General features: G+C 37.6%; 10 protein-coding genes and 1 long non-coding RNA gene across 14 annotated transcripts; 4 read left to right on the forward strand and 7 right to left on the reverse strand.

The window, feature by feature from the left end:
• Positions 1–19,634: 19,634 nt before the first annotated feature.
• Positions 19,635–28,505, forward strand: gucy1a1 (guanylate cyclase 1 soluble subunit alpha 1). The gene is made up of 8 exons (XM_048197242.1): positions 19,635–20,801; positions 21,017–21,075; positions 21,513–21,601; positions 21,734–22,449; positions 24,250–24,735; positions 25,777–25,920; positions 26,572–26,726; positions 27,174–28,505. The coding sequence occupies exons 1-8, from the start codon at positions 20,568–20,570 to the stop codon at positions 27,343–27,345; spliced, it is 2,055 nt and encodes a 684-aa protein (XP_048053199.1). The 5' UTR covers positions 19,635–20,567; the 3' UTR covers positions 27,346–28,505.
• Positions 28,506–29,291: 786 nt separating this feature from the next.
• On the forward strand, positions 29,292–82,188 carry gucy1b1 (guanylate cyclase 1 soluble subunit beta 1). 2 transcript variants are annotated; one of them, XM_048197244.1, is made up of 13 exons: positions 29,292–29,510; positions 29,902–29,975; positions 30,968–31,068; positions 31,377–31,495; positions 32,245–32,442; positions 46,073–46,303; positions 46,414–46,530; positions 46,755–46,888; positions 48,255–48,452; positions 58,063–58,300; positions 69,169–69,282; positions 80,467–80,621; positions 80,972–82,188. In XM_048197244.1, the coding sequence occupies exons 1-13, from the start codon at positions 29,508–29,510 to the stop codon at positions 81,087–81,089; spliced, it is 1,800 nt and encodes a 599-aa protein (XP_048053201.1). In that variant the 5' UTR covers positions 29,292–29,507; the 3' UTR covers positions 81,090–82,188. The 2 variants fall into 2 exon arrangements, with proteins under 2 accessions (XP_048053201.1, XP_048053200.1); XM_048197243.1 differs by having other exon boundaries at positions 29,295–29,510; positions 69,169–69,309.
• Positions 82,189–84,347: 2,159 nt separating this feature from the next.
• On the forward strand, positions 84,348–85,696 carry fabp2 (fatty acid binding protein 2, intestinal). The gene is made up of 4 exons (XM_048197245.1): positions 84,348–84,510; positions 84,656–84,828; positions 85,262–85,369; positions 85,455–85,696. The coding sequence occupies exons 1-4, from the start codon at positions 84,444–84,446 to the stop codon at positions 85,503–85,505; spliced, it is 399 nt and encodes a 132-aa protein (XP_048053202.1). The 5' UTR covers positions 84,348–84,443; the 3' UTR covers positions 85,506–85,696.
• Positions 85,697–86,471: 775 nt separating this feature from the next.
• Positions 86,472–121,729, reverse strand: usp53b (ubiquitin specific peptidase 53b). The gene is made up of 18 exons (XM_048197246.1): positions 121,328–121,729; positions 117,887–118,583; positions 116,068–116,160; positions 114,282–114,416; positions 111,119–111,232; positions 110,877–110,959; positions 110,401–110,506; positions 103,532–103,678; positions 102,667–102,816; positions 99,956–100,124; positions 96,203–96,316; positions 94,897–95,019; positions 92,363–93,017; positions 92,218–92,282; positions 90,694–90,760; positions 88,884–89,695; positions 88,212–88,296; positions 86,472–86,883 (listed from the first exon to the last, which is right to left on the reverse strand). Exons 2-17 carry the CDS (start codon positions 118,061–118,063, stop codon positions 88,220–88,222), a joined length of 3,087 nt encoding a protein of 1,028 aa, XP_048053203.1. The 5' UTR covers positions 118,064–118,583; positions 121,328–121,729; the 3' UTR covers positions 86,472–86,883; positions 88,212–88,219.
• Positions 121,730–123,284: 1,555 nt separating this feature from the next.
• Positions 123,285–131,283, reverse strand: myoz2b (myozenin 2b). Of its 2 annotated transcripts, XM_048197247.1 has the most exons (6): positions 131,135–131,283; positions 129,925–130,037; positions 127,545–127,711; positions 125,921–126,032; positions 125,076–125,259; positions 123,285–124,413 (listed from the first exon to the last, which is right to left on the reverse strand). In XM_048197247.1, the coding sequence occupies exons 2-6, from the start codon at positions 130,007–130,009 to the stop codon at positions 124,188–124,190; spliced, it is 774 nt and encodes a 257-aa protein (XP_048053204.1). In that variant the 5' UTR covers positions 130,010–130,037; positions 131,135–131,283; the 3' UTR covers positions 123,285–124,187. The 2 variants fall into 2 exon arrangements, with proteins under 2 accessions (XP_048053204.1, XP_048053205.1); XM_048197248.1 differs by lacking the exon at positions 129,925–130,037.
• A 6,688-nt stretch (positions 131,284–137,971) lies between these two features.
• On the reverse strand, positions 137,972–149,153 carry synpo2b (synaptopodin 2b). Its single transcript, XM_048197249.1, has 3 exons — positions 148,815–149,153; positions 142,834–144,910; positions 137,972–140,144 (listed from the first exon to the last, which is right to left on the reverse strand). Exons 2-3 carry the CDS (start codon positions 144,565–144,567, stop codon positions 139,656–139,658), a joined length of 2,223 nt encoding a protein of 740 aa, XP_048053206.1. The 5' UTR covers positions 144,568–144,910; positions 148,815–149,153; the 3' UTR covers positions 137,972–139,655.
• Positions 149,154–152,644: 3,491 nt separating this feature from the next.
• On the forward strand, positions 152,645–153,721 carry LOC125271445. Its single transcript, XR_007185621.1, has 2 exons — positions 152,645–152,846; positions 153,154–153,721. It is a non-coding gene; the product is annotated as an uncharacterized LOC125271445 (long non-coding RNA).
• Positions 153,722–177,227: 23,506 nt separating this feature from the next.
• On the reverse strand, positions 177,228–192,530 carry kcnip4b (potassium voltage-gated channel interacting protein 4b). The gene is made up of 8 exons (XM_048197250.1): positions 192,272–192,530; positions 187,491–187,615; positions 187,283–187,352; positions 186,611–186,681; positions 184,774–184,881; positions 184,534–184,638; positions 180,877–180,939; positions 177,228–180,800 (listed from the first exon to the last, which is right to left on the reverse strand). The coding sequence occupies exons 1-8, from the start codon at positions 192,357–192,359 to the stop codon at positions 180,753–180,755; spliced, it is 678 nt and encodes a 225-aa protein (XP_048053207.1). The 5' UTR covers positions 192,360–192,530; the 3' UTR covers positions 177,228–180,752.
• Positions 192,531–193,746: 1,216 nt separating this feature from the next.
• si:ch211-145b13.6 (erythroblast NAD(P)(+)--arginine ADP-ribosyltransferase) lies at positions 193,747–199,011 on the reverse strand. Of its 2 annotated transcripts, none has more exons than XM_048197252.1 (4): positions 198,920–199,011; positions 195,300–195,374; positions 194,449–195,173; positions 193,747–194,335 (listed from the first exon to the last, which is right to left on the reverse strand). In XM_048197252.1, the coding sequence occupies exons 2-4, from the start codon at positions 195,345–195,347 to the stop codon at positions 194,230–194,232; spliced, it is 879 nt and encodes a 292-aa protein (XP_048053209.1). In that variant the 5' UTR covers positions 195,348–195,374; positions 198,920–199,011; the 3' UTR covers positions 193,747–194,229. The 2 variants fall into 2 exon arrangements, with proteins under 2 accessions (XP_048053209.1, XP_048053208.1); XM_048197251.1 differs by lacking the exon at positions 198,920–199,011 and adding an exon at positions 195,687–195,834.
• A 9,371-nt stretch (positions 199,012–208,382) lies between these two features.
• Positions 208,383–217,607, reverse strand: gpank1 (G patch domain and ankyrin repeats 1). The gene is made up of 5 exons (XM_048197254.1): positions 217,477–217,607; positions 216,980–217,234; positions 215,610–215,884; positions 214,669–214,784; positions 208,383–209,137 (listed from the first exon to the last, which is right to left on the reverse strand). Exons 1-5 carry the CDS (start codon positions 217,595–217,597, stop codon positions 208,687–208,689), a joined length of 1,218 nt encoding a protein of 405 aa, XP_048053211.1. The 5' UTR covers positions 217,598–217,607; the 3' UTR covers positions 208,383–208,686.
• Positions 217,608–218,788: 1,181 nt separating this feature from the next.
• On the reverse strand, positions 218,789–240,926 carry pdcd4a (programmed cell death 4a). Its single transcript, XM_048197253.1, has 12 exons — positions 240,689–240,926; positions 240,456–240,529; positions 233,890–234,189; positions 233,288–233,385; positions 231,550–231,663; positions 226,929–227,150; positions 226,665–226,762; positions 225,140–225,254; positions 222,234–222,341; positions 221,876–221,986; positions 220,248–220,387; positions 218,789–220,094 (listed from the first exon to the last, which is right to left on the reverse strand). Exons 2-12 carry the CDS (start codon positions 240,499–240,501, stop codon positions 220,043–220,045), a joined length of 1,404 nt encoding a protein of 467 aa, XP_048053210.1. The 5' UTR covers positions 240,502–240,529; positions 240,689–240,926; the 3' UTR covers positions 218,789–220,042.
• Positions 240,927–248,588: the final 7,662 nt, after the last annotated feature.

Genomic DNA, 248,588 nt, shown 5'->3' on the forward strand with positions numbered 1-248,588 from the left:
CACTGCATCAAATTGGTCTGCATGGCTGTCATCCCAGAAAGAAGCCTCTTCTAAAGATGATGCACAAGAAAGCCCGCAAACAGTTTGCTGAAGACAAGCAGACTAAGGAACCATGTTCTGTGGTCTGATGAGACCAAGATAAACTTTTTGGTTCAGATGGTGTCAAGCGTGTGTGGCGGCAACCAGGTGAGGAGTACAAAGGCAAGACAGACTTGTCTTATTTTGACCATATATGGTCAAAATAAGAACATTTTACACGTCATCCTGTTCAAAATTTTACATCCTCTTGGCGCTTAATGTTGTCTGTTGCCTTCTTGAGCATCAGTAGCCTGTTTGCACCTTTTGTAATAGGTGCATAGTCCATGTATAAATTCACAAGTATATAAATTCCATATTTACACAAATATTTCCAAAGCATTTTTTATTTATTTATTTATTTATTTTGTCTGTGAAATTGCATGCTATTGCGTCTGGCTGGTTGCCCCTTTGTCATGGCAGGACCAATTGCCGAATATATATTTCTGAAAATATAATACCATATATACCCACCAGAGGGAGGTAGTCATCGTAAAATGTTCTGTCCTGGGAAAAGACATCCGCATATATATATATATATAGTCTATATATATGTGTGTGTGTGTGTGTGTGTGTACTTGTTTATATTATGTTTATGTTTATGTTAATATGTTAATATTTATGTTAATATAAACCTGAGATCACCTACATTGTGGGGACCAGCCAGCGGTGTGTGTGTGCGTGTGTGTGATTAATGTCAGTCATATTAGTAAACACACAAAATTTGTCACACAAAAGAAGTAATGTGATTCAGTCTTGTATCTTCAACAACTTGCAAGCACCACAAATGTCTTATAAAAAGATATACATAAAGATTCTGACCTTTGTATGACACCAGTGCATCTATTTCTCCATCACAATCTTTTTTCTTTTCCTTTTTTATCCTTCTAGCTTTTTTGCCAAGGAATTGTCTGAGATATTAATCACACTACTCCCATCAGCTGTGTTTGACAGGAACTGTTTATATCACTTCCATAAACTGTATGTGTTGGTAATACTTCATAATGACTTATATTAATACACCATTAACATTATTAATTTGGAACATTCTCAGTGGAACATTGGAACATTCTTTCAACTCTTCTTACATTTCATATGGCCAGGACAACTATAGACTAGATCATGCTGATATTAATACTGACCTGAAAAGTTACAGGCTATATATTTTACACCATAAACTCCAAAACAATTATAAAATGATGAGAACAACTACAGCATTTTTAAAAGAATTAAGTGCTTTTATAAAAGCATTAAGTACCTCACCGTAAACCACCAAGGATTCAAAATGATTTTTCGTGGTATACTCAACATTTTGCTACAAATGCTGTTGATTCAGCTTAACTTTTGATTTGAACCCAGAATCTTCCATCAATCTTGCCTCTTATTCATATTAAAGTGCATAGAGGATTACTGTATTGCTGCTCTGTAATCATTTTCATGCGGAGAGTAGAGTGCATATACAGAAGAGCATCAGTGGCCTAAGGCACTGTGGAGGAAACCCGCTTGCGCCATCTACTTACTCTGGCAGCTGTGCCCATCAACTGTTACACCAAGATAAAGAAAAAAAATCACTGTGGTTACACAATACTATTTACTGCCTCACACCAGCCTCTTCCTGTCACAATAATACTTTTACATATGTGTACTACTGTTTATTAGTACATGGTACCGTGAGGTTTTTTTGTTACTGTAGAAGATATGACTTTTCAGTCTCCTTTATAAACAGCATATCCTATTGCATAGTCTGACTAACCTAGTAAAAAAAAACTGAAAAAAATAATGTGTACAGAATAACCTGTTGAAAATGCTCCACTGACCTTAGGTCTGGGTCAAGGCCTAGCTGCCATGTTCTTTCAGGGAAACACTTGAAAAATAATCAAGCAATTGCAGCATGAACTAGAACCAGCCAAACCCTTTTTTCTAAATTCAGCAGTAGATTTATGTCTGAAGGAGGTAGGTACTAGCTGTCAGGTTCAAAAGAATTGCTGATGTCAGTGTAGTTTGCACAGTTGAAACTTTGAAAGTTTTAAATGCACCAGCTGTGTGCTACAACAAATGTAGATGTTCTTATTAAGAGGAAGAGACTTTTTAAATGGCTGCAGTTTGTTTGAGTTGTGAGTTGTAAACTGCTTGCTGGTTTGTGTCAAACAGAAAAGGGGGTTGATGGGAAAAAAATCAGGTTGCTGAAAGATGCCTTGGAGCACCAACAAAGCCTGAATGGTTTTTGTCAATGAAATATAAAACTATAAATAATACTGGTGCGAGAGATGGAGAGATAGGATGTAATAAAATGGAATACAGTGTATGTCAGCAACAAAACTGTTAAAGCAATCTGGTTTTCCGGCGTTTTATTTATAGTCTCTTTAACATATTTGGCATATTTTGGAGGTGTGCTTGTCCTATTTTATAGAAGCTGTAAATTCTGAGATCTGTACTTTGTGTGTGCATGCAGAGAGACAGCAGGAGAAAGCAGGAGCTTTTCATGGATAAAAGGTCATTTGTTGGGAAAAAAGGGATAGTTAGTCATTTTTATCCTATTGTTAGTCATATTGTCACGGTTTGTGGTTGTAGAGAAGCTCACGATGAGGAATAAACTAAATAGATTTTAATGATATCTTCTAACACAAGTGTGGCAGGCAGGAAGAGACAGCGCCATGAGAGCGGGATGAGGCAGGAGGCGCTAGTGCTGCGTGCCGCACCGGTCTTGTATCTCAAGGAGGAGCTCGGAAGTATAAAAGGAGGAGCGACGACAGTGAAGGACGAAAGAGGACCAGGCCTGGAATATTTAACAGGGTCATGAACTGCACTGTTTTATAATGTTGGGGTGCACTTATAATGTTATTATGTTTTTTACATCCAAAATTGTCATAATTTATAAATAAAAGGCATTTTTCCATTTTCTGTTTTAAGGTGTGTTTCTGCTGTGAGACTTCAGTGTAAACGCCCACTGCTGTGATTGGCTGACATCTTTCTATTTGAAAGTATTACTCTCTAGCTTTTACCGCATTTTTACTATTACAGCTCAGATCGTGGCATGAAAGGTTGCAGTGATGAACTGCAACCCCCCCTTTTCAGGAATGCATTTTGAACTGGGCATAGGGAGTACCGACACTTCCACTTCAAGCACTGGTGTCTTTAACTACTATGTACTAACATTTAAATGAATAATTTAATACAATGCATATGTGCATATATGTTTTTAGATTGTACTTATATTATTATAATTACCTGTGTCTAATTACATCTGTAATTAGTTTCTGTAATTACAGCTATATATACACTGTTGACCCTTACCCTTACCCTTTTAACCCACCCTTAAACCTACCCATACCACCAAACCTGTCCCTAAACTTATCCGTATCCCACCTCAATAGCAGCACAAGTGTTTTTTTAATACGTCAACACAATAAGTACATTGTACTTATTTTTGGATGTAAGTATGGTAGTTAAAAAGACCTAATATAAATTGTGACTGTCATATTTATTTGCTTGGTCAGTGTCTTTTGTAGTTTTCAGTTCTTTTGCTGTTTTAGGCTATAAGGATCTTTAAAATAATTGAAAAAATTTGGCGAAGTGATATATGAAACTGTAATGTGGTTGACAGAAGGTACTTCATAGTCATGCGTTTACTGAAAATACCTTAGAATGTGTTAACCAATCATAATTAAGCATTCAACAGACCTGTGTGGTATAAAATTAAGTAATCATCAGCTTTAAAATAACCATCAATGATCATCAACTGTGAACAAAGAAATCAGCTCATTTATTTAGCTGAATATGACATTAAAAGAATATATTGTTGTTAATTAAATTAAAATGTTTTTGTATTTGTGCATTTGCCTGAAATTATTAAATCATCAAAATAACCATTGTAGCGGATTATTATTGTAGCGATTAGCAATTAGTTGGACACATTTTTCAACTCAAGCTTCTGTAAAAGGTATTGCTCTGCCACTTTAGCAAACTCTATCTCAACAGAATATTTTTGCAACAATTGGCAATTAAATTTAACTGTGGTGATATACCAACCAAATTTTGACCTTGCCTGACTGCAGGCCACTACACAACATACACACCAGCACTTCTGCTGCTTTTAAATTGACTGAATTCATCAGTGGTAACATGCTCCCAGCAGGCTTGCCATTTATAAATGGTAATTCCAAAAGAGATAAAGAGAATCCAGCCTGGGCAGATTGAGGATACATAGGAGGACACTGACTGGAATATCAATGTACTTTCTAGATGCAGAGCAGATGTCAGTGCCAATTTGTCCACAGCTTCTAAAACAGTGATTCTCTACTCCAGTCAGACGTTTGTTTGTCTCCTTTATTTAACACCCTTGATTCAGATCATTGGCTCATCAGGAGAGAGCTCTGTGAACTCTCTGTAAGTGTATCAGATAAAGAGAGACAAAATGTGCAAAGTGGTCGGTCCCCAGACCACTGTTCTAAAGGATTCCTCTTGGTTGCTTTATCATTGGTTGAACCTATCATAGATGAATGAACCTATAGACTTGAACTGTGCAAAACTTACTCCACAGAACTTGACTGAGTTAAGGCCCCAATATACTTCAAGCTAAATCAAATAACAAACTGGTGTGACATAATTTTCGAATAAATGTTTGGAGTTCATTTCTGGATTTCCAAAAGCGAACTTGCTAAAGCGAACTTTCCAAAAAAGTTTGATCCAGCTGGCAAATACCTTGATATAATGCCATTTTTACAAGATGTAAAATAAGTCTCTGATGTCCCCAGAGTGTGTATGTGGAGTTTTAGCTCAAATTAACCTACAGATAATTTTTTATAGCATGTTAAATTTGTCACTTTTTGAGGGCGAGCAAAAACGCTCCATATTTGTGTGTGTCCCTTTAAATGCAAATGAGCTGCTGCTCCTAAGCAGAGGGCAGAGTTTCAAGAGCTTGTGTACACATATATAGTGTTAGCAGCGTCGATTACCTCAGACTCACTGAAAATGTCAGAAACTGTTCAGCCATTTATGTTCAAACCGGAGTCGAACAATGATGGAGAGGCTCAAGAAGAAGTGACAACATGTAGAATGCAACAGGCTGTTTCTGAATGATTAGTTGATTAATTTATGTAGCTGATGTGGATATATTAAAGTCCTTGATTAGTGATTAGCATATTCTGTCATGATAATATATAAATCGCTTATGTGGGAACTGTTGTAAGATGCTGTAATGATACGGGACTCATGGTAAGATCCACATGCAAAGCTTTATTAAATGTTGAGCGTGGTCGTACAGGCATGGTCAAATGGGGCGAACAGGAACATCAGAGACAGGCAGGATCGTAGTCAGAGAACAGGCAGTGGTCAAAAGGCAGGCAGCTATCAATCACAGAACAGTAGAACCAGACAGGGATCAGTAACAGGAACCGGAACAGACAGGGAAACAAGATAACGATTGGAAATGTTACACTGGGGAAAACAAGACCTAGCGGTGAGGTGATGTGTGTAAGAGTCTTTTATAGTCCTGGTAATGAGCTGCAGCTGGGTGTGGTGATTGGTGATTAATGTGAAGTGTGTGCAGGTGACTGGCAGAGAGGATGATGGGAAATGTAGTCCGGGAACTGACAGGAACTGATGGTGATCATGACATAACGCCCCACTCCCGGAAGGCGCGTCCTCGCGGCGTAAAAGGAACAGCTAGGGAGGGGGGGTGGGTGCATTGGAGATCTTAAGGCAGACAGGAACGGGGTCTCCAATGCAGGTTCCAGGAACTCGGGCAGCCATAGCGGGTCAGGTGTCACGGGCAGCCATGGCGGGTCAGGTGCCACGGCAGCCACGGCGGGTCAGGTGCCACGGGCAGCCATGGAAAGACAGCATCCATAAAAGACCACGGAGGGTCATGGTTTATAGATGGCCATGACAGTTCAAAGGCCCTAGAAGGCAGTGGCCGGGCACGGTCCCAACCCACAAGCTCCCCACCCTCAGGTATACTGCCCCCCCCCAAAAAAAGTTCTTGGGGAATTCAACGGAGTCCGAAGCTTAGGCGACGCTGGCAGGGCTAGGAGCTTGGGTGGCGCTGGCAGGGCTAGGAGCTTGGGCGGTGCTGGCAGAGCAAGAAGCTTGAGCGGAGCAGGAGAGACCTCTGGAGTGGTCTCCGGACCCACAGCGGGCTCTTGAAAGGTTTCTGAGCCTTGAAGAACAGAAGAAGCCCTCTTCCTCCTCCTCCTCCTCTTCCAAAGATGAGGCGATGATTCACCGATTGGAGCGGGTTCTGGAGCAGACTCACTGGCTGAAGCGGGTTCTGGAGCGGACTCAATGGCTGGAACGCGCCCTACATCCATAAGCAACGAAGGGGCGGCCATCTTGCCCGTGGGCACTGGCAAAGCAGCCATCTTGTCCATCGCGTCCAGGGCGATTGAGTGCGTTGCAACCAGCGAGCTCACGTGCGAAGCGTCCGGCGGCGCTGATCTAGGCGATCAGCGGAGACAGGACGTGGCTCTGGGCGATCAGCGGAGACAGGACGTGGCTCTAGGGGATCAGCGGAGACAGGACGTGGCTCTGGGCGATCAGCGGAGATGTGATGTGATGTTGTAGTGGCCGCCATTTTGTGAGTGTTCTTTGATGCGGCAGCCATTACATGATTCACTGCTGCGTCGCATTTCCCCGCGACACCCACAGTAAAACGTGAACAGGACAAAGTCCAAGAATTCCATAAACGTCCCTCAGGGACCATTAACGATTAAATACCCCTTAAGAGGTTTGTTTTGTCCATAGGCAAAAAAGTCAATGAGGGCACAGTCCGGTAAATCAGAAAAATGAGCAATATCCAGGAATCTCTGAATATGTGCCTCCAGGGTGCAGTTACCTTGACGAAGGCTTACAAGTTGCATTGCAGGATCCATGCTGGGACTAGGACGCCCAACAAAGCTGCTGGATCTTGGTGAGGCTAGGTCTTCTGTAACGATACGGGACTCATGGTAAGATCCACATGCAAAGCTTTATTAAATGTTGAGCGTGGTCGTACAGGCATGGTCAAACGGGGCGAACAGGAACATCAGAGACAGGCAGGATCGTAGTCAGAGAACAGGCAGTGGTCAAAAGGCAGGCAGCTATCAATCACAGAACAGTAGAACCAGACAGGGATCAGGGATCAGGGATCAGGGATCCGGAACCGGAACCGGAACCGGAACCGGAACCGGAAGGGAAACAAGATAAACGCTTGGAAATGTTACACTGGGGAAAACAAGACCTAGCGGTGAGGTGATGTGTGTAAGAGTCTTTTATAGTCCTGGTAATGAGCTGCAGCTGGGTGTGGTGATTGGTGATTAGTGTGAAGTGTGTGCAGGTGACTGGCAGAGAGGATGATGGGAAATGTAGTCCGGGAACTGACAGGAACTGACGGTGATCATGACAGATGCCAGAGAATATATGCTGCATGAAGATAGAACAGGTATAGTTTAGTTTAATTCCAGTTATAACTTATGTTGGCATCTTGCTATGTTGCGTGTTCTCGGGGGCAGGGTTTATGTAAATTTTAGGGTTAGTGATGCCACCAACCCCAGAAGAAGCTCATTGCCGTTTCAACCAGCCGTTTGTTGTAGTCCTTAAACAGAGAATTCTTTAAAAGAAAATATCTCCCTTTCCTTTGAACATCGTAACTTAGCAGATATTGTTTGTGCTCTAACAGGAACATTACACGCTAACTAAAGTTAAAAAAGTGAAATCATAATGAACCACCTCTTTAAAGCAGCACACAACAAAATTACAGTTTGCGCTGATATTAAACAGGTCGTTAAGGTTCACGCTAATCGTTATAGTCATTGTTATTGCTTTTGGTGTGAATAGGCCTTTATAAATACATAGGCCGATATTGATGTATTATGTCTCACTTTCTTCTCCTGTGTCTTTCACTCAACATGGCATTTTTGTTCAGATGTATGCCTGTGTTGTAGAATAGATATAATTTTTACAATCTTTAAATCTGTTTTTGTAAAGATCTGCCAAAGGTTAAAATTTAAGATTTTTTTAAGTGCACAAACATTTATCAATAAATATTCTGTTCTCATGTAGCTACTACAAGTTTTTTTTCCTAATGAGCATTTAACCGGCATATACAATTTCCTTTCTAAGAAGACAAACCTGATAAACGAAGGTATTTTTCTGCTCTGTAGTGCTCCTTATGACCATATGGCACCTCACAGTTTGCTGGACAAACACTCCTCGTATTTGTGCTTCTAGAGACAGCTGTGTCCACACATAGACACAGACCATCACGTTTTTTTTCTCTCCTGATGTGCAGCCTTGCATCTCAGGTTGCTATTTGGATGTGTAGTTGTCACTCTCCATGTGGTTCCCTTTGCCCTTCTCCTCCAAGTAAACACAGCACCAGTGCTCCAGTCTTAAAAGGTCTGGTCATGGGCCGAACGCTGTGGGAAACCTAAGATTGTTTATCATGGTTACCTTTTAAGAGCATGGGCTGGCAGCCGTGGGCCTTTTTTGTAAACACATGACGTGGGGTTGTAACGTGGTGAAACGAAACTGTGATAAATCCCTCTTCTATATGTGTAAACATGCCATGGCACAGTGACAGCGGCACAGTTACACTGTAAAAGGGAAATTAGTTTACAGAGGGTTTAGTTTATATTTAAAATGTGTTGCAACTCATAAATGGTGCCTACATGTAGCTGATTTGTTAGGGGGGAAATGTGTGGTAAAGTAAGCATCATCTGATATACTGATATTCCTCTTCACTGCTTAGTACATTCTTCCATACTGAGCTCAGGATGACCATATAAGGAAGAAAATGAAACAATGTGGTTTATTCTTTTCTTTTTTCAAATCATTGTTTAAACTTCGCTTAATTTATTAGAAAAATACTAGATGTTAATTTGTGAAGCCTCTGTCTCTTGTATACAATTTGATTAACCACTTGCGATGGTGTCAAATCAAATTTTCAGAAAAAATAAAAAACACTGGAAAAATAACATTAAAATATTACATCTGGCTTAGTTGTTAACATCTAAAATAGTTGATTTTATTCAAGTCAACAATATTATTTAATATCACTGAATCAACCTAAATTTATTACACCAACAACACCTGTTTTTTTGCAGAGCTGCTCTATAGCTGATTCGACTTTGTTTTATAATTGACTGAACTGAATTGAATCAACATTGAACTGACTCGAGCTGGATAACAACACTATTGTCTGTTGCTTTTAGCTGAAATAAACACAGTTTATACAGTTATTGAACTGAATTGAATCAACACTGAACTGAATTGAGCTGAATAATGACATTATTATCTTCTGTGGAGCTGCTTTACAGCAGAATGTCATATTTGATGAAGTTTGGATTCAAGTGTTTGAAAAACACCTCTGTTTATTTCCGCAAATGTCTTTATTAAGAAGGCCTGAAAGATGGAGAAAGAGCCACTCCAGTCCTGTTCCTCAACTCTTTCTATTATTTAGGCTTTTAAATGTGTTTGTGATGTTTCAGCGTCAGAATGCTCCAGAGGAAGATTTCCTGCGGTGCTCACTGCCAAGTGCCCTCAATTTATCTATGGATAAGAGCTTTGGGCATGCAACTACTGTCATTTGATTTGGGTCCACATACTGTATTCAGCACTTTGACTTTGCATTGCAATGAATGGTTTGGTAAAATAATTTTTAGACCTCTACATTATGTGGGTTGAAAAAAAGCAGGATTATTTGAATTAATTTTTGTGTGCTTAGACTGAGCTACTTTTACCACTACTACTAGTGCTAAACAGTAATTACACTGATGTTGTAATAAACTGAGCTGTCAGGGGCCAGTCTGCTTACAGCACATTAATTAAGGTCTTCATCATGCTGTTTTGTTGCTCAAAAGAATAAATGAGCTCCTGAAAAACTGATTGCAGCAAAGGGCCCATAAATATGATCAAAAACCTTTGAGGTATATGAAAATATTTTAATGAGCGCTTTCAAAATTGCGATGTGTGGTTGGCCTACTGTATGTAACATTGTGCATATATACATTTGCACTTTCAAAGAGCTGGTCAGTCCATGCTACTGTTCTGCATGGCAGTGATCATGCAAGCGTATAAGAAGAGATACAATTAGAGAGAAAATATTTCCTCGGAGAAAGAATATTTCAGTCACATTATTGGACTCAGTTAAACATTTCTCCTGGTGGATGGTGTGTTGCTATGGCATTGAGCTATGACATTCTAGTCACACACATACACAAACTCCCAGTGCTGCTCGAAACCATCATTGCGTTCATAAATACGTGACAGGATTACATAATGATTCAGACTCCCTCCCTGGATATTGCAGAGACTAATCTTGTGGAAGAGTGGAAGTCTGTAAATAACAGTTTTGCACTCTGTCAGTATAGGTCATCTACTGTACATAGACCTCTGATTGATTCTTTAAATAGTGGTTGGAGCAATATGACAAAATATTGACACACAAATGAACATTAATCGATACGATTTATAAAAACATTCATTATTTTGAAACATTGGAAGTACATTCTGTCATCTCTGCAATCATTTCACCTCAGAGAAAAGAACTAAATATCATTTTACGCCATAGTGGGTATTTATTTCATTCCATGCTTTAATACAATTTCTAGTCCAAGGTCAAAACACTGTGTATTTGCCTGTCTGCGAACCCCACTGCTCAGTTTGTGGCCCATTCTCAAGAATGAAAAGATGAAATGAATGAATAAACACGCTGTGTTGGTTTTGAGTATCATTCAGAGTGTTTCATGTTGAGGATTGTTTTCTGTGTTGTTATGGGCTCCTAATGGCAAACTCCCTTTCAGCAGGAGTCCTGCTCAGCCATCCACACGTCTCTGGATTATGAGATTGACAATGAGTCAGAACAAACATCCTTTTCAGCTACGAAGACCCTGGGTCATGTAATCTTCTTCTATTAGAAGGGGAATTGGGGGGAGAGTGTCATGTGTCATTTATGGGTAGGTAGGAAAAACAAGTTCAAGGCTCTGCGGGAACACCTATGATGTTCTTTAAATAAATTGAGGAGCAGTAGACAGTGCCAGGAGGTTTCTGAGGTTAATATTCTGCAATTTGTCTGTGTGGTCCAGGTATTTCATATGTTGTGGTGACCAAATTATGTACTGTATGTATTTCTGAAGGATCATGTGACACTCAAGACTGGATTAATGGTTGCTGAAAATCTTGCTTTTCCATCACCATTTTTAGAACTTATTTTAAACTGAAATTATATTTTCCCCCCGTGTTTCTAATCAAATAACTGCAACCCTAGTGAGCATAAGAGACTTCTTTCAAAACATTAAAAATATACACAATATTTGATATATCTGGTTTTCAACCAGTGCTGTCGCTGAGTATGCATAGTTTTCTGTGTTTAATGAGTTGTCAGTGTTTAATGTTATATTAGACATTTAAAAACTTTTATAGAAGTTATGAAGATTTTTTTTATTTTTATGTCATATACAAGTAAAAGAAAAATACTTGTCACTGGCATTAGTACGGTTATGGCTCACTGAGTACAGCATCTTTGTATTTTATGTAGCCACCCACAGCCTAACCACAAGCTCTATTCTTCAGCACAATACAAGACTGACACACATCAACACAACAACACAAGGCATCCTCAGGGCCGGGAGCGGGCTGCTCTGGGATGGCCTCCAGGCTGGGAGTGGGCTGTGGGTGGCAGACATGTCCAGGGTCAGAGGAAGCTAGCAGGGAGCTGTGTGTGACCCTGGCACAAAGGACAGTCATAAGATGAAGATAGCCCTCTTGGTCATTGCAGGACTGACAGGAACAGCCTCCACAGCTAGGATAGGCAGACCAGGCATCTTTGGGTCCTCCGGGACTACCGGACTTGGGAGTTCTGGGACTACTGGACTTGGGAGCTCTGGGATTACCAGATTTTGTAAAGAGGGGGGATTTCTCCCCCTCCTCTGCTTACAAGGGTGAGGTGATGTGGGGACAGATGTCACAGAGGAAGCAGCAGTGCTCATGTCCGCCTCTTGGGGAGCACAGCATCTTCAGCCACCTCTGTGAAAGCTGCAGAAAGGAATGAGGCAGGGCCATTCTTCCTCTTCCATCTCCGTGAAGGGTCATCAGAGGACTGAGGTCTTGGTTATATGCAGGAGGGAGGTTGGGGTGGTGTACCAGAACCTTATTGGTTCAGAAAATCGGGCTCTCCATGAGTATATCTGGTACACAAACTCCCAGAATGTCAAAGTCCCCAGCCTCCCATCTCCCAAGAGTTGAGAGGCTCATCGAGGCAGCTGTTGAAAACCTCTTTGGGATTGCAGGTCCTCATAGTCCAGATTATTCACTGTCGCTAGCAAATCACAGGCGAAGTCCCTGATGTCAGCCCCCGATGCAGAGACAAGTGCTGGATGATCCAGACCATTTTACTTGAACCAGGAAGTATGGTCATAGTTGCCTGGTTCTGTCAACACTGCATTGGCTCCCTATTAAACATCACGTACATTTTAAAATCCTGTTAATTACTTACAAAACACTAAATTGTTTAGCTCCTCAGTACTTGAGTGAGCTCTTAAAGCAATATAGTCCTTCATGTCTATTGTGATCTCAAAAGTCTGGCCAGTTGATAATACCTAGAATATCAAAATCAACTGCAGGTGGTAGATCCTTTTTCTATTTAGCACCCAAACTCTGGAACAATCTTCCTTGTTCGGAGGGCAGACACACTCTGTCAGTTTAAATCTAAAACAAAAACAACCCTGTGGGGGAAAACATGACTGGCAGCTTGACTGGGCAGGACAGGACAAGGCAGGGCAGGGCAGGGTAGGGCAGGAATAGGCAAGGCAGCTGGAACATTTGACAACAAACTGGCACAGGTCTGCAAACACAAGGAGAATAAATAGGAGAGCAAAAAAAAGCAGGTAACGAGGAAGGACAGGTGGGGCAGATAAACCAATAATCAGTTAACAAGAAGGATGAGGCTAAGACAATAGACAGTAGAGCACATGGCAAATAGAAACAAACATGGCAAGCCACGTGCTCACACCAAACATGACAAAAACAAGGAGTGGGAGTAGGAGTGAACCCCCCCCCCCCCACACACACACACACACAAAAAAAAAGGGATGTAAGGGATGTCACATAATGAGGAAAAAGGCACCGAACACAAGACAGGAACATGACTATATATGACAGACACACACCAACACAAAGAGTACACACATCAACATGACAACACAAGACGGCAAGACTGGTCAAGTTACAGAGACAAGGAAGGGAGGGAGGAAGGACAGCCAAGCCAGTGCCAACGGGACAGCCCAAAAAGTCTAAGGGAATCAGGAGTACTCACTGAGGGCCAGGGGGCAACCAGAGACATGGACAAGGGAGGGTCCAGCAGATCTGAAGTCCTGGCTGAGTGCCAGGGTGGAACCAGAGCAACAGACCAGGAAGGTTCTGGCAGATATGGAATCCTGGCTAAGGGCTCTGGTGGATCTGGAGTCATGGCTGAGGGCCAGGGTGGCGCTGGAGGGACAGACAAGGGACAAGGGAGGCTCCGGCGTGAAGGGAACCCTGGTGGACGACCAGTTCGTTCTGTCAGGATTTGGTAAAGAGAAGAAGCGAGGACTCAATGCAGAGTTGTGAGCTTTTTATTTAATAATAAAATAAAACAAAAGCAAACAAAAACTACCCCTTGGGGGGAAAAAAGCTCAGGACAAGGCAGGACAGGAACAGGCAAGGCAACACATGAGTGGAACATTTGACGACATATATATATATATATATATATATATATATATATATATATATATATATATATATATATATATATACACGGTGGGTACGGAAAGTATTCAGACCCCCCCCCCAATTTTTCACTCTTTGTTATATTGCAGCCATTTGATAAAATCATTTAAGTTCATTTTTTTCCCTCATTAATGTACACACAGCACCCCATATTGACAGAAAAACACAGAATTGTTGACATTTTTTCAGATTTATTAAAAAATAAAAACTGAAATATCACATGGTCCTAAGTATTCAGTCCCTTTGCTCAGTATTTAGGAAAGATGCAACAAGTTTTTCACACCTGGATTTGGGGATCCTCTGCCATTCCTCTTTGCAGATCCTCTCCAGTTCTGTCAGGTTGGATGGTAAACGTTGGTGGACAGCCATTTTTAGGTCTCTCCAGAGATGCTCAATTGGTTTAAGTCAGGGCTCTGGCTGGGCCATTCAAGAACAGTCACGGAGTTGTTGTGAAGCCACTCCTTCGTTATTTTAGCTGTGTGCTTAGGGTCATTGTCTTGTTGGAAGGTAAACCTTCGGCCCAGTCTGAGGTCCTGAGCACTCTGGAGAAGGTTTTTGTTCAGGATATCCCTGTACTTGGCCGCATTCATCTTTCCCTCGATTGCAACCAGTCGTCCTGTCCCTGCAGCTGAAGAACACCCCCACAGCATGATGCTGCCATGCTTCACTGTTGGGACTGTATTGGACAGGTGATGAGCAGTGCCTGGTTTTCTCCACACATACCGCTTAGAATTAAGGCCAAAAAGTTCTATCTTGGTCTCATCAGACCAGAGAATCTTATTTCTCACCATCTTGGAGTCCTTCAGGTGTTTTTTAGCAAACTTCATGCAGGCTTTCATGTGTCTTGCAGGAGAGGCTTCCGTCGGGCCACTCTGCCATAAAGCCCCAACTGGTGGAGGGCTGCAGTGATGGTTGACTTTCCACAACTTTCTCCCATCTCCCAACTGCATCTCTGGAGCTCAGCCACAGTGATCTTTGTGTTCTTCTTTACCTCTCTCACCAAGGCTCTTCTCCCCCGATAGCTCAGTTTGGCCGGACGGCCAGCTCTAGGAAGGGTTCTGGTCGTCCCAAACGTCTTCTATTTAAGGATTATGGAGGCCACTGTGCTCTTAGGAACCTTAAGTGCAGCAGAAATTTTTTTTTTAACCTTGGCCAGATCTGTGCCTTGCCACAATTCTGTCTCTGAGCTCTTCAGGCAGTTCCTTTGACCTCATGATTCTCATTTGCTCTGACATGCACTGTGAGCTGTAAGGTCTTATATAGACAGGAGTGTGGCTTTCCTAATCAAGTCCAATCAGTATAATGAAACACAGCTGGACTCAAATGAAGGTGTCGAACCATCTCAAGGATGATCAGAAGAAAAAGACAGCACCTGATTTAAATATATGAGTGTCACAGCAAAGGGTCTGAATACTTGTGATGTGATATTTCAGTTTTTCTTTTTTAATAAATCTGCAAAAATGTCAACAATTCTGTGTTTTTCTGTCAATATGGGGTGCTGTGTGTACATTAATGAGGGGAAAAAAATGAACTTAAATGATTTTAGCAAATGGCTGCAATATAACAGAGTGAAAAATTTAAGGGGGTCTGAATACTTTCCGTACCCACTGTATATATATAGTCCTCAAGATGTCCCCAATTTATATACATATCTTGTGAATAGACAAATAACATGAAGACACACACACCTGCTCTTGTTCTGTTGACCCTTTCTCAGCTGCAGTGCTATTTGTTTCATCAGCTGCATAGAGGTTTATTACCTTTGCCACCTCTGAGGAATGAGACAGGTTGCCTTACACAGGTTTTTGGACCTGATGTATCGCTATGGAAGCCACCTAGCCAATCAGCAGCCTCCCTAAGGGCACTGACCAAAACAAACTTTGAAATCAATTCCATTTCTTTATAACATTAGGCACAGATCTATCAGTGATTCCAGTTTGGCATATGTCTCATAGTACCCATGGAATTTGAATTATTCATGCCAGCACCACTGGGATAATAATAAACTTGTACCAAACATGACGTACGTTAATGAACTGATGGCACGATTAAATGAGTCATGCTTGTAACAGACGTGGAGATTGGCGAATTAAATTATTTAGTGACATTTGGTGGTAAAATATTTGTATTCACGTGTCAGCGCCCTTTGTAATTAAATGCAATGCGTCATTTTAGCTGCAGCATAATTAACATTTAGTGAAAAACACATAATCAATCTACTGCGATTCTGAGGGAAAGGGAAGTTAAATCAAAGCTGGTATAGTGTAAAATTTGGTCAAATCTGTAAACAGAGGTTTGGATTGCCAGGGTAACAAGAATCAGTTTTGCTCCAAACTTTAATGGTTTTAAAACAATGAATTCTTAATGGAGTGCTATTTTAGCATGAGACTGAGTATTTGTCAGGTTTATGCATGGTCAGAGAGAGAGAGAGAGAGAGAGAGAGAGAGAGAATAGAGGACAGAGATGATTATAGCTGGCACTATATGGATTTTAAAGTATGTGGGCACAGACAGAGTCAAAGCTTGAAATCACGCAACCAAGACAAATGAGGATGAAGCTAGTAAACTAACAAGAAAATGTCTCATCTCTCTTTTCCTTCTCTTTCTTCTATGCCTTCTCTGTGCTTCAAGTGAAGCTTGGGCTCTGTTTTGGCAGCTCAAGTAGCTGATAAGAAGAAAACTCTTTTTTTAATGCTGATGAGTAGCCAGTGTTTACATAATGATCACATAGATATGATCAAGGCCATTATCACATACACATACAATATGTGCACAGAAAACACACACACACACACACACACACACACACACACACACACACACACACACACACACACACACATACATGCACACACAAAAACATATGCATAACTCAAAATATGTTAAAAGTACTGGCATGGCATCATGTGTTGACACATCTGTGGCCATTAGGTGGCCATTAATGTAAATCAGAGGAATGATCACTGCAATCCACAGTAGCTTCCCATGTGATTCCTCTTGTTTGTTAATCAGTGAGCTCTTATGGAGCTAATTCAGTCCCATAAACTGATGATGAATTCAAAGTCTGTAACCTCCAGAACATGCTGTCTTTTCTTAATCTTACAGTTTTTTCAACTGCTTACACACAAAATCCTTACCTGACACTCAAACACCAGAACCACACACCAAATCTGCAAAACCATACACTAATTCTCGGCTTTCGACTTCAAAAAAATTCAAATTCATGAAACACTTTTTTCAAAACACAACACACAATTCTCTATGTAACACAAAAATCTAACAGGAAGTATCTTGATTTCCTTTTTCAAACACAACCATTGTTTCTGTACAACTACATATGGTTGATTTATTTCTTTTCTTTCGTACTGTGTAATACTGTATTCACAACCACCAATGCTTACAGTAAAAAAATAAATAGTTTGGTTTCTTTCAATCTTTCTTTCATGTTTACCGTGAATTTTTCAACATCTCTCTGCCAATTACTTTCAATATTGTACATAAATATACATAGGAGCTCATGAAAGAAGATCTTTAGGTTTTGAATAACTGTGTGTATAAGATATATCCAAAAATAGAATATTAGGTTACACTTTATTTTACAGTGCCGTAGTTACATTGTAATTACTCAAATAAGTACTGAGTACTATTAATTAACTACTTATTATAGAGTTACAGTTATGGGTTAGGGTTTGGTTTAGGGTTAGTTACTTGTAATTATGCATAATTTACTGTTGTTACTATAGTAAGTACATGTAGTAACGTGTAACTACGGCCCTGTAAACTAAAATGATACCGAATATTATTGCAAAGGTGTTTACAACGTAAGACAAATGTTTGCTTTTGAGATGTGTTTGTTTAATTTGAAGATGCCCTACACTAAATTCAGTTTGAATGGGAAAATAATGCATTATATGCATAATAACACCATACAATATTTTTTTAGTTGATTCCTAAATACTGAGAGCAAATATTTAGTTGGAGTAAAAGAAAAAGTTGGGTAATTTGAAAACACCACAGATTTCCACAGAAACTGGAACTCCCCTCATTCAAAATTCTAGTGCCTGTTTGTTTATTAAACAAAAGTAGTTTGGCTATTTGATTATGTGTTCAGCTACAGATAAGTAGAAAATGGGAATCCGTTCAAGGTCCTTCGAGCAAAATTTTTACTGAAGATTTACATAAATGAAACAGAATATCAAAGTGCACTAACAAATATGTGACAGTGCACAAACAGAAAAAAAAAAAGAAAAACAAAAAACAAAAGCTAATGTTTCAGTCCATCTTGGACTATCGTTCTTATAGGGGAGAATGGATATCATTATTTGTTAAATATTTTTCATGGTTCATATAATATAGGCTGATGTCCATTTCCATATCCATATGCAAATGAAAGCCTATATTCTTAGCTTTAAAAATTGTGGGGCAAAAAGAGCTGATATTTACATTTAAATATCAGTTTTGGCTCAGATGTTTTCAAAATTACATTGAATAAATAAAATTACATACAACAGCATTATCTAAGAATATTGGAGTATTTTGATGAGAAATGTTAACTAAGAAATCTCGAACTTGCAGATTTCTTTGAGATTTGAGATTATAAAACCATATCTGAGAATATGTTTTTTGTCTCAGGAGAAAAAAAAAATGCATACATTCAGCACAAGTAGCATTGTCTTCTCATTTACAGTTTTTCTCAACTGCTTACACACATTCAAAAACTTTCAAAACTTTGCCTCTTTTTTTCAAAACTTTACACAAGAACTGCACACACAAAATGCAAAATGCCTCACATCTCTTGCAAAATGAAGCACTGCACAAACACATAAGAAAAGCAAACATTTGTCTTATGTTGCAAACACTTTTGCCATAATATTCTATTTTTGGATATATCATATAGACACAGTTATTCAAAACTTAAAGCTCTTCTTTCATGAGTTCCTATATACATTTCTGTACAAGATTGAAAGTAATTGGCAGAGAGATGTTGGAAAATTCATGGTAAACACAAAAGCAAGATTGAAACCAAACTATTTATTATTTTACTGTAAGCATTTGTGGTTGTGAATACATTATTACACAGTACGAAAGAAAAGAAATACATCAACCATATGTAGTTGGACAGAAACAATGGTTGTGTTTGAAAAAGGAAATCAAGATACTTCATTAGATTTTTGTGTTACATAGAGAATTGTGTGTTGTGTTTTGCAAAAAGTGTTTTATGAAATTGAAAACTGTGTCGAAGGCCGAGAATTAGCTTATGGTTTTGCAGATTTGGTGTGTGGTTTTGGTGTTTGAGTGTCAGGTTTCAGAAATTGTGTGACAAGTAAGGATTTTTTTTTTTAGTTGAAAAAAACCTGAAATTACATGGCTGTTTAGAAGCAATGAGATATTAAAGAGATACCAGTTTTATATATTAATTTTCCCTTTGCACAAACAACTAAATTTAAATTGGATAAAAGCATTTGAGACATTTTAACTTGACCTTATCAGCCATGCAAGGAAACAATGATATTATGGTGATCTCACAGTCCAAAAATACATTATTTCAAGAACATGTCAGTGATCATTGTGTTTTATCAAAATCAGAAAAAAATAATTGAATACTGAGTTTTCATTGATCTGTGTACATGCTATTGATCTGTTTTGCACTATGGACTCACCTCTCTCAGTGTCTGACTCTGCAGGACCCTAATGCAATCTTCAAGACCACGGCTACATCAAAACAAGTCTTTGTCACCAAATAAGAATAAAGGTACACAATAGTGTGAAATATTTCCTTTTATTTTACAATAAAATAGAATAAAAAATAAATGAGTTGTTTAGTGGTTAAAGACATTTGTTAGTTCTTTTTTCCAAATAATTAGGCTCATTCATCTGGAATCATAGCATGATCTGGTGAACCAGAATGAATGCTCCTCATTAGCCTGACAAGTCCTGGCTGTCTGTTAGGGAAAGGGACCCATGAAAGAATGCAATGCCTTGAGACACTTATATAACATCTATTTGCGACTGTAATGAGTAACATGGCAATTTATGTTGGCGAGCATCTGGGCAGCAGACATCTGGGTGGCCCAAAGCGCAGCATGTGTCCAAATTGTTTGTTGTTGAGATGATACATGACAGGTCCAAGTGAGAGATGTTGAGAGCGTTTCTAGTTGGAAACGTTTCAGTTGGAATCCGAATTAAATAAAACGTGATGTTGCATAAGAATCCAACGGTTAGGGTTAGACTATGTGACATTTAAATAATTGCTAGACGTCGCCGAAAGCATATAGTAAACTGAGGATTAAGCAAACACTCGGTGCAGAACGGCATTCCTCTAAAATCACCAGCCAGTTCATTGGATGATGCGCATGGTATACAGCATCTCCAGGAGAACATCACGCATCTCCAGACGAGCATAATACATCTTTAAGGAGCTCTGCCTGCTGGTGCATCCATTGGCTAGCTGGATGTTCCACTAGTGCTTGTGATTGGCCATACTTAATGATCCTTGTCTTATCATTTGCCCCTTTAATTTACTATGAATGTTGTATGCAGGCGGAATAGCTGCTGATAAGTTTGAAATAGCTTAGTCCTGGATAAGACGTGTGCGTGCGGGAAAATTATATTTCCTTGCTGGGCTTAGATTTTTCCATCACCTATAAGGATGCTTCTATCCTGGATTCGGATGGGTATGAATGGTCTCAGTCGGATATTCACAATGTAGATATTTTTGCTGCATGTTTGGTGAGGACTATTACGCAAACAATGTTTTGCGCTAAACTGAAAGATCTGAAGATTGCGGGTGAATGTCCCTTCTCTATGGTCGTGGGAAATGAGGAACCCGCGGACTTTGAGGAAAGCAATGCGGTGAATGTTTTGCCAGTATCCAGAGAGGTGCAGGGCAATATCACAAACATTCTGCCCAGACGCAAAATAAGCCGGAGCAAAGTTAATCTGCATTCACTGGGCGAGAGCATCCGAAAGCTGGTGTGCCCGGAGGTAAATTCATATTTAATTCACCTGATGATATTTTGCTGCAGAATCTTATACATTGCATTGGAAAATCTGTTTGATTTCTGCGTTGTGCTTGCAAGCGCGCAAATGAAATATTGTAATTAAGAGAAATGTGCAAGGCAGACAAACGATTGCTAATTAAAACATCAATTACAGACATGATATGCAATGCTATATAAAATGTTCTTCTTTTCTTTTAGTTCGAGAAATTACGAAATGCATTGTTCAGAGTTATGAAACAGGAGATAGACATGACCTGGTAAGATTTTTTTTTTTTTTTTTTTTTTTGGTGTTGTTTTTTCTTCTTCATTATAATATGTTGCTTTACATCTGTTAATGCTGACCATGAATTGTTATATTGTCCTTTAATCATATTATTTTTTAATTTTGACAATTTGTCGACCATTTACTGCTGTAGAGATCGTTTGAATATTGTTTTCATGACAGTATGTCATAATTGTATTTTATCTGTGTTTTCCACATTGTTTTATGTTTATATTACATGCAATATTTCAAATTATAGTCTATGGTCAATGTGAATTGTGAATTATGCGAATTATTACATTATGTTATATTATACTGCATATATTATATTTTCCTAGATAATCCTAAAGTTCAAAAGTGTTCTAATGTTGTTCTCCTTGTTCCATTCTACATATTAATTTATTAACTATATGTTTTAATATGTGTCAAAAGCCCTGTAGCATGCAGTTCTGATGTATCTCAGACACTGGACAATGCTGAACAATTATCTGATGTCATGAGAAACTACTCCCTTAAAACAGGTAAGAAGATGCATTAAAAATGTATATATATATATATATATATATATATATATATATATATATATATATATATAGCCTCATTAAAGTATTAATTTCATTTTGAATGAATTGTATTTTCACATTGTATCCAAGGTATCCCCATGGATGCGCTTAAGATTTCTCTGGGTCTGGAGGTGTTTCGGGACTGTTATGAGGAGGATGGTCATATTCTTAGAGTGGTGGGGGGAGCTCTCCATGATTTTCTCAACAGCTTCAATGTTCTCTTAAAGCAAAGCACACCACCCACCCCTGAAGTACAGCGTTACATCCGCCAAGCCTCCATCCTCTGTTTGGACAAAGATCCAGGACTCCTGACCGTCTATTACTTCAATCCCCTCCCCACCACCGAGCTCTTCTTCCCGGGTATCATCCAGGCAGCGGCGTGTTTGCTCTACTGCACACGGGTAGAAGTCAGAATGGATGTTGGGGGTAAAGACAGTGGTGCTCTACAGGCCAATCATCAGCCCCATCTGCTGTACTCGGTGGTAGTGAGAGATGGCAGGAGCCTCACACCAAGCCCCATGAGGACACACTCGTCTGGAGACATTCCCCTCTCGCTGCTCTACTCTACTTTTCCATTCCATATTCTCCTGGATCAGGAAATGGGCTTGATGCAGATTGGAGATGGTTTGAGGAGGAGGCTCGGGCGATGCAGAGATGGTCAAAGGAGACCTGTTTTCAATGAGCACTTTGCCATTGTGTCACCTGAAATACGAGCCAGCTTCCAGGATATTTTGACCATGCTTAACACCCAGTTCGTGCTACGGGTGAAACATCATGGAGCGAGCTCTGCTGACAGCCCTGGAAAGGTATTTGTTGTTTTCCAATTTCTCCCTCTGCCGTAAGGGTGGCCTTGCATCCAATATATCGAAATGCTGATGCTAACAATGGGCCACCAGTTACATGTGAAATTGCTTACCTGGGAATTTCTAAAACATCAAGCTTATTGCTTATCTAAGACAAGCTGCACAGAGTGTGGAAAAAAACCATCTATGTTTGCAGCTTTGAATGCAATGTATGCTAGTTTGCATTCACAATGTGAACTTCTGAAGGTCTATGTGTTATTTTATCACACCTACATCAAAGAGAAAGAGGAATCAAAGATTGCCTTGGGTTTCATGTTGATTAGACAATTAAAAAGCACAACATGGTTCAACTAATCAGTGCAAAGTAATTAGTAGGGTTTTTACTCATAGGTTTATCTTTGTGCTGATCTGAAATGAGTTTTTATGAGGTGGTTGAGGGGAAATTTTTTTCAGTAAATCTCAGTTTCTTGGGTTGCAGATGATCAGTATAATAAGGGCAATGCAATAAAGTCCTGTACCAAGATGAAATGAACATGGCGCCAAATGTCAAGACGTGGAAGGCCCCTCAAAGCCACAATTAATGAGATCTACCTGATCATGTGAAAGGAATTGCCCAGCAACCTCATGTCTAGATTAATTTAAGAAACAAACAGTACACATAATATACATTGATGGTACAGAGACATTATAAGGAGTTTTTGCATCATTATGATTCATATAATGTTTAGTCTTATGTGTTTTCCTTTGTTAGTTACCTTTATCTATATCAAGTAGAATTCATTTCAGCTTTACCCCTCGATAATCTTGTGGAAAAAGAGAGGAAGATATTTTTATATATATATTTTTCCCCCTAAAGGCACACTCACTGAATGGCACATTAATTTTATTTACACAGACTAAATATCAGTTATTAATATGCTTTGGGTCTTTTCAAAAACTCAAAATTCATATACAGTATGATGTCCGGCCTTGGAAAATTTACATCTTCAACCTTTATTTGAAATATTATTAAACATTATGTAAGCTTCATGCATAGATTCAATTGTTTTATTTGTGATAACACAATGAAACATGTCAAATTGCGCAGATGTAATTTTTGGCCAGGCTGTCATGCAAAGAAATTATGAACTCATGCAAAAACAAGAGATAACCAACAAAATATTATAACTCATTATGTTGTACTCAATGTATGCTTTTTCCTGAGAGCTTTTTGTATTTCTTTTCTTTTCTTTTTCTTTTTCTTTTTCTTTTGCATAGTAAAATAAAACCTGTAGCTGTAGTTTGCCTTTTTGCCAAATAATTTTGTCAGATAAATATCTTAGTTTAGTGTTTTGTTTTTCTTCATACCTAAAATATTTAAAAAATATAAAATATTTTCCTCATATTTTGATGGTTAAATTGAACTTGTAGGGTCATAAAAAACAAATATCTTCTCTGGAAATCATTTTTGGACACTACTGTCAGATCATTTGGGTATACAATATAAAAAATAAATATATCCAGTGTAGACTATAAGATTTTTGCTGAAATAAGATATATGGAAATCAGACAGCAAAGAAATCATTTCCCTAAACAAAACTAACTCCACACATAAACCTAACCCTCTGTGGGGTTTAAGCAGATTGTATGAAATGACGTTATACAGAATTCATACAAATTCGTAAATAGTTCAATTAAATATTATAATATATATTAACATAATATATATAATTAATATACATACATACATACATTGGTCACATTTATAGCAAACTAGTCCAAAACTCTGAATTAATTCCCATCCTCCCAACCCTCTCATTGTAGCATATGGACCTGAAGGGGCAGATGATCTTCATGTCAGAAATGAGCGCGCTCCTCTTCCTCGGCTCCCCGTGTGTGGATAAGCTGGAGGAGTTGACAGGCCGGGGCCTCTACCTCTCTGACATTCCCATCCACAATGCACTACGAGATGTTGTTCTGGTTGGGGAGCAGACCAAGGCCCAGGATGGACTAAAAAAACGCCTGGGCAAAGCCAAAGCTGCCCTGGAACAGGCACACCAGGCCCTGGAAGAAGAAAAGAGGCGAACGGTAGAGCTGCTCTTCACAATATTCCCAGGGAACGTCGCCCAGCGCTTGTGGCAGGGACTTCCTGTGCAGGCGAAAAAGTTTGATCATGTCACCGTGCTGTTCTCAGATATTGTGGGCTTCACTGCAACCTGTTCACGATGTACGCCCATGCAAGTGGTAAACATGCTCAGTGAGCTCTACACTAGGTTTGATCACCACTGCGGTGAGCTGGATGTGTATAAGGTGAGTGATATTGTACCTGCAAACAAATAAAACTATGTAGAATATTTCACTGCCACTTACTATTGTTAAGTGTTGAAATCTTCGTGGATGCATAGTCCTTTGGTTCGGCTGTTTTTGGCATATTGTAATGAAACCTTTTTTGGGCTTTTATCTTCAAACTAACAAAAAAGGGGGCTTTTTTTCCCTTTTTTTGCATATTGAAAGATATGATCCTCTAACATTATCTAGATCCTCTAACCTTATCTAGAGGCCCTTGTGATTTTAAGACCATCATTCACTCGAAATCTTTTAACCAAACAATAATTAATTTAATAATTTCTGACATGCAGGCTCATAAACTGCTGGGAGGTTGTCTAATGTAATCTGTAGCAGAACTGTAGCAGAACTATGCAGCAGAGATGAATTTCTTGTAAAAGACAGTGGAGGTAAAGTTTAGCTTAGTGTCTGGCTTTGCTTACATTCTTACAGACAGCTATATCCTAAAATAGATTCCCCTCTTGTCTTCTCCCAACATATCTCAGCTGGTTCATGATGTGTGTCTCAAACATCTCCATACTGAATGTGCAATAATAGGGAATTAATGTCTTTCAAGCTGTCAAAATTGTACCATTTTGTTAACGTAAAGTTAGTTTGTTATAACTGGTTTCAAAATAGCTTTCCTTCAACACTGGATCTTCTGCGTTCACGTTGTAAGAAACTGATTTTTTTTTTTTTTTTTTTTGTGGTCAGAATTACATCAAATAGTCAGTTAACCTAATCTGGTGCATGGATGGGAATGCACTTGTGAGCTTTTAAAAAATTCAAATTGTATCATAAAATACAATAACATCATATAATCATTATGCATTAATCATAATTAAATTGTTGTCTAAACGCATAACGGTTCTGTTAATTGGTTTTAGCTAATACATAGATGTCACAAGAGAGGCAATTTGGAATATTACGGCAGCCATGAACCTTGAATATACCCAGAGGTGTGTTATGAAATATTTAGCACTCTGCTCTCATAACCTTTCATATGTCCTCATTTGTGCATTCAAGGTGGAAACCATTGGCGATGCGTACTGTGTAGCTGGAGGATTACACAAAGAGAGTCCGACCCATGCTGTCCAGATTGCTCTCATGGCTCTGAAGATGATGGAATTGTCGGATGAGGTCACGACTCCCATGGGGGAGATAATCAAGGTTAGTGTTTCATCAGGTTTTTCCAAATTATGAGTGCAGTTATAGCATGAATATGAAATGAGTCAAATGTTCCATATTCTTATTTTTGTCATGCAAAATTTCTCTTATTTGTCATGCAAACCTTTACTACACTGCTATGAAACAAAAATGCAACTGTTTCAACAATATTGTTAGTTAGAAATTCTCAATTTAATATGTGACTCATTTACACAGAATGCTTGTACGTTTTTGTGCAAATACACTCCCACTACAAGGGAAAATAATTTTTTTTAAAGGTCACATCTAATTTATCCTATTTTAGGCTAAAAAATAGGTATTGTTTATATTATTTATATAATGTGCAAGTGTCACCTAGAATAATTTATCAGAATTGGAATTAGAATATGAATACTGCTGCTTGAGATGCAAAAACATGATAATTTTATCTTAACAAATGATCTTGGAGAAAAGTAATATATGTTTGGTTTAAAGACTGGGTTGGATCTTCTGTATTATCATTGTATTAACATGAAATGAATTGGCAAACAATAGACATCAGAAGATTAAAATTGGCTCAGAAATAGTAATATTACACATGGTTTGAAATAAAAAATGTAAAAAAGGAAAATTTGAGAAGATTTTTAAACAGTGTTTGCTTTGTTTTATTCTCAGATGCGTATCGGGATCCACTCTGGCTCAGTTTTGGCAGGTGTGGTCGGGGTTAAAATGCCCCGTTATTGCCTTTTTGGCAATAACGTCACATTAGCCAACAAGTTTGAGTCCTGTAGCCTGCCAAGAAAGATTAACGTCAGTCCCACCACATACAGGTACAAAACAGAGACAACTGCTCTGCTTGTTTATTCAGTATACACAACTTATTATTTGACTATTTTGTTTATTATTATTTGAATCAGCATGTTTCTAATTCTATTGTAGTTTTGGCATATACATACATTTTTAACCTTTAAGTGGGAGTTAAATAATTTTTAAATATGTGCTCAACAGCTAGTTATTTATCATACAATGAAGTGTCAGCAGCTATATTAGTTTTACATAAACGAAGAACAGGAACATTCCACCAGATGGATCTGTGTTTTTTTTAATGTTTAAGAAAAAAATAACACAGAAGATCGTCCTTATTAAATCATTTCTGGCTGAGCCAAAACATGTATAAGTATTTTCATCATATTCCACTCTGTTACAGCTGATTTAACACTTTTTACTGTGTTTACAAGTGGGCTTTAGGACAATTTGTTACTTCTCTCTTATTTCAGATTGTTAAAAGATTGTCCAGAGTTCACTCTCATCCCCCGGAGAAGAGAGGATCTTCCGCCCAACTTCCCCAGTGACATCCCTGGAGTTTGTTACTTCCTCCAGGCTCGTGATCAAAAGACAAGTGCTGCTTACAGAGGCTGTGCTACAGAGGAAACTCAGCCCAGTGGATGAAAACACAAAATCTCTCACACAACAAATGCTGGAAACAGTGGGTTAATACTGCCTGTCAGTCTCTGTATCTTTTTAGTTGAGCCAGAGGTAGTTTATCATCCAACTGTTGAATGTTGCCAAAAAGCTATCAAATAACACTCATTAGAAGGGTTTCACTGAGCACTGTTTTTCTTCACAGTGGCATTAAGTATGAGTCCTGTGATTTTGATCGCCTGAACATTTTTTGTTTTAATAAAGTAATTTATTTTGACTTCCTAACTGTATACCAAAAATCTAAAAAGCAGAGAATGTCATCCACATTTATATATATATATAACGATTGACTGTTTCTTTAAATGCTATAGAGTCAAGAGAGTGAATCATTTATAGTCTATAAGAATCAGTTCAATAATCTGAATAGAGCACATGTCATTGTAGTACACAGTAAAGAGGAAGAAAAGCACACAGTGAAGCATCACCTCAGCAGAGCCCAATCACTATCATCCTTAAAGGCACAATATGTAAATTTTTACCGCTAGAGGTCATTAATTCAAAACAAAGGCGTAGCTCGATGAGGTCTTGATTTCGCAGAATCATGCGAGGTGTTGTCTTCACGTCTACAGTTGGTGAAAAAGAAACGGGATGAGACTCGGGCAGAAATCATGTTCACGGAAGATATTATTAATGTTACTACAGTATGAAGCAGAGCAGGGCTGAGTGCTGTACGAGCAGAAATGAGGCTGCTGGAGTGATTGCTAATGAGAGACGAGTGTGACACACGTCTCGAGAGCAGTGGAACTTTTATTATGCCGCAGTCGCCGCTTTTGCTTCTTCCGGTCAAGTGTATGTGGGGTAAAGCAGCAGATACATTTGTGTATTGAAAGCTGTTATAGTGCTACTGTGTTTGCTCTGTGGCTACTATGAGACAGTTAATGCACAGTGCAGTAAGCTAGATCGATATTAGGCATGGTAAAACATCACTGTAAATCAAGAAAACGAGATTTAAATAATAAGACTTACTGTGTTGAGCTATATAACATGATTAGTTTTCTATTCTAGTGCATTGTTCTAGTGGTTTTTGGATATTTTTTATCCAAAAATCTTACATATTGTGCCTTTAAGCTAAACATTGTGACATTTTTTGTATTGTAATAGATCTGTAATAAACATGCTTTACTCAAGGTTTGGTTTGTTGTTGGTGTTTTAATGCTCCTGAGACCTGCTCTTTCCTTGAAACGAGTGAAAGAAAGACCACATAAAAGCTTCATTTTGCTCTTCTACATTTATCACTATCATACATATTATAACCAATAAAATTGTTTAAATATAACATAACGTTTATAAGAAATATAATTGCAACATTTTATAAACAGGAATCCATCAAGGTTAGCTTCATTAAATGTTTCAGAGCAAGGCCTATAAAACCCAAAAATGACACATTCAGGTACATATGATTTTCATTTGCTAGCATTTTGAATTTTAATACGAGATTGATAGGCTACATTAGAGAAATAGTATCTTGCTATTTTATATGATGACTATCAACCAGACTGTGAACATTCCAACGTCTTTATAAAATACTAAAAAACAAAATAACACACACAAAAACCTTTTCCTTAATTGTATAATATTTTTCATTATTTAGATGCATTATTTAGCTAATTGCAATCTTACGATATTAACTTGTAGTAACTCCAATGATAATATCTCCTGAGAGCATTGCATTTGCACTTGGTCGATGAATATTAATAAGGTCATGCGGCGTTGCTTGGTAACCTTCACAGAGCATACAAGACGTAGCCTAATTAATATTTATGTACCAGGACATCAACCATAGTAGGAATCGTTAATTCGCCAGTTGATTAGCGCCCACCTACTAACGTCTACCTCGCAACCAATCAGGTAGGTCTTCTGGACAAACGTCATGTTGCGTAATCAATATTCATAAGACAATCCTACAACGTAGTATAATTCCTGAATCCGGGATCTAGCGAAATGCAAATAGCGAGAACCAGCTGTGTGTACTCCCCGCATCCCCGCGCTCCCGTTGGCTACATTCTCTGTCAATAACAATGAGCTCGTTTCAGGAATGGTGGTTTCAATCGTAACAGCTGTACGGTTTGTCAGTTCTGGTGTTTAGTGGTTTAATCTATCAGAAAAAGGATTGGCGAATTAATCGAAACATGGTATGTAGCAATAATATGAATGCGGTTGTACATGTCTTATATTTATTTTCTAGTCACTATTCATGTAAACATTTGCTCTGTAGCTTACGGTATCATCGACCGTGTAAAAGCGATGGAAATAAGGCATTATTTAAATATGTAATTCTGTATTATTAATTGAATAATTACTGTATTGCCTCATTGTGTGGTAAAATATAACCTATGCAAGGAAGCACAGCTCATATTTTAATTTACGCACTAAAAGCACTACAGCATATTTGTATAGATGGCTGAATATGTAAACAATAAGAAAGCAAAAAATGCATTCTTACAATTAATTTATACATAGTCACATATAAAGACATTTTATGTTTGAATTTCACAATTGTATATTTCTCTCTCTTTTTGGCAGTACGGGTTTGTGAACCATGCACTGGAACTTCTGGTGCTGAGAAATTATGGTCCAGATGTGTGGGAGGACATCAAGTGAGTTCAAATGGACTTCTATATTACATCATTAACAATCTTTTTTTTTTTTTGGTCCACTGAATATTCTAGTCACTGAATATTATAAAATATGTGTGTACATACTATAATACATTTTCTCAGATATAGTTGTGAGGTGTGTGCGTGTGTGTGTATGAGCATCAATGTGTGATTGACAATAACACTTGCAAAAATTAACTAAAGCTCCTGAAATAAAATAACATTTCAGCAATTGCTATTTTATTCTCAGCACTTTTTCTCAATACCTAAAAGGGAAAAAGTAGTTGCATTTCTAAATAAAATTCATGATATCAATAGCTCAGGATGTTGTGATTGCCCAGCCTTTACTACCAGATGCACTTTTTCATTAATTCAGAGCATGAGAAAACACGCATAACATGTCGTGGGGTGAGGTCACATGCGTACAACTTTTTCCTCTTGCACAAACAGTTCAGCTTTATTTTAACTTCCTCCATCTCTTTGACATGACTTTTAAGAGCAGTCTTTTCAAGTCACAGCTGTGCTTAATGTAAACATATGTTTTAGAGCCTGTTTAGGCTCAAGTCGTAAGAGTCTCACTCAATGTTCTGGCAACATTCAAGTAGTTGGACAGCATTTTTCAGCGAGGTTCAGTATTATCACAAGGTTAGCAGCATCTTTCAGTGCACTGTACCAGGCGTGATTAATGATGTTTCTAGTTCTATTTTTAGGTTGAGTTTTACAAGTGCTTTCCCTTGTTGATTTTGTAGCAACATTTTAGCTGAACCTTGGTCATTCTTGGCCAATGCTGATTTTTTTTTTTTTTTTCTGCTCAGTTAAGTAATATGGTCAAGCAAATCACTTTTTGACCTTAAAAATTATAAATTTAGATATTCTAGGCATTCTAAATAAACATTTTACTGTTTTTTTTTTTTTTTTTTTGTGTGTTAATTTGATAATGAAATAGTAATTGCTTGATGTTCTAAATCTTTTATATTAACATTTTTTTCCAGGAGAGAGGCTCAGGTTGATGTAGAAGGACAGTTTCTGGTTAGAATTATCTATGAAGATGCCAAAACATATGACCTTGTGGCTGCTGCAAGCAAAGTACTGAGTAAGGGTTTTATTTATTTATTTATGTTTTTTTATTGTTGTTGTTTTGGAAGGATGGAGGTAATAATTTTCTAAAACTTTAATGAATTATTAATTAAAAAATTGTAAGTGTTATTAAAACAGAAGTGGTTCATTATAAAGGTTCTATTAGATAACAGGTTGATGTGACAGAACAACATCATGATTAACTGGTGTTATACAATAAAATGTAGCAAAATTACTTAGTTTAAATGTAAAAATCTTTTTTGATGTTTTTGATGACCATTTTTCTTTTCCTTGTTGATTTAAATATGATTTCTTCTCCAATAGAAATTGATGCTGGAGGCATCTTGCAAATGTTTGGGAAAATGTTCTTTGAGTTCTGTCAGGAATCTGGCTATGACACCATTCTCAGAGTGTTGGGCTCTAATGTCCGTGAATTCTTACAAGTAAGAGGCCACTGTTTTTATCACCCAAAATCAGCAGCAGCAATGTTGAGAAAGTGACGCAAGCAACACTGTCTGTTCTGTCTGTCTGTTTGCATTGCATATACTGTACATTTTTTTAAGGTGATTTTTATAATAGTTAAAAATAATAACCGACTGGGTCAGTTTTGTTTGATTAAACAATGGAAATGGAACAATGGAAATGTTTTGAGTCGATAAGAATTGACAATAACATCATCAGCTATATATTTAAAATAATCCTTAATGTCATTTCACTACCAATTTGTGAAGTACAAATATAAATTACAGATTGTGTTTTTCAAAGAATGTAATTTATTTGGTTTATTTTGTGAAAAATTCTATGCTAAGGCTGTGTCCATAGTAAACACCTAAATTAAAAATAAGAGAAAAGTTTGGCATTTCCTCCACTAGTGATGTTAGTGAGTTACTTAAAAAACAGAGAAAATAATTTTCAGCAGCTTAGCTGTTTTTCAGCAGCTTAGTTTTTTTTTTAAAATAATTATATAAATATAAATAATTAAATATTCATTGAAACTCATTACTGCAGTTTATCATATAGTGTGAATTTCTCATTAGTTGTAAATTTGTGTTCGAGTGTGATTCTGCCAGCCTAAACTTAGTGCAGCAAACTACCCTGTTTTCACACCCTTTCCTTGCATTCACTTATTCCAGCTAAGCAAAAATCTGCTCTTTGCATCACCACATTAAAATCATCTTGTTCTCTCCTTCAGAATCTGGACGCATTGCATGACCATCTGGGCACCATCTACCCCGGCATGCGTGCGCCCTCCTTCCGCTGCACGGATGCAGAGAAAGGGAACAACCTTATTCTACACTATTACTCTGAGAGAGAGGGTCTTCAGGACATCGTCATAGGGATCATCAAGACGGTTGCACAGCAGATTCATGGAACTGAGATTGAGATGAAGGTCTGCATGTTCTGTGCCTGTGGATTGATTATCCTCCCATATAGATTTTGCTTTGTTCCTTTAATTGTCTTTAGCCTGGAAGATTCAGATTGGTTGCAAAGATGACTGCTAGAAGAAAGCCTGTGGTCAGTTCTTACCCTAATCTAAAGAAAGGTCTGGTTATTCATTAATATTAATTAATAGAGATTTTGGATCTGGAAATTTAGCTTTGCCACCACAGAAATAAATTACATTTTTAACCATAATAAAATAGAAAAATAAAAATATTATTACTATATTTAAATAGTAATGATATTTCAAAATATTACTGTTTTTATGTATAATTTGTATAATTTATGTATAATATATTATGTATAATTTAATTCTATACATATATTTATTCTCTCTTTAATTCTTCTTGTTCAGATATCTTGGTCTCTATAGCACCTCTTAAATACAAATGCCCAAAATTTAAATCACATCCATGGTTGGATGACTCCACTCATTCACTTAGACAGATCTGTCGTAAAGAGGAGAGGAGATGGAAAAAGATCATCTTGCTGTTTCATTTGAAATCAACACAAAAACAATTTCCAAAATGTTGACAAGACTAAATTTAATATAACATCTGTTTAACTTATAAACAAGTAAGGTTAATAATATAACTTAGATTACACATTTTTCAGTTTTACTCAAATTAGGGTGATGCAAAATGAGTACACCCCACAACAAAAACTACTACATCTAGTGCTTTGTATGGCCTCCATGATTTTTAATGACAGCACCAAGACTTCTAGGCATGGAATGAACAAGTTGGCGACATTTTGCAACATCTATCTTTTTCCATTCTTCAAGAATGACCTCTTTTAGAGACTGGATGCTGGATGGAGAGTGATGCTCAACTTGTCTCTTGAGAATTCCCCATAGGTGTTCGATTGGGTTCAGATCAGGAGCCAATGAATCACTTTCACCCTGTTCTTCTTCAGAAATCCAACAATGGCCTTAGATGTATGTTTAGGATCATTGTCATTTTGGAAAAGTGCGCGATGACCAAGGGCATGGAGTGATGGTAGCATCTTCTCTTTTAGTATAGAGCAGTACATCTGTGAGTTCATGATGCCATCAATGAAATGCAGCTCCCCACCACCAGCAGCACTCAAGCAGCCCCACATAAGGACACTGGCACCATGAATTTTTCTTTGTTTTCCTCACCTTTGCAATGCCATACAGTTTTGAAGCCACCAGTTCCAAAAACATTTATCTTGGTCTCATCACTCCAGAGTATAGAGTCCCAGTAGTCTTCATCTTTGTCAGCATGGGCCCTGGCAAACTCTAGGCGGGCTTTTTTTGTGCCTGAAGTCTTTAGGAAAGACTTCTTTCGTTGACGGCACCCATGCATGCCATTCCTCTGCAGTGTACGCCGTATTGTGTCACGGGAAATAGTCACCCCAGTTTGGCTCTCTACTTCTTTAGATAACTGCAGTGAACTCCCATGCCAATTTTATTCAACCCTTCTTATCAGATGACTCTCCTGTCGAGGTGTTAACTTCCATGGATGACCTGGATGTCTGCAGTTCCATCTTTTGTAAATTTTTGTACCACTTTTGCTACAGTATTCTGACTTATATGTAAAGCTTTACTGATCTTCTTGTAGCCTGAAGCCCCGGGTATACTTCAGCCATCTACGTTCGTGAACTGTCCGCGCAGCCCAAATTTCGAGACCCCGCGGATAGTGGCACTAGGTGGCAGTACGCACAGTATTGAGCACAATGTGCAGTCGTCGAAGAAGAGTTTGTAAAAAACGATTCAAAAATAAGACAAGAAAAACTCAAAAGCATGCCTTCTCCATCGTTTTTGATTCCTGTTCTCTTGGTGTATCTTCTGAACTATGTTGCAATGGTGGCTGCACTATTTTTCTTCTCTGATCCTGCCCAGTGAATGTCCGGTTGATGACACGATGTCTGGTAAAAGAATAGAAAAAATTGTACTGCGCATGTGTCGAACGCGGTCATCCCCATGCATCCTTGGTTTAGTATACTTTGAAAGATGCGCAGACGTGACTGTGCGTGATGCGTCCGGGCGTGGAAAGTGAAGTATACCGGAGCTTTAACCTTTCTTCCATGTGGTGCCATTGGTGACAGCATGAAATGGGAAGGGGTTTTAACACCCTTTTATAGTCAACTGTCTGCTGGACACCTGTGTAATGAATAATTAGACTCACCTGTGGTTGAATTCTTATTAAATTATACTTTTGTAGTATAAAATTTAGCTTTGCTCCAGAGACTTTCAGTGGGGTGTACTCATTTTTGCATCACCCTAATTTGAGTAAAACTGAAAATTTTGTTCTCTAAGTTATATTATTAGTATACGAAAGTATACAAGAGACGCCCAGATAACATGTTATCTGCTTATCGTCAGAAGGGACTGTAAGCAGGTGGACCCCGAGGCATGGCTAAGAGACGCAGTGTCTCGTTCCCTGTTCTCAGGGAACCATGGTTACATGCGTAACCTGAGACGTTCCCATTCGAAAGGGAGCTCGCTCTGTGTCAGAGCGCTAGGGGAATGATATACCCACGCCGCAATGCTGAGGGGAGTGCATGCTAATGTATGGCAGTGATTCTGTCAGAATCAAGCAATTTCAACTAAAACGCCAGACTCACACTCCCTACGGGACACAAATGAGCTGTCAGTGACAGCACTCTCAGCAGTCAAAGCCTTAAGTCGGCCTCCATATTTTATGGAGGCCTGCCAAGGCCGCACAAAGGCCTGGAACCAAACGCTTCCACAGAAAGGGTCCCTTTTAGGGAGCATGGCTAGGGGGCCCGAAGGCACCCCAGCCAGTCATTTCTCAGGGTAATAAAGTCAACCCTGAATGCCACCAGGGAGGCTGACCTGGCCTCTAGCTGTACTAGTAACCTAGTCTGCCAACAACCTGCCTGTTTCCTCAGAAACAGAGCCTCTAGAAGCATAAGTCTCACAAAGAAAGTCCATTAAGATGGACTGCAAAAGGGCCGTAACCATCTCAGACCAGATCTAGAATCGGGCATCCTGGAGAGCAGGACTCAACAAAGTGCAATCGACCCTTGCAAATGAGGGGAGTATATCTGCTCGATCCTAGGATATACAAAGCATCTATGTTTCAAGGCGCTAAGGAGGCTGTGCACTTTAAAAATGAACCTTCGTGAGGGGAATGCTCACAGCCTATGGGCTGATCTAACTGAGAGGCCTCGAGAGAAGCCTTCAACCTCTGACCAGACTTAGGGAGCTAAGTACTCAAATCTACCCCAGAGTAAGGAGAGTCAAAAGCTCCACCTATTAGGTCGACCAGGCTATAGGCTAGGATGCGAAGGTGAACTAGATAGCCAAGCCAGCTACATGTAGTAACGTGAGGTCTCAGCAGGGTCAGAAAGGCCAACTACCTGACAACATGACCTTGCTGACCAATACCCGACTGCTGGGGACTCGCATCAAGGAGGCCTACAGTGGTCAACTACCTGGTATTGAGTCTTAACTGGGAGAGAAGTACCCATGCTGTAGGGAATTCACCTTCAGAGGGGGCCAGTAAGACCAAACACCTCAATAGCAAAAGTTCACTGGCTGAAGTAGCATTGCTAACCGCCATGCACCCACTTATTAGGTGCTGGCTCTCAGGGAAGTCCAACTACCTGCTAGCTAGCTTTCTAGGGCCTACAACACTGGGGCGCGACCACAGGGAGGTCTGCTAATACCTAGGGAGGCCTGCTGAGGCCAGCTACCTGATAGCCAGTCTAGCTAGCTGTCAAAGCCTGCAACACTGGGGCTCGCCCACAGGGAGGCCTGCTCATTCTCAGAGAGGCCTAGAGAGTCTAACTAGGGCCTAACAGTAACTAGCTTCTGAAATGCAGGGCCACAGCAAAGAGCATACTATCCGGAAAGTGAAAGGGGCTTAAACCGCCTATTCTGCCTCTACACCAACCTGCATTATGCCCCAATGTAGGAGGGGGCAGGCCTTGGCCGGACGACTCTCTGTTGAGAGGAGGCCAGCACTAGGGATGCAAAAAGGGAACCTGCCCCTCTACCAGGGGGCAGGAATGCTTAGCAGACCGCCTCCAACATCCCTAGCGCTTAGCCTAGGCCAGCTGTCAGGGCAGCCCTGGTAAGGGCCAGCCCAAAAGCATAGATCTACCTGGCACTCCTCAGAGCAGCAGCCTCAACAGATCAGCTCTCAAAGATGAGAGGAGGCACAAACTGCATGCACGTCTTGAATGCCGCTGGTCTAAGTTGCTCAGCAGGTCAGCCTGGTGCGCCTGACACACAGCCATCCTGACCCGCTGCTGCGTATGCCCTGCCATTTAAACGAGATGTCACTTTAAGGGGTTTAGATGGAAAAGTCTGAGCTTTCAGTGTTGATGTCCGCCCAAAACATGAGATGGCATCAACACATACCCATTTTCCTTCCACAAACCCTACACAGGGAACAGTGGTCTATAAAGAAAAGGACACGGATCCACACACTTGTAAGCTAACCTTGTAAGCTTCTCTGTGCGTTTCATTATTGCCACGATAGTGCTTCACACATAACAGCCCTTGAAGACGAAAAGAGGATGACATGTTGTCTGGGCCCCCCTTATATACTTTTGGGTCGCATTGTTATGATGTCATGGTCAAAATGATATTGCCAAGATTTTTCAGACACCAGTTCACACGGAGGCAGTTCCCCTAGCGCTCTGACGTAGCGTGAGTTACCTTTCGAAAGGGAAATGCCTTTTATTTCTAAATTATGACAATTTTTGATGTAAAATCATACTAACATTATAAGTGCGCCTCAAAAAACATTGAGAGAAAATTTCCATTTCTTTCAAAAGTTATGGAAAAAGTTGTCCTATCACAGTTACTTCCATTTTAAAATTCGACTCAGGTACTTGAACCATTTCGATCAGTTTTACAGCTCATCGCAGTACTGAAACAGCTTTGTTAAAAGTGATGAATGTTTGTTACTTGTGGTTGATTCTGGTGAAAATGCAGTTTTGATTTTTACTGGGTCTGAGTGCTGCTTTTGACACAGTAGATCACAATATCCTTCTGTCATGCCTTGAACAGTGGGTGGACATTAAGGATACAGCACTACTCTGTGGCTATTGGCTAGTTTTTCTCATCATCTGCTTCTTGTGGGGTTCCTACAGGGTCCATTTTGGGGCCATTACTGTTTAATCTGTACATGCTTCCGCTCAGTAATATAATTAGGAAATATAACATTAATTTAGATTCTCAGCTGTTCCATTGAAATATAGAGATTCTCTGCAGCTTCTCATTGATTGTCTTGATGATATTAAATGCTGGATGGCAAATAATTTCCTCCATCTTAACAATGAGAAAACTGAGGTGGTTATCTTTGGGCCCTCCAAAACCAGAAACTCTATAGCTAGTTACTTAATCTCACTCCATATCTTATATCACATGCAAAAAATTTAGTTGTTATCTTTGACTCTGAGCTTTGTCTTGAAAAACAAATTAGCTCAGTTAAAAACAGCTACTATCAATTGAAAGTCATTTCCAGACTTAAATCGACAATTTTCTTTCAAGACTTTGAAAAAGTTATTCATGCATTTATCACATCACAGCTGGACTATTGCAATTCTTTATATCTTGGTCTTCCTCAGTCTTCACTGGCACATTTGCAGATGCCTCAGAATGCAGCAGCCAGAATGTTAACTAGTGCAAAATACTTGAATATATCACTCCAATTTTAGCTTCTCTTCACTGGCTTCCTTTCTTTTTTGGAATTCAGTTCAAAATTTTGCTGATTGTTTTTAAAGCTCTTAACAGACAAGCTCCATCTTACATCTCTGATCTTATTTATTTGAACTCAGCTCCTAAGTCCCTCAGATCTGCCAATAAAGCTCTCTTACATGTCCCACAGTCACGTCTTAAATCAAAAGGTGACAGTGCCTTTGCAGTTGCTGCTCCACGGTTATGGAATCAGTTGCCACCTGACATTAAGAGTGCTCCTTCTATTTTTAAATCTAGATTTAAGACACATCTTTACTCTTTAGCCTTTCCTGATTATTAAATTATGGATTAGTAATTTCTATTGCTATTTATTCTATTGTTTACACTTTGGTCAGTGCAAGATGAATTTAAATGTGCTCTATAAATAAAATTTACTTACTATTTGAAAAAAAACCACAATGGTATTTTTAAATAAACATTAAGGAAAGTGCAATGATCAAAACATAACAGGAAGTAGACAAGATGTAGATTTAGTCTCGTTCTCATTGAGAGAGGCTCATCGATACATAACATTTTGATGAACTCCTTGCGGTATATCCTTTGTCACCGTGCTTCAGTCACTGTCTTATTTTCCAAATAAATCCCCTTTACCCAATAAGAGCTAATCATCCCCCAGACGACAGACTGCTCTTTCCGTCTCTCTCTCTCCATCTGGACTTTGTGTGAAATGAGTGAGTCCAATCGACAGACCCTCGAAATGCAACACCTGACTTGTTGAAAAAAAATGTTAGCCATCGTCGTCATGGTGATGGCAGGGCAAAGAGACAGCGACTTGACGTCAGTAAAATGGGCTCAACTTCAAGCTGAGAGAGAAAAAACAACAGCTTCTCTGCATTCTGCCCAAGCTGATATGATGTCTACAATAAAAAAAGCTTTTAGGGCCATTTTCAGTGATATTTCTAAAGAGAAAACAGAGAGAAACTGTAACGAGTGTCTTAATTACGCAAAAAAATCCCAAAAGTTATTCCTGTATTTGACTCATACTTAATACACGAAATAGTCTCCTTTATTAAACACTCAGACACACTTGAAGCTGTAACTTTCTCTTTGCTTAGTCTAAACGAGAACTGAAGACTTAGGAATGAGATCACTGACCCTGGACTCTTAGCACTTAAAATGATATTGTTTGGAATCACAAGAGACCATTAGACTTTGTCTTTTTTGTTCTTAAAAGGAATAATCCGGGTTCAATACAAATGAACAAAATCTCAGTCAACAGCATTTGTGTAAATTATTTATACAAAAAATAATTTTGACTTAGCCTTAATTGTTTTAAAAAAAGGTAAATCAAGGTTACTGTAACGTAGTTCGTAAATGTGGGAAGAAGGAGGCGGGAACCGGCGAACATTCAACGTAACTTTAATGTAAAATAAACAAAGAACAAAACGAAAGTAATGCCGGCAGACCCTCGCGGACATAATAAAACATAACGTAAAGTCCAGGCCTGGTCCTCTCTCGTCCTTCACTGTAGTCGCTCCTCCTTTTATGCTCCCGGAGCTCCTCCGTGAGGGACTCAAGGCCGGTGCGCCTCCCAGGTGAAGCTCATTAACACTCGCGCCACCGGCCTCGCGCCGTTCCCTCACGGCTCTCGCCCGCCCTGGTCGCCACAGTTACCTTGAAAGCTTTATAATGGTGTCAATTTTTGAAGGATTTAAAAGCAAATATAATTTATTGTAATTTAATATAAAGCTTATTTTTAAATGCATTTAACATTATTTATTTCTGTTAAAACCTGTGTATTATTTAAGCTGTAGAGCTGTTTTAATCATCATTTTTGTCATTTTAAGATTTATAACATTGCGTTATCATGACATGGATATAACATTACATAGAAAAGATTAGAAAGTGATTTTTCACATATTATCACATATTGTTTACATCTTGGCAATACTTTTGAAACAGCGAGTATTTTAATGTTTACAGATTCGCTGTGTTCACAGGTGCCTCAGTGTAACACAGATTTTTTTTTTTTTTTTTAAGAAAAGGAGTTTGGAGTTTTGTCAAAGACTTTAGATATACAAAGGTGGTGCACTTATATTACTGATAAATGGGAGAAAGCAAAATGGCAGAATAAGTCCCACCTTCTAACTAAAAGAGCCAATCACCGATTGGTAAAGGTCATCATGTAACTACAGCTGCCGTTAAAAGCTCCGGTTGCTATAGACCTTCAGTGTTCTGGTGACGCGCTTAGGACTGCACTTGCACATTGGCTGGTATAGTCTGAAAAATAAGCTTTTTTTAATGCTACTTGAGCATAAGAAACAACATTTATGGGACAGTTCAAGTCAATTTTTGTTGCTGATTTGAAATATGTTATGATATTTAAATGTGAGTTCAGCAATTTTTTATATTTCAGGATTCCCCCATTCAAGTAGACCTGCCAGCAGGTATTGCAAATATGGCCGCCAAGTGAACAGATGTTCCTTGAAAGGGACTTTGGTTCCCTTTTGAGGGAACTCCACGCTGTGTCAGATTGACGGTGCTATGGGGAATGCCTCGGTGTGATTGCTCATTGTGATCGTCTGCCACTGAGAACGCTTCGCTTCCACCTAGACCACTTCAAGGAGAGTGCCCTGGTCCGCGCACCTCGTAGTTCAAGTTCCGCATCTGCTGAGGCGGTGAAGTGGCTCAGATCATGGGGGTCGCAAATGGAGCTATCAGAGGAGCTTGAGACTGCTGTCTCCAGTGCTTTCACTCAGGATCAGGAAGCCTGCTCTGTGACTTCTTCTCCCCTGAGTGAAGGCCTGATGGTGGCCTTTTTGTCAGCATCGAGGTAGGGGAGTTTGAGGATTCTCCACCTCTCTCCCCTGAGGAGCTGGTGAAGGTTGTTAGACTGTTGACCATCCGAGAAGCAGGATGTGTGTCGTAAGAGCAAGTTGGATGCTTCCTGCCTAGGAAATCAGAACCTCCATGTCAGGGCCTGCCATTCTTTCTGGATCTCCACATCTAGGTGTCCCTTTTAAACAGTAGCAGGCCCAGAGCAGGCTCAGGTGCTGGACCAGGAAGTTTAGTCTTTATTGGCAAAGGAGGCAGTACATTCCTCCTCCAGAGAGGGACTTCGTGTTTTACAGCCGGTACTTTATAGTTTTGAAGAAGGATATGGGGTTGCATCCCACTTTAGATCTGCATCAATTGAACCAAACTCTGAGGACGTACAGGTTCAAGATGCTTACGATTCAGCTCATCGTGACTCAAATCAGGTCTGTGGACTGGATCAAAACCAGGTGCCATCATTGTGAAACAGTTTCAAAAGGTGTTGGGACTCATGGCAGCTGTGTCCAATGTGATGGCCTTCTGTACATGAGTAAATAAATAAAAATACATAAATTAATAAATAAAAATACAAATATTAGCCTATATTCAGGAAAAAATACTAAACAAATATAAGCATAAATAGCAGAATAATTAGTAACACAGAAGTCTATTTACTGCCCCCCCCCCCCCCCTTTATTTTACTGTTTTCCCAGTCACTGTCTATTTTACTGGTGTACAAGTTACCTTCATTACCTTAATAGATATCAACACTTCAAAATTAATTGATGTACTATTAAAGTTTTTGTTAATATTTCATTTTAATCTTAGTTAAAGCTTTAGTAATGTTGTGTTTTGTGTTGTTTTTATTAGTTTTTTAAATTGTCTATATAGTTTTTATTACATTTAGTTTTAGTTTATTTAGTTTTAGTTTTTTTTAGGTCTTCAACTTAAACTAAATTAAATTGAATTGTTGCCTTAGCTGAAACAAAAAAAGTTTGTGTTTTTGTATTTTATTTAATTTCAGTTAACATGTATTTTATTTCAAGTAATGAAAATGTTTATTATGATTATTATTATTATAATTATTGATTTAGCTTTAGTTAACTATAATAATAATAATGTCTCGGGTTACGACTGTAACCGTTGTTCCCTGAGAAGGGAATGAAACGCTGCGTCGGAAAGATGCTTTGGGAACGCCTCCACTGTGATAGCATATGAAGCACGTGTAGAACTAGTCCAGTCTCGATTGGTGTTGTGTCATGACGTCACATGTGACGGTGCACCTGGAAGCTACAAATGGATGCCTGCACACAAAAGTGTTAGCTTCTGATAGGTCAAAGCAAACCATTCTCAGGCACTCAGGAGAATGTGGATGAATAAAACTTCCTAACTGTGTCTTTGTTCTCTTCACTTTAGCCCTGATGACTTTGAGACTTTTTATCTGTATGTTTTGGTGCAATGGTAATCTAGTAACGCATACAGGTCTTATTATTCGCGGGGTTCCTTTTAAAACCCGATCAGCCTTTTCAATATGAGCCAGAGCGCAAAATTAGTGAGGATGAAAACATCAAAGCTGTGCAATGTCTCTGTGGCTATTCAAACTACTGTTGTATGATGGACTTGTTAAAATCGTCTGATCACCTGAATGCATTACACACAGTTAAACATGCTGAGAATATGCTACTGTTTATGCGCTTTGAGGCAGTCTGTCTCAATCAAAATGTGTTATAGGTTTACCTTCATCAGTCTCCATGACAGGCGCAGCATTTGGTTAAAGCATACACTTATATCCATCGGCAACTGTAAGCTCTTTCGGCTGTGGTCTACTAAAAGCCTAAAAGGCATCAGGGCTAAAGTGAAGAGAACAAAGATCTTTAGGAAGTTTTATTTGTCCACATTCTGCACAACTTCCCATTATTTTCTCCTCTTATCACTAGTAAAGCAGTAAAGACTTACATTGCTTCTCTTGTGGCTCATCGACTGAAAATTACAACCAAAAGCTGCACAATGTGGCATTGTATATTATATTATGAGTTGTGTTGCGGTAAAAATAGCAATAGGACAGTGTCAGTAGCTCAGTGAGTGCAACCATTTGACATCATCGACGTAGAACGTACTGTGCACCTAAAAAAAATTGCGCCGCCCATTGTCCAAATCGTTCCAAATATGTCATGGGTTTTTTAAATAACGTAATCTTTCATGGGTTTTCTACTACATATTTCAGTAAGAGACATAATTTACGTTATATTAAGCCATACATGTCTTAACACTAGGGGTTCCCTTTAAGTGTGGACAGGGAAAGCCCATCAGAGAAATGACCTTGGAGGAACTCCAGCACTGAAGCCACTGGGCAGTTAACTGGGTCCAGCTGGCGTTCTCTGCATTCCCCATCGAGGGAGCTCTAGAGTTCAGAATGGTCTCAACAACCTCGGCTGAGAGACCAGCACCTACGAGTTGGTCCCACTCAGGGGCCAGATCCATAGCTTCCATAGCTCTGGCCGAGGGTGATGTAGTGAGCCCTCTGCTTGAGAGAAGGTCCCTCCTGATGGGAATGTCCCATGGGGGGCTTGCCAGGATCGCTAAGATGTTTGAAAACCATATTGTGCTGGCCAGTACGGGGGCTACCAGAAGTAGACTGACCCCGTCCTGACGGACCCTCTCAAGAATTCTTGGGAGCAGAGCAATTGGGGGGGAAAGCATACAGATGTTGCCTCAGCCATGCCTGCACCTTAGCATCCAGTCCCAAAAGAGCTGAATGTTTAAGGGGAAACCACAGTGGACAGGGTGTGTTCTCATGAGAGGTGAGCAAATCCACTTCCGCTTGGCCGAACCTCCTCCAAATTAACTCCACCGTCTTGGGGTGGAGTCTCCATTCTCTGGGGCTTCAGCCCCTGCCTGCTCCCAAATTTTTGTCCCCTTGGATATACATTGCTCTGAGTGAGAGTAACTTGCCCTGGTACCACAGAAGGACCTGATGCACCAGTCTGCACAGAGGGCACGACCTCAGGCCCCCCTGCTGATTTATAGGAGACCACTGACTTTTTGTCTGTTTGAATAAGAACATGATGGCCCCTGAGGTCTGATAGAAAGTGTCTCAGGGCCAGAAACACAGTCATCATCTCCAGACAATTGATGTGCCACGAAAGATGATGCTCTCTCCACAGACCTCTGGTTAACCGGCCCTCTATGACCACTCCCCAGCCCATAAAGGACGTGTCCATAGTCACAATTTTTCACTGATTATCCACTCCTAATACAGGGCCCTGGGACACATAGCCAAAGAACAAAGACACCTGCGCATTACTTTGATCATGCAGAATGGGAAATGATCAAAGTTTTCCCCTTTGGGAAAACCCCCTGGTCCTGAGCCACCACGTCAAAGAGTCCCATACTACCCCCAGAAACATAGTTCTCTGCTGGGGAGATAATGAACTCTTCTTGACATCAACCCCAAGCACCTTAGATGGCGAAGAATGACATCTTGATGCCGAACTGCCATATCCTCAGACTGTGCTAGGATAAGCCAGTCTTTGATATGATTCAGTATACGAATGCCCTGAAGCCTTAGTGTAGCTAGAGCAGCATCCATACATTTTGAGAAGGTGCGATGGGCTGAACGGAAGAACCCGATATTGGTATGCTTTTCCCCCGATCTTCCTGTGGAACTTCCTGTGTTGAGGAAGGATGGAAATATGGAAGTATGCATCCTTGAGGTCTATCGTGACAAACCAATCCTCGGATCTGATTTGACTCACGATGATAGGCATGGTTAACATCTTGAACCTGAATCTCTTGAACCTGATTCAATACCCTGAGACCTATGATGGGATACAACCCCCCATCCTTCTTGGGAACAGTAAAGTACCGGCTGTAGAACCCGGCTTCCCTCTCGCAAGGAGAAACACATTCTGTGGCCTCCTTTGCTAAAAGGGATTGAACTTCCTGTTCCATCACCCGACCCTGCTCGGGGTTGACAATAGTGTAAATTACCCTGTTGAATTTCGTTGGACGATACTCGAATTGAATATTGTATCCTCTTTATACTGTACGCAGGACCCACTGTGATATATATGTGTGTTCGCTGGAAACCTATGCATCCTGAGGCACACAAGGCGGCGGGAAGCAAACACCGATTTTCTGTGGGCTCCAACGTGAAGGCTGCGACCGAGCCTGCAGAACGCGCTTATCAAGTTTACTTCTCTTATGTGCCTCCTGCTTTTTTGATGGTCACTCGATATTTCATTTGGCCACTGCTCTGGTCACAACCTCCAGCAGCTCCTCAAAAGCAGGGGAATGAGGTGGTGAGTCCTCTATTTCTCCTGCCTCGATGCTTAGAACATCTAATTTTTCAGAACCAGATAGTTGTAGCATCGGGTCCTCACCCTGGGCGGAAGAAGCCGCAGAGTAGGTTTCTGATTCCTGAATGAGAACACTGGAGCTGAAAAGCTGAGAAAGGGCCGAAGCCATCTAAACCTCCTCCACCAGCTCCATCTGTGATCCTCCTGATTGTAAACGCCACACCGCCTCGACAGACACCGGTTCCGAACCACGGGGAGCACGAGCCTGGCCTGCCTCACTGAACAGGGCTAGGCGGGAGAGGAGCGTTCTGAGCGGCAGCAGCTCACAGTTTCCACAGAAACTCTGAGGCACATAGCTCAAAGCATGTGTGAGTCTCCCTCCGTGATATAACAAGGACAAAGAGACGCACAGTGCTTAAACTGCCTTTGACTCACCATAATGAATATAATATGATATGATATGTGAATGCTTTGCACTGCGGGACATACAACACCAAATAAGACAGACAAGAGCAACACAGAATGCTTGCTGAAGAGCAGAAGCTAACACTGTACCGGCATCCCTTTGTAGCTTCCTGGTGCACCGTCACATGTGACGTCATGATGCAAGACTAATCGAGATTGGACTAGTTCAACACATGCTTTAGAGGGTATCACGCTGAAGGCGTTCCCCAAAGTGTCGGTCCGACGCAGTGCGAGTTCCCTCAAAAGGGAACCCTGTATCAGTCCATACAATTATTTCCTGTCTGTTACCTTCATACCATGTTTAATGTTTGGAAATGCCATCTCCAAATGAGACTCTAAATCTGTTATTTGTGGGGGTGTACCAGGTCATTCAGCAGAAGAGTGAAGAATGTGATCACATTAAGTTCTTGATTGAGGAGAAGGACTCAGAGGAAGAGGCATTTTATGAAGACTTAGATGGTTTTGAGGAGAATGGGACTCAAGAAACACGGATCAGTCCATACACCTTCTGCAAAGCTTTCCCATTCCACCTGATGTTTGACAAGGATCTCATGCTTACACAGTGTGGAAATGCCATCTTCAGAGTTCTGCCACAGGTTTGTCTGCTCAAAAATTGTTTATTTTACAAATATAAAAGTGAGAGATCTAGAAAGTATATATAAAGTGTGATGGAGTAACTTGTCAAGTTATGTGTGTCATCTTCCAGCTGCAGCCTGGCGTCTGTAATCTGTCCTCAGTGTTCTCTCTGGTGCGGCCGCACATAGACTTTAGTTTCCATGGCATCCTGTCTCACATCAACACTGTCTTTGTGCTGCGAAGTAAGGTCTGTCTGCCTCAAAACACATTACATACAGTCTGATATAAAAAAACACACCAAAAATCATTAAAAAAATATGGTTAACATTTTTTGACATGTGGTTTTATCAGTTCTTATAGTAAGCATCACACACTCATATACAAATACAAGGATAACAGTACATGTTGTAAGAAATGTGAAAATTTAAAATTGTTAAATACAAATGTATGTTTGTTAATGGTTTCATATAGGAGGGACTGCTGAATGTAGAGACTGCTGAGAGTGAAGATGAACTCACAGGAACAGAGATCAGCTGTCTCAGACTGAAGGGCCAGATGATTTCACTTCCTGAGACTGAGAACATCCTTTTCCTGTGCTCACCAAGGTAGATGGAAAAGATTGTGAATTATTACCAATAAAGCACATGGTTTTGGTAGCTTAAATGAGAGGTTCTCAACTGGTTTGGCCATGGGACATGCATTTTCCCATGCTCATTAAGCCACAACAAATTTTACCTGTAGGAATTTTACCTAATTCCTAAAAAAATTCTAAAAGTGTTCAATAAATTTGCTTTCAAAATTCAAGCAAATTTATTTCACAAAAATGGTTGACAGACACACACAAGTACCATCCCACTTTACTTATCATACACGTAAATTGTAAGAATATGACTAATACTGATGAATAAACAGTAGCCAATATGGTAAGGCTATTAAATTCTGTGTAACAGAATTTTGGATCCGGTTTTAAAGTGACAGCAGCCCCTGCTGCTTTCTGTGTCATGAATGTTAATCAAACAGCAAAAGACAATCAAAGCAAAAATCATTTTTGTAGTTTTAACACAGATTAATATCCTAAAAAAAATTATAAAAGTGTTTAATAAATTTGCTTTCAAAATTCAAGCAAATTTATTTCACAAAAATGGTTGACAGACACACACAAGTATCATCCCACTTTACGTAACATACACTTAAATTGTAAGAATATGACTAATACTGATGAATAAACAGTAGCCAATATGGTAAGGCTATTAAATAGCAGTCCCAAAGTAGATTTTGTTAATAAAATTAAGTAGGTAAGTTGGTATGAGCCACCACAGTTATGTAAAAATGTACAAAATAACACAAGTGAAAATAAAGTGGCATTTTGCGATTATGGAAACTACAGTTACCATGGTAAATACACAATGCTAAAATTAACTGTTAATGAAACATATGGAAACTGCTCCTGATAAATAGAATCAGAATAGGAATCATAAAAAGAATAGGAGTTGGGCCAGTATCTAAATATGTTCACATTCCAGTTATTCTCTATGTCCCTTATAAGCCAAATCCTAATAGAAGTGTTTTTTTTTTTTTTTCATTATAATCACTGTGTGTGCTAATACCTTATTTCACAGTGCCTGTCTGAGATGACGTGAGTCCACTTACAGTTGAACAGGTCACTTGGTTCAGACACTCATTCACTGGCAAGCATGACTACTAGAATAATCTGCCCTTCCCACTGGTTTAGATTGAACGGTCTGCTGTTTTTTAGAAACTACAATATCCCCATGGCATACACACAGAGTCTTTGATAACTTATTATGAGACATGTGGTGAAAATATTTTCTGGTAGGACTGATAAATTGGGTTATACAGTATTTGAGTCATATTGTTATAATTTATTTTTGAACAGTTTTATTGGATACTTTCTTGACTTTTTGGTAATTTATGGGCTTAATCCAGAGTTTTGCCTTTTGTGTATGTCAGTGTTATGAATCTGGATGACCTTACAAGGAGAGGTCTGTACCTGAGTGACATTCCTCTTCATGATGCCACCCGTGACCTTGTGTTACTTGGGGAGCAGTTTCGTGAGGAGTACAAGTTGACCCAAGAGCTGGAGATCCTGACCGATCGTCTGCAGCACACACTTCGAGCCCTGGAAGATGAGAAGAAGAAGACAGACAGGTCAGTCTATGACAGATTTTAATATTTAAATACAGTAGTGGCTAAAAATAATGTCCAAAGGGGTTAATATCTTAGGGTTACGTATCAAACCCCGGTTCCCTGAGAGGGGAACAAGATCCTGCATCAGTTGCTGACACTATGGGGACTCCTCCCGCATAACCTGGTGTCTGAAGCATGTCTTAATTCACACCAATCTTATTGGCCGATGGCAGTCTGATGATGGCACATGGAGCACCCGAGCATACAAAGGTAATCTTAAGACTTTCCCTTTGGAGGGAACTCAACACTGCATCAGTTGCTGACACTATGGGGACATTAATACCCACTACCTGGTGGTGTTACAGGGCTTGAATTTCTGTGGAATTGCGCGAATTGGGCGTAATCTTACTTATTCCCCCAGATTTTGTGCTCATGACGAATATTCACATAAACATAGTCAGTTTTGTTTTAAGTGAACATAAACAGTTAACCAAAGAAAACGCATGTGTAACAGTATAATGGATCTGTGCGTCAGGTCTTAAAGTGACAGCAGCCTAATACACCTGCTGCCAAATTATGAGATAATATTAGAAATATGTATATGGCAGTTTTCCCCCATGGTATTGATGTCAAAATTGAGGCCAGTAAAAATGCTGAGTGGCTTGTAACTTTGGAAAACCACTAGCCACAGTGGCTGGTGAGCAAAAAAGTTAATGGTCAAGCCCTGCTTACATTAGACTCCTCCCCATGCTTCGCCTACAATCCCCACTATCGATCCCATCTTGCTGCCTCTGCAGCTGCGGGACTTGAACCGTGAGGTGCAGACGCTTGACTCACATCCCTCAAGAGAGAGTCTAGCAGAGGCGGAGCTAATCACAGCAAATGCATCACAGTGAAAGCATTCAGCTCCCTTGAGAGCTGAACGTGCTCTGTGCAAACTCTTGATTCTCATCCCTCGAGACAGAATAAAGCACGAACAGAGATTACTACTGCAAATGCAACACTATGCTTCCGAATCCCTTGAGAGTAGGGCTGCGATCGAAATCGCGATGTCTAGTAGGGATTTTTAATCCGTACAGACCAGACACCAAGGTTCAAAAAGCAGGTGATTCTCTGATTAATTGCAAAGTTCGACCATCATACAATGAAAGTTTATCATTTCAATGTGTTTTAGGTCCTGTCAGTTTAAACATTCAAGTGATTTTTAAACCATATGAACACACGGAGACACGAAACAGAACTCAATTCTGAACGTGCGGCTGTTTTATGCATAGACATAATAAGGTTTTATGTGCGCACACACAGAGAGACGCACAGAGCCGTGCAGATTCACGTGAACACCGCATGGCGTTCTCTTCCTCATTTATTTGTGCCTGAACAGACACATACATGCAAAAAAAAAAAAGTTAAAATGCAAGTAAAAGATCGCCTATCCTCATAAACACAATTGATTATGGCTTAGGTGAACTAAACAATTGAGAAAGAAACCCGGATGTGTAACAGAATTTTGGATCGACACCGCGCATTTGGTCTTAAAGTGACAGCGGCCCCTGCTGCTTTCTGTGTCATGAATGTTAATCAAACAACAAAAGACAAGAGAAAAATTATTTTTGTAGTTTTAACACAGATTAATATGTTTAATTTGTACAGTGAGACTATGCAATGATATTTTACAATTGTATATTACAATAGTGTTAGACTTACCTGAAATATATAAAGCACTATTTATTTTGAAATATATAAAGCACTATTCAAGTCATCTGGTGAATTTTTTTTCATATTGCAATATATATATCGCAGAAAATCAAAATATGTCAGTTTTTTCCAATATCGTGCAGAGCCAAACATGCTCTATTCAAACTCTCGATTCTATCACTTGAGAGCTCTTATCTTCACACGTGCATACAAAACGGGTTCCTGAAGCCAAAACAAAGCTGATGACATGTAATATAGGCACCCTTTTATGCTCAGGCACTCAATGTGACACCATCAGACTGCTGTTGACCAATAAGATTAGCGTGAATTCACACATGCTTCAGACACAGAGTTCCACAGAAAATGTCACCGTAGCGTCAGCAACCGACGTAGCATAGAGTTCCCTTGAAAGGGAAACCTACAATTTGACAAAAACATAAAAATATAAGGAACATGTTTTTAATATTTTAAATATGAGGAAATACCAAAACACTACACTTGGCTAAGGTATTTATCTGGCAAAATTATTTTGCATAAAAAGGCAAACTACAACTAAAGGTTTTATTTTACTATGCAAAAAAGTTAATTAAAAAAACAAAAAAAGCTCACACAAAAAAGCATACATTGACTACAACATAACCAGTTATTAATATTTTGTTGGTTCTCTCTTGTTTTTGCATGTGTTCACAATCGTCTCCAAGTAAAACTATGGAATATGCTTACAAAATCTTTAATATCCTATATCAATTTGAGGAAAACAACTGATTGACACTGTTATCTTAAAGGGTTAGTTCACCCAAAAATGAAAATTCTATCATCATTTACTCACCCTCGTGTTGTTCCAAACCCATAAGACTTTCATTCATCTTTTAATAAAATCTGAGCCAGTTCTGTACTCTCTATTGACAGCTACGCAACTACCACTTTGATGCTTCGAAAAGTTCATAAAGAGATCATAAAACTAATCCATAGGAATTGAGTGTTTTTGTCCACATTTTCTGAAGTGACACGATTGCTTTATATGATGAACGGATTAAATTTAAGCTTTTATTCACATATGATCAGCGAACATAACAGAAGCTCAACCGAACATGCTTGACACGCGAGAACAAATATCATTGGTTCTTTCAGAAACTCAAATGTGCTGCTTAACACATGAGAATAAACCTAATCGGTTCTTGCACATCAAGCAAGCATGCTTGAGCTTCCTTTTATCATAACTGATGTCTGCATTGATGAATGTTTATATTTGAATAAAAGCCTAAATTAAATCTGTTCATCATATAAAGCGAACGTGTTTCTTCAGAAAATTAACCACTCAATTCCTATGGATTACAATCTCTTTTTTGAACTTTTGTAAGTGTCAAAGTGGTAGCTGTGTAGCTGTCAATGGAGGGACAGAAATTTTATTAAAAAATCTTTATTTGTGTTCCAAAGATGAACAAAAGTCTTATGGGTTTGGGAGTGTCAGTAATTAATGAAAGAATTTTCATTTTTGGGTGAACAAACACTTTAATTGTAAGTGTTGAAGTTTTAAATAATAAAAATATGGTCTTACTCCTCTGTTATGAATTGTATTGAAAGAATATACTGTATCATTCAAACAGTACTCAAGTTTGGTGTTCAGAACTTGTGTAATCCAAGTATTCACACTAAGTTTAAACATTTATAGATTATATTCTTTAGTTGTTTGGAGAAAATGGTCACCTATACATAAAACCAGACCAACACCAGACCCCTTACAACCCAAACTCAGACCAAAACTAGATCTCTCAAGGCCCTGATCCAGACCAAGATCCAGATCCAAACCAGTACCTAACACTGAGTCCCAGACAAGACTGCCAACCAGATTAGGAAATTATGGAATGTAGGAATTGTTTTCGTTGTTACCTGGATAATTTTCATTTTCATCCTGGATAATTTTCATCATAATTTTCTTTTATTTTTTTTTTAATGCTATTCTTTATTTCTTTCTAGTATCTAGATGCATGACTGTAAATCTACAACATACAGGGTTAGGGGTTGCCCTAAACGATAGTCAGCAAAGAACCACAGTCCTCTGAAGCAGAAGTTGAAATCCAAACACAGCTTTAATAAGAGAAATCCACAATCATAAAAATAACACGTTGAAGGTCAAAACCACAGGGCAAACAATCCAGATAGCATCAAAGTCCAAGGCACTGGCAAACAGGGAAATCCAGAGAAACAGGCAAAAGATTGAGACCATAACACAGGAACCAGGATAAAGAGCTCAGAAATGGATGCAGAGTAACACAAACAAGACTTCACAAAAATGAGTGGAAACACAGGGCTTATAAAGGCAGAGCTCAACAAGGTAATCACACACAGCTAAACATAATCACACATAATGAGTCAGGCAATGGGTACTGGGAAATGGAGTTCATGATGAGGGCACTCTGGTGGCGATCAAAGCTGGTGGATGTGACAATATTAAAGATTTAAGTACAATATTAAAGATTTAAGTACAATTAATAGTTTAACTTACTAGTATAAATTAGATTTTTGAACATATTTACATACCCCTTATTGTAATAATAAACAAAAGCAAAGGTGTTTTTTGTGCAATAAAACTTCATTTTTCATTCATTACTTCATTTCTGATGTAAAAAAAAAAAAAATCTTTATTGTTTAGTTTTCCATATCTTAAAATTAAAAATAAATACATTACTAATGAGCCCACTATATTTTCATATGAAATTGTAAATTTAGAGGAAGATTTAAAAATTGGATGGATTAATCATGTTCATTACAAAAAACATTATGAGCAGTTTTGGGGAAAGTTACTTTTAAAAGTAATTCATTACAATATTCCTAAAAAAAAAAAAAAAAACTAAAAAAGTAACTAATTGCATGAATTGCGTATCATCAGCTCATACTGCCAATAACACTTTCTCTGAAAAGCGGATGCAATGAGATCTGTTTTCCTGTTTATTCATGTGACGTTCGGCATAAAACCTAAGCCTCATCCTGAAGGAAATGCAAATTCATGGCTGTATAGTAGAGGGTGCAGCTCAGACAAAACCTTTCAGCTGTGCAGAACAATAGGACAGAGGAGAAGTATTTTTAAAGGTCCCGTTTTTCGTGGTTTTTTTGAAGCTTTGATTGTGTTTATAGTGTGCAATATAACATGTGTTCATGTTTTGCGTGTAAAAAAAAACAGTATTTTTCACATAATTTACTTATCTGTATACCGCTGTTTCCACTGTCATAAAAACGGGCTGATGACTTCCTTGTTCTATGAAGTCCCTCCTTCAGAAATATGTAACGAGTTCTGATTGTGCCAGCGGTTCCTGTGTTGTGATTCGACAGCAGCTTAGCGAACCTTGCCCGGAAAGGTCACGCCTCTTACCATAACGTGGAGATGCACGCGCTCAGTGTTATTGTAAACGTTTTTAATTTTACCCTATCAATTTGAGCCGGAATCAGACCCGGTGATTGGACTGCGGGATGAAAATAACAGCGTTTCGACGACATGGCGACAAACACACTCTACAAACGCAACTCTTGTGTATTCCTGTGGGTGGAGGTTAGTCAAAAAAAGTTTTAGTGACGTCATTAAAGAAGGAAGTAGAGGGATGTAGTCCAAACCGGCCGTTCGATGTAGGCGACTTCTGTTAAATAAAATATCTCGCTTGGCATTGAACTTTGAGCTTTAAAATTTTACAGATTTTATTTATACTCTAACAACAACATTACACACTAACTAAAGTTTGAAACATGGGATCACGAAGAACGGGACCTTTAACACTCTTCAGCAATAACAAAAATGAAACACAAATGTGATGTCGTCACATTTTGATTTGAGTTTTGTTCATGCTCTTGTTGTCAGGTCTTTTATTGTGAAATTTAGTCAGTCATGTTTCCTGGTTCCTTGTCATGTGTTTCCCTTGCCCTCATGTGATCATGGCTGCGTCTGAAAACTGGAAAATGCTGCCTTCTGAGGACACATTTCAAGGTAGTAAGGCATCAAGGCATGTCCGAATCCAATGTTAGCTTCACTTCCTGTCTCATGAGATACCTTCCTCAGATCGATTTTTGAAGGAAGCATGGATGTATCCTTAGCTGCCTTTGATATCCCACAATCCTGTGCTTTCCATTCTGTGACAGTTGAGCTAGAAGAATAAAGATGGTGTCCAAAAGTTGCATTTGCTGCTTATTTTGTGTATAAATGTACGATTTTGACCAACATATTTCAATTTTGATATAATTTCTATCGAGAAATTACTACTGTAATAATTAAATATTTGTTTAGTTCTCACCAAAGTTTGCGCTATATTGCTGTAGATCATTAAACTGTTACGCTGCCTCAGAAGTCTGTCCGAAATCAATTTCGTGAGGTACCTTCATGCACAAACGCTGCCGTACAATTAATTCTCTTATAAGACAGCGAGGCAGCAAGACAGCTACCTAGGTTTTCAGACACAGCCCAAGTCTTGTGCTTCCCTAGTCTTATGTGTCATGTTCTCAATGGTTGTTCTGGTTATGTGTCCTGTTTTCTGATTGGTTCATTGTGCTCATTGCTTTCAGGTGCGTCTTGTTTGCTCATTTGTCCGTGTGTATAAATAGCCCTCATGTACCATTGTCTCTTGTCTAGCTTTGTTCCCTGTACCACTGTATAAGTACCGGCAGATGTGGAGCTTGGTCCACCATTGTATTCACCTACCATGGCTATTGTTGTCCAAAGTCCAGTAGACCTATGTCCAAGTCCTGTGGTCCCAGAAATCATCCCGCTTTCCACGGTGCTTCCAGTAGTGGCCACTGCTATTCTGTTTATGTGGACCGCACACACTCCTCCCAAGGCTGTTCACTTTTGGATGAATTAAAACTGCACTTCAGTTTGCTTCAGTGGTCTGCCTTGTTACAGATGTTTATCTAAAGTCATTTTTGCTTATTGGTATGGTTGAACTTGAATTATATCATCGAAGGTCAGCAGCAAAGACATTGCAATGTGGAATTAAATACATAAACGTATATTTGTATTATTTTACATAGAATATTATGCAAACCTGCAATAATTAAATGAGTTTGCAATTTTACTGTCTTTATTCATTTTGAGGAATACAGAATCAGTTTTTGTGCAAGTGAGATTAGTAAATGCAGCATTTAGTCTAGAACTACAATAGAACTAAAACTAGAGTTGCACCGATCGATCAGCCAGGGATCGGAATCGGCCGATTTCCCTCATGATCGGCCCAGATCGGGGGCCGATCAGTCTCACTTCTTACCGATTCCGAGCCGATCCGTTTTGTTACCAGCGGCACAGGAAAATACGTCAGCTGCACGTTCTCGCTCTCTTCTCTGTCACGGTGAAGTGACACACACCTAGGAGTGTTCGATTCCAGGTTTTTTGGAGTCGACTCTGACTCCCGACTCCCACTGTAGGAGTCGATGGAATCGAATTACTGTACATCAAAACAGGGTCATAAAACTGACTGTGAACCCATGTTGTGTGTAACAGTATTGGGACCGCTGAACACCGTTCATAAACTCTTAAAGGGACAGCAGTCCAATATTCCTGCTGCTGTCTGTCATGTTAATCAAAGAACAAAAGACAAAGAAAATCACTTTCTGTTCTTGACTGAATACGTTTTATAACTTTAATGGTAAGAATTGATCTGTATTAATATTTACAATAAAGACTACAGAAATTAAGGTAACCAATGTAAAGTATAGATCTTAGAAATAAAATCGGAATCGGCAAAAATCAGTATCGGCAGATCACACTAACAAAAAATCTGAAATCTGAATCGGCCAAGAAAATTGCAATCGGTGCATCTCTAACAACCCAACACCTTTGCACTTACTCCCGATTTCTCCGACAGGAGAGCTCTCAGTAAATAAATAGGAAAACAAAATCATTTAAGTTACTTATTTGAAAAAAGTAACTTACATTTTTTTTTTTTTTTGTAAATTTAAAAGTAATGTGTTACTTTATTAGATACTTGAAAAAGTAATCTGATTATGTAATCTGATTTACCCCCAACACTGATGATGAGATTAACTGATTTTTAATCAAGTCTCAGGCTACAGTATACCATACATCATACTTAAATGTAATACATAGTATAGTGTTACATTTCTGTCATAATTTCTTTGCTTCCCTTCTTCACTAAAGGAAGACCTTTGAGAGTCTGTGTGGAGTTTACAGTATTCGATAATTTCCGGACAAATAAAATAAGGCTCATCTCCTCTGCATGTCATCATTACCTTTGTACAGTAATCTGTAAATTACATTACATGTCAATCAGACCATCTCTTCCTGTCTAAATGAGAGGTTACACAAGGCAAGCTGGAAATAGGCTGTAGTCATATAAGACCATGTGTGAAGACCCAGATCCAGACCAATACACTGAGTGCAACAAAGATCACTTTTAGGTGTAATGACTATCCCAGATGACATCCTAAGCCCTTTCGACCCTGCTTCACGTCTATAGTTTGGTGATATAATGCCGACCAAACAAGGATATAATGACAAAAAAAAAAGCATGAAATTGGTTTTACTTTGTTTTCCCTGTGTACAGATTTTTTTAAGATGGCTGTCTCTCTTTTCCTGCTTGGAAAATGAGGCTGTATTTGCGCTCTCCGTGGGGAGCCTGTCTGCCTCAGTCTGCAAGCTCTGTGTTTGTTTATTAAATATGGTGGAGAACCTTGAACATCACCAGAGACCCTCTCTCTCATCCACACATACAATAAACCAGCTGGAGCTACACAAATAACTGTGTTCTAGTCAGAATATGTTGTGTTCCTAGGTAGGATATAGAAAGTATTCATTAAATACAAAGTAGGTTATTTTTTCATTTGTGCTGCAAATTGCAAGCTACTGTGCTGGTGTGGCTATGACTTCTAAACATACTTTTTTCAGTTAATTTCAAATGTACATGTTTTTTCTTTTTCTTTCTTTCTGTAGAGTTAGATGCACATGCATTTAACGGAAACCTGGCTGTTTGTGACTTGTTGATAACAGGTGAACAAATGGGCCGTATTTTGAATGTGCTGAATAGTGCAGCCTTATCTTCACTAGCAGGCGTCCTGCACTGCACAGTTGGTCAATTTAAGACACTGAGTTGTGACTGTGCCATTTTCCTTAAGGTTTATGTATATGATTTTAGGACAGTTTTTATGTGCAAATGAAGTAGGTCTTGCCTCATAAAATTGCTGGGGTTTTTTTGTATTTTTTGTTGTATATTTGAGACAATATGATACATTCAGCATTCAGCTTTGCCATCACAGATATAAATTACATTGTAATTGAAATTAAAATGTTAATTAAAATATTGAAATAAAAGCAGTTATTTTAAATTGTAATAATATTTCACAATATTACTACTTTTGCTCTATGTTTGATCAAATAAATGCCACCGTGGTGAGCAAAAAATATTTACATAAATACATGCACATTTAGCCTATAAAAAGCCTGTAATGTTAATGTCATACCTATTTTCTATAATGTTGTATAACAGAGCTCTGAAATGCTTTTTGATTGCAGAGATTAATATTTGTGTTTTCCCATTGGCAGTATGAAATAAGAACAGAACAGATGGATGAATGTCTAAATGTAGAGAGCCAATACTCAAACAGCTCTGTGGATAATTAGCACTCAACCTTCAGGGAAAGTACAGTGTCTAAAAGAATGAAGTGATGCACGTTATTCCATGGTCAGTTGAAGTGAATTTCACAAAAGGATTCATTTTGTACTAGATTAATACATTTAGGTCTTTTAACAACCTTTTTTTTTCTTTTCTTTTTTTTTTTTAACAAACTGAAGTAAACTGTGTTGCTTTGAATGACTACACAACAGTAAATTGTGACTATATGACTCAAAATTAACATATTTTGTTCAGTGACATTGAATTCAATGAACATATGTGTTTTTTTGAAGAGTGCACATTAAAATAATGATACCTCTTTGTTTCAGGTTGCTGTATTCAGTTCTGCCTCCATCTGTAGCCAATGAACTGCGGCATAAGCGGCCTGTGCCAGCTAAACGATACGACAACGTGACCATTCTTTTTAGTGGCATTGTTGGGTTTAATGCATTCTGCAGCAAACACGCATCAGCAGAGGGAGCCATTAAAATCGTCAACCTGCTGAATGACATCTACACCAGATTTGACATTCTCACTGATTCTCGGAAGAACCCTTATGTGTATAAGGTGAGTGAATTTTAACCTGGAATTTGAATCTGTTCATATCTGTGTTTTTGGCTTAGTGGAACAGCTGATAAGAAAGTAAAATATTTATTATCTGATTACAAAAAAAAATGCTTCAGAATTGATAGACACATAGAAATACCTAATAACCATACTCACAGACATAAACAGAAATATTTTTGTACCCATTCAGAGATATTCAGCACACAAAAAAGACACAACTCTGTATGATTGTGACTGGCCTACAAATATCTTGACAAAAATGGTCCCAGGTACATGTATACATTTGTGTGAATGTGCTTGTGAGAAGGCAAGTTAGCCAAGTTAAAGCATTATAACTTGCAAGGTGAAAAATATGAAAATCAAATTTCAGTGTCACTTTTGGCAAACTTTCTGTAATAAAGGTGTCACTTTAAACAAATGTAATAAACCTACAGATACAAAAGTTCAGCTACAAAGTTCAAAGACAAAAAAGTATTTTTATGATACGTAGTTTTATAATAAATCTTTTATGATGTAACTAATTAGATCAATAAATGAATGACTGTATTTAGAGCAGGGTGTGGAGCTTATTTTAGGTCAAGTGCCAGACTGAATCCTCTTATGTGGACATTTTTTTTTTTTTTTAATCTTGCTGTGGCAACCCAGAGTGCATAAATAATTCACATTTTTCTGAGTAACCATTACTGGGATAAAAAAGAAGCACATGGAATTTACTAATTTATTCACTAGACACCTTTAGATAACATAGGTATGCAATTGGTAATTAGGAAATATTAAACAAACAACAATACTGATATATTGTTCTTTGTTTAATATTACAGAAACTGCATGGCTAATTATAATTACAGGCCCATGTAACAAGAGTCCACTGGAGGCAAGTGTAGTGAGATGATGAACCCAAGTGCAGTTTATTGTAACAATGTGAAGAAACAGACAAAACAACCACTTGACATAAACAGGCTTGATGATGAGCAGACTTGACGATGAGCAGACTTGACGTTGAGCAGACTTGAACATGGACAGACTTGACTTGAACAGACTTGACTTAATGACTCTCTGACAGCAGGTTACATTTACAATACACAACAAAGGAACATGGGGAAGACTATAGGTGTGTTCGACATCGGCTGCGGCCGGATGCAACCGATCGGCGAGAGTAGCCGTGTGCAGGCGGGGAGGAGCTGAAAACGGAGACGTGAAGTCGGACACCTTCTGCTTCCCGTAGTGACGCTTGCGCTGCGCTTGCATACTTTATCACAGCTGAAGTGCAATAAATGCAATATTTGACTAACACACCGATCTTTCAAAAATACATTTTCATTCAATACTTTATGTACTGCTTACAGCGTATTTTTACAAGAATAAAGTTCAACATAAGCATATATTATTTAAATACCAATGTAGCAGGGTCTATGCTTTTTATCAGTTTTATTTTGATAAACACGACACAATATAACTTTGTGACTACATGAAAAGAGCTTTAACTGTTATAAAAATACAGATTTGTGAGCATTAGTGGAACTGAAGGCGTGACAATAAACATAAAACACACGTGATCGTTGTCATGCAGTGAAACCGGCCAATCATGAAACAGCTGTGTCGTCATCAGAACTCGTGCAGCTCCTCTTGAGATGCTGCGCTGGCTGACTCAGATGGCTGCTCTCGAATCGCTCTCGCGGTACTTTGAAATCATACGTCACAGTCACATGCCTTCAGCGCCAGCTCAAGTCGGACAAAAGTACTAACCGGAATGCACTGCTGCAAGTCATTCGCCGATCGGTCTGCGCAGTGCCGCATGAGCTTGAACACACCTATTGGCTATAAATACAAGAACTAAGAGAACACATGACTAAGACAACCAATGGGGAAATGACACAAGGAACATGAGGACCAATGACAGAACAGAACTCAGAAACACATGACCATGACCAATCAATGAGAATATGTCACATAGACTAAGGGAGAACATGAGGAGCAAGGGAAGCATGACACAAACAAGCAACATGAAACAAACTACAAAATAAAAGGCATGAAATCAAAAACATGAACACAAAACCAAAACACACGTGACAGCCCGCATCTTGTTTAAATTCCAACAGCAGCAAATCAGTTCAGAAACACTTTATTTTACAGTGTCCCTATTACACATCTCAAATTACTTACTCCAGTCTCCAGTTATGCATACTTACTTACTAAATTATGATTGATTATAAGCAACTAACCGTAAACAAATATTAATCCTAATCCTAATTATATAGTAAAGACATGTTATTATATACTCACTACATATTTGTATAATTACACTGTAACAAGGGCACCTTAAAATAAAGTGTAACTATCATTCTAAAGTGGTCATATAGATTATTTAATATTTTTTCCCATTTCTTTGAGCAACACAAAAATGTCTTTGAAGATCAGACTTAGGCGAAAGACCTTGTTAAACCTAGTTAAACTTCAGCCCCTTATTTATAATTCTGATTACCCAATACACAGTAGACAGTCAAGTGTTGATGCATTCATCTGTGCGATTTGATGCCTTTTTGTAGGTTTGTAGGAGCTATAGAATTATTTTTAAAAGAAATCTAAAATGATCTGTTTAGATATTGATTTCTTTACAAAATGGCTCATTGCTTGGTTTTCTGTTCTCTTCCTATGGTCTATAAGCATTGCATCTGCCTTACACATTGGAAACCTTTATAAACAGGAAGTAATCTGGCATGAATTTGTGAGGGAAGATAAACATGTCAGGTTATGACTGTAACCATTGTTCTCTAAAAAGAAAATTGTATGCAGCATCAAGGACGCTTTGGGAACACCTCTGCATGATTGCATCGAAGCATGTGTGTCAACTAGTCCAATGGCAAGATAGAACGTCACGGGCGAGTGATGTCACGACCAGGGCTGCGTTTCCCAAAAGCATCGTAAGCCTAAGTTGATCACAGAACCATTGCCACAAAATGGAGCTACGATCAGCTTAAACTTACGGTGCTTTTGGGAAACGCAGCCCAGGAAAGCATTAACCCTCTGGAGTCTGAGGCTGATTTGGGGCCTGGAGAAGTTTTGACATGCCCTGACATTTGTGCTTTTTTCAGTTGTTCATAAACATATTAATGACACAAGTGTCATTACACTGTATTCAGCACAAACTAGGCTACCATAATATGTGAGGAACATGTGTGTACATGTTTGTGTTTTTGAAGGAATAACGTTTATGCGTGGTTACTGAAAAAACAAAAAACTTAAGTCACTGATATAAGGCCAATAAAAGTATATTAAATCTGTGTTCACAAGACTTTTGGGTATTGAAGGTTGTAGACTAGAGTTTTTGCTTCAAAATTATGTAAAAATTATGCTGATTACTCTTTCATTTATAACAATATACTGATTTAGTTTTTGTAAGACACTTTTTGCCAAGAAACACGGTATGCGAGGAGGCGTGAATCTCCATGAATAATGGCTCATTCTCACCTGTGAAGACAAAAGAATTGAATAGTAATGACCTGAAAAGACTTGCATATTAATGAGGCATTTCAGTCAGGTAGGCTGTGAAAAAAAACTTCTGTGATGTCTCAAGCTCATCATGGTATATGAAACATACAGAAAAATTTTATTACAATATAAAATAATGGTTTTATATTATACTTTAAAATATAATGTATTTCTGTGATGCAAAGAGTCTGAATATAGGCTTTTAGTTTAAAAGCATGCACATTTGGAGAAATATAGGATTCTCATATGTTTATGTCAATTTTCTATACAGAGGAGTTATTTTTTATTTAATATTCATTGTTATCTCTATGAGCGCTGGTGTTTGCAATTCATACTGCAGCCGGAGGGCGCTCTGTGCATTTTAGTCCACAAATTCACCTAAGAAGAAGACGATATTCCATGAATGGTGTTTACCAATTCATACTACAGCCGGAGGGCGCTAAAGAAACAAAAACTCACTTAAAACTTATCAATAGAAGAAAACAAACAGGAATTTACTGAATGTCTTCCAGAGATCGCTAACCATGGCTTTTTCATCCAGATAAACAATTTTCAAGGCAATAAATACACGATTGAGATGATGAATGCATGTGTTGTCTCTGAATTTGCCTGTGAATAGCGCTGGCTCCGTGGGCGTGGCCGCATTAGCGGATAATGAGCTGAATCACGGACTTCTGACATGGCTCTCTTTTCATACAGATTACATAAACACAGAAGGTTTGTTTTCGATTTGACTTGCACGATTTAAAACCTGAAATTTCAACGTTTTGTTAGACATAAGTATGAATTTTTTGTGATTAGTATTCACTAAGTTACACTTCATTTTCTGAGAACTATCAGATTGGACTTCGTTCAGAGGGAGATGAGAGATCACGCATCATGTTAGTTTTCTTTATTTTACAAAAAGCACAACATTTTGTTTTTACTCTGAGTGTACACAAATAAAAGGAGATATTCTATAGTTCCAATTGATGTATTACTTATGTCTCTATGACAAAAAATGACAGAGTATTTTAAGTCTGTTTTGCTGCAATGTGAAAAAAAACCTGCAAAACGCGCCGGCGCGTTTTTAGACCTCAGAGTGTTAAAGCACATCCGGAATGACCGTTGTTAGCTTCAGTTAGCCAAAGCAAGTCAATTACAGGGATGAAGGAAGTATGGCAGGACGATGCAGCGTCTTGTTCCCTTCTCAGGGAACAATGGTTACAGTCGTAACCTGAGATGTTCCCTTTCGAGGGAACTCACGCTGCCTCAAGGATGCTTTGCGAATGATAATGCCCAAACGCCATGCTTAAAATTGCCTGTCTGTGTGAATACTGGAGCACAACTAAGACATGAGCACCTGTGAACCTGGGGCAGTGTCCAGGTCCAGGTTGTAGAACCTCATGAATATGAGCTGTATCACAAACATCTTGCAGGGAAACACCTGAAATTAAGGCCTTGGACACCGCCATATTCCTAGTAGAATAAGCTCTGTCTGCCAAAGGTGATGGCTGGCCAGAAACCTCATATACAAGACTCGACTATAAAATAACCACTTGCTGACTCTCTGTTTGGATGCAGGGAGCCCCTTTTTAAGTGATCCAAAGCAGACAAATAGCTGATCAATTTTCCTCCACAGGGCAGCTTTGTGGACATAATTATCCAGCGCTCTCACTGGACACACATGGCTCAGCTTTTCCTGGTCCTGATCACTGAAAGGAGGAGGGCAAAAGGCTTGTAAAACAATAGGCCACAGTACATTGGTTGGCACCTTATATACATAGCCTGGCTTTGGGTAAAGGAATGCCTTGACCATCCCCGGTGCAAACTCAAGGTACATGCAGGGCCACCAACAAGGCCTGGAGATCTCCTACTCTCCTACTCTTTTAAGAGAAGATGTCAGGCTAGCAGGAACATTGATTTTAAGGTCAGAAACCTTTCTGGAACAGTATCAAGGGGCTCGAAGAGAGCCGCTGATAAACCCTCTAGAACAATAGTCACGTTCAAGTCAGGTCATAAGTCAGATTGGGATCGGAACAGTCAAAATAAATATGCAGTTCCATCTGTTGCCAGGTCCCAAGATGGAACTCTGGTGCAAATTGCAGGCCTCAGCCTCAAAGCGCCACGAAGGAAACGTGTCACCATTGGGTTCCTCACCAAAGATACACCACCCAAAGGGACATGGTAAGCAGCTATGGCCGCCACATACACCTTTAGTGTGGAGGGGGATAGCCCTGTAGAAAACCGATCTTACAGACACTGAACCAACCGGACAGTTAACTGGATCCCACTGATGCATTCTGCACCAAGAAGTAAAGACTCTCCACTTCAGGGCATAAAGTTTCCTCATGGATGGAGCTCTAGAGTGAAGTATAGAAACCTGGGAATATGAGTTGGGCCCCCTCAGAAGCCAAACCCACAGGTTCCATATCTCTGGGCTGGGGTGAAGGATCATACCTCCCGTTTGAGAAAGAAAGTCTCTCCTGACTGAAATCTCCAGGGGAGAGCCATTGAGCTGGGACACTAGTTCCGAGAACCATATTCAGCTTGGCCAGTATGGTATATAGTAGTAGACTTATTCCGTCCCGGCGGACTTTCTGCAGGACTCCTGGGAGCAGAGCAGTCAGGGAAAAAGCATACAGACGTAGCCTTGTACCATAGCATCCAGTCCCAGGTGTTGTAAATTGACCCATTTGTTTTCTTTATGTTTTATTATTTTTCTTTGTGCTACATCTCCCCCAATTCCTAGTAAACTACACTACCATATATGGTGCACTACATTACCCACAACCCCCTGGTCAAGGTCTATAAATAGACCTTCCTTTGTTTCCTTTTTGCATTGGTGAGTTGTGGGTGTTTGAATGGACACCCAACCATGTCCTTTGAGTCCTTTCCTTAGGATGTGTTAAGTAGTGATGGGCAGATCGAGGCTTTGCGAAACACTAAAGCAGTTGAAGCAAATGTTCCGTAATGTATCGAGGCTTCGAAACAATCTGACACCTGTCTCCACGGTGACCCCTAGTGGTCAGAACAGTGCAAATGCAACAAAACTCAGGTCAAACATGCATTAAAAACACCTTTTACAAATGTATTGCAAATGTTTTATTGAAAGTAAAATTTATCAAATGCATTTAACTAATCATCTAATAAGATTAAATATAGAGTGTCTGTATAATATATGTTCTTTTATCAGTTTTCAGGGCTTGTTTTCTTTGTTCCATGGCTCAAGCTAAAAAGGCAAATAAGAGATTAATAACTACCATTATTCATTTTAATTATTCTAATGTCTAATTAAAAACATCTACAAATGTATAAAACCATAGAGTAAAGTCCATAGACACTTGTTCAGTAGTTCTCAGTGAATCTGCATGATTCATGGGTTCACTTTATCATTGCCCTCTACCGGTGAACCATTGAAATTTTGAACTGTTTTGAAACGTTTCGAAACAGTGATGAATTCTTGTTTACTGAAATCACGTGACTTTGGCAGTTTGATACACACTCCAAATCACTGATTCGAAACAAAAGATTCATAAAGCTTCGGAGCTTCATGAAGCAGTGTTTCGAAATTGGCCATCACTAGTGTTAAGTAAATTTGTTTTTGTCAATTGTATGGTTTGAATTTGTTTATTTGAATTATTTGGATTGGGTTTAATAATTATCTTGGATTGAGTATATATTGTTAATGTTTATTGATGAATTGTTTGTATGAGCCTGATTTTTCTTCTTGTATGGTTTGTAGTGACTAACGACCATCCTGTTCATCCTGTTCAACCTATTCATCCCATCCTGTTAATCCTGCCCTTCTTTTTAACATCTGTCCATTTACATCATGTGAACTTGCTCCATGTGCCTCCATGTGCTTTAGGAGATTTGACTTATTCAAGACTTAAGCATCCTGAATTCAATAAATTAGACAGCAAAGGACTGGTGTTTTTTTTCCAGACACACCACCAAGTTTCTACAACTCCAACAAACTTTGTATATTTAACATCTGATATCCAACACCGGGGGGCTGGGTGTGTGAAGGAGAACCAAAGTGGACAGCGTTTCATGCCCTGAGATGCAAACAGATCCACTTCTGCTTGGCCATAAACCTCCCATATACGCTTCACCACCTCAGGGTGTCTTGTCTGCTCCTACGTTTTGGTACCCTGGGATGTATACTGCTCTCAGAGAGTGCAACTTCCCTAGGGACCACAGGAGGATCTGGTGCACCAGATTGCATAGTGGATGCAAATGCAGACCCCCCTGGTGATTTATGTAAGAGACCACCGATGTGTTGTCTGTGCGAACAAGCACATGATGGCCTCTTAGGTCTGGGAGGAAGTGTTTCAGTGCCATGAAGACTGCCATCATCTTCAGGCAATTTACGTGGCACGAGAGATGATGACTCCTCCACAGACCCTGAGTTGAGCAATCTTCCATTATTCCCCATCCCATGAGAGAAGCATCTGTCATGAACGTGACGTGATGACAATGAGCTCCTAACACAGGACCCTGGGACAAGAACCAAGGCTTCCTCCATATAACCAAGGAGTGGGATGTGGGACATCTGCGCGTGACCTTGATCATACGTGGATATACGATACATATATATATATATATATATATATATATATATATATATATATATATATATATATATATATATATATGCACTATATCGGGAAAGACAACAATATATAGGACAAACAGTATCAAACAGATCAAAGACCACTTGCTGATGCACAAATGTTAACGCCGTTCATTCTGGATGTGCTTTTATGCTTTCCTGGTTGTGACGTCATTGGATTAGTCGACACGTGCTTCAGACGCAGTCACACAGAGGCATTCCCTTGAAAGGGAACAGTTATTTGAACATCAGCAACAATCTACACACTATTATTTTTTTCTGCTATTGCTAGGAAGTGGCTATGGAAGGAAGCAACTACAATTATTCAGTTGACACTTTCAGTTGATATTTTTTCTTCTACATTTCCATGTTGTCATGCTTATAGTGAATGATTCATCAAAGTGGAAAAATCAACTAAACAGTTGCATCACCCACAAATCCAGTTTCAGCTGAAAGTGCTAGATATTCATGCCAGATATTATGTGTAATTGCTACTGCTGTTTTAAAATGTGAGCTATAATGCAAACAAGTTCAGCTTAAAACAGAATATTATGAATTTGTCATACCCATAAATTAATTGGTTCTCAACATTTTGTTTTTCAGCAAAATTTAAGTTTTTTTTTTTTCTCTTTCAAATCAATTTACAAGCCAGATTAGAACCCTTATAGGGACCATACTTGGCCCACAGGCTGTATGTTTGACACGCTTGTCTTTTGAACATCCAGAGTAGCCATTAACAGCCATGGTTTTGTATTTTCTGTAGCTTTTTTGTTGTAACTTTCTGTGCCTCATAGCCTGTACTTTTCAAACTACACATAATGTACAATGCTCTCTTAAAAACAAGGGCATGAGAACATGTCCTTGATTTACATCCCAGGCATACAGACAAGAATGCACTTCATGTACCTTTGCTAACTAAACAAAACGGGTGGGTAGAATTTCAAGGCTGGCTCACCAAAAAAAGTAATATTTACTTAAAGCCAACTGTATCTATGTGGTCCAAAGTTCTCATGAAGGACTGGGCTCTCTCTGAAGATGTTTTATAGTTTGTTGCAATAGGTTTGAGTTTGGAGGGAAAAAAACATGAGAAGTTTTACTGGCAACATTTGCAGTTGCCAAGGAAGCTTGGATGAATCAAAAATGTCCTAAAATTGGCTATCTTGGATGATAGTTTATCCTGCTATTTTCATTTTATTTTGTTTGGCTATATTAATATCACAAACTAAGGCTAGTTTTTATCATACATTCAAGGCCATGAGATATCTTTAAATGGTTTAATGACTTTGTTAAATTATTTTTTTTATCCTGGATATCCATTAGTCGTTACATGTTGATTAAGAATGTTAAGTAAATATCTGTATGCTGTACAAATATTATTGCATCAAGTTGGTTAGTGTTGAATGAGTACCATCTTGTTTCCTAACATACAACATAACACAATCACAACGTAATAACAAAAATAAAACAAAAACATATAATTATCAATACATCAACAAACAAACAACAAAACACAAACAATAATGAAAATATTACATCACCAAACATCAAGTATAAATATATATATATATATATATATATATATATATATATATGAACAGCTGTGTCAGTTTCAATGATAGCATCCGCAGTCCACCTTAAAATAAGTTGACAAAGATTGTTTAAACATTTGAAATTATGTAATGGACCTAATAATCTAAATCATCCCAGTCTATTGGGGCTTTAAACATAAAAGCTGAATATGTAGAGAATCTGAATCAGATACATATATGACGGTATCATCAGCATAATTTTGAACCTGACAGTTTTTGAAAATTGATGGTAGATTATTTACATAAATGGAAAAAAAGTGGTCCCAGTATTGAGCCTTGAGGCACACCTCTTTGTTGAATCAAAAATCAGATTTATTCCCATTTTATTTCCAAAACAACACATTGTTTTCAATTATGCAGATATGAATTAAACCACAAAACTGCATTTTCAGTGCACATGGTCCAATAGCATGAAGTTTAAAAGTCTAAAAGCAGATAATGATCAAAATAATGATCACTAAATCAAAAGCTTTAGGTAAATCAAGAAACATTGCATCTGTGAGTTTACCATTATCTACTGCTGAAAGCACATCATTAGTAAACGTAAGTAATGCAGTAGAATGATTAGACCTGAAGCCAGACTGAGATAGTGATAAAATATTATTAATACATAAATAATTTAAAAGTTGTTTATTACTTAATTTTTAAAAAACTTTAGATATAGAACATATAATAGATATAGGTCTATAATTATTAAGATCAACTACATCACCTCCCATGTGAAGTGGAGTAATAACATGCATATTTCCAGATAACTGGCAACTCACATGTAGACAAAGAAAAGTTAAATAAATCAGCAAGTGGATACATAAGAATATGAGAAGATGATTTAAGAAACCTATTTTCAATTCAATCCAGTCCAGCACCACTAGTCATGTTTAATTCATTAATGGCATTCGAACTTCAATTGGTAAGAACTTCCTAAATGAAAATTAACTATTACAAGATAAAATCTCATTAAAAGTGCCAATTTTAGATTTTGCATTTTGTCTTGCTCAAATTTCTCAAATGCATATAAACTGTTAACTGTTAAATTACTTGAATATAAAATTGGGCTAAAGAACTCAAAAATATCCAAGTGTACTTCATGGAAAGTCCTTTGAGGTTTATCAAACCACAGGCACATCAGCTATTTATGGTGGTTTCTGATTTGAATCCATCACTTTCTTAAAAATATTTCTGTTCTCTGAAAGGTGGAGACTGTTGGTGATAAGTACATGACTGTGAGTGGTCTTCCAGAGCCCTGCACGCACCATGCAAAATCCATTTGTCACCTGGCCCTGGACATGATGGAGATCGCTGGACAGGTGAAAGTGGATGAGGATCCTGTGCAGGTTATGTCTCCGAATAATTTCTTGACCCCGTTACAAGTTTAAACAAAAATAACATTTTTTATGCATTGCACATGAGGTTTTTTTTTTTAAAGGTATTTTGTTTCAGAACATCTAATCAACAGGGTAACATATCACTGCATTCTCTGCCAGAATAACTGAACTATGTGGACACTAAATTCTTGTTTTCTCAAATCTTATCTTTGCCTAAAGCCGGGTTCACACTGTGCGATTTATAATAGTCCTTTAAGATGGTTGCTTGTCAGACTGTACAAACATGATACTCATGTTACACTGTGGGATCTCAGCTGTCATTAATGTCAGACTGCACGACAGTCAAGATGTGTTAAAAATGAAGGCGTGCATGAAAACTTGTCCGGAGTTTTACTTCATCAACTCATACACATTCGATGACAGTGAGCTGCATTACACACAGGACTGAAATGGTGGCTAACAATGACATCTCTATCGTTAATTTTGATTATGGCTTGTCTTGAAAAACGAAGACAATTTGACGTTTGTCATAAGAGAAGTCACAGTGCAGGATTGTGCGCCAAATCTTCTGACATTGCCAGAATTTTGTCAAAGGTAAAATTTGATCGCAACGGTCATTAACCGGCTGTCAGCGAACATGTCAAACTAGCGATCAAAGACTATAGATTTTAGGCTGGGATTATAGAAATTTTTTAGGATTTGCAAAATTTGTCTCAGACGACCAAATCGTGGCCAAAATCGCACAGTGTGAACCAGCCTTAAGACTGAATACCAGTTCAAGTATATGTAATGAAAAACATTACAGCAATATCACACAAACTAGAGTGTGTAGTGCAGTTGTGTTTTATTGCTACTTTACTTTTATCAGTACTGTTGGAACGCTTGTTAGAGAGATGGATATATACAGAATAGATCCAATGTACAACGTACATGAAGAATATCACCACAGGCCTACTTTCAGATACTGGATGCATGTTTTGCCAAGAATGCAGAAGTTGGCATGCTAAGGGTGCTGAGAATTCACATGAGATACTGTGGACTGTTTAATATATGAAATTCTATATATTATAATATAGACTATTAGTGTCAGGATTATGTTCTAATCTATTTTCTTTGTGTTTCGTTTCCTGTTCTGCGTTGTCTGGGTTTCCTTTCAGTCAGTCACATTCAATGTAATGTCGAATTAACTGACATTAAGTGGTCTCATTTGGGAGCCCAGTCTCCTTCGTGTAGTAAGAAAACAGGCCAATGAAGGTTGGCGACTGAGATTTACATGACAAGTCATGACAAGTTTATAAGTTTGCCGGCAACTCGCTCATTCAGGTTTTTGCTTCGGAGCCAAGCAGTTGTTTCAGAGTGCTCTGCCGATCTGCCTTTGCTGAGAGTGGGAGTGTTCTACATTGGATATACATCACATTCAGGGGTGCATTTGCCAAAGAGCAAACGTGCACAGATAAGTGCAGAAATCGCACCCCTGGGCACTTCAACAGTTAAAAGAGCAGCTTCCATAAAAGAGCAACCACGGGTGACTCTGTGTCTTTTTAAAGATGGCATTCCACCTGTGTGTTTCTGGATGTGGTCATTTCCTGGCCCTGTCTGACAGCCACGATCACTGCCTCATGTCTGGGTTCTAAGCACGATGAGGCAGCATTTGTTGATGACTCGTTCTCACTGTGGGAACATGACCATCGAGTCCCCTCTGCTATTCCCTGTTCTGGGGGCTCATTTATAACCGTTGCGTATGCACAAAACAGGCCCTGAAAGAGGCGTATGCCAGTTCCTATGCATAAGTTGTGATTTATAAAAACAAACTTGACAGGAACATTTGCGCACCTCCATGATGAGGTGCGCGGTGAGCTGAGGGACTGACGGCAGATGAAGGAAAACTACTTTAAATCCTCATTATGAGTCCTAATCATAAATACAGTGCATGTTCACAATAACAGTTTAAATAAATAAAAGAATGATTTAAACTAGCATGGAAACTAATTTTTTCATTTTGATATACACATTTACATTAATATTACACTTTCACTAACGGCGATAAGCACTCAATTACATTAATCATCCTCGTTACATTACGCAGTAATTACGCAGAAGTTAAACAAAAATTATATGAATTTAGATAGTAGATGTGCTACTTTCGATCACTTTTCCTGTGACACGATGTTTTAATGACAGTGAGGAGCACAATAATTCCTCTTTAAATTAAACTGCAGATGCAAAATATATTAGCGAGAACAATGATCAGTGATGCACACTTCGATATTATGGCAGACACTGCTTGATTCGATGGTCGAACGGTCCGTTGTCCAGTTTGAATAGGTTCAATGATAATATGTTACTGTACAACCACAGCTGCACGGAGGTGTTGATGTCGTGTGAAGGCATCTTCAAACAATTATGAAAATACCACAGTATTTGAAGGATACAACTTGAGGAAAACGGTAAGATTTGCACATTTCCTTTTTAAAATACTTTGTCAGTTATGCGCCGAGTCAGACAATTGTATTTACACTGCAATTAATAAGTAGGCCTATCTGTTTCCACTAAAAATAACCTATAAACATCCTAAAAGATATGTTCACCTTATCAGTAAAACTGCATAAATTTGATTTGAATTGTTTAAAACAATTAAAATACTATTTGGCCAGTGGAAATGAATGAATCAACTCTATTCTAAAACCTTTATCTTTATACGTACACACAATCTTCCTCTGACTGTGATTTATAAATTGATTTTTGCCCAGGTTCTGGCAACGCATGGTTTTATAAATCTGAAAACTTTTGTGCGTACGCAGAATCAAGCTTTTGCGCGTACCTACACTTTTAAGATGGAATCTACAGAAAGTTTTATAAATGAGGCCCCTTGACTCTCTGCACAACAGAGGACCACTTCTGTTAAAACACAGTGTGATCTGAGGACTATAATGGGAGCTCTCCCGCCGGGCTAGTCCCCACGGGCCTCCCACTCCTCACATACATTGCAGGCTGTGGAGTTTCCTGATGAGTCTGCGGGTCCATGAGGTAACAATGTCGTGGAAGGAACTTTTACTGCCAGAAGCCACTTTGCTGCTTCCTCCGCCTTCACTACCCTCGATAGCGGGGCAGCCAAGGGTTACGTGGACTTTCCTCTAGTGCATCATGCAATTGTGATGCATTTATGCCCACAAAGTGCCGCCACCTGGTGGAATCGCCCGCACCTCCCATCCAAGGCATGTAAGTTCTCGGCTGCATTTGCCACTGAGGCTTACGGTGTCATTTGACTCTGTCAACATGACGGCACGTCTCACAAACGAGGGTGCCAAGTCAGTGCTGAACTGCCTGAATTCATTCAGGAGCGGCACAGCAGTTCCACTGAAACAATTTCAGAGGCTCCTGGGGCATATCACATTAAAGAACTTTTATGTTATTATGAGAAGTTTAAATATATTTTCGGGCCACCACAGTCTAGTTAATGAATGGGAAACACTGAAATCTATTTGTGGCGGTCAATGTTGATATTGTGGCGGGCTGCCACAAATAAATCAATGTATGGGAAACACTTTCATATTTCCCCCTTTAAAGTGACTTTCCAGTGCATTTTTTTTTTTACCTTTATAAAATAAAAAATGTTTTAAATAAAAATGTTCAATAAAGAAATATGCAATGATGGTAAAAATGAAGTGATACTCTTAAACATTAAACTAAAACTGCCAGTATGTGGTGGTAAGTCACTGTCTTAATGAGTGAGTCATTGAGTCATTCATTCCATAATGAAGCAAGTGGCTGTATTTATGAATGAGTCATTGAATCATTGTCTCTTGCAATTCGTTCAAAACCACAGATTTGTTCATGAAACACCACTGTGTTGCAGTTCTGCTGAAGCTTTCATTGAAACTATTATTTCCATTCAAAATAGAGCAAACAATAGTGGCATAACATAACATCAATTAACCACCTGGGGTCGGTGGTCGCGTCAGTGATACTACCTCGCTTTTTTCTTATCAGTGAGAAAGAGACTCAAAATACTCTTTCGATTTTGGTCATACAGATAAGTGTTATACATCATTCAAAACTAAGTGTCTACTTTTATTTGTGTACACTCACAATAATAACAAAACTTTGTGCTTTTGTAAAATAAAGAAAACAAAAAGGGAGCACTTTCTGCCGTCTCAGTCTCTGTGAACCTTTTTCTGAAACACGTTTCAAAAATGAACTGTAACTCGGCTAATACTTGCCACACAGACTTGATATGTCTTTAGAAAGCTTGAAGTGTCTACTTTTATATTAAGTAAGTCATATTGAAAACAAATATTCTCTATGAAACCAATGAGAGGTACAATTCTCCCTGCCTGGCCTCATTATTAATTAATTAATGTTACCACACCCACATGCAGCACAGCCTTTGATATGCAAATCCGCCATGTCCGAGGCATGATAACGTAAACATCCCCATCACCTCAAAACAAAGCATCAGCTTCATCATTCCTCTGCTTTTCATCGAGTTTGGAAGACGCGTTGTGAGTTTACCTTGAATTTACTTCAGAAGAATGCGATTGATATCCAGCGGAGGTAAGTCATTTATTTCCACTTACATTAGTTAACGTGTTATTGTTAGATAAACTGTAACATTAAAATGTTTAGACAGTGTTTACTGTGAAATACCATGTTTGTGAATATCTGCTCAAACATATATGTTTATATTGGGCTAAACAATATATAATATGAATTAAACATACAAAACATTTATAATGATTTATAGCTAAAGGCCGCCTGCATTTTTTCCCAAAAAATAAAATGTTTTCTGTAAAGTGAAATAATAATAATTATTATTATTATTTTATGCAGCCATATAAGTAGGCACAACAAACCTGGTGTTCTTTTTTTTGTGAATTTTATTCTTTCATATTTCATATTTGTTCATTTTTCTAATAGCGATATAGTGTCTGTGAATATTAAACTGCAAAAAGACTAAGTATTATAGACTTTAAAAATGAATCCTGCATGTTCTGTGTGTCTATGTGTATATGAATTGCACAGACGGGCGGTTTCGTTTAGGCTATTACACATAACTTACATTAGTAAACATGCCATATTGGCTTTTCCCAAACTATATTGCTATACTGAGATGAGTGAAATCAACTGAAATACGTAATAAATCCTGAAATAAAAAGTTAAAAAAGTATTGAACTGCACATTAACATTTATAGGCTCTATAATATGACACATACGATACATAAAATGTCATAGAGGTAATATGAATGTTTAGACAAGATTTCTTTGGCCTGTTTTGGAGAGATTATGAACTGTTTACTGTGAAATAGCCTAGTGCCACATCAATTAAGCTTTTGTTCACAATGAATGATGAAAATTCAACTTTGCCTCACAGAAATAAATTACATTTTAAAGTATATTAAGATAGAAAACCATTATTTTAAATTGTAATAATATTTCACAATATTGCTGTTTTTTTCTGTATTTTTGATCAAATAAATGCAGGCTTGATGAGCATGATACTTCTTTCAAAAACATTAAAAATATTAATGTGTTCAATCTTTTGACCAGTACTGTATATAATTTAAAATATAATAGGCTTATACAAAATTTTCTTCACATGATGTGCAATAATACGTGCATGCATGAGATCACAAAAATAATGTTTTCTGTTAAGAGTGAACATTATATTAAAGTTAATACAAAAGTTAATATGATCCTGTTATCAGCATGCTCACAGATGTTTGTTTCTTTTATCTCACAGATTATTGGCCTACATTGGACACTCTTCATGAATATGGTGGTGGGATCTCTGACTGGAAGCAGGAAAGTTTTTTTTTTTTTTTTTTTTTTTTTTTTTCTCCAGTGCATAGAAACACCAAACACCTTGGAATGCCATGTAAGTGATGTTAACTTATATCTTTGAACAGAATTTATTTCCAGGTATAGCTGTGTACTCAAAATGTGCCTTTGATTCTGATTTATATTGGTAATTGGTAATATTGGTATATTCTAAATAAACTACAAAATAAACTACTTTGTCCTTATGTTATTTCTTGTAGTTACCTCTCACATACCTGGCTGAAAGGCTCATTATGCGGGTCACTGTCTCCTGAGGTGTGAATCACAGCATAATTCAGGATTATTTATGCCTCCAAGCATACTGTCTAAACAAAATGTGTCTTACAAAATTTAAATTAATATATTGTTTTATGTGTATGAGTAGGCAGGATGACTTTCATATCATTTTGTGAAAAAAAACCCTCTAGGCTATAACATCCAATGCTCTAAAGTTGTGTGGATACATATTCAGTATGTGTTTCGTGGCCTTATTTCAGTGACTTAAATAAAATTGTATTTTCAATAACCATGCATAAACGTTATTCTCTCAAAAATACAAACATGTACATACTGTACATGTTGCTCACATATTATGGTAGCCTAGTTCGTGCTAAATACAGTGTATTCACCTCACTCCCAGGGGTATGCGTACCCTAGTTTGGGAACCACTGCAGTAGATGGTAGGTCTTTGGGAAAGCACAACCTGATCATCAGGTTCCTGAGAGATGCCAAGAGACTAAGGCTGCGTCCAAAAAATGTAAAATGCTGCCTTCAGAGGACACATTTCAAGGTAGGAAGGCATCAAGGCACATCCGAATCCAATGTTAGCTTCACTTCCTGTTTCCTGAGATACCTTCATTTGATCGATTTGTGAAGGCAGCATAAATGTACCCTTCACTGCCTTTGATATCCCACAATCCTGTGCATTCCATTCTGTTACAGTTGAGCTATAAAAATAAAGATGGCGTCTGAATGTTGTGTTTGCTGGTCAGTTTGTGTAAATGTACGTTTTTGACCAACATTTTCCACTTTTGATGTAATTTCTAGTGACAAATTACTACTGTAGTTTACTACTGTAATTAAATATTTGTTTAGTTCTTACCAAAGCTCACACTATTTTGCTCTAGATATTTGTTTAGTTCTTACTAAACCTCACACTATTCTGCTGTAGATCATTAAACTGTTACGTTGCCTCAGAAGTCTGTCTATAATCAGTTTTGTGAGGTGCCTTCATGCACAAACGCTGCCTTACAAGTCATTGCCAGATAAGGCAGTGGGCAACAAGTCATCTGCCTAGGTTTTTGGATGCAGCCTAAATCCTCCTCAGCCATGCCTCATCCCCTTTTGGGACCTCTCTGTAGTATTATAACCCTGAAGAGAGTGCCCTTTGAGCCGCTACAGTCTGTCGAGCTTAAGATCCTGTCAGTGCTCCTGACTGCACTCACTTCCATCAAGAGGTGGGGGACCTGCAGGCATTTTCGGTCAGTGAAACGTGCCTGGAATTTGGACCGGCTGACTATCACGTAATCTTGAAACCCCAGCCCGGATATGTGCCCAAAGTTTCCACCACTCCTTTTCGGGACCAGGTGGCGAACTTGCAAGTGCTGCCCCTGGAGTAGGCTGACCCAGCACACAGAGCTTTAGAAGCTCAGAGCAACTCTTTGTCTGTTTTGCAGGTCAAGGCTGTCTCCAAGCAGAGGTTGGCCCACTGGATATTGGATGCAATTGTCTTGGTATACCAATCCCAAGGCAAGCCATGCCCCCTCAGAGTGAGGGCTCACTCCACTTGGATTGTCGCCTTCTCCTTGGGCGTTGGCACATGGCACCTCTCTGGCAGACATCTGCAGAGCTGTGAGCTGGGCCACACCTAACACCTTTGCGAGATTCTACAATCTCCAGGTTAAGCCAGTTTCTTCCCGTGTGTTGTGTATAAACAGGTAATGTTTGGGAAGACTGGCTTGGTGTCTCAACCACACACCACACACTTGAATCTGATGACAACAAGACAGATGGAAGGGTGAATTAATATCCGCTTTGATGCGTCCAATTCAAGCAGTTCGTTTGCATCTCAGTGCAATCTTAGGATCCCAGTGTTGGGAACAAGTGGATGGTTTATTTTAATGGTGTCCCGCATCGTGTTGGAGGATTATTTGCTTGTTTGGAGCATTTTGTTTTGTAAATAAGGTGCAGTGTAATTGAGAGTTCACAATGAAACTTTTTTTGAAAGCCAACTGTATTGGCTCTGACATCATCTGTATCACAAAACGTTTTTTATGGATAATGTTTTCAAAACACTTACTCATATGCAATAGTGAGTGGGCGTTGATACAGTGATGTTAGCCAATCATAACATTGGCTGTTTACTGACAAGTCTTAAAGGAGCCGCTCCTTAAAGGGATTGTTCACCCAAAAATTATCCCATGATTTATTCATCCTCAAGACAACCTAGGTGTATATGACTATCTTCTTTCAGACAAACACAATCACAATCCATTCACCTGTCTAAGTTTTAAAGTGCTATAATAACAAGAAGGGATGCTACCAGGCAAACTACCTCTACATGTTCTTGAGCATTGGTTATACTAGAGAGACCTTACGTGGTACCCAACCAAAGATGAGCATAAGACTCTACATCAAGATCCAACAATAGTTGGGCAGGGAGGTAACAGTGGGATACAAATCACCAGCCATACTTAGTTAAGCTTACTCAACCCTAAATGGTATCCTAAAAAGCAGCCTACCCAAGGGAGCATGCAAGGTGCTAAAAACCTCAGTAATTAGCCCTTCAGGCTACAACATTCAATGTTGTTGCTCTTTCAAGGCAGAGCCAACATCCTTACTCTTACTCCGGAAAGGAAGGCAAGCAAGAGCAGGACATAATGCAGATTGTCCAGTAACTCTTATCACCAAGGCTATTTAACCCCAAGGGAATGGCAGGGGAGCTTAGGTCCTACTTAAACACTCCAATGTAACTGGGGGAGAGCATCTTAACCCTGCCTAGAGTAAAGGCACACTACTTAAGCCCAGTTATAGCTAGCTCTTTGCCTTTTTCTTTTAGCATCAGACCATAATATGTGAGAAATAACAAGGTGGGAAACCCGCAGGCAAACTTCCTCTACTTGTTAGCATTGTCAAACCAGGGCCATAGTAGAGCATCCATTCAAAGGGCACTGATATCCCTACTTCAAGACCCAACAAAAGTTTGGAAGGAAGGTAAACAAAACAGAGGGGTTCTTGTGATTTGCCCATAGTAGTTCTGTTCACCCTGCTCCATACCTAAGGGGTACTTGAGCAGCTTACCAACCAGAGCTTGCTAAATGCTAAAAACCTCAGTAATTTGCCACCGTTCCAAGGGGGAACCTACATCCTTACTCCTACTCATGAAGGAAGGCAAACAAGAGCCAGACATAATGCAGTTTGTCCAGTAACTCTCATCACCCAGACTCTAAACCCCCAGGGGAAACACAGGGGAGTTTAGACTTTACTTAAAGACCCCAATGTAATTGGTGGAGAGCAGCTCAACCCTTAAGGCCATCCAAAGGGGATACATGTCCCAGACAAGAGAAAGGCAGTCTGCAGTTTGCCAAAAGCTCTCATCCACCATACTCCACCCCCAAAAAGGCAGCAGGGGAGCTTATGCTCTACTTAAAAACCTCAGACAACTTGGGGGTAGCAGCTGAAATGAACTGAACTGAAATGAAAGACTTTCTCCAGGACCCATTATAGCCAGCACTTACACTGACCTTCTGATCTTGTCTCTTGGAACATCCTAGAGATGGCTCAGAAGGTTTAGAAGAAGCAGAGGGTTTTGGGGATAGACTCAAAGCTCCAAAGGTTATAACTCCTGAAGGCAGCAGACTGAGCCCTTGGCTCTCTAAACCTCTCTACCACCGTCTCAACGGATGAGTCAAAAAGACCAGAGGGTGAGATCAAAGTATCAAGGAAGAAAAATTTCTCTTTTTTTTCCTGATCCCCAACAGGTTTAACCACAGGTATCTCTCCATATCACCAACGTTGTCATCAAATGACTGATGGCTATGGCTGTTTGTTTGGTGGCCCGGAGAGCCAGTTCTGTGGTGTGGCATAGTTCAGTGAGTGCCTCAGAAGGCAATCCCTGCCCTTGTAGCATGCTCTCTGCTGGATCATAAGAATCCACAGAACGGCCTTCTAAATCCAACAGATCTCTTGAACTGGCTTGATGAGACTGGGAAATCAACACTCTTTTCCTAAACTCCTTCCTCATATTAACATTAAAAGTGAACCTCAAGGAACAAAATAATTAAAATTAAAATAATAATAATGATAATAATAATAAAATAAAATAAAATCATGTCAATTACTTTAACAATTACTGAACATTAAAAATAATCTTAAATTTAAGGTGAACTCAAAACAGTGTTCACAGAAACCCATATTATAAATGTCACATTTAGCTGTGCCTTTTATATAGTGTGTTTGGCAATGTTTCAGAAAAGACATTAGCAAAAGTACTTTGAGAATCTAAAAAAGCAGATGCTGTGGTAATTATTGTTAACACGTTAAAGAGCAACTTTTAATCACAGAAATTAATTTTGCACATACAGTATGTTTTGTGAGCTCACAACATAATACACAACTCTGGTCATTGTGTATATGTAATTTAATGAATAAGTAAACCCTAAATGTTTAGACTTGTTTAATATGCTGCCTCATAGCGTAATTTAAACAACATCTCTTGCATATTTTGCGCACCTGGCTGATGGGGTCAGCATCTACCCACCCACCATGCTGTCCTTCATAAAACACCCCCATCATAAAACATGCCTGTGTGGGTATACATTTTATCCAGTGTATTAAGGTTGTTTGATGTTGTCTAAGAATAGCTTTATAATGGGTCTAAATGGTTTTAGACATGTCTGCAGTAAAAAAGAGGTTTGGTGGGGTCTTTTGTTTAACCAGAAGACACAGATTTGTTATTATGCCGCTGAAACACTAAGAGCATCTAAATGAGAGAGAAAACTATAGATGGATGGGAGAGACACTTTCACACAAAGACACACACACACAAATAAGCACAGTCTGGCAAAGGGGGACACCGTCAGATCATTCTTCTTTTCAGTGTTTAAAAATACACCCACATTAACTTTATTCTGAACAGTTATCTCTGCTCTGGCACGTACACATGGCAGAGCATGTCTCGCTCAGAGAAGGAATGTTCTATGCATTTGCTGGAAAAAAAGAATGATTTCTCCTGTATAAATATGTCAGAATTGTTTAAGACAATGTGATTATTAATGTGTTATGTGTGAATGTGTTTACATATTTTCAAGCTTTACATATTTACCATCTAACTGTTATTTTTTGGAGCAGATCACCATTGGAATCCACACAGGAGAGGTGGTCACAGGGGTGATAGGGCAAAGAATGCCCCGTTACTGCTTGTTTGGAAACACGGTCAACCTGACAAGTCGTACAGAGACCACAGGAGAGAAAGGAAAAATAAATGTGTCTGAATACACATACAGGTGAGAAAACCATGTCAAACCTGAATGATAAAAATATGTTTGTATTTTTATGAAATAGGCACTGTACAATAAATATACTTAGGTTATTAAACACATTGTGAAAAGTGGTAATCTGTACTGTTAAAGAGTAATTTCTGACTTATTAAAATAATTTTGTTTAATTTAAATTTAAATGTAGTTTGTTTTTTTAATTTAAAAATGTTATTATTATTTTTTGACAACCAAAATGAGGTTAATTATATTATATTATATTATATTATATTATATTATATTATATTATATTATATTATATTATATTATATTATATACACAAATAAAGTGAATGTTGTTATTGGATTGTTTTGTCTCAGGTGTTTGCAGTCAGTCGAAAATGCTGATCCTCAGTTTCATTTGGAGTACAGAGGACCTGTAACCATGAAAGGAAAAAAAGAGCCAATGAAAGTGTGGTTTCTCTCACGCAAGACCTAACAGACACACTGCACAATGCAATTTTTATCATGTTCTCAGCTAATGTTCTGTTCATTCTGAAATCTATGAAAAGGAACATAATGTATTTTGCTTTCTTCATCAAGATCATTTCATTCTTCCCCTCTCAGAGGCCAAATTAAGAATGTTCTTCAATGACCCCTGTGTTTCAAGTGCCAATTATGTCTGATTCACAGATAATGAAAAAATAGGGGGAAAAGGGTATAGAGCAGAGGGTGAACAGAGCTGTACACATTATACATGGAAACTACTGTCCATTTGATATTAATGATACTATTTTGAGTGCTATTGAACTGATTTAATACAGAAACAGAACATCTGAATAAATACAACTGGAAAATAGTTCAAATACACTATGCAACATGCAAACATACTCATCAAGAGTTTGTTTTCATCATTTTTATTTGTAGTAGAGGATGTGACAGTATTTAGAATATTTTATTTCGTCACCGAGTAAAACCAGTTATTTTCTTTTGTCATACTGTATTAAGTCCTATATGTCTGTGTGTTGATATTTAAAGTTAAGAGCACTACAGCATAGAAATACCTAAAAACAAACTGTTTTTTTTTTAATGCACATTAAGAAATAACTTGTAGATGTTCAGTATCACAACACAGTTTTATTACTGTATCAGTGTATTATATTGGAAAAACTTAGTTTAACCATATTCACGTGTCTAAATTTATTTTTTATTTTTCCGAGCATAATGTGCATGCTGTAAATAAAAAAGTTCCTGCACATTAGAATCATAATTACACTCGTACACTGCATCAGAGTATTTGACAAACGTGTACATTTAGACCAGCCGTTTTATGATAACAATTTAGAATATACTTACACTACTGTTATTGTTTTACTATGAGTAGTTATTGCGTGAATGAATAGATTCTAAACAAACAAAATCAAAACAAAAGTGAATATTTACTATTTAAAAAGTGGATAGACTTGGTGTGAGAGTTTGTATTCATTGAATCTCACAGATAGATTTCTTTAAAGGAAACCTGCCCATGTCACAGTGCTTTTATGTACACCTTTACTTGCAGCATATTTAAGTCTTGTATTAAAATATAATTTAAAATATTTGCATAGTTGTATTTGTTTGTTTGTGTTGCATGATAAAATAAAATAGCATTGTACTGCTAAGGGTTTTCTGTTACAAAATTAAAAATATTCAGTAGTCGTTAAAAGTCCTACCTTCTAATGCCCCTAAACATAAGTCTTTCTGGCTGCTTGTAAATAAAATAAAAGTAAACAGTCAAATCTAAAATACACGTACACTATTGTTTTTTTTTTTGTTGTGTTTGTTTTTTTTTTTATAAAATCACAGACCCTCAGACTCTGTATCTTTATAAGTTGTGTGGTATGAATGTGATTGTAAATTAAATTGCCTTTGTGAAAAGCGCTATACAAATAAATGTGAATTGAATAGAAACATTAACAAAAATACAATGTCAGGAGTTTACAGATTGATTAAATATACAGAAAGTTTATTTCATGAGAATATGAAAAAAAAAAAAAAAAGCTTACTATGGATCATAATTTTGACTGCAAAACCTCTACAGTATGAGCACATGAATGTATTATCATCATCATCGGATTCCAATATTAACTTTATACAGTCAGTCATTAACATAAACTAAAGCAATAGGCTTGTCGCTTTAATCTGTTAATATTAGTGCAACTGACTCCTTCTTGTGGTGGAAACATGTATCTACTTTGAAAAAGAATGCTAAGCTCTGAAAACTAATACGAAATGCCACTTTTGCAATTTCTAGTTTACCTTAAAATCTTTCTAAAGCTCCTTGACCCCAATATTTTCAATACTTCCACTTCCATAGAGAAATCAACTTTTATTTGTAGATTATAGATTGTTAATCATTATCTTCTGTATATAAACTGTGCTAGAGGTTACTACTCCGTAGTAAAATGCATCAACATGCCAAATGCAGTAAGACAACTGATTATGTAATAAAAAAAAGATTAAAACAGATCATAGAAACAGATTGTTTTGAATTGTGTCTGAACTAAGAGTTAGTGGAAAGATTGTTGATAACCTAGTGATAAAGTGCAAATGCAGATTGCAAGATTATTTGATTACAGCAAACAAGCATGACTTTACAATCCTGATTAATAAACAACCTTTCATGTGTTATAGAAGAATAATGGTGCAGGGAAAATGCAGATTAACAACCTACAGCATATGAACCACACAGGCTTCAATGGAGCATACAATGTTTGTAAAATCATATATACAGAAAAAAATAAATTGTGGATATAAACTACTATTTAAAGACTCAGGCAGTAAATACATGTATATTACAATTCTAATGTTACAAAAAAATCTATTTCAAATAAATGCTTTTTTCTGCCTTGGAGTTGAGTTGCAGTAAAGGTGCCATTGTGAACTTTTTGAGTTTAGATCTTCTCTTGTGTTTGCTTTCAATGGGACGATACCAAAGGTCTTGCAATGGGAGTATGCAAAAGGTCTTCAAAGGTCTTATTTTATTGCACTGTTGAGAGATTAAGACAGAGGGAATGATAAAATAAACTATTATCAGAGATTATCATGTCTCAGGTCTTGATATCTCTTTATCTTGTCATGGAGTCTCCAGATAAAACTTCCACACTACATATTGCTTTAATATTATATTTGGCAGGCCATGTACACTTATTCATTTATATTTTCATTATAAGTGAATATGCCACAGCTTTTCTTACAGTGGTGGCTTTTTCATTAGTATTTAAGCCACTGTAAGCAATAAAAGCGAATAACTCTCAAAGAACTCAATGTGTCATGTCATACGCAGCAGAATTGCAAAGTAATTCAGCGATAACCCATCAGAATAGTTTAGCCTTTCACAGTTTTCAATTTAAAAGATACAACAGATGTCAAATTATGCTAGCTAAAATTCATTGCTTAAATACACCATTCAGAGTTCCACAGTAGTTCTTGCCACATAACCCATAACTAGTGAACAGACACACCCTACAGTTTAAGCAGCAAACAATTCAAACAAAAGCAAGACTTTGTGTGAGAACAACAGAGACACTAATATCATGTGAATGTTTGACCATCCAATACAAGTGAGTGCTTGTTCTCATGGAATTACTTGAAGCCTCCACTCTTTTGCACAATCAATGAAGAAGCGAAGTATGCTGGGATGTGTAACGTATAGCCTGGAGGGAGGGTGCAATTTATTCTCTGTGAGCTTTACTCAGCCACATCAGCATTAAGATAATACTCAGATAAGGCAGAGTGCTCTCACTCACACGGGTATAAAAGACAGACGCGGGGTAAAGTTAGGCCACCGTCAGGATCACAGCAGTCTGTCATCATGGCCTTCAACGGGACCTGGAAAGTTGACCGCAATGAGAACTACGAGAAGTTCATGGAACAAATGGGTGAGTGGACATAGACAAATCAAACATAGCCTGATTATTGTTGGTTTCAAGATCAAGCTCTGAAATCTTCTCTTTCAAAAGAAAGAGTGATTCAGTGAGTCATTATTTATAAGGTGTTTGTACATGTACTGCATATCTTCAACAGGAATCAACATGGTGAAAAGGAAACTAGCTTCTCATGACAACCTGAAGATCACCCTGGAGCAGACTGGAGATAAGTTTCAAGTGAAAGAAGTCAGCACTTTCCGCACACTGGATATTGAGTTTACTCTGGGTGTCAACTTTAACTATTCTATGGCAGACGGCACTGAGCTCACAGTAAGCACAATGATCTCAAATTTTAGATGTGTTTTCAGTCTTTACAGCCTAAAAATAAAGGCTCTGTATTGGCATCTATGGTTCCATGAAGAACCATTAACCCATGATCAAGGGCAAAGATTCAGATATGTGTTCAGCAGTGCAGAATGATGACTCATGCAATTGTGATGTTATACATTAAATTTTTTTGTTCTAAATCAGCATCACATGTACAACATTTACTGAATGTTGCCAGCTGGTTATTTGCTGAATCAGTGTGCTTTTCTTATGGGAGTGGAAATTACAAAGTTCACACTAGAGTAGCAGAGAAGAATGCGTAACTATCACAACACCCTTTATTCAAGCCTCCTGAACAAACAATCAGTAACAGGTCAATGAGAGAATGTCACTGCTGGGTTCAAAATGAGTCTGACCTTTGACATTTTGATTGCAGGGATCCTGGGTCATGGAGGGTGACATGCTCAAAGGGACTTTCACACGCAAGGACAATGGAAAGACACTAATAACAACCAGGAAGATTATCGGTGATGAACTTGTACAGGTGAGCTGTATGGATTATGACATATCCTTAGATCAAAATTTGTGTATAAGTTGTGTTGTCTCACTTTTTGATTTTTTGCTTACAGAGTTATAGCTATGAAGGTGTCGAGGCCAAGAGAACATTCAAGAGGGGTTAAAATGTCATCAGCATTCCAACATTTAGTGGGACGATATGAAACTAAGTGTTGCAAGCATTGATATTCCACTTGAAAATAGGGGTTTTAACAATTAGCAGCCCTAAAGTTTACAAAGTGTGTATGTAAATCATGTGTCATTTGCACTATGAGTTTTGATATTTACGGTAATAAAGCCATTTTTACGTCCTTTATGCTGCATGTGTTGTGAATCGTGTTGGATGAAATGATTTTAAATAGACATACACCAATACATTACACTGTGTTACATTGTTTGAAAAGGAAAACATTTAGATTATTTTAAAAGGAAAAGATAATCATACAAAGACGCAAATAAATTGTATCAGTGATTGAACATTTGAAGTTTATTAAACAAAGAATAAAAATAACTGCATAGACATCTCCAAAAATATATAGTGGATATAATTTTACATAATTCATTTATTTTCAATCATGTCAATATTTTGCATGAAAAAAATCGCAGGAAGGCACTCCACAAACAACCTCTAGGGAGTATGTACAAAGGTCCATTTGCAATGAAATTAAAGTCAAGGACACAATCGCTATCTTTGTCTTTAAGACTTATTTTATTTATACACGCTACCGTTTTAAAAGTTTTAGATTGGTAAGATTTTTAAAATGTTTTTAAAAGAAGTCTCTTCTGCTCACCAAAGCTGAATTTATTCGATCCAAAATACAGCAAAACAGTAATATTTTTACAATTTAAAATAAATGTATTTATAAATTTATTATAATAAAACAATTTATTATCATCATCAATGTTAAAAACAGTTTAAACAGTTTTCTTTTCAATTTGTTTTTCAGGATTCTTTGATGAATAGAAAGTTCAAAAGAACAGCATTCATCTGAAATAGAAATCTTTTGTAACATTATAAATATCTTTACTGTCACTTTTGATCAACCTAATGCATCCTTGTTGAATAAAAGTATTCATTTCTGTAATTTCTTTCCAATTTTTTTTTTACTGACCCCAAAATTTTTAAAGATAATGTATAATGTTACAAAAGCTTGTTTTAAAAATCTTACCGATCTAAAACTTTTAAACAGTAGTGTGCATATATATACTGTATTACCTGTCACAATTCAGTAAAAGATAATAAATTTGATATTCAGCATAAAATGGTCATTCTTGTTCACAAGCAAATACTGATTAAATCCAAAGTGCATACTGCCCTCCTGTGGATGGCTCTTATAAGATACTCGAACTTCAAAATTTACAGGAAGAGGGTACAAAAGGACAAATCTTTTCTTATGCTTTCTTCATTTTCAAATACATTGTAATTACAAGTACAAAAACAATCCATATTTTTCAACTTCTTTGGCAATTCTCTCGCATTACATCTCACTGGATCACCAGGACCTGATAAGAAAGAATACTTCTTATTATTATTGCATGGTTTTTAAATACATAAAGTACTAAGTACTAAATTTATTATTGTTTTATTATTTTTATTATTATTTAATATTGCAACTAGGCTATACAGTAGTAGTAATAATAATAGTCAATCAATAGCTAAACACGCAACAGAATATATATATTTTTGGATATTATTTATACAGTATTATAGTATTTATTAATACATTGAATAAGCTTTATAAATTAGATTTTTATCAAATAGTAGTGCTGATTGTGTTTGCTTATTGTTAAAGGTTGCATTTTCTTTAATAAAGGTTTACCATAAATCAAGTTCATTAAGGTAACAAATTCATCTGCCAGTAACTATTATATTCTCACCACTAGCCTATTTCCTTTTAAATTCTTTATCAAAATAATAGGGCATCGCATACACCATCTGCCAGGTAACAGTCTTAGTTTGCTTGGTTCAGCAAAACATTGGGCTTGCCTGAAGCTTGAAGACAGTTTCATTAGATAATGCTCCTTTATGGTCTTTGTCAGCACAGTTCTCTGCTGTGTGCTATTTACATTATAAATGGCTGATATCTACATTGTTTTTTGTTGTGTTGCTTACAATAACTACAGAGCTGTAAGTTTAAAACAGTAAAATTATGAATGTTCTAGTTATCCCTCTAATTTATCGGGGTAGCTTGCGTGTGTAAACATTTTTGAGCCCGATTGTCAAGATTTCCAGGTACTTTAGATAAAAAGAGCTTTTAGATCATGAGAAACTTACATTCAGTCAGATGTGTCAAAATGTCTGACTGGTACTGTAGATACAGTTTTTATTTTAAGCTGTAAACCCTAATACTCAAAATAATTAATTGGTTTGTGTAGGGTAAACTTAAATTAAACAAAATATTTCAATCAAATTAACTTTTATGCATATTTAGAACTTTTCGTTTGAGTTTACAAAACTGACACTTTTCAAAGAAATCTGAAGTGTTACACAGTTTTATGAATTTGTTTCTTTTAACAAGTGGATCATGAGCTTTCTTTGAGAATAGGTGTGTTAAATGCCATACTCATTTAGCAATTGCTATGTTATGTTAATGCTATCAAAGCATTAGCTCCATTCCAAATGGCGCACTATACACTATGCACTTATGTACTCATCCATGTAGTGTATGAATTTTATAAGTTTATTTTGTCATTAAACATCAGAGTCTTGTACTTTTTAAACTTTTAAGTTGAAAAGATATCTGTGCAATGTGCAATATTATTACTTAAAGAACTGTACTTTTGAAACTTTTAAATTTACAACAATATCTCAGGGTTTAGTGAGAACTTACCATAACTTTCACAAATATCCATGTTCATCTAGCCCTTTTGAAGTCACAGGGTGCCATTTAGCAGTGGGCTTATTGATGCTATTGCCTGAAAAGGACAATTTAGTTTAGTTAAGCTACTAACTGCAGTTGGTAAGTTACTAAATCCATAAACTGCCATTCAAACATTTGGGATCAGTAAGATTTTTTTTTTTTTTTTAAGAAATATTCTTTTCAGGAAGGATGCTTTAAACTGATCAAAAGTAACAGTAAAGACATGTATAATGTTACAAAAGATCGCATCACAGTTTCCACAAAAATATTAAGCAGCACAACTATTGAACAAAATTAATAATAATAATACTTGAGCACCAAATCAGCATATTAGAATGATTTCTGAAGGATCATGTGACACTGAAGACTGGAGTATTGATGCTGAATATTCAGCTTTGAATTTTCCATCACAGTAATAAATTACATTTAATGAAAAAATAATAATAAAAATAGAAAACAGTTATTTAAAATTGAAATAATATTTCTCAGTTTTACAGTGTTTGCTGTTTTTTGGTGAAATAAATTAGCCTTGGTGATCAAAAACATTAAAAAAATCTTATCAACCCCAAACTTTGGAACATCAGTGTCAATAAAACAATATATCAATGAATGAATGAATAGCTCAGTTGAGCTTTAACATACCAGAGTCAGGCTTATTTTTGGCACGCTCAGATTGGTTCTCTATGCGGCTTGAGTGTCCCAAGTCTCTCCCGTCCTTAACAGCTCCTCTTGGCTCAGGCATGGAGAGGACCAACGGCCTCTGGTGGTGATACTTTAGTCTGTAGGTGTCTGTCATACAATTATCCACAGAGAAATAAGTAGTCAGTGCTACTCCTGATCCTGAAGACACTGAAGCAGATGGCTTATCCCACCCACAAGATCTTTCCTCAGGCTCGCTGGACACCTGCTCCCCTCTTTCCTGGTCAGAACATGATTTTGAGCTCACATCTGATGAGCTTGGGCATGTGCCGTTGATTTCCATTCTCTTGTGTACTGCAGTGGTGTGCAATGATGAAATACCACGACCGGATGTTCTGGATGCTGTCTGTGATGGCTCCTGTAAAATTCTGGGACGGAAGGGTGGAGTCTTTATCTCAATCGGTCGCTGTGCGTGTTTGGAGTGAGTTGGCATTGATGGAGCTATTGCTGACTCTTCCCTTGGCTGCAAAGGGTAAATGGTGCGATTAGGACCCGGTGATTCGTGTGGAGCGACTTCACTGGTGCTAGAACGATAAGCGCTGTCTTCCTGCTCTGAAAGAGGGTTAGTGAGTTCATCAGAACTGTTACACTCTGAACTGCTGATCTTGCCCAGGCGGCGCAGAAGGGGGCTTTCTGGGCTGTGGTGCCATCGCATGGAAACTTCCTGTTGCTCTGCTTGAAGGTCACCGGCCGATGGCTCTTTCTCTGTGTTGCCCCCTTTCCTGGCACCACAGGATGAGTATCTAAGCTTCCTTCTGTGAAATATGAACACTTTTATTTAGATGTCACCTTATTTCATCATATTTACATATTTCAGATATTTTCTTAACATACTGTATTGTCTCATTTAAACTAACAAAACAAACTAACAACAACAACAACAACAACAAAATTACAGAAATGGACCATTATACACTTGCCCTATAGACTTTGATTGTAAACTGATTGTAAAAGTGTCCATGATGAAGAAAAGGATTAGTCTTGTAAAAATCTATTTTAAAACAAATATGTAAGAATAATAAGTTTTTAGAAATGTCCTCTTGTATTGATGTTGATTTCATATGGTTTGAATTTAATGATTCAAATATCACAAATGTCTTGTGTGAGTAACTACACTATGTTCTTTTAATGAGGCTTTTTTCTTCATTAGTATATCATTTACATCACCCTCACATTTTTACTTTATTCCCCTTAAAAAATGCATTTAATTCATAAATTAAAAACATAAGGCGTATTAAAGTCATAATATGAATTCCTTTTTTTAATGTGTTTCTGAAAAAAAAAAAATACAAAAAATTAGAGGCATGTCATTGACCTATGTGCAGAACTGTCAAGTAATTATTTGTATTCATACAAGTTAATAATCGACTGGATTTTTAACATTTCTTTGAAGGTTTATATTCTTATATATTTTTCTTTATATTCTTGTGATCAATGCTGTTATAAATGTAAACTATATATGAAGAGTTTCGTTGCAAAACGAGATAAATCCGTTTTTAACATTTTTGTCAAAACATGTTTATTATTATGTTATCATGTTATTATTTTGTTTTATGGTGCTACTTAGCTGTATTTTTTAAGTTATGAAGGTTTAAATCAAAACAAACCAACTGCAGTTGAATTGATATTAATTGGAATGCACAACCAAAAAACAAGATTTTTGAAAAATTAAAAAAACGGATTTATCTCGTTTTGCTACGAAACTCTTCATATTGTAACATATTTGCAGTGTAAAGACAAAGTCTGCAAATACCTTGAACTTGGGCTGCCTTTCATGAGATGTTCTGAGTTCTTTCCCTGAATTTTAGCCAAATGTTTACCTGAGGGAACAAAATGCAAACAAATAATTTATTTTTTGAGGCATAAAACAACAGACAATAAAGCCTAAAAGGTGAATTTTTGCATCTCTGCCATGGGTGTGTAGCAGCAAAGGAACAGAACTGCCAAAATCCCCCTAGCTGTATCGCAGTGGGCACAGACACACTCACTAGGACACATCCTACTCACTTATTTATAAATAGATAGACTATTCATCTCTTTCCTGCCAACCTGCTGAGTTCCATGTGAGGATAAAAGCCACAGGATACAACACGTGCTCTAAGTCTAAGATTTAGGCATTAGCAAGCTTATAGAATACATTTTACAACCGATGATGCTTTTCTATTTTCACTTTCACTGTACTCCTGTATTTCTCTCTCTTTTACTGATTGTGTGCTGTCCTACTGGCGCATAAGCTTCTGGTGTTTTTTTTTTTTTTTCTTTACTAAGAAGGGGCTTTAAAATTCCATGATTTCTGGGAAACCAAGATTCGGAAACAGTACATGCAGATTTGAAAGGCAGAGATATCAAAGGGCTGATTCTGTGACTGCCACAAGTCCAGTTGACCATGGTGCAACTAAGGCATTATAAAGAATTCGTTTTTATCTATCTTTTCCTCCTCCATCCCTGTTTTCCAACGTAATACAACACTCTTTAGTGGGATGAAGTATTTGAAATTTTAAGCTACTTCTGTCTCTTTTTGCTCAGTAGAAGAAGGAGAGAGAGAGAGAGGGATTTTCTCAGTTTTTGGCATGCTACCATGTGCTACCATGGAATTAGAGAGAATTACAGTTGCGTAAAATTGCAAAGTATACAAAAACATGACAAAACTGTAGATGAGTCAGTCTTTTTGAATGACTCCAAATGCCTGTCTATCTTTTGGGGTTCAATGGAGCTTGGTTTCATTTGTAGCTTAAACCAAAACATCCTTTTGAGCACATGCTACTTTATGAGGTGCCAAATGTGACCTGAAATGCTCATTCTGTGAATGAAATATATATTTAGTCCATGAAAGGGGGTTAAAAAAATAATATGTACTCCACAGAATGAGCTTTTTGTGGTGTGCTCAATGCTGATTCATGAAATGTAAGTGAACCGAATGGATTTCATGACATGCTGAGTGCATTTTGTCCGAAAGGTGTATTCTGTTATTGACAAAAAGAAAGTACATTCACTATTATGTGCACAAAATAGAAGGAAGTTGTGTTTTCTATTTTAATAAATTTAAAAATGTAATTTATTCCCGTTATGACAAAGCTGAATTTTCAGCATCATTATTCCAGGCTTCAGAGTCACATGATCTTATGATCACATGATTTTAATATGCTGATTTGCTGCTCAAGAAACATTTATTATTATTATTATTATTTTTAATTATTATTATCAATGTTGAAAACAGTTTTTGCTTATGATTTTTGTGAAAGGTGACTTGATGCCATGGAGTATGAGTAATACTCACTGTGATACAGCGGAGAACGCACTGCCTCCATTTTTGAGTCACCTTGATTATTATGGCCTTGATCCCTGGGAAAATACACCACTGCTTTAAGACCAAGGAATCCAAAAGAAAAACTTCACACCTATCTTTACTTAATTTCTCCTACCTGAGGTGCTGTGCTTCTTGACTGAGTCTGAGCTCTTTGCCTGTGAAGTTCTCAACACCTGGTGAGTCAGGATTGGTGGAACCACTGCTCAACCTATCACTGCTCTCATATCCTGACTCTGTCCTCTGGATCATCCAATTATCACTCCGCTGTGCTATATTTGCTCCACCTTTAGGTCTGGTCACCATCATCTGTCGCTGAGACTCCTGGGAGCTTTGACTTTCAGTCTCCAACCGTGAGTCATCTTCGTAAATAGTCATCAGACCTTTTTGTTTCTCCTTCATCAGACCTCTCTCATGATCAAAGCGACGGACACATCGAGGGCTCCCACGCTGCTGCTGCTGCTGACGTTGTTCTAGTTCGCTCAGCACACTGTCTACATTCAAGACCTCTCGCACTGGTCTCCATGAGGGCTTGGACTTGCCACGCTCTGGGACATTTGTGGACCCACGATGGCAGAGGGATGATGATTCAATGTGACGACTGGTGCCAGTGGCCATTCCCTGGTTTGAGCGTGACTCCTGGGGTGATACACGAGGATGTACTGAAGAATGCTCAGGTCGAGAGATTCGCGAGGAGAGAGTTCTCTGTCTCTGATCAGAATGAAACCTCGGGCCATTTTCAGGGGGAGAAGATGATCGAGGATATGTCATATCTAAAAAAATCAAATTATGAATATAAATAAACAGTGGTCCAAAATATATTTGGATACCGAATCTACCTAAAATGAATGAATGTCTAAAATAACATATAATATCATTTAAAGAATGATTGCAAATATACAATTTTCAAGCCAAGCATCTGAAGTGTTACATGTCACATTTTAAAACAACTGATAGATTCTTCAAAATCAAGACATGGTTCATTTGTCATATTTTATGACACTTAAGGGGAACTGACTCTATAAAAAAATTTTAAATAGATATAAATGGCTCAGAACAGTTACTTCTGAAAAAAAAAAAAAAAAAAAAAAAAAATTAACATAATTTGTTTAAGTATGTCACTTTGTTTGATATTTTGTTATCTAAAGTAAATACATTCTGAAATGTTTAAATGTCTAAATGGTGTTTGGGGGAACAGTAGATATAAATTATAGTTTCATGCCATTTCGAATTATGTAAATGCACAGTAATGATGTTAGATAATAGGCCTATGTAATGTAGTAATATATTTAGTAGTTTAGTTAATGAAACCTCTAAAGTGTTATCTATATGTAAAAGTATGAGAGATAAAAAAAATTTATTATTATTTTGCTTTAACTTAACTGAAAAAAGGTAACACTTTACAAATAAGGTCCCATTAGATAGCATTAGTTATTGCACTCATTATAATTAACAGTGAGCAATACATTTGCTATAGTATTATCTTTTTTAATGTCACTTAATAAAAATCATTCATTGTTAGTTCACGTTAGCTCAGGTACATTAAATAACATTAACAGATACAACGTTTGATTTTAATAATGTTGAAATTAACATTTGAAGTATTTTGAATTGTTAATTCATGTTAACTAATGTTATCAAATGGAATCTTATTGTAAAGATACCAAAAACAACTGTTCAATCTTCAAAGACTCAGTCATTCATAAGGTTACTCTGATTTTAACATGAATATTAAGCCTCTTTTAACAGATATATGCTTTCTGCATCCTGTTTAATAGGACAGATGGTTTGCAGTTATTTTGGAGGTTAGCCAGTATTAAACTTTTTCCTGTGTGTAAGTTGCCCTTAGAAGCTCCGTCTGTCAGAGCAAGCGCCCCCAGCTGAAAATAGAAATGTTGAATCACATTGGGCACATGGCTTCTTTCATATTTTCAAACTCCCAGAAAAATATCTGTAAGCTGCTATCTCAACTAAATAAACAGTGACTGTATATGCTGGCTCGTGAGCCAACAAAAATCTTATAAGTAATAAGATTGACAGAGGGAAAAAAAAAAAAAAATATATATATATATATATATATATATATATATATGGCCTATATAAAAGGACAAATATGTTTATACTGTCTCAAATTCAGTGCAAATGATGCATAAATGCATAAAAATTCTCATATGAACCTAATTTCAGAGACATAAGCAAAAAAAGACAGGACTACAGTAGCAAAATAAAAGTCTAAAATCGGCTTATGCTAAAAGGGCTCTAGTGCTCATGAAAAGCAATTATTTTTTGGCTTGTGGGTGATTGATGCATATTACCAGTGGAAACCGTATTACATGTGCAACACACAAATCTCCATGAACTACAAAATTCAAAAACTGCAAGGTAAAAATGGATGAGTGAAGTATGGTCTACACTAACACTATAATATGATTAAAGTGTAAATATTTTATGAGCACATTAGTAAAAAAAAAAAAAAAAAATTGTTTGACACTTCTGTATGAATTATCATTAGAACGGCATTATTTTGTTGGATTTATTATAGAGAAAAATATAATGGGCTCTACAAAGGCTACTGTCCACAGGATGAGAATTTGTTTTAGATGCAATAATGCAAATATTTCATTATAAAGTATTTATCTTTCATTAACATACCTTTGTGCTGGAGAGAGTCTGATCTTCGGTAGCTTCTTTCACTCTCTCTCCTTTGTCCTCCTCGGTGAGAAAAATCTCTGGAAGACTCTCGGAACCTGCTGGGACTTTCTGGAAGCACTTTAACTGGGACATTGAAAAGGGAGAAATTGGATCAAAACTCTAAAGAGGAGAAAATTGTCTATTGTAAATTGTCTAAGAGCAGAAAATTATTTCTGTCATGACAACTCTCGGAGTGTTTGGCATGGTAATGGGTATGACAATGTTGATATGTTTGGTCTTGACGGAATAGATCTGCTACGCTGCTGCTGCTTTTATTGCTGCTGCTGTTGATTATTGCTGCTGATGCTGCAGAGCAAGTACAGGACTTGCTACTGCCAATACATACACAACACGCTGCTGTGAGTAAGTAAGACATGCTGCTGCTGTACAATGTAGCGTATATGAATTACCCGTAGCAGATCTATACAGGTGGAGCTGGGGAAGGTGGAGGGTTTCTGAAGCATGCTGCACTGCTAGGCAAATGCTACTCATGTATTTGAAGATTGAGCACGCAAGCTCATTGGCTACTAATACAGCAGGAACCAATCATCTGTGTCCTATAGATAATGTTGTGATTACAAGCAGGTTGAGTTAAATGACCTATTAGCCTGCCCATTAGAGTTTCATGCCAGAACTTTGTATATGTATAATGCAATTCCTTCAAACTATGTTTCTTTCTTTAGTAAAAGGGATATTCCACCCAAAATGAAAATTCTCTTATCATTTACTCACCCTCATGTCATTCCAGATGTACTTTATATGATTTTTGTTAAATGAACACAAATGAAGTGAATGCAACGGTAATCCTTACTACCCCCAGTTGATGAATCAATGTCTTCTGAAATGAAACAACAGGTGTGTGAAAGGAAAATACTAATATTTTAATCTTTTATTAAACATAAGCAATCACTTCCAGCTGTCGTATATAAGTTCACGATAGTGTTGTGAAGCACTACGTCAGCATGTTGTAAAGCTTGATATAACCGTGTTGTGAAGCTCAGGCGAGAAGTGAGAATTACCGCTGGATTACCATCGTGGTCGTTTTGTGTGGTTTTTAAAGCGTCAACTTTAAAGGACTCCTCCACTTGTGTTATATGGACTGACAAAAATGGATTATTTTTCTACAAGTCTTTGCTTGTGTTCATCTGAAGAAAGAAAGTCATACAACTGATGACAGCATGAGGGTGAGTAAATGATAAGAGAATTTTCAATTTTGGGTGGAGTAACCCTTTAACCATTGCAAGGAAGCATAAAATACTTTACTTACAACGATTGGTTGAAGACTGCATTGGTGTTTTTTGGGATCCCTGATTTGTTCGTTGGGAACCTGCACTCACATCTCTCACACTGTCTAGCTTCTTAGAGCTTGACAGCTGAGTGTCTGTAACAGAGAAAAGAGAGACAGAGAAATCACAGGGGTAAGCCTACATTCAATTAGACTTTTTTTCAAGTGCATAATAAACTAAAAAATTGTTTCTTAAGTTGAGGAATTACATTGAAATTTTAGTTCAGTGTGTTTCAAAACACTAAAAACACAACATTTTTTAATACAATAATATAAACTGTAAGAACTTATAAATTTGCATTAATATTTAGTGTTTACATGTCAGTAATTTGCAGTTTTGTTATTTTTAAGTAAGAATAAACTTTAAATAATTTCCTGTAACTGAAATAAAGATGAAATACAATAAAATATAAATATTTGATAAAAAAAAGCACATAACAAAATTAAAATTAAAATGAACAACAAAAGTGAATTCAGAATGTTATTAAATACTATAATATTATATAAATAGTAGTAAAATAACACTGATACTTTGTAGATATTTTGTAGAATAAATAGTTTTAAATAGTTTAAAAATGTCATCATTTACTCACCCTCATGCAGATTCAACCCTTCTCTTCTATGGGATACAACAGGAGAAATTTGGCAGAAAATTCAAACCACTGTTTTCCATACTACAGAGCCTCACACATGACATGCAGGGAAAAAAAACGTAAAGCGTGCACACGATTTAGTAAATCGAGGGAATGACTTAGTAAAGCGTGTGCATGATTTAGCCTACTATTTTTTCTTGCATGTCAAATGAAAGCCAAAAAGGGCAAAAAGACTGAAAAAGCTATAGTTGTATGTTTGAAACCAAACCATAATTTTTTAAAAGAGCAGTGAAAACATTCTGGTAAACTTATCCTTTTGTGCTCCACAGAAGAAAGACAAGTCAGATAAAAAAGAAATGCGAGTTTGGACGACACAATGGCGAGTAAATGATGACTGGGCTTGACTGTTGGCTGGTGTAATCTTTTGCAAAATACAGTATTTGCAAGTAACAGCAACATTTATTTAGTCGTAACACATGATGCAAGGGGCATATAATGTGATTAGTATAATGCACTACAGCTTAATAGTATCTTGATGTAGACTGACCTATTTTCATGGTTTTATTTGCAGAGAAAGACCTTTACAAATTAATTCTGTATCTCATCCAGAGAAAGTTAAGTAATCAAATAAGCCAATGCAATCTGTAACTCATCAAACAGCTTTGGGTAGAGACAGCCTGCTAAACTATATTACATCTCTGCTGCGTCTGCAAACTTCTGCTGGGAGAGAGGGAGGACAAACTTGCTTATTATTTGTTTATATAGGACACGCAGTGAGCTGCCCTAGATGTTTCAATAGGGAAAAAACAAGTTCATGGATTACTGCATTTCCCATAGATGAAGAGCAATGTGGATCTGCAACTGTACACACATAAATACTGTATAATAAATTAAACAAATAAGGGTAGCACTTTATTTTACAGTCCTGTTCCCCATGTACATATGATGTACTTATTACAGTAATTACAGTAACTGGGCAATGACTAAATAATAACCGTGAATCTACCCCTTAACCTAATCTTAACCCCTGTAGCTACATTACATTACCCAGTATTTTCTTAGGTAATACATGTAAGTAAGTAAACAATAGAAAATGTATTGGAATTTAATCTACATGAATCATAATATAATCTACCTTCGAGAGAGACTTAAAACAAAACAAAAAACTCATATGCCCTCATAATGTAATATCTTCCCCTCCCTCCTGCAGCAACATCTCTTCTCTTCTCTTATGACGTGCACGAGGGCAGGACAACCTGTCACTCACATGAGATCACAGCAATAGAAAACCACAACAATCCAATCATTCATTAAACTCTAGATGGACAAAATCAACTTTTTCCAAGTGTTTTTTTCTTGTTCAAGAAGTTGTTTCACTCGGATATACATCACAACAGGGAAGAAAAGACTATCGCAATTTCTGGTTCATGCCGGCTTTAATCACAAAATCTAATACGAACTGATCGGAACATGAACTAACTGTGAGTACACATCAATGATTACTATAATAATACAATGATAATAAAATTATTATTATTATTTTTTTTTTTAAATGTTCTTGTAATGTTTGTCTTTTTTCTTGGCCAGTTTTATTTATAGGGATAGTGAGGACTGTAAATGATAAGTGTGATAAGAGCACCAACATGTGCTACATGTGCACTAACCACTACACCATGTCTCTGGCACCTCTTTACACTTTTCAGGGGAAATTATTTGAAATCAGTAACAGAATTTGACATCAGATGAAAAAAAGAGTGTTGTTAGAGTTTATTATTAGTACTGCCTAAGTATTTGCTAAATATATCAACATACAAAACATTTAATGACTAATTTGACTGATGTTTTCCTATTCACTAACAACCAGAGCCAAACTTAGGTAATGTTGTTTTTAAGCCTATTATTTGAAGCAAACGAAAAGTTAGCAACTTTGATGAAATCACGGCACTGCAGCAGTCTATCATTACCAAGAGAGCATCTGTGTTCTGCTCAGCAGAAGTGTTGCCAACTCAGTCTAAAGTACAGAGCTCAGCAGAGACTACAGGAACAAGCTGGCACAGATCCGACATTAAACATCCTTCCAAATGTACCAGAGGAACAAATCCAGGAAACACATTAAGACCTTTCACAGTCTACAAAACACTGAGCAATCACCAAAGATACACACAAAGGTCCTGCAGAGGAGGGAATTGAGTGGACAAATTTGCTGCACAACTGCAATAGTTAGCCATGCACAACACCACTCTGTGCTGCATCCCACTGTGCATAAAACTGCACATACTAAACTAAAGGGTTGCTAAACCCTTCTGTGGTCAGCTATTGACACAAATAGAATACAATCAATGAAACTTACAGGGAAAAGAAAAGAAAAACACTACTTACAGTTTTTCATGGGAAAATAAGAATGCTTTCCCATTCCAATAGAGCTCTGTGAGTATGACAGCCTGGGGAGAATATCCATTTAGCACATCAGTCAGAGGAAAGCAAGAATAGAAGAAAGAATGGAGGGAAAATTCGGTAGAGGGGACAAGAGCATAACTGTGCAATGCAGAGGCCAGAGGGAAAGGATTAGAAGAGACAGAAAGAGAGAGAACGATAAAGTGAAAGGCAGAGAGAGAAAGTGCGCGTGGGTGATAATCCCTGTCCTTGGTAGAGTTCAGAAACCCGAGCAGAAATCAACTCATCCACCTGGCAAATGCTTGCCACAAAATTGGGATTTGTGCTCAAAATCAGAGTTACAAATAGAATATTGTAATGGAAAAAAACACAATTTAAATAACTCTCAGCACTCATCAAAAAGTGGTCTATACCTAATTTCCATACAAAAGGTCGTTCATAATAATAAAAAATACTTTTGTAGTGATTTGTAGAAAAATGACTTGACTGATTGATTTATTTTGTTAACTCTGCAATCAACTTGATGTTGGGTCCAACACAATACATTTTTAATAGTCAAAATATAACATGTTTAAAAAGATTACACCCCAAGCCACACAGCCAATAATAATAATATTAATAATAAATATTATAAGTTATTTTTTCAAGTATTAGTGTTAAAAAAAAACAGCAATTTTAAAATCATTGGCCAAATTTTTTTGATCACCTCCTCAGTTTAAACACTCTTGAACAAAATGAGCAGTCTTACCTGTCCCTTTCCCATTGAGGGGCGAGTTATAACGGGACCACATGGTGGTCTGTCTGGGGGCGTCCTCATTGGACACTGCGGTACCATCTGGGTTGGCATAGAACAAGAGGAGTGGCTGGAAGTGACCTCGGATACATTTAGATGCCACATCTTTCCACTTGGAGCCAATCTAGATATAAGGTATTGGATACAAGAATATATCAATAAACAACAAGAGGTTCAAATATCAGAGAGCTCACCACATTTAGAAAAAAACTGGGTACAGTGACAAGCTGCTGTACCCAGTGTTCGAAGCAGGCTGGTACACAGTACTGGCATTTCTATATTTTAATCTGTACTGTACCCTCACATTTTCTTGCGTATCTGCACTTCTCACATGTTTCCAGTACTCTGACCTCCCTGGACTGTGATTTCAACCCTCGGGAGTACCGGCACTTTTTTCCCCCACTTCGAGCACTGGTTGTATACAGAGTGTGATGACGTTGCTTTTCGCTAGTTTTTGGAAATTGCATCAGCAACCAGTGCAATGCAAACTGGGAGCCAGACACTCTTCGTTCAAAGGTATATATAAAAGTGCTTGCTATTATTACTCATGTCGGCACTAATAACATCTGGCTTTACAAGTTCGGGAATCCAAAAAATAATTTTAAAGAGGTGTGCTAGCAAAGATAACACTGTAATCTGCTCTGGTCCTATTCAAAAAGGTGGTGAATATGTGAATGGTGTCAAGAGAATACAGTAAACAAGATTCAGAGATACTGTACTTGCAATAGTTTTTGATGTAGACCTGGTCTGTTGAAGAGAGAATGACTCCATCGCCTATAGGAAGGTGCCACTCTTAAATTTGTTAAATAAGCTTAAAGGGTTAGTTCACCCCAAAATTAAAATTCTGTCATTAATTACTCACTCTCATGTCGTTCCAAACCCGTAAGACTTTCGTTCATCTTTGGAACACAAATGAAGATATTTTTAATGAAATCTGAGAGCTTTCTTTTCCTCCATTGACAGCCTTTGCAACTACCACTTTCAAGCCGTAGAAAGGTAGTAAAGACATCATTAAAGTAATCCATGTGACTCCAGTCATTTAACCTCAATTTTATTAAGTGATGAGAGTGCTTTGTTTGTGCAAAAAAAAAACATAATTGACCACTTGACAACAACATCTACTCTCACGTCGACACAACATGCATGCATCATGGTGCTCTCATGATTGAGAATTGGAGATTAATATTTTGTAAATAAGATGGTAAATTATGTTTTGTTTTTTTTGCATAAACAATGTACTCTGATCCCTTCATAAAACTGAGGTTAAACCACTTGGGTAACAAGGATTATTTTAATGATCTTCAGTACCTTTCTGGGGCTTGAAAGTGGTAGTTGCATATGCTGTCAATGGAGAGACAGAAAGCTCTCTGATTTCATTAAAAAGATTTTGTGTTCCGAAGATGAATGAAGGTCATAACAGAATTTTCATTTTGGGGTGAACTAACCTTGTAATAGTATGAGTATCTGACTCACTGGGGCTCAAGCCAGGAAGCAGACAGGCTTAAGCGACCGTCTGCTAGCTGCCTTGACACAGCACACAAATCACATCACGTAAAGACTGTGTTTGTTCTAACTCTATACTAAGCTCTGCACACTAAGCTTAGCTTATTTAGTCTGCACCTCATTATCATTCCGGTAATTACAATTACTTTAACTAAAAATAGTTTTATTAACAAATGTCCACATCTGACTCCACTTTTATACCAAGAAAAAGCTACATAACTTAATACAATATCAAAACCATATGGTAGACCGTATACTATATCCTAAAGAGATGCTTGGTGTAGCTTGATGTAATTTGTTCCTCATTTTAATTTAGTTAAATCATTGTCACTGTTTAACTAAAATGATGGAATAAATAAGTACATCATGGCCACCACTTATCTAAAACAAGAGTATGAATTAATAAGTTGTGGAACAAACTTTTAATTCGCCACAATATCTTGTTTCCCCCACATGTCATGTGCAGGGCTCCATCAACATGTGAATGAATTATGTATTTTTTTTAGTCCTTATATATTTAAATAACTGACATAAAAATGTGCTGTTTCAAGTGGTTAACTAATGGCATTGTGCCTGATCTGCAAAGAGTAAATTGCAGTGCTTTAGGAATTCAATTTCAAGTTCTATTACCCCACTAAATATGCAAAACAGGGTGTGAGGCTCAGATGTTTAGTATGAGTGAGAAAAGAGTCGTTCCACTCCAAAAAAGTCTGTTCACACAAAAAAAAAACAATAACTGTGCCAATAACTGTATGATTTCAGAAGATAAAATGTGATATAAATCTGAACATGCATCAGATATTTGTTGGAAATCTTAGTCTGGTAGAATCTGTTGGATAATTTGTAGTCTTTGAGATATTTTGAGATTTTACAATATACAGTATAAAGCTTATGCAGTGGTAAGTAGTCATTTAGCAAAGACTTTCAACCAAAGTTACTTTACAGGCAGTAAAGCTGCAAGATGCAAGGTCTCTCTGCAACAAGCTGAGGTTAAGTGCAATGATCAAGAACACAATGATGGAATATCATGGATCAACCCTTGTGGTGTTTGAACCAACAGCCCACATCCTACACTTTTTAGGAGGTAAGTGTCAAATAATAAATACAGTAACTATTTCACTCATGCTGTATGTACAAAATGTGTGTGTGTTTTTGTTAAATACCTCTTTCACGGTTGCATCATCAAAAAAGATCCATTTGGAAGACTTGCTGTGAAAAGCGAATGCTAGGTAATGTCGACTAGAGTAACAGATCATTCCCACCAGGTGGAGATCTCTTTTCTTGGCATTTTCATCAGTGACTCTATAAAACAGCTGAAGAATAAACAGAGAAAACAGTGAAACTTACATTTAAAACTCTCTGAGTGAGGAAAATGAAACACTGAAGATATTTTGAAGCATTGTGCTTCACAATGTGACACATATAGTCTACTGCAGAACTGCAATATTAGTTCAATCTACAGACATTGATGTCTCAAAATCAAAATAAAATGGTAAACTGCCTCCAGCTCATGGGGTTCAAACTGGATGGTTTTGTCATATTGTGCCAAGGTTCATGATGTCTCCTCCGGTGAAGTGACCTAGAAATTACGTGATATTGGCCTCCAGTATTCATATGACTGCTGAAGAGGAAACTGAGGTCTAACAGAAGGGAGTATGGCAAAAGATGGCTGACTTAAGCATCACACACTTGCAAACAGCCATGTGGCATTTAAATTTATACATGCAGTGAGACCAAAAAAAAATAATAATGTATATATATATATAGAAATTTTGAGACTCTTGTACAAAAATTCAGATATCCTTGCTTCTACTAAAGCACACAAGATGGTGAGTCCCACACATGACATGCAGGACATTTTGAATCATTTAAATGTTGAATAATTCAAACATGACATGCACTGCAGTATAATATAATTACACAACATGATCATATTGAATAGGTGCAGAATAATAAAAACTGACTGAATAATAATAAACAGACAATTCATCATTCAGCTACAGTCATGCAGAGAGATTTGACCCTCACCCCCGAAAGATTGAGGTTTGGGCCCAAAGAGCGGATGACATCTTCAGTGAGGTCAGACTGTTCAGCGTCCCACACAAAGCCAATGGTGACGATCTCTGGGCAGTTCATCAGCACGCGTCGGATTTTGATACTCTGCCCACAGTTACTCTGCAATGCATAAGAGTACAGATCAAATTATACAAAATGTCAAGCAAAGGGATGCTGATGCAGTATGTAATAATAATACTATTTTATTTGCAGTAACAGATTACATACTTTATAATCTGGATTATGTAATCAGATTTTTAAAAAATAACTGTAATTAGATTATATTATGTTTTAAAATAACTGTAATCAGACAACAGTTACTTTTTTATTGATTGCATGATTACATATTACTCACACAATAGCAATAAATCATTCATAATTTTTTATTCTCCCTATTTCTTATTTTTAATCTTTTAAAATTTCCTTTCTAAAGAAAACCTACAACTTAAAAACATTCAAAAAGTCTTCCAGTTTTCTGGAATTGCACACAAAGACCAGCCACTAGTCCATTGGCTATAATTACATGGATAATGGAGAGGCCACACAGCATCTGACCACTGGATTTACAGAAATCATTTCACCTTTTCTCAACATTGCAACATTGCATATCGAATAAAGTCTTGACAAACACATTATTATTTTAATTATACTCAGTAAGTCATTTAACCATGTATTGCTATGCCTTGCTTTTATCTTTCAAACACATTTTTTTTATTATTCTAATATTATGTATTTTAAGTTTACTTTTTTTTTATTTAATTATAAGCTTTCCATTCACAAACCCCTGCAGTTCCTTCATAAGGCCGTGTGTCCACCAGAGTGTTTTTAGCCAGCTGAAAACGCTAGGCGCTCTGCTTAAAACGCCTATCTGTGAGCGCTTGAGAGCGCTTCTGCAGCGCAGCGTTTTTTTTCCGTTGAGACGCTTTGTTGCTATGATACGGAATATCCGCGGCACTGTAACTTATAACTGATTTTGCAGGTAATTTGTTTCAGACTAAAAATGTTGACACAATGTGGAATTGCTTGCTATGTATGTTCGGACTGAGACCAGCAATATTCATTTCTAATCCATTTTGTTTCGTTCTCTGTTTGTTAATGTCTTTGTACAGCAAGAATGTTGTGACAGTTGGTCGGTGTTGTATTTGTCCCGCCCCTCCTCCACTCTGATTGGACGGCTGGCTAAAAAGTGACAGTGATGAGCGCAGCGTTTTACTCAAAGTTGAACATTCTTCAACTCGAGGCGACCTGTAAAAAACGCCGAGCTCTCAGCGCTTGAGCGTGAAAAAGACGCTCAGCGCCTCGTTAGGCCGTGTGTCCACAAGAGCGTTTTTTCCAGCTGCTAGCGTACTTTTTCAATTGTTTTCAATGGGAACGCCGCGTTTTTTAAACGCCAGGAGCGTAACGAGGCGCTGAGCGTCTTTTTCACAATGCGTCAATGAGCGTCAATGCCAGTTAGAGAAACCATGACACAATGTAATGTATGTTTAATCAAAGACTATAGAATAACACAAGACGTGTCACTCGTATTGTTTTGAATGGGAGAAAGTGTAACGCGCAATATGGCGGAATAAGTCCCGCCTTCTAAATGAGAGCCAATCGCCGACTGGTAAAGTCATCGCGTCACTTCAGCTGCAGTTAGAATCACCGGTTTCTATAGACCTTATTTTCCAGAGAAACATGCGCGCCGCCATCTTTAGAATATTGTCTTTGAACTTCCGTTTTTGCGGTAGCCCTGTATATTTCTATGGCATCGCTGTTGAAGAATAATTAGCTGGTGAAGTGGATTTACGTGTTGTAGAGTTAATGAAAGTTATCATGAGCATTGTTATGTTTAAAGCAGATGTCTTAACAAATGTCAGTAGACCGGGAAGATTTTAAAATGAGCAGTTCATTCATAAATACATAAGATAGCTGTGGAAATACAAGCCGGAAGTCAAAAGACAACGAGCGCAGCGCTGAAAAGGGGCGGGGCTACATAAGGTCTATAGAAACAGTCAGACGCGCGCCTCCAAAGAGATGCGCATGCGCATTAGCTTGACCCAGCCTGAAAAATACAGTTTTTTGTCACGATTCGAGCGTTTAGAAACTAAATTTATGAGCCGGCTGTTGTTAGATTTCATTGGTGATTTCAAATATGAAATTTAATCGTAAGGTTGGCGAACAGTTTTGGAGAATTTGATGTTTCCCCATTCAAAGAGATTGCATGATGCCCAGGATGCCCGAGAGGCGTTTCAAAGATGGCCGCCGAGTGAAATGACTTGTCTTAAAGGGACTTTGGTTTAATGTACTTCATGTTGTTGATAACAAAGAATGGAATATATTTTATTTCTCTTAATTCAACGTGATTGTCATGATTCCTGTCTTGTGCTCTCCTGAGATTGTGTCCTATTTTATGCCATGTTTTGTACCCAGGTGTGTCTTGTTTGCCAATCACCCCTTGTGTATATTTAGCCCAGTGTTTGTCATGTTCTTTGTCTAGTGTTGTCTTTAGTGGATGTTATGTGTGCTCTGTTTATCTCACAGTTGGAATCTCCTTTGTTTTAATAAAATAGTCACTGCATTTGGATCCTCCTCTCTGTCATTTCGGAACTGCCTCATAACAGTGATAAAGTAACTACTGTATTGACTACTGTAAGTTATTGGGGCAGAATTATGAAAAAAAAAATTGTAAATTAGAATGAGACTCTTATGTAGTAAGAAAGAGGTAGCCTGTTTCATTTAAAATATATCTAAAAGACATACAATCCAAGTAAAGTAAGCAGGGATTGACATGAACTATTTTGATACCATGGGGGAAAACTGCCATATATTTTTATATATTATTATTGGCAGCAGGTATATATTAGGCTGCTGTCACTTTAAGGGTGTACTCACACTAGGCGCTCTGAACCGAGCCAGAGAGAGCGTTTGACCCCTAAAGCCCGGTTCGTTTGACTAGTGTGATCACTCCATACCATGCCCGGGCGCGGTTCGTTTAGCCGTCCCCGGACCACTTGGAAGAGGTAGGCCAGAGCACAGTTCAGTTGGGCTCAAGCACAGTACACATGCATTGTGACCGCTGACCATGCCGGAGTACGGAACAGCTACTACGTTTGTGTGCGCTACTGTCATCATTGCGATGGTAAACATCTTTATTACTACTTGAATAGTACACTTTTCAATTAATGTAATTAATTTGAGTGTATTTGGGTTTATAACGGGTCTGGTTCTCACCTTATTGATGAACAGGAATTGTAGTTTGTGAGTAAAGCTGCAAATCCCTCCATTAACATCAGCTGCCTTCGTAATAATCCTCTTATACGTGCACGGCATAAATGATAAATCTATTAGGCAGTATCTGCTTTTTCTTCCTGTTTTCTTCCATACAAAAAGATACATCGTATATGACGTAAACGTGCCTCGGCGAGGAACATTACGTGCAATGCGAGTGTGAATGTGTATTCATTAAATTTTATTATAAAATATATTTGAGACTATACACTATACACTATATACACTATACACAAAAAAAATTGGGCAAAGCCAAAAATGGCGAAATATTTAGTGGTCTTTTAATGGTCTTAACCATTTAAATCACAAATCGCTGGTCAGGAAATTAGCAAGAATTGCCCAAATACTGTGGATAAAGTAGTAATTGTAGTGTGTAGTTAAAAGTGAGTAGTTGAAAAATGTCTACCAGTTTGGTGTGTTTAATGTGAGACCAAATATTTACTACGGTTTAAATCTGGACTCTGACCAGGCCAAAACATGAGCCTGATGGACTTGTTCTCAAGATACTTCTTGGTTGTCTGCAATTTGGGCAAGAGCTTTGTCTTGTTGAAAATTAACATCTGATCTTTCCTCTTCAGATAACAACTTTTGGTAAAACTTTAGAATACTGTTCCGTCATTAATGAATAAGTACACAGGAACAAATGAGTAATGCACTATTATCATTCTAGTAACTACTAACAAGAAACTCTGATTAACGAATTAGTAAGTAATAGCACTCAGTTGAATGTGGTAGTTCACTATTAGCTAATCAATAACTACAGTTTTTTTTTACCTCCTGGAAGACTACTAAGAATTACTTTATACAGGTTCATAATTAATGAGAGTAATGCAAAATGTATAATTAACTCTAAAGTGAAGATAATGGTTACCCACTAGAAGTGACTCAAGTATTACCAAATCCTTCAGAAGGAATTACTAATCTTTTTATTTGGAACAGTATTCTAAAGTGAAAAGCATGAAAACCTCCTAGTAATTAATTAAGTTATTGGAAGCATTTGAAGTTTTGGATAGAAATTCCTTCCAGTGGATTTGGTAACACTTGAGTCATTACTAGCGGGTTACCATTTTCCAAATCGTTAGCCTCATAGCATAATTGCCTAAGTCATTTTTTGGCCAAATTGTGATATCTGCCTTTGAAATATGATCTGGGCAATTATGCTATGAGGCTAACGAAATAATGAGTAATTCCTTTAGAAGGATGTAGTAACACTTGAGTCATTGCTATCCAAAACCTATACAAAAACCTCAGATGCTTGCAAAGGCTTCAGTTATCATGCTTTTCACTTCAGAATACTAATCCAAGTAACTCCTTCTGAAGGATTTGGTAATACTTGAGTCATTACTGGTGGGTTGCCATAATCTTCACTTTAGAATTAAGTATACATTATGCATTATTCACATTAATTATAAGCCTGTATATAGTAGTTCTTAGTAGTCCTCTGAGAGGTATGTAAAAAATAGTAGTTATTGATTAGCTAATAGTGAACTACCAACTTCAACTGAGAGCTAATACTTACTAATTTGTTAATCAAAGATTCTTGTTAGTTAATAATACTGTAGTTACTAAAATGTTAATATTGCGCTACTCGTTTGTTCCTGTGTCATTCATTAATGATGGAACAGTATTCTAAAGTGTTACCCAACTTTTCATTTGTGGGAAGCAAGCCATTCTGCATTTAGCTCATTTAAAGATAATTAAAAGCTTAGACAACCTAGGAAGTCGGGGAAGGTCTCATTTTTTAAAATGCATTATGATGTTTATGGTCCTTTTGTGTCCTTTAAAAGCTTAAAAATATTTCAGTCCCCATTCATTATATTTGCATGGAAAATACAGATTCTTTAAAAATTTGTCCTTTATGTTTCAAGAAAGATAGTAAATAATACAGGTTTGGTGAAGGGGAGTTAATGATGACAGAATGTTCATTATTTGGGAACTATTCCTTTGAAAATCAGATGATAAAGTCTGTAAGATAAAAAAGATTAGGCTATAACTGTCAGGGTTCTGTCACTTCTGTCTAGTTTATTTCTTGGTTCCGTGACAGAGCTCTGACACTCCCGTTCTTGCCCTGTTTTTGTGTGAGCTTACGGTCTCGAGTGTTCTCGAGCCGTGCGCTCTCTTGTCTGCGTGCCTTGTTTCATGTTGGTAGCGTGGCGTTCGGATCCCGGCACCCATGTCTAGTTTGGTTTCGGTTTCGTGTCGGGATTTGGACACTCGCGCTCCCTGTCCTGTCTTTTATTGTGAGCGCACGGTCGAGTGTTCCTTCACTTGCCGTGCGTTCTTGTCTCATGTTTTGTCTCTTGTATTGTCATGTTTTGTGTAGCACGCGGTTGTTTCCACCTGCCGCGTGCTTTCATGTTTTGTCAAATACCTGACAATAACATAATAAATAATATGTTTTTTAAAAGAGCAATTAGGATAGATTAATGTCCAAATGTATTTTTAAATTATTTTTATGTTTTTTTTTTTTATGTTCTGGAGCACTCTGAGAAGGATTTGCAGATTTAACATTTAGGCCTATTGCCACAAGACGTTAACAGTGGCTAAACTTGGCATGTTAATTATTAGCACTACACGTGATGCAACTAAATCTTCAGGTAATTTCTAATACACTGATGGAACTGACAATGTATTAATATGTATTAATATATAATGTCCATAAAGATGTCATTTTCTGCTTTCTTTGATTTGCTTTCACTCTTCAAAACAACATTCCAACTTATCAAAGCAAGGTTTAATGTTATTAGATCTGCCACCAATAAGTAATTTAGTAATAAAAAAAAACAAAGAGTGTTTTCATGCAATGTTATCTGTGATATGTAATGACATCTTTACAGGCTTTACGACTTTACTACGTTTGAATGAAATGTACTATGATGCATTAACACACTTAAAGGTGATAGAGAGGTTTTTTCGTCGACTGAGAATCCAAAGTTTTTGAAATGAGTGCATGCGTAAGAACAGCCCCCCTCCTTCACAGCTCATTTCAAAGGAACGCCTCCCAAAACTCGTGCACAAGTGTTGGAACACGAGTGTTTACCACCGGCATTCGCTGTGTTGTGTTAGTGGATTCATTATGTCGGACTCACCGCAGGTAACTCATAATCTGCAGTTGTTACTCCTGTCTCCTGACAAAAAACATTGCATGCAGCGCCTGTGGAGTGTGGAAAGTTACTGGAAGGTCACAAGGAACGTCATGGCAGTGACTGACAAGCCAGAGGGCCAATCCGTGCACGTCTCTCACAAGGAACGTCACGGCAGTGATTGACAAGCCAGAGGGCCAATCGTTTACGCGATGATCGCGTAAACGATTGGCTGATGTATTTAAGGCCCTACCTCGTGCACAGATGATGTATATTAATATTATTACTTCAGTGCACCTAATAAATAATCTTTTATCAGTTAGTAAAGACAGTTTCAAGTAATATTGCAAAAATGTATAAAACAAAACATCCTCTTTAGCACCTTTAACAGAGGGCAACAAAAATACACTTAAAAATAAGAGTTGGACACAAATGTGTAGCATCTAGTGTGCATGCAACTAGTTAAAAAGGAAACAAAAGTTTGCATACTGGGCAGTTGCGGAGATCTCCAATGGTGTTGGCTGCCTGCAGCAGTTCACCAAACATGTCTGAGCGTAGTCTGTCTGTCTTCTCCAAGATTCGCTCCACTTGTTGACTGACAAAAGAGCAAAAGTACAAAGAGGATCATTTCTGACACAGAACCACTCTCGCTAGTAGACAATGCAATGTAAGTGTACTGCATTGCTGACCTTGCTCTATTCCACTTAGTTTAAATTAAACTGTAATCCTTCGATGCAAACAATGCTCTTTTCTGTGAAGCTTTCAGCTATCAGTCAGAATTTTTTGTGAAGCTATAAATTCTGTCAGAATTTAACTTTTGTCCCTCCCAAAGAATGCATGTATAATGATTATAATGGGTCAACTGGATCCTCACACTGACGCTATTAATATATATATTTTTTTTTAAATATTGTGATTTGAATGCAGAAGATTTGCTCTCAATGACAGTAGATTATTTCACTCACCAGAGGGCCGTGGAGGACACATAGTGCACAAGCTCAGTGAAAGGGTGTGGGTCTGATGATGCTCCACAACTACGACAAACAAACTACAAAGGGAAAGAATCTTCCGTGAGGGTGGAGTGCAGTTTTTAAACAAAAATGTAAAAAAAAAAATTAACAAAAACTTTATGATTCAAAGACTAACAGAAAACACTGAGACAGCTGTTATTTTAAGCTGTAACTGAGTAAATAAAACCTCATAGTACCTGCTCATAAAGAGTCATGGCAAACTTCTGGTGGGTGATGCATGATTTGGAAGTACAATTTTCTGTGGATGAGTCAGAAACGAGGTGCAGGTGTATCCTTTCTAGAATGTTCTCCTGTCTCCCAAAGTTTACAAAACAGATGCAAAAAGAAAGCAAAAAAAAAAAAAAAAGATCAGTGACGAATCAGTTATTCTTAGTTCTAGGCTAACACTTCTTCATGTTATTTTTAACAATCATCGTTATTATTAGTGACAGCAACCTACCACAAAGAAGGTCAAACAACAAAAAACAGCAACTTAAAATAAAGCACATTAATGGCACCAACTGGATTAAAATTATTCACAGTAAAAGAAAAGAAAAGAAAAGAAAAGAAAAGAAAAGAAAAGAAAAGAAAAGAAAAGAAAAGAAAAAAGAAGAGTGAACCATTATATTTGATCGCTCATACAATGAGCAAGTGGACAATGCATTTAATACACATACAACATTAATAAAAATGGTAATAAAAATAGGTATAAGGACAATACATACATACTAATTAGTCAATTTTCCATATTTTCCATTTAGCTTATCAAGATATTTAATCACACAAGAGGACAGGAGAGCCATTATGAGTCTGAAAAAAAGCCTAGTGGGTGATCTATCCCTTTAATATCCCTTTAATTGGGTTGTTGTGCAACTTTTACTATACAATGCAAACACTGGTAACATTTTATTAAGGGATGATGTAGTTACACATGTTATATGTACTTACTATAGTAATAACAGTTAATTATGTATAATTAAAGGCAACCTTAAACTAATCCCAAACCTTAACCATAGTAACTATTTGTACACAAACAAGCAATTTTAAGAATCACAGGCTTTCTTTTTCACAGAGAAGAACTTTATCCTTAGATCAATGATGCTCAGAACAATGAGGCATACAATTAGTTTAAAAATAAATAAAAAAACTGTCCTAATTGAAAGAAAACAAGTTGACAAAAAGATTAAATCCAATATTTGGTGATAATATAGCAAAAAAAGAGATTTATAAGCTATTTTTCGTAGGCCAGTCATTTTGACCAGGAACACCAAAAATGTGACTTTGTTCCATTTTGTACAAAATAAAAGCATTTCAAAACACAGACTTCTGGGTTAAACCAAAGTCCTTTTAAGACAAGTCATTTCACTCAGCGGCCATCTTTGAAACGCCTCTCTGGCATGCAAGTGCAGCTCCTATCTCTTTGAATGGGCAATTTATCCACAAATAATGCTTTTTTTTTTTTTTTTTTTTTTTTACTAAAAAACTGGGGTGCATAAGGTCAGATCACTGAGGTCTACGATCAATCAGTTCCAAAAAGAAATACAAAACCTGTCCTAATTGAAAGAAAACAAGTTGATAAAAAGATTGAATCCAACATTTGGAGATAATATAGCATTACAAGCAATTTTTTAAAAGGCCAGATATTTCTGACCAGGAACACAAAAGTTGTTACAGGGTTTTCAACACAGCACAATGGTTAATTAATATTACTCAGTACTTCATGTAATTACATTGTAACAATGTCACCATCGAATAAAGTGTAACCCAAACATTTAGGCAAGACACTGCAGAGCTCATAAAAACTGGCTTAGACCACTGCAAACATGACAGTTTGCGATGGTCATGACTCACAAGTGAACATCATTTGTGACCTTGATCAAGTGAGATGTTTATATCTTAAGAGATAAAAACCTCTTTAATCTTTCCACTTTAACTTCCCAGACATGCATACTACTTTAAGCACTGCCATGCAATTCTAATTTGTATTGACCTTGAAAACCAGGCCTAATATCTTTGTAAAAAGATACTAGGCATTAGATCCTTAAATAATGTCAAAATTTGAATAGTCCCTCTTGCACCACAGCTATGGGTGACTTGTGAGCCGGTGTCTGAAGCTTGTGTGATACACACTAATCTTAATTGGCTATGACAGTCAGGTGCTGTCACAGGTGTGCCAGCAGGGTATATAAGGGTGCCTAGAGAGGAAGTCATCAACTTCACTTGTCTGAAGGAAGTTGCACAGGCTGGAAATATGGCAACGTGAAGCAATGTCTCGTTCCCCTTCTCAGGGAACCATGAGACCTGAGACATTCCCTTTCAAAGTGGAACTCTACACTGCGTCATTGAGCTAACGCTATGGGAATGAAATACCCACTACACCATACTGAACAAATGCCTGCTCACCGTGCTTATGAACTGCCCAAGAGCATAGCAATGTTCTTCATGCCGAAGAACTCTGCTGCCTAACCCCTGGGGATGCACTCTACCCTAGACCCTTACTTCTAAGACTTCTTACTTACTTCCCTTAAGTCCACTCTCGGCTTCTTGCAAGGTCACCACCTCAAGCCCCGGCTCCTCTGAGGCAGGGCATGGGCAGCAACCCTGTCCTTCTGACCCTGTCTCCAGCTGGGGTCAACAATAGGGTCAGGAGAGGGAGATGTAGGACCTCAACTTGTCTACTCTATTGCTGTTCTCCTCAGCAATGGAGTGGCACACAGTGCAGGAAGCTTGCTTAGTAGCCAGGAGCACCGACATGATATGCAGCCTGGCCCGCCACTCACAATCGTTGGGCTACCTCAACAGCCACGGGACTTGATCCACAGGGTGCAGATGCCAGGCTCCCATCCCCCTTGAAAAGAGCCAGGCGGAAGCGGAGCTTGTTCACTGGTCACAGTGAGGACAACCAGCCCGCTCAAGGGCTGGTCAAGCATGCTCCGCTCCAAGACACATAACACACAATTCATGAAGATTGCTGGGTGTTATGTATCTTTGACACTGCAACACACACTTTCAGAATATCTTTCTAGACATTTTTTATACTCCTAACCACAAACAGAAAACAGAAAGTTCACACACTTGGCTTGCAAACAAACGGCTTCCTGAAGACAAAGAAGCTGATGACGCTCTCTAGGCCCCCTTATATACCCTGCTGTTGCACCTGTGATGTCACCGGATGGCATTAGCCAATCAAGACAGGCATGTAGCACACATACTTCAGACACTGGCTCATGAGGAGCATTCCCATAGCAACTCCATGACGCACTGTAGAGTTCCACTTAGAAGGGGAAACAGAGGTATAAACAGATTTTATCACAACTCAATTGAAATTTTACTAATTTTTCTCTCTGAAGTCAGACATACAAAACACTCTGCTGCATCATCCATGAGGCCCAGCTGGAAGCGCTGCTCATCTTTAAAGGTCTCGGCCAGAGCGTGACGCAGGGTGTCTGATGGCAGAGCCCGTTCTCGACTCTGCTGGAACTGACAGAAGATGCTCTGTAAAAAGGAACAGCCAAATAAACCTCACATACAAACTCAGCAATGCAGTACACACAATTCAGAAATGCTATAGTGTTCATTGAGAAAGAGTATCGAAAAGTTGTTGCAAGATATACAAATCTGATTGTGAATGTGTGTCATGTTAACTTTGTTCATCTCAGATATCCTTATTCAAACATTTTGGTCAAAATTAGATCTTTAAGTCACTATGGAATCAAAATTGACAAACTGTTTTCATGGAATATTTATAAATCATTTATCTGTGTACATCCTTATTTTTTTCAAAACATTAAACATTCCCCCTCCCCCTTGCAGCAACATCTCTTCTCTGATGACGTGTGCACCAGCATAAGGACTGGGCTATAATCCAGCAACCTGTCACTGACATGAAACAATTGCAGCAATTAGCAAAGAACAACAATCTAACAATCCAACGATTCATCAATCCAATCAATTCTCGATGCACAAAATCAAGTCCCGCACTACAAGTCAATCTGATATACACTGATGCGCCAAAACATGATGACCAGTCACAGATTAAGTGATTATCGTTGATCATCTCCTAACAAGGTCATATATTATGGTCTGGGTAGATTAACAAACAATAGGTTCTCGTAATCAACGTGTTGAATGCAGGAGAACTGGGCAGGAGTAAAGATCTGAGCGACTTTGACAAGGGCCAAACTGATGACTAAGTCAGAGTATATCTGAAACGGCAAGGCTTGTGGATTGCTCCCTGTTAGCAGTGGCAAATATTTACCAACAATGGTTCGAGGAGGGATAAGGAGACAGGGTGTTGGGTGCCCAAGGCTCAGCGATGCACGAGGGCAACAAAGGCTATCCCATTTGGTCTGAGCCAACAGAAGGTCTACTCTACTGTGGCACAAGTCACACATAATTTTAATGATTGTTATGGTTTCCAATCAGAGTGCATATGACAACCCCTGTCCACCTACAAGTGTCGGAACTGGACCTTGGAGTAGTGGAAAAAGGTTGCCTGGTCCGATTAGTTCCATTTTCATTTACATCACATGGACCTGAGGAAGTGATGGCACCATCCCTTCCCCAGTGGACTGGACAATGACAAGCCAGTGCCCAGAACCCATAGTGCTCCCCCCGTATCCCTGGCTAGAATAGTAACCATGCGAGAGTGAGGAGACTGGGTGGTGGAGGGATGCAGAAAACTGTTGAGGACCTTTCAAATTACCTGTCCTATATATATATATATATATATGGCTCATCTCGCACTGATTGGATAGGTAATTTGAAAGTTCCTCCCGAACTTTGTTAATAAAACATGGTTTGAACAACATGATGAAGAGTTCAAGGGGTTGCTCTGACCTCCAAATTCCCCAGATCTCAATCCAATTGAGCATCTGTGGGATGTGCTGGACCAACAAGTTTGATCCACGGCAGCTTCACCTCACAACCTACAGGACTTGAGGGATCAAACGTTTTGGCTGCAAACGTTTTGGTGACAGATACCACAGGACACCTTCGCAATTTCCATTGCAATGCCGACTTTAGAAGGTACCATAAATTTGGCATTCACAAGTTGAGACAATTTTAATGTTTCATATTGCTTTTCAATGTTGTCTAGGAAAGAAGCTCACTAGAATTTAAGACATTTGAGCCTTCACATGCGCACCTTTAAAGCGCAGAAAATACAGGCATCGCCCAAGCAGAAATGGCCAGATAGGTGTCGTAGACTCCTCCTGAATATGTCAAGCTGCCAAAGAACCTGTAAGAAAAATTGGTCTTTAGTTTGTTTATAATCAGCCTGTCATAGTGAACGATGTTCAATCTTTTTGCATCCTTAAGGCCTGTTTACACCAAGAATGATAACTATAAAGATAACTATAACGATAACCATATTTGCTTCCACACCAACTAACAATAATGGTCTGTTTATTCTAAGCTTGCAAGCGGTGGTTTCAAAGTTTGTACAACATGTCATTGAACATGTTTTAGCTGTTCTTGTTGCTGTTTAACCAGCAGATGAGGAGCATACTGTTTTGAGTGAATCTAGCTAGTGTAATCGATCTAATCTAACAGTGTATTTAGCTGACGTAGTCAATATAATGGAATTAAAACAACACCTAGTCTTTTTCCACTGCAACTTTAAATGAAGCCAGACAATGTTTTCAAAACTAGCGCTGGATACCTGAGGTAATTTTATGTTCTGTTTGCTAGCCTGGCATAATGACCCCACCTCTGTTAATAAATCTCACCATTTATTCAAAGTATATGACTGTTTTACATATTCCATTTTCTTTATAGTATCCTTGAAAAGGGGGTTTGACTTGTCAAACAGTGGTGGATTTTTCTGGACCTCGTTGATTAAAAGGTAAAAGGGAATTTTTGAAAAAATTAAAAAAAAAAAAAATTAAAAAAAAAAAAAAACATTTTGTCATTAAGTACTCACCCTCATGTTGTTCCAAACCCATAAGACCTTCATCAATATTTTGATTAAATCTGAGAGGTTTATTTTATCTCCCATAGAAAGCAATGAAATTACCACATTAAAGATCCAGAAAAGTAGTTAAATAGTCAACGTGACAGTGGTTTAACCTTAATGTTATGAAGCAACGAGAATACTTTTTTTTGCTCAAAAACAAAACAAAAATAACTTTATTCAACAATTTCCTCTCTACCGTCATTCTCTTACGCAGTTCATGTTAAAAACACATTGCAGAGTTTCCGTGTTCAGAACGCCAACTCTGTATTAGCCGGCCCCTGCGTCAGCATCACATGCATGCGTCGTGGTGCTCACGTGTACAGCGTTGGCCAATACTGAGCTGGTGTTCGGACGTAAACACGGATGCGCTGCACTGCGTCAACTGCATAGGAGAATGACAGGGTAGTGAAGAAATTGTTGAATAAAGTCATTATTTTTGTTCTGTTTTTGCGCATAAAAAGTATTCTCGTATGCTGTTTACATCCAGCGCTTTCAGGCGTCAGAACGGCGAGTCATTATTGGCCGGTATGCGTCGTGCTGCTCATGTGAACAGCGTCTGAGCCGGCGTTCTGATGTAGAACAAGGAAGCGCTTGGACGTAAACAGTGTATGAGAATGACACAGAAAAGAAGATATTGCTGAATAAAGTTGTTATTTTTTTTGTTTTGTTTTTGTGCACAAAAAGTATTCTCATCCCTTCATAAAATTAAGGTTTAATTAACCACTGCAGTCACGTTGACTATTTTAACGATGTCTTTAGTACCTTTCTGGAACTTGAAAGTAGTGGTTAAATTGCTGTCTATTAATGAGTCAGACAGCTCTCTGATTTCATCAAAAATATCTTAATTGGTGTTCCAAAGATGAACAAAGGTCTTACGGATGTGGAACGACATGAGGGTGAGTAATTAATGACAGAGTTTACATTTTACATTTACATTTACACTTACACAACCCTTTAACTATTCGTTAAATCATACACCTGCACATGCATTTAAAACCACTTCACTCACCTGCACAGCACTGTTAAGGAAGCAGCTGTTCTGGCCTGGCTCATTAAGAAGACCTTTGGTCAAAGCAAGAGAGATCATACTGCCCGGTTGGTAGGACTTGCCCAGCCCTGTTCCACTCAAGGTACCTGTACCAGCCATGTTGCCTCCAGGCTTTTTAAAAAGTTTGACCCATGCCATGAGGTTGGAGACTGGCCCTCTCCAGCAAACAACCAGAGTCAATTATTGAAGCAACTTGAGGTTGATGCATTTGTTTTAGGCAACATTAGTGCCACAGTCCCTGTACCTGACAGAGAAGGCCAACTTCACAGTGCCCTACAAAAATAGCAAAATATACTGCACTGGATTTTTTTTTCTCGATGTGCAGTATTTGACAGCACACCATTGGGATATAAGGAATCATTCAGAACAGTAGCTCTTCAGTTAATGTGATAATGTGACTTTTAGCCACAAGTTGCAGCACGTTGCTTTATCAGTCCAGCAGTTACTACGACAATGATCACACTTTGTCTCCTCTGTATGTGAGGATTCAGCTGCATCCAGGCACACTGGCAATAAGAGGATGGATGCAGATAGAAGAACAAATCCATTACTCTCCTCAGCATTTCCAGCAAAGTCAATGGAGGTCACTGAAGGGGGTCATTCATAAAGGCTCCTCAGGACAGGCACTGAAGAAGAACACTGGCTAACAAAGGAAGACCTAAAGAGAGGAAGAGACACAGAGAAGGGTTGGGGGTACAGGAGGTAAGTGATATGGGGGAAAAAAATGTTGTTAAATAGAAAGCTACTTCAGATTACTACAGTATAGCCATTTTACTGAACTCTGGTGTTATTACAATTAAGAGCCATATATTTGGTTTTAAATCATACTCAGCAGTTACCAACTGCATTTCATGACAGGATGGTTTGTTCTTTTAAAACTCTATGCCACAACAAAGCCATCTGAATTCTTGAGAGTTTACACAACACGATCTCGTGGTAATTTTACATTTGGGCGAATTGGTAGGGAATTCGTAAAACCTGCTTATGGCCCACTGATGAGTTTAGGGGTGGGGTTATGGTGATCATTATGTATTAAATCATACAAATTCACCAAAACATAAAACAATAAAATGTTTCACATGAGATTTGTTTGGTATACCCTATGATCTTAAGGTCTATAGGTCAATAGTTCCTAAAATAGTTCCTGACTGCTTAACGTTTTACTGGTTGAGCTCAGAAAGAATATCCAGGCCAAGTCCAAACATTTTATTAGACATTATCTCTGGTATTCACCTCAGTGTTGAGAGGCACAATGACCATGCAAGATAAAATATCAAAACAGCTACTCTAATGGTCATTAGTAAGCAACCTATAAAAGAGTACTACCGAAAACAAGATAGGCTACCAAGAACAAAACTAAAATATAGCTGTAAGCAGCTACTGTAAAGAAGTACATGACATGGACTTTTTTTTTTGTGTGTTTATAATTAAACTGATCCATTACTGTACTTTAAAGGGCTTGGTTATTTTGCATGGTTGACTTTTATCCATAAAATTTTTTTTTAAAAATCTCTCTTTCTGAAAACTGTACAGTTTAGACATCCTGCTTTAGCATTCTTCTTTCACTGTGTTGAGAAATGCTGACTGAAAAATCAAACCACTCCCACTAACTTGTTTCATTTTAAATAATGGTATTACATTTTAACGTATAGTTCCATTAAAACAAATCCAAAAAAAAATTGTTAAAAGAGCAATACATACAAACTGTTGTAAAAGCAAGTCTTTCCACATTAACACATTAAGCAACATCAAGCACATTCTTTTATACTGTATTTGCCACACAAAATCACATGGCAATGATATGATTTTGCATTAAGATATGATACTTTTTTCTAATATGCAATTAAAATGTTCTATAAAAAAATCAAGCTACTTTTTCTTTGTTCTTGTGTTTTTTTAAATGAACTCTCCTGCACAGCTTGTACTTCGACACCTCTCAAACTCATTAAACATGAATGACAGATGCTTGACATTTAAAGGGTTAGTTCACCCAAAAATGAAAATTCTGTCATTAATTACTCACCCTCATGTCGTTCCACACACGTAAGACCTTCGTTCATCTTCGGAACACAAATTAAGATATTTTTGATAAAAACAATATTGTCACTTCATAAAATTAAGGTTGAACCACTGCAGTCACGTTGACTATTTTAATATGTCTTTAGTACCTTTTCGGAATTTGAAAGTGGTGGTCTGTCTATTGAGGAGTCAGAGAGCTCTTGGATTTCATCAAAAATATCTTAATTTGTGTTCCGAAGAAGAGAAAATGGGTTTGGAAAAACATGAGGGTGAGTAATTCATGACATAATTTTCATTTTTGGGTGTACTAACCCTTTAAGTCTAAACACAATTCATGTTTCCCAAAAATGTTAGAAAAGACTTTTTTTTTACACATTTGTTTACACATGTAAAGACATTCGTATTGTATTTGTTATTATTAAAGTGACTACTGTTTATTATTTTACTTTGAACTGCAGTAATCAATGGCAGCATTTGCATCCAGCCTTTTCATTTGGCTATGAGGAAAAGTTTGGCTGTATCATGACTGTGTAAGGAAATATGACTGTTTTTTAGTGCTAAGGGGCAATCCTCTACCCAAAGCCCTTGTGGCTAGGGTCAGGATGAATGTAGAACTTGTTGCCGCAGTGTCGCAGTATATTACTGTAAATGCTGGACCATTGCCATGGCTACTGCATGAAGATGATGGGCTGTAGGCAAACTGCAGCACTGTTGCTGAATTTCTGCCTCTACATAGTTCATTCTAAAAACACATAATTTCTAACAGCATTATGATTACAACAAACAATGAAGGGTTTTCTGAAGAATTTGTGGTTATCACAAGAACTTGAATATTTACTCTAGAGAATACTCTGGAGTTGACCGGTGTAAATACTGTGGCAAAGCTCAGTGTATTTAATTGATTTGCAGCTATTCTTCATCATGAAACAACAGTGCATAGAACAATAGCTATTCTGTTATTTTTATGTTTATATTTTAATCGACACAGTGAAAAAAAACTGTCAGAAAAACAAAAATCGTGTCTATATGAGCTCATTTGACATTAAAAAGCGCATTAAAACACTTCAGAATGTCATTCACTTTGTGACAGTCAGTCTATACAGCCATTAAAAACAGTGCTTTCTCCCTTTAAGTAATTATAAAACAGATTTCATTAGTATGTTGTCTTGTAAAAGTATTTGCATAACATGAGATGATAAACAAAAGCAGAAATGCGCTCAGCATGCCGTTACACCTGTTACTGCGCATGCGCATCAGGTGACCTGCTCTATGCAGCATTTTGGGGCATTAGAACGCGCCTATGATGCCCTAAAATGTTGTTCATGTAGGCAGCTAACTAGGTTTTGAGACACAGTCGTTAATAAACAAGCACAGCTCACTTACACGTGTCCGGTATATTTGTATTCAAATCCTGCTTTTAGAAGCGTGTTTATCCATATGCATAAGGAGCTGAGTTCATTGTGCGCGTCCAGCTCAAGTTACTTGCTGTCGGAATCCCTCATTGCTCAGCATGTCATAAAGCGCAGTAAATCCATATGGTCAAAGATCCTCTTCCAGGCCTAAATACAATAACACCGCAGCGCTGTGTCCATGTTCATGCATTCCTGCTCCTCCACACTCATCAACATGAGGGTTTATCCGTTCAGGTCCTGAGCTGGAGATTATTCTGATGGATGTGGAGTTAGACGCGCTGACTCCGCCCCACATATTCCGCTACACTATTTACTGTCATTCCGCAGGAATAACCCGCGTGTTTGGAGGGTGTGGATTCAGTCATATTCTCACGAGACTAAGCAAAACACCCGATGTGACATTTAGATTGTTGTGCAGTACTGGTCAATACAGTGTTTGGTGCATGACAAACAACATTTTAAAGAAAAAAAAAAAGTGTATTAATATTATATTATCATATAATTATATTATCATATAATATTAATATTATCATATTACTGTCGCATTTTACGAAATTTGTGACTAGAACAGATACGATAGTCTACCCCAGGATTTAAAACAGTGTGACGTGGATGACCTCAGAGATATTAACAAAAATGTATGCAACAATAAACCAATTCTACGCAAAATAATAACCTATGCGCAAAATCATATGACTCAAAGGTGATGAAATATGTTGGCCTATATATATAGTATACATGTGTGTGTGTGTGTGTGTGTGTGTGTGTGTGTGTGTGTGTGTGTGTGTGTGTGTGTGTTATTGTGATTTATGAGGACACAAATTTGTATAATGACATGGGTATTACGGTGGTATTATGACATAAACATGAAATATGAGTCATCATATTTAAAATAGATTTAAAAACATACTAAACAATGTTTTAAAAAATGAAAAAATGTAAAAAATTTAAAAATGCAGAATGTTTTCAAAACATTCTGCATTTTTACATTTTTAGTGTAGGGGATAGAATGTACAGTTTGTACAGTAAAAACCATTACGCCTATGGAATGTCCTCACTTTGATAGCAAAACAAACCTGTGTGTGTGTGCGTGTCAGACAAGATTTTGATGTTCTTTTTTTTTTTTTATCTCCCACTGAAAAATGACCGTAATATACACAGATAATGTTTGTCTTGTCCTTTATGTTTTGAAAGACAGTGCAGTACACTTAGCCTACAGTTAATATACTGCCTCATCTTATATGACTCTGAGTATTATCTATATTTTGCTGACTATAATTAGCATTTGTTGGTCATTGTTGTGTGAATAATGAGGTGGAACCAGGCTGCAAGCAAGAACTTCCTTAACAGATCACAGGAATATTCCATCCACCTTAAAAAAGTGTCAGTCACTGCATTTAGCTTGTGCACTAATGATATCAACTAAGAGAAAATGCCTTAACTGCAAGTCTACAGATGGATCTACCATTTAAAAGGTAATTCGTTTTTTAAAAAAATGCAGAAATCTGGTTTTGAACACCTGGGATAATAAATCAGTTTTTGTTGTTATTTAGGGTTCTTAGGGTATATTTCTGATATAGATTATTTAATGGTCTTTAAGTATTCTAGTGTAAAATAGCTAATGTTTTTCAATGCACATTTTATTAAAGAGCTCGAAGGAAGCATTTGCTGACTGTCTGGAAGTCTTTGTGTTTACTGTAACTGTAGCACAGGGAGTGTCAAATTCAAGGCTACTTATGACTCCTTTAAATATAGCCAGTGTCAGAGGATATGTCTGTGTGCTATGTCTCAGGGTAAGTGAGACAGATTCTTCCAGAGACTGTTTTGGATGATGATGATTTAGTATAGACTGTATGGGTGAAAACACCATGCAGAAAATTATTATTATTTTTGTTGTTGACCATGTTATTAAAATGATGACAGAAATGTGAAATAAATATGCAATTTATTTGTACAATACAAGCAAATGTTCTAACACTGTTAATAATTTTTCATATATATATATATATATATATATATATATATATATATATATATATATATAGTACAACATTTCAGGAACTCAACACATTATATTTACATGGTTGTTTCACCCATTGCAATTTAATTTCAGATTTTAAATGAATGATTTTTAAAAGCTTTATGGGATTTTCTGTAACCTAGAGTGCAAAATATTTAATCACAACATAAAAAATTATAACCTCAAATTATGTGATGCTGTACTAAATATATTACTGATAAAGATGTTTGCAACATTAGAAAACTGATGATGTTTCACAGTATAACCATGCATAATGTTAGTGAAAATCACTATAACACCCTCGATGTATCAATAAATTAACTCATTGCACAAACACCACATGTATATACTTTTACTTACTGTATGCTTGTTTTGCAATTTTTACAAGGACAAAAAAAATCATTGTGCATTTATCCATAAATCAAAATTAATTTCTGTTTTTTTGAAGGTAATCAACACTGTATTATTCAGAGATTGTGGTTATAGATAATTATAACATTAAATGTAAAGTTGTAATGATCAGTGATATAGCTAAACATAGTACAATAACAGTTGCGATGCTATGTGGATTTTAACCCGACAGAAATGATTCATCCTGATGATTATTAATGCTGCCTAACATAATTATGTTTTTCCTTTTTCCCTTTTGAATCTTCAGTTTTGAGGCATCAGCTGTCCAAAAGTCACTTAAACATACAAAGAAAAGAAATAAAACACAAATCAGGCCTGCAATCAGAAGCTGACATCTACAAACACCTTATACCACAATCAAGCTCATTGGGGTTGGGGGACAAGAAGGATTCAATCAGTGTTACAGATCGTCAGACTCAGGGATCTCAAAAGGCTCCAGAGAGACAGTGGGTAAAATGAGAGGCATGCCTTCGGAGATCCATCCTTGGGCAGTCCTGTTGAAAGTGGGCCGCTTAGCTGTGGGATCCTGGAGCTCAGGGAATCGAGGAGCATTCAAGTCTACCTCTGGAAGCTTGAAGGTGATCCCTCGTGGAGCTTTTTCGAAACCACCAAATGGTGTAGCCACTCTGAGAAACAGAGATTTTGGACAATTTTCATGGATATAGACCTATATAAATGCATTTACTAAAATTAAAATGAAACTAAATATAACATTTCTGTACATTTTTATTTTGTGAAATAATTTTATTTTATGATGAAAAATATGACATCAAATTGATCAGGGATAGGTACATATATCCCTATATATCCTGTATATTGATTGTAAAAAAAAAAAATAAAATAATAATAATAATAATATTTAAAACTCACTGTCATATATAGTTTTATGACCAATTTGACCAAAAATTGACCAAGAAATTCAGGTTTCAAATTTTCAGCAAATTTTAGGGCATGAATACATTTTTCAGATATGAAGATTGAGACTGCACCTCCTGTTCTTCTCCTCAGGATGGTGCTGTGTACCTCAGATACAATATTACAGAACTGAACATATACACTTGAATAACTGTACCATTTTCAACAGTGTGTCATACATTAAATATTGTTACAATGTAACAATGTTAACTGTCATTAAACTATATTTAATAATAAATATGATAACTTTAAAATAAACCAACACATCGTAAAAAAAAAAAAAAAACACTGCATTTGCATTTTCTAAAATTAAAATGAATTTTTGTTGGAAACAGTATTTGCATGATGGCATTAAGAAAAAACAATACAATACCTATTAAAGCTTTTGTAGTCAGGCAGCTCTGGTTTAGGCTCGGGCACTGGCATGTGAACTTTAAGTGTTTCGGCCAGTGTGGGGTCATTGATGATGGCTTCTTCCCAGGGGGAGTGGTAGGATTTTGGCATAGCTGTGGCATTGAACCTCTCTGGAGGAATGTTTGTCAAGGGACCACCATATCCTGCAAAACATTTTCTGCTGCTTTGACTTTGATTGCATGTTATCATTAGATCCGGTGAAATTATGGATATAGCGTAGCCCTCTGCAAAGAATATCTTATGTAGAACACCATATAAATTGAAAATTATTGACCTAAATGGAGATGAAAGAAATGGAACTAAACTGAATCGGGGAGATTAAAACTGGACTCAAACAGAATTAACTGCACCATACTGCACTTTAATAAACCTAACAAACTTAAAAATCCAGTTTTGTCTTGGATTTAGTAGCACAATACAACCTTCAAGTTTATGTTAAAGCAAATGCAGCATCCATTTATTGAGTGATTAATTAACTAAAAATAGAAAGTAAGTTGGGTGTGTCGTGTGCTGTCGCTATCATATATTCTTTTCACTCTCTCTGATTCCTTTGCACCTACTCTAGATGATACAAGGCTTTGTAAGTATCTTAGCATGTGAGGGTGGATAACAAGCAAGAGTACTGCAATCCTCCTGACTCATCTGCCATTATGACATCCATTAATAATTCACATAAACCATTTTTATTGTTCAAATGAAATAGTTTTGAAATAAAATGTGTTCTAAAACACAATTCTCGTTTTTGTTACCAAATTATCTATACGATTTAACTGCGCATTATAAACATTGGTGAATTTTACATACCTGGTGCAATGTCCTCTGGGTTTGCTGGGTTTCTGGGATCTGGTGTGTTTGGTGGTGTTTTTGATGCAACATCTTTATTTTCTGAGTTTTCTGCATTTGCTTGATTTTCATTCTGAAACAAAATGTCAATTTCAATTTGGACATAGCTCATAGTGCATGTGTAGCAAGACATAAAAAGACTAAACAATCAGAATGTTTTTTATTTTCAAATAATTTCACATTGTAGATAAAGTGGCATGAAAGTGACATTGTTCCACAGTTAAAATTGCACTGTGAAAGCACTCTCTTTTTTTTGGCAGCAGTTTCTCCAATGGTGAAGTTGGGTAAACTAAACCACATTTGAAACAGATTAAAATGTCTGTGTACATAATGCTTGATTTCCAAAAAGTGCACTCTTTAACACTCTATGTTAAAAAATATTAAATAAAAGACACTTTTAGGCCCAAGAATTCCATGGAGGATTTTAAAAGTTGTCAACACCACTGATTTCAAATAAAATAGTTAGGATCACAACATGTCACAGCCTAGATTTCCACAGAATCATTACATCAAGAGCCCATCACTACCATTGTGTCACAGCACTGACAGTCTTTTCTCAAAGTCGTCATGAAATCAAAATTAGCCCTATTTACTTTGTTAGTGCATATTACTAGTCTTGTGGTGAACAATTCATTTATGCATGTTAACACACAGAAAAAAAAATGCTTGTTGTGGTCATCTTTAATCAAAATCTGAAAAGTTACTTCTCTGATGATGATCCGTTTGACAGCTTGGGTTGAAAACGCTTAAACCACTCCCCTCCAACCATTAGTCTGCTATGAGCCAGAGATGGAGAGGAGGAGCGCTAAAGTAAAACCCCGCCCTCTATTCAATATTCTGTTTCACTTGGAAATATGTCACAAAACTGGAGAAAACTCATTTGCAATTTCAGGTTCACGGGGACTTAAAAAAAATAGATTTTCTGTTTAAACAATTCACTTATAACAACTCTTCACTTTAAAATAATTCATTTTGGTAGCAATTATGAGATACTGTAGCTTTTGCATTTGCATACATTACATAATATATACATTTATATATAAGTTATGAATACTTGTGTACAGATTTAATTTATGTATAAATGCATTTTGGCACACAGTGGTAAACATGAGCACACACACACACACACACACACACACACACACACACACACGCACACTTGAACAGTGATAAATGAAGTAGGTTGTCAGGGACGCCTGGCAGTGCTGACCCTTAAGAAGGAACATTTGGAAGGACACAGGGCACGTGGCATTTGCTATCTTCCATGTGTGGCTGCCATTCATTCAGCTGAGAACACATGCTTGCTTTACCAACTAACAAAGTAACCACACATACAGCAGTTCAAACAAGCATATCACAATTATATAACAGACTAGTCTTAGGCTCAGTGTCAGTGATCAAGTGACAAATTAAACATCAAATTAGATACCTGAGCCATTTTTATCACATCAGGAGTAGGTTAGATATAACATTGCATTTGTATCTTTTTCTTTGAACTGTTGTACTGATTTATACACAATAAAAGCAAATAGACTTCATTATGCATGGAGGCTCAAGCCAGTGTATTTGTGTAGATGCTACTTACATTTAAAATTGTATTGGCTTCATTCTGAATGCTTTCAAATGTGTATTTCTCTGATCTCCGCTGTCGCATCTTAAAAAGGCGTGATCCTCGGTTTGACAAGAGAGAAAGTTCCTCCAGCATGATATCTTTTGGAGTGGAAAGTTTCTTCCCCAGGTCCATAGTAAAACCTGCATTAATATAACACCATTTTGTTATTACAAAATAATTCAACAGAGCCTAAATGGATTATTCAAATTGGATAATGCTTTATAATAACAACTTATGTATGTGTGTATATATATATATATTAGGGGTGTAACGGCACATGTATTCGTCCCAAACCAAATACATGTCACGGTTTGGTGCATGAAGTCACACAACGAATACAATCCAGATACAGAAGGGGGCGCACATGGTAATGCAACGTTGTGTGCTATCAGTAAAAAGTGCAGAAGAAGACGAAAAGGCAATCGATTGGTATGTTTACATGTGTTTCAATTGCAGAAAGACATCAGACAATAATAGCATTACATTGAGAATAATAGCATTACACGTAGTATTACATTTACCTCAGGCATTTATTGTCGACAGCATGTTACGGTAGTTCATTATAGAGAAATAACCTCTAGAGAGAAGCATTTCAAATATGCACTATATTAGCCTATTCATTATATTTAGCCTACTTAACTTGTTGGTAATGTCTTAATTTAATGTATGTTTAAATAAATTTGTCATGAAAACAAGTTGACAGTGATTATATTTTTAAAAAATGAATTGGAGTTGAAAATTAACGCAAAACCTGCCTTATGTGCAATTTACATGTTTTTATTATTATTATTATTTGAGTGTTGATTATTATATCAAAAAAAAAAAAAAAAAATAGCATCTGTTGTCAATTGTAACCTTTAATATTATAGTAATTTGTAAGGTCTATGTGACGAGCAGGGCGGGCGAGAGCCGTGAGGGAACGGCGCGAGGCCGGTGACGCGAGTGATAATGAGCGTCACCTGCGAGGCGTGCCGGCCTCGAGTCTCTCACGGAGGAGCTCCGGAGGCATAAAAGGAGGAGCGACATCAGTGAAGGACGAGAGAGGACCAGGCCTGGACTTTACATTATGTTTTATTATGTTTGTGTGGCCGGCAGACGTCCGCGAGGGTCTGCCGGCATTACTTTCGTTTTGTTCTTTGTTTATTTTGAATTAAACTTTTGTTGAACGTTCGCCGGTTCCCGCCTCCTTCTTCCCACATCTACTGACCTCGTTACAGTCTACCTAACTTATATAGTTTACTGAATTAGCTACATAAAATGTAATTATAATTGGATTTATTTAAACACAGAGGCACATTTGTTTAAAAAAAAAAAAAAAAAAAAGCTAATTTGTTTAATATTCTTCCCCCTGCTGTACCGAACCCGTACCGAACCGTGACTTCAAAACTGAAGTACGTGCTGAACTGTCAAGTCTATGTACCGTTACAGCCCTAATAGATAGATAGATAGATAGATATGTATATGTATATATGAACATACATGGCTCATGACATTATTACAATGTATATGGACATTAACTACTGAAGATTGATGTAAAAATGTCTGTTAATGACTTAATAATGAAATTAAAGTTATTATGAAGTGAACCTTTAAAGATGCTTCTTTTGATTCTTATTTGAATAAATACTGCATGTATACATCATGTATTCAAATAGCATTTCATATATCATGATATAACAAAACCAAAAATACAAAAAGGTTTTAGTGTTTAGATGCCTGTGTTAGAGACACATTCTATGACAGGTCACATGAAAAAACATTGAAATTTAATAGAAACTGTTAAATTCATGATAAACAGGTAAAACAGGATGGTTATGCATGTTTTATTAAAGGGAAATTATAAAAGTTGAATGCCATGTGCTATTGCTGCAGAAGCTTTTCACCTAAACTGTTGATGTTATACATCACAAGGATGATTCCAAACATAACTTGACATTTAAAAGCATTCATTTTGTGTATCATTCATTCTTATTGAATTTTTTTCAACATGGGAATGTTTGATGTTACTTAAAGCATTTAAAATGGCACATAATCTAAAAAGTTGTTTAAACAGGAGAAGCTCTCTTGTTCTTCATGATCTTTATTCTGTGCTCATTTCAGCTCCAACACAGCTGTCCTATCCCATCCTTCCAACTTTAGCCTCTGCAGAAATAGCCCATGACAATGACAGAGTGAATCCACTGGCAGGCAGCAGAACATCCACACAAGATTATTTATGGCTAGAATGAGGTTGTGGCCCTGAACCACATTCTAAATGTTGGCGTTTCACTCTGTGATGGGCAGCTACATTTTGTGCTGTGCTCTGCAATCATTCAGTGCTGATCTGAGAGCGGGTTTTGATAGAAGGTTATACCGTTGGCACCACCATGGACCTCATGGCAAAGGGCAGCTGCCTGTATCTTCCTCTCACGCACTGAAAGAGTGCTGAACTGTGACATGTTGGTTTAAATGAGAATCCCAGTAGTGCTGCAATACATAAAGGACACAGATACTTGAAGTAGAACTATCTGAAGTCCATTTATAGGATAATGTGATAAAAGTCTCGAGAGTACCTTTCTGAAAAAAAAAGAAGGTTATAAATGAGGATATAAAGACTATAGCTTTATAAATAGGATGAATTAATCTACTATTGTAACTACAATATTGTACGTTTTTATTGCTAATATGTTGCCAATCTGGATATTCAAAATATGTTGGCACTCTCATTGCAATTTAACTGAAAAATCCATTTATATAAACTTCCAATTTACTGTAGGACGTCTGTGTAAAAGGATTGCTATGGAGTTTTTCACCCTGACCATTTTAATAGAAAACAGAAAATACTATTTTAATAATTAAGACTATTATAGTAACCAAAGCAAATCCTTTAGTTGCATTAAATTCCATATTTAGGCTTTCTAAGCCACTGTAAATGTCCTTCCATAATGGTCATGAAAGCATAAAGGTGAAACTTACCCGACCTCAAGCCAAATATTTAAACAGAACAAGATAGCATATGTCTTAAAGTGATATAAATCAATGGTTATGCATGAGCTGGTGACAGAACATTGTGTCCAGGGTGTAGATTGGGTTACTGAAGCTGATCAAAGCCAATGGAAACTTTTTTGGCACAGTTCACACGGCCTTTCCATTTCATCCTTTACTTGCTGCTCTCATCAAAAACTTTAAAACGACTGATCTCTGATTTCTATTTTTATTTGTAACATTGCTAGTATTGTTTAAATTGATCTGTTATTCCTAATTAAATAGTTTGCTTTTTTTCAAGGTTATACAATAAAATTAGTCTGTTTGCATGCTTTGTATTTCTGTGGCAATAATTTTCAAATTTCATTCTGTTTTAGTCATCATTCCATTATTATGTGCACATTTATACATCATCAGCCTTCTAAATGACCCATTTAAGATATTCCAAAATACATTTCTTTGTATCTATGCTTTGTTATCATAGTTTAAGGGTCAGAACTGTCCACAAAACACAATAAAATCCCCCAATATTGTTATAACACGTCGGTTATCATTATGTCCACACAGCACACACTCAAGGAAGGCCAACTTCTTCTTACCTGTTAGAGCTGTGTTTGTCTTGAGTTCTACCTGTACAAATGTAGAGTTTACTTTTAGATAGATCGATCCGGCCTGATTTGTCTTTGTCTCGCACTGTTCTTGACTTGCACTGGGGTGGGGGTGTGTGCGGGTGTTAGTGGAACGCCAGCTTACATCAATAGGCTAATTTTAGCTGTGTTCAGCACTCAAACCTCTCACAATGCTGTAAGATGGTATGGAAGGGGGAGGGAGAATTGTATACTCAAGAATAAAGTGTACAAAAGTCTATGGGTGATTACTTTGTATGTATGTGTGTAAAAGGTGATGGGGCTTTAGTCCGTGTAATTCTGAGGCTGGGATTTTCTTGATTGTCATTTAAGGCGGGCCTTCCAGCAAATAGACCCCACTATTTCTCTTTCCATACAGAAGCATGGGCAGCATGACAATCCTGCTCTTGCCTTATTGCATAACACATGATCAGGACTCAGAACTGAGATAGCTGTCTGCTCCAAAAGGGGCAATGGATCCAAGGTAGGGAGAGGAAATGGAACATGATCATAGTCGGGTTTCTATTCAATTCTTTTGATGAGCTTTTTGGAAATGCGCATGAGAAATCCTGAATGGAAATGGTTGACATGCAAAATAAACTCTCAGAATTAACATAGACATTTAACGCGTTAGATGCAAATTATCTTGCGTTTTGTGCTAGTTAAAATGCGTGTCAAAAAGTTTTCTCTGATTCAGTTCTGATCTGGCTATGGAATTTTAGAATACCAAATTTCAGAATGATCAGAGCAACGTTTCAGATGTGTTGCTTAGTCTGAAGATTATTCCAGGGTCAGTGTATCTTTTGGTCATTGGTTTTTTTATTTAATACAGAAATCGGAAAATTAAAAAACAGCACCTTTTTAATTTTTTTTTTTTTTTTTCAAATAAAACGAAAAACAAGAATTTGGCTTGATTTTTCATTTTCGTTCAGGGGTAGAAAATGAATAAACAATTGAATATTTGATTCCTACATGTGGTCGGGAATGAAATACCCCTTTCCGCTGATTGGTCAACCAAACATTAAACCGTGCCGTCATCAGTTCTTCCGCAGTTCAGCACAGCAGAATAATAGTCCTTCCCTGCTATGGATTCATAATGCATTTATTGCAACTTTTTGTCCAATATTTAATGATCCACCTCAAGAGAGTGTACGAGTTTCTTTTTGAAGATTTTGTTCACATCTTGTGCAATATCCCAAATGTGCATAGGGCTAGCCCTAGGCCTATATTTTTCCGAATACCATTAAAGATGTGTAGGCCTATATGTGACCCATTTAAAATGTTGGGTCCCACTTTATATTAAGTGGCCTTAACTACTATGTACTTACATCAAAAAATAAGTACAATGTACTTATTGGGTTCATACTGAATTGCAAAACACTTTTTCTGCTATTGAATTGGGATACGGGTAAGGTTAGGGAAAGCTTTGGTGGTATGGGTAGGTTTAAGGGTAGGGGTTAGGTGTAAGGGATGGGTCAACAGTGTAATTATAAATGTAATTACAGAAATTAATTACAGATGTAATTACATGCAGGTGTTTTTCAAATATAAGTACAATGTAAAAACATGTATGTATATAATAAGTGCATTGTATCAAATCATTCATTTAAATGTAAGTACATAGTAGTTAAGGCCACTTAATATAAAGTGGGACCAAATGTTGTACTTATGTTATTCCAACAGCCAAATTAAGCTAATTATGTCATACATAAATTTCAGAAAACCGCTTCACAAATAAAGTTCATCAAAGTTTATATATTCTATTGTCATGTGTTTGAAATTCAAGTAAAGGTCAAATACAATAGATCATCGCCAAAACATGGCATGGACCATTTTGTAGCAGCATTTCTTCCACTTCTTAATATATTTTTTTTATACATTTAATGTGGATTATAGCAAGTCATTGATAACATTATCTGTCACGGAACAGAAGAATGCAAACACAGGTAATAACGAAACAGAGTTTATTGAAACACCAGGGAAGAACAAGGTGAGTAACATGGTGGTAGATCAATATGGTGATACTGGCAGTGAAGTGACAGTTCTTATCTGTTGTAGACGGTGTTTAGAGAAGACTGGTGAACTGGATGCTGAAGATGAAAGAAGCACTGAAGACTGGACAGTTTGAAACTGGATTGTAACCGGTAAGTATCCAAAGGTAGGTAGTCGAGTAAGTGTTCAATGTAGAACGACAAGACCAGACAAGGTAGAAATGAGGTGCATGGTTTAAATAGTGACTGCGATGGTGATTGAGTGCAGGTGGTGCTGATCAGTAGTCAGGTGATTTGGTGTGTGTGTAGGAATTTGGTGCTGAGGGTGTGGCTGACAGTACCCCCCATAAACCCCCCCTCCACCCCGACCCCCCACCCCACCCCGCGGCGGACATACCTGTCAACATTTGTAGAGATGTGAGATGACATTATTCTTCTCACCCTTCAACCAATGAACATTAAAAGGACATTTAAAAGTGTAAAAGCATCATCAAGGTACTTTCAACAGGCCATGAAAAAGCGTGATTCTTCCACAGCAACAACGGACAGATTACATATAACTATAGTGATATATACCTGTATTATGTAACGTTGCCTTAATAAAAATTTCATAAACTTCAGCATTGCGTGATACTATTTCAAAGTTATTTCCATCATTTTTACAGATAATAAATTGTATTTACCTGTGAAAATAAACCTGGAAAGAGACGTAAGGATTTGAGGAGAAAACGAGAGATTCTTCGTGCATTCCAGTGAATTATTAATGGGATATATCGTAAATTATATCGGGAGAACAGACCACAAATGTGCAGTATATGTTGTCCTTTTTCATACTATTACAGCGGTACGTTATGCAAAGGGACAAAAGAAAATAATCACGAGGACAGAAAGCAGCGACTGAAAAGAGATTTTGCCATAGATATTTTTGTTATAACATGTTACGTTAAAATACCAAGGGTTATGTTATTCTCATGATGTCTGAAAATAAAACATGAAAGAAAAATTGACAGCTCATTCAGTCAAACTGACGGATAAACTTTATTTGTAGGGCAACTAAAAGTTCATGATTTGAAACTTTTAGTTTCAGTCTTTTTGAATGGAAGTTCCCCAAACTGGAAGTGCAACCCATAAAAAAGCCTGGGAATTGTCGATGCTGCTTCGTGATAAGAAATTAAATTCCTCCGTCCAGCTGTTGTTATATTTGCAACTATATATATATATTTTTTTCTGCCGTAGCACCACCCGAGCTTTCTAATGCCATTTTTAGTGACGCTTGATTCAAATTCCCCCGTCTACCTGCGCAGATATCAACAGCGCAACCAAGTTGTAGGTTGCCAGGTTGAGGTCACAAATGGGTTCAAAATTGTATGATGTATCTATTGTGTGAGTAGGATGTGTTTCATACAAGATCTGGCAACTGGACAACCTTGGAATAATGTATTGATATTCATATAACGAGGTAGGGCCATACAAATTACGGGAGTTTCCCAGGAGAAATAACAAAACGGGAGGGGGGCGGGAGATGGGTGTGAAATATGGGAGACTCCAGGGAAAAACGGGAGTGTTGACAGGTATGGCGGTGGATGACGACAGGGATGGCCTCTGGCTCTGGGTGCTGGGCGATTGGAATGGAATTCCTCTAGCAGTGCTGGGTCCAGGATATCGTCACGAGCGCTCCAGGATCTTTCCTCCGGCCCAAACCCCTCCCAGTCAACGAGGTATTTGAGTAGGCTGCCCCGTCATCGAGAATCCAGGATGGTGTTGACTTTATAGATGTTTTCATCCGCAGGGTCCACTGGAAGAAGAATCAGAGGGTTAGTGAAGGGCTTGAGGAGTGACACATGGAAATAAGGTGTAATGCTGTAGTAAGGAGGAAGGTTTAGCCTGTAGGTGACATTGTTGATCTGCATCTGGATGGTGAAGGGACCAATATAGCGGGAACTCAGCTTGCGACAGTTGAAAGCCAGATCTTCTGCCCAGGATGTTATTGGGGTGTCGCTGTTCTTCTAGCATTGGCCTGACTCTTTTGTCTATGAACTCCGAGAAGTCCAAGACCCTCTCGCTCTCCATCAATGATGAGGATGCATGTGTGAGAGTTGGAAGGTGGCAGATCAGTAAGGAAGTCAATACTGATGTGGGACTATGGTTAACTGGAAACCGGGAGTGGCAACAGTTTACCCTCAGGAAGACAACGTGGGACTTTTGAAATGGCGCAGACTGAGCTCCTGGGCCATATTGGGCCACCAGTAACTATTGGTGATTAGCGAGAGTGTCTGCTGGCTGCCTGGGTGTCCAGAGCCCGGAAATGTGTGAACTGAATCCTTGAGTCACAGACAAAGACGAGTGGGAACGTCAGTCCGTCTCTCAGGACCTCCTGACGGAGCTGGTTCAGACTGCGTGGCTTTGGCTATTTGTTCATAGATGGACCACTGTATAGGACTGACAATTATGGCTGGAGGGAGTATGGGTTCTGTAGGTGTGGAGACAATTTTAGGATGATGAAGACATGAAAAGGCATCAGCTCTCTGGTTATTGTCACCAGGTCAGTATGTAACAGTGAAATTAAATCAAATGAAGAAGAGAGCCCAGCGTGCTTGACGGGTGCTTTTGACTTCATTTAAGATTTCTGTGATCAGTGATGACCTCAAAGGGGTATTTGGATCCCTCCAGCCATTGATGCCACTCTTCTAAGGTCAGTTTTGATAGCCAGAAGTTCTTGATTCTTAATATCATAGTTATCCTCCATCATGGATAGAGTTTGGGAGGCTTACCCTGCCACTGGGAGAGTACAGCTCCTACCCTGGTGATGGAGGCGTTGACTTCGACGATGAAGGGGAGTTCTGGATCTGGATGAGTCAGGATAGGAGCTGTACAGTTGTTGTACAACAGGAGTTGTGATTTGACTTGTACAGAAGGCTGTCTACAGTTGGTTGAATGCTGAAGTAGCTTCGGGGTTCCAAGACAGAGACAGAGAGCAGTAGAGCAATTTAGATAAAGGGGTTTGAGTGATTAATAATCAGCATCTAGCCTGACGAAAATATATTTATTCAGTGTAGGGGTGCCCCTGACTACGGATTTACATAGTCGAATCAGATTTGAATCAGATTGCCTATAGTCGACTGGTAGTCGAATCATATATGTGTGCACGGGTGCGGGGGTGCTTGAAAAACAGCAGTCCACTAGATAGTGCACAAAAACTCTTTCCGCACTCAAGGCCAAAGGAGTATAGGCTACTTTAAAAGGCGAGTAAAAGGCTCGCATGCTTAACTGTGCACAAGATGGAGCGGAACGTGGAAAATGAAGTAAGGCCTATCGGGCCTTAAGACAACTTTTATTTTCTCTCATACACAGCACAGAGAAAAACTTTCTAATAAAGCGACCAAAACTGCCTGTCAAGTGATAGACGAAACTGACAATTACTTTTTATCTTTTTTAAACTGAAATGAAAGGCAATGTGGATAAACATTCACAGCCACACTGTACAGAACACCACACAAATATATAGAAGAAAATTAATAACAACATTTTGGATTAATAAACCTAAAATATATATATATAAATAACTGCAGAAAGGCCACACTGCAGATAGGTAGGGCCTATGCATTTCACATGTCGGCAAATCAAATTAAATCAGCTAAATTGCCAGTGTGAGCAAGCTTTAACTCTACAGCACAACATCGATGCACCGAAAAACAATCAAAAATTAATTTACAGAATTGAATTAGACAGAATATACCGTTCTAATAAATAATAATAAATGATGTTTTATTAACAAAGTTCGGGAGGAGTAAGTTCAGATAATTAACCTAATTACCTAACTGATCTGTGTCCTTTTGAGTCTTTTCAAATAGTTTGCTATAGTCAGCTCGTTAACATTGTCAACCTGCTACTACATTTCTCTCCTAAATGGTAGTAAATTAAATTAAATTAAATTGAATGTGGAGGATTTTAACTTTGAAAAGATGATGACAAGATGATGACAGGGCAGTTTAAATGGTGACAGGATGCATGTAACTAAGCGACAGAGCATGCGTTAAAGATGTAATTATGACGAAATATATGTGCCAAAGCTTGCCTACACTTCTGCTATACACTCAAAAGTATATACTTTTTCTTCATGAAAACAGTATAGTTTTTAGGGTATAGTACAGGCAAATTGGGACTCAGCATCAGATTTCATTTAAAACATGTTCATTTGTGTTTCAAAGTTGAATGAAAGTCTTACGGGTTTGGAACATGAGAGTGAGTAACTTATGATATTATTTTTCATTTTTGAACTAACACTTTAAATGTCTTGAAATGTTTTGATTTCTACAAATGACATATTAAGAAAAACTTTGTCTGTGAACACCATAAACAGCCATGCAGTTTGGCATGCTTTCACATGTGTGAATTTTTATTTTTACTAAATCAATAATAATTATAAATATTCAACATGTGTTCAAATATATATAATAATAATTATAATTTGTTACATTTATATACATTTTTTTTTAATACACAAATTGCTTTACATATGGAGGGAAAGGGGGGGTCTCCTCAACCACCACCAATGTGCAGCATCCTCCTTGATTATATGACAGCAGCCATACCAGAACGCCTGCCACACAGCAGCTTATTTGTGGAGAGGAGACGGAGTGATGAAGCCAATCAGTATACATATGGGGATGATTGGGAGGCTATGATGATGGACAGAGGCCAGTGGGGACTTTTGTATTTGTCTTTTTCAAAGGACATCCTGGGTTTTTTTACGACCAAGAATTAGGACCTAGGTTTAATGTCTCATGTGAAGGACAGTGCTTTTTGACAGTATAGGGTCCCCATCACAATACTGGGGTGTTAGGACCCACACAGATCACCCCCTGCTGGCCTCACTATCAGAGATAAAGGCATAATCAAAGACTAAAAAGAATAACAATGAAATCACCACACTTCCACAATTTCCAACAAAGTCTGAATACTCTTTTATTTAAACATTTTAAAATGTTGTTTTGAAGGCTTGTCATGAACTTGTCATATTTGTAGTGTGAGATCTAAATTCAGATTAATCTTTGTTGCATACTAACTGCATTTGTCACAACTAAATAGATTAATTGTACAAGACAGAAGTCAAGCAAAAATCTGATATATATTTCACAGAAAACACATACACACATACTGTGGAAAAGAATTTCCTCTTTGAGGACAAATTAAAGTAATCTAACATAACACTAACTCCACTGAAAAAAAAAAGTGACTTTCACTCCTTTTGTGCTCATTCATAGTGTAAAAGATGTAATGTACATGATGTAATGGGTGCTTTTTAACAAACAATTCAGTCCAGCAGTTCTCAACAAGGGGGCAGGACCCACTAGTAATTTAAAATTACTTAGGTTATTTAATAATATTAAAGGTAGGGTTGGCAATTTGTTTTATAAACACTTTTTGTTAAACTGGTTCAAACTCTCTTCACATCCTTATAGCAATGAATAATAGAAGTGTTCTAAATATTGAAACACATATATCCTCTGTGGAAGTCTTAGGACAAAAAATGTTCATCCAATCATTGCATTTGGTTCGAATGCAATGATACATTGTCCTACCTGCCTGTCAACGTAACATTTCCATACCTCCGCACACCCTGTTCGTGTAGGATCGCACGTCATGAGCTCATTCCGTAAGGCTATGCAGAGTTGAACACAGACAGTAAACAAACAGCAGCCACATTTTACAGTTCCTCCTTAACCAAAACAACAAGCTTATGCTGCTTTCTCACCATGTCGTAAGTGTAATTACGAGATGGCAACCCTTGACGTTCTACCCAGAGCTGTTCATGTCCTCAGACTAGAATTTATGCGTTTCTATGCATTGTGTGCTTTAATTTAACACCGTCTCTTGTCTTGTGATTCTTTGCAGAAACTGCTCTATGCATCCATGACTTTTAGAGGAGGCGTGGCTTTGGAGAGTGCTCAGAAGGGAGGGTGGGATCTCATGCTTTCAAAGCTAACTTGCTATTTAGCTACTCTGAAATTGCCTACCTTACCTTTAAGTTAGATTTAAAAAATGAAACTTAATAAAAATGCTAGAATGCTAGGCCTACAACAAACTTTAAACTGACATTGCCTGCTAACAATGAATTTATTCTCACTGCACACAATCCTGCTTAATTTAGGTCTTGCAAGTCACTAAAACCTGTGTTCTGTATTGATGATGATGAGTCTTACTATTATTAAAAAAAAAAAAAAAAATCGTTTTGTCCACTTATTTCTCTGCCCACTCCCAACAGCAACAAAATTGATTTCATTTGTAATTAAAGGTAATTGCACACCAATATTATACAGAGTGTAGTATTGAACAAAAGAACAAATTTCATATTTTTCCTCTTAACAATTGTTTTTACTGAATAACAATTTACTAAAACTTCTGTAATTACAAAATGAATCAATTCAAATATCAACTCATAAAGCCCCTTTTTGTAATAACTATTCTATGATTTAATTTGATCAATCACAAAATTATTTTGATTACAGTTTCCAACTGACTCTATACGATTGTGGATAGTTTGTGTGAAGTGTGAGATTACTTGGCAGAGAACTACCCCTGCTGTACCTGTTGCTGGTCACCAGAAGCTGTGAGGTATGGAAAGGGGGCCCATATACAATTGGTTCTTTTGGCACAGAGGAAAAGCTGCTAGTAGGGGATGTAACTGCTATTACAGGCGCCATCTCCTGTGGGCCACCAACTAACTCGTAGGACACTCTTTGCTTCCATTCTGCTGGTGTTTCTGGTAGTGATTTTCTATGAGCAGCAGACTTTTTGACCTCATCGAGAACAAAAGGGCTTTGAGCAACACTCTCCATAGAAGAGAGTGTTTTTTTGGGATGCTCCACCCAAGAATATTGCCTATTCAGTGATTCGCGTGTTGGATGGACACCTGAGGTGGACACAGGGAAAGCGGGAGACACAGAGGACAGTCTCTGAGGAAAAGACAAGGAACGGCTCCTGCTGAATCCCTACAGTGAAAGAAAGATGGACATTCACTTATCAGTACTTGTAAAACAATTCAGTATACTTAAGTTGTCACAGTAGTTGACTCATGAGCCTTATCAAAAAATCACATATTTAAGAAACTATTGTCGCATATGGATTTCTCACAAGACTTTTTACACCAAACAAAAAAATAAATTATTACATGCTTTTAGACTGCCCTCATCTGGACTCCATCTGTAAATGCTCTTTAGAGACATTGGGCTCATTTTGGGTTAGGGGAGGTCAGGGTTCTTTGCCTACAGGGGTTGGTTGGCACAGGATTAATTCCGTGGTTATAACTGGTCATTATGCTTTATAAATAGATACAGTCACAAAAAGTGGTTGCACTTTTGAAAGAGGAAGATTTTTTTAAATATTATCAAATATGAATATTAGTTAATAGAGACATAATAGTGTATATAATTGAATTATATATAATTAAAAACATTTAAAAAATGAAAATTAACCAGATTTAACACATTAATCATGTGTGTGTATATATATATATATATATATATATATATATATATATATATATATATATATATATATATATATATATATAAATATTTTTTGATTTTACATAACTTTGTAACTACACAAGTTTATACTCTCTCAGTTTGGGAAGATCTGAGAAGCTCATTGAAAAAAATTCTGCAAGTCATACAGTAAGCTCTGAACATTCTGACATTGCCTCTCAGACAAAACTGCTGTGTTCTAGTGTCATCATTAGAACATGATGATTGAGTTGGGGGTGGGGATATTTCAGCACTTACCTCTGGTTAAAGGCACTTGACTAGTTAAGAAGTGTAAGACCTATCAGACCTATATTACTAAGCAGAAATGGTCTTAATAGTGTTTGTGTGTTTCAAACATGGTGGAGCGAGAGCTATTTTTAAAATGAGCTATTCACAGAGTTAAAGGGATAGTTCACCTATCACTTACTCAGCGTCAAGTTGTTCCAAACCTCTGAGTTTATTATATATATACTTCTGTTAAACACAAAAGAAGATATTTTAAAGAATGTTGGTAATCAAACATTTAACGGTAGACATTGACTTCCATAGTAAGAAAAAATAATACAATGGAAGTCAATGGTTACTGTCAACTATCTGGTTACCAACATTCTTAAAAATATCTTCTTTTGTGTTCAACAGAAGAAAGAAACTCATACAGGTTTGGACCAACATTAGGGTGAGTAAATGATGACAAAATTTTCATTTTTGGGTGAACTATCCATTCAAGAAAACCACAGCCTCCAAGCCACTGCTATCCATATTATTTCAACTATTTGTGAAGAACAGAATTAATCTGATAGAATAAAGACTACACCTGTTGACACTGTTCAAATAGTAGTAAGCCAATGCAAAATCACATAATTGAACATTGTTTAATGTTGTTTAAAGTTTTTTGTGCTTTTAAAATGTAGTATTTGTTGACTAAATTTAGTACTTATTGACCCAAGGTGTTTTATATTACACTGAAGTTGTTCCATTTAAGGACTGGTCTTTGCAGGACCAGAAAGAAAGCAAGAAAAGGAACATGAGTAATATGGAAAAATGAGAAAGAGAACTGTAGTAAAACTGGTAAAATGTGTGGGGGAATCAGAAAAGCAAATAGAGAGCACAGAAAGCTTTAAGTGAGACAGAGCTGATAGAAATATTTATTAAAGGGAAGAACCAAGAAGTGCAAGGGAAAGAAGAAACAAGAACAGAAGTAACAGTTCAGAATGATATTTGAATTAGTACAAATGAATATGCTAAAAGTATTCTGTACACACATCCTTTGCTTTCTGCACTTGAACAGTGTCTAAATACAGTACATTACAAATAACTAATTTACAAAATACATAATAAGAATGAATTAGGGGTCTGACAGAATTGCAAAGGAAACTCTGTCCAAGGGGAGATCTAGTATACTGTAGCCAAAATGTAGAATCTAATGCTTTTAACACTGATTATTTCATTGGTGCTTTGCCTGGTCACAAATATGAGAAGTTTACATTCCTTTTTCATAACCCAGGCCTACTTGGCATAATGTGGTGAATGTGATGTGTTGCTTTACACAAGAAATAGAAAATGTTTATCTACAAAAGACAGATAAAAATAAATTGTAACTGAAATTGTAATTGAAACATATCACAATAAAATTGTGAAACTAATCAAATCAATTTTTGCTATAAATTATAGAACTGTTCTATAATGTATGAGATTCTTATCTTAAGATCTAGGAAGCATCATTAAAAGGGTCATAACATGAGGAATCAAACTTTCTTTGATCCTTTGTCATTGTACTATTAAAAAAAAAAAATGTTCAGACCACAAAAATTCTTCCTAACTGCAAAAAGAGCATTTTTTGAATCTGCCAAAACAAAATGTTTTGCATACTTATGACCTAACGTTGCAAAATTATTGGTTTCCATTGCTTGCCAGTGTTTGACTTTTTGGCTGAAAACTTTGGTCTTGGAGCCACTGGTAATGAACATCGTGAAGCATATTCATTATTCATGGGTAAAGAAGACCCTACAAAAACATTGCCCCCAGTGCTACTAGGAGCATTGGAGGTGTTTCTGGAACCATCATACATGGATCGCTGTTTCCCACCTAATTGTTGTGGAACAAATGTTGCCTCATTTGATGTAGACTGACGGACAAATGGGTATGGAACATTTACCTCTCCAGTTGCTTTAGATGGCTTTAGAACTGGCTGTGTACTTTTGGAACAACTATTTGGGGATGGAGAGAATGTTGTAGATGCCTCATGAGTGAGGGACTGGGTCTGAAAACTGGTAGGGGTTTGATTAGAAGTTTGCTTAGACTCGTTAGGGGAAACTGTTTCCTTAGCCTCTAGAGTGGAGTTGTACGTAAAAAGTGAAGAATTCAGTTGGTAAGGCTGATGTTTCATAACGTCCAGAACATTGAGATGTTTGGGTGGTGGATTCATCTTCTCCTTGTTTGCTTTAGGCTTTATCTTTGGACTAGTTGCAGGAGGGGGTTGTTTAACTGCTGCAAGGGGATAAAAGGGGGACAAAATAGGATTGTAGGACACTGGAGGTGGGGCACGGACATTAGAAGAGTATTTCCAAGTGCTTGGCATTGAAAGTGTTGGTGATGAGGATCTGGCCTTGTTGGCTCTCACAGTCTCATCGTCCACCACAAATTTTTCCATACGGGACTGTCTCCGAGCAAACAGTTCAGCCCCTTTTCCTTTAAGGTTCAGACCCTCAGAAGCACCTGCATCTGATGAATACCCTTTAGGAGAAGCTGATGGAGCCTTAGATATCTGAACGTATGTGCCCAGGTGTTGGGGTGGACAGGAAGCAACAGAGTTACCATCATTTTGTGACCTAATCCATGATGTTTTAGACTGGGAAGGACCAGCATGGAGTGAATCTGGTTTATGTTGTGCCTGATGTGGTTCTGGAGTCCAGGCTGATTGATGCAGATCTGGTGGGTGGGATGGAACCCAAGCAGGTGATGCCTGTGGGGATATTGGCTGAGTTGACAATGAGGGCCGGGCTCTTCCTGCAGGCTGTAGCTTTGGTGGGTTTTGTTGGGGTATTGCCTGCACCTGGGTGTGTCCCATAACTGGAACTGAGCTTGATGCTGCAAGGGGACTCCTAGAGATGGCATGGCCCTCTGCAGCCCAGGGAGGGTGAGCTGGGTTGATGACAGGTTTGGGTAGGACAGGTGGGGGTTTTTTCTGCTTGATCGTTGGAGCTTGCATGAAATTGCATGCTTCAGCACCCAGACTGAGAAAGTCCTCTTCTGGAACTGACTCTGTTAAGGACTTCTGATCTCCTTTCTTTTGAAGCAGGGGCATTTCTTTCAAGTCTGTCTTGTTTGCTCCTCTCCTTTTAGTTTCTGGCAGAATCGCCGTTTTAATTGCAGGTATAGCAATACGTTCATCACGTGAAGCAATGATGTCTGATGTGGGGGACCAAACCTGTGGGGTTGTGTTTACTGGAACAGCAACTTTGAATATGTTTTCAGGTTTCTTAGTTGTTGGGCTTGAGACACCTCTGACTGGTGAAAAAGATTTTTTGCCTTGATTATAACCACCCAGGAAGGGCTTAGCAGTTCTGTTGGGAACAAGGGGTCTGGGAACAGCCAAACCTTGGTATGGATCCAGACCATTCATACCATTTGCTGACTGTGGCAACATCTGTTGCTGAATTGGCTGCTCTTGATACTGCTGTTGTTGTCTTTCATAGACATCTTGTGGGGCTTGTGTACTTTCTTCTTGTGGAGGACGCTTTACAATTTCACCTACTGGTTCCATAATTGCATCCACTGGTATGCCTTTTCTTCTCATTTCCTCTTGTTCTACAGAAAGCTCATCCATCCTTTGACGCCTCTTGGCAAACATTAAGACTCCCTTGCCTTTTGTCTGTGGAAGATGCTCCATTGTTTCCAAGTTATACTCAGCCTGTGCTTAAAAATTCAGATGTAGCTCAAAACAGAACCTTGACCTGAGCATTCGTCTTCTCAGATTCAATTTATGAAGAGTGTGGCAATCTGAAGTCCTGACTTACTTTGTAGTGTACAATCTCATTCTTGTCCTGAAATCTGTCATCTAGAAGCTGTAACAGTGTAGCTAACCAGCAAGAGCCTTCTGACCCTTTGTCAACACTTCTTGAACATCAACACACCCTTGTTTTTGGCAGCAGTGAAAAGCAAAGCGTTATGTTTATTTGTAGAGTTGGCTTTTTTCAGCTGTCTCATTGACTGTACCTCACTCCGTCTTAGTCCTGTGAAAGAAAATTCAGGACAAGGAAATAAAAAAAATGGCATTAAAATTATGAAGAATGGAAATACACAACACAATACATGAATTATTTAGATATTCGTACATTAATGCATTTGGGACAACATGATGCAGCATTGGCTCATAAGCCACAAACACACACCAGCTAAATTCAGTGGTCAGTTCACCTTTTAGTAGTTCCTGTTCTATACACACACAGTTCAGTAATTTACAGGTGTGACAACTGCATTCTACAACCAAATTAACTCCGGAAAAAATCAGGTAGTGACAACCGCATTTACAAAAATTCTATGCAGTGTGTACAGAACTGAACAACTAGTTGTTAATGATGTTTTTAAACGTGTATCAGAGTTGTGTCTCTTTTCTGTATGGGTGGTGCAAGAAATCAGATGGAACAAGGCACGTCTTGACTCATTATGTTGCCAAATATTGCTAGAAAACAACAACAACAAATAAGATCAAGCCCTTAATAAATTTAAATCCAAATACCAAAATATTGTGACCTGCAATGGCCTTCGTTATTAAATCCATAAACTGGATAGCTATATGAGCCATGCCCAATCAACAAAGCCCAAAGAAGCTTAATAAGTGTCGCTTAAAGTGGACATGGCAACACTTCAAGAGCGCGCTCTGTGAAGCAACCTTTCACACATAAACAAAACAACATGATTCAGTTGACAGTGGTTTAGTTAAAACCATCAAGCATATCAAAGTAGTTGGTCGCTTTAATATTGCTTTGGTCAAAAATAACGGATATCAAACATGCAAAATGCCAGAACATTGCTATGGTTACCACAGTGTCAATCATATTTTACACTCATGTACTGTTGCGGGTCAATTTGAGCAATTTCAATTTTTGAGTTGACTGAAATGCAGTTTGCATACAACATGCAACAAGTCAAACAAAGTTTCAACATGCTGATGTTTGTGAAATGTGCATACTGAAATTTTTATACAATCTTGCTGATCACGGGTCAATTTGACCCTCAGCTATTCAAAAGCAACTTTACAGACCCACCATAAAATAATAATAATAAAAAAAACTTTCTTTGGTGTATGTCAGGGCTCTTCAACTCTAGTCCTGAAGTGCCAGTGTCTTGCTGAGTTTAACAACTTTTTATTTTCAAAGTTTGTGAAAATAAAAAGTTGTTTTACCTGTTAACTGTCTGTCCCACTTTTTGAGCATAAACATAAAAATTACTTTTCTGACTTAAATTGTTAAAAAAGTTGCTCTTGAATACTTTAGAGCACAGACTTAAGTTTTTTTCACTTCACAGATTATTGTAAAAGTAAAAAAAAAAATAAGTTGTAAAAGTAAAGTTTAAAAAGTTATAGAAGTTTAAGTTTATAAAAATTTAAAATATAAAAATATATATTTTACAAAACATGTTGAACTCTAAAATTTCAAGAAAATCAAAGCTAAATATCTGAACAAGTTCTGTACCCAATTTTAGGTTGATATCTAAAAAAAAGAACTTTCCGATTTTTTTAGGTGTAGCACCAAGCTTTTTTACTAGATGACATCCAGGCTACACTGGTGACCATAAAAGGAGTCTTTGATTTCCATATATGGTTTGAGTGAGTAATTTTCATAATATTTATAAAGTAGACATCCTATTCAGAAGTAGTTTGAGCAGTAATGTTAATATCTGATTTGAATTCAACCTCTAAAACCCACACAAAAATAAATAAATTAATTAATTAAAAAAAAATAAATAAGGAAAGAACCAGATTGCGTTATAGTTTGGCACCGCATCACAAATGGAGAATCTATCGCTATTTCTATATTGCGCTGTCACTTCTTTTGAAAATCAGTCACCAAATATGAAAACTAGAGTCTGAAAGCTTTTAAATTATATATACAGTCTAACCAAAATTTATTCAGACACCTTGAACATTTCATTAATTATTACAGTTTGTTCAATATAGTTTAGTGAACTCAGAGTTAAACTGTGTCAGAAAAAAATAATCTTAATTATGTTAGATAACACTTAAGCAAAACCTGGTCAGGTCAAGTGTCTGAATAATTTTTGGTCCCAAATTTATATCAATTTTACTGCTAGTCCACTGTATGAAGAATTTTTGGTATTATATGTCACAGTTTACTTTATTTTACTATCCTCACTTACATATATGAACTATAGTGTCCTGCACCCACTAGTAAAAAAATATAAACAATTGTGTCTGAATAATTTTTGGTTTGACTGTAGTTTGTCAATATTCATTTAGGTTAAGACTAAGGTATTATAGTTATATCTTTGTAATGTGTGAAAATTATTGATTTTAAAAGATAATTATTTTAAACTGATTGTATGGGTTTTTTTTTTTGTTGTTGTTGTTTTTTTGTTTTTTTGTTTGTTTTTTTCATAGTGTGATTTTTGGGAAATTGTATTGAATCCAATTAGGGTCAGTTTGACCCGCACCAGCAAGATTGTACCCAGAAATCAAACAGCACATGAGGGTTAAATGCATTCCTGAAATTTTACAGTGTGTACATGGCCATAGTGCACCTTGAAATTTGCATAGGTCATCTCATATGTAATTACCATGGTTAATACATCTGTGTTTAGGCACCAACTATTATTTAAAAGTATTAATAAGTTAATGTACTATTAGTTCTCTATATCACACGAGCCTCAGTAGAACATTGTTAGCTGGATTAGTTGAAACTCATTTAAACTTTAGGTCAAACCAGTTTTTTTTTTAATTATTATTATTAAAAATTAATTAATTCAGTAATTTAAAATGATTCAGACACATTTACAAAACAATTCTGACTGAATTAATACAACTTTAAATAAGAAAAAAAGCATGAGGGAATGCCTCAAGTTGTTCTGGAGAAAATAAGCAAACACTTACACTATAAGTCCAGGCAATCTATCTTCACGATTTTGTAAAAAACATAATTTTCTAATGCTGACATTTCTCTTTCTAACAGTCAGCTAAGTCTAAAGCACCCTGACTTACCGAAAGCTTTTTTAGGTGGACAAACATTGCAAAAGGTCATAAAACCCCTTGGCTAAAGTGGTTATCTGTGCAAACTATGTCAGTGCTAACACTGTGGTGGGGTGGCAGGACTATGAAGGGAAAGAGTGAGCAAGTAAAAGAACAAGTAAGAGAGAGGGGGGGGTGGGGGGTGTCCACCATTTAATGGAGTCAGGGCTCCTCACCAAGGGATCATATGACAAATCTCTACTGACACATGCTGGTGCCTATCAAACCAGTGGCTACTGCACTATTGAACTATTATTTAAGAAGCTCTCAAATGCTGGTTTGGCATATGGTTTGCTTCATCCATCCCAAACCATTTACAGTATTGACAAACGATGAGAAATTTAAGTGAAAAATCAAAACTGATATAAAAATTACTTTATGCACTCATTGCTTCTAACTGCATATCAGACAGCAGTCTGCATCCAACAGCAAAACCTAACAATCCTTGAGTGTTTCAGTCTGTGAGGACATTAATGTAAATTTATAGAATATCAGCATAATCAGAGGATACATTGCCTAGTGAAGCAAAGGAAGGCCAGTGTGAAAACCCTATTCCAGTATTGGTTGGTTATTTCTGTACAGGCACTCTAACAGTCAAGACATGCTCATGCAAGCAATTACCTTAGAAACCAGCCAAATGATCAAATTTCAAAAATCTTTTTAATTTATATAATTTATATTTTATATTGTTAGAATTATATTCACCATATTAGAGGTATGAAAGGTACAGTAAATAGCGCATTAAATTAGAGTTTATTTTAAATTTCTTTCATTAAATAACATTAGATGACAGTAGAGTAATGACCATCATTGGAGAGTTGAAGAAAAAGAAAAACAGACAGATATAGACAAAGACAACCACGAAGGACATATTTGGAGAAGGTTTGTCTTACGTGCCTATCTTGCTTGGCGTCTGCTGAGTCTGATCAGTTCCGTCAAGGAGCCAGTGCCCCTCTACTCTGCCTGCTCAGCACCCTGGACTTGAATTCCACTTGACATACACGAGGTCCCACACCTCTCCCTCCTCCTCCTCTTCCGTCTCCTCCTCTTCTTCAGCCTTTTTCCTCTTCTTCGGTTTACAAGGAATCAAAAAGTTCCTGCTTCAAGTTCTCTGGGTTCTAGTGAGAACATGTGGTAGAAGAGCTGTAGTCCACTTGACTCTGTTGTCATGTTCAGATATGGGGAGGCAGGTATTTTGAGAAGGGTCCATATCAGTCTCTTCAGTGTGGGAATAGGGAGTTGCTCTCTCATCCTGAAGAGGGTTTTAGACTTGGTGTCAATGTCACATCAAAACCATCAGTTAAGTGACCAGAGAGATGTACTGTACACTTGCTTGGTGAGGCTCTTGATGTTGTTAATACTTTCTGTTTCTCCACAATGGATCTGTGAATTTCTTGTTATAGTACAGACAGCACACACATGGAAAAATATGGAATATAAAATATAAATGATGAAAAAAGCAAACATTTGTTTTGCTTATGCCATTAAGAGAATGAGTGAAAGTGCATGTAGAAGAAGGCATAAATGTATTGATCTTATTACCATTCATGTGATATTGCAGTAGTGGTAATAGTTAAATACTCTTTTTGTTGTGCAAACATTTCTACATTTTAGAAGTAATATAAATTACTTCTATTTACCTTGCGAAGTTACCTTAATGTCCATTGCTTGATTATATATTATATACAACAATGTATCAAAAACATTTTATTTTTGCACCCATTATTATATTAATTATAGAGTTCACTTATGCTCATTGAGCCAATGAATGTATATAACCAAGATATAAAAATAATTTAAAGCATCTCTTGCCACAAACTGCTTTGGTACTCCAGACACTTAACCGCAAAGTAATGGTGCACTGCAAATAAGCACATCTACTGTAACATAGCCCTTATATAGGCAAGTGAATGAAATGGCTTCTGGGATCTTTTAAACTGATTCTGGGCCCTGAAGCTGAATTTCCACAGAAAAGTTTTATATGATCTCAGACTCTATTGTATAGAAAAGACTGAACAATATATACTTTGAGCAACTAAATAATTCAGCTCTCTCTGTAAACTGAAATAAACATGCTGTATCTCTCACACATTCTTCTTGATAAACACCTTACTGTTAGGCAACAGAAAAACTAAAATCAAGTAGGAGTATAAAAAGATCTAATAAAATGAATAAAAGAATAACAGTTATTGTTGTTGTTTGATCATATTCTTTTGTAATTTTTTTATCACCAATTACACTCCATACTACATATTTCCTCAACAAACCATCCACAGCAGTGAAATACACTAACATTTAGTTGTCTAAACTGCATAACCCTAAAACGTTCATGACTTAAGGAGTGTTCAAAATCCAGGTCCAGGCATGCACACATGTATTTAGTGATTTCCAAAATCATACAAATTCACCAAGACCACAGTGAGATTAAAGGAGCGCATTCATTCCTCTTCCTCAATAGGGAGTCTGCAGTACTGTCTGGAAAGCCATCAGCTCTCCTGCTTTCTCTAGAAGGAATGGTATTCACTGTTTGTGTCTAAATGTTAAACTAGCATTTGTGTCCTGGAAGCCAAACACAACAGTGTGGTGGCTGTTTTCCATATTGTGTGCTCTGTAGGCCATATTTTCTCCTCCTGATGCTCCTTACACAGTCTCATTGCCATTTATGTCTCATTACGCATACACAAGCATGGACAGAGATAAAAAGATATGATTGGGAATTATCACCCAGGTGTTTGCATCATGTGACTGCATTTTACTCCATATGACCTATGTACTGTAAATTATTATATGCATAAAAAAATTTGTTCATTGCCTTTCATATTGTAATATTGATTGTAGAATTTTGCTTGTGAATAGCCTCTAAATTTGGCTCATAAACACAGTCTCTTGAAACCAGGGATAACACATCATAAATAGATATCAGTGTTGAGGGTAATGCATTACAAGTATCTTGAGTTAAGTAATCAGATTATTATTATTATTTATTTATTTATTTTTTAAATGAGTAAAGTAATGCATTACTTTTAAATTTACAAAAAAATATTTTAGTTACTTTTACAATCAAGTAATGCAAGTTACTTTGTTTTTTCATGTATTGACTGACACCTCTCCTGGCCCCGTGTTAAGAGAGATTTACTCATCTCACAAAAACAGATTCCGTATTCCTCAAAATGAATAAAAACATTGAAATTGCAAACACAAAATATTACACAAACCTGCAATAATTAAATAGTTAAATAATACAAATTTACTTTATGTATTTAAAGGGTTAGTTCACCCAAAAGTGAAAAAAAAAAAAATAAATAAATAAATAAATAATCAATTACGCAGCCTCATGTTGTTCCAAACACAAATGAAGAAATTTTAAATGAAATCTGCAGATTTCTGCCCCTCCATTGAGTTCATAATGAGATCATAAAACTAATCCATATGAGTCAAGTGGTTTAGTCCAAATAATTTTCTGAAGAGACTGTCGCTTTATATGAATATAAGATTGAATTTAGGCTTTTATTCACTAATAAACATTGATCAGCAAACATAAACAGAAGCTCAATCATACCTGCTTGACGTGTGAGAACAAACCACATTGGTTTTTGTGCAAGCCCAAAGGTGCTGCATAACACAAGAGAATGAACCTCATTGGTTCTCGCGATAGTCCTGTTGATGACACAACCCCCTGTGCACCCCCTGATTCTCTGCTGCCTGCCCTGACCTTTTGCCTGATTTCTGGACTGAGTATGTTTGCTGCCTGTCTCGACCCAAGCCTGTCCCTGTTTATGATTCTGTTTTGTCTCCGCCATTACCATTGCTGTGTTATGACCTGTACTGTTTGACTGTTTGGCTAAAATAAAGTTGCAGATGGATCCTCACTCCGCTGACTCTGCATTACAGGCTTATACAAACATATTACTGAAAAATCCCTATACACAATTTTCCAGCCTAGGGTAAAGTTAGTATATAGGCCTACATTAACAAAAATTTGGGGCAAGTATATTGTAAAATAATGGTAAACTATGCAAGTTCTATTCTACTGTGACACCACAATGGCCAAAAAATAGCACAAGAGAGTTTACTATGGCTCCAGCTTTTATTGTGCCCATGGGGGGCAACTTTAGAGTATTTAAAATATAATTCATATACAGTACAACAACCAAAGAGTAGAAATCATTGTGGAGCCAACAGCCCAGTTTTCCAACTTTTAAAAGGTGTGCATTCCAACACCAGGGTTTTGATCTCTCTTTCAATTCCCAGCCTTCATAAACTATAGGTAAGACACATCCATGTAGATATGATGGAATTACTGCATGGTTCCCACAGGCAATGTAGGAGTGGCCCTAGCAAGTCAGTTCATGTTGCACTATGAAAAATAATTCAAACCCCTGAGGCAACTGGATAGGCCATCCAAAAATACGTTCACAGGGACAGTTAAGTGATTCTGACACACCAGTCTCAAGTATAATGTTCATCTGTTACGGTTATACTTATAAAACAACTGTGATAGTTACAAATTATTAGGGATGGAAACTGGGTAAATTGTGGTGTTGTTCAAACTGGTAACATATTTTGAATGAAAGGATTTTATTCTTTTATTCACTCAATGGCTCATTTAAGCTACAATATGTGAGATACACATAAATGTAGCAGAATATTCTATTTTATTATTATCTTTATTTCTTTTCTTTTCTTTTTTTACAGAACGTTAACTTTCGTGAATGACTGGAAAGCATGCGGCCAATGGGAAAGTGTCTCTACAGGGCGGTCTGCAGTTACTTTAAGGTGCACCTCTTGCACCGACCCAGTGAACGTATTTTTGGATGGCCTATCCAGTTGCCTCAGGTGTTTGAAATCTGCTTTATAAATAAAAGGACTAGCGCTAGAACTTGCACTAAATGCTGGTGCTCACCGAGATGTGTCCTCCGTGCCAGGTAGGGTTTTACCCACACTGATTTATATGTCTGGCTGCAATATTGTCCAGTAAAGGAGTGCAACAGAAAGAGCCTTTCACATTCACAGTGGTGGAATGAATAAATGAATAAATGAATGCAAATGGCTAATAAATTTGGAGGGAACATATGGAGACAACATTAAAAATAATAGCATATAAATATTAAATTAATAATTTATTACTTATCAGTAACAATGCATTTTTAAAAGTATCAAATGTTTCTGATAAAGTTAAACAAAAACTTGTTTTCTTTTGGTTCTTTTTCATGAATTGGAATACGTTCAAAGGACTGTGGGTAATTGAAGGACGCAAAAGGTACACTTGATGCATCCTTCAAAATGAGCCGAATGAAGGATACGAAACGAAAGGCTGCCTTCCAAGGATCCTTCAAATTGAGATGACCTTCTGCACATCTTGGTGACATGGTAGCCGAGATATGTAGCCTTACTAGGACGCAGGCTTCCGTTTGAGAAGTACTCACAGTGTAGTTGCTCATGCAAAATTTTTTTAACACTTCCAAATCCACAGCCGCAGATGGTTGGGACCCCACCCAGCCCCTGTGCGTCTGTCCATTGGAAATGAATGACTTCTGGTCCATCAGCCATTGTTTGTCGTGTGCAAGTGGAAAGATGACTTTAGGGGTGCACAGAAATTTCTACATATGCTACAATGATTTCAATTTTTTTTTTTTTTTTAAAGAAAAAAAAAAAAACTCAAATACTTAAATAGTGTAAAAATGTATACCCTTTTTCTATGACACTTGACATTTAACTAAGGGACATTGCAATTTCTCTGGATCCTCTTTGAGATGTTTTTACTTCTTGATTGGAATTAAACTGAGACAAATTGATTTGACATTACTTGAAAAGACATACTCCTATCTAAGGTCTAACAGCTGAAAAACCTACCTAGAGAAAAAAACAACCTATGAGGTCAAAGGAACTGCCTGCAGTGCTCAGAGACAGGATTCTTTTGAGGCACAGATCTAAGGACCTGGAAAGATAGGCTTTGGTAAAAGGTGACCAACAACCTAATGGTGACTCTGGTTGAGCTTCAGATATCATGAACGGAGATGGGAGAAACTTACAAGGACAACCATCACTGCAACACTCAACCAAGCTGCGCTTTATAGAAGGGTGGCCAGATTGAGATCTGTGCATGTCCTCAAGTGACCCAGCTAGAGCCTGGACTTGGACTCAAACAAACATCTCTAGAGAAACCTCTAAATATTATTTTTATTATTAATATTAATTTAAATGTTATTTTTAATGTGACGACCAATAATAAATAAATAAAATTTAAATGTTCTCTATAAAAGGTTTTTACATTTTACTGTAGTTAATAAAAGTTCATTTTATCTGCATCTCAACTCAAGCTCTGTGCTTTCCTGTCAAATGTGCATTTTCAAGAAATAAACAAGTAATATTGTTAGTAACTGCACTTCTTAATGAAAAACAATAATAATTTTATGATTAAATTAACTTTATATTATTAAAAATCCCCCCAGCACTACCAAATCAGGTACTAATGCCACCGGTAGAACTTAGTGGCACCGGTGCTATTGCTCTCAAATGTTAGTCTGGACTGGAGCCCTGACTTAATGAATTCTAATGCATATGCATGCATAATACAAAGGGAGAGTGACAGTTAATTGTTTCTTTTGCCTCATTTGTCATATATAAATATTGGCAGGACATGTCCCCCTCAATGTCTATGGGGGTTACAGCCCTGATTAAAGTTACAATTGGCTGCACCCTCTCTTACGTTAAAAATAACGAGGATACAAAACTTAGCCTCAGCCTCAGACGTCATGCCCACAGACTGCCCACACTCAGTTCACTCAATGTTGGATGCATATGGCACACTAAAGTGGAAATACTATCACAAAGGCAAAAGTCTAAATCTGGTTTAGGTTTATCTGACATCTACAGATTTTCCAGGAGCCTAGTATGTGCCAGGAAACAGAAGCTGTGTTTACTTAAATTTCCCAGGACTGCAGCAATGAGCGCAGCACTTCAGATGTGCTGATGAATATTTCAGCACTTCAGATGAGCAACTAAACGCTGGATAAAAAAAAAAAAAAAAAGTGAATCTCATGGCTTAAAAACTTTAAAAGACATTCAAGCATTTTGTTTGAGGTATTTAGCTGAATTAGCCAAAAAGAAAAAAAAAGAAAAAAGATGTTCACATGTTTACCCACAGGATATGGGAGAAGTACTATTTTTTGAGCTTGGCTGACCCTTTGTGTTCCTGAGTGATTTCATTTATTTGTTGCACATTCTCTAACATCTACAGATAATGAAATAAAGGACTGAGATTGAAAACAGATTGAACAGAAAACAGATTGAATTAATCAAATGAATAACCATAGTAACTAATTGTAGCGGGAACAAAGAGAAGCAAAATAAAAGTCAATGAAAATGAAAGAGGAGCCGAGAAGGTGCGGTCTAGCGCCGTAGTGTGGAAGAGGAGGCGGCTTAGGAGGAGGACAAGAAACAGGTGAAGTGTTGGAAGAAGGAGGGCAGGAAAGAAGTAGAGACCAGGGAGGAACAGGAAGCAGCAGAAACCACGCCTCTATCATGAATGCCGCATGCAGTTTGGAGAGTAAATAAAGAACTAATTGGTTGAATAAGTACAGCATGTTCTTTGCTCAAGAAACTCCCTCTCTATAAAAGCTAATGTTTTATGCATTTGCGGAGTGGAGCATTTGTCTGTGTTGGGTATAGGGTGGGCCCAAAAGTTCATTCAATATGAGTTAAATCCGGTCCTCAACGCCCCTTACTGCATGACTAATTGTTTTGAAAACATTATCCATATAAAACCGTGATTTACAGTAAATCATTATTAAATTGTTTACTTACGGAACTGCTGTCAGATCAAATACAAGTGGCTGCTTCATCTTTCAACAAAAGTTTATTTGCGAACTCTCTATTTGTCTCCGTAATACAGAACCTGGTGTTGTGCCAAATTCTGACCCCCGAAGGATTAGGATTAGGGGTGGGGTTAGAATTAGTCAATCAGATAGTGACTTCAATGAGGGGGAAAGGATTTGCAGTTCGTTCCTTCAGTTTATGTAATGTTAGTCACAAATTCTTGTTCCCTCGGTTTAAGAAACCGTATTATGTATTAATATACCATACCCATGAGTTTATAATCCCAAATTCCATAGGTTTGCAAACAGTACTCGCAAACAAACAGCTCCCGGGTAGCGAATTTGGTAACACTTTATTTTAATGTAACATAGTCACACATTACTACATGTGCTTAATATAGTAATATTAATATATTATTATATATTATTAATATATTAATATTAATTAATATTAATTATGCATAATTACGTCTCGGTTACATAGGTAACCCTCGTTCCCTGAAGGAGGGAACAGAGACGTACGTCGGACAGACCGACGAATAGGAATCTCGCCAGAGAGGCCAATCTACTTCGAGTGTAACTAAACGAGCCAATGCACATTGGCATGCAATCATATGCATCAGCTGCTTGCCTCGCAGCGCGGGTATATAATGAGCAGCAGGTGCGTTGCATCTTCAGGTTTTCGCTGAGGAGCCGAACCCAGCAGGCGGCAGCATCAGCAGGACAACGCCTGTGGCGACGGGACGTACGTCTCCGTTCCCTCCTTCAGGGAACGAGGGTTACCTATGTAACCGAGACGTTCCCATTCAGTCGGTCACGTTCGACGTACGTCGGACAGACCGACGAATATGAATCCCTACCAAAGCGCCACAGGAGCTGCCCTCTTCCAGCGCTCTGTCGTGAGCCACCTGAACCCCCTTGCCTAAGGACGGTGGGACCAGGCTCACGCAGAGAGGGTCGATCACTGTTGTTCCCAAAACCCACTCAGTGTGACAATTGGATAACGCTGGGAAAGCGTAGCCTTACATGCGATAAGGAACGCTGCGGAAGCCATATCCTTCCCCGAAGGAGTTATATGGATAAGAACATATGGACTAACCTTGTAGGTTGTACAACATATGGAAGAACTGGGGTGACTCCACTCGGTGAGAGATGGGTCGCCCAGAGGGAAAGACACGGGCTTCGTTTAGGAGCAGCCGTGGAAAAGCCATATGGGATCCCCGTAGGGTCACACATATGGAACCCAGCCTAGATCCGGTTCTCAAGGATCCAACGGAGTATAGGCCTGGCGCCAGACGCTCCGCCACGTCGGCTGCCGAGGGGTAACCGGAGGACTCAACAGGGTCTGCCCGATGGGACTCTCTGGAGAATAGAACGCGCATGTAGCGCAGCAAGCCGACACTAAGCCGGGGCCTCTCCGTGCCTCTGACCTGAGGCGAGAACACGGGAGGAGACCGGCTCAACACGAAGGCTATAGTATCTAGCGAACGTGTTAGGTGTCGCCCAGCCCGCAGCTCTACAAATGTCTGTTAGCAAGGCGCCACGAGCCAGCGCCCAGGAGGATGCTACACCTCTCGTGGAGTGAGCATGCAACCTGAGCGGGCAGGGCACGCCCTGAGCTTGATAAGCCAGGGCGATGGCATCCACTATCCAGTGGGCCATCCTCTGCTTGGAGACAGCCTTTCCCTTCTGCTGGCCTCCGTAACAGACAAAGAGCTGGTCTGAGGTTCTGAAGCTTCGAGTTCTGTCTATGTACAGTCGCAAGGCGCGAACTGGACAGAGCAAAGCCAGGGCTGGGTCTGCCTCCTCCGAGGGCAGCGCTTGCAGGCTCACCACCTGATCCCTGAAGGGAGTGGTAGGAACCTTGGGCACATAGCCAGGCCGGGGTCTCAGTACCACGTGGCTGTCACCCGGCCCGAACTCTAGGCACGATTCGTCGACCGAAAAAGACTGCAGGTCCCCTACCCTCTTGATGGAGGCCAATGCCACCAGCAGCAAAGTCTTCATAGAGAGAATCTTTAAGTCTGCTGACAGCAAAGGCTCAAAGGGAGCAATCTGAAGTGCTCTTAGCACCAGAGCGAGGTCCCAAGAGGGTATGGAGGGGGGGCGAGGAGGATTTAACCGTCTCGCCCCCTAAGGAACCTGACGACCAGGTCGTGCTGACCAACAGTTTTGCCATCTATGTGGTCATGGTAAGCGGATATGGCAGCAGTATGGACTTTGAGGGTGGAGGGGGACAGCCTACGCTCCAACCCTTGCTGCAAGAAGGAAAGCACGACTCCGATCGAGCATCTTCGGGGGTCTTCTCGGCGAGAAGAACACCACTCGACGAACAGGTTCCACTTCGAGGCGTAAGCACGTCTCGTAGACAGTGCACGTGCCGAAGTGATGGTGTTAAGTACCTCAGGGGGTAAGTCACCTAGAACCTCCGCGTCCCGTCCAGGGACCAGACATGGAGTTTCCAGAGGTCTGGACGCGGGTGCCAAAGAGTGCCCCGTCTCTGAGAGAGGAGGTCCTTCCTCAGAGGGATGGGCCAGGGAGGGGCTGTCGCGAGGAGTGAGAGTTCTGGGAACCAGGTCCGGTTGGGCCAGTAAGGCGCAACTAACAAGACCTGCTCCTCGTCCTCCCTGACTTTGCACAGGGTCTGTGCAAGTAGGCTCACTGGGGGAAACGCATATTTGCGCGGGCCCCGGGGCCAGCTGTGAGCCAGTGCATCTGTCCCGAGTGTCCCCTCGGTCAGAGAGTAAAACAACTGGCAGTGGGAGGTTTCTGGTGAGGCAAACAGGTCTACCTGAGCCTCTCCGAACTCTCTCCAGATCAGCTGAACCACCTGGGGGTGGAGTCGCCACTCTCCTGGCAGCGCAGCTCGTGATAGCTCGTCGGCCACACGGTTGAGCACACCGGGGACATGAATGGCGCGAAGCGACCTCAGATGCTTCCGACTCCAGAGGAGGAGATGGCGGGCGAGTTGCGACATGCGACGGGAGCGTAGACCACCTTGACGGTTGATGTACGCAACGGTCGCAGTGTTGTCCGTACGGACCAGTACATGCTTGCCCTGAAGCAGGCCTTTGAGGCGGCTCAGAGCAAGGCGTACTGCCAGCAACTCGAGGCAATTGATGTGCCAATGCAGATGGGGTCCCGTCCAAACCCCTGAGACTGCATGCCCGTTGTACGTGGCACCCCAGCCGGTGGCAGAAGCATCTGTGAAAACCACAGCATGCCGGGACACCTGTTCTAGGGGCACTCCTGCCCGAAGAAACAAAGGGTCCGACCACGGACTGAAGGTTAGGCGGCACTCCTGAGTGACTGGCACCCGGAACGTGCCGCGTTGCCACGCCCATCTCGGGACTTGGCCGTGAAGCCAGTGCTGAAGCGGTCTCATATGAAGCAGACAGAGCGGTGTTACAGCCGCTGCAGCCGCCATATGCCCCAGGAGCCTCTGAAAGAACTTCAGTGGGACCGCTGTCCTGCCGTTGAACGTATTCAGGCAGTTCAACACCGACTGAGCACGTTCCTCTGTGAGGCGTGCTATCTGTTCGACCGAATCCAACTCCATACCGAGAAAAGAGATCCTCTGCACTGGGGCGAGTTTGCTCTTTTCCCAGTTGACCTGAAGCCCCAACTGGCTGAGGTGACTGAGCACCAAGTCCCTGTGTTCGCACAACTGATCCCGAGACTGTGCTAGAATAAGCCAGTCGTCTAGATAGTTGAGAATGCGAACACCCCGTTCTCTCATGGGAACAAGGGCTCCCTCCACGACTTTCGTGAAGACGCGGGGAGACAGGGCCAGCCCGAAGGGTAGGACTCTGTACTGGTATGCTCGACCTTCGAACGCGAATCTCAGGAATGGCCTGTGTCGCGGAAGGATCGAAACATGGAAGTACGCGTCCTTCAGGTCGATCGCTGCAAACCAATCTCGGGGACGGATGCACTCGAAAATGCGTTTCTGCGTGAGCATTTTGAACGGTAGCTTGGGTCGTAACCCGCCGCTTTTCTTGGGTACAATGAAGTAGGGGCTGTAGAACCCTGACCTCAAATCGGCTGGAGGGACCGGCTCTATCGCGTCCTTCGCCAGTAGGACTGCGATCTCCGCACGCAAGACAGGGGCATCAGCATCTTTCACTGAAGTGAAGAGGATGCCCCTGAACTTGGGGGGGCGCCGGGCGAACTGAATCGCATAGCCGAGCCTGATGGTCCGAAGGAGCCAGCGAGACGGACTGGGGAGCGCTAGCCAGGCTCTCAGAGACCGCACAAGCGGCACCAAGGGGACCACCGGCGTACCCGCCGCGGGGCAGCGAGGTGGAACGCAGGGACGCGGCCCGGGGGGCTCTCTGTGTGAGGCGGCCCGAAGCAGGGTCACAGTGTGCTGTGCAACACTTACCTGCTTCCACGGGTGGACAGAGGGAGCAGTCGAGGTTTTGCCTACCTGCTGCTCGCTGCTGTCCGCTGGCGACAGAAGAGGTGGATGAGAGTGGTGAGGTTCTAGCCCTCCCACTGCTCTCCGAGCCCTCTTCGGACCCGGAGATAGAGGAAACTGCTCTTTTATTGAAAATTTGGGTACCGCTGGCCGTTGAGCCAGCGGCGGAACAAAAAGGGGAAACAAAAGATTCTCCACCCGGCCCTCCTCCGGGGGAAGGAGCGGTGCGGTCACCACCTCCTGAAGAGCAGTCCCATCCATCTCCGGGTCGCCCGTCCTAGGGCCGCTTGGACTTGGCCTTGCCACCCTTCTTCTTAGGGGGTGGCTGGACGGGCTGGGCACCCCGCCCGCGACCGGCTCCACGACGCCGCTTGGATGGAGGCTGCTGCTGCTGGGGCGTGGGAGCGGGGGCGGCTGCAGGGGGGGCGCCCTTGGCGACGGGCAGTCTGAGGTGCCGCCGGCGGTGGAGGTGCAGCAGCTGACCGCCTCGGCAGGATGTGGCTGATGGCCTCAGACTGCTTTTGTACAGCCGAGAACTGTTGGGCAAAGTTCTCAACCGCGTCGCCGAAAAGGCCGGTCTGGGACACGGGGGAATTAAGAAACCTGACTTTGTCGGTATCCCTCATGTCCGCGAGACACAGCCAGAGATGGCGTTCCTGGACCACCAAAGTGGACATCGCACGACCCACTGACCGCGCCGTAACCTTCGTCGCACGAAGCGCGAGGTCACGAAGTTCTTGCAGAACTTGCGGATCATGACCACCCTCGTGCAGGTCCTTCAGTGCCTTGGCCTGATGGACCTGCAACAACGCCATAGCGTGTAAGGCGGAAGCGGCTTCCCCACAGGCCTGATAAGCCTTGCCGGTAAGATCCGACGAGTACTTACAGGCCCGGGAAGGGAGAGACAGCTCCCCCCGCCAGGTGGAGTTAGGGCACAGTTGCATAGCAACGGCCCGTTCCACAGGGGGTATGCGCGTATAACCCTTAGCCGCTCCACCATCAAGGGTGGTGAGGGAGGAGGACCCACCGACACGGCTTCGGGCAGTAAAAGGTGCCGTCCACGTGCCAGTGAGCTCTTCATGCACTTCCGGGAAGAAAGGCACTGGGGTGGGGGGCTGAGAACCAGCCCTTGCCACCCCGAGATACCAATCATCCAACCTCGAGGGCTCGGGACACGGTGGAGGATTCCACACGAGCCCGACCCTGTTGGCGGCCCGGGAAAGCATAGCCATCATTTCCGGGTCCGAATCGGGCACAGAAACCACACCCGAAGGGGGCAACTGCGCCGAATCCTCATCCCCAGAAGCGTCAGGCTCACCCTCCGATGCAGCGATCGACATCCGGTCGTCTTGGGGAGCTCCGAAGGATACGGATGGTACACACCTCTGGGGTGGTCCACCGCGCTCCCCCGGCAGCTCTACTGGCTGCGGAGCGCAAGAGGGGTGAGGGTTCCTAGGGGTTGGTTCCCCGAAGGAAACGCGCTCACCGTAATCCTCAAGTCACCGGTCCCACCGCCCGAAGCAACCCTCTGAGGAGGATTGGAACGAGGCGCCGGGACCGGGACTCCACCCCTTTGCAGAAAGTGGAGTCTCGACCGCAACTCCGCGACGGTCATCTTCCCACAATGGGTACATGACTCGTCCACAAACGCCGCCTCAGCGTGCCTTAAGCCCAAGCACGCGATACAGCGTTGGTGACCATCCCGAGGCGCCAGGTAACGACCGCATCCAGAAACACACAAGTAGAACGACATCTTTAAAAAGACGCGAACTACTCGTGTAAGCTCTTTCAAGGACTGACTCTTTTAGGTGCTGAAGCACGCAGGGGAAAGGCCGCTGCAGCACAGACAGGGAAATGTGCAGCCTGTCGTGTGCCCTCTCCTTGAAGGCGCTCTCTTACCAGCTGTAATAACAGCTTTTTAGCACTCTAGGCGCACCGTTTCACCAGCCGTGAGAACGGCCTTCACGCTGACTACAGCTTCTTTGCTCAAATAAAAAGGCAAAAAGGAAAAACAAAAGAGAAATCGGCCCCGCTGCTGCGCTGTCCGCCTGCACCGCAACCAAGAGACGTCTCGAAGAGCTGGCTCGTTCACACTCGTGCTTCCAGTAGTTTTCTTCAGCTTGTTGCAGAAGTTTGGCTCCGAAGCGAAAAGCTGAAGATGCAACGCACCTGCTGCTCATTATATACCCGCGCTGCGAGGCAAGCAGCTGATGCATATGATTGCATGCCAATGTGCATTGGCTCGTTTAGTTACACTCGAAGTAGATTGGCCTCTCTGGCGAGATTCCTATTCGTCGGTCTGTCCGACGTACGTCGAACGTGACCGACTGAATGGGAACCAGTAATTACCAGTACCACGTTTCATGTGTTTTTAATTAGCCAATGGCTAGTAAATTGTACGATTTCAGTCACCTGTGATCTTCAGTGTGTCCGTAGAGGGTGGTGCATCATATTGTCTTAACTGCATGCTTAAAGGGCACCAATTATGCCCCTTTTTACAATATGTAAAAAAAGGTCTCCAGACCTCCAGACTGTGTATGTGAAGTTTTAGCTCAAAATACCCCACAGATAATTTTTTATAGCATGTTAAAATAGCCAGTTCCCTTTCAGTCGGTTGTAACGTTCAGCCCTATTGGTTGTGTTTACATCAATTAAAATGGGGTCAGATTATACTGTGTGAATGTTTAAAAAGATGAGATGACAACAGTTGTAAAGTGAATAAATAAAATGTATTTACAATATTCACAAGGAACTTAAAACAACACAATAAAACTAGAAAAACTTAGGCTGAAAAGTGATAATTCAATGGAAAGTGATGTGCTTGACTTGAAAGGTAAGTCCTTAAAACAACTCCTCAATACAGTGTGTGGTCATTTTGATTATTGACCTTCGGTGCGTTCCAAAAGGGATATATCGCCCTCTGAAGGGAACTTCGAAGTGAAAATAATCATGGCCGCCATATTGAAGGGTCATTCCAAATCAAAGTGCTCAAAACTGGCCACTTCAAAGGGCCCTTCGGAATGAAGGATTTCGAAGGGTACAACTGATGGACACTTTGGGTCCCCATGATCATTTGCACAGGGAAGTTGATTGACGTCACAGAATAGAGTGCCTCAGGGATGACACATTTTTGTAGGCAAAATCCAGAAGCGAGTTAGCATTTTAGGACTTCTGGTTCCAACGCCAAAAAGTCTATGGGTTTTTTGAATGGGTTTTTGCTAAATCGTCTGAAATAAGGTCTGTGGTTAACAAAGCCTCTAAATACTTTCACGTTTTGATCTATGACATAAAACACACCAGTTATAACCCACTTGTGATTTTTTAAACTTTCACTGTGTCTTAAAATCTGCGGTTGCTAACAAATTGCTAAAAGGGACTACTTCCTTTGGCGGGGACTTTAGACGTCATCATTAAAAACGGAACATTTGGACAGCATTTCTCATGAAAAAGTGGATAAGTATTCATAACAGCACAGATCATAATCAGTGAGCATGTTTATAAATAAAGTTGTTTTCTAAATAAAGTTTGAGGACGCTTGGTGGTGGTGACGTTGATCCGCGACCATGGTGTGCTGTAGTCCGTTTATAGCCTACTGTTAGCCTTTTATATCTGACGACTTTATTTAGGCTTCAAAATCTATAAATGTTGTGTTAACTTGTAAAGATTATCTTGATAGACAAAACGTGTGAGTGTCATAACCCTTTGTTAAACAAAGAGCTTATTTTCTGCGATTTTCAAAAAGTCTATGGGAAAAATGCATAGGCTTTCAACCGAGGGAACCTGTGCGCCGCTAACTTCCCTACAAAAACACGTCATCCCTGGGGTACTCTATAGGTACAGGAGGTTAGGAGTTTGATTTTACCAAATAAATGTATATATAGTATTTTTCTATACTACTGCAATATTTATACGAGTTAGATTTGGTACATTATTATGGTCAAAATGACATTGTACTTCAACAAAAATACTTTACAACTCCCTTTATCAGTCCATTCAAATGTTTCAAATACATAGACACAATATATATTTAAAGTAAAAGACCGGCAGTAGCTTATAATGTTACTACAGTAAATGAATGTGTATTAATACAAAGAGTAACCAGGGGAAAAAAGATGAAGGCGCTTCCTTGATTGTCTCGTTAAGATGACGTAGAAGTGTGTTCCAAACAAATAGTTTTTTTGACCCCTAAACCCTTCATCCCTTCGAAGCTCTCACTCTGGAGGGTAAACACTTTGAAGGGATTAGGGCATAGGGATGAGTCCTTCTGAATGAAACGCAGTGCTTGATTGCTGCCTCCTTTATGCTGGCTTACTTCCTGATTCCTGTCATATGATCAATCACAAATCTACTTTGAGTGTAAACTAAAGGAGCAATATTTGCATCTGTCTGCCACGCCTAGCTAAGTGGGTATAAATAAGCAGGTGCAAGCGCATATCAGCTTTTCGCTTCGGAGCTGAGCCACTCTCTAAATCTACCAGAGTAGCTGCATTTCCATTACCTTTCAAATTGCGCAAATTGTAATTGCGAATTGAAATTACGCTAAATGGAAACGTGAATTTCGCAAAAACTCACAAATATCGCAAAAAAGTTTTTATGCTCGCATGAGGTGGTTTTTCAGGCAATTTAAAAAAGGAATATTTCGCAAAACTGCTATTTTTTTCCCGCATTTACAGGTCACCATCATTCTTTAAAGAAAGGTTTGTACAGAAGATGAGATGCTTTTCTTTTCTTATTTATGCATCTCTTTCCTCGCGCCTCAGCTTCACCCCATAAATGCAATGTAAGGATGCAACAAAAAGAAAACGACGAAATCTAATAGTAATAGAAGGAAATCTTATTTGTATTTTGGAATATTCTTGATCCCTCGAGCGTCAGTTTAAAGTGCCATCAGCTGCGCTCGGGTCTTGAGGGATCTTGTGTTATTAAATTTTGATATCTAATACTAATAGTATTAATCTATTAACAATTAATAATTAACATACTAGAAACTAATAGTATTTGATGTCTATGCACTTGTGCATCCTCGCTCATAGCTCCTCAGGAAGCTTTATCACTCCTCGTTCCTCACCTCCTTGCAGTGTATTTATAGAATTGAAATGGCATTTATAGAATAAAAAAAAATAAATAAAAAAAAAACGGTTTCCAGAGAGGATGGAGGAGCGAAGAAATGAGGAGCATCAATTGGAGTATTGAAAAGCACCCAGGCAAGCATATATGAGGGAGAAGGGCTTCCAGAAAAAATAAATAAAGCTCTCAGAAAGAAGTATCTTTTAGAACATGACGTATCGCGAGAGGAAAATGACTCATCGCGAGAGTTTTAGACGGATAACATCGGTTAATGGAAACGCGTCATTTCGCAATAGTTTTTATCGACATTTAGAAAATATCGCAAAATTTTTGCACAAATCTGTAATGGAAACGCGGCTAGTGTTTTCTATAGAGTCAAGTTCTTTAGGAAGAAGCTTTATTTTTTGTTTTGGTGTTGGTTTTTGGCACTGCAGTGGTGGTCGAGCCTCTGGTGTGTGTTTATTTGTGTTTATTTTTGCCGTATCCTTCGGCGCTCCCCCGACGACCAGATGTCAATCGCTGCATCGGAGGGTGAGCCTACTCTATCTGGGGATGATGATTCGGTTGCATTGCCTACTTCAGGAATGGTAGCATTGTCCAAGTCAGACCCAGAGATGATGGCTATGCTTGTCCGGGCTGCCGAGAGGGTCGGGCTCGAGTGGAATCTACCACCGTGTCTCAAACCCTCGAGGTGATTTGTTTCTCGGGGCGGCTCATGCTGGTTCTTAGCGCCAAGCCCCAGTTACTTTCTTTCTGGTGGTGCATGAAGAGAAGCATCTGTGGTCGCATTGTGCTCAACCATGTGGCCGACGAGCTCTCACAAGCTGTACTCCCGGGAGAATGGAGACTCCATCCCCAGACGGTCCAGCTGATTTGGAGACATTTCGGAGCTACTCACGTAGACCTGTTTGCCTCTCAAGAAACCTCTCACTGCCAGTTGTTTTAATCCCTGACTGAAGGAACATTCAGCATGGATGAACTGGCACATAACTGGCCCTGGGACATGCGCAAATATGCATTTCCCCCAGTGAGCCTACTCGCACAGACCCTGTGCAAAGTCAGGGAGGACAAGGAGCAGGTCTTGCTAGTTGTGCACTATTGGCCCAACCAGACCTGGTTCCCAGAAACAATGCTCCTTGCAACAGCCCCTCCCTGGTGCACTCCTCTGTGAAAGGATCTACTTTCTCAGAGACGGGGCACCCTATGGCACCTGCGTCCAGACCTCTGGAAACTCCATGTCTGGTCCCTGGACAGGACGTGGAGGTTCTAGGTGACCCACCTCAGGAGATAATAGACACCATTACTTTGGCGAGAGCACCAAGAATGAGACATGCTTATGAAGTCAAACCTGTTTGTTGGTGTTCTTCTCACTGAGAAAACCCCTGAAAATGTTCAATCAGAGCCGTGCTTTCCTTCCTGCAGCAAGTGTTGGAGCGAAGGCTGTCTCCCTCCAGCCTCAAAGTGTATGCTGCTGCAATTTATGCATATCACGACCCCATAGGAGGCAGGTCGGTTGGGAAGCATGACCTGGTCGTCAGGTTCCTTAGGGGGGCCCGATACTGCACTTCTATTATTCACTTTGCTGCTGGTTGCAATGGCCTCCATCAAGAGGGCAGGGGACCTGCAGGCATTTTCGGTCAACGAATCATGCCTAGAGTTTGGTCCGGGTGACACCCATGTGGTCGTGAGACCCCTGCCTGGCTATGTGCCCAAGATTCCCACCACTCCTTTCAGGGATCAGGTGGTGAAGCTGCAAGTGCTGCCCCTGGAAGAGGGAGACCCAGTCCTATCTTTTCTCTGTCCTGTCCATGCTTTGTGCCTGTACGTGGACCAAACACAAATCTTCAGGAACTCTTTGTCTTTTACGGAGACCAGCAAAAGGGAAAAGGCTGTCTGCAAGCAGAGGATGACCCACTGGTTCGTGAACGCCATCGCCTTGGCTTACACTCGAAGTAGATTGGTTTCTCTGGCGAGATCCCAATTCGTCAGTCATGAGGTTACATACATAACTGAGACGTTTTGGGGGGTGAGCAAAAACAAGCTGTTTTTGTATGTGCCCCTTCAAATGCAAATGAGCTGCTGCTCCCGGCCCACTTTCAAGAAGAGCGCGGATCTTCAAGAGCTCATGCAACAAACAGAACAATCTCAAGCACTGAAAATGTCAGAAACTTTCAGTAATGAGCCAGAGAATATATGCTGCATGGAGGCAGAACAGGTATATTTTAGTTTGATTACGGTTATAAATTATGTTGTCATCTTGCTTTTATCCTCTATTAGTACAAGCCTGTTGTAGCAGACACCGTCTGAATGATGCCCAAAACTTTACTGATGAGTTTTATGAAGTTTATTGTACATCACACAAAAGATAATGCGTCCATTTTCACTCCAGAAAATCACTGTGAGATCTGAATAAAACACAGAACAAGAAGTGCACATTAAAGTCTTATCCATAAACTCTCTCTCCCTTGCATTAACATACACAGCGATTGAATAAAAACACTTGTTACAACTAACAGTAAACAAATATATACAGACCTTATTGTTTTTTCTATGGGGGTGCTTAATAAACTTGTAAACTTTATACCTGTAAAACAAATTGTAAACTGTAATGAAGTGCATGCTCTCCCCTTCACTGCTGCCATAACCAGAATCGCTCCAGAGACTATAAGCTGGATCACGAACAGTTGGTACTGATCCATCCTTGAGTAACAACTTTTTAGCAAAACCTGTGTTTTGTATCGTCCCTTTGCATTGACCCTCGTTCACAAAGCAGTCTGGAGTGAAATGATTTGCGCAGACATAAACTAATTTAGGCATATTTTGGGGTGCATTACCTACAAAAATGAATCCACTGCGTCCTCAGTGGCTGAGATGTTGGGAGAAAATGAAGACTCCATCCAACAAAGGAACACTGTTAAACCATGTTAAAGTCCCCATGAAGTCAATACTTTTGTCCTTTAAAGCTCATCTTTGATCACCAAAATGACATATTTAAAAAAAAAATTTTCCTGTGAAAAAAATTTCTTCATGCCTTAAAAAGGTTGAATGTAACTCTACACCCTTGCTTCATTTAGTATATGTGCATCTATGAATATGCTAATTAGCCCCGCCTCCACTCACTTGCACAAGCTCAGAGATCCACTCGGTCAACTTAATGAGGTAAACGCACAATGCTATCGCTTTTTACAACGTCGGACACATGACGGTAATTAATATGATTAGCCTTTTGCTTGACTACATTATCAAACAGCTAATAATAAAATCCAATGCTTTGAACAACTCAGAATGTCAGTGGAGAAAGGCATAGTTCATCATTACAATCTAATATACATCATACACCTGCTATATTGCTTAATCTACCTGATTTTTTTATATATCAACAGAAAAATATACCGGGATAACCTGGCTTCTCTTGAGACTCCACTGCTTCAGAGCGGTCATAGTTAATGATATGCTGGCACTTTGACGTGATTGGTTACAAGCTAGTTTGTGACGATTTGAAACCACGTTTTTGAAACTCTTTAGATCACTGCAGTTTTAAAACAGAAAATACTCAGCAATGGTGTTGACTTATGAATCTGCACATTTGTCTTAAAATACATTAACAGATTGACATATAAACAACATTAAAAACTTGATTTTCACCACAGGGGAACTTTAAGGAAGTAACGGAATAGAGACTATCTTAAAAGAGACAAATAAAATCGTCTCTTCATTTTAAGTGTAGTACAGCAATACTTAATCATGTCTAGTAATTTGACAAATATGTTTTATTGGGATATATACAGGTTAAATAAACATTTAATGATCTATGAGCATTTCACATATTGCTTTGTACCCTAATAATATGAAACTGTGCTGTCAATACATACTGGTTATACAAATGAACAAGATCTATGCATTTATTTCCATTCAAACTGATTAGGGTTGAAGATTATAGGCTTAAAGGATTTCTTATCCTGTGGATCCCTCTGGTGGACAACATTAATATCACAGCCTGTCATCTGTTGATATGGCTGATCGTTCAAAGTAGGGCTTGCTGCAGCCTGCGGTGGACATCCAACCCCATCCACATCCAAGTGTGACTTCAGAAGCCACACCCAGTGCCCAATACGTCACCTCGTGACTCCCCACTAAACCACTTCACCAGAAATCCCGCCCTGTATATATGTATATACTAGTACTAGTATCGGGCCCGATACTGCTTTTCTAGTACTCAATAAAATGCTCCAATACCAACAACCGATACAACACAACATGTACAGTACCTTGCTTGTGACAAAGAAATACCAACAACAGAGCAAACATAGAGCACAATGGATATATCAGAGAAGAATATCGATGAAGTAAATGTATTGAATTAAAAGAATGTTAAACATATTAAATATTTACACCAAATAGCTGCTGTGAGCAAGTTGATAAGCCAAACGTGGAGAGGATTGAAAGCACAGAGGCACAGACACACAAGCTTGTTGATCGCATCCCTTTTTCACAGACATTGCTGGAAAGTTTGTAGTTTGGTCGGATATGGCAATAACAAATAAGGTAAAACGAGGTACATATTGCTAATGTTAACCGGCGGCAAAGAGAGAGAACACACTACTGTTGTATGCTCTTCATTGCTGATCGCTCACTGAGCACACATGCGTCATTTGGATTAAAACTAAATATATGTTATTAGTAAAACCTTGAATTGTTACGTGATTTATGTATAATGATTATTACAGGACGTTTACAGGACAAGAAGTTTATTGTGCGCAAACGTCCGAAGTGCACACCCAGAACACTGCTTGAATTCTGCATTGATTTCTCTTTCTTGCATTCACACAAAATTATGCAAAAACACCTGTCTAGTAGTCGGTTATGTCTTAAGTGAATGAAAACAGTTGAGAAATAAAAGCATGTGTAACAGTATATTGGATCTGTGCATTCTGTCTTAAAGGGACAGCAGCTTAATAAACCTGCTCCTGTGTTTTTAATGTTAATCAAACAACAAAGGACAAAGAAACCTCACTGCTCTTGACTGAATGACTTTTGTAACTTTATATTTGTCTACATTTAATTTATACAGTGACTATGTAGAATATGCAGTTATTTTCCATTTAATTCCTTTATTCAAATTCTGTACCTGAAAACTATTGTTAGAACTGAAAACCTGAAAAGCACTGTTTATTTCATCTTTGTTCTATTGTATTTATTTGTGCTATTTGTAATTGGATTATTTGTTCTTATTTTATTACTGACTGCTTACTTGTTTACTTAATAATGTTTCACATTTACATTGATTAAGCTAGTAGTTTTTGCTATAGTATCAAAATTGTAACAGAGAATTGTGATATTTCACTGGTGTGTATCTAAACATTTGAACCACTCACCCAACCATGCCAGCAGATACAAATCCTTAGCATTGAACCCTACTGAAGCAGCTCTAAATATTCACTGTGCTATTAAATGAAAGATAAAATATGAATGAACAGTGAAAGTAACAGAGTCTTGTACAATACATTTTAACAGGCATAATTAAACATGAAAATAACTAAAGGAAATATATATGCTAAACAAATTAAATCAATGAATATGTATATACAGTAGTATAGGTATCAGCATCGTTCTAGGAAAAGTGGTATCGGTGCATCCCTAATATATAAATATATATATATATATATATATATATATATATATATATATATATATATATATATATATATACCTGACATCCGACGGAGTTGACAAAAATGAATATTTTTCCCACCTTAATGTTTTACAGTGGGGCAATTTTGACATATCAAAAATGCCAAGATTTATCCCAGAACTATTTACAGAAACTATTACACTGGGATGATGGAGTTGACAGCTGTGACCGCAGAGACTTCAACATTGTTCGTATAAAATATAAAATAAATATAAACTTCCAGAACTATGTGTCCTACTGTGAGATCCACAACGAGCAGGAAAAAGGAAAAGGGTCCTCAGAGTCACATTTTAAAAACACAATTAGCACAACATCCTTCTGCTGACACCATACCATTAACAACATTTATGTTGTTTTCACACAAAATGCAGTCAATTAACACGTTTCTAAAATTCTAAAATTATCTTTTCATACAAGCTTACACAATACCAAAATCATGGATCTTTCTGATTTTATTTACAAATGCTTAAACATGTCAGCATGTCAGAAATGAAGACCTAATGTTTCAAACCTTGAATATAGCATAAAGCATCTACTTCTGCAACAACAGCAGCTCAAAAGTATTGGGAAAAATATATAAAACAAATAACTGATAAGCATTTTTAAGTAGCAGATCACTGTAATATTGAGAAATAGCAGATTCCAATCTCTGTTGCAGGCATAGTCAGGTGTTGAAGTTCTTTTCATTACATGGACATACAGTAAAAAAGGTACTCTTTGAATTGTTTTTATTTAGTGTGGATGCCAAACAACTCAGAGGAGCAGAGAGAGAGAAAAATAATGTCTGGGCGAGAGAGAGGAATATTTGAAGGAGGAGTAGTTGAATTAGGACAAGAGAGAAGAAGAGGTAAGGGAGAGGAGGAAGAATGTGTACTGCTGGATTTTTATATTTTTCTCCCTATGAAAGCTTATTTCTGCCATGAATAGAAAATAATAAAATAGGTAATTGTAAAATTTTCCCTCTCAATTTCTAGTGCAGGGGTCTGCAATTAAGTTTGGCATCAAGCCTAAAAAAATTTTGCCACTAGATGGTGGGCCAGAACATAGTCAAAGGATAATTTAAGAAATTAATTGAAAATGCAACTATAATTGCCTGTGACAGACTGTTACAGTGTCTTTTGTAACTGGTAGTGAGCTGTTACTCTGTGTAAATCCTGTAGTAAGACAGTCATTAACAAAAAGGCACATTTGTGTGGCGGTGTCTGGGTTTTACACTGAATAAATTAATAAAGCAGAGTAGTGACACATAACCTGGCAAGTATCTTCATTCACCAACTTGCAACACAGACCGCCTTGTTAAGACACACATATGTGGGAGATGCTGAATGGATAAAAAATAAAAGAGGACTTGAATAAGCCCATTAATGGCCTGTTTGAGTCATGCTCTTAACAAACTATGTTTTATTTCTTCTTTCCATATTGTGAATAATAAATGTGTAACATTTTAATTTGCTTGTTATACAATGGATTCTAACTTATTGTAATAATTATTTGACGTAGCCTACTATAACTTTTACACTCAGAATTATTCCTTGGCATCCTCACACACTAAACTGCATTTTTTTTTTATTGTTTGTGATGGAGGTATGCTATTTTGTCGTGTGCAGAGTGATGTTAACATTTAAGATAGCTAGTGAGAGAAAATGGCACTATGCATTTTCTCTCTATGGCACTATGCATTCATCCTACCTAGCTTTGTGATTGCAAAGCTGGTGTGTCTTATCTGCAACAAAGTTGTTGCTGTTTTCAAAGAATGTATAATAACACCGGACACGAGCAGCGCAACTAATGCTACAAAAGATAATAGAACCCATTATAACGATATTGTCTACACTGGATGCGGCGCGGAGCGGCGCGACAAAACACATTTAAAGCTAAATATTATTGGTGGCGGGCCAGTTTTGGCCCGCGGGCCGCCTATTGCTGACCACTGCTGTATAGTATTTTCAGAGGCTATTGGGGCTCATGGCATCTGCGTCCGACGTGATACCTTTTGGCCTCCTGGTGGTTGAGAACCAAGGGATTTTTTCCCGAGGGGAAATCTGTTCCATACAATCAGGGTTATGCGCAGATGCCTTTCTTCCCTGGCAATATGGAAAAAGCCTTGGTTTCTGTCTCAAGGCCCAGTGTTGAGAACGCCATGTCACCGGAAAATCGTCTCGACCGACACATCCCTCACGGGCTGGGCCGCGGTTATGGATGGCCAATTTACAAGGGGTTTATGAGGGGACCATCATCTTTCGTGGCATATAAATTGCCTGAAGATGCTGGCTGTATTCAGAGCTCTGAGGAGCTTCCTGCCAGACCTCAGGGGCTACCACGTTCTCGTTCGCTCAGACAACACGTCGATGGTCACCTATATAAATCATCAGGGGGGTCTGTGTAACGACTGAGACAAATCAGACACAATTATTTGTTATAGTTAACCATAAAGCACTCTGGGGCCTGTCCCCCATCCTCCGAGAAGTTCTTAGTTACAAGTTTTATTGCGCTAAAGAATGTGGTTGCCACATTGAGAGCAGAGAAGAGACACAGGAAACGTGTATCTTTCCTGCATTATCCATACAGAGCACAGACGTTCCTGCATTAATTTATAGACAGACTGTTCTATAAATGAACCTGCATATCCCCAGGAAAGGGTATCCATTATTACTGTTGTCAGGGCCGGCCCTAGCTTTGATGGGGCCCTAAGCAGAATTTCATTTGGGGGCCCCTCAGTTAAAATAACTTATGATAAACATTATCTTTTTATATAAAAAATAAATTTAAATGTATAGAATGGATAATGTTAAAATAAATACTTAAATAATTACAAAATGAACAGTTTAGATGGACCTGTAAGAACTGAAGATAACAATAATAAATATATTATTAACATTAAAGGGATAGTTCACCCAAAAATGAAAATGTTGTCATCATTTACTCACTCTCATATTGTTCCAAATCTGTATGAGTTTCTTTCTTCTGTTGAACACAAAATATGATATTTTGAAAAAGCCACCAACTGTTTGGTTATACCCACATTCTTCAAAATATTTTATTTTGTGTTCAGCAGAAGAAAGAAATTAATACGAGAGTGAGTAAAATTAATGATGATAGAATTTTCATTTTTGGGTGAACTATCCCTTTAAGGACAAGGGCAGCATGTTTACTATTACTCAGAAGCATGCCTTCTCCATCATTTATGTTTCTTGTTCTCTTGGTGTATCTTCTATGTTGCAATGATGGATGCACTATTTTTCTGCTCCGATCCTGCTTAGTGAATAAAAAGCAGTTGCAAATGATTTACAAAATACACATATCCCACTCATCTTTGCATCAATAAAATGCGCAACACTTTATATTTTACTACCAAATCATATGTATTAATTATTTTAACTTGCAGTCGTATGTTTTCCTTGAAATCTCACGATTTCGGGGCGTGTGATTTTCCAAACATAATGCATGATGGGATACACTTAGCCTTGAATACTGCTCCGAAGTGGTATTCAAGGTAGTGTGGGTTTAGTGTGCACTAAGGGTACTGCACTTGGGCATTTTTAGATATGGGACAGTCTTGCGCACTTACTCGCGTGCGCGAGCTCTCAAGTGGCCAAGACCGCAAATGTGTGGGTATTTGGACAAGGCATTTGAAGGACGCGCCTGCGCGCGAGACGCGTCCGAGCGCAGAAAGTTAAGTATACCCGGGGCTTTAGGCTTCTGTTTCTTTAAGACCGCCACGCATCTAAATACAGACACGCATCCGATTTTCTCTCAACTGATTACTTTCACTTTAGACATAAGCAACTCTGTTTATTTAAACTTTGTGTGTATTTGACAGTATTAGTGCAGATGCAAAAGATAAAGTCCACTAATTGGAGGCTGTTTGACAGGCTTTTAGTGTGCACGCGCGCTTCTGGTTAAGAACAGCACGCGAATGAAATGTTTAACCGGCAATGCTTTAAAGCACACGCAAATAACGAACTTTTGTGATTGAGAATAAGTGCAGTGTCCTGTGAGTGAGTGTAACATGTGATGCAAATGTACGTAAGGTTTTACAGTATTGAGACGGATGCGCCAGAACTGCAACTGATAGATTGCGCAATGTCAAAATCAAGCTGTCATTTAATTTGCTCTTGGGGGCCCCCTGGTGGCGGCGGGGCCCTAAGCAACCGCTTAGTTCGCTTATAGGGAGGGCCGGCTCTGACTGTTGTTGTATTATACTCATTGTATTCACATGTTTTATGAAACATTTAAGGTAACTTCAATTATGCCATGTTTAGTGTCTATGGGTTCGTATCAAGAAGATTTAAATGCTTGTGTATACGGTATGTCCATACCTGTGCAACATATCAGTATTACAAGAATCTTTAATAGTTCTTCTTCAAAAACTAATAATAAACACTTAATCTTGCTCGGTCATAAAAGCCCTGACAGGAGGCGTGTTGTTGCCCTGAAATACAAAATCTTCATTGGTCCGGTCAACAACTAAGAGGTGTGACTTTGACCAGAGTTTAAAAGCCAGTGAACAATGCCACTCCCTCTCTCTTTCTTGCTTCTTGGACGACTGAAGAGACCCCCTTTTTGCTGTAGGCCATTTCAGGCCAAGGCCTGTCGACCTAGGCCTGCAGGCCTCGGCCTACAACCCAGCCATGTGCTCATCTATAAGTTGTTTCATAGTACTTCATCCAACACAGAAGATACTGGCAACAACTTCAGACATTTGAACATTAAACAGCGATTTAGAATTGAATTGTAAAACCTTTGTCAGCAAAGGTGTTTTATTACGGAGGAACCTGATGATTCTTTTCCAGATTGTTTTTGACTTTTTCCTATAGCTCCATTCCCGGTTCCACTTCCAGTTCAACTCTATCATTGCTCATTCTTACCTACGTATGTGTGTGACCTGCGTGTATGTTATGTGTTTGTTAGTTTAGTTATGTATTTGTGAGTTAGTTAATAAAGATTGTGCACGATACATGTTTGGTTCTGACTCCGTCTGCTAATAAATTGCCTCTTAAGTGATTTAGATCCTGACGACATGCTCTGAGTAGTACTGTACAATAAGAACGTTGTTTTTCCATAACCTGGAAATGAACATTTCTTAGAATTAATAAACAATCAACACTGAGTGTCCACTGGACGAACAGGTAATTGATTGTAACATTAATTTTAATGTAGCTACATCCAGTTAATCTGATTAACTGATTTACATATTCATAATTAATCATAATTAATAATCATATTGTTATGAATAATTATTAATATTTCCCCCATTTTATTTCAGTATTTATTACATATTTCAGTCGATTTCACTCATCTCAGTATAGCAATATAGTTTGGGGAAAGCCAATATGGCATGTTTACTCATGTAAGTTATGTGACAGAGACACACAGGACATGCAAGATTAATTTTTAAATGGTCTTTTTTAGTTTAAAGCTGCAGTCCGTGATTTTTGGCCCTCTAGCGGTTAATAAACAGAACTGCACGCATCTTGTGGAAGAACATTGTAGCCGGAGCTACTTTTCTCCGTGTATGTCTATGGCGAGTCACGCAGTTACTGTGATACTCTGCGGCGGGTCCTACCAGTCCGGTCTGAAATAGTCTGAATATAAACACTTATTATAAGTGTACCATAATGATTCAGTGTAAGACAAAAACACGGTTTGGAAAATGTTGAATTGGTGTTGTACATGTTGTAAATGTTGAAGCTTCTGGAACACTTCTTGTATTATAGGATGTGTTTGTGAACATAATTCACCTTATTTTCCAATCCCTGACTCTCCAGTGTCCCTGCTGGTTCTGTCCAGCCCTGAATCTCCAGTGTCTTCAGAGACTACAATATATTAACTAAGAATTTACTATGCAAATGATTTATAAGTACGTTATTACTGTATACATATTACAATGAGTTACAGTTGTTGTTTATGTTGTTGTTTTTACATTTTGCCTTTGGGTAAAGTAATGGAATCTTTAAAAACCAGCAGAAAGTTCAAATAAGGCATGATAATGATGTTTTGTTAAAGTAGAATAAAAGTCACTAGAATGATGTTTCATTATAAGAATGTGTTGTAAGATAATTGCCATAAAATAACCACATTTTCAGAATGCTTAATTTTTTAATATTTGCTTTTTGTTGTTTGGATCCTTATGAAGTCCATATTCTTTCATAAAGTAACAGTCACACAGATTTCTGAGATAAAAAAAAAAAATGTTATAGTCTCAGTTTCTCTACTGAATCAGTCTAATACTGAGCTGAACTGAAAGAGAAAATAGCAAACCAAATGTTATACTTTTTTTTAATCAAGGCAGCTGGCATTTATTAGATTAACACAAGAGAATATAACATTTACAATAAACACTAATAATATGACCACAAAATTATTCCTCTGAGTAGTTACATTTTTCAAATATCTAAAAAGTCACAGAAGAACTATTTTGGAATGCAGTTTTAATTAGAATTAGGCAATCATCTATTAGACAATCATCTATTAGAATGTACAGTACCATCAAAAGTGCACCATTTATTGGTACCACCTCTCATCATTTGTCAAAAACTATATACTATGTTGAAAAAAATCAGTTGTATCTTAGAATTCTCTATAATTTCAGATCTTCAGTGCAGTGCAATGTCCATTTTATTGACAATGACAGACTGAACAAAATAACTATTATGTCATCAGCCAATGACTAACTACATACCTTCCTACCTGAGAAAGAGGAGGCACTCTGACTTAGAAGCATCTCTTCTCTTTTTGTTATTAAATATTTGTACCAATTGATATTAAATCTTTATCAAAGCCTAATTTCCTTAACGCTGGTATATTTTATATTCTGGACATTTAACATACAAAACAACAAATACAAAACAAAAGAATAAATTGAAACTGTCAGTTCCCTTTCGAAGTGGAACACAACACTGCAACATGGAGGTGACTCTCTAGGAATACTCTGTGCGAGCTGGTGTCTGAAGCATGTGTGTTACATGCCAATCTTGTTTGGCTACCGCAGTCAGGTGACATCACAGGTGTGCTGGCAGAGTATAAAAGGGCGCCATTGCAGTGTCAAGACATCATCAGCTTCTCTGTCTTTAGGAAGCCATTTGTCTGTCTGTGCATGTCATTTTCGGTGTGTATGTGTGGCTAGGAGAAAGAAAAAATTTTAGATGATATACTCTCATAAGTTGTGCATTATTTGTTAGGAGAAGAGCCCACTCTGTAAGCCCTCGAGGGGACTGGCTGCACCTACTATGACAGCTTCACATTGAGAAAGCTCCTGTGTAGAGCTGGTGTGGCGTTCCACTCCAGACGCTCTCTCTCCAGGTATTGAGCTGCATATGCCGCACTTCAAGCTATTTAGTTCTTGGTCACTAGGTGTGCTTGCAATTTCTTGGCTACAGCCTAGATCGCTGTGTAATTTTACAGCACAGTGAGCTGGCATTTGTTCAGTATGGCGATGTGGGTATTACATTCCCATAGCGTCAACTCTATGACGCAGTGTTGAGTTCCACTTCCAAAGGGGTTGCCATACTTCCGTCATGCCTGTACAGTACATCTTTCTTCAGACAATATGAAGTTGATGATGTCTTCACTAGGTGCCCTTTTATACCCTGCCAGCGCACCTGTGATGTCACCTGACTGCAGTAGCCAATCGAGACTGGCTGTAACACATGTGCTTCAGACATTGTCTCACATGGAGTGTTCCCATAGCTTGAACTCCATGATGCAGTGTCTCGTTCCCCTTCTAAGGGGAGCCAAGATGTTATTGAGAGTCGTATATAATTACTAGTTAGCATTAATTCCTTGTAAAATATCAGAGATGTAGTATTATTAGTAATGTTACCTTGTCCAGGCATCCTAATCTACAGTAGTACAGTTTCACTAACTACTTAAACTGCAGACTGTAAGTTTTGCCTCTTAGTCGCCATCTCTGTTTGAAATCTGCAATTGCAGTTATTTGCAGAATTATCTTCTTTACATAGGTTGTGCATCAGCACAGCTCCTCAGCGTGAATTAACATAATATTTTGAGGTGTATGTGTGGGCTGTCAGTCAGCGCACCAGTGTGGATATTCACTGTACTTCTGAATTACAGATGCTACGTCTTGGAAGTATGTCCAAAATCAGAAGTTTCACCAGAAAACGTCACCTGAAAAAGCAAGTAACATGTCTGCCACTTTTGATCTGACCAACGAAAAAAAAAAAAAAAAAGTACATTAAATTGCGCTACCAATGGTGATTAGATCTAACATCGCAAAGTTAGCTCAGCTCACATCAAACCGTGTAAATTATTATTGTTATACATTGTTCTTAAATTGTTCATGTTAACAACATCAACATTGCATGACTACATGTTATTTAGTGTGTATTAGTGTTATCTGTAGATTTCAGTTTCTGCACTATCTAATCTCTAGTTGTCATACCATTTGAATTCCATCTGAAGAAATTGTTCTTTTAACCTCAAAAAACAATTTAATGTTCCTTAGAATTTGTTCTCTTTGAAATACAAATCTTTTGTAAGTACAGTGTAATCCCATGTATCTGTAATCAGATGCACATTTAAAACTTGAATATAATCTAATTTCAGACACTCCACTGTCCAAAGTCTTTTGCTTTTTACTACTGGTGATTTGCCAGTTGTTATTTATTCCAGCTGCTGCAAGAAGAGGCTACAAATGACTTGCCACCTGCTGCATCCATAAATGTGATCTAAACAACTAGCCAGGACTCCTTCTTTACGTATACAGATGTGACATAATGACGCAAAGGCGGCAAGCTCGTATTTTCCATGGAAACCTACCAGTACCACTCAAATTAGAAAACATTATTACAAGCTTACCATTGTGAATCGGTCTAAGGTAAGGAGATCGTTTTGAACACTGATTGGTTATGTACTTGATCAATAAAGCATTTCTGCACTTAGAGAACAGAAAACAAGGGCAAAATAATATTTGGGTTGTCTGATCATCTTCACCCTCTTTTGTGCATCATTAAGGAGAAAAGAAGCCAAATCAACACAAAAAAACTGCTTTTGAAGTATTGACAGATGCCATCCTCTTTTTATGCATATGGAATATTTATTTTCACTTATTTATTTTCAAAAAGAAGTCTTCACTTGTTTTGGTTTCCCAAAAAAAAAAAAAAAAAGTGTCCCTACCACTTTCGAGTATTATAGGCCTTGTGTTATGGAAACATTGTTAATTAGAAATTTTTTTTTTTTTTTGCATCATATGCAAGTATAATATATAGAGATAATTAAAATAAAAACAAAAAACTACAACCTCAGAACTAGTTTTTGGCTATCTAGTGTTACTTTAAAAACAATGTGCGTATTTGACATCAAGAAAACTTGAGTGTTCACTTTAGATACATGGTTCTTGCTTGACCTTGAGAATTGCAAGTAAACATAGTAAATTATTAATCTATTGGAAAAAATATTAAAAAGTTTAGGGTCAAACAAGGTTTTAATCTCTACCTAAGTATACCAAGAGTACTTAGAGATCAGCTGTGGAAAAAGAAAATGTGTGATACAATTAATATTAAACAGCTAGTTAGTGCACACAAAAATGAGACAGGTCAGTAACCACAGAAGCACATTATAATACTAGAACACTGATGTTGTTTAGTAAAAGCAGTTGCTGTTCTACCACTAACATTGACCTTACATTTGCATCACACTACAGCCCCCAAACTTCTCCCTAGGTATGTATACATTCAGCAGTCACTTCACAGGCATCTGGAGCAGGCCAGAGTTGTCCAGCTCTGTCCTGAACGGAACAGCAGCACAGAAAAGATGAAATTATCCAACGAGTGTTGCTCAGAATTGTCCAAGTACTGTTGAAATTCCTGATTAACATCTAGACTGCATTGTCAAAAATCTTAAGAGACTGCATGATATTTTCATCCTGCAAAACAAAAGTGGTATTATTATGCATCTGCTAAAAGTAATAAATGTTTTGATAAAGATAAAATGAGCCATACTTTTTGGCAGCAGTCAATGAATTCATCAATAGTTACAACACCATCCTGGTTTATGTCCATTTTCTTAGGGGAGAAAAAAAAGGAAAAAATGCAGTTCAAATGCAGTTTTGTTTTCCAATGTACAGTGAGGAGTAATCAAGTAATGCATAACAACATTTTGACAGTGATTCTAATGAATATGACTGCTGCATAACCAGCCATGAATGCCAGTTCACAGTCAGTTGTGGTGGATATTTAGAATGTTTGGTGACATCTAGAGAGACAGATGGCAGCTCAGAAAGGGAGGGAGAGGGCTAGGAAGTGGACTGCTTTTATTAATAACCCATTTGGGTTTATTAAGCAGCGCCTTGGGTAGAAACACTGTAGGCACTTAGCCTGCTCGAAGGAGGAAGATGATCAACACCTTCACAACACTTTTAGAGACCAGAGACCAAGGCTTAGGGCAGTATGAGGCTGTGATAAGACCACCAGTGCCTGATGAGATATTTGACCTGAGGGTCCACTCCTACAAGAAGTTCAGGATGTGGTGAAGAAAGAAAGCAAGGTCCAGGTCAGCTCCAGTACCAAATGGGACATCACGGGATAGTGTCATGGAACCTATGAGGGAGGACTCAAATGCAGAATAAGTGTTCAAGTGGGTTTATTAACAGAACAGCAGACAAGACAAGATATTGTGAGCAAGGGAACACAGTCCAAACATCAGGCAGGAATGAGGCACAATGACAGGCAGGCTAAGAGAGTGGCCAGTGAGTCCAACCCAAGATGACAGTAGGTTGTGGAGCAGTACTAGAACAGCAGCGCAAGACTAGAGGACCGGAGATGACCAGGCAGGATCACACAGCACAGGGAGAGTGACTCTCTGGGCACAAACAGGCACTGCACTGGTCTGGCTGCTTGGCAGATAGAGAAAGTGGCCAGGGAAGCTCAGCTTGCTGGACAGGACTAGGAGAGAACAGAGACAAAGCAAACAAGACAAGACGCAGCACGACAAGACTGATAATGGGAACCAATGCTGGATAAAGAAAAGAGCTAATACAAAAGAATGAAAACAGAAAACTACACTTGGAGTAAAATAGAGAACTAGTAGAATAATAAACAAAGACAAATAAATAAAGTTAGATAACAGATAAGAGAAAGCTAAATGCTAAAGTAATATAAGAATTAAAGTAAAAACTGAAAACACAAAAGGAATGATACTAACTAATGTCAAGGATACTCAGAATCAAGACTCGACTAGGATAACAAGAAAAACTAAGTAACAACCACAGAAAAACACACTAAAGGCTTAGGCTAAGAAAAGTACTAGGAATAAGAGAGGTATACCAAGGAACAACGTTTAACGAACTGGCAAAGACATGAGGGAAAGACGGCACAATATAAAGGGAGCAAGGACAGGATGGAACAGGTGGAAACACTCAGACTAACGAGGACTCAACAAGAAAGGGAGCAAGGAACATAAGGCACAGGTGACAACACTCAGACAAACAAGGAATATGAAAGGTAGAGCAGTGAATATGTTCCGGTTCTCTGTCTTAGAAGTACAAATCCCTACCCTCTCAGAGAAGCCTATGAAAAGTCTCGGGAAGATCTTTGACAGTAGCCTTAAGGATACACCATCCGTTAAGAAGACCTGTGAGGGGGTGAGGGGGTGAGGGGGTGAAGGGGTGGAGCGGTGGCTGAAAGAAGTTTATAAGTCGGGCCTTCCCAGAAAATTCAAGGCATGGATCTGCCAGCATGGGATTCTACCAAGGATCCTGTGGCCATCGCTTCTCTACGAGTTCCCGATCTCCACCATTTCAGATCTGGATAGGAGAAATAGTTGCCACTTGAGGAGATGGCTAAGTCTGTTGAGGAGCTTAAGTAGCATCACTCTCTATGGAAATAACTGCAAACTGAGGCTCCCCATTAAATCTATTGAGGATGAGTTCAATCAGAATCAGAAGGGCCATCATCAGACTCAAGCCTGAAGCTAATGCTGAAGAGGTCTCATATGCATCAACACCAGCAGCATGACTGCGGCCAAGAATGCCATATGCTCCAGGAGCCTCTGAAATATTTCAGTGGTACCACTGCCTTGTTGCCTTGTTTTAAGCAGTTCAGGACTGACTGGGCATGGTCTAGTGAAAGACATGCTGTCATGGCGATCAAGTCCCACACCAAGAAAACAGGTGCTCTGCACTGAGGAGAGCTTGCTGTTTTACCAGTTGACCTGAAGTCCCAGTCAGGCTAGGTGCTCAAGGACCAAGTCCCCGTGCGCACACCACAACTCTCACGAGTGGGCTAGAATTAGCCAGTCATCGAGGTAGTTAAGGATGCGAATGCCCACCTCTCATAACGGGGCAAGGGCAGCCTCTGCAACTTACATGAAGATACAAGGAGACAGGGACACGGACAATGCTCAGAATCCAGCAGATTTGTGAATGAATAGGTCGCTTCTCATGCGAGACGCAGTGCTTCGGGTCCAAAGAAAAAATCTGAATGTCTGGAGCATGCTGGCCTCCTTTTATACCCATATGTCCTTGGGAGTAGTCAGGCATGCAAATTAATTTTGTTTATTAGTTCCTGTCTTTGCTTTGGAAGAATGTGCTTATGTTGCAATGGCTTGCGCTCAGGGTGAGACAGTAACACTCTGAGTTAGTGTCAATGATCCTGTGTCTGATCCTGTGGACAGGACGCTGTCACTGTATTGTATGTATTAGTGAATGGAGGTTGCGTGAAGTATTTTATGTATTGTATTGACAACTGGAGTTTATCTGAATTGTCACGAGTGTAAGGGAGTGTTCACACTTATAGTTCGGTTTGTTTGGTTTGTTTGGTCCGGATCAAAAAAAAAACATTTAGTCCTGGTCTGATTAGCATTCAGAATTTTATCACCAAACTTAAAGATACTGAACCTAAAGGCATAGGGATACGTTCACAACCTCGAATTTTATGACGTACTGCCTATTTTGAGACGGAACTTACCGAATATCCAAAACAATGCTGTGTGCAATAAATGTGCTTGCTGTGTGTGCGTAGCCTCCATATGATGGTATTTTGGCCAGCTGAGAACTCATGAAGAGCTTATAAAATGTGTAAAGGAGTCAAAACAGCGGCGAGAATCCGCTGTGTGGAGACGCACGTCTGATGCCTGTGATGGGCAAACTCATGACTATGACGAGAAAAACTGATATGCGTGAGGATTCTGTCCTTTTTAGGGTCTCATCTTCCTCTTTTTGGTTCGTTTACATGTCTTTAGTCCGTGTTGCGTTCATATATCACTCAAACCTCACCAGAGTTCGTTTGGAAGTGGTCCGAGACCCATCTTTTCAGCAGTCTCGGTCAGTTTGTTTGGTACGCACCAGGGTTGGGATGGCAGCGTTCACACATATTTAAATGAACAGCACTAACAGAGCAATCGCACCAGGGTTCGTCTTAATCGAACCAAACATGACAAGTGTGAGCACACCCTAAAAGTCAGATTAATCTTCATAAAGTGTATTAGGAGTTTCTGCGAAAAGGGTAAATTAACCCAATGTTCACACAGGATTAAAATAAATAGTGCTTTTAGTGCCACCCTGAACTGAAAACTGCTTATACATAGCAAAATTGCACATATTTTCCAAAAATGTACTCATAGTTACATTCTCCTTTTATAATAGTGTATAATAGCAGTACTTGGAAAAACATTCTGACGTGTTGCCTCACTGCCTCCTCTTTAAGCCTTGGATGGATAGATTTCCCCATCAAATCATAAACAGACTTCAAAATATCCAACATCTCCTGAAACAAAAAGATCAAATACACAGTCTTTGCATTCAGTACATCACAGACCAAACCTCACAAGGTGTTTAGTCCTTGGCTGAAAACTAAAAAGTCAAACACATAATCTTGAGAATTACATTACAGTTTTCAGACCTCTTTAGTAATCTGTCCATCTTTGTTGATGTCATATAGATTGAAAGCCCAATTCAGCTTCTCTTCAGTAGTGCCTCTCAACAAAACAGAGAGATCACAGACTAACTCCTGAAAAAAAAAACATAAAAAAAAACACAAAGCAGAAAAACCAAAGCCTCCTTTCATACTTGCATTTAAACACATAGAAACACATTAAGGGCCAGATTTACTAAATGGGGCAAATTAGCATGAGAGCGCAATTCTACAAATGCGCCTATGGGAGTGGCAAGTTTTGCACGTGATCTACTGTTGATGCACAAATAGAGTACCTCAGGGATGACATGTTTTTGTGGGCCAACCCGGAAGTTAGCAGCGCACAGGTTTCCTCGGTCGAAAGCCTATGCATTTTTCCCATGCATTTTGGAAAATCGCAAAAAATATGCTCTGTGTTTATGGGTTATGACACGTTTTGTCTATCAAGATAATCTTTACAAGTTAACACAACATTTATACATTTTGAAGCCTAAATAAAGTCATCAGATATAAAAAGCTAACAGTAGGCTATAAACGGACTACAGCACACCATGGTCGCGGATCAATGTCGTCACCACCAAGCTTCCTCAAACTTTATTTGAAAAACAACTTTATTTAAAAACATGCTCGCTGATTATGATCTGCACTGTGTACTTTTTCATGAGAAATGCTGTCCAAATGTCCCGTTTGTCACGATGACGTCTAAAGTCCCCGCCAAAGGAAGTAGTACCTTTTAGCAATTTGTTAGCAACCGCTGTTTTTAAGACACAATAAAGGTTTAAAAAATCACAAGCGAGTTATAACTGGTGTGTTTTATGTCATAGATCAAAACGTGAATATATTTAGAGGCTTTGTTAACCACAGACCTTATTTCAGGCGATTTAGCAAAACCCCATTCAAAAAACCCATAGACTTTATGGCGATGGAACCGGAAGTCCTAAAATGCTAACTCGCTTCCGGGTTTTGTCTACAAAAACACGTCATCCCTGAGGTACTCTATAAAAGAACACAGATGCAGTAAAATCATTTACATAAAGACCAACGCAATCTAACAAGAGCTGCGCAAATTATCGTTGAGATGCAAATAAGCATAGCTGATGCTCACATCAGGTGTGGGTCGACACAGGCGCAACTTGTTACTGTAATCTGTAATCTGACAAACACATACACATGGCTTGGCAAACGATATGTTCGGATAACGTCTTCCTCTGGCATTCCAAAGAAATGAATACAAGTGGAAAATATTTCCTCCCTTCTACCACGCGCAGCCATGTCGCAAAATGGGTTAAGAAATGCTTTTTTGGGGCGTTAAATAATGCCGCAAATACCAGTAAATTCACAAGCGCAAAAATTTGTAAATCACTACTCCCATAAATTTTGTGTCTGAAAGGGAAACTCCTGCAAATGCATATGCAATAAGGTCAGCCGCAAAAACAACTCCATGTACACTAATCCATGCACTAATTTTGCTCTGCGTGTCTTTAGTAAATCCTGACAGAAGTTTTTTAATGCCAAAAGAGGGTTTGCGCTGGCGCAAGCTGTTAGTAAATCTGGCCCTATAGCTATTGCAGTCATAAAGAATGACTAAAGGTAACCTGTGTCTGTACATTCCTCCTAATCTTTTATCCAGTGTGATTTCAACATCTGAAAACATTATCTACAAAAGTCTGGATCAAATTCATATCATAAATAAAGGATAATCAATAGTATTACTGTATCCAAACCATTAAAGCCATTCAAAACATGATGACATTTTCATATGCATATTTGTTCCACACAAATATTTGTCCTGTTCTACAAAAACAATTTAATTAAAAATCCTTACCTCAAAGCTAAGAGAGCCATTCTTATCTTTATCAAATGCATTGAAGAGAAACTGAGCATACTTTGATGAATCTGAGAAAATAATAAATAGAATTATACCACAGCAGGAAAAAAGGTAATGCCAGATTTATAGGTACACATGTATAGACCTAAAAACTTGTCAAAGACATAGTATTATGATGGAATGGCAGCCAGTTTTATTATACATGTATTTTAATCGGTTTGGTTTGGCCTGTCCCATAGCTTAATAAAATAAGAATTTTAACTGAATCTGGTCATAACATGGCACACTTCATAATTACAAAGGGGATAAAAAGTTATACTGGTTTAATCATATTATATTGTAAACTGTAACTTTCTGTTAAAAAGCCATAATATTGTGTGAAAAATCACACATCAGACCACAAGGAGGAGACACTGACTGCAGTGTTATTCAAATGTTATTCAAACTGTCACATTACAATGTATTTTCATGTGATCTGCACAGATATTTTTAAATACAGTAATTTACTAATAGCCTTTAATGCCTGCACAATAGATCTTTAACACTTGTTTTCATACAGAATTTGCATTTTAGTTTTCTATTAAGAACTAGATCAAAGGAGGCATTATTTTTATTTATTTATTTTTTTGGCTAAACATATTTAATAATATAAACTTTAAGTGGACCAACCTCCCAGTGGGAAGAACACAGCATAGATGTTTTTAAATGTGTCCTCATTCACAACTCCACTCGGACAATCCTAGTAAAAAAAAAAAGGTTCAGACAAGAAAGCAATATTTAAGAGACTGGAATCTCTCCAAAGAGAGCAGAAACCCAAAAATGACAACATCATTTTTAATTTCTACCCCCAGCAGGTGGGGTTTAACTGAACTCTCACATTCTTGAATCCTCTATAGAGTAACTGCAGCTCTTGTCTTGAGAAATGGGTCTGCGACTGCAGTTGCTCCAGATTTTCAGGGTGATACCGCACCGTTGTGCTCTCTTGTTCCTCGTCCTCATTATCTACAACATAGCACACACAGCTGCCATTATTTTATATTTTTTTTATGGGCAATACAGCTCCTGTATCAAAGAATCAGTTTTTGTTATTTACTGTGATACATGCAGGTGTTCAGACACACCCTTGCTTGCAAACTGTCCAATGACACCTAGAGCTTTATCTTTAATTAAGAATCCTGGCACTAGCAGGTACAGTGACACTAATTACACAAACATTTGTCTTCTTAGATGAATAATGTAAAGAGAGTGACATATATTGATGGATTTGTCAACCCATGTTTCCTTTTACACATTACCTGTGATTTGAAAAACTATAGGGTCAAAACAGATCTTGTGTCTGTGATCTTTACTTCAATAATGGATCATAACAAAATAAACTGAGGGAACATACAAGTATTTAGCTTTATTGTGCAATTGCTGTATTTTATATTGCTTTTTGATTGATTTTTAAATCCTCTGGCTGTTTAAAGCTAGCTGTTCATAAAATACTTAAACTATTTAGCGGCTATTGTGTACAGTATGTGGCGGGTCAATATTCATAGCATAAACACCTAAAAGAGTCTGCTGGCCTGTTTCCATGAAATTTATTAAATATTCACCACTGTGCCTTAGCAGGTCAGGTAACTAAAAACACTGAGCGGTGTCTCCTTTAGGACATGCATAATACCTCTGTCCCAGTTTCTCATGGAGAATGTCCTGGTGCATAGGTTGATTCCTGCAGTCCTAAAGAAGCACTGGTTTTCACAAGTTATAGTCCATGTGCTTAAAAAAGTCCTACATCTAACCTCATTTCTAAATACCCTTGTCTGTGAGAAATATAAACCATTTCTGAATAAAATACAGAAGAAAAAAGGTAACGCAATGATTATCACATAAAACCTTCTTTGAAATATCCAGTCTTATTTGAACTATACTACTATTTATTATTTGTAGGTCAACATGTTCTTGTTTAACAACTGTTTTGGTATGAGGTGATTAATACATGCTAAAACTGGGGTGCAAGAATGACCCACTTAAAGACTGGTCAAGATTTTACAAGCTGCTCCTAGAACACAATCAATCAAGTCACAGCACCCGCATTTCACTGGTCACATTTCACAGGTGGTGCTACAAATAACCAGAACAGTTTTGAGAGACTAGTCCTGGATCTGCAATTAGTTTCAAGGGAAACTTTTGTGTTTGAGACATAATATAGATTTACCTATAGGGTCATTCCATGTCAAATCAACCAAATTTCAGAAATTTCCCTGGCTCAAAATATTGACTTTGTTAATATTTTTTTCTGAAGAAAGACAAACATAAATAGTCATTGATGATTCATGGATTTACTGAGTAATCCAATATTTTGTTGAGGGTGGGCAGAATGACCTGAGATTTGGAGCCAAATTGGAGCTGGGAAAAAAAATGATCAAAATCAAAAAAAAAATCTGAGGACCGCTGGTTGAGTTGACATGGAATGAACCTAAATATATACAGTTAAACCAAAATTAATTCAGACATCTTGAACATTTCATTCATTGATACATTTTATTCATTATAGTTTAAAAAATGGAAATAAAATATGACAAGATCTCAGAGTTAAACTGTGTCAGAAAAAAATTATGTCAGATAATACTTAAGCAAAACATGGTCAGGTCAAAGTGTCTGAATAATTTTTGGTTCCAAAATGTTATCAATTTTACTGGTAGTCCACTGTATGAAGAATTTTTGGGTATAAAATGTCACAGTTTACTTTATTTTGCTAACCTCACTTACATAAATGAACTATAGTGTCCTGCACCCACTAGTAAAAATATATAAAAAATGTCTGAATAATGTTTGGTTTAACTGTAATACTACTATGCATATCTATAAAAAAGACTAAACTTTTATGATTATGATGCAACAGATGATGATAGTGTTCTATTAAAAACTCTGTGCAGGATGTGAAAATGATGTATGTGAAATCACTGGCCTTTAATTTACATGGCAGAATATGGTATTTCACTCTATTTTAGGACTGCAGTTGTGAACGTAAAATTAATCATTGCGCACACAAGAAACAGAGATGAAACAACAAACTTCAGCTCAGATGAAAGAATAAATTGAGTGGTGGCTGATAGAAGAAAACATTTTCTATTTTGGTAACATTTAGATGAAAATGACACATTTTTCTACATCTTCATAAGTTAACCATATGTTAATTTCAAGAGATTAATTTTAATGTAATTTCTTTGATTTTTCCAGTCGTTGGCATAGTGTGTTGTGAGGAGTGTGGTAATCATTCTTTTCCTGCTGAGTGGCAACATGACACGGTATGACTTTCATAAATGTCTGCTGTGGCCTGTTTTTGAAAGGGGAAAAGATTGAAAAGTTTGTAGCTATTTTTGTCTTGTGATGCTTTTAAGGCATAAATACGTACTGAGCAGTGAATCCCCAGTGGAAAACCAATCAAATGGATTAAATGAATCAAATACTAAATGTAAGTATTCAGCATGCATTATCTTCAGTTAGGAAGGTATATTCAAGTAGATAAAACAGCAGTACAAAAACTTCTCAAATGCAGAAAAAATGATGAAATAAAATGAAATGTGAAATGTGGCAGATAGAATTACCTGAAAAAGATACCGGTGTCTGCAGTACTTAATTTATGGCATTATTAAGGGATCATCAGTGTCTTATGGTCGGCTATGGAATGATGGAGTGTGTAATTATATTTAGTCCCACAAGGATATGAAGCATAGCCAAGGGAAAAATGAAATTAATTAGAACTCTCATCCACAAAGTTAAGACCATTAATGATTAGCACTGTAATTTCAATAATAACCCATACAGGGTGCGGTAAATGACTATTTATATTATTTGTATTGCACTTAAATAATAGACAATGATGACTGAATACAAACAAAATACACTACGCAATCTAATTTAATAATTGCACTGTGTGAATAAATAGTACAATTGTATGAAAGAACATTGCATATTAAAACCTTAATTAACATTATGGTGGATTTACATTATTATGGTTTACATGTCTGTGCTATTTTTAGACTAAAAGATGTTAGACAGTTAGCCAACCTCTATGGGAGTGAAACATGGCTCTGTGCTACCTTGGCAAGATATTTGATCTACAACTCTGCCATTAAATATTAAATATTTTAGTAAAATGCGTAATTTCAAGAATCTAGAAAAAAAGAGGTGTAAGGCATGAATTTACAAGACAGCCTGGAAGGAGTTTAAACACCTGTAGACCTTTCTACTAGCATAAGTGTTGCAATGTGATATGTATTAATATTGTATATTGCATTTAGATTGACATATAGTAAGAAATGTGGAACTTTCCAAGAAGTTTCTTACTTTGCTCAATAGTTAATAACATCTTTAAAAAATACAAATAAAAAATAGATAATTGCAGACAGTTTGTGTTGAAATGCTGAAAAATGTTATTTGCTCTTATTGTGATTACATTTCCCTCATTCATCATCAAAGCTTTTGTATAGTGAATTATTGTAATTGAAGCGCTATTGTAATTGAAGTATATAATGTTGTTTTCATGGACATTTTTTAGTTTGGTGTGGTTACTTCTTACCTGATGTTGAATTTTGAAAATGAAATATGAATCGCTGTCATGTGGAAAAATGACATATGGAAAACTAAAGAGGGGTGTACAGTAAGTGATTACTTAGGGTGTTTTTTTAGTTAGTTTAAACACATGCCTGGAAGTCTTACATGTAAATACAAAACACTATTGAGTATTTTTTACTGTTGGATAAGCAAAACTATACATATATTCACAATGGCACCATGCTGTTGATACACACTGATTTTAATACCTTTTCTTGTAATATGAAATCCTTGTAAAAAAAAAAAAATAAATAAATAAATTTAAAAAAAGAAGAAAAGGAAAAAGGAAATCTGTATTAGAATGTATTACAGGCTATGGTCAGAAAAAAATGGAAAAAGTAAAACAATTCGATTGGCCCACATAAATTGCAATTATTGAATTAATCTACAACAGATGTAGTTTTTCTAAAACATTAGAGCATGTCGCATTGCCAAGGTCGTGGATTTGACTTATAATATAGACTATACCTTCAGTGCAGTGTTGCTTTGGATAAAAGCACCAGCCAAATGCATGAATGTAAATACAACTTTCCCATGTCAAAACTGCCCCTGGTGTGTTTGACTGGTGTGTACAACTTTGATTTTTCAAAGTTGTAAATAAAACAAAGATTACTGGAGTATATTACAAGGAAATACTATTTCAGTTTTTCTACATCAATATTTCATTTTTAATTCTTTGTGTTAGGCTACTTGCCATACGTGTAAGTGCCTGTGAAATTTACTAGCAATTTCTGAGTTAAAATTGTTCCAACACAAAATTATTTTCATTGTAGGACTATGGCAAAATAGGCTATGTCTTATGTCTTTGTTCTTGAAAAGTCAAAGAAAAGTCATGAAAGTTAATAATATATTTTCATACACAGTAGCCATATTAGGATATTCATGAACTACTGATCTGTAATTAATCTATTAATTACATTTATTGTAATGTAACCCGATATATAGTAAAGTAATGATTTAATTGTGATAAAGCATTTATTTAACAGTTAATGTTAACAGTTTTGGAACAAAAGCTGATATAGAAAGATAGCTACTGTTACAAACTGGTTGATTTACCTGAGTTCAGAGTTCCTGTGATTAATCGAGCAATATGCTGGGTAAACTTGATCAACTGACGCTTGCATCGTCGCCGTCGGCTGCTCATTTTCAGAAAAGGAATGGAAGAAAAAGCAAGTTCTCCGATTTATTCCAATGTGCTATCAAGTTGAATTTCAGTTTCCTATCAGGTAGGCTACATGGATAGACAGTGACGCTGAAAGGTATGCGCGTCAGCGTTAAAACATCTGAGAGCGAATCAGTTTCCTCTCGCTCTCTCTCTCTCTCTCTCTCTCTCTCACACACACACACACACACACACACACAAACGCAAACACAATTCCCCCCACACACGTTGGGTTTTCTGTTTGGGGAATTTTTCATAAGACATAGCTAAATGATTTTTGTACTGTTAAACTGTAGCCTATAGGGATTATTCCTTCTATCCCCTAACCCTACCCGTAAACACAACCCTCACAGACACAAACATTTTTAAAACATAATTTAGTATAAACGGTTTTCCTCTTTGGGACCAAAAAATGACATTTTGTCCCCACAACGTTAGGTTTACAGGACCACACACACTTTTGTTCAATCGTTTTCTCCGAGTTTCTTCCAGTAATGCTTAGGCTGTGAAGCTTTGTCTGTATATCTCTTCTTAGCTCCCTAAGGTGTATATGCCCTTATTTTCAAGAACATTTCTTGATAACCATAATTTTGGTGTAGCTACTGTACCTATACGTCAGACCATTTACTAAGTAGGCTATGTAATATTTTAGTAAACATTTTTTTTTTTTTTTTTCAAACAATGAAAATGAATATGTCAATACAAATAAGAAATAAAACAAAAGCTCATAAAGTCAACAAAACATTTGCTTTATGCCTGTAATCCCTGCATTTTCTCAGTAGGCCTATAAGTGAGAAAACTTTAAAAGGAGTGACTGCATTGTACCCCTTAGTCGCAACAGGGAGGCAGTTCTGAATTTGAGTATCCTCAGGAAAAAGGCACAGTGTGAGTTTTACAACTCCCTCTGGTGGACAAGCTCATGTAGACTAGAGGAGGCAGTGGTGAAGCCTCTCGTTAAGTACAATGCCTGCATAAAGTAGGGCTTATGGAAATTCCGGACTGTCTTAATAGGCTATACGTAAAACTTAACAAAAGCTGGTTAATGACTTAACTTGATTCAACTGTTATATTGGATAATATTTGTTATTTTACTTTGATTGTGGTCAAAGTTGGAGCTATACTTTTTTATAAAATTAGACTGCATGACCCATGCACTAGATAAAGGAATGAGTCAACATCTGGACGGTTCACAGTGCTGTTCTTCCATACTGTGCCTGACACTGTCCTCCAGGAAAACTGCCCACTGCCGCTTGAACAGATTCCTGAGACTCCTGATGATGACTTTGATTTCCTGAGGATTTCCACCAACCCTAAAACTTTCAGGTCTGGTATTTGTAAAATGTATGGCATTGAAACACAGAACACAACATACCTACAAGAAACATTTAATTAAAATTTTTGCCTCATAATTAAAGTGGAATTGTATCCCATGAATACATTTCAACATGGCACAAATGACAAAATTCACTGCAAGTCATGTGAGGTCAATTGAAATGGTGGCTATATATGAAGTACAGTATATGACCATTGTAAGCAACTTTTTGTTTTAGCAACTCTACTTTTTATGCATGTAAAATGTATTTATGGACTAAAGACTTTCAAAGAAATGTCAAAAACAATAAAGCACATAAAAGGTTTCTAAAACAATTATATAGGCTATTATATACATTTTGATGGGCCTAAGTTTTAGTTTTTTTACATTAAGTAGGGGTAAGGATTAAACAGAGAAAATACATTGAAACAACATAATCTATAATTATGAAAAATTCTTCCTTATAAGTCATTAAGAAAATGAATGCGGCTTTTACTTTTCCACATGAGTTCATGCATTTTTGAGAAAATACAGAGTATTTTACAGAGTCAACACGCTGAAGTATGTCACGAGTAAAGAAGCCATCAGACTCAGTAAACTGGAACTCGGGAAACTTGAAGATGATTCTTTAGAATCTTCAGACACGCTTTAGACAGAAAGAGAAAATCAGGCTTATTTTAGTCATGCTCAGTTTATCATAAATTAGTATTTTAACATGAGATTTATACAATCAAATAAATCTTTACTGCTGTCTCTTACCTGACAAGGCCCCTACAGTTGGAGGAGCTGTGAAAGCCTGAATTCATTAAGGTGATCTCTTTATACTGATCATTACTTGTGCTAACATTCCTGATATTCGTAACTTTGAAAACTTCAGTGGGTGATATTAGCAGCTCTATGTCTGTGTCCTCTGATCCACACATTTCATCAAGGTTGATCGCAGAACAGGAAGTGATATTGAAAACAGTTCCAATGTTCTCACTTATTACTGCAACTTCAGTTGCTTCAGTATATTTCTGTTTTGCTTGAAAAAAACTCGCAAAACGTACTTTATCCCCAATATTGGTGCTATATTCCGCCTCTTTGCCAGAGTACACTGTACGACAATCACTTTTCAAGAGATGCATGGCATCTGTCAGCAGGAAGAAAAGAGATTTAAAAGGAAAATCATCTCGGTACGAACTGCCCCTGCTTTTGGTGTGAAGAGACTTTTTAAATGTATTATAAAATTTAGAAGGAGCTTCAGCATAACTCCTCAGTGCAGCCATGTGCTCCGGTGTACCTCCTGGAATGGCCTTGTCACATTCTGCGTTATCTTGCCACATAGTCTCAAAAAGTGTGTTGTTTTTAATCTCTGTTTCCAGCAAACCTCCAGCTTTTGTGACCATTTGCAGCATCTCTTTCCGACAATTGTAGAATGAGTAATCTGCAACTTCAGGAAACATGCCCATGTGTATCACCTCTTCAGTTATCACCAACACAGCCTGAAAGCACAAGAAATTTTGGAGGGAGAAAAAAAAATCAAATAATTATAAGCTTCATAAAGTTCGATGAGTTATTTTAGTTAAACAGTTAATGTAGTGATGATAAATGTTCAATGGAGAGCTTACAGTGTTCAAGACCACCAGGAGAAATATTGGAAACTGCAAACTTCCCATTGTATAAGTTGGTGTATGTGCACAAGTCTGGGCAAAGATAACATGGACAAAAAGCTAAAAATAAGGTTGGTGAATTCATGCTTGCCAAATATATATATATAAAAATACAATATTTTTCAACAATGACAGAACAAAAGCACAAACCCTTTAAAAAAACAGCGAGCAAAAAATTAACATGAAGCACAAACTGTGATATCCCCAAAAAATAACTGTTGTGTGTGGTATGTACATTTGATGTTGTCAGAAACATCTGCCTAAAACCAGTGGCTGATAACTCTGATGTGATCAGAAAACAAACAAAAAAACAAACAAAGAGAAAGTAAATAAGGCAGCACTCACCGTTTTAAGATGCCTGGTATTTTTAATGTTGGTTAAACATGGAGAAAGTAAAAAGACTAAACTGCAGGGTGTCTGACAAGAAAAATAATGACAGGAAAGCTTATCAGGGCTGTGCCCTGCCTTTTCCTTCCTGCATTCCTGCATTTTCCACTGCTAAGGTGATCATGCTATAGCATGCTATAAAACAAAAAAACCCACAAATCTGCATAGGAGATCTCAAAGAAAGAGCATAGGACACCTCCTTGCCCAAACTTCTCTCTCCCTCTCCCTCTCCTTTCCAAGTCACTAAAAGTTAATTAAAAATGTCCAAATTTACCACATAAGGTAGTAGCCAAAAGTGATGTCCATGGCAAAGTACTTGTGCAGACCAGCCACAAGTTCCCCTTCAGAGAGGGCTTTTTTTGTTATTTGCTTGTGGTCCTCCCTAAAAATGGATCATGTTTAGGGGCGAATCTAGAAAATTATTTATAGGGTGGCAAAGGGGTGGCATGAGGTCTATGAGGGCTGGCAACACCAAAGCAAGTGCCCATGCATAGTTTTTTTCAGATTTATGGCCTGACATACACAATTGTGTCCACAGATATTGCATTACCACAAAATAATCATCTCTACAGTTTAAAATTAAAAATAAATAACAAGATTTCAATATCCATCACGGCACCAAGTCAAGACACTATATGAAAAACATCAACAGATTATTATTTTGAGCTTGTATCACTAAAGAAGATGAGCAGTTTTATTAATATTACATAGGCTACTTTGATGGTATAAATAGTGCAAATTAAAGAGTAACAAGAACTTTTGAATTTCCACAGTTTTGCAAACAATTTTTGAGCTTCTGTTATTGAAGGTTTAGTTCACCTTCAAATGAAAATTAGCCCAAGCTTTACTCACTCTCAAGCCATCAGGTGTATATGACTTTCTTCCTTCTGATGAACACAATCTGAGATATTTTAATAAATATCCTGATGCATTTAAACTTTATAATGGTCACGAGTATGAACTGAAGAAAGTACTTCCATATTCATATCCGTATTCAACATACGAAGAAAGAGTAAAACTCTGGCAGTTCAAAAGCTTACACTACGCCTTCCCTAATCAACTTACAGAAACTTGAATAAGAAAGGCGGTCTGGTGGAAGCTAGATATTTGACATCATAACTTGTTAAAATATGGATTTTTTTTTTTTTTTTTACACAAACGCATCGCTTCGCTTCAGAAGGTCTTTATTAACCCCCTGGAGCCGTTTGGAGTACATTTATGATGGATGAATGTGGATGGAGACACTTTCTTTAGCTCATACTCGTTGATCCTCGCTCACTGCCATTATAAAGCTTAGATGCATCAGGATATTTATTAATATTTCTCTGATTGTGTTCATCAGAAAGAAGAAACACCTAGGATGGCTTGAGGGTGAGTAAAGCTTGGGATAATTTTCATTTGAAAGTGAACTAATCCTTTAACAGTGATGGAATGTCTGTGTGTGTTCACCCAGAACACCCTATCAACCATATACTCACACATACACACCCTATCAACTACATACTCACATGCACACCCTATCAACTACATACTCTAGCAACACCCTAGCAACTGCATACCAAGAGCCAAGCAACCATCCAGAATCTCCAAACAACACTTTAGCAAACACCCAGAACATCTATCTATTCTGGCCTAACTGACCAAACTATTTAAAACAAGACTTTAAATTGGCTTTATGACAAGCCAGCATAAATTTGTCTTTCAAATTTTTCAATCTAGTTATTGTTTTTCTTGATTGCTAACACACAATTCCTAACAGCATTCAACATTTTCTCTCAACTATAAACACAATCTCGAAACTATAAATCAACTTGCACAAATCTCAAACTTCCAGGTCATAATAAAATGTTCGGTCCCACTTTATATTAAGTGGCCTTAACTACTATGTACTTACATTGAAATTAATAATTTAATACAATGCACTTATTGTGTACATACATGTTTTTACATTGTACTTATATTTGAGAAACATCTGCATGTAATTACATATGTAATTAATTTCAGAAATTTCATGCATATAGTCAAATTTATATTATAATTACACTGTTGTCCCATCCCTTACACCAGCGCTACTGTTAAACCTACCCATACCACCAAAGCTTTCCCTAACCTTACCCGTATCCCACTTCAATAGCAGAAAAAGTGTTTTGCAATTCAATATGAACCCAATAAGTACATTGTAGTTATTTTTTGATGTAAGTAGTTAAGGCCACTTAATATAAAGTGGGACCAAATGTTCTAGTCAACATATTCATATTCTCTTCTGACAAAATCAAATGCACCACAACACAGTACAGTACTTTACTTTCAATTACAGTACAGCAAAAAAAAAAAAAAATGTAGCATCCTCTGTACATTTGGACATATTTCATTACAGTATACAGTACTATAACAGTGAATTGGTCTTCTGACACAAGACTTTATCCCTATGCAGTCACTTCTTAGGCCGGGTTCACACCGCAAGCGGCAGCGCGTATTTTTTTCGGCGCCCATGTTAACAGATGAGAGCGTTCACACCGCACGCAGAAGCTGCGCGGCAGCGCGGAGCAGGAGCAGAGCAGAAGCAGCAGTGCCGCGATCGTTTCGGCGCTGGGTCTATTTTTGCTGCGCTGCTAACGTTCAATTAAAGTGAAAGTACACCTTTGATGGACAAAATAAATATGATTTCACACAAAAAGTGCTCAAAATGCACAGAATAAGCATATCTAGTGCGTTTTAACAAGAATTGAAGTATGTCAGGAGAGAAAATTAATATTAAAAAACATTTATAGAAGATTTACTCATTTAAACTTGTTTTTAATTACTCAGTTTGGGTTAAAGTATGGTATATTATAGAAAACTGAACTAAACTAGATTTTAAAATATGATATATAAACATTATTTTAGTTATTACACAGACAGCAATTTAGGCTCTTGCATACCCAAATCAAACCCGAGTTTGCTGGCTTTTTCGCCGAGTTTGCTGTCTAGTAAACATGTTCATGCGTCAGATGATGTAAAACACAAAGCTTACCTCATTCGTGTGCAGCAATGGATGACAGGAGGCTTTTATTTATTTATTTTGTATTTATTTTACGTTTATATGTGAGTGTTGTACACCTTGCATGTTAACAAACTTTCAAGACTATCAAGTTTAACAATGACCAATTATAAAAACAAAATGATAGCTGTCTTTGTAAAGAAATACTCACTTTATATGTAGCTTCGAGCCGCTGCCTTTACGCACAAACGCTTCCAGTGTGAATACTCGCGCGTCTCTGCAGCTGCAGTTCACGCTCACGCGCTGCTAACGCGCTGCTTCCGCTCTGTATGGAAGGCCGTTTCAGCATAAAAACGTTCCAGCGTTACTCGTTGTAATTATATTTTTACTAGTAACAATTAAATTAAAGAGCTCTATAATTTAATTTGTACTAGTAAAAATTACAATTACAGAGCTCTATAATTCAATTTTTACTAGTAACAATTATAATTGTAGAGCTCTCTAATTCGGTTTTTACTAGTCACAATAACAATTATAGAGCTCTACAATTAAATTTTTACTAGTAACAATTACAATTACAGAGCTCTATAATTCAATTTTTACTAGTAACAATTATGATTATAGAGCTCTCTAATTCAATTGTTACTAGTAACAATTCCAATTAGAGAGCTCTACAATTCATTTATTACTAGTCATATGTCTCCATTGACTTCCATTCATTTTTAATTATAGAGCTCTGTAATTCAATTGTTACTAGTAACAATTGAGATTATAGAGCTCTCTAATTGAATTCTTACTAGTAACAATTACAATTATAGAGCTCTCTAATTCAATTTTTACTAGTAACAATTACAATTATAGAGCTCTCTAATTGAATTCTTACTAGTAACAATTACAATTATAGAGCTCTCTAACTGAATTCTTACTAGTAACAATTGAATTACAGAGCTCTTCAATTGATTTATTACTAGTAAAAATACACATTAAAGATATGTGTAATTGCAGAGCTCTATAATTCAATTACAGAGCTCTCTAATTCAATTGTTACTAGTAACAATTGAATTAGAGAGCTCTCTAATCGTAATTGTTACTAGTAACAATTGAATTACAGAGCTCTCTAATCATAATTGTTACTAGTAACAATTGAATTAGAGAGCTCTGTAATTCAATTAGAGAGCTCTATAATCAAATTGTTACTAGTAAGAATTCAATTGTAGAGCTCTCTAATTGCAATTCTTAACAATTGAATTAGAGAGCTCTATAATTGAATTACAGAGCTCTCTAATTGAATTGTTACTAGTAAGAATTAAGTTACAGAGCTCTATAATTCAGTTCTTACTAGTAACAATTAGAATTAGAGAGCTCAGTAATTGCAATCTTACTAGTACAAATTGAATTACAGAGCTCCACAATAGCAATTCTTACTAGCAAGGGCGTAGATTTGGTTTCAACATTGGGGGGGTTGAGCGTTGGTATGCTGCCTGTTATTATTTTTTTTAATTAAAAAAAAAAAATAAAAAAATCTGTTTTATGTGTAGCGTTATTGGATAATTTATTTCTTCTCTATCTATCTATCTATCTATCTATCTATCTATCTATCTATCTATCTATCTATCTATCTATCTATCTATCTATCTATCTATCTATCTATCTATAAGCATTCATCAAATTCTAACATAACAGAGTGATTCTAAAAAGAAAGAAATTGTTAAATATTGAAACCGCCAGTAGGTGGCAGCGATTCGACGTTTTAATGAGTGAGCTACTTAAATCGTTCATTCAAGCCAATTCGTTCAAAACAGACGGCTGTTTTGGTAACTGGTTACACTGATAGTTGTGGCTAAATTGCAATGGAACCGATTAGCTAGCTAAAATATATGTGGAGTGTACTTACTTAGCTATTACAATGTTTTCATACCTCCTTCTCAGTACATGCTTTATTCTTTTTAACGTCCCTCTTTGAACAGAAGTTTAATATAGTCGGCTGGGCAGCGGTTCTCTTCATTTTTTGGTGCTACCCGTGCTCTCTATTCAAATAGTAGAGCACCACTCGCGTTGTTTTGGTAAAAGTGCGATGCGCATTGGTTGGGCGTTACCAATCGGTTCAATGGAAGGGGGGTACTTTTTTGACTAATTTATTATGACAAACTCATATTCGATTAGAAACAATATTATTGTTACAAAATAAATGAATTATACATATGTTAGTATAGATCTACTGTGATTTTCATGTTGAAATATTGGGGGGTTGTAACTGATGGATTTGAATATTGGGGGGTTACCTCCCCCCATCCCCCCGCAAACTACGCCCCTGCTTACTAGTAACAATTGCATTACAGAGCTCTGTATTCGGCGACATATCATTATGCTAATCGTGCCTTATGCATATTCAACTGGGGTCAGTGGCGTAACTTTGTTTTACAAAGTGGGTGGGACAAGAATGTGTATGGGTGGGGGGGGGGGGGTAATGTTGTATTATTATTACAATAATAATGATATGATATTAAAATTATAAATGTGTTCAAATATGATAGTTTTCCCACATCTGCTATAATACAATATCGTTAGTGTCGAGAATATGTACATTAGTTAATAAATACGACGATCCGCCTTTGATAATTAAATGTCCTAATAGACTAGTGGCAGTTTCTCCGATTAGGATGCAAGAGGTTTCCGGTTCTATTCCAACCAACTGAATTTTTTTTTTTTCTCATTAAAACCAAAGATTTTCATCAGTGATTGTATATCAAGAGCAGTGACACGTTTATATGTATTTTGTTTTTTGTGATTTCAACGTATGGAATAGAGAGTCTCCGCAAAAGCGATAGATTGAAGTGCTAATCCGTGTGCACGAGCGCTGTGAACCCTGTTGCACGCGCCTCTGATAACAACGAGCGAGCACTCAACAACAACATAATTTCAAAAACAACATACCCCAGCGCCAAATCGCCTATTATTAACACAATTTGATAATCAATTCAATAGAGGTGTTTATTTTGTATTAGATATCCGCGATAATCATTCTATTATTGCATAACAATACTAAACACTGTAAATATTTAAAATTAATTTATACTCCTTAATATCAAGTTTGTCAAAACACTTTGGGTGGCTTAGGGCATTTCACCCTATATTATGTCCAGTGATATGGAGTGTTCTTGGCTCTTAGCTTTACCAATATACAAAGGTGAATGAATATAACGACTAAATATAGCTAGGCTTTCATCTCAGGCATCATCTTAATTTTGCTTTAATGTGAACATGATTAATATGTTACCTAAGTCTGTAAAATATTTCAGGATACTTTAGAACCACGCTACAGGGCTTTTATTTTGAAACTCACTTTTGTAGGCGGGAAATCTGCAATCTGTTTTGCATCTCATGAATAGGAGTTTTTACTAGTAATAATACAATTATAGAGCTCTGTAATTAGAATTGTTACTAGTAAGAATTGAATTAAAGAGCTCTCTAATTCAGTTTTTACTAGTAACAATTACAATTAGAGAGCTCTATAATTCAGTTTTTACTAGTAACAATTGAATTAGAGAGCTCTCTAGTGGAATTGTAGAGCTCTGCAATTGGATTATTACTAGTAACAATTGAATTACAGAGCTCTGCAACTGAATTCTTACTAGTAATAAATGAATTGCAGAGCTCTCTAATTGGAATTGTTACTAGTAAAAACTGAATTATAGAGCTCTACAATTCAGTTGTTACTAGTAAGAATACAATTGCAGAGCTCTATAATTCAATTAGAGAGCTCTACAATCATAATTGTTACTAGTAAAAAATGAATTATAGAGCTCTCTAATTGTAATTGTTACTAGTAAAAACTGAATTATAGAGCTCTACAATTCAGTTGTTACTAGTAAGAATACAATTGCAGAGCTCTATAATTCAATTAGAGAGCTCTACAATCATAATTGTTACTAGTAAAAAATGAATTATAGAGCTCTCTAATTGTAATTGTTACTAGTAAAAACTGAATTAGAGAGCTCTTTAATTTAATTGTTACTAGTAAAAATATAATTACGACGAGTAACGCTGGAACGTTTTTATGCTGAAACGGCCTTCCATAGGCTAATTATAATGTATGTGTTTGTTTAAAACACTCGTAAATGATTCTTTCAGCTCTCTCTCAGATTTTGACTGGTATGTCATCAGTTTTGCTATCTAATGTTGTCATTTTAAACGTTTTGAAATGTGTCTTTGTTTTGAGAACTGAACGAATTGTTTGGGAAACTGGGCCAGTAGTTTTTTTCTTCAAATGCTTCACCACTTAAGTTGTTAATTCCCTGTTTTCTCCTGGTTTGTGGCTAAATAGGGAGTGAGGATACATTTGTTTTGTTTTGTTTTTTCTTTGTTTGTTTGTTTTTTTGTAAGGTGTTACGTTCCACGTATGTTTTGTATTTTGTTTTTTCCTCCCTCTCTTTTGTTATCTATCTATCTATCTATCTATCTATCTATCTATCTATCTATCTATCTATCTATCTATCTATCTATCTATCTAGCCTATCTATCTATAGAATTATTTAGGTTGATCAAATTGGACGGGAAAACTATCAATCATCCTGGTGATGTCATGACATTCTGACGTCATGACCAGTGTTCTGCCAATCTGCGGGGTTGCTGGTCGTGTAAAGGGCTTTACACCTGCAGTGAGCATTTGGGCTTCGGACTTCTCTCACCTTTGTCGTGCTAGAAGCAGCCAGCCAGCAAGCCAGCCTTTGAACTGTTCATTTAGTCTGTGGTTTATTGAGACAGAATTTCTGTGAGTTGTTTGATGCACTCGTGTAATAGTTAACCTGATGGAGTTAGAACGTGCTACAAGCTTCACATGTTCATTGTATGTGCGCATTCGTATGCTGGTGTGAACGTCGTTATCTGTTAACCACTTGATTGGCAAGTAATGATCCCTTTGATATGTACAGCCCTACCCAGTGTTGGTAGGCTACTTTGTTTATCTTGTATTTTTGGTTATGTAGTAGCTTAAACTTTAGTTAAGGGCGTCGCATACGCCGAAGTTTTCGATATTGTTTCTAACTTGCATCTTACTTTTGGTAGTTAGGGGCGTGGGCGCTAGTTAATGGGGTTTTGTTTTGATTATTTCTTTTGTTTGGCGACACCCTCGTTTTTTCTTCCTGTTTATTGAGTTCATGTTTTTCTTGTATTGTCTAATTTCTCCGTGTCAATAAACATCGGGTTATTTCTACAACCCTTGTCTGGTTTGTTCTCCCTCACACCGCAACAGCTGCATCTCACTTAAATGTTGCATTCATTCCACTGAGCATCTTTAACCCATTTGTGCCCAAATTTTTCTGAATGATTTCATGCATACAGTCATGTTAATAGTGTCCTATGTTAACATGTTCTGCATTTATTTTCCCCAGGTTTTTTTTTTTTTTTTTTTTTTTCTTAAAAAATGTATTTGAATGTGCGGCAACTATAGTTTCCGGTGGACAAATATGTTGTATGCACCCCTTCAATGTAAATTAAATTAAATAAAAGTTAAATTACATTGTTCGTTAGAAAAAATTACTCCTGTATGTGACCCTGGACCACAAAACCAGTCAGAAGTCGCACGGGTATATCTGTAACTATAGCCAACAATACATTGTATGGGTCAATTTTTAGATTTTTTTTTTTTTTATGACAAAAATCATTAGGATATTAAGTAAAGATCATGTTCCATGAGGATATTTTGTACATTTTCTACCATAAATATCTAAAAAAATATTTTTGTGAATGATTATACATTGTTAACGACTTCATTTGGACAACTTTAAAGGCGATTTTCTCAATATTTTGATTTTTTTTGCACCTTAAGATTCCAGATTTTCAAATAGTTGTATCTCGACCAAATGTCCTATCCTAACAAACCACACATCAATGGAAAGCTTATATATATTCACCTTTCAGATGATGTATAATTCTCAATTTCAAAAAAATGGACCCTTATGACTGGTTTTGCAGTCCAGGGTCACATATAACAAACAAACAAAAAATAAATGAATTAAAAAATAAATAAATAACAATATATATCAATATAAAATATTATGAAAGCAAAAAGCACTAAACAAGACCAATAATTTTGATTTATTAACCCATTAAACACAGTATACCCCATTTCCCCATAATACCACCATTACGTTCTGCTCTTAAAAAAAAAAAAAAAAAAAAAAAAAAAAAAACCTAGACACTTGTAGGGCATAACTAACACACAAACACTGCTCCAGACTAACATTTGAGATCAAGTAAATATTATTAATATTTTAGATGTTTTGTCTTTTGAAAATGTGCATTTGACAGTAGCAGCAGCTTGAGTTGGGACACAGATGTAAATTTATTTTCATTAACACAAACAGTAGAAATTAACCTAATTTTTAAAGGATAAAATTTGAATGATATTAATGAGTTAAAACTCTACTCTTATTAAAATTAAAGGGTTAGTTCACCCCCAAAAAATGAAATTTCTGTCATTAAGCAGTCATTTGTTCATCTTCAGAACACAAATTAATATAATTTTGATGAAATCTGAGAGTCTCGGAACCATTGGCAGCAACTTCATTGCATCTTTTGAAGTCCAGAAAGGTATTAAGACATCGTTATATATAAAATAGTCAACGTGTCTTCAGTGGTTTAACCTTAATTTTATAAAGTGAGGAAAATACTTTTTGTGTGCAAAAACAAAAAACTTTTTTAACAATTTGTTTTTTTGCACACAAAAAGTATTCTCGTCACTTTATAACATTAAGGTTGAACCACTGTAGTCACGTGGACTATTTTAACAATGTCTTTACTACCTTTCTCAAGGTGCAATGACGTTGCTGCCAATGTGTGGTGCAGAAACCCTCAGATTGTATCAAAAATGTGTTAATTTGTGTTCCAAAGAAGAATCTTGCAGAAGAAAGTCTTGTAGGTTTGGGACGACATGAGGGTGAGTAATTAATGACAGAAATTTCATTTTTGGGTGAATTAACCCTTTAACAACTGGTCTTCCATAGTATCATACATTTAGATCACCACAGGTAAAAGTACACATGGCACCTCACTACCATGAGAAAAAGTAACAATATTGTTTATGGTATTTAATCTATAAACACATTGGGCCTCATTCATAATTTGCGCTTAAAACTGACCTTCCCGAAAACTCAACTCCGGATTCACAAGTGTTTATAAACATCAGATTTGATATTTAAACGTGTATATATTAATGAATTCCAATTATTTGCAAACAGGGCGCGCGTGCGCACTCATTCACAATTAGCATAATCCCCGCCTTCTGGACTCCCTTCTCTTGTTTGGCTCCATTATATTGCATAAATGCAATAGAGACTAATAGGCCATATGCCTAACAATAAATATTAAATTAACATGTCCACCACAGTTTTTTTAGTCAGCTGAACAAAATGCCTGCTGCCTAACCCTAATGTCCAGCTAGGGGCGCTTGAGAGGTGCAGTGTTTTTCCAGCTGAGATTCTTGGTTGTTATGATTTGGCATATCCATGGCTGTAACATGTTACTAGTATCTTATTTTGAAGAATATTACTCAATATTATAATGCAATAATTATGTGTGGCGGGCCTAAACATGTCAAAGTCCTGAAAAGTGAAGCCAAAGCATCTCGATCGCCCCCAGGTGGTTGGATGCAGTATAGGTCATAAACCCCGCCTTCTCCATGCAATGGAGACAAACTAAACCAGGGATGGGCAACTTCAGTCCTGGAGGGCCACTGCCCAGCAGAGTTTAGCTCCAACCCTAATCAAACACACCTGAACCAGCTAATCAAGGTCTTTAGATTTAGTAGAAAGTTATAGGCAAGTGAGTTTTTATCAGGGATGGAGATAAACTCTGCAGGACACTGGCCATCCAGGACCGGAGTTGCCCATCCCTGAACTAAACAATCAAATTACACATCAAATATTTCTGACATTGTAGGCAGTTTTTTATCATGTTGATGTTAGTTCAAGTGGTCTTTTTTTTAATTAGTTTGGTTTTATTTTTTTTTATTATTTAATTTGATGCTATATAAAAAGTGGGTTTTGACATCATGATGGACATGTCTCTAGGCAGAAACACACCAAGCCAATGCCGATGAACTAGAGGCGATGAAAGCAGACTGCGGGGTTGGCTCACGTCGGCAGCATCTGGGTCCAAAGATGCCCTGACGCACCAAACCAATGCTCAACAGCCGACGACCAAGTAGCATGTCCGTTCTGCGCCTGCGTAAGATGAAATGCCTTTCCCTACCAGCAGGTGACAGTAGCTGAACAGCCAATCAGAATGATCAGATGGCCCGAGGAGCTCCGACGCCTTTTCAATAAACTTTATCGGCCGACCATCGGCTTGGTGTGTTCCTGCCTTCTGAGCGAAGTAGTCACTGAAGCACCAATTAAATTTTTTTCTGGATCTTCGGGAAGAGATTGAAGCTTTAACTTTACTTTCTTTCGTCCCAGACTAAAATGCATGTTTGAGCTGTTTTAACTGAAAGCAACTTGCACTGCCATATCTTAAAATATGTCAGTGCCATTGTTTTGTCTCAAGATGCACACCAATAATGTTAATGTTAAGTTTTTTTAAGGCACGTTTGTAAAAAATACTTGAATGTCCTAATTGAACTAAGGCCTAATCCTGGCTTAATCTAGCCCTGTCTGTGGAACCGGGCCAATGTGTTGTTCTGCAGTAAACTGTATTAACCAATTCTGTAGGACTGAGGGCGGGCTTGATATCACAGCTCCACTTTGCACTCACTATTGCGCAGACTCGAGACTGAAGATGTCAGTGGCTGCATTCCAGTTCATTTTTTTTATGACCTTCCCACGCTAACTTCACTCAGTCTTGTTGACTCGGATGTACGTTATTGTTTACGTTGCACGAGTGCCCACTACTGGCGGAACTTGTGCAATGGGCTGAATTGGAACGTCCTATGCCCTTGATCACTTGGAAATCCACTATGGAGTAGATTAATTATTTAATTTTTTCCCCTTACCAAATTGTTTATTGCAGCATATGTATATATGTGTGTTTTAAATATTATATAAAAAAATAAATAAATAATATATCAGAGTTGTTTGTGGTGGGGTAAATTAAACGCGATATGTGGTGACGTCACAATTGTGTTGCATTGTGGTACATTAAGCTGCCTGAAGTGTACATACTCCCTCGGTCAAAATCGAGGGAGCGAGGGTCTGTCTATATAAACTTCCCTCGTCCACCTTATGAAGTGGAACACACTTCAAAATGACGGCAGGGATTCCCTCGAGGGTAAGTGCTTAGGGAAGTTCACGAGAGCGTGTCTAAAACTGGAGTGGAACGCAGCCAGTGTCATATTGGCACACTGGTGGTTTCACTTACTACACTGGAAGAGAGTGAAGGTGTGTCGTCCTTTTTTTTTTTTTTTTACACTGTATGGGCAGTTCACATATTATATTTTTTAATAGATAAGCTGCGAACCGTTTGAAATGTATCCCTGGGCCGGATTTGGACAACCCTGCCCTAGATCCTTAGGGATCGTAACAGTTTAAAAATCTATATCATCACCCAGTTTTACTACAAGAAATAAATTAGAAGTTTGAACTCTAATGTGTAAAGAGTGTCATGAGAAAGTACAGGAACCGAATGTATTAAAACAGAATGCAAAAGATAAATCAAAATTTGAGATTGATGACATTAAATACAAAAAACATGAGTTTAATCATATTTTCTAATCCAATTATATTAATGTAATTTGTTGACCACTTTTTTAAGTGTCATCCAGGTCCTATTTATTGTCCGACAAGTGTGTTGTCCTCTGTAAACACATTTATACTCTTTTCTCTTTCCCCCCAAGACACCACTTAGGCTGAATAAAATGTTACTCCCAAAGCAACAGTTTGTTCAGCATTTTCAGAAAAGTAAACACAAACAAACAAAACACTGAATTTTCACTGAAAAATAAGAAGTTTGTGTCATGAAATTCCACACAAGAGCCATGGTAGGTCAGAAGTCAAAGTTAAATGAAGAACGGTAGTCTCTCTCCCATATCTTGTCTTTCTCTTCTTTCTTCTTAAGTTGTTTGGCACTGACCGTTGTTTCTCTCTCCTGTCTCAGTCTTTTTTCCTTATGTAAGTGTTGCACTGCCTGAGGATCTTTGGCCTTGAAGTGAGTGACTTTAGGCTGTGGGGTCACACCATATCCCAGTCCCGCCTGATCTCTCTTTAGTACTGTGCTTACTGGATTTTTGCGGCCGGAATGGACAGGTCCAAGGCCAGAGGAGGGGTCCCAACCCAAGCGGAGCATCATTTTATAGCTAGTGCTGGAAGAAGGCAGGCAGTATTGAGGGGTGGCTGGGGGGCGGAGCTCACTGAACTGATGCAGTGTGGATCTGTTGTGTGCTTCAGTACTGTCTGTGTAATGCACAGCACACACATTACACCACTGAGAATGAACACTGTGGAAACAGACACACATAAGTATAAAACGACAAAAAAAGACTTATTAGAACAGAATTTTAGAGGGTACTTCATATTTTTGCCTTTTCTAAATATAATTGAACATCATGTCAAATATGTTATACATGGGAAATAATATACTCAGATAAAAAGCATAGCATTGAGCATGTTTACTGTACATACAAACTGATATGCTGATAACTCCTAAAAAGCTTTTTGAATTAAACCATTGTCCCAGTTTACATGCAAACCAATAACCTGTCAATGCAAGTAAACTGCATTTACATGACTGTGACTGAGTATTCCATTTGTTATGTAAATTTTGATGTTAAATAAGCAGTATCATTTCGAATGAGAAAATTTTTTATATTTTCATGGTTCAAGGAAGAGACTGTGTTTGTGATATTTCCTAATCCCCCACCGCAAAACACTTGCTCTGTCTGGATGTGCTTAAATCCACAGTAAGGATGCTTTCCTGTCACATATCACACATGCACACTGCGATAAACCGACAGAATGCAAGTTAATGTGTTAACATGCCAGGCGAAATCGGGGTCAAACATCTAGCTGTGTCGACTGGTTTATACTGAAGCCGTTTATGACCTTACTCTGATAAAGGAAAACTGGTTAATGCATTTACATGACCACATGCAGGACCAGATTTATGCATAGGCATTCTAGGCATGTGCTTATGTTTGCACATCCAGTGGGGCGGGCCCAATTACAAATAGGAGAAATAATATATATTTTTAAATATTATATTATTATTATTATTATTATTTCACTTAGTTTAATATTAAATGAATAACCTTTAAAATTTTGCCACGTTTAGGTAGAAACCTTGTATCATATAAACGTCCTATATTGTCTTTTTCTTTTTTATTACTATTGATCACCCTTTACATCTGTCTGTGGGTTTTGTACATTTTAAACCAATGAAAAGTATTAAAAAGAGCTTGTGCCTAAACTCATAACTCCTCTTCAAACTGTCGGTAAAAGACTGTCGGTATCATCTCGGATTCTTTGCAGTGCAAACTTTATAACCTGTAAGGTAATGAAAATGCAATGCGATGCACTTATTGCCTCAGATGCGGCTCTTCTAATGACAAAAACACGACATTCGCTGGTCAAAAACTTTGTAACTTCATTTGAGCTTGATTTTGGCAAAATGTTAATAATATAATGACATATATGATCATATAAAAAGCCACAATATCAACTTCAACAAAAGTGTTTTTTTTTTTTTTTTTTTTTTTTTTTTTAAATACAGTATTTTTTTCCATTTTCTGAAAAGTAGCAGTTTTGGTCATATGACTGACAGCAGGGCAGGGTTTCCTTTTGCCCATGTCACAATAGGAGGTAAATCTGGCCCTGACCACATGCACTGTCGGCTTATTAAAGGGTCATGAAACCCCAGAACACATTTTTTTTGAGATGTGAACCGATATGTACAGGCTGCACATCACTGAAAACACTAAAAGCACTCATTTTTAATAATAAGTGGGGCACAAATCCATGTCACCCGGTTCTGAGCGCTACTCTGCATTTATTCATGAGAATGATGAATTCTTTCAACCCAATCATTGCGCTGTATTACGCATGAGATCGCATTACAGTGGAGAATTCAAACAACATGTAACAACATATAGTGTGCATGACAACGGTTTATGCGCGGAATACCGCAACAAGTTTAACAACGCTCGCAACGTGGATCAAAGTCCATCCTATAAGGACTGGAGTAAGCGTGTTTCAACTTTTTATAGACATATTCCACATAATCTAAACATGAACAGGTACCGTGTATGTGGTTATACATTTAATCACGTCTTCAAATAAAATATATATGCAAATAAGGACACTGATACAACCGTTTTTTCTTCTCCGTGCTCATACTTTAATATTAATCTGTCAATATAATAAGTGTGCTGCAGGTCTGTGCTGTTTTGGTTGTTTTCTCCCCTTTTCCCACCCTCTACTCTCCCACTTTTCCACAGATTTAAACGCCCATTTCTAGAGACTTTAACTCAGCTGTGTGAACGACCAGGCTAAAATAGGGGGGTTTCATAACACTTTAAATGGTACACTATGTAGGCCTAAATTTTAACTGCCCTCTAGCGGTTAAAAACAAAACTGCATGTATTTTGCAGAAGAACATTGTTTTGGTTGTGCTTAGGCTCTGCTTGACTGTGCGGATGAATATGGTTTTCCCACCGCTCATGAAACATTTAATACAAGGCTTAAGAGATAAAACCAGTTTGGACTGAAAGGATCTCAAGCTGACTGGCTTAAGATGTTACAGTATTATTATACCCATAATGGACACTTAAATTCCAAAAAGCCAAGCCTATGTTGATTCTCATTTCATTACGAGCTCTGTTGCATTCTCTTTTTGCCAGCAGACTCTCCTCTGTTCTGCCTTTTTTTTTTTTTTTTTTTTTTTTTTTTTTAAATGGGTGATTCCCCAGTGGTTTGAGATTTACCATGCTCTATCAAACTTTCACAATCATTGTGACATTAACTTATGCCATTCCCACACCATACATACAAAGTAGCTAGAGCAACTTTTCTCTATTTACGATTATGAAGAGACACACATGGGCGAGTGACACATGTACACAAATACTCGCTAGGTCTAAAATATACACACTTATAATAGGCTTACCATAGTGAATCAGGGTAAGACAAAAACACTTTTTGGAAGAAGGAACAATGATGTGTTGACATTCAAATTGTGTTAATTTTTCACCAAAAAAAAAAAAAAAGTTACATAGTGTACCTTTAAAAGGGGTAATGAATTGAGAAATCAACTTTTCCTTGAGCTTTTGATAAACAGTATCTCACAGAAGTGAGTACACCCCTCACATTTTTGTAAATATATCTTTTCATGTGACAACACTGAAGAAATGACACTTTGCTACAATGTAAAGTAGTAAGTGTACAGCTTGTATAACAGTGTAAATTTGCTGTCCCCTCAAAATAACTCAACACACAGCCATTAATGTCTAAACCCCTAGCCACAAAAGTGACTACACCCCTAAGTAAAAATGTCCAAATTGGGCCTAATTAGCCATTTTCTCTCCCCGGTGTCATGTGACCCATTAGTGTTACAATATCTCAGGTGTGAATGAAAAGCAGGTGTGTTAAATTTGGTGTCATCTCTCTCACTCTCTCATACTGGTCACTGGAAGTTCAACATGGTTATAAGATTGCCAAGACCCTGAAACTGAGCTGCAGCACAGTGGCCAAGACCATACAGCGGTTTAACAGGACAGGTACCACTCAGAACAGGCCTCGCCATGGACAACCAAAGAAGTTGAGTGCACATGCTCAGCGTCATATCCAGAGGTTTTGTTTGGGAAATAGACGTATGAGTGCTGCCAGCTACAGTTCATTGAGGGAACCATGAATGCCAACATATACTGTGACATACTGAAGCATAGCATGATCCTTTTCCTTTTCGGAGACTGGGCCGCAGGGCAGTACTCCAACATGATAACAACTCCAAACACACCTCCAAGACGACTACTGCCTTGCTAAAGTATGACCTAACTCCAGAGTATGACCTTGCTAAAGTATGTCTCCAGACCTAAACCCTATTGAGCATCTGTGGGGCATCCTTAAACGTAAGGTGGAGGAGCACAAGGTCGAGGTCATCGTGGAGAAGTGGAAGAGGACTAAAGTGGCAACCTGTGAAGCTCTGGTGAACTCCATGTATGGAAGTAAATTAATCCCAAATGTTTTTGAAATAAAAAGCTTGTTGAATTGCACTAACTGAAAAAAAAAAATGCATTACATTAGCTGTGCTTGCATTTAGATGCATTGTATTTTTAAGGCTTGCATTTTTATGGGCTGAAATTCAACATGGTTGTATATTTAAGCTGTCAATATTTCAATTAAAAATATTTCACACACATTTCCATTATTAAAAATTCAGTAATGTATATTCACCTTTCAGATTTCACTTCCAAAATATTCATTCTGTTTAAAAATACAACCTATAAAATTCAACTAGCAATTTTCAGTCCATTTTATTTCACTTTACAAATTTACACTGTTATACAAGCTGTACACTCACTACTTTACATTGTAACAAAGTGTAATTTCTTCGGTGTTGTCACATGAAAAGATATAATAAAATATTTACAAAAATGTGAGGGGTGTACTCACTTCTGTGAGACACTGTATAAGAGGTCAGAGTTTCAGAACTGAAAACTAAAAACTTGTTAGTCCCATAAAAGTTTTTATTGACACCAGGCCCAGCGAACGACTGATCCTAGAATGTGCCTATCTTAGATGGGTGAAACGCTGCCTACTTCATCATTGCAATGTTAGCCTCGCCCACTGGCCTGTTAGTGAGATGAAGATACTGTTCTAATGCCTGATCTGATATGTAATGATTCATATAGTCAGATATTCTTTGTCTGTATGTCAGTAAATCAAACCAGTGACTAAATGGTCAACTGCACGTTGTTTCTGTAAGTAGGATGAAAATAATCTGTTATTTAAACTGTGATTTAATTATATAAAGAAAGCGATCAAAGAATGCTGGAGCTGTCAATCAAACAGCACGAGTTTTAGTGACTGAGTTCTGCACTTGCACCAAAACTCCCGTTTTATTCATTAAATCTCTTATATCGCATTTGCACAGTTAGCTATGATGGAAGCATTCGTTAGTGTGCAGAAATTGAGATTCAATTACGAGATCACTGCTTTCATGCGCTCAGCAACATGTCTGTGGTTACTTCGGTAAAGTTGGTTTTATATTCGCACATTCGGACTTCTGATAAATTCAGACTTTCCAATAAATGTGCAATAAATTAATGTTTGCGAATTTTAAGCAGCGACATGATATTGACAACCAACGATTGTCAACTTACAACATTTTTCACAGTCGACCAAAATAGGCAAGTATTGTTTTAATGGCATATTTACTTGTGAATGTCCACTGAATGTCCAATGTAGTGTGATTAACAAGGCTATTGAATACGGATGTCCGAATGTGTGAATACAAAACCAACTTTACCGAAGTTCTGTGGTTGGCTGTTCATCATTGCAGCCTTTCATGCCATGATCTAAATATAATGCCATATATCTAAATGTAATTCAGCACTTTTCATGATTAGTTAACCTTAAAAGCTGTAATAGTAAAAACGCACTAAAGAGAGAGTAACACTTGGCTATTTAAAATGGAAAGATGTTAGCCAATCACAGCAGTGGGCTTTTACACTGAAGTCTCACAGCAGACACGCCCCTTAAAACAGAGCATAATCAGAGGGCTAAAATCAGGGTAGCAAAAATGCCTTTTATTTCTAAATTCTACAAATTTTTGATGTAAAAAGCATACTAACATTAAGTGTACCCCAGGAAACAATATAAAACAAACAAACAAACAAAATGCAGTTCATGACCCCTTTAAGCCTAATTGAGTTAAGACCATGCATGTAAATGATAATAATAACTGCTATACTTAAGTGTGAATTTCTGCTGTTCTTGGACATCTGGACACCAAGTTAACTGTAAACCATCTAACCTGTCTCCATTGTTTGTAGTAGGTGTGTGTGTAATCTCTGACACACTAAACTGCTCCAGTTCTCTCACTACATCCTGGTGACCTGCCTCCAGGGCCAGATCCCGAGCATCTCTGCCCTGAGAGAGAAAGAAAAAAGTAAGTTGACAAAACAAGAGGTAATAAGACAAAACAAGAAACAACCAGAGATAATGTTTAGGAATTGATTTGCAAACTATTACATCAATATCAATGGTGTTTCTACAGGATTTTGAGTTTGAAGCAGCAGGACTAGTTTCCATTAGGGATCATCTCAGTGTACTTAATTAGTTTAGCTTAAAGACATACAACTCTTTTAAAGTCATTTTTATGAATATCAGCGTATTGTGTAAATGCTTCACTTCCCTCGTTTTAAATGTTCACATTTTCTCTTTTTGACATCCATTCAGTGGCACAGTAAGGGTTAATATCATTAACTAAAATTAAAGCGCAATAAAGACAAAATAAAATAAAATATAAATATTAAATGAAAAACAAACTAAAACAAAACACTAAACATGAAGCACTAAAATTACTAACTGTAAATAAAAAAAAATAAAAAAAAGACAAAAGCACATAAAATTACAATTTTTGTTTTACTACACCTCCCAGAGATAACATCATATTATTATTAATAATATTAGCTTTATTTTTCTTATTTTCCCAGTTCCAGGGGCGTTAATGTGTAACTGATATTTCAATTGCATAATTATCATAATCAGATAAAAATAATTATCAAAACACTAATTTAGTTAGACTGGCCAACAGTACAATCTGATCTATTTATCTTCACTCCACTATCAATCAACTGACCATATTGACAAATTGCTAAATAAGTATAAGCCAATGGGGGGAAAAAAGCAAATCATCCACTTTTTCAGAAAGGAAGAGGCAGAGAGATTTATTCAGAATTTGATGTTATGCACCTGTTTGTCCACCACTCCCACCCAAGCAGCGCCGTGTTGCAGGAGCAGCCGGACAGCCTCTGTTTTTCCTGCCTTACTTGCACACATCACACCCGTCCAGTAAAAATCATCACGGAAGTTGACATCACAGCCACGCCGCAAGAGGTCCTTCAAGGCCCGAGTGTTGCCCTCCTGGGCACATCGGAGGAGTGCGTGTCCATCACGCTCTGAGGTGCTGACCGGTTGGTTATTAGAAGCTTCTTGTCGTTGTGCTTCTCTTCTTCTTCGATTGGGTCCTCATGTCAAAAGATAATGGGTGATCATGTTAAAACTATGGAGTATTGCATCTTAAACACCTACAATTATTATAAATATGCAAAGATTAAATTTATTAAAGCAGAATACTCATACTGCATAGAATTTTGGAGAGCACAAGTACTGTATAGATCGTATGCGCCAGAAAGACCAAATACAGCCATATTTAGTATTGTGTTTTAGTATTGTGTTAGACCTTACAGTTTTGGGATAGCTCTGTATAGTTCTATGGCATTGCTGTGGAAGAGTAATTAGCTGGTAAAGTGTAGAGTTAACGAAAGTTATCATGAGCATTGTAATGTTTAATGCGGATGATAGTTTAGCAGGAGCGGGGCTACATAAGGTCTATTTATGCAAAAGGAAGTTTAGTAGAAGCCACACTGTACCACTAATTGTGTAAATATATTTACAACAAATATCAACGTGACTTTAAATTTTATTTGCAATCTATTTATGGAAAAATACTAATAATTTAATCATATACTGTATGCTTGTAGACAAATTTCAAATGGAAAAATCCATTAAGGATTTCAGTACGAATGTTCTAACAGTTATGAAGTAACAAGAGCAAAGATTGCAAAGAATTTTAAAATAAATTACAGAAACTACATCTAAGCATAATTTAGTTTTTCATGACCATTTCCCTTTTTTTTTTCTTTTTTTTTTGTAAAATTGTTGCTGCAAATGATAACATACTTAAAGAAAAATATGGTAAGAAAGCTGATTCTTATAAAATATTTACAAATAATAGATGTGTAAATATTGGTGGTCATATGTTAATGTTCATAAGCTTTGTTTCAAAAAACAGTGTTACTCATTATTTGCATAACGCTACACTATTATTCTAACTTTTATCAGTTATCATTCATCAGCTGTATCAATGTAGCAAATATGTGTCAGCTGATAACTAGATTTTTCATTTGACCACTTTTTTTAAATCATGCAAAAAAAGGATTCCAACTTCAGCTGAGTTGTGACCAGGTGAAAAAAGAAGCAAACAAAATCAAAATTAAACAGTGCAGATCAGTTTTAGATGCTGTGATAATTCTCAATCTACTTCTTATATCCATCTCTACCTGCTCCTCTTCTCACTCTCCTTATGGTTGCTGCTTCTCCCTCTTTTGGCCTTTCTCCATCTTTCTCTTGTAGCAGGGTTTGGTAGAAGTGTCTGGCTTCCTCCCCAGTAAGTGTTTGCTTTTCTTCTCTCTTTCTTTCTATCCAGAGAGTTTCCTCCTCTTTAGCTCTGGTAAAGTAGACTGGTTTGCTCATCTTTAACACAGTCTCTGCTAAAGAGGAAATATCTGAGAGATGATGGGGCTGCTGCTTTGAGACTAAAAACAAGAGAAAGAATACAAGCTTTAAAATACTGAATGCCCTCTCATTTTCAGGTCAGTTAAATGAACATCCTTGGATAATAATAGTGTTCTTAGTAACTTAACCGAGTTATGTGCTATTTAGCATTCCACAACTCAGAGAGATGTACAATAGTTACAATCTGTATAATTGCATAAAATAAATTAAAGGAAAGAAACAACAATACACTTTCAATTCCAAGTGAATTTGGGACTAATACCTGCTTGAGCACATCCAGAAAAATGAAACAAACGATGATTAAAACAAAAAAAAAAACCTCCCACTACACGTACGGTAAACACTGTGTTCCTCTTCTTATAGTGATGTTTATTGGCACCCATAGTGTACTATTGCCACCAACTGGTCTGGAGTATGAAGCGTTACAGCCTCTGTGTGGGCACACAACATGTTCTTTTTTTCTTTCTTTTTTTTTATGCCTTTTTTTGAATAATGAACTGTTTAAACCACGATGCCTTATTTTGTATTAATAAGAAATATTTCTTGAGCAACACATTAGACAGCAGAATAATTTCTGAAGGTGCTGGGTAACAGATTAGCCTATATGAAATCTAGATTATGTAATCACATTCCTAAAATTAAATAGGTCTGTATAGCCTACTTGTAATTATATTATATTGCATTTTAAAATACTTGTTACCAGACTAAATTTTATTTTATTTTTTATTTTTATTGATTATTAAATGATCACTTAATATTCACAAAATGGCAGTAAATGACACAAAATTCAAATAATCTTCATAATTCTCCTAATTTTATCTTTTAAATTTTCCTTTCTAAAAAAAACTGGGATGTTGGGAAAGCCCTGAAGTTTTGTAAATTTGCACACACAAGAGCGGCCACAAGTTAGGCAGCTATACCTGGAAAATTGAGGGGCCACACAGCAGCATAAACAAGTAATTTAATTAATTAATTTTAAGCTAAATTAAGCCTTTCGTCGATTTATGAACCTCTTGCAGATCCTGCACAAACCCCAGTTTGAGAAAGACAAATGTTTAATGCACGTTGAGTGGAATTTTTTTTTTTTCTCTTTTGCATTCTTATATCAATATTCTACTCGATTATTATTAATAATCTAATTACTAATTTTCATCATGTAATTTGTTTTTGGTAACGTATTAGTTTGTATGTTATCTAATGAGCACTGCTGAAGTATGTGCAACACTGAAGACTGGAGTAACGGCTGCTGAAAACTCAGCTTTACATTGGCATTTTAAAATACATTAAAATAGAAAATGGTTATTTTAAATTGTAATAATATTTCACAATATTACTGCTCATTTTGGATCAAATAAATACAGTCTTGGTGAGCTATAAGACTTCTTTCAAATAACATTTTAAAATCTTTACCAGCCCTAAACGTTTGAATGGTAGTGTATAATATTAGTAGATAAGTTATTTTATCACTAGTTTCATGTTACAACATAATTTATCTCCAAGTTTCAAATCAGTACTGTATTTTGACATCTCTACAATGACAAAAAAAAAAAAAGTGTAAAACTCACACAAAGAAATATGAATGAGCATTATGAATTTTATTGAAATAATTAGTGTCAAAATGTATTTAACGCTGGGACTGCTGGTTGACAAAATGTTTTTTTTTTTGCTTTGAAAAAGTGTCCCATGAACAAGCAGATACAAAGACTGATCTTACAAAAGTACTTTGTTATATTTAGTAATTTCCTCCCATCATATTATAATTGAGACCACAAATATTGATTGAAACAGGTGGTAATTTGCTGAAAAGTTTACCACTACAAAAATGATAAAGATATTTTCATCAATTGTTAGCTCGGTTGGCTTCTCTTTGTCCAAATAAATCCAAGGACTAAGAATGAAAAGGATTGTTCTGAACTTCACCATCAAACAAGGGTACAAAACTTTAGGCTGCTATGAAAATGGGAGATCGAGGTCTCACAGGCATCAGCCTGACTGAGAGGTGATGATGCTTTCTCCTCCATTCTTTGGCAGCTAAAACTTAAAAAGGCCCTTCCTGATGTCAAAACTAATCAGAAACATAAGAATAAGAATTTCTTGACATGCATTTAGCATAAACCATGAATAAGCATCGAGAAACCAACAGAAAAAAAGTCTGTATGCAGTTAACCAAGAAATCTCCCAGATCCTTGTGAATCTGTAAACAAATGGTTTCTTTATACATTAAGATAAATTTGAAGATAAGCATGCCATAAAATGAAAACCATTAGAAGTGACCCAAATCGCTTCATAAAATTTTGTATTTTAGCCCAACAGTTTGATTAAGCACTTCATTTGAATAGCACAAATTCTTTTAATACCTTAATTTAAGTGCTTAATATTTTATGCATTACATTGCAAAAAACAAAAAACAAAAAACAAAAAAACATTGGGAGATCATTGTGAACACCAACAAGTGAACACTTGTGAACAACAATAACAGAAAAACAACTTAAGCTGAAAAAGATAAAGCAAAATGACTGCCTCAACCCAAACTGTATTTCATGACCATCTGAAGCTGCTGATTTCCCCTCACTTCTTTTTTTCACTGCTGCATTTACGCTGCATACAAACACATAAATTCACAAACAAATGAAACAAAGCCTGTAATAGAGGAGAGAATAGCATTTCTCAGTTGTCACATTTCTACGTGATGATATCCTTTCTGAGGCTGAATATTTCTGTGTACTCGGAAGATGAGCAATGAAGACAGTGAGGACAGTTTCCCAGGGAAGTGCAGGAGATCCCAGCCTGCTAATCATCAGGGTCCTGCTGGAGCTCTCCTGATTCTTCTAGCTTTTCACAATCCCTCCGTCACCCTCACTCACAAACCGCTTACGCCCCCTGTTGGCCACAGGAATACATCTGTTATAATTGTAGTGTTTACAGGAAGAGAATTACCATTATATTATATCAGACAGTAACAAATTTAAAATTCTTATCCTCGACAGAACATCAGTAAACAGGCAAGATGGAAGCCCTCTGGAAGTCTCTGACCTGGTTGGACAGAAATCCCTCAGCTGCTTAGTGATGACTGACTCCTGGTAACAAAGGTCCACAAAGGTTTCCATAATGGAGTGTGCATGAGGCACATCCAGGTTAATCTCTGGCAGCTCGTCGTATACACGCTGGAAGCCCTGTGTATAACACACAAACCCATTAATTCTCTCACAAACAACTAGGGTCACGGTACGGAAAATGATGCCAACCGTGTCGAAGCAATTCCATATTTAACCTAGTCAGATCCAAATTATTGAATTATGTGGAATTCAATTATTGATTTGAAAAATCATTGTTCTGAGCTAAAAATGTAAGTTTAATGCCAGATTTTTAAAAAATATGGAAAATGAACAAATAAATGAAGAAAATAATACTACAGGGATACCTTTGTGCTATGTGGGTTTATGTCCCTTGCTCATAAGCATAACAATGGCTCTCAGACCTCTGCAGGGTTTGAACCTGCAACCTTCAAATTACCAGGTCAAGCTGGATGTCAATACGCAAGCTTTGCTGAGTAACTTCTGCTGACATTACAAGCAAACTGTTTTGAACACAAGCACGGTCTAAAGATTGACAGGCGCACATTTTCCAATGACTGGAAAAAGACTACAGAAAAGGCAGTAGGTAAGTGGTTAGAATAAATCACCATCCACTATCGTAGTAGAGGTGAGAAACTTTAGGCACCTCACAGTCCGTTCAAATCTGTTTCAGATTCTAGGAATCACAATCGGATTCTAAAATGATACTTTTTTCTATTAATGAGTTTACCAACTTTTAATATCAATTTTATTTGTGAATTTTATTTTTTAATACACATATAAGTACAAAGTATGTTAAGTTCATTATTAAGTAATACAGCTTTAAAACATACAAGCAAATACAAGGTAATTTGTAACAAAGAAAAACATTACAAGCAATAACCAAAACTGCTTTCAGTATCTGAGTGCTTTGAAGTGTATAAAATCAACATTAACATTTCCTTTTTTTTAAAAAAAAAAAATTGAATATTGCACTTTACAATAAGGTTAGTTAACTACATAAGTAAACATAAACTAAAAATGAACAATACTCCCACACCATTTATTAATCTTAGATAATGTTAATCTTTATAAAGTGTTAACATTATTATTTTTTTTTTTTAAATTCATGAGCCTTTGTAAAGTTAAAACCAAAATAACTTCTACTTGTAGCAACATCTCTACTCTTCTCTGTGACATTTTTTAGTGCGAGGGCAAGAAGATATTTCACTTGGATATATATCACAAAAAGGAAAAAAGGAACTTCCATTTCATGCCTACTTTAAGTATCTGAAAGTTTTCCAGATAAGGGCAGTGAGGGATTGCACACAAGGATTTTAAAGCAAATGCTAACATCTGTCTGTCAGTGAGTTTCATCTATCAAAGTTATATTGAATTTCAAATAGCATAACATACCATTTTAAACACTACCATCTGTTAAGTAATAATTAAAATACTAACAATTATAAACAATCATTAAGATCTGAAATTGCCAGAAGAATAATGGTAGAATGTTCTGATAATTTTCAGCTAAATGGTAACAGTGTAAAATAGCTACATAATACTAAAAAAACAAAACAAAAAAAACTATGTAAATTTTGTACAAACCCTGTTCATCTGGTCCAGAGTGATTAAGCCAGTTTGCCAGAACGCCTTGAGGAGTTTGACCATCATCTGTATGGCTGTGTCGCCTGTAGACTCTAGTACCATAACCACAGCCTACATCAACCAGAAAAACAGGTGAGAAAGCAAGAAAAGCTTTGTGTATTTTATCATCAAATATAAAAACATCTATTTTAATAATATATGCTTTTGTTGAAAATGTACTGGCCCAAGGTGAGACCTATAATCTTCAGATATGACACTGTCAGTGCTATTTACACTTCAAAAAATTAAAAAATTTACATGACAATTTTTGTGCATTCAATATAATGACTATTTCTGTATGTGAAATGTTCATCCATACCTCATAGACTAGTTCATGATGGAAGTGTGGCACTTCTAGATCTCGCAGACAGTGCTCAGCTTCAGTGAGCTCACCTGACACCAGGTACTCCTTTAGCAACAGGTTCATCTGTAAAACAAACATCAACATAATATATAAATGGCAAATATGGTGTAGGATGAACTTCATTTACATGTTTTGTGCCTAAGAAGTTTAAAAATAGCATCACCAAGTGTTCAGTGTTTTTACCAAAACTTTTGACTATATTGTCTTTGGGCAGTCGTGGCCTAAAGGCAGTGCTGGGTAGATTACTTACAAATTATAGTCCGTTACTGATTCCAAATTACATGACAAAAATTTTGTAATGTAATCCATTACATTACACATTTAAGGTAATATAATCTGACTACTTTTTGAATACTTTTATATTACTTTTGACCTAACTTGTTTATCACATTGAATTGAACAGGATATTATACCATACTGATGTAAAAATACAAAGCGAAAGAAAATATATTCCATTCTTTATCAACAACAACATGAAGTGTATTAAACATTCCATTCCATCAGGGTTTCCCAAACTGGTGTTCGTGAAGGAAAAATTTAATTATAGCCACCTGACTAGTGGCTGGTCTGTGTGTGCAGTTTCACAAAACTAGAAGACCTTCTAAATGTATATAAGCGATAAGCTTTAAAAAAAAAGTAGTAGTTATGGAGAGAAAAGGAAGAATTGCAGAGAATCAATAAATTATGAATGATTTCCTGCCATTGTGTAAATAATACGTAATCAATAAAAAGTAACTGTAGTCTGATTACGGGCATTTTAAAATGTAATATAATCTAATTACAAGTACGTCATTTTTGGAATCTAATTACATAATCCAGATTACATGCAATCAGTTACTACTCAGCACTACATAGAGGTTATCGAGTCAGACTAGTAACCTGAAGGTTGCGGGTTCGAGTCTCAATACTGACAGGAAATGACCGAGGTGCCCTTGAGCAAGGCACCTAACCCCCGGCACCACAGCAAAATGGCTGCCCACTGCTCCGGGTGTGTGTCCACAGTTTGCAGTGTGTATGTGTTCACTGCTCACTACTCCTTATGTGTGTGCACTAACTGAATGGGTTAAATGCAGGGGACAGATTCTGAGTATGGGTTACCATACCTGGCCTTCACATGTCACTTTCACTTTGTGTCATTATATTCCATGGGTTATGCTGATTGCCTGATTCCAACAATATCCAATTTGTCATTTTCTGTAATTTTTAGTCAGCTCCTACAACAAATCTTGTTCAACTTTGTCCAAAATCGGCTCAGATGATCTTTGGACAGAGCCGCATGGAAATGACCAAATAGATGATTGATATTTGCTACTGTTACATAGAAACAACATTCTGAATTTACAGAAGGGGTTTGTATTTTTTGTCTTATGCTATTTTAGCTTAGTATGCTAACCATTAGTTAAATTACCATTTTTCTAATGTGGCTCTTTAGCTATCAGGTAAACTTTGTTAATGGCTAATACACTAGCTTAGCATGCTAATCAGTTACTAATGCTTTTGTATGTACATTCTCATCTTGGAAACTCTCCTTTGCACCGAGACAAATGTGTCCTCAATGTGGCAAATAGGCACAATAAGCAGCAAAGTTTCCAACTTCAGCGTGTTACAATGTCCAAATGGCTTGTGATATGCCAAGTACATTCGATTCTGTTCTTTCACATGTGTTCTTTTGGGTCAGCACTGAACTATTTTTTGGCCAAAAATTTTTTCTTTGTGAATGTTCATTCTCATCTTGAATCTCTCCTAATACTGGCATTTTGACATAATTTTGTGCATTTTCGTTCATGTTTTTGTTCATTCAAGTGTGATAAGACACAAAAGACAATTCAAATCAGTACTGGCACGCTATCTAAGAAGTGGCTTTCTGTGCGTACCTTTCACAGACAGCACGCAAGTGCTGAATTTAGTTCTCTTTTGTGTCTTATTGTGCTTGATTGTTTTAAAAGCACTTGAATTAATGATTGGCTGATCACAGGAGAGTCCATACATTAGGACTAGTGCTGTCAGCGTTAACGTATGCAATTAATTTCAAACTCTTTAACACATTAATGTAATTTAACGCAATTAACAGAAAAAAAAATTACAAAAGTACGTGAAGCTGCATCATTAATGTAATTTACATCATGCAGTTAAAAGATCTTAGAAGTCGGGAGTTTATCACACTCTCACTGGCCATCTACAAGCACCTGTAACCCTGGTAAGAGGAAATTTCCATTCCAACCCTTTAACCCAATTCTGCTTCTCTCATTGTGATCAGACTCAGATCATTTTAAGCTGTTAAACTCTGGGAAAGTGTTCAGTGATCCAGTAATCAAATATATTGATGTTATATTGATGCACAAACAACCAATCATGTATGTGCGCACTCTCGATCACTGATCGCACACTATAATATGTACAGACACATTTCAGTACAGTATTCATATTTTTTCCACACACACTCAGAATAATGTTTTATTTGTTGTATATGTTGCTGTGTTTAGTAATTTGTTTTTAGTAATGGGTTTTTGCAGTCAAAAAAAAAAAACAAGTCAAATCTCTTTGTTGTTGTTCTGTATACATACTATTCACTGAATTCTGTACATTTTTTTTTTTCATGGGTGCTTTGGTGTGCATAAATTTATTATATAATAGAATAATATGGACTCCTTATATCTTTTGGTTATTTGGTGTCTCCAAGGGTCCATGAAGCTTGCAGAAAATACAAACTAATTGTTTACTAGAAAATTATAACAAAATGGCATATGCTTAATTTCACGATAATGGTGCACTTAACCACACAACAAAAGTGTGATTAATCCGATTAAAAATGTTAATCGATTGACAGCACTAATTAGGACCATCCTCGGTAATGACTTTACCTCTTTGATGAGATGTCTGACAGGCCTCTGGCCGCCACCAACTCCCCATACATTATCAAGTCGCATGATTTCCCTCTTCATGGAGAGTAGAACTGCTGCTCTGTCTAGGGCAGCTCTAACAGTAATAAAGGCATGAACACACAAACATGAGAATAGCATGTCAGCGGGTCAAAAGCAGAAATCACAGAAAATATATTTTAAAAAAAGAATGACATCACATATTAGAAAAAATGAACTGCATATTCAGTCTGGGACCTGGGCATGTAGGGTGGGAAATTACCTTAATTGCCCACAAGCTACTATAGTCACTGGTGAAAGCACAATTTTACCAATTTTACCTTATAGTAGCCATTTTAACTTTTTAATTTGAAATGCACGCCATTCATAAAATGTACAAAACTGCTTGAGTGAATAGTCAACTAGTAGCTCTAGTGGAATAGGCTGCTTGCAGGTTCACTCTTATTGGAATGCGCTTCTTTCCATCTGTGCTACAAGATAATGAAATGTTGCTTCTACAAGCATGCATCATTGTTATAAAGCAAAAGCATTTTTTGTGAATGGCGCATTTGTATTCGCATTTGGCTGGTGGCAGGTGGTCAATTCCCACCCCAATTCCCACTCTGACCCAAAATCCTATTCTCATCGTGACTCCCTGAATCTAACTAAAAATGTTCTTCAAAACCTTGAAACCTTAAAGGGATAGTTCACCCAAAAATTAAAATTTAATGTTTATCCGCTTACCCCCAGTGCATCCAAGATGTAGGTGATGTTGTGTTCTTCAGGAGAACACAAATGATGATTTTTAACTCCAACCGTTGCTGTCTGTCAGTCTTATAATGTGGGTCAATGGGAATTTCTTTTATAAGAGTAAATAAAACTTGCTTAGACAAATCCAAATTAAACCTCTTGTATATGTACAAGACATCACTGTTGCCAGAGCGCGATCAGACCTCACTAAACGAGTGCTGAACGCAGTTGGACATAGTGGTGTTTTAGAGGTAAAAAACAATATAAATACTGTTCGGTTTCTCGCAAAAACCGATCGTTTCGTGTCTTAGGACATCAATGTGTCGTCATGAGCCGCAGGGTTTAATTTGGATTTGTCTAAGCAAGTTTTATTTACTCTTATAGTAGAAGTTCCCATTCACTTCCATTATTTGACTGACAGACAGCAGCGGTTGCAGTTAAAAATCATCATTTGTGTTCTACTGAAGAAACAAAGACACCTACATCTTGGATGCACTGGGGGTAAGCAGATAAACATCAAATTTTCATTTTTGGGTGAACTATCCCTTTAAGTGCTCCATTTGACACTTTTCACATTAATTACATCTGATTTGTGATGCAATGAAAACCTAAATTTTATGCAGAGCTTATGTACAGAGTAACAGAATACTTAATCTGGACATAAGACTGCTGGTGAATATCCCAAGACTAGTAAAAGGAAAACAACTGCACACTCATTTTACCAACGTTTCGGCTAGTAGCCTTTGTCAATATCCCAAGACTGTCACATCAAGCTCACCTGGCATGGTCACAATCCACCTTGCCTTTGTAACAGTCAAGGAAACTCATGGGTAAAGCGTGGTCAGCAATGGCTCGTGCAATAAATTGACCAAGCATCTGAAGAAAAGGAACCAGGCAATATAGAGAAAGTGCTCATACAGGTTTGGAACAATATGAGGATGAATAAATCAAAACAGAATATTCATTTTTTGAGTGAACTATTTTAATAATATTATCCTTTTTATGGCATTTTTCATTATGTCACATGACATTTCTCCCTTACCTGTGGGGCCTCCGGTGTATCCAGGATGAGGTCTGGCAGTTCTTTAAGAATTTTGTCAAATGCACGTGACATGTCCCTCTCAGAGAGCACCTTTCCAGACAAGTCCGAGAGAAGACGTGATGTGAGCTCCCTGTGGCTGGCCTTGCCTTCCAGAGACAGAGACACGGCCAAAGAGGAGAACTCATATCTGTTATGGCCCAAGTTCAGCTCTTTGAGAAGCATCTACCAGACAAAGGAGGAAGCAGAGATGAAAGTCTAGATCAACAACTTACAAAGACTGTAGAAAGCTACTAGGAGGTGAATTAAAGGAAGAGTTAACCCAAAAATGAAAAGAAGGAAAATAAACAGAACTCAACTCTCTTGTGAACATGTGTACAGCCGCTGCCGGAAGGCAGTGATTATTGTTTATAAAGTTTACAAACTTTTATTTTTCTTACAAAAATGCATCGCTTCACTTCAAAAGACACTTATTAACCAATGGAGTCATATGGATTTTTTTGTCATATGGATTGATGGGTGCGGTTTTTAGTGCTTCAAAAACTTGTGCACTATTTAGTGCCATTACAAAGCTGGGAAGAGCCAGAATATTATTTATTAATTATAATTCTGATAACTCTCAACTGAAAGAAGAAAGTCATATACAACTAGGATGGCTTGAGAGTGAGTAAATAGGATAATTTTCATTTGTGGCTAAACTATTTCTTTAACTAGTTTCCATTCTGAGGACTAATTAGAATACTGTATATTAGACCAAGTATGATGCTCTAATGCAGTGGATCTTAACCTTTTTTACTTCAAGGCCCCCTGTCAAAATTTAAAGTCCTAGTTCTGTAAATAAAATTTCAGGATTACAGACGTCGTAAGAGATGAATGATCACTTTTTAACAAACTGATTTTTTTGTTCATCATTTGTGATTTACTGGATAAGGATTAAGATAAGGATTTTTAAAAATATTTTTTATTCACAATTATTTGTAATTACAAAAAAAAAAAAAAGTCAATGGAGTATAAAGATTTTGGTAACACTTTACAATAAAGGTTTCATTAGTTAACATTAATGAACTACATTAGTTAACATGAACTAAGAATGAACAATACTTCAACAGCATTTATTAATCTTAGTTAATATTAATTTCAACATTTACTAATACATTATTAAAATCAAATGTTGTATTTGTTAACGTTAGTTAATGCACTGTGAACTAACATGAACAAACAATGAAGAGCTGGATTTTTATTAACAAAGATTACTAAATACTGTAACAAATGTATTGCTCATTATTAGTTAATGTATTAACTAACATGAACTAATGTTAACAAATGAGACCTTAGTGTAAAGTGTTACCAAGAAAATGTACATAACTTTTCCATCTTAAATCACATTTAAATTTAGGCTTCCTCATATCCTCGTTGTCCGAAAGAACCCTGGATCTTCAAAGAAAAATACAATTGTTAAGGGGGTGAATTACAGCAAAAACAGCCCAAACTGAAAGAACTAATCATGTCCTTCACGCTTATTTGAAAACTACAGGGCTGCATCATAAATCATATACTTCCCTACTATATTGTAGGCAAAAAACAATATGTGACAAAAGTAGTACTATCCCATGAGGCCACAGGAGAGGATTTGGCAGTGAAGCGACAGTAACTAACGCTGGTAGGTCACATAATAAATGACAACATGGTGAATATAGTACATTCAGATTACATTCATACTACACACACTCATACTATACAGAACCAGGGCTTGCCATTAACACCCACCAACCCGCCAAATGCAGGTGGATTTCAGCAGTAGCATGTAATGCAGTCACTCCTACTAGCCACTTTGGCCGGTTGAATTTTATATATAATATAGGCTACACATTTTATAATTGTAGTCTTTTAAAAAGGCATCTGAAATAAAAAACTATGTGCAATGTAGTGTTATAAAAAAATATAGATTTTTCAATTCATATCGATACTGAAATAGCACTTCCAATACTCATTTTCTACAGAACAGATACACAATACCAGCTGTGCTTTCTCGCTCTCTCATCTCTCTGACAGAGAGTTGACACGCAAACCTGCCTCCCCTCACTCACTCGATCAATTTGCTTCGAATGAATATTATTGGTGTTACAGGGCTTAATTTTTGGTGTGGGACGGTATTGTGCATAATTTTACTCATTCCCGCAGAATGTGTGCTCACACCCAAAGTGTGTGAGCATAATCCACCTTGTAGTACGGGCTCGTACTAAATTGAGTTCTTTTTATATGCTTATATTGTGCTTAAACAATCAAAAACACAAAAGATAATGACAAAATATCGGTCTTGCCGGGTTTTAAAGAAAATCATCTTTTTAATGCTGTTTATGTCTATGTGGTGTTTTTAATATGCTCTAAGACAAACTATGTGCGGATTCATAAGTCAACACCATTGCAGAGTATTTTCTCTTTAAAACTGCAGTGATCTAAAGTCAGTTCAAAAACACAGTTTGAAATTGCTGGTGTTTGTGACGTCACAAACTGCCTTGTAACCAATCATGTCAATGTATCAGCGGGCTTTAGCATATCATTAACTATGACTGATCTGGAGCAGGGGAGTCTCAAGAGAAGGTTATCCCAGTATATTTTTCTGTTGATATGAAAAATTGTGTAGATTTAGCAATATGGCATTTGTATGATGTATATTACGATGTTATTATGAACTATTTGCCTTTCTCCACTGACGCTCTAAGTTGTTCAAAGCGTTTCTAAGGATACTGATCTTTAGAAGACAGCTGTCTGACTCCTGAATGGGAACACATTATTAGATGTTTGATAAAGCAGTCAAGAAAAAGGCTAATCATATTAATTACAGTTATGTGTTCGACATTGTAAAAAGCAATACCATTGTGCAGCGTTTACCTCAGTAAATTGACAGAGTGGATCTCTGAGCTCATGCTAGTGAGTAGAGGCGGGGCTAATTAGCACATTCATAGATCCGTGTATACTAAATGAAGCCAGGGTGTAGAGTTAAGGCCTCGATATACCTCAAACAAAATTGAAGTTGGTTTTGTGTCCGAAACAGCTTGCCAAAGCCAACTCTCCAGAAAAGTTCGCTCCAGCTGCAAAATACCACTGGTCCGTGATGATAATGGAATAGCAGGTGTGCACAGAGGTTCCGCCTTCTTTCATGTGGAACATTTCTCTGGCTCATTTGATCTGTTGAGTCCATCAAGGTAAGATCTCCGTGGGTGAAAACATGAAAATGCTGGATAGCCGCTTTATAGTACAAAATTAAGTTGTGCTTCTGATTAAATGAGGCACTGAAACTGAGTTTTTCCATGTTTGATACTGTAAAGCTGCTTGCTTTTAATTTAATCTATTGAATAAAATGCCATATAAATAAATGTGAAGTTTTAAGGGATGAAATTGACTACAGGGGGACTTTAAGTGAATGTAAACACGCATGTATAACAGTATAATGGATCCGTGCGTCAGGTCTTAAAGTGACAACAGCCTAAAATACCTGCTGCGAAATTATGAGATTATATTTAAAATATCTATGGCAGTTTTTCCCCATGGCATTGATGTCAAAATTGTGGCCACTGAAAATGCTGTGGCAAGTAACTTTGGATAACACCTAACCAAAGTGGCTGGTGAGCAAAAAAGTTAATGCCAAGCCCTATACAGAACATACGTTTTTAGTGGTTGTGAAGTAAATACTTATTCCAAGTAAGTACCTACTCAAGAGAGTATGCAATTTTGGATGCAGCCCAGGTATGTGTTTTGGAACAGGTCTGGAACTAAACTCTACAGGACTGTGGCCCTGACTGTAGAAAATTTATTATACAAAAAAAAAAAAACATTTAGAGGTCAAATTCAGAGATCAAACATTTTTGATCATTATCAGTGTGAACAGGGGTTAAATTAAAAATAAGAAATATCTTTATTTAGATTTTACCGTTTCATCTTATTTTATAGGGCTAGGACAATAAATTGATGTATCACAAATCGCTAAATGATTCTGGATAGATTCTGAGATTGAATCACGATTCTCTCTCAAATCGATTCTGAGCTTAGTTTTTTAACAGCAGTCGGCGCTCCAAGCTAGTTTTCAACCACACGTTTAAATGTTCTTGAAAAAGCGTTCGGCTGAGTCTGAGAATGTACTTGTATCTCAGAATGTTTTGAAATTAACGTAAACAGTCAACTGTAAACACCCTTGTAATTTGCATCAACCTTTTCGAACCTTATGAATGATTATTTTAGGTTCAAGCGTGAAGGTTCAAGTTGTGTGTGTAAGGAATTGGAAGCAATCAGAGTACGGCTGTTTCTAAAGCATGCAGTGCCATCTGCTGTTAAAAACTAAGCTCAGAATCGATTTGAGAGAGAATCGCAATGCATTCGGAAAATCTCAATCGATCCAGAATTTCTCAATCCGCGATGCATTGATTTATTGTCGCAGCAATATTATTTTAAGGCTTAGTTTAATTTCCACTAGGGAACTCTCATCCAGGGCCCCAGCTATCTGGATGAGAAACACTATTCTAATGGTTTTTACAAAGAATGGGAATTCCCCACTCATTGCATCCAATACTACTGAAACAAAGGTTCTATTATTTGGCATCTGGCTTCGTGATAAGCAATAGCTCACCTCCACCTCTTTGGTGTCTCCATGCTCAAAGTACTCCTGCACAATGGGGTTGATGGTCTTCTCGAGTTCTCTCTCGTCTAGCTCCGGTACTACTGTGGCATATACTGTGTCTCCCTGATAAACAAACAAGAGTCTGACACTAGGAAAAACAACTTTAACATAAAGGGACAACAAATCAATCAAATAAATTCTAAATAATTCATCATGTATTTGCCCTTGTAGATCTCTCCAGTAAACTGTCATTGCTACAGCCCATCTGTGTTTGTAAAACACTTGGGCGATACAGTGCACTGATTAACATCACAGCAGTTTTCAAACAGCATGAATACCAGCAGGGTTGCCAGAATCACTTTTAGCTCACATCCCACTCAACTGAACAACTCAACTGAATCACTGGCTCTTTGAAAAAGGCTTTCCAGTGAACGATTTTTAAAGGATTGGTTAAAAAAAATTAAATCCTGTCATTATTTACTCACCCTCATGCCATTCCAAACATCAAACTTCATTGGTGGTCAATGTCATGACACAAGAATGATGTTATTGACATCACCATATATTATTTGGGCTCTGTATAAATGAGCTGTGTCCGAAATCACATACTGTATATCAGGTACGACATTTGGTTTGAAACTTACTTCACGACCATTAAAAAAGGCATGTTCTATATAGTATGAATGAAATTCGGACGTACTACATCTGACATGTTGTCAAAGTCATGTGGCTCACGGCATCAGGTCGCGCCACTTCACTGCCATTAACAAATCCAGTACCATGGACTCAGTGGATAGTAAAGTGTCCAGTGGACGCGCACTTCAGAATCTTGTCGGAATTAATAGATCATCACATTACTTCAGAGGCCTTGGATTAAACTACTGGACATAAAACCATTGTATGTCCTTTTTGAAACTTGAAACTTGTGTTTTGCAGACAAAAGAAAGTAAGAAATAAGCAATGACATGAGGGTGAGTAAATGATGATAGATTTTTCATTTTTGGATGAAATTTCTCTTTAAACTATTAACACCTATTCTAAATGTGTTGACTGGCACCGTGAATCTGTGTTTTAAACATTCATTTTCCATAAAAAAAGAAAAATATTGTGTGAAGTGTACTAGTATTCTTACATTTAATCATTTAGCAGACGATTTTATCCAAAGCAACTTACAAATGAGGAGAACAGAAGCAATCAAACCAACAATAGGGCAACAATATGCAAGTGCTGTGACTAGTCTCAGTTAGGGTAGCACAGTACATGTAGCAAGGTGTTTTTTTAATAGATATATAAAGTAGTGTTAGTATTAATGCGTCTTAAGTATTAAGTGTTGACAAAAAAATGCATCTTCAGCCATTTCCTAAAAATGATAAAGACAGCTTGGGTTGAGTTCCGCAGGTCATTCCACCAGCTTGGAACAGTCAAGGTAAAGGTCAGTGAAAGTGATTTTGTGCCTCTTTGGGATGGCACCACAAGGCACTGTTCACTTGCTGAACGCAAGCTTCTGGGGGGCACATAAGTCTGAAGTAGTGAGTTTAGGTATAGGGTGCAGAGCCAGTGGTTGTTCTGTAGGCAAACATGAGTGCCTGGAATTTAATGTGAGCAGCAACCGGTGCAAGTTTATGAAGAGAGGTGTGACATGAGCTCTCTTCGGCTCATTAAAGCCCAAAGACTTGCTGCAGCATTCTGGATCAGTTGCAGTTCTTCATGTACAGGCTGCAAAGCTAAATAGTAGATGTACTCTTACCTGTGCAGATTCATCATAGTTGGGGTCCTTAACGTCAGGTTCCTCCACCTCATATACCATACCCGCTGCTCCCCACACACCTTTACCACCCGCTCCACCTATTCATAAGAGCAATCAGTATAAAACAGATACAAGAAAGCCAAACCCAAAAGGTAGGGAGGAAGCACTTTGAAATATAAAACATTTATTCAATAGACACTAGAACATAAGAGGTGACTATTATATCTTAAGATATATTTTATATATTTTTTTGGTTTGGATCCATTAATTATGAAATGTAATTATTAATTAAGATCAATTTAATTTTTAAATCAAAATTTAAAATCAACAGGAATTTCAACACCAATATATAATAAAATATTTTGAGGATAATTTTGCTATATCATGATGATAAATACTGTAACGGTGATGTAAAATTTTGGTCATACAGCGAACCACATAAATAACTAAAGTTACTATCAAAATTGGGATTGTGTCACTTGAGGCTAAATGGATCCTGCTTTGCAGTTTATATTAACACCTAAATTTGGTATCCATCTTCCTTTAATTGATATATTGGAAAAACAATTAATTAAAGAACAATTCATATTTCATAATTTCACCTTTTTTGGGCAGTCCTCGACCTTTTCCGGTCCGTGACTTTCGGTCATTTACAGCATTTTTACCCTTGGGGCTGTGTGGATCGGTAGAAAGCTCTCCTGAAACTGATTCAGAAAGTGATTCCCGAGTGGAATCCCGGGAAGATGATTTACGGAGGCGCCGCTTAGCCTTAGCTTTCAGTCTGGCCTCATGCAGGGCCTTTTCCTGAGGGGTCCAGTTCCCATTCACCTCCAACTCATTCAGATCCTCACTGCCATAAGACCCATCCAAGTCATCCTGCTCTTTCTCAAGCGAGAACACACCTGTACCAGACACAAACAGAATGGACAACTAATCTTATACTTGGCATTGTGTACTATGATTATTGTTGATTTTCATTTTTTATAAACTGCTTTAAAGGGTTAGTTCACCCAAAAATGGAAATCATGTCATTTATTATTCACCCTCATGTCTTTCTACACCCGTAAGACCTCAATTCATTTTCGGAACACAGATTAAGTCGTTATTTAGTTTTTTTGGTGCACAAACAGTATTCTCGTCGCTTTATAATATTAAGATAGAACCACTGAACTCACCAGAACTGTTTTACATTTGTTTTTAGTACCTTTATGGATCTTGAGAGGGGAAGTGTCATTGCTGTGAATGCAGGCCTCACTGAGCCATCGGATTTAAATCAGAAATATATCTTAATTTGTGTTCCGAAGATGAATTAAGGTCTTACGGGTGTAGGACGACATGAGGGTGAGTAATAAATGACATTATTTTCATTTTTGGGTGAACTAACCCTTTAAATGTACATATACAATTAAGGTTCCTGAAAAATGCAAAACCAAAAGAAAATTCACAATCTGCCATTTAAATGTGTCAAAAAATATATGTTTTAAACATCAATCAGGCATTCCAATTTAAGGCCTGGTCTTACAGACAGGTTTAGATTAAGCCAGGATTAGGCCTTAGTTCAATTAGGACATTTTAGCTTTTATAAACATGCCTTAGGAAGAGAGAAAAAAAAAAAAAAAAAACATTACTTTTGTGCATCATGAGACAAAACAATGGCACTGACATTTTAATTTAATTTAATTTTCATTTAAAACAGCTCAAATATGTATTTTAGTCTAGGACTAGTCTTCGGCCTTATCTGTGAAAACAGGGGTAAGAGAACTAAACATTTACAAAAACTTAAGAATATTGACATTTTCAAGTGACATTATATATGTATCAACTCAAGCATTTTAATCATCAATCTGCTTTCATTTTATCATGCAGAAATGTTTGTCTTTCCCGCACACCTGGTCAGGTCTCATACTCACATCTGATAAACCTTGAAAAACAATGTTCTAGTTCTCAGCCCTAAAAGCATGTAACTATCTTAACTCAAGATATTTTGTTTGCTGAATTTCAAGCCCTGGACCTGTAAGCCAAAATTCTTGAAGTCTTAGTGTTTAAAATAATGTGGGGGGGGGGGGGGGGGGGGGGGAACTACACACATTATTGTCATTAACTGAGTGGCAGATGTTAAACAATACACTGCTTCTTGTCTCAACAATATGGAAGAGCAAGGTAACTGAAATTCAAGGAATAGTTCACTCAAAAATTAATTGTCATTTTTTTACTTGCCCTTTAAGTCTTTTTAAACTCGTATGATGTAATTTTGTACCATTAAAGAACAAAGAATTTGAAGAATCTTCACACAGTTATTTTCCATACAACAACGGGTCATACTGTCAAGGTTCTCTATACCTATACCGGTCCTATAGCAAAAAACCACTGTAACTGCTATTTAACTTTTTTTTTTTGTCCCGTGCTTTGGTTATCAAGTCAATCATGAAAAATTAGGATTCAACCACAATTTTAAATATGGTTCACTCAGGAAACTTTGCATTGTGTACTTAGCAGTAAAAATATATTTTTTTAATTATTTTGAACAGATTATTACAGATAGCAAGCAAAGAGCACTGAAGCCGTAAATCACTGTAAATCAATGAAGCGGTATAAACCGCACAACAAATCTTTTATTTACATCACATTTACACTTTTATGGTTATAATGAAAGCATGTGCAAGTGTGGTGAACTAGTGCTGAACAAAAATCCAGTGGTATTAAGATTCCTACCAACTTCAACACCTCTGACTGGCCATTGCTTTCACATGCTCAACAGATTTGCAACAACGCTTAATGCTTCAAGATTTTCAGTGAATAACATTAAATTTGGGTCTGTTAGTCACACAGTTCAATTGTATGGCTTCAGAGTACTTGGTAGATTTTAAGTTTTATTGATGTTTAATTTGATGTTCAAAAAAATAAAAGCAAGTATGACAATTTAAACTTTTGGGCGAACTATTTCTTTAGGAATGGGTAAACAAAGAATAATAAATTAAATTCACGATAAAACGGAAGTAGTGACAGATCTTTTCTTACATACAGTGACATACATCCAAGTGAAATGAATTATCGAAAGGAAAAAAATGCAGGGCAGGGATTTGATTCTTACCATTGGTTGTTGATTAGATAAAGGCAGATCGCAGTCGATTGTAAGAAAGCAGCAGGGTTTAAGTGGACTGAATGGCTAGAGAAGTATAGCATGTCACTAGAGAGAAATCTCTTGGTTTCAGATGGAAGCATTGTTCATAAGATCAACAACATAGATTTAGAATTTTCCTTTTTTTTTTGCTGACTTTAAGGATAGCTTCATTTTTTTAAGTGCATATCATGACATGTTAACACTGAGAAGGGATGCATAAAGGACATGATGTGTTATGAATGTGCAATTTAATAACGTGATGGTATATCCCAATGAGAAATGGGATGCAGTATTTCTCATACTGTAAATAGTGATTCCACATAATATAAAAGTGCACTTTCAAGTCAAGTTCTCAAAGCTAATAAAAGTATAGACTCAGAATGAAAATGCATTTAGGTTTGAAACGACATTAGGATGTAAAACCCAACAATTTTTTTTTCTGTTTTCACCGGACTACACAAATGAAGAGATAAAAGAGGGCAGCAGCACAAGGAGGCAGAAAAGCTGACGTTGCTAATTCTGATGCCTTTCTGGTGCTCTTGCCAAGCCTGACTACATATGGCAGTGTACAGTCTATATGGGTGGGGTGGGTACACATTCACAGCAGAAAGTAGGAGTAGGAGTGGCCTTCATGGTAATAAATACTCCCAGTCCTAAATACTAGCTACGGTCAGACAAGAAACCACATTGTAGTTACTACAGTGTTTAAACCAGCATAAGTGCAAGGAACAGCAACACAAAATAGGCACAGCAGGGCCAAATAAGAAGTGTTACTTTAAAATGTTGTATGTCCTGTAAAGTTTTAAGTTACAAACTAGACCACCAGAGGTCTACAGGGGAACTACATCACAAAAAAAAAAAAAAAAAAAAAAACACACAAGTCTCTCAAGTCTAACAACCCTATGTTGATTCTTTTTTTTTTGTATTAAGTACTAAGTAAGCAGGAGAATGGGAGGTGTTTTGGGTGTGTTCAACCAGCAGTTTAACTGTCAATAAGGAACATATGCCATGATAAAAGGAAAACATCTTATCTATTTTTGTCAACTATGGCTTATTCACCTCTGACATCTTCTGGGGGTGCACATTAGACCCACCTTTAAACAACACATACAGTCAGTAGTACAAATCTAGTCTGTGCTTTACATATTATGCACTATGATTGTTTAACACATACAGGGATCTAAAAATTGGTAGGTATTCCTAGTATGGGGTCAATAATATCTAATTTGTTTGTTGCATGCTAAACAAAGACACACTTCTAACATACATAATATATAATGCATATATAATACAGGCATAATCAATAACATATGATGTGTCATTCCAATAGAAATGCTCTTATGTATCAGCCATTTATTGATCAAATTAAAACCACATCAATTAGAAGAAACTGTTTGGGAAAGTTACTTTTAAAAGTAATGCATTACAATATTGCGTTACTCCCTAAAAAAGTAACTAATTACATTACTTAATTACTTTTTATGAAAAGTAATGCATTATACTACTTTTGCGTTACTTCTCACCTGGGCTGTGCTTGCTTGTTTGTTAACAAAAAAAAAGGAAAAAAAAAACGTTTTTGGCAAATGTTAAAGCCCTTTCACACCAAAAATAAAATGAATAAGCCTCAGGCTGAAGGAAATGCATATTTATGCCTGTACAGTAGAGGACGCAGCTCAAACAAACCTTGCAGATGTGCTGTCATTCTGGATTAAAGAAGAATAGGATACAGGAGAAGGAAGTTCAACACTCTTATTTCTAAATCTAATCTAAAGTAATTTTTGCTTATTATTAATTATTATTGCTTATTATTAATGGTTAAATTGGATCATTGAAGGTTAGCAGCAAAGACATTAATAAAGTGAGATTAAATACATAAAGTATATTTGTTTAATTATTACAGGTTTGAGTAAAATTCAGAGTTTGCATTTCACTGTTTTTACTAATTTTGAGGAATACTGAATGTTTTCATACACGTGAGATGAGTAAATGCCTGTTCACATTTAGTCTACAACTACAATAACCAACACGTTTACACAACACACACTGCCTCTGGGACAGGAGAGCTGACAGTCAATAAATGTGAAAAAGTAACTTGCGTTACTTATTTGAAAAAGTAACATATTTTGTTGTAAATTGAAAAAGTAATGCATTACTTTTCTTGTTACTTGAAAAAAGTAATCTGATTATGTAACTCAAGTTACTTGTAATGCGTTACCCCCAACACTGCTTATAGTTAGATATCAAAAACTCATGAATAATTAGTAATCATTGGTAAGTGCATTTATTGTCTATCAGCTATAATCAGCTTGTTTTCCTCCATAACTGCATGTGGTGGCATGTGATATTCTACTTGCATAATTTTTTTTTTTTTTTATGAATGTTTTACTCATGTTTTACTGTCTGCTGCTAATATGCAAGGGATAAAAACAGCTAAATAATGACAGTATCAAAGGGACAAAATATATACATCAATAAAAAAATATGCATTAAACATTTGTTTAATTTCTCTTGTTATTGGCAGGTATGAAAAGACATTTTGGACTCTGGCAGCATTTCAAGTCATGGATAATAAAATAATAATAATAAAAAAAAAACAGTAAGCTATGAAAAAGCTTAATTTTTTTGTGTAAAATAATGAAAGGATTCTTATGTTGTACTTTTTGTAAATAATTTCTACCACAATCACTATTTGTAAATAATAATAATAAAAAGAAAATAAGAAAATTATTATTTAGAAAGTGCACATTTTAGCAACCACAATGTAAAGTGTCATATTAGAATATTTATTTACTTTTTTGTTCTCTGTGTCTGAATCATAATGTAGGCCTTCGCTTGTTATTCAAATTAATAGATCCAATCCAGTAATGGAATTGACTGAATGTGAACAACCATAAAAGTGAGCTCTTGTATCATGTATGTGTGTAATTGACTTGTGTTTATTTAAATTCAAGAGCATTTAAAAAGGCAAAAAAAGTGATATTACAAGAGTTTAAATAGACTTAGTGACAAAATGTCAGTAGTTTGTGTGTTTTTGTATTGGTCAATTTCCAAAACTTTTAACATTTTAATTTTTAATTCAATTTTAATTTAGTTTATGCACAATATTTTTCAATATATCTATATAAATATTACATAATCACACACTGGATAGATAGATAAGACATAGATAAGAAAAACTCATGGAAGCCAAGTTTTGTGTGCAATTAAAAACAATGAACATGGCACGTAGTTATAATAACAGTACTTTTATAGCACTGATCTGGATCATAATCTGGACGCTGTATTTATTAAAGACAGTCGCGAAAACAAATTATGAAAAAAATCTACAAAATATTCTAATTTAAACTCTCGTGGCAAGAAAAACAAAAAAAACATCCGGGTATCTCAGCAAGGGGGCGTAGTGTTTAATATTGTAGCAAATTTTCCTTAACAAAGAAGCTTAGTGATTTTATCGTATACAAGATTAAATATAAATAGATGCAATTAGAAAATAAATGTATCTAATGACACAATTGGTCATTCCATATTGGTTCGTTCATAAGCTTATTTTGCAGCAATAAACATTAGCTACCATCGTACATGCTAGCTTGTTGTGGTTAACTGTTTTGGTACCCAGCTGTAGAGTTCACATTATGAACGATAGTTAATTTTTTATAAAATATCAGGAAAAAAATGTTGATTGTATTTGACCACTTTATTTGTATGAGAGACATTATTTAAAAAAAAATAAGAAGAAGAAGAAAGAAAAAAAAATGCTCATCCGCAAAAAGTTTTGCATGAAAGAGTTATCTTGCTTATATGCGCTCACATTAACAACCAGTGAAATCTTGGTATTGATGCAATAATGCACCGATTTTACCGAAATTAGAAGTTTATACCACACATGCTACAAGCCTTTCTGCCAGAGCACATGGTGGAACCTGACTGCAACTAAAGCTCATATCGTCTGCAAAAACGACACCGTAAAAGACCAACTACCGTATGCATTGTTTAGCCAAATGCAGGCTGAATACATAAATGAGTAGTTCAGAGGTTTAATGTTCGTACCATCGTTTTGGGGAGCAGTGGTCCATGCTTCAATCTCAGTCGCCATTATACGCTTGTTTACCGTCCTCCTAAGCCTGCAGTTCACGGAAACAAGTAGTAACCACATCAATATCATAACATGCAAAATCACGTGATGTACATAAACAACAAAAATCGATAGTGTTTGATCGTAGGGAATGATCTGACCGTTTTAATTCACGTTTCATTCGTAAATGCATGGAGCTTAGCCTCACCTTAAACTGAAGGCTCGCTTGTCACTTAAATCTAGCAGTATAAGGTAGCTGGTAGTGTAAACAGTCCTTGAGGAAAATTAGAAGATTCGGCAAAAATATCTTGTTTAATAATTCAAATAAAAAGTCTACAAAAATATATATATTTGCATTAGAAGTGCAGCACGCACGTTGCAAAGAGGAAGCAATAACATGAACAGTGTTTTCAACTTCAGACAGCTCAGAGCACGTCACATGAGTAGCGTGAGCTTCATGCATATTAATTACGTAACCTGTCTTTCGTCCAATAGGACTGTTCTAAAGTAGACGAATGAAAAAGGCTTGTGACTCATGAATATTAAACATGTTACGTAACTGGTCCAACGTTCCAGGAAGCCTACAAAGCAACGTCAGCACCACTAAATTAATATTCATGAGAGAAACATAGTTGGATTGGACTGCCTTGGATGAGGAGTGGTGAATGAAGGGGCAGGAGGAATGAAACCGTTTTATCCAATCCCGTAGCAAAGACAAACTAGGCGGAGTTTGACGAGTTTGTTTCTTTGGTAAACACAATTCAATTTAAGGAATTGTGCACAGTTTGACACCAGTGTGTGGTATACATAGACTGTAAAAAAATGGGTATACTAAATTTCTTACTTAATATTAGGCCATAATGTAATTTAGTTACATGGTAATTTTTAGCCTTACTATAGTTTGCAGGATTTTTATAGCGCCTATCCCTGACGCGTCTGGACATCAAGCAGACGGTGTCCTTCTAACTGTGATTCATTTTCCATTCTTTATAGTTTTTCTTTGTACGCATCTATCCGCATGCTGTGGCTAATGTGATCAGTCACCTCTCCCTCTCTCTCCTTCTTTCTTTCTTTCTTTTTTTTTTTTTTTTGTAAGTAGCGATCTAATTACTATATATATATATATATATATATATACAGGGTGCGATTTGTGAAAAAAACAGAGGGGGGGGGGTGTTTTGAAAAGGTTTTTTTGTTTGTTTTTGTTTTTTGTTTTTGAAAATTTGTTAAAAACCACAGTGGAGCTATATACTATTTTTGGCAGCTGTTACAGAAACATTTTTACAAAAAAAAAAAAAAAAAATCTGATTTAACCTTGAGATTTTAAGTATTAGCTTAGATATTTGCAATACAGTGACACTAATAATTCTTAATTTCTGATAGAAATGCAAAATCGATCGGTAGTTATTAATATTATAACGAGATACAAACCTTATTCAATCGCGTTTGGTCCCATTTATATTTTGATCACAGTGCATACACATCATTAGATAGAATATAAGCTGGGCCGTACGCAGGGTTTCATAATTATCGAGGTCAGAAAATGTAGTTTACTAGGGGGGTACGGGGGCATGCTCCCCCGAGAAAATGTAGATTTCCCTGGTGTATATGTGCATTTTTAAGACGTTTTAAGGCCAAGAAATTGGATAACAGCTTTAAAACCATGTCAACAAATACATGCACAGTTTCGAGGCAGCTTTAATCGCATGTTTGGTAATTTCATGATTTAACTTACAACAGAACAACGACGGTCATTGCTCGTAGTTTCTTTTGCGCTTTATTTAAGCTATAATAAAGTAATTATGCAGCGCGCGCCGGCGCATTTGCGCTTGCAATTCTTGAGTGCGCGCCACGAGCACAGCATAACGGCTGATTGGACAGTCATGTTCAATTTTCTGAGTTTTACCGACATAGCCTGACAACATCTCATCTGACCGCAGTTCACTGTTGTTCAACTGAAGCTCCCTCGTAGTCACCTATACCTTTTTCCGCGCTCGTTTGACTGGCACCTGGTGCTGAGGCGAAGTCGGAATGCGCGTCTGAAAAGTGTCCCGTTTGTTGTGGTCGTAAAGAGACAGTTCTATATAAACGCAGCGTTTTACTTAGTGCTGTTTTAAAAAATATATTTTTATTTTTGGTATTTGATATGCTCTGTTTAAGGAGTAGCATCACCCGGGGGGATATTCTTTTATCCCCACCGGGGATAAAAATAATTCAGCAGAGGCAGGGATACATAGACCAGAAGGGGGAAATCCCCCCCATCCCCCCTACAAATCGCACCCTGTATATATATATATATATATATATATATATATATATATAAACCTTGCTAAACTTTGCTGGTGAAACTGGGACTTGACACGGCACTTGCATACTGTATTGATTTGTTGATTTGCTTGCTTCTACTATTCTCATTTGTAAGTCTGCTAAATGACTAAGGGTGCTTTCACATTAGCACTTTTGGTGCGCACCCGGGATCGATTGACGTCAGAGTTCGGTACGTTTGGATGATGTGAACACTGTCTTCTGAACTCGGGTGCGCACCCGCGAACCGTACCCGAGTCCGCTTAAAAAGGGTGGTCTGGGGTGCGGTTTAAGTGAACTCCGGTACGGTTCGCTTCTGATATGAATGCAAACGTACCAAATTGCGGAAGTGAACCGCTATTAATGCCGTATTATTTGATAAAAATGTTTGTTTGCGTGTGTTTCACTCACTTTCCCAACGAGCGTGACTGACGTGCTGCAAGCAGAGAGCTGTAGTGTAGCCTTTCTTATTTCTGCTCACCTTCAGCGTACTACAGTCACGGCAGATAGAGGCAAGTGTCGTTATGAACAAAACCAACGGTTCAAAAACAAAAATATGAAAGTGAGGTGAGGAGAGCAACATTATGCATTTTGCCGCCTTCTCCTGCGCCGTCGTTACTAAGCAAAAACAGCTGCTGGTTTGATGACGCAAACGAACCGCGTGTCGGACCCAAATAATATAATGTGAACACAGTCCAGTGGGGGCAGGGGGAGGGGGGAGCAATCAAACTCGGGTTCGGTCCAGGCAATCGAACCAAGTGTGAAAGCACCCTAAATGTAAGGAACGCATTGAAAGAGAAAACTAAGGGTGCTTTCACACCTGCCTCATTTAGTTCGGTTGAATCGTACCAGAGTTCGTTTGCCCCTTTGGTGCGGTTCGTTTGGGCAGGTGGGAAAGCAGCAATCGCACTCGGGTGCGCACCAAAAGCGGACCAAACAAGCGTACCGAGACCTGCTTGAAGAGGTGGTCTCGGTACGCTTTCAAACGAACTCTGGAGCGGTTCGCTTGAGATGTGAAAGCAATCGACCCAGTTAACGGACCAACGAACCAAATGATATCATTTTCATAACGGAAAATATGATATAAAAATCAGTAATGTCTGATTCTGTGAGTGAGCACATTATTTACAATATCTGAAAGCCAACGAGCGCCTCTGGTGTGTAATTACACTTCTCCGTGCGAGAATGCTGTCCCGACGAAGTCTCAGTTCCCGCTCTGCTTCATTATAAAATTCAAATGGTCTCTCTCGACAGACACACGGACAACAGGTCGCCTACTAGACAGCGCTGGGAAATCCAGAGATGGAGAGAGAGAGAAAGAGCGCGGGTTTGAATTTGCCGCAGCAAATATGAATTAACTGCGGGAGAGACGGCTACATTTATAAAGTGTTTGTGTGTGTCTCGACAGTTACAAATAAAGCCACAATAAGCTCATGGAGCTAGCTTGTCAATCAATATTTTGATGGATGACGCAGCGAAAACTCTGACCAATAAGAGGACAGTTGTACTCTCATGTGACTTGCCTGAATGCATTTTGGTACGCTTTGAAATGTTGCCATGTGAAAGCGAACCGAACCAAGAAGAAAATGCAACATTGTAACAAATTTAGTCCCTGTTTCGGAACAAAACAAGCGATCCATAGGTGTGAAAACACCCTAATTCGATTATTAGAGCCTTTAAATTCCCCAGTACGCCACCAGACGTCGCTGCCACCACAATAATGATAATGTTCCCATACAACTTTCCCACCGGATTCCAGTAGATGGATAATTCACGACACACACTGTATCTGGTGAAAGTATTGCTTTTTAATTGTGTTTTTAAAACATTGTGTTAACTGTATTGTTTAAAACATGCTTGATAGTATTTTTCATCAAAACCAGCTTGACCTTAGATCTCGTTTGTTTGGTTACTCTTTTTTTATTTTGATATTATGAATCTGCACCCCATTATTATACATTATTTATTATAAATTATTATTTATTATAATTATTATTTTACGTGAATTCATATTGGTTATGTGTTTAGTAGTGGCATGCTAACTAACAAAATCATAGTATCAGTGATAGTGTTGCATAAATATTAGAAAACTGTTTCTGATATTTATGCAACACTATCACTGATACTATGATTTTGTTAGTTATTAGCATGCCACTATTAAATTCAAATGTGTAATTATTAACCTATTTATTTGTTTATTTATTTATTTTTAAATTTAAGAACAAGGAAATGAAGATGCATTAGTAAAAGTTTCTGTGTGATTTTCCACTGCATTCAACTAGAAGTAGAAACTTCATAGAGGTTTGGTCAGTGGCATCATGTAGGAAGCAGGAGAAGAAATTGTGAAAAATATGGTTGTCTAAGGCTAAGCAACAGCAAGGTTATGTGCTGTCTTCTCCTCTGTATTTTTGGAGTCCATTATAGCCCCCACGCCCCACCCCCTGTTTGGTGATGTGCACAGCTGCACTTGTGGGATGCGGAAACACATTCCCAGGCATGCAAAGCCTGTGGGGCTCTAGCTCGCATTTAATTTTCACTTAGTAGTAACAAGTCTTTCCCCTGTCTATGTTTTTTTTTTTTTTCTCTTTCTCTCTCTCTCTCTCTCTCTCTTTAGTTTTTCAGCATTGAGGAAATTAATATTTATAATAGGACCATGTATGATGACGTAATATGACTGGATACGCAATACAATGCTCAAAAACTTTTTTAAAAATTCTGCTGGTGCTGGTCCTAAGCAACTAGCTCCAGCTCAGGACCAACTAAAGACCAGCATAAACCAACTCAAACCAGCTGCCATGCATCAAAACATACCTAACCAACATATGCTGTTTTTAACAGGGATGCCTAAAAATAACCCCCTAACCGTTCTTTGCATGGTTACAATACAATACCCTAGCAACCCTTTCGACTGACCTGGTTTCTGCAGAAATTAGTCATAAAATGATCTTAAAGTCACAAGAACAGCCAAAACAGTCTGCACATTCCACCACACAAACAATGTGTTTTCATGTTTTTATTGAACCCACGGTGCGAACAGTGTATGGTGGAAATAAATATGTAATGTAAAAAAGGGTAATGACTTCTCCAAAAGCTAAATTGAATCAGCAGTTATCTAACCTGGAGTTCAATCAATGAGGTGGTATTCATCACTGTGAAGCACATATTTTAGTTTGCTATTTGTGAGAAGCATAGCCTTATATGAACCATATGTCTAACAAAAGAGATTTCAGAACACATTCATAAAGGGTTACAGAGTATCTTTAAAAGCCTTGATGTTCATCAGTCCACAGTAAGACTAATAGTCTAAAAATAGAGAAAGTGCAGTAGGCCTACTGTTGCTTCTCTCTCTACGAGTGGGCGTCCTGCAAAGATGACTTCAAAAGCACAGTGCAGAATTTCTGTGAAGACTTGCTAATATCTATGTTTACAAAACACTAAACAAGAAGAGTGTTTAGTGGGAGTACACTAACAAACTAACTAACTAACTAAATAAATAATAAAAACCTCATCCCAATTGATCACCAATTGAAGCTCAACAGAATTTGGATGATGTGACAGGACAACAACCCATAGCAGAAGAGTAAATCAACAACATAATGGTTTTATAAAAAGAAAATATGCCTTTTGGAGTGGCCCAGTTGTGACCTTAATCTGACTGATATTTGGCATGACCTCAACTAGATATCCCAAGAATAGCATAGCAATAGATTTTGGTGCTTTAAAAAAAAAAAAAAAAAAAAAAATCATTCACATAACCACACAAACATTTGGTCGATTTTTAAATGAGAGGAGTATTTCTTGTTTTGAAGGGATATTTCACCCAAAAATGAAAATTCTATGATCATTTTATCTCATGTTGTTACAAACCTCTTACTGTGGAATAAAAAAGAAGAAATTTTGAAAACAACAACATAATAAAATTTGATGGGGTCCAAAACAACAATAACAATTTTGGGTTAACTATCCCTTAAACAGTCAGAGGTTTGTATCTTGCTTGACACAATATTAAAAAAATAAATAAATAAATAAAATAAACAAATACCAATACAAATTATTTGTCAGTAGATTTATATCAGTAAAGTGGTGGGAATTCACCTATAAAATAACGTCAGGCCACTCAATAGTAAAAATTAAGCAAAAACAAAGAGCTTTATTCTCTGCAGAGAGCTACCAAACAGAACTTTGTATGAGTGAGTATTTATTCAGTAAAATCATACACTCACTTATCACTGAACAAAGATTTTCAAACTTGATTGGATATACAAACAAACAAACAGATTATCATAAGGCCTCCTACTTTTTTTTTTTACCATATACACTTCTGGTTCATCTTTATCCACCTTGGTCTTCCTCAACATCCCATATTATGATGCATGTAAATAATTTTTATTTGGAAACATTTTATCTGACTCGCTAGGCTCTTCCAAGGCATACTGACCTTGACTACAGAAAGAAGTATTGTTCGATAGTTCCTGTTTCACAGCATTTGGCTAGAAAGCAGATTAGATTTGAAACATGTGAGAGGGAGAGAAACACACACACATGTATATATGTAAAAACAAACAGTATACAAAATCAAAAAGATAAAACTTAAACATAAAGCACATATACTGTAAATGATAAGCATCCTTTCTTCAGGGACAAACTGCAGACTGTTCTTAGAACCAAGTGCTCATTCAAAACCAAATGTATCTTTCAGTTAATAGAATTATATAAGGTAACCTCTGTACCTCATGCAAAACGAACAACATTAATCATGTATAAGAAGTGGTAAAGTGATACACATAAGAAAATAATATTTCCCTTACAGTAACAGTGGCTGGTTTGATTGCATTTTATTTTGTGATTGCACTGAAATGAAGCATGTTTGGATAACAGATGACAAACACAGGGCCGGATTAACCATATGGGCATTTGGGCACCATGCAGGGCTTGTATAAAGGCTTTCAAACACGGGTGAGCTGACCAGTGTGTCCAGGAGAAATGTAATACCTGTTGGAGTGTGCTATCTAACTGACCATACTAACCAGCCAACCTTGTCGTCTTGATTTAAGATCATTTCTATACAAATAATTAAGACAAATAATTCTCTTATTTTATATTTTCCTGTCACCTCCTATTCAGCTCCTCCACAAACCAATGCTCATCTTTCTTCACCGCTGTGTTGTCTTATTTTCCCTCCCTCTTTCCTTTGCTGAGCTCAGAATCTCAAGCAGAATGTAGGTCAGCAGTCGGTGCCGAGTTACCAATTAGAAACAGCTGTGTTTTTTTTTTTTTTTTTTGGTCCACAGAGTGAGCAGAGGCCAGCGATTTCTGCTTTCTGTCTCATTCTTCTTCTTGTTTCTCTCTGGCTTCTTTCCCCTCTCTCATTTCTAAGTACTGTGTTTACTGACCCTTTTCACTGATCTATGATAATTATAGATGATAACACCTCAGCTCAATATTTATACACTTTCTTCCCTAAAGGAATATATTGTTAAAAGGAATAGGCCAGATCAGCCAAAATGAATAATCTGTCATTATATGTTCAACTTCGTGTCATTTCAAAACGATATGATTTTTAATCCCGAGGAATACAAAAGACAATATTTAATGAGGTAGCTCTTTTAAACTATGTATTCACTAAAACCCTATAGCTCACCTTGGCAGAAAAGACTTAGGCCTAATCATTATTTTGAGTCTGATAAAGCAGTTGATATGGTTCACAAAACCATAACCATGATTCTTTCATAAACAACATGATAGTGAGTAAATAATGGCAGAATTTCCAGTTTTGGGTGAACTGCCTATTTAATAAATAAGTA

The sequence above is a fragment of the Megalobrama amblycephala genome, linkage group LG7 (genome assembly GCF_018812025.1).
Source record: "Megalobrama amblycephala isolate DHTTF-2021 linkage group LG7, ASM1881202v1, whole genome shotgun sequence".
Classification (NCBI taxonomy): domain Eukaryota; kingdom Metazoa; phylum Chordata; class Actinopteri; order Cypriniformes; family Xenocyprididae; genus Megalobrama; species Megalobrama amblycephala.

Excerpts from the sequence above, each read along its gene's own strand:
- usp53b (XM_048197246.1), bottom strand. The coding sequence starts at position 118,063 with ATGGCATGGGTCAAACTTTTTAAAAAGCCTGGAGGCAACATGGCTGGT. Across the intron at positions 114,417-116,067 it reads GTATTTTCTGCGCTTTAAAG|AGCATCTTCTGTCAGTTCCA; the intron begins GTGCGCATGTGA and ends TCCTTTTTACAG. Across the intron at positions 88,297-88,883 it reads CAAAAATAAGCCTGACTCTG|GCAATAGCATCAATAAGCCC; the intron begins GTATGTTAAAGC and ends TGTCCTTTTCAG.
- gucy1b1 (XM_048197243.1), top strand. Across the intron at positions 31,069-31,376 it reads TGCTGCAAGCAAAGTACTGA|AAATTGATGCTGGAGGCATC; the intron begins GTAAGGGTTTTA and ends CTTCTCCAATAG. Across the intron at positions 48,453-58,062 it reads GAGAAGAAGAAGACAGACAG|GTTGCTGTATTCAGTTCTGC; the intron begins GTCAGTCTATGA and ends TCTTTGTTTCAG.
- gucy1a1 (XM_048197242.1), top strand. The coding sequence starts at position 20,568 with ATGTTTTGCGCTAAACTGAAAGATCTGAAGATTGCGGGTGAATGTCCC. Across the intron at positions 21,076-21,512 it reads CAGGAGATAGACATGACCTG|CCCTGTAGCATGCAGTTCTG; the intron begins GTAAGATTTTTT and ends ATGTGTCAAAAG. Across the intron at positions 21,602-21,733 it reads AAACTACTCCCTTAAAACAG|GTATCCCCATGGATGCGCTT; the intron begins GTAAGAAGATGC and ends ATTGTATCCAAG.
- synpo2b (XM_048197249.1), bottom strand. The coding sequence starts at position 144,567 with ATGGAGCATCTTCCACAGACAAAAGGCAAGGGAGTCTTAATGTTTGCC. Across the intron at positions 140,145-142,833 it reads CATCTAAAGCAACTGGAGAG|GGATTCAGCAGGAGCCGTTC; the intron begins GTAAATGTTCCA and ends CTTTCACTGTAG.
- si:ch211-145b13.6 (XM_048197251.1), bottom strand. The coding sequence starts at position 195,830 with ATGCAGGAATGCAGGAAGGAAAAGGCAGGGCACAGCCCTGATAAGCTT. Across the intron at positions 195,375-195,686 it reads ATACCAGGCATCTTAAAACG|ACTTGTGCACATACACCAAC; the intron begins GTGAGTGCTGCC and ends ATCTTTGCCCAG. Across the intron at positions 195,174-195,299 it reads TCCTGGTGGTCTTGAACACT|GCTGTGTTGGTGATAACTGA; the intron begins GTAAGCTCTCCA and ends TTGTGCTTTCAG.
- pdcd4a (XM_048197253.1), bottom strand. The coding sequence starts at position 240,501 with ATGGCGACTGAGATTGAAGCATGGACCACTGCTCCCCAAAACGATG. Across the intron at positions 226,763-226,928 it reads ATACACCGGAGGCCCCACAG|ATGCTTGGTCAATTTATTGC; the intron begins GTAAGGGAGAAA and ends CCTTTTCTTCAG. Across the intron at positions 220,388-221,875 it reads CTCTGGACCAGATGAACAGG|GGCTTCCAGCGTGTATACGA; the intron begins GTTTGTACAAAA and ends TGTTATACACAG.
- gpank1 (XM_048197254.1), bottom strand. The coding sequence starts at position 217,597 with ATGGGTGCCAATAAACATCACTATAAGAAGAGGAACACAGTGTTTACC. Across the intron at positions 214,785-215,609 it reads TGGGAGTGGTGGACAAACAG|GGCAGAGATGCTCGGGATCT; the intron begins GTGCATAACATC and ends TTTCTCTCTCAG. Across the intron at positions 209,138-214,668 it reads ACTACAAACAATGGAGACAG|TGTTCATTCTCAGTGGTGTA; the intron begins GTTAGATGGTTT and ends CTGTTTCCACAG.
- myoz2b (XM_048197247.1), bottom strand. The coding sequence starts at position 130,009 with ATGTCACAGTTCAGCACTCTTTCAGTGCGTGAGAGGAAGATACAGGCA. Across the intron at positions 125,260-125,920 it reads CCCAGAGGACATTGCACCAG|GATATGGTGGTCCCTTGACA; the intron begins GTATGTAAAATT and ends AATGTTTTGCAG. Across the intron at positions 124,414-125,075 it reads GACTACAAAAGCTTTAATAG|AGTGGCTACACCATTTGGTG; the intron begins GTATTGTATTGT and ends TCTGTTTCTCAG.
- fabp2 (XM_048197245.1), top strand. The coding sequence starts at position 84,444 with ATGGCCTTCAACGGGACCTGGAAAGTTGACCGCAATGAGAACTACGAG. Across the intron at positions 84,829-85,261 it reads CAGACGGCACTGAGCTCACA|GGATCCTGGGTCATGGAGGG; the intron begins GTAAGCACAATG and ends TTTTGATTGCAG. Across the intron at positions 85,370-85,454 it reads TCGGTGATGAACTTGTACAG|AGTTATAGCTATGAAGGTGT; the intron begins GTGAGCTGTATG and ends TTTTGCTTACAG.
- kcnip4b (XM_048197250.1), bottom strand. The coding sequence starts at position 192,359 with ATGAGCAGCCGACGGCGACGATGCAAGCGTCAGTTGATCAAGTTTACC. Across the intron at positions 186,682-187,282 it reads TGTGTTCTTCCCACTGGGAG|ATTCATCAAAGTATGCTCAG; the intron begins GTTGGTCCACTT and ends TTATTTTCTCAG. Across the intron at positions 184,882-186,610 it reads ATGGCTCTCTTAGCTTTGAG|GAGTTAGTCTGTGATCTCTC; the intron begins GTAAGGATTTTT and ends TTTTTTTTTCAG.